Raw genomic sequence first — 215732 nt, 5'->3', positions numbered from 1 at the left:
GTAGCTGAGCAGTAGCATCAACTGCTTCTCCCACACGACTGGAAGGATCCGGCTGTCCTCAGCCCCTCAGTCTGAGCATACTTTGTCTTATCATCAAGCACCATGGCTACTCTCCTTGAAATTTTAGGACGTATTTAGTTATATTGACTCCTGCAAGGGTCTGTGAGAGAGAGAGAGGATATTGTTAAGGTTTTCACTTTCTTTTTTTTTCAGATTTAATCATGTGTTAAGTGAGAATCTTGTTCATTGTATGCATCTACTCATATCCTGCTAAGTATATGAGTGAGACCATGTCTCTAAACTAAAAGTAAAATGTAGATCTCTAATAAGCTCATGCTGGCTTATTTATTTATTTATTTAGAGACAGAGTCTCACTTTGTCCCCCAGGCTGGAGTGCACTGGCATGATCTTGGCTCCCAGCAGCCTCAACCTCCCTGGTTCAAGAGATCCTCCTGCCTCAGTTTCCCAAGTAGCTGAGACTAGAGACACATGCCACTGCACCCAGCTAATTTTTGTATTTTTTGTAGAGACAGGGTTTTGCCACATTGCCCAGGCTGGTCTCCAATTCCTGGGCTCAAGCAATATGCCCTCCTTGGTCTCCCAAAGTGCTGGGATTACAGGTGTGAACCACTGCACCACAGTGTCAAGAGGCTCAGGAGCTGATTAATAAGGTTCCCACTGGCCAAAGAGGAGATAATTCAAGCATCAGTAAAAATAATAACTGCAACGGGTTAAAACATATTTAAATTATTACTCCTAGCACTTTGGGAGGCCGAGGTGGGCAGATCATCCGAGGTCGGGAGTTTGAGACCAGCCTGACCAACATGGAGAAACCCCATCTCTACTAAAACACAAAATTAGGCGGGCGTGGTGGTGCATGCTTGTAATCCCAGCTACTCGGGAGGCTGAGGCAGGAGAATCACTTGAACCCACGAGACGAGACGGAGGTTGCAATGAGCCGAGATCGCACCACTGCCCTCCGGCCTGGGCAACAGAGTGAGACTCCGTCTCAAATAATAATAATAATAAAGCAATTGGGGAAGATGAGCAGCTTAAAAAATAATAACCAAAAAATACTATGCTAACATATAGAAAATTCTGAGAATGAAGTAGAAAATTAAGTATTTTGGAGGAGAATCTTAAGGAAGAGAAGGGTTGAATGTGAGGTGGTTTGATTTTCTTTGAAAGAAAAATTCTCATTCTTATATTTCTCTTCTAAAATTTTATAAATCTGAATTTGAAGGGTAAAGTACTAAGCTGTTACATTTGGGAATTTTACTCTTGGTAAACTTTAAAAATGATGGACAATTTCAGGAATAAGTAGGAAATACTGAGCTTTCATTATTCATACCTTAGAGTACTTGCTATATGGATGACCTCGTTAAGAGACTTGAGAGCTTCCTGGCAGAGATTTATTTTTATAGTTTTCACTCCCTCCCAACCCATCAAACCCATTGTTTTAAAGAGAAAACAGCCCTGTTAGCATGTATGTTAGCAGAACCTGTGCTGTTGAAGCAGGCTGGTCTTCAGGCAGACAGCTGCCCACATTGCACAGCTGCCTGGCCAAGCAGCTGCCAGACAGGCCGTGCAGTTCTGAGTCAGGCCAACCCACATCCTTCAACGGTCAACCCTTGCCATCTGATGGCTTTCTGTCTGAGTCAACAAACTGTTGTCACGTATTCAGTTGTTTATCCCATCGTATCCTCCAATTCTGTACTTAGCAAGCTAAAACAAAACCAAGAAACCACTGCCTACCACCAGCAATAGTTTAATGTAACTGGGGCTATATGCACTTTTATAAAAGATTAATTCTCTGGCATGATTTTATAATTGGGCAGGAAAACTGACTTATGGCAACTGTGATTGTATAATCACAAACTATGCAAATGAAAGTTTCATCTATTATCTCTATTTTCAATTTGCTTCCCAGTTACTTAAGTACATATGGCAAAGGGGGTGGGGGCATTTCTTTGTCATTTCAAGTGTTTAGCATTTTCTCAATCTTCTCTCGCCACCTCCGCCTTCCCTCTAAGCTGATAACTTCTGGTGCATACACAGAAAAGGAGACAAGACTGACTTCTTTGTGTGTTCTTGCCAACCACATCAAAGTTTATCCTCAATAGAGCCCTAGGAACTTATCCCTAGGACGTGATATTACAAGGTCCTCACATTTCTGTGATTGGACAGTGTCAGGATAGACTGGGTACCAGCCCATAAATGCACCACAGTGAGGCCAGGCTGTAGAAAGGCCCCAGAGCATGTGAGTTTATCACAATCCAGCAGGATTGAAATAGGTTGACTACCAATGTTTGTTTTACAAAAAACAGATTTTGGGATTCCAGTTAACCAAACAGTTGGTATGTTGTTTTGACACTCTGAAAATATTTCTTCCTCTACTTCTTTTGAAGAAATTGGAGACTTGGAGATTAAGACTGATAAATCATCTACTTATAATACGTGTACAGATTACAAACTAAACACATCATCATTGTTTTATTGAAAGTGTTTTCACCATTGACAGATAGAAAATACCCCCCAGGAAATCTCTCTTCCCAAGGGAGAATTATTGAATGAATGTAAATGAATCCCTAGAACTTTCCCAAGAGACCAAGATGGAAGAAACTCTCACCTAAGTGATTGTGAGTTTCCTGCAGACTTCATGAACTACAGCTTTTCTCCCATAATCTAGAAACATGGGAAACTGAAGGCAACTCTAAGTCTTTTTTTGTTTATTTATTATTATTATTACTATTTTTTGAGATGGAGTCTTGCTCTGTCTCCCAACCTGGAGTGCGGTGGTGTGATCTCGGCTCACTGCAAACTCTGCCTCCTGGGTTCAAGTGATTCTCCTGCCTCAGCCTCCCGAGTAGCTGGGATTACAGGCATGTGCCACCACACCCAGCTAATTTTTGCATTTTTAGTAGATGGGGTTTCGCCGTGTTGGCCAGGCTGGTCTCAAACTCCTGACCTCAGGTGATCCGCCGCCTTGGCCTCCTGAAGTGCAGGGATTACAGGCGTGAGCCACAGTGCCCAACCTTAAGTCTTTTAATATTCAGGAAAATTCAGTTCAAAATTCAGGAAAAGAATCTGTGTTTTAGTATTCGATTTGAAAACACATGAAGAAGACCTGGAAATATAGTCAGATATAAGTACTCAAGCTTTATATCCTATGTGAAGTCTCTTGCTTCAAAAGATAAAAATATTTGGCAAATTTAGTAATTTTTGTAAAATTAGTAATGTAGAAAAGTCATCAGGACATACTGTACACAAAAAAATCTCTTTATATAATTCATTTATAATTTATTGAGTTTCCTGTGCTGTTACAAATGTAACATTCTCATATACAACATTCATTGAAGAGGCACAATTCTTATTTTGAGGTGGCACAGATTAGACAAATTTTTCAGTGAATAATTCCTCTTTCATTAGGAAATTTAACCACAAGCTGTATTTTCGTAGAAAGTTGCTTGAAATTCTTTTCCTAAAAAAATTTAATTTTTCTATCTCAAAATGACCGTATGCAAACGAACAGTACATAACTACTGTCTTCATACCTTCTAATATAAGCAGAGTAATTTCACAGTGGAGTTTTTTCAAACAGAAATTAAAAATATGTATTATTTTCAGGGAAGAAGCTGACCTGGATCAAGAATGTCCTGCTAGACCTTCTTGTTAAGTAGGTGATCAAGAGTGTGCTTTGCCACAGGATTTCCCTGCAGGCTTCCCTACCAGTCAGGACCTCATCAGTCAACTGAAAAACTCCCCTTAGAGACATAGACAAAGCCTAAGAGAGAATGGAAGGTGAGGTGGGGGTACTGATTCTTGGCTTTGAAGAGTAAACTTCTGGTTATCTGGCTGGTTAGATTGCCTCTAGGAATGTATTTTTATGTTCTCCGGTTTAGCAAAAATCTTGCCTTTTAGGTTTCAGAGTTCTGTCCTCCCCACTCTTTCTCTCCATATTACAGGGCTGGCATTGGGACAGAAGTCAAGAAAATGACAAAGTGGCAAAGTGAGTCACAGGTCACTGAGCTCTAATTTTTTTTTTAATGCCTTTTTTATTACTTTTTTTTTTTTTTTTAAGACAGGAACTTGCTCTGTCGTCCAGGCTCAGGGCAGTGGTGCAATCATAGCTCACAGCGGCATGGGCTTCAGGCTCAAGCCATCCTCCTGCCTCAGCCTCCTGAGTAGCTGGGACTACAGGTGCGCACCACCATGCCCGGCTCAGTTTCCGGTTCTTGAACTAGACTTTCCTACTGAGTGTCATATGAAAAAAAACAAACAAAAAAGACTGAGGCACAGGGACAAAGGAAAGAGTATTTAGCTAGCACACTCTCACCTTAGTTCTCCATCTACCTTAAAATGTCCCGGGGGCAGAGGGTGCTTGTTACAATGAGGATTCTCGGTCCACACCCTAGATCTGTGGACTCAGAATCTTTGGAGGGAAACTCAGCCTGTAAACAAATATCCAAGATGATTTTCGTGGCCCACCTGGGATCCATCCATATGCCCCCAAGAAGCAAGATCCCTGCCTCAGTTAGAGAACCTACTTTTTTCCCCCAGATTCCATTTCTCTTGTATTCATTCTTGCCTTGTTTCTTCATTAGCATTTCATGTTAACCATTTTGTATGTGATCCTGTCTGGAAAGTTTTCTACTTTTGAGCAAACTTTTAGGCTCCGGATATAAGGAATAAGGCTTTTAGGCTCAGGATGTAAGGAATAAACTTTCAACTTGCACAACTGCCAGTAAGTTCACTGGACACTTCCATTTCCATTGCTTTTTCAAAACTAGGTTTAGTAACTTTGTTTCCAGATGGGGAGAGAGGATATTAGCAGAATTGGAAAAGCAGCATTCTTGAGCACTGGGTGTTTCAAATGTTTGTGACACAAAAGTGGGGTTGGGGTGGGGGGATGATAAATAAATCAGCATAGGCTACTTCCCTGATCATCATCATCAAAATATCATTTCAAGAGCAGTCATTCTGGATACCGACGGCTTTGTCAGTGAGTCTTTCATTACACAGAAGAGAAAAACACTTCCCAGGGTTTCCTCAGCGCCACCACCAAGTGGTGTTACATCACCAGATGCGTTAGCATTATTTTGGACTCCCAAAGCATGGAAATTAATCCATTAATTTACTTGGACATTTTGATATAAAAAATAAATGATCGTTTTCTAAGCATTTCAAATCTAAATTTTTTAAATAATTTTTTTTTCATTTTTGGGGGAAAATCTAAAATTTGTACCGGGCTACCAGAACTAGGACTTAATGGGATTCTTTCTGTTACAACATGTTACTACTTGATGGCGGATACCGGGGTAATGGAAGGGGAGGGTGCATATGCACGTGGCCTTCTAGAAAAATCCCATATGCAATACATATAAGAAAATATGCTAACTTTTAAAAATAATAAAAGCAGATCAATGGTTGCCTCAGGATAGAGGATGGGGAAGGATTACAAAGGGGCAGGGGAAACTTTTGGGGGTGATAGATATGTTCACTATTTTGATTATGTCAAGGGTATATACATACATCAAACTGTATCAAGTACTGTTCAAATATGCGAAGTGTATTATATGTCAGTTATACCTTAATCAAGCTTTAAAAAGAACTTGAGGCCAGGCGCGGTTGCTCACACCTGTAATCCCAGCACTTTGGGGGGCTGAGGCGGGTGGAACACTTGAGGTCAGGAGTTCGAGACCAGCCTGGCCAACATGGCAAAACCCCCGTCTCTACCTAAAATACAAAAATTAGCTAGGTGGGTGGCACACGCCTGTAAACCCAGCTACTCGGGAGGCTGAGGCACAAGAATCCCTTGAACCTGGGAGGCGGAGGCTGCAGTGAGCCGAGATTGTGCCATTGCACTCCAGCCTGGGTGACAGAGCACTCAAGACTCTGTCTCAAAAAAAAAAAAAAAAAAAAAAAAAGTACAGCAATATCAATAAAATTAACAAAAAAAGAACTTGAAAAGACAAAAAAATTCTAGCAACAATTTTATTAAAAAACTAAATAGATGAGAATTAAGGGAAAGTGGGTGTCTAAGATAAAAGAAGTAATAGTTCTAGCATATTCTCTCATTAACAGTATTAAGAAGTTCAATTGCTCACTTTATGAATTGTTAGAAGAAACAGGTGGAACACAAATAAGATGATACTTTGCTTTATGAAAACTTAATATTCCTCTCTCTACAACTGCCCTCACTTCTATTTGGGAGGAAGGAATGGCTAGAAAAAAAAAATTGCAGAAAATAAGAACATTTTTGTTTTATGTTTTTTTCTTACCAATTTGAAGATACCAAAGTAACTAATAAAATGTATTTATGGGGTAATATGGTAATATGTAATCCATGAAAAATTAATAGTATTCACTAGGAGGCTAACTGAAGTGGTTTTCAATATTGAATGTCTCTGAAACTGTACATAAATACTGTATATTTTACAAACAATGACACAGTGCAAAAGAACATACATGTGTATCTATGCCTTTCACTATGTTAGGAGCAAGGCTGGAGAAAATGAACTAAATCAGATGTTGTTTTGGAAAACAAAAGGATGCATATGACAGGTAAGTTCTTTTCCACTTATCTGTAAGCTGCCTTAATCATGAAGCTTCATTTGCTTAAGATGTTGGACATGTTGGTCCATCACAACAATTTTTAAAGACCTCCTTCTTTAGATCTCATTTTGGACGTAATAAAGCTAAGTCTTTCTTAGATAATTTGCCATCTTCTTTAAAAGCAAAAGCTACAAAAAAAGTCTTTCAATTCAATAACAAATATATGCTCTTACAATTATGTATTAAACAAAGGTTTAGTTTAACAGAATGATTATGCAATGTACAGTTTAAACGTATCAGTTTTACAAAAGAAATTCAGTTAGGACTTACAGGATCGAATCCTACTTTGGATAGTATTATTTCTAAACAACTGGGAAGCTTTTGGGGAAAAAAAACCCCAAATACTTTAATCTTAACTCCATTTATACATTTCTTTCCATCTTTCCCCAAAAGAACATTTCTAGAGCACAAAATAGATTCAAAATTGTTTAATTAGATACATTTTATATATCCTGAACATAATGGCTCCCATAGAAATAAACTAGTATTTTGTACACAAACTTTATTTACTGTGCCACATTCATAATATACTGGGCCAAGTGCAAACATTTATTACATCCCCTGGTGTGTGCAGAGCTCTGCTCCCACAAACACCTCATTATCTAGGATGACAGAGAACAAGATTAGACAAGATGGATAATTAAAATCCACAAGGTAATAACAAAAATGTACTTTATGATTATAAACTCTTCTCCAGCTACAGCTGTAACCAGTACTAAACAAAACAGTTTAATCAGGTTTTCCTCCCTAAATCCAGCCCCCAAGCCACTGCTCCTTGGGGCAGGATCTAATAATTGATTGGTGGGGTTGCTGAAAGGCCTAGGGCCAGAATAATCTAGAGGAAAAGGTTTAGAAAATTGACAACCTGGCATCTCATATATTGAAAATCCTTTGGTTTCTCTTGCCCAGAAAAATGCATTTTTTCCCCACATATAGTTGATATGTACCATTAAAAGTTATCTTAAATAAGGTTTATTTTTACAATTGCCTGAAAATTATGGGGTAGGTATTTTAAAAATAATCCATGAAAAACAATGACTTAATTTAAGAAAAACAATAAAATAACAGCAAAAGAGAGTAAATCTGCACCCTGGGTGACAGCACATGGAATCGATGAGCTTCTGGTCAGCCTCTACCAGTGCTGGTGTGTGCCATTGATCTGCTCAGTCTAGCCAAGTCCTCAGAATCATCGTCACTTATTACTGCTCTCCTCAATGACCATCTCCAATGAGATGAAGCAGCTTATGAATAAACCATGGGAGAAGTATACAGGCATATTATGTTCTCCTCTATCCTAGATCCTTTTAGGAAAAAACAAGAAAGTAGGCCTGAAATAAAAAGGTTTGTATAACATCCTAAGGAATAAATCAGGTCTTATTAAGAGAATGATCTAATATTCTACCCTTTTGCTATTTAGTCTTGACAGCCCAAATACTACGTAGATGAAAATTCCAATAGAGTAAGTCTCTTCATTTTATAACCACCATGTCAATAAAAAGTAAAAAAGGGGATGAGGCCATCGCACCAATGAATATTCCACAGGAGATATGATATTAGTGAATTGGGTATTATAGGAATAGTAACTAAAACTTAACTGAACACTTGAATTGGAATAATCAGACTATCTGAATCCCAAAAGAGATTCTAAATCTGAGATATTATCAAATGTAGTGATTTTAATAGACATTTTTCTCATTCTCATCTTGAAGTCCTCATCAGAGTGTCAGGCTACCTCTGACCAACATTCACTCACCTGATTTGTACCATGACCTTACTGTCTGGTAAAGATCCTTTCTACTATTTTTTCTTTTTTGTAATTATAACCCAAATTGCTAAGTACAGTCGTTGCTTCCCTGATGGGTCCTGGGTCCTCTTCCAGCTACCTGATACCACATCTGATGGTCAGCTGCTGCTCCCTTTCCTTCATCTCTGCTTGTAAAAACCTTTACTTTGCACGATTGTTTTCTTATGTTTAGGCTATTTTGAGACTGTTCAGGGAAGTGCTAGTAAGTACAGACCAGAACCACTTTAAATAGTATTTAAAGCTTTATCAACCATAGGAGAACAGACTCCCATGAGGAAGTCAATAGGATTCTTATTAAAATTAACGACATGCATCTCAGGATGCAGAAAAAGAACATCAAGATGAATGAGCAGAAAAAGAATCAATATCAAGGGGAAGATTTTACTGCCGCAGGGCAAGCCACCTATGGATTTAAGATGGGAATGAGAGGAATAGAGAGGGTATTGTTGAAGCAGAATGCTTAGATCTGGTGATGGATTCGAAAATTTACCTGAGAATGAAATTCCATTCTAAGCTAATGCAGACTGTACACATAACATAAAAACTCAGATGCAAGGGAGGAGTTTTGGATAAATAAAATATTGCGCCATCTAGTGGAAACGTTAGCGCTTTCTCTTACACTCTCATCAGCAGTTTTTCATTTGATGGTGTATTAGCCATTATTAGGAATGCTTTGCTGAGGAGAAATACCACTAAAATCAACACCTCATAATAAAATGTAAAGTGTCTGTAACTGTATCAGAGTTTTAAATAACACTTAAATTCTAATGGTAAGAATCCAAGAATAAACATCTAACTAACAATAAAATATATGTAATTTTATAATTCCCTATGAAAATCTCTGAGGAGATATTTTTAAAAAGACATACAGGCATTTATATAGTCACCTACGTGCAGAAACAGGAATACGGATGCAAGTTTTCTGCAAAAGCCTCTGTATATTAGTGGAGGAAAAACAAATCCTGAAGTATGCAAAACACACTTCTGCTTTCCTGCTTTGGGATGGATACGTTCCTTAGCTTAAGTTTCATATCCCTGCCAATAGCAAGGTAAATGCTTAATATGTAGTCATGTACCATATGGAATCACTTGATGAAAAATTGAAATATGATTTTGCATAGAATTCATTTAAACAATGCAAATAAACTACTATTATTCTTGCTTCTGTTCTCAGTGGAATTCGACTAGTGTCAGTGGAGCGGGCATGGGATTGAGACATGGATTACATGGTGCTTCACTCAAAAACAATTACATTTATAGTACTACTAAGCCCACACAGGAATTCCATATGCTTTTTGTTATTTCCTTTTAAGGTTTTAACACTGATGACCAAATGTCCAAATCAAAGACAGATTTTTCCAAATAATAGGGCACACTGTGAGGTTAGGTGGAAGAGGGATGGTTCATTATCTGGACGCAGGACAGGAAATTAACGAGCCACGTAAATACAGAGATCTACTTAGCACACCTTTTCCTTCTTTCCCTTCAGACATACCATATGGTAACTGACTTATCAAACTAAAGCACGTGTTGCTCACTTTTAAAAAACCCATTTAAGTTAGTCTCATAATTGTCCTGATTGAGAAAGTGAATCATGCCACGATTCAAAAAATCTGTTCTTCACATAAACCTATGAGCACACATTTTAAAAATGATTTATTGTACATCTTTGCATTTCTTAAGGCATGAACAATGGCATACAGATGGAACAGGTTCTGAGAAGCATCACATCTTTTTCGACAAGGCCAGCACAATCACACCACATCAAACAGACACACTTGAAGTCTGCACTGACCGACTGCTTGTGGCCCAGGAGTCCTGCGATAGGGGATGGTGCTTCCAGACAGTGGAACAATCGTGTGGTTTCTATGTTGTTGTTAACTTTCTTGATCAGCTTTAAGCACCAGTTACCATTTGTTTTTCTTTACAAACTGGTCAGACTTTGGATTTTATATTCTGCTCCTTTTATTCTGCTTTCCAAGAACGGTGTGGATTTTTTTTTTTTTTTTTTTTTTAAGGAATATGGTTGCAGCAAAACAGAAAGGATCCCAAAGTGGTTAGGGGCCTTGTCTAATGCACTTCTGAAAGTCCATTATAAAGATGAATAGAAAAGCAAATGGTAGGTTTTCAGTCGACCCAGAAACCACACATAGCTATAAGAAACATAATTGTGCATAGTTATTTATTCATTCAGAATGTGATATGTTGGCTAGCTCTACATTCCCAGTCTACCAAAGAACAGGGCTGTCTACTTTGCTAAACCCAGGGTCCTTTCGAAGCTCCCAGTAGGTGTCGTTAGAAACCCAGGCTTCTCTTTGATTGGCATCAATAACTTTTCTGTGAAAATATAAACATCAACATTAGTCATGAATCACATCAAGGTAACCTTAAATAGGACCCTCTCCTATAGATTAGACATGGACATATAAGCAGTGTTTGTAAGCCAGTTAGTGTCTTATCTGCTAGCTACTGATGATGTGACTATTTTTGACTGGAAGTGAAGTCATTTTTGTTGTTAAATGTGTGAAATGGAAGTAGGTAGGGCCACGGGGAGAGGAACTCAGGGCAGGAACAAATTACCTCCTGGCAGGGGTAAAAAGTAAATAGCCCCCAATAAAGCATATACAAATACTGTAACTAAGAGCTTCAGGTCCCAGACCCACAAGAATCCTTTCTCCTTCACTAAAAGTATGCAATATCAGTAGCTCTAAGAGCCCCTACTGGGCCCATGTCCAAGGAGCACATTTTAGACATCTGAAGGGCAAGGCTGCATTTCTACCCCAGGGCAGTAATGAGAGGACAAGTCTAAAGGAGATAAGGTTACCCTGAGCTTTTTGTCCTGGCTCTGGAGGGCAACAGATGCATTTGGAAACCTCAGATTAATCTGTGTGATGTATATATAATCCTGCAAATAATCCTGTAATAATCACCTACTATCATACCACAGAGAGACCAAATCTAAACACACACAAGCTTTGTGCGATAGAAATAAAATGAAATCCTAATAAAAGCCAGGATGATCTTGTGGGCAGTGGCGTCTGGTTCAGTCCCTGGCTAAGGGAGTGGGAACCAGTTTCCACCATTCTAAAGAGTGCAGCTGAAGGACAAAGAGCCTTCTGGGCAGGATGCTCACTCTTTTCTGCTGCCCATGAAAAGAGAAGAGCTGTAGAAAAAATTTCTTTTTATAGTTACTAACTTTTCATAAGTGCAAAATCGATTCAATATTTTCACTGCCAAAAGCAAAGATACCAAAATCCATTTACCCATTTTATTTTCATTTAACTGGAGTTTCTCATGGCCTGTGGCAACCATTTGCAAAACATGAACTTGCTATGGGAGTTAACTGACTTACTTAAAAAATTTTGGTATATGTTCAAGATTGTTTTCTTCCATATATCGTCTCCGAGATCTCTGGAGTTCCTCTACTCTTTGCTTCTCTGATGCTGCAGCTTCTAAATTTCCTTCTTCCAAAAATCTAAGCAGAAAGCAGTTGATATTTTAACATATTATCCTCTTTTCTGGGGGAAAAAAAAACCTCATTTGCACAAAATTGTTTTCTAATTGCTATGAACATAAAATACCGCACAGTGACAGACGGAGTCTTGCTCTGTCGCCAGGCTGGAGTGCAGTGGTGTGATCTCAGCTCACAGCAGCCTCTGCGTCCCAGGATTTACATATTTTCTATGTACATGAACTGAATTATTATAATCAGCAATATCAGTGAAAGGTGGGTGGTTTGGCCTTGAAGACTTTTCTATGCTGTCTAGGGATCTATAACTTGAGATTTTCAGGACGACTGCAGAGTCCAGGGTGAGAAGAGCATGAAGTCATAGCCATGTTCCTTTTCTATATTATCAGAAAGCTTTTGCTAAAAGGCCATAGAATGGAGGATGGTAACTGGCTATTCTCCGTCTATTTTGAGAACACGCTGAGAGGGAAGGAGCTTTCCTGTTTTACTGGAGAGGGCAAAACTGATGAGAAAAGAAAAGGTAATGGGGAAAATTACAAAAGGCCACAGAATGTGAAATGAATAGTAAATGAAATTCAGAAAAGGAATACTGAAATAGAATTGAGAAGGAAAAAGCAGACTGAATGGTGACTTACAAATGCTTACATTTCAAAATGAGAGCAAAGAACAGGAATATAATATGCTATACATTGTACAGGAAGTTTATTAATAAATTTGAATGTCAAATAGCAAGACAACATGTTCTAGAGAGAGAGGGGAAAATAGAAGAGAATTAAATAGTGGAACATTCAAAACTGAGAGCATTTTGGCAGATGGCAGATAAAGCCACAAATACATGGGAAACAGAAAATTGATCTTGAGTGGAATTTGTATGGCATATAGAATTTTTGGGAAAAGTAAAATGAATTCCATAGGAATGGACATCATGAGTTCAGAGCTACATAAGAATAAGAAACTAAGAATCAGAAGGTATTAAAGGTACTGTATTTTGAGTATATCTCATACTCTGTGGGATCAAAACCACATTGGGCAAATTGCAGACTTGCACTCAAAGCATTTCTGAGTGCCCCTGTAACTTATCCTATTATTCTTCAGTTTAAAAGATACTCCATGTTACAGAGTTATAGAAGTAAAAAGGTCAGAAACACTGGGTGAGGACTGATTATATATTTAAGAAAGAGTTCACAAATTTACAGACCTTTGGTAAATTTTAGGGGGAGGGAGAAACTTTGTTAAAAAATATCTCTGTTATCTTATCTTCTGTGGGGAACTATGTGCTGAGATAATCTGTTATGATCATTCTATGAATACTGCTTTTCCTAGCATAGAAAACTCAAATATTGCTGAGTGAATAAGGGAATGGAGAAAGGATTGAATAAAAATACATGATGGTAGTAAAAATAAGTCACAATGACCTCTAAAGCCCCAAGCCATAATAGTCTGCCTTTTTTTTTTTTTTTTTTTTTTTTTTTGCCAGGGTCTCTCTCTGTTGCCCTGGCTGGAGTACAATGGTACAATCATAGCTCACTGTGGCCTCAACATCCTAGGCTCAAGCGATCCTCCCACGTCAGCCTCCCTAGTAGCTGGGACTTTAGGCATGCCCCACCACACCCAGCTAATTTTTAATTCTTTTTTTTAAAGATATAGAGTCTCACTATATTGCCCAGGCTGGTCTTGAATTCCTGACCTCAAGTGATCTTCCCTCCTCAGCCTTCTAAAGTGCTGGGATTATAGGCATGAGCTACTGCACCCAGCCATAGTCTGCATATTAAATACCACTGCCATCCTCACCTTTGATCTGGCCGGAACCGGGCGTCTGTTGGTGGAAGGAGATCTTTTAGTACTGGATCTAACTCATTGAGCTCAATAGCAAACCTTGTGAAGCCATAGTACAGCTCATAGTTTGTTGGCATGGAACCTGGAAAGAGGCCAATGAACCACTGTGAGAGGCAGAAGGTTTATGGAACTGGAAGAAGCTGACTTACCCTAGTACTTAGTACCTACACTAACACCAAATTTGTAGTCATAAACACAAGATTATAGATTTTTTCAAGTGAATTAAATTGGTGGTATTCCTAGGTAGGAAACTTTGTGTTGATGATCAGAATTGACAGATTCATATATTTAATACAATCCTGTCTTTCAAACAAAACTGCACATATAGTAGTCTTCATTAGCTAAACTACTCCATAATATTTCTCTTGAATATTCAATTGGTTAACTAAATACTATGGCAATTAACTACGAACATTAAGAGTACACCAGAAACACTTGTTTGCTTCCTTTTAGAAAAGAAAAATATGCAGATCTAAATTAATATTTTTTGCCACTTTTTAACTGAACTTGAAGGCAGGATCTTTGTATGTCTTGCTCATTGACGTATCCCGAGCTCCTGGAATAAAGCCTGATGTACAGCCAGCACTCAATAAATAGTTGCGGAATGAATAAGCTAGCCACTCTACTAGCAGGAAATTTAAATACTCATTGATGTCTCTTAGGAAACTAACAACTAATTTTAGTTAGGGATTAACTGACAAAATTCCAGTGACATTAAATGTCATGTGGATACTTGTTCCATTTATACTTGATATTCAATCATAAGCTAATGTGTTATCAGAACTCTTTTGATGTCTTTTATTAAATGTCAACATATTGCTGTCTCTTGAGGCTCAAGTGAAAAGATCACTTATTCTGGCGAGTTATTGAATTTGTGGATTATAAATGTTTGTAGTCTTTGTTTTATTAAAGCAGAGAATAAATAACATGAGTAAGGTTTTAAGTTTGTATACTTCAATTATCTAAAGTCTTTAATAAATATACCTAGCTTTTCAAATGTAGGCATTACACTTTGAGCAATTTTTCATGAAGCCCAATCTCTGACTGCCTGTCAGAGATTTGGCCTACATTCTTTATTATGAAATATCAAATATTGGGGCTTATGTATAACTTCTATGTTAAGTATGAATGTAACTATAATTGCCATAAGCATCTACGCTTTTAATCTCACTCTTAAAGGAAACATAATGTGAGTTGCATAAGATGACCTGATATTCCCTTCCCTTCTGTTGTCCATAGTGCCCTCCTGTTGGCAGAACACTCAGGCCACTCTCACCTGGTCTCCAAATGCACTTTGCAGAGGGGGCCACACCACAGTAGAGTCCTTCATGCCACTTTCCAAACAGCCGGTACACCGCCTTCCCCTCCTGATCTATCACCACCCCCTGGACTTCATTCATGTTAGAATTCCAATAATTCACCTGGAAAAACCAAACCCCAATTGTGATATTTGATGGCTTTAATAACATCATTCCCTGTATTTTCCATATAGAAAAATTTCTTAGCCTTGAAGTCCCTTATTCAAACCATTTTCAGAAATACAGAAATCTCAAAACGTTTTATATGGAGGGCTGGCTTTCTAAGAGTTAGCTTAACTTTCAAGAAAGGGGTGGTCTCTATTCCACGCATAACATGGTAGCATATCACAGAGAAGGCTCAGCTTCTATCCCAAGAACCTAATATTAATTTCTAAGCTAGCAATTTTTTTTCCTCTTGTTTTGAATTTTCCTCTTGCTCATGGATTTTAATAAATTTCAATTGGCCATGCTGCAGAAATTGTTTGTGAAATAATTTTCATAGTATCTATAAATGGCCAAATTTTATGAGGAGGGCCCTCATGTGGCCCTTCCAGCCATACTCCTTCCCAAGGGATAAGAAGTCTATGGGAGTTTGCCTACCCCATGATTCCCCTTCCAGATCAGGCCCCAAGTATACAGGACCCTAGAATTCCTTGTCCAAGTAGCTCCAAGCTTATTCCACAGCTGGCAAGGCCCTTTTCCTTGGATTCATGCACCCAAGGGCAGACCACCCACCAGCGTGTGCACCTTTAGGTCTGAAGAGTGGCCAAGGGTGGTTGTTTGTGGGGGTGTGAACAGAGCTTAGATGTGTGGGCTGGCCTGCCTGTATATGTGTGTATGAGGCCCCTTGCAGTCAAAACAGAGCCAGAGGTGGGAAGAAAGCAGGGAAGGCCGTGGGCCAGGACTGGCTGTCCTACATTGCCAGGGTTACAGCACAGAGTTTTGAAGGGTCCAACCTGGCCTCACAGGCTTTGTTATAAAAAGTGTATTTGTCAAGGCAAAGAAATAGAGCATATTCTATTTTATAGCTTACAGACTTGATTTACATATTTTAGTTAATTATACAGGCTCTGCAAGTGTTAGAGACAGGACTGCACTGCAGCTTCTCATAGCCTACAAAGCCAAATGTACATATTTACATCATGACCCAGCCAGAGCACATAGTGATCTTGGCTCTTCAGTTCTAGGTACCTTATGAGTCTCTAAGAAAAAAGGTAGTGAAAACATTTTGGGCTAAAATAAAGACACTCAATTAAAATAAATACAACCTTCCAATATGGCTTAAAAGGATTTAACTGAGAAAAGAAAATATTAGAGTCTTAAGACTCCAATATGTTACCTGTTTACCATATTAGAATGGGATCATGAATTGAACAGGTATGGTAGCTGGGTGGGGTTTCTATACTATGTTGAATTCTGTAGCACATCCAAACAAACACGGCAGTGATACTGAATGTTCCACTTCAGACCAGAGAAACTGAGGGAAAATGGTGCTTTTTGGGCATTTCTATCCCAACATATTTTCTTGTTAATGAGGCTAATTTTTCCTGTTGAACTTATTTGAATTATAACAGTGGCAGGGTTGGATAAGCGTGTACTGACTGGTGGTGATCATCTACATGACTACATCAAGTGTCTTCAGAAAATGACAACATTATAATGAGTTCCCGAAATTCAGATCACTTGAACACATATCAAGCAGGAAGAGAAACAGAAATATAAACCAGAAGATTTATAGTCAAGAAGTGTTTTCTGGAATTTTACTTAGTGAACAACTGACTGGCTACTTCAAAAGAAAATTCTTTAAAAAGAAATGTGTTTTTTTTCTGTTTTAGATGATGCCTTTTTTGACCTCCATATGTTCAGAAACTTGCATGCCTTGAGAAACTCTATCAGTTTGTTCTGCTTTCTTATCTAAAATGTCCGTAAGGACCAATGATACAGGACAGATTCACTTGCTGCTATTTAAGGTGATTATTCTATTTCTTCTTTAAGAAGCGTTTTATACTCATTTTCCTTTACTGTTGTATGATAGTATTTACCTTGACAAATGTGAGTTTGCAAATGCAAACACTGCTTTTGGTATTTCTGATGGTTACTTCTCCATAATGTTCTATCCATCTTCTCCCACTGAGGATGTTGTGTATGCAAGTGGTGACTTTATTCCACACATAGTAATCTCCATACCTAGTGAAGAATGTAACACTGATGAAAAACAACCAAGGTCACAAACACATATAACTGTTTCTGCTAATGAGAATATTCTTTGGCCAAAGCTTCCTTTTCCCTCATTCTCCTCCCATTTGTGTCTTGAAATTCTCTCTGTGGTCATTAAGTATTTACGATGTGGTTAATTCACTTAAGGAACATTTAAGTGCTTTCTATGGGCCAGGTGCTAAAGTTACAAAGTGGAATAGGGCCTGTTTCCTGCTTTTCTGGAGACAAAAGTATGGGAGGGTAGATGGATATGCAAACAAATACTTAAAATATGCATATCATCGGAACACAGAAGGAAGAGTTTTTAGTCCTTCAATCTACCTGGAACGTGGGATGAGTGTCAAGGAAGACACCTTAGAAGAGGCTGGGTTTGGTGTAAGCACAGATGGCAGATAAGAGGGCACTATGGGCTGGGGAAAAGCATCCACAAAGCCACAAAGGTCAGAAGGGCACAAGGCATCCAGGCCTGTGAATGCTGTGCTCCGGGTGAGTGCGGGTGGCAGGACGCAAGGCAGGAAAGGTGTGATGAGGCAGAGCCGGGAAGGCCTGCAGGGACGTACCAAGGAGTCTAGATTTACCCTGCAGGCAATGGGCCACCGCAGGATTCCAGGTAGGAGGGAGGCACCACAGAGTGTGCACTGAAGAAAGATCACTCTGGGAACACTGTTTTGTACTCCAGGTTTAAGACCTCAGATGTGAATAATTCTTTGGGAAAAGACTGAAGAGCATACTAAGATGGCACAAATCTATTACAAATTCTGGGGAACAAGGTTACAGAATTTCTGCTAAGAAATGAAATGATATAGCTTCAAATCACATTTAAGTTTGTACGTTACATATATTTTCAAATGAAATGTTACATCAACATAAAAAAGATGCTTCTAAGTTTCTGCAAAGTTTATGAATTGGTATGATGTAGGCACCATATATACCTAGGAAAACTCTTTTCCTTATACATTTTTTTTTCTTTTCTTTTTTGAGATGGAGTCTTGCTCTGTCGCCCAGGCTGGAGTGCAGTGGCACAATCTCGGCTCACTGCAATCTCCGCCTCCCAGGTTCAAACAATTCTCCTGCCTCAGCCTCCCGAGTAGCTGGGATTATAGGCGCATGCCACCACACCCAGCTAATTTTTTGTATTTTTAGTAGAGATGGGGTTTCACCATGTTAGCCAGGATGGTCTCAATCTCCTGACCTTGTGATCCACCCGCCTCAGCCTCCCAAAGTGCTGGAATTACGGGCGTGAGCCACCGTGCCTGGCCTACATGTTCAAATATTCAAAGTTTATTTTGTGGTCCTAGGAATACCTCCCTCTCTTCACCTTCTTCCATATCCAGTTCATCTGGAAATTCTGTCATTCAAATAGATAAAACCGAAGAAACAATCAAGTCCTTGGCCTCAGTAAAAATTCCAATTAATTTCAAAATATTTAGAGGCAGTATCCTCTAGAACACAACCATAAAAGGATTTCATCACTCTTCTTTGATAAAATACTCCCTGGATCTAAGATGAACTCAAAAGTGAAACTGAATTGTATAGCAAAAAATGGCTAAACAGGAGAACCTTTTATATACAATCAAACTAGCATGATGACTGGGCCATGGGAGGTACCTGGTGGTGTTGACTGAAGAATGGAGGATGTGAAGAAATAAACAGGAAGCTTTGCTACATATGCTTAAGTTCTCATTTGTTTTTGTGGGATTCTATTCTCAAAACTTTGGCAAAGGTAACAGAGGTTTGGGTGTAAAGAGAAAGAAACCCTTACCATCTTCTAGAGTTTAAAATACCCGTTTATGATTTAGAAAAGCAGACAAGAGGCCAAAAGGGAGGTGTGAGTCACCTACTTTGGAAGCATGACATTCAGTGTTCCAACAGGCAGGATTTCCATCGACTTCCCCCAGAACTTGTTTTTCCATCTGATATCTAAATGACATAGGGAGAGGACAAGAAATACATACCCCATATCTAATCACTTCTTCTATAAAAACTAACTTTTGTATTACACTTTATGAAACACTTTGGAATGACAACTGATTCTATATTGCTGATTTAGTATGACAAGTGCCTGCAAATGGCCCAAGGTGAAAATATTAACTGTGAACCAAAAAACAAACAAACAAACAAACAAAACTAAAAAAAACCCCCACTATCTATGTTTCTCTATAATATATGCTCTTTATTTGTTTTCAACTAACAGAGCTGGGAGAAGCCTGGAACAGTGTGTGTGCGGTGTGTGTGTGTGTCTGTGTGTGTGTATTCACATTTTACATACAAACATAGACTCTACTGTGCTTTAATGTCCAGACAGCAATAAAGGTTGTTAGAAGTTTTAACTAAGTGGTAAAAATAGTTAACAAATATATCAAGCATAAGATGTACACTAAAAATAATTGGAGTATAGCAATACAATTAATTTATATATACATTTCCCCCCATATCAAAGACATATAATTTGGGATTACAGTTAAAAAAAATCTCTAAATACAGATAAAATAAGATTTATAAAATAAGATTTATGAAAGAGTGGGATTAACTTAATGAATGTTTTTATACTGGTTGTTAAGATATAGACCAGGGCCCAGCACTTTACCTCACACGATGGCTTTATGTTTTACATGTGGAAACTTAGATTTATTTGTGCATTTGTGATAACCACCTGGTTCCATTTTGATGAACTATGGGAACTTCGTGCCATCTCCACAAGATGCCTGATTCTTGGTGATGACCAAGAAATGATCTGTCATCTTTTTGCAATAAAGTACAGCTACAGTGTTCTATCATTTTTATGTATTTTCAGGTTAAGAAAATGCTCATGAGAAGTCATTCTGTGAGTAATGAAGCACCCTTCCAAACACGAAGGAACTATTTACACTTAATGTTCACATTTGCATAAATATTCTTTTCTTTGTAAAGGAGTTTAGAAACTTTTTTGTATTAGGCAAGCTTGTAACATTCTGACTTAACTAAGTAGAGACTTCAATCCAAACTCTGGAGCCCCAGTGAGTTAAAGGCCAGGAATTACTGTAATGTTTGCATATCTATTTAGATTATGACCATTGATGATGTGTCATAGAGCCTTCCTTCAGAATTAAAATGTCTTTGCACACCCCGAAGAACCAAGAAGGCAGCAGATGGAACCTCCATGTTACAGATGCAGACAATAAGGAACATGAGATAAGGTGGTGGCTCTCCGCCGGCACAGTCCGCATGGAGCTCTGCTATTCCATACAGCATTGTTTCCAAGATAAGCAATCTCATCTCCTAGCTGAAACTGTTTCATGTTGAAACCAGGAATTTCGATTTCTCAAAATGAGCTCTGCACCAATTACTAACATTTGCTGAGTTCCAAAGGTAGAAATCTAAACTGAATACAATGTCCCTTTGGAAGCCAGATATTTTTTCATAGGCTCATACATTTGATTTTAAATTATAATTGAAATACAAACCTTGCCAAAACACAAAATTCTTTGATTCACAGTGACAGGCAGAAATGGGTGGATGATGGCTAACCTGGTAATTAAAAACAAAAAAGAAGGCAGTATCAGTGTTAAAACTTCCACATGGTCATCCATTTCTCTTACTGAATTATTCTCAAAATGTATAAGTAAATCTGTAAGACTTCATGCTTTAAAAACACTGAGAACTTAAACAATTTAGAGGGGAAATAATGCCCATAAGTGAAGTGAATTTGTCCTTCCTTCCTTCCTTTCTTTCTTCCTTCCTTCCTTTCTTTAATTATACTTTAAGTTCTGGGATACATGTGCAGAATGTGCAGGTTTGTTACACAGGTATACACGTGCCATGGTGGTTTGCTGCACCAATCAACCCATCACCTACATTAGGTATTTCTCCTAATGCTATCCCTCCTCTTGCTCGCCACCCCCCAACAGGCCCCGGTGTGTGATGTTCTCCTCCCTGTGTGCATGTGTTCTCATTGTTCAACTCCCACTTATGAGTGAGAACATGCGGTGTTTGGTTTTCTGTTCTTGTGTTAGTTTTCTTAACTGTGTGAAAAGAAAATAAATCTCGGGACCACCTGCCTCCCATTTTATTCCTAAAAAAGATAGCTACAAAGTTTTTTTTTTTTTTTTAAAAGGCTACCTCTCTCCCTCACAATTTGCCCACAAGGAAATTCTTTGTGGGCCTCAAGATCTTTACCCTAAAACAGTTCTGTTGAATTTCAACCTGGCAATGTACATTGATAGCTTATCTTCACAGGTATGGGACAAAGGATTGACAGAACTCAAAGTCATCCTTCTGCTCACCTGAGAGAGATGCATATCTGATTACTTCCTCTGCCCTACTGTCTATGTAAAAATGCAGATTCACAGAGCGAGACTGAGGCATAAGTGACTCTCTCTCTACCACCCTCTCACATGTAAATTGTGTATTCAGTGAAAGGCTGATCAGAGACCCAAAAGAATGCAACCTTTCTTATCTACCTATGACCTGGAAGTCTCCATTTCCAAGTTGTCCCACCTTTCTGGACAGAATCAATGTACATCTTACATATATTGATTGATGGTGCATATCTCCCTAAAATGTATAAACCCAACCTGTGTCCAGAACACCTTGGACACATTTTGTCAGGACCTCCTGAGGCTGTGTCATGGGTGTTTCCTTAACCTTGGCAAAATAAACTTTCTAAACTGATTAAGACCTGTCTCAGATACTTTGAATTCACAACTGGTATCATAACCCATCCCAACAGATTGTTATCGAAATGGTGCTTTCATCACTGAACTGTCCTCTTACCTATATAGAAACCTCACTGAGTCCAGTGGCGCTTACCTGTTCTGAGAAAAAGCGGAATCCCTTGTCTTCTCTAATGCATTCATAAGTCTCCCCAAGGACTGGGTTGAATGGCTTACTTCCTGCTCTGAAATAGGTGGAGCAGTATCCTGAAACTGCAAATGCAGCAACGAGAACCTGTTAAAACATTGAAGAAAAGGGAATAATATAGGAGAGACGACTGCTGGGTCTGTTTGTTCCTCATCCCTCTAGATTTTACACACCTCATGTGGATGGGTGTTGATTTGATGACAGTTGCATTTTCTATTGTCTGTACAGAATTTTTATCAACTCATGGGGAAAAAAATAGGTAAAATTAGGTAAAACCACTCGCACAGAAACCAGCAGGCCACTGAGGTGAAGCATTTTTCACCCTTCCATCCAACGTCATGAGTATCACAGAGTTCAAAGGTTCTGAAACCCAGCTTATTGGTTCTGCCACAGGCATGATCTTAGCCTCATGTGCATGAGGATTGTGGTTGCGGGTGCTTTTCAGAGGGCATGGCATGTTTCCCGCAGCCATATGGGATAAAGGGTGAAGTATAAACAGAAGTTATTTTCTCAGACCTAAGTTCCTGAACAGATGGGCTATCCTGACATTCAGGAAAAACTGATAAAGTGAGGCAAGGTGTGCCTTCAACCTCTAAGGAGTATGAGACCTTTACACCTTAACTTTAGAAACACTCTAGACCAAGGATAAGGCACAAAAAGTATGTCTTCCTGTGTTGGTATCTGGGAGGTTTTGGCCTTGCCGGATTTATGCAAACAGGTCAATTCCTCTTTTACTATGCAGTAAGAATATTATGCAAATGCCAAATATATCATAATGAATTCTGGCTTAGCCCAGGTCTAGGGTTGGCAAATCCCTGAGGGGCGCTGCTCTGTTAGTTATTTATTACCATGCGCTCATATGGATCATCAGTTTCCGAAGCCTTGTCCAGGAGCTCGCTGTATTCCATTTCCTCACAGAGGTGCTGCAGGGTGTTGAGCGGCTCGTTTAGCTCCACAGGCATAGAGACTTTAGACAGGTCTTTACCAATGTTGTTCCTCAAGATATTCCACAGGTTAATGTTACTGGTGTCAGGACAAGGAGCTGGCAGGCATGCTCGACGCCCATTTCGGAAGGCCCCTCCTGTAAGCTCTCCATTCAGGACTGGAAGAAGGAGAGTCACAGTGAAGGACACTTTGCTGTTCTGATTTCACAAAATCAAGAAGGGAAATAACTTTCAAATAAATCTGATTTTGAGACATTTCATGAGTCTTCATTATATCTTTTCAAAAGTAAATGGAATTCTTTCAATGCAAGGTTGCTAATAAATGCAGAAAACAACAGTGTATAGTTTTATAAATAAGGCATTAGATACACTCAAATATCATTCAAGACAAGACAGGCTAAGTTTTAAAAAATTAAATACATTTAATAAGAAGGACTCAAGCTGTTGGTTTGAGAAAGAGGAAAAACGTTTTCTCTTAACCATTTACCTAACAGATTTTTTCAACCATTTACCTCAAGAGATCATACAAAATAGAATGTATTGAACAATCAGCTGCCAAAAGAACAATTAGCAGGGGTGGGGGTGGGGTGGGAGGGGGAATGCCTGTTCATTAAGTCTTCGTGTTGCAATTTGGCATGTAGATAGAACAACCTGGAAGCTCAAATGATGCATACTTTGCCGAGAAATATTGTCTGCAACACTGGTGTTGTCTTCAGATATATTATCACTCACATCACTGATGTAAGACTCATCATCTGAAGCCTAAGGAAGGGAAGAACATACAAGGATCAGAATTCTTGTTCAGTTTTGCAAGCTCAGATAATCAAATGATTAAAAATAACAAAATATTGTTCCAGTGAGAAGCAGAGGTCCTAGAGGGAAAAGTATTTGACATATGTGCAATGAACACTTGAGGGTCTTCATGAACTAGCATATAGGATCACTAGAAGGGAGCCTGGTCTTTAGCTCTTTGTCTTAGTAGGGGCAGGAGGGCAGGGGAGACCAGTAAAGAACCAGAAATATTTTAATATAATACACTAAGAATGTTTCAGGTTGGTGCAAGAGTACTTGCATTTTTGCCATTACTTTCTTTTGCACCAACCTAATAACTAAGAGAAGGCCCTATGACTCTACCTTAGAGGACTCAGGAGAAGCTGCCCAGGGGGCAATATTTAAACTGGGTGTTAGAGAATGAATAGGAGTTGCCCAGTTATTAGAAGGGACAGAAGCACACAAAGAAGAGAGATCGTGCAAAGGTAAGGCCCATGAGAGCAAGATTTATCCCAGGAATGCAAGGATGTTGAGAGTGGCTGTGACAGAGGGGAGAGAAAACAAGAGGGCCTGACAGTGAAGGGCTTTTCATGCCAACGAAAAGGGTTCATATACAATCCTAAGAGTTAGTAAAACCAACAAAAATGCACAGGATGTTGGAGTCAGATTTGGTTTTCAGGAAGATATTTGGCAGCTCTCCCTAGGGAGGCCAGATACTAGGATGCTGTGTAGATCTGGGTAAGAAATACAGCTCAGTCAGCTGGGTGTGGTGGCTCATGCCTGTAATCCCAGCACTTTGGGAGGCTGAGGCAGGCAGATCACAAGGTGAGGAGATCGAGACTATCCTGGCTAACATGGTGAAACCCTGTCTCTACTAAAAATACAAAAAATTAGCCGGGTGTGGTGGCATGCGCCTGCAGTCCCAGCTACTCAGGAGGCTGAGGCAGAAGAATCGCTTGAACCCGGGAAGCAGAGGTTGCAGTGAGCTGAGATCGCGACATTGCACTCTAGCCTGGGCGACAGAGCGAGACTCTGTCTCAAAAAAAAAAGAAATACGGCTTAGATTCAGTTGGCCTCTGTGACAATGGGGAGAGATGCAAAGTGAAGCCACCCCCTGCATGAGAAAAATGTGAAACTAAAATGAAACACAAATTAGCAGAAAAATGAAATTAAGGAACAATGTACATACTAAAGGGACTTAAAGCAGATCAGGAAAGAGAAGATAAGATAGAACATCAGAGGAATGGGAAAACTAATGACTTTCCCACAGGCAAGAAAGCTGCTGATACTTACTTCCTTCAAAATGGAAACAATGCTGTATTTATTTCTGAATATAAAACATTCTTATTGTAAAAAATTAGAAAACAGGTAAGAGTAAACAGATGAGTATGAAAATTACCCATCAGCCCATCACCTATAGGAAACCATGTAACATTTTGGTGAGTATTATCCTCCAATTTCAAAATGACTGTACAAACATATTGACACATCTATCTTTATATACTGAAAAAGGACATCAGTTTACATATTTCTTTATAGCATTCTGAATACATTTTCATTATAGTAGCTACAGCTACTTTATTTGGAAAGGCAACATATTTCATTATATGATTATAACAAGGAATTTAACCAGCATATAGGTGGTTTCTAACATTTTATTATTATAGACAATACTTGGATGAACATCCTTGTAAATATATTTTCATAAATCTGCCTGGTGATTACATTAAAATTTATTTCTAGATCAGATGGGTCACTTTGAGGCTTTAGTTCCATGTTGCCAAATTGCTCTCCTGAAAGACTGGATTAGTTTGTTCTCGTCAGCAATATATGGGAACATCATCCATCTTTCCACATTCACTTAAACACTTTACACTATCCATCTTTTTTAGTATTTACCTAGTATACATAAAAGATCACTTTTTTTTTTTTTTTTTTTTTTGAGACAGACTCTTACTCTGCTGCCCAGGCTGAAGTGCATTGGTACCATCACAGCTCACTGCAACCTGAGCTCATAACTCCTGGGCTCAAGGGATCTTCCTACCTCAGCCTCCCAAGTAGCTGGGACTACATGCACACACTCCCATGCCTTGCCAATTAAAAAATAAATTTTTTTTTAGAGATGAAGGGTCTTGCTACGTTACCCAGGCTTGAACTCCTAGCTTCAAGCAATCCTTCCACTGCAGCCTCTCAAAGTGCTGGTATTACAGGTATGAGCCATTGCACCTGGCCAAAAGATTGCTTTAAAGTTTAAATTTCACCCTTTATGAACTCCTTGTCTTATCTTTCACAAATTTTTCAGTTTGACATATAGATTACATTTTTCTTAACTTGCATTTTTAAACTTTGTTTATGCCAATTCTTTTGTCATGTAAAAATTTTGAATTTGTACATAAAAACAATTGGTCTTTGTCTTTAAGGTTTCTGGATTTATTGCTAATGTTTTAAAAATTAGGGTTGAGAAGAATTCATATATTTAGGGAGAAAAGTGATGGACAGAATGATTGCACACATGGATGAATAATGGTAATTTTGTTTTTGCATACAGAGTAAGCCCATAAAGATGACAAATTGAGAACAAAATCTTTTTCTGATTCATATTTTCCCGCTGCAACTGGTTCCCACAGTTCCTACTGACTGCAGCAGAGCTGAAGGTTAAACCATCAGGCTCATGAAAAGCCAACTTCTTATGCTTGAAAGTGAAAAAAAGTAAATCAAACTCCTCTGGTGATTTCTCTGAAAAAAATCTAATCATACACAATTATGTTTGAGGAGACAAATGTCTACCTAAACCAAATTCACATTGCATGCATGTTTATTGTTTGAACATTTGTTAAGAAAACACTCATGTTTATCCTACAAACAGCTATAAAGTCTGTTCTTCCTCGATTTCTTTTCTTCTTTCTCTCTTCTTTCCTTTTCTGTTTCTTTTTTTCTCCTTCCCTCCTTCCTTCCTTTTCTCTCTTCTTTCTCTTTCTTTTCTTTCTCTTTCTTTCCCTCCCTCCCTGCCTCCTTTCTCCTTTTCCTCCCTCCCTTTCCTTCCTTCCCCTCCCTCCCTCCCTTCCTTTCCTTCCTTCCTTCCTTCCTGTTTCTTTCTTCTTTCTTTCTTTTCTTTCTTTCTTTCTCTTTCTTTGTTTTTCTTTCTCTCTCTCTCTCTTTCTTTCTTTCTTCTTTCCCTTACTTCCTCCCTCCCTTCCTTTCTTTCTTTCGTTCCTTCGTTCTTTTTTGATACAGGATCTCTTTCTGTCACTGAGGCTGGAGTACAATGGTACAATCACAGCTCGACACAGCCTTTCCCTCCTGGGCTCAAGGGATCCTCCCACCTCAGCCTCCTGAAGGAGCTGGGACCACAGGCATGCACCACCATGCCCAGCTAATTATTTTATTTTATTTTTTTGTAGAGGTGGGGGCTCCCTGTATTGCCCGGGCTGGTCTCAAACTCCTGGTTCAAGCAATCATCCTGCCTCTGCCTCCCAAAGTGTTGGGATTACAGGCATGAGCCACCATGCCTGGCCTTCCTCTTCAATTTCTAATCTCTCCCAAACTAATATATCATAGAAATGATCAGAAATCACTGGTGTAAAAGAATTCTACAATAATAGTGGGCCTTGAGTAAGATGTATACATGTCACATGTGTGCAGTAACTAAGGCTGGGCTATCTTGCTGTGGTCAATTCACGCTACCCTGCACAAAGAGCCAAGGCTCTGCACTATTGTAATCAAACAGTTTGTCCTCTGCCCCGTGGTTAAGAAGTCCTGGAACCAAGTATTTCTCTTTACAAACTTAGGGATTCAAAAGAGTTCAGAAAATATATATTTTTCCTAAATGTGACCAGGCATGCAGCATTGCAGAAACAAGTTTAAAAGTAAAGGCAAATAGATTATTGTGGAAGCAAGAAGAACACTTTTTAAAAGAGCAGAGGATTCATTCAGTAAAGTGCATTGGTAAATAACATATAAAGAGGATTTTTCCCTCAGCCATGGAAAATGTTAATGTAAGACAGCTAATGCCCAGATGTTTCTCAGAATAATCATTATAAGCATGTCTTCCTTTGCTCAGTTAGCAGATATTTATTGAGTACCTGCTCTGGGCTCACCAGAACTGTTTTAGTGCAGGAGACACAGTGGTTAAATCTCTGCCTTCATGAAATTTATGTTCTAGTGGGGCAGACACACAACAAATGAAATATAGGAAATATATATATATTTAAGACAGTGATAAGCATGAAGGAAAAAAAATGAGGAAAGAGGGATACAAAAGGTCAGAGGAGGCCAGGCGCAGTGGCTCACGCCTGTAGTCCCAGCACTTTGGGAGGCCGAGGCAGGCGAATCACTTGAAGTCAGGTGTTCGAGACCAACCTGGCCAACATGGTGAAACCTCATTTCTACTAAAAATATGAAAATTAGCCAGGCATGGTGGTGCATGCCTGTAATCCCAGCTACTCGGGAGGCTGAGGCAGGAGACTTGCTTGAACCCAGGAGGTGGAGATTGCAGTGAGGCAAGATTGCACCACTGCACTCCAGCCTGGGTGACAGAATGAGACTCTGTCTCAAAAATAAATAGAAAAACCCCAAAAGGTCAGAGGAAAGGAAGAAATGGCAACTCTAAATTGTAGATAGGACAGCCAGCATAGGCTTCCCTGGAGGTGACCTTTGAGTAAGGGTCTGAAGAGAGTGAAGGAGCTGAAGTTGTGGATCTCTGCGGGAAGTGCTTGGGCCAGGGTAGATGGCAAGTGCAGGGGCCCAATTTCCTTTGGCAGCTGCAGTGCAGGATATGCAGCTTGAGCCTAGCCTGCAGCTGCTGCTAGGATTCCCACATGTATAGTCAACTCACCAGGTGGGTTGCTAAGACTATGAGTGTGAAGGTGTGAGGAGCCTTCTGGGGAGACCTCACCACAAGGTGATACAGTTTGGATGTGTGTCCCCATCCAAGTCTCACACTGAAATCTAATCCCCAATGTTGGAGGTGGGGCCTGGTGGGAGGTGATTGGATCATGGGAATGGTTTTCTCTGGAATGGTTTAGCACCATCCCCTTTGGTACTGTCTTCCTGATCGTGAGTGAGTTCTTGCGTGATCTGGTAGTATAAAAGTGTGTAGCAACTCCCACCTTGCTCTCTTGCTCCTGCTCTGGTCATGTGAGGGCTGGTTTCCCCTTGGCCTTCTGCCATGGTTGTAAGTTTCCTGAAGCCAAGCAGATGCCAGCATCATGCTTCCTGTACAGCCTGCAGAACCGTGAGCCAATTAAACCTGTTTCCTTTATAAATTACCCAGTCTCAGGTATTTCCTTATGGCAATGTGAGAACTCTCTTATACATAAGGGAACTTAGAGACTTGGGCAGATGAGATTGTCCCAGAAATCGAGCCTTAGCTGAAGGGGAAAAGCAACTCTGAGAACATCATAATATCTGTCACTTGGGTTTATCTGCTGGCCTACCCCCTTCAAATACTTAAGGCCAAGTGTTGTGATAAAGGGAGAAGTTGCAAGTAAAAACAGTTATTTTATGAAAACCTGTGAGGTATGGGGCACATGGAATGGGGGTACAGTTCAGCTCTTTCCAGTGTGAGTTGTAGGAGAGAGTCACTCTCCTTGCTACAGCAAGGGACACAAGATATCTTTAGCAAATGGGCAACTCCAGAAATCATTCCTTTGGCTGTTGGAAGGCTCCAGAAGACAGGTGGCATGAGGCTGGAGAGACAGCAGGCATCAGATTATAACGGTCTTTGTTTTAATAGCTAAGGAGTTTAGAATATTATCCTAAGGACACTGGATACAGTGTCCTTAGGAATACAGACATGATCAGATTTGCCTTTTAGGAAGATTACTCAGGTTCTCCAGTGGAAAATGGATGGGAGGCAGCAAGATGGGAGACTGGAAAAGTTATGAGACTGATGGGGTGATCTAGGTGGGGAGCAGATGGGAACTGAATTGGAGCAGTGGCACTGAAGCTGCAGGAAGATGTACAAATCTGAGAGTATTTAGATGATGGAAGCTATAGAACCCGAGTGAATCAAGGTGGGTGGTAGTAAAGGGAAAGAAGGAGTGAAGGAAAATCTTCAGGCATTTGGTGTGAACAGCTGGGTAGAGGGGCACTTAGATAGGCGATATGAGAGGTATGGGCAGGCTGGGGTTTCTCCCCTGGCGGAGTGGTGGGGCTTGTTGATGAACTCTTTTGGGACGTGCTGAATTAGAGGTTCTGTGAGCACCAGGTGTCAGTGTCTAACAGGTAGCTGGTTATGCAGATCCCGAGCTGACTCTCTCTTGGACAGTTCTGTCCTTGAGTTTTAGACTTAAATATGCAAATGCCTGACAGGTAACTCCACTGAGAGGTCTGATAAACTCATGATGCCTCACAGTGAATGTCTCATCTCCCTGCGACCCTGCCCTCCACCTTCTTATCCCGCTCTCTGCCACCACATTCACTCCCCAACCCCTCACCTGTCCCAGGGTGGCACCACCATCTTGCTTGGACTCATGCAATAACCTGCTTCACATCCTCTTCATTTCGTATACCCAGTGTCCAGGGCAAGCAGTACCTGGGGTCCCAGCTGGGTGTGCCCCAGGGACTTGGAAATAGCTCTCAGAAAGGTAAGCTAGGAAGTCATCAGATGATAGGTAAGAACTCACATAATGCACGGTCAAATCTGACTGTAACCTGACTAAAGAAGGATGAAGGGGTCAGGTGCAGTGGCTCATGCCTGTAATCCCAGCACTTTGGGAGGCTGAGGCAGGCGGATCACCTGAGGTCGGGATTTCGAGACCAGCCTGACCAACATGGAGAAATCCTGTCTCTACTGAAAAAACAAAATTAGCAGGGCGTGGAGGTGCATGCCTGTAATCCCCACTACTTGGGAGGCTGAGGCAGGAGAATTGCTTGAACCCAGGAGGCAGAGGTTGTGGTGAGCCAAGATCGCGCCACTGCCCTCCAGCCCGGGCAACAAGAGCGAAACTCTGTCTCAAAACAAAAACAAACAAAAACAAAAACAACAACAACAAAAAAAGAAGGATGAAGGATGGGTCAGCTATGGGAGCTCAGCAAGGCAGAGTCAGAAAAGGAAATTTTGGTAGCATTATTGACAGCATGGTGGTCCCTGGGGGTGCAGGCAGACAGACACAAATACCAAGTCCTTGTGCCAGAGTATCCCTATGATGGAGGGTGAGTATGGAGCTCTAACATTCTGGCCCTGTAGCCTTAAGTTTACTCATGTCCCTTGCTCATCAGGCAATCTCTGACTAGAATTAGGCTTGCCATGCAGATTTGCCTACAGGAAAAGAGGCACTAATTAGCAAGGATGATTATTCTGTCCATCTGAGAGTATGTATCAGTTACCATCACAGATCATTAAATTAGCATTCCAGCCTGTGAATGGAAGTCGCTCTGAACCTGTTAATGCATGCCTTGGGATCTGACAGGCAGGTGCATGCCTTGGTATGCTGACAAATTCAGTATCTGATATAAGAATTCTATTTTACTTTTCTCCCATTATAAAAATGATATGTATTCACTATTGCTTTCTCTTTTCCACTTTGTCTTTGTTTCTAAAATCACTCATAATTTCAAACATCCAAAAACAACTACTACTAATTGTCAGGATGTTTCCTTCCAATCTGTTTTCTATGCATATGGAAATAATGTTTAGCAATGATTTCATTTCTTTTTTGTAAAAATGCAGTATAGATTTGCAATCCCAAATGACAAAATTCCTAATCAGCTTTGTGGAAAAGAGTTTTGGCTGCTTTTCTCATGCCAGAAAAAGTTGACTACACTGTAGCAAAAGAGCTAATTTCTGCAACCTGACCAAGGAAGAGGTTCCCAGTTTCCAAGACCTTGGCAAGAATCATAAGCATGAAGAGCAATCCAGTACAGCTTTTATGATAGTCAGCGGTTAACCTCCAAAAAGCATAATTACCCAACTAGCTATGTGCTACACATTATCCTTCCAAGCTTAAATTCATGTCCCTAGCGAAAATATCTAATATGTATGTGTCTGTGTATGCGCATGAACGGTGCTTTCCTAATTCTCTCATTCTTTCTATATTTATTAGCTAGTCTCCTTCTATAAACAGCTCTGTCATAAACTCTTTTGTTACCCTGAAATAGGAATCATAGAAGACACTCCAATAAATGTTGATTCTTTCCCTTAATTCATCAAATTTAAATTCTTGATGCTCAGAAACGTTAAGTGCTCAGTAATTGGGAACTCATAATAGTTTGCATGCTTTTAGCTTTGCTGCAATTTGGACATTTTACTATGATGTAAACAAAAAAACAAATGAAAGTAACCACCAAAAAGTTCCACAGTTTTATGTTCTTTAACTCAAACTCAGTCACAAGATGTTGAGGCCAACAAGTCAAGGAGGCATACATACCTCATTCTCTGACGAACTTGCAGAGAGGAGCACCTCTTGGGCATCAAAGAACTCAGAAACAGACTCTGACATGGAGAGGCGGCTCTCATTGGCTACTTGCTGTGATAAGGGGAGACTGACATGGATTTGCTCACCAGCCTGCAGAAGACAGAAGCATACAGTGTAATTGCTTTTCTCCCTGTTAGAATAGCTATTCCTTCAAATTAGCCAGATTTCTACTCTTTAATACTGTATGTTAAAAAGTGGCGGCCACAAGCAATTTTCACTTGCAATTCAGCAATGATCACTGTATAAGTTTCCTTCCAATGTGTCTAAAGACCCCAAAAGGAATAGTTGAAAGGTGTTGGTACTGTGCCTTGATTTTAAATCTTTGGTTGATTGATACTAAGTCAGGTTAAGCCGCTATGAATACCCTGATTGACTGTAGAGACAACTTCATTCTCTTATTCTTAGGTCTGTCATATTCTAACGGTACATTAAACATGAAGAAATATTTGTAGAAACTACTAGAGTTATGCTAAGAAAATCTATAAAACTAATTTTTGAGACAGACTATATACGTCACTTTCCAATTTGATCATGAATTTTAACCAATAAAACACATGACTGGAATATTGAATCTTATTTCAAATTACACTTTTATTCAATAAGTGATAAATAGTTTTCAAGGAAGCTATTTAAGTTTCAATAAAAAATGTAAGAGAAATGTATATATATATTCTAGTGCACATTTCAGGTTGAAAAGAAGATTCCAACTGAGATTATCAAATTATTTTTGAATGACAAATTTTAGAAATACTTCTAGATTCTGGGCAGTTGAGTGAATACAAGTGTTATCAGAGAACACAGGGCCCATGGAGGTGAATGGATTTAGGGTGGAAAACTTAAGTCAAAGACAAGTTGTCCTGGGATAACGTTTCCTAAGAGGTTAGAACCCTTGTACCTATAGATTTCTAGTAAAATGTATGTTTTTGGTACAAATATGACCTTAGTATCAGTTAAACCTCTCATCTTGTTACATATATCACCACTGTATATAAAGCTCTAACATTACTGTTAAAAAGTGTAAGTTCTCATGCTATAAAGTAATAATTTTATGGAGAGTCATAAACAGAATTATACACTTAAGTTTAGTTTAGCCCATATACTGAATGTTCTCCTATTCTCTTTTCTTCAATCTGAAAAATGGAATAATAATACCACCTAACAGAGCGTTGTTGAGAGTGTCAAATGAGATAACACATGCAAAGTCATTAACACAATACCTAGCACATAGTAAGCATTCACTTGACACATGTCAGCTATTAATTAGCAGCAGCAGCAGTAGTAGCTGTAGCAGCACCGTTAGTATTATCTTAACAAGGTCAGGTGACTTCTGTCCTTAGGGCTTTCAAAACAAACCTTAATAACATTTTTACTTGGCAACTTCTCAGCTATTTTTTTTTTTTTTTTTTGCAACATTTCACCGGCCATTTGATGCTAATGAACACTTCCAATGATGAATGAGACAGACATTGAAAATTAACAAGCTGGAGTAGATATATAAATCAAATATTCAGTGGCATCAGGTGAACATAGGAATAAATAAAAATAGACACTGATCACCAGGTATAAATGATGTCAAGCTCTTATATAACCTTTACTTCAAAGAACACTGAACTGTCAGTGACACAAATATTTATGGAGGGAACCTTATTAACTGTGAAAGAACTGGATATAAATAAACAAAAATATGCAGTAAATTTAGATGCTAAAAAATAGGTACTCTGCATCTATTTAAAATGAGTCTTACCTCATCAGGGCTAGGAATAATATTTACACTGACAACCTGATCACAAATAATAGACTCTGAATGTATTCTGTTCAACCGACTCCTTAGTTCAGCATTCTGGTTGAGTGCCTTAAAATAACAAAAACCACACATGTAATTTAAAATTAATAAGCAAGCATAAAACAGAACAAGTACACAGGTACAAGTTAGACAATAATGTCTGTGATGTTCTTAGCTCTAACTTTTGAAGCCATCATGAGCCAGACCCTACCAGCAAGGAGTAAATAAATGGCTCAAAATTAAGGTATTCATTTTTTATAAAACAAGATTGCAACTTTGCAGGTTGGTGGGCTGAAAGAGTTAATAGATTTCATAAAAGTGATTCATGAAATTTTCTTTCCTTTAGAGTGAGTCCCATTATACTCAAGCCCAGTCTACCACTACATATATATTACTTTTTGCAGCCTGTGATGAAAACTGTTGTTTTCATTGAAAATTCTTTCATGTTTTTGTTCTAGTTTCTATAGTTTGGGAGTTGTTTCAAAGCTGGGTAGTTATCTTAAAAATTAGTTAGAAATGGAATGAACTGGCTTTAGTTTATAGAATTATATTTTAGTGTGTTTAAAGAAAACATCTGTATTTTCATTTTCCAGGAGCACATAATTAATATATATGACAGTGCTGCAGAACTAACTTAAGTGCAAACAAAAAGGTGTCTTCACTCAACAGTGTAGACACTGACAACCATAACAAAGAACATAGCACTGAAAGTACCCCAGCTCTAAGTTCTCCTCATAACACTACCTCCAACATGCTTTAAGTTAGCATCAGTAAAACACTACTTGCTATAACACGGTTTAGTATGCGGAGCAACTGCATTTATTACAAGAAGAGAACAGCTTTACATAAGCATGGCATCCCTACAAGAACCCTGTTGACAAAGGTACAGTGAATCCTCTGGGAATGAACATCCCATTGATACACAGAAACATGTTCCATTTATAGACTACAGATGTAGCTAACTGGAATTATATCAAGCCTCAAGTTAAAGACCTGTGAGAAGACAAGGCCCAGAGAAAAGATAGTCTTCTTTTCCTTCCCATTAAGATCAGCGATTAGAAGATGTAAAGATATAAATGTCAGTGCCTAGTAAAGAGGGCATCTGCTTCAGGGAATGGGCATTCCGCTTCATTCAGAGCCAATGAATACAGTAAATCAATACATACACAAATATAATCTCATAATTACAACTCTGTACCTATTAAAACACCCAGGGTAAAAACAAAGTAGCTAAACTCTTCATTGCTTACTCCTTGAGCATGGAGCACAGAGCAGCCTCTTCTCTCCTCTCTCCATCCTGGTCCCCATGTCTTCCCTTCCCTCAACCCAGTTTTTGCTTTTTGAGGACAGAACTATCACTTGCAGCCTTTGGATTTTGTTTGAAGCTGTTAGAACCAGTTTGTAAAATATGTCAAATCATATACTTGATCTGGAGGGCTGTCACATTGATGGATTAAAGGTGGATACAGATTCTACAGTCATTACATTTGGAGATAGGAGGAAGTATGTCTCTGACGATCTGAGAAAACAGGAATGTTTTATGGGAAAAAAGGTGATAACATTCTTAGTAGATAAACCATGTGCCTCAAAGGAAGACTCCTAGTATCTTTTCATCCTGAAAAAGTGCTCAGGATCATTTTTCTTGGAGCAAAATCTCAAACACTTAGAATTAGAAAAAAACCCAGCAACGACACTGCATTACTCTTATCTATTGTGAGTACCATAGGCCTTTCTCCTATAAGTTAGGACCACAAAAGATGCTGATTTCTTCTTTGTTGCTTCTCTGCCTACAAGTAAATGCATAGTTGCCTTAGTTACTGAAACATTTGGAACCAGATATGCTTTGGTGTCATGTAAGTGGGAGGCCTCATGGTAAGCTATTTGATAGTTTTAATTGCAGAATCACAGTTTTGTTGTTGTTGTTTGTTTTGAGACAGACTCTTGCTCTGTCACCCAGGCTGGAGTGCAGTGGTGTGATCTCAGCTCACTGCAACCTCGGCCTCCTGGGCTCAAGTGATTCTCATGCCTCAGCCTCCTAAGTAGCTGGGATTACAGGTATGCACCACCACATCTGGCTAATTTTTGTATTTTTAGTAGAGATGAAGTTTTGCCATGTTCGCCAGGCTGGTCTCAAACTCCCGACCTCAAGTGATCCTCTGGCCTCAGCCTCCCAAAGTGCTGGGATTACAGGCAGGAGCTACCCTGCCCAGCCCAGAATCACAGTCTTGACCTGAGGGTTTCATACAAACCTCAAATAATGGTTCCTCCAAAGTAGCTATACCTTCTGTTGCCACTGTGAGAGTGTTAACAAAACAACCCCACAAAAACTCAAGGGCAAAGATAAGTAGTGGTTTTCTTCAGGGGTGGGAATGTTAAAGATAGGTTTGCCATTTATAAGAAAAGCTTGCTCTGGATATTTAAAAAAATTAAATTCTTATTTAAGCTCTCATCTTACCCCATGTTCATTAAATGTGATCATGCCTACAGGTATGTGTGATGGGCACACAAGATAACATCTAGCCATTAATATCAATAAGAAATGAACTCAGAGGTTTTTAAATTAAATATAATTTATTCTTTTTCTTAGATGTGATGTGAAAAATAAAAATTCTAGCCTGGGAGTCAGAAGATCAGGTTCTCTTGATCTCAGGGCTAAGTAGTCTTCACCAAGTTACTTAACCTTTCTGGGGTTGTATTAAATAAACATACAAATTTGATTGAAACGCTAAGTCAGAATCCTGCACAGTGCTTCTTGGTTATCATGATGAAGATCAACTAGTGTCCAGAATAGTGCAAAAATAATTCTGGGTTTGGGGATTTTCTGATGCTTAGATTATGGTTCATAGGAATTTCTATACTTTATGGGGCAAATCATCAATATTTGGCTCTCTGATAAGAGCATAATCAAGGTATTTTTACATTCTATGCAAAGTTACTTTGGCATTCATTGGGATGGTCTGGAGAGAGTTTTATCACCTGTGTCCTTACTTAACTCTCTTATTGTTGAAACCCTGTTCTCTCTTCCATTGATGGCAAAAAGAGTAGCATGGGAGCAAAAGAGATAAATCTCAGTTAAAGTATTTCTTATTAAGATGAAGGCTGGGTGTGGTGGCTCATGTCTGTAACCTCAGCACTTTGGGAGACCAAGGCAGATGGATCACTTGAGGTCAGGAGTTTGAGACCAGTCTGGCCAACATAGTGAAACCCCAACTCTACTAATAATACAAAAATTAGCTGGGTGAGGTGGCACACGCCTATAGTCCCAGCTACTCAGGAGGCTGAGGTAGGAGAATCACTTTAACTCTAGGTGGAGGCTGCACTGAGCCAAGACTGTGTCACTGCACTTCAGCCTGGGCAACACTGAGAGACTGTGTCTCAAAAAAAAAAAGGATTTTTTTATTAAGATGAAGAAAAATAGAAGTATTTTTATTTGTTAATTTTTTTCATTTAATTTTTTAATGTAAAATTTTTTCAAACTTCAAAACTATTTTTTTTTAATGATGGCAAATACTCAAAGCCAAAGATCTCCTGTAGTTTACCACTACTGGTAAAGAATTACACTTTCCTGCCAAAATATTAACATTGTGCCAAAAGAAAACAGTTCGGTTCCATTTTAAGTAGATAATGATGCATTTTGCTAGTTCTTATTTTAATCACTTTTAGAATTGAGACAAAAGTAGAAGACTCATCTCTGCTGCTATGATTTCAAGCCAGATGTTAAGCATGTTGAGTTCAAAGCTAAAAGTTTTAAAGACATCATTTTATTAATAATATCTATGCAGTGGTAGAAAAGAGTTGCTGTTACATAGCACAGGAAGCATGGAAATCAAGACTGTTCCCACTCTGGCAACCCCAGTGGTGAAAAGTGTAAGCCAGCAACTGAGCATGCAACAGCCCCTTTCTGCGCATCCTCCCCCTTTTGCCTTGATCGTACAGGCTGTTTTTAAAGTTAGCTACAACCAAGCGCCATGAGCTTTCTGGTGTAGTGCTCTCAGGTAGTGCTTAGGTCTACATTTATTATTTCCTGCCCTAAAAATTATTTTTATCTAATAATACCATGTTTCTATAATAATATCATTGAAACTTTGGGAGAAGTATTGTCAGGGAAGTGATGCTCTTCATGACAACAGAAAAGGGCCTAGAAGATGGCAGAAATAAAGTAGGGAATATACCCAAGAGGAGTGAGCAGTGGCATAAGCAAGGGAAAAGGAGGCAGAGGACCAGCCCCTGGAACCAGCCAATGAGCAAGAAGAGCTATGGAGACTTGTCAGCAATAACATCGCTATTAGTGGCATACAGGACCAAAGGCCTAACAGGGAGGAAGCACCTTGAAGCCAGGAACTGGGCACAGATTCTTCACGCAGCAGGTTTTATGCATATTCTCACCACTTGCTTTACTGAGCTCGGACTGCACTAAAAACTACAATGCATGCTCTTTTCCCCACACCTCATGTCCCTTATGCACATTTCAAGGCTAATATATCCAAGAAACACACAATTCCTTTCCAATGTGTAAAAGAAGTTACTGTCTTAAAGATTTGAGCCAGAATCAATTACCTAAATTGCCACCTCCTTAGCTACTAACTACCATTCATCAACCCTGGCAGGTAATTCCTAGGTGAAGATTTATCTTAGGCTGGGTGAGACTCTGGCATAAACATTTTCCTAAATGGAACTGTGGGTTCTGGGAGAAAAACATAGAAGCCTAATGGCTGGAGAAGGATATGAAACATATGGCAAGATGAAATCATCATAAATTTAAACACTTTAGATAAAAATAAAACTGGTTCAAAAGGAATGAGAAAATGAGCATAGAAACTGTCAAAGCTAGAGCTGTCAAAAACCAAATCCTGGGTCTCTCTTAAAAATCACTTGCTTTTTCAATTACAAAAATACCATTATAGTATATTTGGAAAATGCAAAATATAGACAAATTTTTAAAAAATGCATCTTACTACCCGACTGTTGGTAGCTTGGCCCATTTCTTTCTAGTTTTTTTTTTCCTCTGTATTTTTTAATATTGTTTAATGGGTGCACAGTTTACATACTGTATCTGCCCCTTATTCTTTGCACATAAGCAGTTATTTTGTTTCAAACTCTTCACACACATAATTTTAATAGTTGCATTAGCAAGTATTTCCTATATTGGACACTTATGCTGTTACTTATTTTTACTAGTATAAATAATACTGCCATGAATATGTGCATGATTGTTTTCTAAATTTCAGCATTAATAGACATATCAGCCATGGACCTACAGGGTAAAAGGGTAAAAACATTTTAAGGCTTTTAATAAATATTGCCAAATTATGTTCAAAATGACAACAATTTAAAGTTTAAAGAAGATGTGAAGGATTCTATAAAGAGTATCTTCACATACAACAAATTTGGCCAAGTCTCAGGGAACTATGAAATTAAGGAATAAACAAATACACTTGCAACTTTTATTTCATCACAGAATAATTATTTGGGTATGTGAAATGTTGTGGACAGGGAGAATGACAGATATGACTTGGATTTTACATTATGCTACTATATAGTATGTTAAGCAATTTTTTTGCTTCAATTCTATTTACATTTCGCTGATTCTAAGATGCACATTTCCCCCCACATTCACCGCCTCTGAAGCACCGTGTCAGTTCAATTGACAGTAGTGTTTTTTTTCCTTTTCTCAGTAATGCACAAAATGATGATGCATGTAACAATTGATGGCATCTTGATTTAATAAAATACAGTGATTCTAGCTGGAATAGATGGGTCATATTCCGTTATTCACATTTATATGAGCCCAACTCTCACTGCGTTTAACACAAGCTGTGCACAATTTCTGGGGCCAGGAATCAAACTAGTAACAGTGATAAAATGTAATGTATTCAAGATAGGCTCAAGATGAGTTGGATTTTTATTATTATGGTAATCTGGGGTGCTGAGGTTGCCTTAGTTTTATTACAGACTATTTCATTTTGGTGTTCAGGGTACTGCATTAAACAAGACATAAGCTGGGTGCAGTGGTTCATGCCTATAATCCCAGCACTTCGGGAGTCCGAGGTGGGAGGATTACTTGAGGCCAGGAGTTCGAGACCAGCCTGGGCAACATGGTGAAATCCCATCTCTATTAAAAACACAAAAAATTAGCCGGACGTGGTGGTGCATGCCTGTAATACCAGCTAGTTGGGAAGCTGTGGCAGGAGAATCACTTGAACCCAGGAGGCGGAGGTTGCAGTGAGCTGAGACTGTGTCACCGCACTCCAAACAGGGCAACAGAGCAAGACTCTGCCTCCAAAAAACAAACAAACAAAAAAAGATATGAAATTATAGCTGATGTCAAATAAAGTCATTTATAAGGGATAGATGCCACATAAAATGTCCTGTCTATAGGCTTGGGTCCAACATCCAGGCTCCCTCTCAAGTGTGAAAGTTTAAGTTTCATGGGGGTCAAATAATAGAATTATATATGCTTTTGTGTACATATAGATTCGGAAATAATATTACTTTATTTATTTTTATTTTTTTAAGACAGAGTCTCGCTCTGTCATCCAGGCTGGAGTGCAATGGTGCGATCTTGGCTCACTGCAACCTCTGCCTCCCAGGTTCAAGCAATTCTTCTGCCTCAGCCTCCCAAGTAGCTGGGATTACAGGCACCTGCCACCACGCCCAGCTAATTTTTTGTATTTTTAGTAGAGATGGGGTTTCACCATGTTGACCAGGCTGGTTGAAGTAACATTACTTTAGAAGAGCAATTCATTAGACTGTCCAGCCTTGCAAATTTTTGTTTGCTCAAGGCAGGTAACAATTTATGCTAAGCATGTTGTAAAAATGCTAATTTCAAGTATTTTATCTGCTATGTGCCTTCGAAAAAGACGATAAAATTTGCTGAGTCTGATATACTTAAAGCCTTGTTGAAATGCAGCACTTTAATCACTAGACATACATCAAATAGGACTTATGTCAAATAAAACATAGGCTTTAAAAGTTTTAGACTACTTAAATAAGTTTTTTATTTATTTTTTTTTGAGATGGAGTTTCACTCTCATTGCTCAGGCTGGAGTGCAATGGCACGATCTCAGCTCATTGCAACCTCCACCTCCTGGGTTCAAGTGATTCTCCTGCCTCAACCTCCCAAACAGCTGGGATTACAGGCGCCCGCCACCATGCCCAGCTAATTTTTGTATTTTCAGTAGAGATGGGGTTTCGCCTGTTGGCCAGGCTGGTCTCGAACTCCTGACCTCATGATCCACCCACCTCGGCCTCCCAAAGTGCTGGGATTATTTTGAGCCACCGCGCCCGGCCAGCCTGTCGTTTAAATGTTAATGTTCTCTATAGCAGCAGGAGCACCACTGACCCTTTTATTCTGACTGCACTGCAACTCGTCAACATCTATAACTGCCCTGATATGCAGGGGCATCCATCTTCCTCTCTAGCCTAGACCTGTCTTCTGAGCTCTAGACATAAATGTCTAATTGCCTGTAAAATGCCCCACAGACACCTCAATCTCCACAGAAATCCATCATCAAATACCTAAAGCAAACCAGCTCCTCTTGTAGTCCCACCTTGGGGACAATAACTTTCACATACCCAGTTATCCAAGCAAAAACCCTGGACTGTCTCGACTCTGTGTCCTTGTCCCTCTCTAACATTCCACTGATCTCCAAGCCATGCTGATTCTCCCTCCTGGGTGTCTTTGAAATGTATTCCCTCCTTCCACCAATGCTGGCATGGCACTTCCTCAGTTTAGAAATATCTCAAATGTACAAGCTATTCTCAAATTATCTCAAATACCATAAGAATCTGTCCAACTAGCCTTGCCTCCCAATTCCACCTACCCTCCATACTGTACCAGAGTAATCTTTCTAATATGCAGAAATATGCTGTAATAGTTCTAATTTCTGGCATTATCATTTACCAGTTAAAATTGTTAACTGATAGGATAAATCCAAAACCCTTTGTGGAGTCCCTGATGAGCTGGTTCTTGCCTACTTAATCAGCTACTCTTAAGAGTAATTCTTCCTTCTTCATCTCCTACTTCTTCCACTATGAACTACCTGCCATTCTCCAGACACCTCTCCAACAGCCTAACCATGAATAACAATTTGTTAGAAAGGAAAGAACTGTCAGTAAACTTAAATACCTTAAGCAAAGGCTGCTGTGGTTTCCAAAAGGGAATCCACACTCAGAGGTGGCGGGAATAGATGGCCAGTGGGGGTGCGACTACGCCGAGGGGAGGGCATGGACACACACGAGAATGTGAACATCACCAAAATGCTGGGATGACACACAACTGCAAGCACTGAATTATCTATTGGATAGGCTGTAACGGTCTATTTGAAACTTAATAGTTCCAAATTATTTTCACATCTTTTAAGGCTAAAATTGAGATTTTTTTGTAAAAATAAAAAATAAAAAATCCAACAAAAATCTATTGAGGCTCTAACTTTAGATGCAAATAAATATGTTTTGACAAGAGAGGGAAATATGTTAACCCCAAGGAAGCACAGTTGATCAAATTTTGCTTCATTTTACTTTTACCATGTTAGCATCAGACCCTTCCTTGTGAGCGGCTGCTGTCTACTCAGGCCAGGTTCAAGGTCTGATTCCTCCAAGAAGCCTGATCTGTGGCTCTGCTCTCAACTCAGGGATCTCCCATTCCTCTGAGTAACCAGAGCCCTGGAAATCTGCACCACCATGTACTGCTCTGAATGTACTACGGCGTGCTCCATTTCACTGTTTCCTGCTCATCTCATGAATCAGATCACGAGCTTGCTGGGAACATGGCTAGGGCTACTTTTACCTTGGTGTTCTGTACCTTGCACAATACCTAGCATATAGTCACCTGAATGGAATACAATGAATAAGGGAATGAACAAATGAATAACTGTTGTAAAATTTCTCTTCATAATTATTTCTAATCTCACCTGAAGCCCGACCCGAGATCTTTATTTACCATTCTCTGTTTCACCTACAAGCAAATAAAAGCAAGCAAGCAGGCAAGCAAGAAACAAATGCATTTTCTTATTTTTCTTAGTAAAGCTTGACTTCTAACTCTAAGCCTCCATCATTAAATACATCTGAAGGAATCATTGCAACACTTAGGGGGACAAGAATGTATTTTATATGTTTACAAGATGACATTTGAATGTTTACTTGACCACTATTTTGATCTTTCTGATTCACGATACTTTCAGAATAATGATTTGGATGACCAATTAACGTCAACTGAGTGTTCGACCGATCCATGACATGAGAAGGGTCCAGGGAAAGCCATTAAAATGTTCTTCTAAATAAAGCCCTCTGAAGACTGGCAGAATCGTAGCGGATTTTCACGCTCATGCTCCTGAGACCCCTGGCTTTGTACTGGAAGCAGCATATGCCCCTCAGCTGACAGTGTTTTATGGATAATGCAGAAAGTGTGGCCCATATAACAACATCCATGACATGAAACTTAACACTGAAAATACGCCGACAGTTCAGGGACATAAAACATGGTGACACGGTGTAAGTCTACTTTTTAGGGACTGAGGGAAACTGTTCAAGCAGGATCTGCTCCACGCGGAGAACCACTTACCCAGGATTTGCTTGCTCCTTCACTCTGATCCAAGGCACCAGGAAGTGAATAATATTTTATATAAACACCGAGTTCTCACAAAATCACATAACGACATTGAATTCTTAAAGGAGTTAAGTCAGTGCATTTATAGACTAAAGAAAATACTTACTTCTAAGGAACTACTCAGTTGAAAAAAGCATAAGCACAGCTCTAAAGGATTTTTATCAGAAATTTCAACTTTGATATAGATACATAGGGATTTGATTAGTATTAATAACATCAACTCTATAATATATATTGAAATATAAAAGTCTAGTTCAGGGAGCATAACTTAGGAAGAAAACCTCAAGAGTGCAAATCAGAAAAGAAAAAAATGAGTGATAGTAATCAGTAATTTTAAACAGATTAAGATGTAAGTGGGAAAAATATTAAGTGTGGAAGATCTAGTATATTTTTTTAAAATATTCACTATTGGACTGAATATATCCTGGAACACATTTCAGATGTATAGGTCAAATGAATGCATAATTCTTTTTTTAAAATGAGGGGCTACCTTATAAATGACCTTAGAGAAGCATTAAGTGTTCAATTGGCCAAAATTACCATTATACGCTTACAAGCAAGTTTGGTTTATTTTCACTCTTACCTTGAAATTTTGGGGAAGAAAAGTAGTAAAATCTAATACTGACACTGCAGTCTTTTGGGGGAAATTCTGCAAACTGTACTATCCCCATGACTAGCCACCTCCCTGCCAGCCCCCCATCTTTTGATCTTTCATCTTACAGGGTTGGGAGTGTGTCATGTACATGCAAACACACACTCTTTGCCTACCTGAGACAGTGACTGTCGGAGCCGTGCCATCTGCGTGCTGTGGCCTTTACTGTGATCCTGCTCGGAAACCATCTGCTTCAGCTTCTCCTTCTCTATAGCTATGCTATTAAATGCAGACTTCAAAAGAGAATGCACTGGGTGGGGAGAAAAGTGAGAAAAAACTGTCAGATATGTGCAGAACGAATACACAACATTATAAATTTCTCCAGACTTTCACTCACAAATAGGCATTTTTTGGAAAGGCTATGTAATGGCCTAATTAAAAATCAGCCTTCAAAAGGAATCTTTATCAGGATATCTATACTACATACAAATATTACAATGGCAATTGATCAGAGTGAAAAATTTGTTTTTTATACCAGACAGGCCAACAAAAATCTGGAAGTAGCATGTAAAATATCAAGATCAATGCAAAGTATCAATATTTAGAAATTAATTTATAATCCCTAGAAAGAATAGGGAACAAGTTTACTTGCCATATTTGATTATCATATTTGAGCAGTTCTGTGTAGCATAAAGTCTCACATAAATAATTTAGAACTATCCAAAAATATTCTCCAAAAGCATGCACCCAAAAAGAGCATTTTATGCATTCTGCCAACATAAAACAGGTGGCTGATCAAGAAGTTTTGACTGGTTCTCTTGGAGGTAGGAAATGATATGTCTTTAAGAACAGCACTTGCGTTGCTTTCTCAGACAGGAATATCTTGTTGTTAAAGTGCTTTGATTTAAAAGCAACAATAAAAACAACACCCCCTCCCCATTTCCTACATACCTAACAAATTAGCATTGGTAAAATCTGAGGCAGTCTTCAATCGTGAACTACAGAAAGGGTGACTTTCCAACATCTATTTTTATAATAACAGAGTTTCTATAATATGCAAAGTATTCTAAAATAGGTATTTCCTTATTTGAGAAAGGTATTTATAAAAGTGGAAATTTTTAGCATAAAATAGAGTGGCTGAATTACAGGGGGAAAATGGCAGGATCACAAGGGATTCACGATCTATTGATTTATGTGCTACATTCTGTCATCATCAATTTAAAGGTAATAACTTGATAGCTGGATTACATTAATCCTGCTGGTAGCTCTAAAAGCAAGCTCTTCATCCATTTTAAAATAACGCTTCCAAAAAACTTCATGCAATAGTCATAGAAAAGTTCTTTTGTTTCTTTGCCTAGCATAGAGAATTTGTGTGTCTGTTGAAAATATGTAGTTTCAATGGAGGCTTAAAAATTTTTTAATTGTGTATGTATTTAAGGTATATAGTATGATGTTATAAGATACATATAAGTAGTAAAATGGTTAGCTTTAAACAATTTATTGTGTATATATTTAATGTATACAACATGATGTCATAAGATACATATATGTAATAAAACGGTTACTGTGGTGGAACAAATTAACATATCCATCGTCTTATCCATTTCCCGCCCCCGCACCGCGCTGTGGCAAGAACAGCTATAATCTACTAATTTAGCAAAAGTCCTGAATATAACACACTATTATTAACTATAATCTTCACAATGTAGATTAGATCTTTCTACTTGTTCATCCTACACATTTGCTACTTTGTATCCTTTGACCTACATCTTCCCTCCACTGCCACCCTGGTAGTCACTGTTTTATTCTCTCTCTATATATACTTGACTTAAAAAAAACAAAAAGGTTCCATATATAAGTGAGATCATGCAATACTATTTTCTGGGTCTGGCTTCTTTTTTTTTTTGAGACAGAGTCTCACTTTGTCACCCAGGATGGAGTGCAGCGGCACAAGCCACTCATTACAACTTCCGCCTCCTGTGTTCAAGCAATTCTCGTGCATCAGCCTCTTAAGTAGCTGGGATTACAGGCATGCACCACCACGCCTGGCTAATTTTTGTAATTTTAGTAGAGACGGGATTTGCCATGTTGGCCAGACTGCTCTCAAACTCTTGGCCTCAAGCAATCTGCTCACTGCAGCCTCCCAAAGTGCTGGTATTACAAGTGTGAGCCACTGTGCCTGGCCAAGTCTGGCTTATTTCACTTAGCATAATGTCCTTCAGGCCCATCCATGCTATGGCAATTGGCAGGATCGCTTCCTTTTTGAAGGCTGAATAATACTCCACTGTGTATATGTATACCACAGTTTCTTTATCCATTTGTCCACTGACAGATACCTGGGTGGTTTCCACTTCTTGGCTATTGTGAATAATGCTGCAATGAACATGTGAGTGCAGATAACTTTACAATAGGGTGATTTCATTTCCTGTAGATATATGCCCAGAAGAGGGACTGCTGGGTCATATGGTAGTTCTATTTTTAATTATTTTAAGAATCTCTGTACTGTTTTCCGGTGTATATGGCTGCACCAATGTACACTCCCAACAACAGTGTACAAAGGTTTCATTTTCTCCACACCCTTGCCAACATTTGTCTCGTCTTTTTAATAGCTATCCTAACAGATGTGAGGTGGTGGCGCATAGTGGTTTTGATTTGCATTTCCCTAATGATTAGTGATACTGATCACCTTTTTATGTACTTGTTGGTCATTTTTATGTCATCTTTGGAGAAGTGTCTACTCAGATCCTTTGCTCATTTTAAAATCAGACTATATGTTTTCTTTTTAAAAACATTTTTATTTATTTAATTTTTTTATGAGACAAGGTCCCACTCTGTTGTCTATTGTGGAGTGCAATGGCGTGATCATAGCTCACTGTAACCTCTAACTCCTGGGCTTAAGTGATCCTCCCACATCAGCCTCTCGAGTAGCTAGGACTACAGGCACACATTAACATGCCTGGCTAATTTTTTTAATTTTATTTTTTGTGGAGATGGAGTCTCACTATGTTGCTCATGCTTGTCTCGAATTCCTGGCCTCAAGCAAAGGTTATATGTTTTCTTCCTATTGAGTTGTATGAGTTCTTTATACATCCTGGATATTAACCCCTTATCTGATACATGGTTTGCAAATATTTTTTCCCATTCTGTAGGTTATCTTTTTCTTTTGTTGATTGTTTTCTTTGCTGTGCAGAAGCTTATTTTTAAAAATTTACATGACAAGCTTTTTAGTTTGAAATTTTCCATTTATTTATTTTTGATTTTTTAGCCTGAATTTTTGGTGTTATATTTAAGAAATCCATTGCCAAGAACAATGTCAAGGAGCTTTTGCTCTACGTTTTCTTCTAGGAGTTTTATAGTTTCAGGTCTTACATTTAGGTCTTTTATCTATTTTTAGCTCACTTTTGTGTATGGTGTAAGATAAGGGTCCAATTTCATTCTTTTACATGTGGAAATCTGGTTTTCTTAGCATCTTTCATTGAACAAACTATCCTTTTCTCATTGTGCCTTTTTGGTGCCTTTGTTGAAAATTAGTTGATCGTATATGTTTGGATTTATTTTGGGGCTCTCTTTTCTGTTCCAGAGGTCAATGTATCTGTTTTTAAGCCAATACCATACTATTTTGATTACTATAGCTTTGTAATATAATTTTAAATCAGGAAGCATGATGTTTTCAACTTTGTTGTTTTCCCCCCAGGTTGCTCTGGTTATCAAATTCTTTTGTGGTTCCATGTGAATTTTATTTATTTTTTAAATTTTTTTATTTTAGTTTAAATTCTAGGGTACATGTGCACAATGTGCAGGTTTGGTACATAGGTATACATGTGCCATGTTGCTTTGCTGCACCCATCAACTCATCATTTACATTAGGTATTTCTCCTAATGCTATCCCTCCCCCAGCCCCTCACCCCTGGACAGGCCCCAGCGTGTGATGTTCCCTGCTGTGTCCAAGTGTTCTTGTTATTCAATTCCCACCTATGAGTGAGAACAGGCGGTGTATGGTTTTCTGTCTTTGTGATAGTTTGCTGAGAATGATGGTTTCCAGCTTCATCCATGTCCCTGCAAAGGACATTAACTTATCCTTTTTTATGGCTGCATAGTATTCCATGGTGTATATGTGCCACATTTTCTTAATCCAGTCTATCATTGATGGACATTTGGGTTGGTTCCAAGACTCTGCTGTTGTGAATAGTGCCGCAATAAACATATGTGTGCATGTGTCTTTATAGTAGCATGATTTATAATCCTTTGGGTATATACCCAGTAATGAGATTGCTAGGTCAAATGGTATTTCTAGTTCTAGATCCTTGGGGAGTCACCACATGGTTTTTCACAATGGTTGAACTAATTTACACTTCCACAAACAGTGTAAAAGCGTTCCTATTTCTCCACATCCTCTCCAGAACCTGCTGTTTCCTGACTTTATAATGATGGCCATTTTAACTGGCATGAGATGGTATCTCATTGTAGTTTTAATTTGCATTTCTCTGATCACCAGTGATGATGAGCATTTTTTCATGTGTCTGTTGGCTGCATAAATGTCTTCTTTTGAGAAGTGTCTGTTCATATCCTTTGCCCACTTTTTGATGGGATTGTTTTTTCTTCTAAATTTGTTTGAGTTCTTTGTAGATTCTGGATACTAGCCCTTTGTCAGATGGGTAGATTGCAAAAATCTTCTCCCATTCTGTAGGTTGCCTGTTCATTCTGATGGTAGTTTCTTTCGCTGTGCAGAAGCTCTTTAGTTTCATTAGATCCCATTTGTCTATTTTGGCTTTTGTTGCCATTGCTTTTAGTGTTTTAGTCATGAAGTCCTTGCCCATGCCTATGTCCTTAATAGTATTGCTAAGGTTTTCTTCTAGAGTTTTTACAGTTTTAGGTCTAACGTTTAAGTCTTTAATCCATCTTGAATTAATTTTTGTATAAGGTGTAAGGAAGGGTCCAGTTTCAGCTTTCTACATATGGCTAGCCAGTTTTCCCAGCACCATTTATTAAATAGGGAATCCTTTCTCCATTGCTTGTTTTTGTCAGGTTTGTCAAAGATCAGATGGTTGTAGATGTGTGGTGTTGTTTCTGAGGCCTCTGTTCTGTTCCATTGGTCTATGTATCTGTTTTGGTACTAGTACCATGCTGTTTTGGTTACTGTAGCCTTGTAGTATAGTTTGAAGTCAGGTAGCATGATGCCTCCAGCTTTGTTCTTTTTGCTTAAGATTGTCTTGGCAATGTAGGCTCTTTTTTGTTTCCACATGAACTTTAAAGTAGCTTTTTCCAATTCTGTGAAGAAAGTCATTGGTAGCTTGATGGGGATGGCATTGAATCTATAAATTACCTTGGGCAGTGTAGCCATTTTCACAATATTGATTCTTCCTATCTATGAGCATGGAATGTTCTTCCATTTGTTTGTGTCTTCTTTCATTTCATTGTGCAGTGGTGTGTAGTTCTTGAAGAGGTCCTTCATATCCCTTGTAAGTTGGATTCCTAGGTATTTTATTCTCTTTGAAGCAATTGTGAATGGGAGTTCACTCATGATTTGGCTCTCTGTTTGTCTGTTATTGGTGTATAGGAATGCTTGTGATTTTTGCACATTGATTTTGTATCCTGAGATTTTGTTGAAGTTGCTTATCAGCTTAAGGAGATTTGCGGTGGAGGCAATGGCGTTTTCTAAATATACAATCATGTCATCTGCAAACAGGGACAATTTGACTTCCTCTTTTCCTAATTGAATACCCTTTATTTCTTTCTCTTGCCTGATTGCCCTGGCCAGAACTTCCAACACTATGTTGAATAGGAGTGGTGACAGACGGCATCTGTGTCTTGTGCTGGTTTTCAAAGGGAATGCTTCCAGTTTTTGCCCATTCAGTATGATATTGGCTGTGAGTTTGTCATAAATAGATCTTATTATTTTGAGATATGTTCCATCAATACCTAGTTTATTGAGAGTTTTTAGCATGAAGGGCTGTAGAATTTTGTCAAAGGCCTTTTCTGCATCTATTGAGATAATCATGTGGTTTTTGTCATTGATTCTGTTTATGTGATGGATTACGTTTATTGATTTGCATATGTTGAACCAGCCTTGCATCCCAGGGATGAAGCTGACTTGAACGTGGTGGATAAGCTTTTTGATGTGCTACTGGATTCGGTTTGCCAGTATTTTATTGAGGATTTTTGCACTGATGTTCATCAGGGATATTGGTCTAAAATTCTCTTTTTTTGTTGTGTCTCTGCCAGGCTTTGGTATCAGGATGATGCTGGCCTCATAAAGTGAGTTAGGGAGGATTCCATCTTTTTCTTTTGATTGGGATATTTTCAGAAGGAATGGTACCAGCTCCTCTTTGTACCTCTGGTAGAATTTGGCTATGAATCCGTCTGGTCCTGTACTTTTTTTGGTTGGTAGGCTATTAATTATTGCTTCAATTTCAGAGCCTGGTATTGGTCTATTCAGAGATTCAACTTCTTCCTGGTTTGTCTTGGGAGGATGTATGCGTCCAGGAATTTATCAATTTCTTGTAGATTTTCTAGTTTATTTGCGTAGAAGTGTTTATAGTATTCTCTGATGGCAGTTTGTATTTCTGTGGGTTTGGTGGTGATATCCCCTTTATCATTTTTTATTGCATCTATTTGACTCTTCTCTCTTTTCTAATTTATTAGTCTTGCTAGCAGTCTATCAATTTTGTTGATCTTTTCAAAAAACCAGCTCCTGGATTCGTTAATTTTTTGAAGGGTTTTTTTGTGTCTCTATCTCTTTCAGTTCTGCACTGCTCTTAGTTATTTCGTGCCTTCTGCTAGTTTTTGAATTTGTTTGCTCTTGCTTCTCTAGTTCTTTTAATTGTGATGTTAGGGTGTTGGTTTTTGGATCTTCCTGCTTTCTCTTGTGGGCATTTAGTGCTATAAATTTCCCTCTACATACTGCTTTAAATGTGTCCCAGAGATTCTGGTAAGTTGTGTCTTTGTTCTCATTGGTTTCAAAGAACATCTTTATTTCTGCCTTCATTTCGTTAATTACCCAGTAGTCACTCAGAAGCAGGTTGTTCAGTTTCCATGTAGTTGTGCGGTTTTGAGTGAGTTTCTTAATCCTGAGTTCTAATTTGATTGCATTGTGGTCTGAGAGACAGTTTGCTGTGATTTCTGTTCTTTTACATTTGCTGAGGAGTGCTTTACTTCCAATTATGTGGTCAATTTTAGAATAAGTGTGATGTGGTGCTGAGAAGAATATATATTCCATTGATTTGTGGTGGAGAGTTCTGTAGATGTCTATTAGGTCTGCTTGGTGCAGAGCTGAGTTCAAGTCCTGGATATCCTTGTTAACCTTCTGTCTCTTTGATCTGTCTAATATTGACAGTGGGGTGTTAAGTCTCCCATTATTATTGTGTGGGAGTCTAAATCTCCTTGTAGGTCTCTAAGGACTTGCCTTGTGAACCTGGGTGATCCTGTATTGGGTGTATATATATTTAGGATAGTTAGCTCTTTTTGTTGAATTGATCACTTTACCATTATGTAATGGCCTTCTTTGTCTCTTTTGATCTTTGTTGGCTTAAAGTCTGTTTTATCAGAGACTAGGATTGCAACCCCTGCTTTTTTTTTGCTTTCCATTTGCTTGGTAGATCTTCCTCCATCCCTTTATTTTGAGCCTATGTGTGCCTCTGCACTTGAGATGAGTCTCCTGAATACAGCACACTGATGGGTCTTGACTCTTTATCCAATTTGCCAGTCTGTGTCTTTTAATTGGGGCATTTAGCCCATTTACGTTTAAAGTTAATATTCTTATGTGTGAATTTGATCCTGTCATTATGATGTTAGCTGGTTATTTTGCCTGTTAACTGACGCAGTTTCTTCATAGCATCAATGGTCTTTACAATTTGGCATGTTTTTGCAGTGGCTGGTACCAGTTGTTTCTTTCCATGTTTAGTGCTTCCTTCAGGAGCTCATGTAAGGCAGGCCTGGTGTTGACAAAATCTCCCAGCATTTGCTTGTCTGTAAAGGATTTTATTTCTCTTTCTTATGAAGCTTAGTTTGGCTGGATATGAAATTCTGGGTTGAAAATTCTTTAAGAATCTTGAATATTGGCCTTCACTGTCTTCTGGCTTGTAGGCTTTCTGCCGAGAGATCCACTGTTAGCCTGATGGGCTTCCCTTTGTGGGTAACCCGACCTTTCTCTTGGGCTTCCCTTAATATTTTTTCCTTCATTTCAACTTTGGTGAATCTGACAATTATTTGCCCTGGGGTTGCTCTTGTTGAGGAGTATCTTTGTGGCACTTTCTGTATTTCCCGAATCTCGATGTTGGCCTGCCTTGCTAGGTTGGGGAAGTTCTGGATAATATCCTGAAGAGTGTTTTCCAACTTGGTTCAATTACCCCATCACTTTTAGGTACACCTATCAAATGTAGATTTGGTCTTTTCACATAGTCCCATACTTCTTGGAGGCTTTGTTCATTTCTTTTCACTCTTTTTTCTCTAACCTTGTCTTCTTGCTTTATTTCATTAATTTGATATTCAATCACTGATACCCTTTCTTCCACTTGATCGAATCAGCTACTGAAACTTGTGCATGCATCACAAAGTTCTTGTGCCATGGTTTTCAGCTCCATCAGGTCATTTAAGGTCCTCTCTACACTATTTATTCTAGATAGCCATTCGTCTAACCTTTTTTCAAGGTTTTTAGCTTCCTTGTGATGGGTTAGAACATGCTCCTTTAGCTCGGAGAAGTTTGTTATTACTGACCTTCTGAAGCCTACTTATGCCAACTCATCAAAGTCATTCTCCATCCAGCTTTGTTCCATTGCTGGCAAGGAACTGTGATCCTTTGGAGGAGAAGAGGTGCTCTGGTTTTTAGAATTTTCAGCTTTTCTGCTCTGGTTTCTCCCCATCTTTGTGGTTTTATCTACCTTTGGTCTTTGATGTTGGTGACCTACAAATGGGGTTTTGGTGTAGATGACCTTTTTGTTGATATTGATGCTATTCCTTTCTGTTTGTTAGTTTTCCTTCTAACAGTCAAGTTCTTCAGCTGCAGGTCTGTTGGAGTTTGCCGGAGGTCCACTTCTGACCGTTTGACTGGGTATCAACAGCGGAGGCTGCAGAACAGCAAATATTGCTGCCTGATCCTTCCTCTGGAAGCTTCGTCTCAGAGAGGCACCCACCTATATGATGTGTCTGTTGGCCCTTACTGGGAGGTGTCTCCCAGTTAGGCTACATGGGGGTCAGGGACCCATGTGAGGAGGCATTCTGTCCATTCTCAAAGCTCAAATGCCATGCTGGGAGAACCACTGCTCTCTTCAGAGCTATCAGACAGGGATGTTTAAGTCTGCAGAAGTTGTCTGCTGCCTTTTTTTCAACTATGCCCTGACCACAGAGGTGGAGTCTATAGAGGCAATAGGCCTTACTGAGCTGCAGTGGGCTCCGCCCAGTTCGAGCTTCCCGGCTGCTTTGTTTACCTACTTGAGCCTCAGCAATGGTGGATGCCCCTCCCCCAGCCAGTCTGCCGCCTCGCAGTTCGATCTCAGACTGCCGTCCTAGCAGTGAGCAAGGCTCCATGGGCATAGGACCCACCAAGCCAGGCACAGGAGAGAATCTCCTTGTCTGCTGGTTGCTAAGACCTTGGGAAAAGTGCAGTATTTGGGTGGAAGTGTCCCATTTTTCCAGGTACAGTCTGTCATGGCTTCCCTCGGTTAGGAAATGGAAATCCCCTGACCCCTCATGCTTCCTGGGAGAGGTGACGCCCTGCCCTGCTTTGGCTCACCCTCTGTGGGCTGCACCCACTGTCTAACCAGTCCCAGTGAGATGAACCACGTACCTCAGTTGGAAATGCAGAAACCACCCATCTTCTGCATTGATCACACTGGGAGCTGCAGAATGGAGCTGTTCCTATTCTGCCATCTTGGAATGGAGTGCCCATGTGAATTTTATTATTGTTTTTCCTATATCTTGGAAGAGTGCCATTAGCATTTTGATAAGAATTATATTGAATCTGTATATTTCTTTAGGTAGTATGAACCTTTTTTAGCTGTTATTTTAGGTTTGGGGGTAATATGTGAAGGTTTGTTACATAGGCAAACATGTGTCATGGAGGTTCATTGTACAGATTATTTCATCACTCAGGTATTAAGCCCAGTACCCAATAATTATCTTCTCTGTTCCTCTCCCTCCTCCCACCCTCCACCCTCAAATAGGCTCCAGTGTTTGTTGTTTCCTTCTTTGTGTTCATAAGTTGTTATCATTTAGCCCCCACTTGTAGTGAGAACACGTGGTATTTGGTTTTCTGTTCCTGCGTCAGTTTGCTGAGGATAATAACCTCTAGCTCCATCCATGTTCATGCAAAACATGTGATCTTGTTCTTTTTTTATGGCTGCAAGTATGAACATTCTAACAACATAACTTTTTGATCCATGAGTATGGAATATCTTTCATTTATTTGTGTCCTCTTTAATTTCTTTCACCAATTTTTTTTATAGTTCTCAGTGTACAGGTCTTTCAACTCCTTGCTTAAGTTTATTCCTAAGTATTTTATTTTATCATAAATAGGATAGATCTTGATTTCTTTTTTAGCTATGTTGTTATTCGTGTATAGAATAACAGGGTTTTGTATGTTCATTGTATATCCTGCAACTTTAATGAATTCATTCATTAGCTCTAACAGTTTCTTGGTGGCATCTTTTGGGTTTTCTACACATAGGATCATGTCATCTGCAAATAGAGATCATTTTACTTCTTCCTTTCTGATTTGGATACCTTTTATTTCTTTTTGTTGTTTAATTGCTCTTGATAGTACTTCCAGTACCATGTTGAACAGAAGCAGGAGGAGTGGGCCACCTTGCCTTGTACCAGATCTTAGAGGAAAAGCTTTCCATTTCTCCCCACTAAGTGATGTTAGGTGTGTGTTTTTAATAAAGGACCTTTATTATAATATATTGAGAAACTTTCCTTCTATACCTAAACCATTAAGAGTGTTTTTTTAATCAAGAAAGAGTACTGAACTTTGACAAATGCTTTTTCTGCAAATGACATGATTATGTGGTTTTTGTCTTTCAGTTGGTTAATGTGATGTATCATTCAACAGAAGCCTTAAAACTCTGTTGATGCTTGGATTTCCTGGAAGCTTCAGAATTGCAACCAAATACACAAAGTTTTCCTGGGGCTGCCTTCCAAAGTACCATCTCCCCTTAGCAGCTGTGCCATACTCATATATTCAACTCACACATCTGTGGTCACACTCTACCTTTTGCACCTCCTTCCCCAAAGTAGAAGTTACTGGCTATAAATCTATGCTGTTACATAAACAAATTAATATTGCTCTAGTCTAATATCATAATTAATATCCAGCTAAGAAATGCAATGAACATACACCAGGAGTAAAATGGCAGGTAAGAGAGAGCTGGCCTTACAGAAGAGTCTCAATTGAGAAATCTAAGGGGTTTAGCTTAATTGTTTTTAGAATCATAGAATTAATGAAATCTGACAGCATATTTTTGCGGATGGTTTGAGATTGCAAATGTTGGCTGATTCAACATTTCCAGAGATCTTCAGTGTGCCCCCTTCTTTTCCACCAGGCTGTTGAGTCTCAGGGAGGCACCTGAGGTGTTCTATTTAACATATTTGTGACGAAAAGCAATACAATGTTTATCTCTCTCTAGAAGATTTTAAAAGACAATGCCTGAGAAGATACTATCTTAAGAACAAACTTGAGTGGCTGAAAGTTCAATACTCTAGCAGTAAAGGGAGCCTAGACTCTTCTTGTTAAACATTGACAGGACTGCTCAGTCCATCTACTCTCCACTATCCTGCTTATTTACCATACCCTACTCTCTGCGGCTGATTATAACAATTTAATTTATACAACAAGCCTCACTGAAAATTTAACATAAAGAAGAGGCTCAAATGTGGGATCAATTTCCCCTCAAATCTGAGCTGGCCTATGGTGCTTTGACCAATAGAATACAATGGAAGTAGAAGGCTGCACCAGTTCCAGAGCTGGCCTTGAAGAGGACGTGCAGCTTCCACTACCAGGCTCTTGGAACCCTAAGCTGCCATGGAGAGGAAGGGGGCACAGTTGTGTGCAGCCTTCCAGCTGTCGTGCCAACGTGCTAGGCACAGGAGGGAAGCTACCTTGCGTCTTTCAGCCCAGCTCAGCCTGCAGCCGAATCCCAGTGACTGGGGCTAGTCAAAGACATCTGGCACAGAGGCTTTGCTGCTTAGCTGAGCCCTGCCTGAATTCCTGACCCACAAATTGTAAAGTCCAATACATGAGTGTTATTTAATAAAAAAAGAAATAAACAGAATCTAAAGAGAACCAATAAATACGTATTAAATGATAACTGAGAGACATTGAAAAAAATGTTGAGTAGTAGTATCTTGCCAGATTGTGTACAATAACTTTTTATCCCCAACCCCATAGCACTTTCTTTCTTTAGTCAAAACTGTAAACCTGTGATGTGTGATCTTCCAACAGGCAAGCATCATGTCCTGTTGCATTTTTGTATATAGAACTTCAACCACTATATCCAACCATTTAATCTTTCTATCATTACCACAAAGACAAAGATAAAAGAACAAAGGATAATCTTTCATCAAAGAAGAGAGCTTCTTTAAAGGGCGCATTATTTTTGTTCTTACCTTTCTGTGCGATTAGACAAAATTCTTCTTGCAGCTTTGTATAATCTGTTGAACTTTCCAGAGGGTCAGTGAGGTGGCTAGGGGGAGTCTGAAATTCAATATCCGCACAAAGGTTGGGGTTGGAGGAATGCAAGCGAACTGGTGACATGGTAGCACTGAAAGGAACCTGAAAGGGGAAGATACAAATTATTAAAGAGCAACAGTGCATTGTTTCACATTCTCCCACACAGAAAAGACCTCTCCCATTCTTCAAAATAATAGATTCCTCTCTGATAACACACTTGGAGACACTCAGTACTCATTTATTTTGCAGGCAGTTGGGGTGGGAAGAGGGAGTCTCATTTTCCATTGTTGATTTAGAACTGCCACAGACTCACCAATTTTTCACTGCTACAGAGAGAAATAACTATAGAATGACAGGAAGAAAAGACATAATCCCAAGCAAGCTTAAACTCTGAACTCATACTTGCACCTCAAAAATAACTGGCAGAAAAACAGCAGTCTGAACTGTGATGTAGCTGACCTTCTCTTACAGTCTGGACTATCTGATCCTGGAGCAGGATCTTACTAAACCTGTGAAAATTCAAGAGATGCATATACTGGAAGATTCACTTACTCTGTAGCCGTTAAATAAAAAACAAATCAGGCTTAACAGGAAATACAGTAATGGCTTAAAGAGACTCATACTTATTTTGGAAACTGACTTATTAAAATCTGTATTAGTAAACGAAATATATATGATATAAATCACTGTGGTTTACCTTTGTATGTTACACACAACTCTATTACATATATGCACATGGCTCATGAACCAGCCAATACTGAGAAGCAGTAAGTAGAAAAAGTCATATTACTATAGATTTTTCCACATGGCTAGAGGTACTTCCTTGCCCAGGCTGGATATGGACTAGGTTCCTGATTGGTGGAGGCAAAGCACCTTTTCCTCCCCTTTAAGAAGGCTTTACCTGAACATTACAAATGTTAGCCAAACATTCCTGGAAAAGGAAAATACCAATTCTTCCTGCAAATCAGATCACAAACAACTTTTCCCTATTTCTTACTGCAAAGACGTGCATTCAATTATCTTCAAGAACCAGACTCTTAGACTCCACCACAAGTTGAAATTTTGTGTAACTGATAGGATAATTCACACCCCCTGGCTAACAGGGAATGTGCTGTGGGAGGAAGGAACCATTACCTTCTGATGGATATGTATGTCAGGACCTCTTCTTTTTTAATTTTTTGGTTTTTGCTTTAAACTTCCTATTTGGTGAGAGAAAGGGGGGGGAAGGAGAAGAGGGCACTTTTTCTCCGAGGATTTAGAGGACACATGGAAGAGATGGAAAGAATCAAAATATCTGGCCTGAGCTGCAGGTTGAGGGCAGTTGAGACAGAGCGTCCTTCTGATGCAGCATTGTCCTGGCAGGGATTTATTTCTCTTAAAAGATATCCAGGACTTACTGGGGAAGAAAGTGAGCATGAAGCTTTCCCTTCCCCCAAATTCAGCTAAGCTAAGCATGCTAATATATGTTATTTGAATCATTTGGTATCTGGAGTTATCAAAGGAACCCTACCTCATCTTCTTTGGAGAACTTGGCTACACTGGGCTGGGAGATGATTGTTAAACAGCTTGTTTATCAATATTATCAGGCTGAAAATTTCTGGCTATTCTAGATTTGAGACCCAGAAGTGGCCAATAAGCCATTTAAGAAAATGGAGTGCTGGGGTTCAATACTCTGCTGGAATCCTGTCCAGGTAACTTAATAATAACAAGGACTGAGGACCTTTTAGGATACCTACAAAGGAATGGTATTTATGTGGCAGAATGTCAGAAGACAGAGAAAGGAAGTTCAGACCCTAACTGTGGTGATGCTCAATCTAGAAAGAGCAGTCAGCCCATTGAGGGACACAGACTCCATGGAAAAGTTGCTGGAGATTAGGATGTCATGGGGAGAGACTGTGAGTGGAAAAAATAGGTAGATCTGGGAGTTTTCGGAATTAATGGTACAGTTTTCTGATATAAGGAACTAGAACAACATTAAAAAAAATAAATGCGGGTCTTTGGTAATATGTTGAGGATCATGGAAAAGGATTTTATCTGCATTCAGGTGCCCTCAACACTCCGAGGACTCACATGGCTTGGAAGAGGAGTCTCTTCCTCTAGCGGGTGAGGAATGGGGTCATGAGAGTTGGCGGGAAGCTTGTATAGGAGGCCATTATGCAGTGAAAACCCAGGGAGTCCAGGAAGGACCCAGACTTGTCCCTGAGATAAATTATTATTTCTCTATTAAATGTTGGAGTCAGATGCTGAGAAGAAAAACGTAAGTTACAAATTTATATTTTGAACACAATGGAAACTTAAATTGGCTATTAAAACAGTAAAAGTGGTTTTGCATATTACCCACAGGGAAAGAGACTTGAATGTTCCATTCAAATTGCAATCAGATGGTTCCCTAGGAAATTGAGAACTAATTTTCATATACTTCTGACTGAAAATGTTTATATATTGGTATACTTTTTTTTGTTAAAAAGAGGTACGTGGAATGGGCCATTTTAATTGAGGAATTCATGAAATGAAATTGAGAATACAAATTGGGATGTATTAATCTAACCCTAATTGAATATCTGTTCAGACTGGGGACTTATTTACTTAGCTTTTTATTTATCAATTTGGGTATTACAGGATTCAAAAATCTAAGTGGTAACTGGTTTCTCTGTCAGTGATGGTTGGAGTGGGAGCTGCCTACAGCTCTCCATGTTGATACCTGAGAACCCTCAACACTCAATTTGGGCCTTTCTACCCTGCGCAGGAAAGAAATCCAAGGCTTTCTTGAAGTCCTGTGAAAGGAGGGAAGCCTGATCCTAGAATATTCTGGTAGTAAGAACTGAAGTTTGGAATGGGGACATTAGGAGATGCTCTTAAGTCCTGTCCATGAATAAGTCAAAAGTGAAATGAGTTGACAACGGAGTTGCTGACAGTGAAATTCAGCAACGGTAGACATGAAAGTCTACACAGTAGGTCTAAGATAGATACTATGCTTACAGGACTCATCGAGCCAGTGGGAAAAGTCTCCTGCTGTTGCTGTTCTGCACTATGTGTACAGGGATTCTTTGAGGGTACTGACTGCATTGGGATCCTCAGTGTTCTTCCATGGGAAAGAGCCAGTATTTCTCTTTTTCCAGTCTCCTGTTCTGTTGGGTCTGGCTGCTGCTGTGAGTTGGCTGTTCTGAATGCTAGTGCTAAGAGTCATCAAGAGTAAATTTCTGAAACATCTGCTAGATGTTGCTGCATTTTGGTATGGAGACAAAGCTATAGATCCTGGAGTAGCCAGTCCCCCTAGTTATTCCTGAATACCTTATTAAATGTTGCCAGTAGCTTTTCTTACTACATGCTGCGAAGTTTTTCTCATAACTTCTATAGTCACCCTGGGAGGTGGGCATTAATGATTTCTTCTTTTAAAGGCTTTTTCTCTTCTACTCTCAATTTTAAAATTATAAACCCATTCTACTCAAATAGGTGCTAATCTCAGTTTTATTATATTCACTGTATGTATCTGCAATTTAAAAGAATGAACACAGAAGAGACAGAATCACTTCTCTGCATGCCATCTTAGATGTATATTGCTTAAGAAAACAGTGTTTTCATAAAATGATGGACTGTTCCTTTCCATACTAAGTTGTTGTTCTCTCTCTAATAACCATGTGTATTTCTTAATTTTATAAACGGAAAATTACCTTTAATAATATTTAACTGATTATATATGCATCTATTGTCAGAATCTGTTACCACATCTGTGTCATGGGATTTATTCATCTGCATTTGAATACATGCATAAGATATACATGGACCATGAAAGCTATTTCAATAATTTGTTTGTTCAAATGTTTACAAAACTGTGAGTTTAAGAGTCAGTTCCCTAATAAATTCCAAGTCACTGGTTCATTTCATAATCAAAAGCAAATTTGTTTCTCAGTCTAGCTAAACACCCACATATAAGGCAAGAGCCAATTACTAATCATAAAGTAGAAAGCCACCCATCCTCATACCAGCATCCATTCTCCTGTAATGCAGCCAAAACTTTTTCATATTTTTTCAGCAATTCTAGTCTTAAAATACATTCCACCCTTAGTGACAGCAAGACTGCTGTTAATTAAGGAAATATTATCTAATAGCCAAAAAACTAAAATCTGTGATTGCTGTGAACTCAGTAATCTATATTTTAAGATGTTCATAGGTGCTCATGATTAAACAAATATTATAATTGGCTTTTATCCAGCAAGGAGTTCTTGTGTTTTGATAGTCTATTTTATATTCTGTAGACAAGTCATTCACTATCCATTTGCCTTATCTACCTCGATATGTTCTCTACTCTCCTTAAATCCATTCTATTTTCTCTCAGAAAAAAAAAACCTCTAGATATGGATTTAAATACCATAAAACTGTCTTTTTTTTGTCATTTCCACACTACAGTTTCTAATTTTCATGTCAATATTCTTTTCAGAAAACAATTTTCCCTTGCTAAGTGTAACTTGGGTAGCCATTTAGAGATGACAGCAAAATTCACCTTTTCTTACCCTCTCATTTCTTTATTCTCACATCCTTTTCAAATAGTCACACTGCTACGAAAAAAAGCACAATTTATGTCTGTAGTAACATGACTTTTCTTAGGAAAAGAGAAATCAGTTAGCAAAAGTTCCAATATCAGTATGGTAAAAAAGAAAAAAAAACAATATAATTTAAGGAAAGCTCACATCATGGGGCACTGTACTCAATTTTGCAAATTTGACTTAAATTATGTCTTCATGTATAGTAGAAGAACTAGATTATATAATAGTTCTCCATTGTAAAAAGGAATACCCGTGTTCGACTCCTGCCATGCAAAGACAGCCAGAGAACATGCGAAAGCTATGCTGCCATGATTGGGCTACAGGTGATGCCATCACACACCAGTGGCACCATCAGGACAGGGGAGTCATCCTTGTACACAGGTTCTCATTCTTATTAAACTTCCACTTGAGATTGAAATCCACTCACTGTTGTAGCCACTGCTGCCGCTAGCCTCTGCCGGCGCCGAGTTGTGCTGAACTGGCCCTTCGCAGGTGGCCCTTCCTGACGGTGAATGGGAGAAGAGGGGAGGAAACACAGGATGGGGGAGGAAAGGATGGAAGATGGGAGGATGAAAGATAATCAGACAAGGAGAGGGAGAGTTTTTAACTGAAGTCGACTTTTCTTAAATCAGCATCGAAAAGCGCTCACAGGGGAGTTCATGCTATGAGAAATGTTCATCATTCTCATTACTCAAACATCTGAATTCTATTTGCTGACTATAACCCACACCCCAAAAGGAGATGGAGTTATAAACTGATGGACAGCCTGCGATTTTAAGGTAAAATAAATATGCATACTGTTTTATTCATATGATATCATGTTATATGAAGTCAAAAGGTATTCAATAAATGGTAGCAAGGAAAAAGTAAGTTCAGGAAAAACTGATTAAATAATGTGGGAAGGCTAAAATGAACAGGTTGTAATGAGAGCCTCATAATGGCCAGACAGAATTTTTTTTGTTTTTTTAATTTCTTACTGGAAGAAAAAAAGTAAGGGAAGGGTATGAGGGTTCTTCGACTTCCTACTTAATCTCCTATTATACAGCTCACTATCTGGGACTCAACATCAGTAAGAGTGCTGGGATTTTCAAGTCTAAGAATTTTCCAAGGAAGATGCCAGACCCCATAAGATCAGAAAAGAAAACTTAAGTTCCTCAGTGGGTGAGGACAATGCCTATAAAAATCAACTATGAAAACCTGAAAGCATAGTTTTCATTTAGTAATGTGCACCTATGCACAAACCGGTAGAAGAATCCTACAGCTTTCTTTCATTTTGTTTTCTTCCTCTTGGTGGATGGGATTAAGGGATGATGATATTTCCTTCTAACCATTCAACTTTGCCTCCATCTGACAGACCCTGACACCTTAAGGTTGTGAGCAATACTTTTTTTTTCTTTTTTGAGATAGGGTCTCACTCTGTTGCCCAGGCTGGAGTGTTGTGGCACGATCATAGCTCATTGCAGCCTTGAACTTCTGGCCTCAAGCGACCCTCCCACCTTGGCTTCCTGACATGCTGGGATTACAGGCATGAGCCACCTTGCCCAGCCATGAGCAATAATTTCATTTCCAAATAATTAAGATATACTTTCTTAGAATCTCCTAACAGCCCAAACTGAAGAACCAGTAGGACCACTTTAGTTTTTTTTGGGATGTCAGAAAAATATTTAAACTTTTTCTACCTCTAAATCTTCAAAAAAGTTCCAAAATTACGATCTTATTTATTTTCCATCTTCATAAGTCTTCTGCATACATATATGTATATGTTTGTCATACATACATACACACATAATCTGTTTTCCACAAAAAAAAATTTCTAGACAAAATCCTTTCTACTTAATGTAGTAAAAGGGGGAAGAACTTATTCTCACCCTTCAGTGTAATTTGAGCATCTATGAGATGCAGGACAGCTACACAGGAGCAACATAAGATCATCTGTCTGCTACTATGTACTTTCTACTATTCCTCATTCCCTTCAACATCCAGGGATCTAGTATTTAATTCATATTATCAGCAACACAGGAGATCTAACAGCTCTTTCAAAATCATTTCCTTCTTGCCTTCCTCTTACTTCATTTAAAACACAGCCAAATTGTTACTGCATAATGGTACTGAGATTTTTATTCGAACCAGGAAGTTTGAAGTTTAGGAGGCAAGAAGAAATCCTTGTTCTAAAAGGTAATCTCCACAGAACCCTCTAGGACAAATGCTGACTTCATGAGTTGTACAATGTGGATTTCTGAGGCCAACTGCCCAATAGTTTCCAGTAGAAACACGACCATACCAGTCTAGAATTTAACCTTCTCATTTAATCAATAGCACAATCTAACCTACACAAGAATAAGCAATCAAACATCCAGTATAACATGTTTTTCATTTTTACTTTCTTGCGGTCAATTTTTTTAATGATCTATTTTATAATTTTTTCAAAATGACAACTACTATGGAATACTGAATACAAAGTTCAGTAACACAACATTGATAACAACAATAGCAGCAACAATACCACAACCACCACCACTGGACGGTCTGGGCACCTTCACAATGGCTGTTGTACTTAGTTACGAAGAAGAGGGGGGACAGAAAATGAGCTCTCACTGCTTGAGAGCCTCTCATGTTGGCTGCAACATCAGCGAAAGTGGTTCGAGCGGTGAGATGATCATTGACTCAAAACAAATACTTGGACTCATTAGATAGAATTCTCATGATCAAAACATTTAAAACAGGAGGGGAAAAAGCTGGGTATGAGGTAGGAGAAAGTGGTGGGTATCTTTAATCCACTAGAGTAAAATTAGATGCTATGCCTCTCTCTAGGCAAAATACTGAGTAAAGATTTTCATGTTGTCATACTCATCCTAGATGAACTTATGATTCCCTAGCCAAGTGTGAATTTTGAAGGATCTTGGAGGAACTTCCCAGTAGTAGAGAATGAGTATCCTGAGGCTCCTGCAAGACCTGTTGGTTTGGGCAAGCAGAAAAGGTCCACAGATAGGACCAAGCTCTGCTGTGTTCCCCTTAAAATACCTTTTGTTTTAGTCCAGGTGGAAGTGGAGTTTCTCTGGGAATGATTAACAGCTTACTGTCTATTTGTTTCTTCTTGGAATTGGAACTAAATCTCCCACTTCGAATAGGCAGTTGTCTTTGAGTGTATTTGAGGGATGAGATGATTTCAATTTCCCTCAAAAGTAACTAAACTAGAATTACAAAGGCCATTTTATTACCCTTAGCAAAGTCACAAACAAGGTGAAATAGCATAAATAAAAATTTAAAAACAAATGAACCACCCAAAGATGTGGCGGAAGTATGAATGAATATTTTCTAGCTTTTTGGACATTTTCTCCTGATGACTCAAAAAAATCTTCATAACTTTTCTGTCTATGTAAAACCACAGGCTGAGAGGCTAGGTGGTATAGTCCCAGTTGCATTCTGTGTCCTTCAGAAAAAAAAAAAAAAAAAGAATGATTTGGGGGTCTCTAGTGGAGGTCCTAGATGCAGCAAGGTAGCTGGGACATTGCACTACAACTCACTGAGAACCAACCTATCCAAGACAACAGCTCTGAACAAGAATGTGGTCAATAGCATACACTACAGACACAAGATTAAAACAATATCTATTAACAAGTGTATGTGTTCTTTCTTGTGATGCAGGCCTTCTTCAATTATTTTATTTAGAGGAATGATTCTTTTACTTACAAACAAAACTAGACACTCACAAGTTCAAAACCAATAAAACTGCCAAAAGCAATTTTAAGTAATTTTCTTGTGAAATCACTTGGCACATCTGTCCCTACAGTATTAATTTTATGAACAGAAGGGAAAACACACAGAAACATACTGAGCAAAGGAACACAAAAAGTTGTGTTTATTGAATGTAGACATTCTAAATAAAAAAAACCATGGGTATTAGTGCTTATGAAAATTTATTTTCAAATATATCAGATTAGCAAGCAAAGCAAGTTTGTTATTTACACAGTCAGAATCGTAATACGAAGAATGTTATTAATGAAGTCAAAATTAGAGAAGAATTATTTTGTTAATTATTCAGAAGGGACTGAAGAATTCTGAAAAGTACTTCTTTCTACCTTTGTATTAGAATATAAATTTATTTGTAGTATAATTTTAAAAAGCCAAATCATAAAGTCTAATCTTGATTGTGCAGGATAAGGGCCATGTATAATATGCATTTAGGAGGAGAATAATGGAGATTCTAGTTTAAAGATCTGAAAGTAATATGGTTTATGACATAATCTACCATATTTTGAATCACTGCAACACAATAATATAAAAGGATCTTACTTTAAGAACATTACTCATTTCAAATACATAATTTATTTCAAATAAATTTCAAGTACACTTATTACAAGCTATTAAGAATTTAGTTCAGATTTTAAGGTGATTGTTGAAAGCCAAATAATATCTATTTTTGTAGGATCATAGAATTTTAGAGTTGAAAGATAATTCAGAGCTTATTAAATAAACTCTATTACTTTACCCAGGAGCAAACAAAAGCTCAGGAAATTTAACAGAAATGTATGAAATTATACTGCCAGAAAATCACAGTGATTAGACTAGAATCTGGGTTTGTTGATTTCTAATCTATTGAACCTCCTACACTTTTTCTTGATAGAAAACATTTGGACAAAGCTGACACATAAAAGTCCCTTTTAAAATCTAGTATTTTTAAATGAGTGTTCATTATAACCCACTAGATTTTTAATCTAGATTTTTAAGGTAACTTTTTGTTAAAATATATTTTAATGGTTCAAAGGCTATAATTGTGAATAAAAATGCCATTTTGAACACATATCGCATAATTTTAACCTTTCTTTTAAATCCTTCTCACTTATGCCAGAGTAAGAAAAATATAGAGATTTTCCACTATTTTAGATAATGTAACAGTTTGAAAAGTGCTGGCTTTAAAGCAGTTAAGTTGCCCTTTCAATCTAACGCCCATAAACTGATGTATAAAGACTAGTACTTTAAAAGTATGTAGAAACATGAATGAAGGAAAAGTAAAATCTGTACCTGCAGTTGTATTTTTGTATCTTTGCTGACACTTTTTGTTCTCCATCGTCTTGTGACCCGCTTGTCTTTCTTTGAAATATCTACACAGTTAGCCTACATTACACAAATAGTTAAAAGCAACAAAGTATTATTAAGTTCACACAGATGATACAGATATAGACAAGAGCACAGCAAGTTACTAAAGGTCATTGTTAGAGCCTATAAGCAAACCAGCCAGGACAGAAAGGCATATCAGACGAATAGTGGGCATTAAAAAGCAGAGATAAGAACTTAATTATAAAATATATTTTTCTGATAAACAAAATGAATGCAGGATTAGAAATCTCTAGCTTTGTTTTCTATATGAAAAGACAATAATAATTCTGAGAGTATCTAAAGCATATCTTCAAAGCTACCATTTCTAATAGGACACAAACATGGAAGAATAATTCAGATACTGAATGTATTTCTTTTGGTTAGTGTGTATTTAAATGTAAAATGTTTTAAAATAATCATCTTAATTAACACACTGACACTGAGATTCAAAAATATTAAAAATAACTCCAGAATATAAATGAATGTCTGTATTGCAGTTATTTATCTTTAAATGTTACCTTATATATTCATAGAACAACCCAATAAAGAGTATTAATTAATATCCTAAGTCCTTTTACCAGCAGCAGGAATATGTTTACCTGCATGTCAGTAAAGTTAGGTGCTGACTGAGTTCTCTGAAGTATTTCCAAATTTTGCAGGAGTTTGCTAAGTTCCACAAGGTTTGACTGGCAATGTGCAAGATCTAATAAGAAATCAGAAATAAAAATACATTAAAATTGGGTAGGGAGCGGTGGGGATGGTAATAAAAGGGTCAATGCAAATTATGGCAAATATAAGTAGGCAGATCCATGTTTATATGATGAAGATACTGGCAGGTGAAACAAAACAGACCCTTTTCTGGTGCAGAACCAAAAACCATTCATTATATTTCAAAGCTCACTCTTAAAAGTTAATAGCTATTAGTGCAGAAACCATGAAACTCTCAGTCACACTGTATGTGATCCCTTTTCTGCTCTGATAGCTTTTGCCACATGGGAAGCACACTCAAGTGAACTTCAGCAGTCCTGTGGTTTCATTGTTAGGAGCTTGTCTACCTGCTCCTCTAACATGCTTTAGAAGATGGTTATCTGGAATTTGGGTAGTGTTAAAATCAAGTTCAGAAAAATAGGATGGAATACAGAATCAGTTAAACATATTTTCTATAATTTAGCTCACTAACAATGTTGAAATGAATGACTTTAAAATTTCTTAGAGACATTATATTAACCAAATCAGATTTTCAAAGTGCATTCGCTGGTCCAGCAATATCATCATCACCTGGACATCAACTCATTCTGTCTGAATTAACGTTTAGAATGAAGAAATGACATTTAGTTTTCTTTTAAATTTTTTGGTTTATTTAGTACAAGAGAATATTTAAAAATCTATACAATAAAATACCACTCTTTAAAAAAAAACTGACCTTTAATATGTGAAATTAAACACGGTCAAGAATATTGGGCTGGGTGCGGTGGCTCATGCCTGTAATCCCAGCACGTCAGGAGGCAGAGGTGGGAGGATCACCTGAGGTCAGGAGTTCAAGACCAGCCTGGCCAATATGGTGAAACCCCATCTCTACAAAAATACAAAAATTAGCCAGGCATGATGGTGGGTGCCTGTAATCCCAGCTACTCGGAAGGCTGAGGCAGAAGAATCTCTTGAACCAGGGAGGCGGAGGTTGCAGTGAGCAGAGATAGCACCATTGCACTCCAGCCTATGCAATAGAGCAAGACTCCGTCTCAAAAAAAAAAAAAAAAAAAGAGAATACTGAGTTACTTTTCTTATTTTTGTGGTCAGTTGCTAAAAATTTCATTTTGAGCTTTCTATCCAGGAAATATTACATTCATACTCCCTAATATTTGTGATTGTTCTATATAAATGGTGCTATATAAGCATAGAAATCTGGAATTGGGGCTGAAAACCATCACCCTTTTTCTAACAGAATGAAAACAGAACTTTGTGAATAATTCAATTTAAGGCCAAGGACTCAAAACTAAGCGTAAGGAGACATCAATTTAGATTTTTCAGTTGTAGTTTCTTTATCTGTCAAATGGTGATAGTAGTATTTAGCTCTCCTACCTGCTTACTGAGATGGTAGATGAGAAAGTTCTATGAAAGCCAGAAATGGTCTCTAAGAAATACTTATTGCGCTATGTCTCATCACCCTGCTAGAGCCTTCACCTGGGCCATGCTACATCATTCTTTGTCACTTCTATTATTTACAATAAGAAAGAGAGGAAATCATACTTTCACATAAAGTCTGGGATGTGAGTATCTCAGAAGGCTGATAAAAATGACAAAAAATGCTGCATACTTTGAGTCCACATGCTGGTAGAGTAAGAAAAAATTCTTTTGGTTGGAGGACTAACATAGATTACCAAATTTTAATTTTTTTAAGTGAGAACACAAAAAAGTGATCTAATATCTACTTTTATTATAATTTTATAAGAAAAAATAATTTGAAAAAATAGGCCCAATATCATCTTAGGATCATCTAAAAATAAACTAATTGAGCCTTATTAAACACTGTCTGCATTGCCCTTGTTTTTCTCGGTTTTGAAGGTCAAATGAAAACTGTCTCATAGAATGGAAATGGTCTGTAGATCAAGTTTGAACCATTGTGCTCTGGCTAATTACGAGGAAGGTGAAGGTAAGAAGAGATGAAGAGACTCAGAGATGGCAGTATGAGAGAAGCAGGTATTGGTTCAGAATATTGAATCACTGATCCACAGTGGAGCACACTAACAGGTAACTGTGGATATAAGATGCAGCATTTTACAACTTTGCCATTTATTGCCGAGTTGTCAGGAAACATACACCTGCTCCATGGGCAAGACAGAGCAGAAGAGAAGGCAGCTGCGGAAGTGACCTAGTGAGGACGACAGAGCAGTGATTCTGGGGCCATGGGCAGAGTAGGCTCTCCTTGGGGGTTACTCCTCTGTGTGACTGCCCCAGGATCCAGGAGCTAAAGAAGCCAGAAGGAAATGGTGAAAAGACAAGGAGAGAAGGCTGAAGTGGGTAGAAGTCAGGGGAAAGGCAAGAACCAGATTCAACTGCTGTGAGGGTGCAAGAGAACTGGCAGGTAAGGAGCCTGAGTCATGGCAGAGAGAAGGAGCTGGTGCATAAAATAAGAACAAGGGGGAGAAAGAGCAAGGAAAGGTCAAGATGATCAAGGCAATCAGGGTAAAAGATGTAGCACTCATAATTCACCTCTTCGGGTTTTGTTTCTTGTTTGGTTTTGGCTTACTCTCAGGCCACACTGGGCAAGAACTAACCTTCTGCACACCTGTCCATCTCTTCTGAGTCCTGTAACCAGGCTGCCACTTTACTCTGGCCACTTGTGCACGTTGCAGGGAGGCTATTGCTGCATGGTAAAGGGGACTGCCACGGAAAGCTGTTTGGTTGCATCTACGGCAAACAAAGATGAATTGTATGGTTATGAAACAGTACATTTCAATGATTAAAAAAATACAAGTATCCTCAAAACCGTATTAACAAAGAGAGGAAGAAAATGCACACTCAAAACATGGAAGAAGCCTCTTGGCTAAATGTGGTTTGTGCCCAGTGAGGGCGACATTCCTAAACAGCAACCCCTCATTAAACTGCCATCTCCATCATTCAGTGAAGGACAACATTTAAGTGTGTTGTATCTCATAATCACAAGGACCTGCCAACTCAATTTCCCAGTAATTTTTAATCGCTCAGTAAATTGTATTTGCAGCGTCCTTACTGCAGTACTCTTAACTCATGATTTAAGGTCTTTCCTTTCCAAAAGGTTTCTGTACCCTTATGACCACTCCAGTTCTCCTCAACCACATGTGATCCCTAAATACATTATCCACCAGTAAGCAACCTTGCAATGCCTTGAATTCGTATTGGAAATTATTTATAAAAAGGCAGTCATGGCAAGTTATTATCTATAGCTTTCCATTAAAGTTATTATCTATAGACTTCTCATTAAAAAGATTTTATGTGAAATAAGTGAAAATTGTATTAAGTATACAGATACTAAGGTGCCTGCAGGAAACAGTGAAAAAAGAAGAAACTTATTTCTTAAAAAATTGAAATAATTTTAAAACTTCATAGTTGACTTTAATATCCAACTACAACTGAATTGTGTCTCTTCTAAATCATTACAAAGTGAATGATGCACATTCTTAGCAAACCCAGGCTTATTTATTACTCACAGAGGGCCACAAACTAATTAACATTCAGGAGTCTCATAATTTGATATGTAGAAGACAGGCAAAGTGATAAAAAGCTCTTTTCACTCTTTATTGCATGTTGATAAATGTAATGGAAATCTTTCACCAAGCAGATCTTAGAGGTATGTCATTAACCAGAGCAATAAATCTGTTTTGAAAACCAGAGCTGAAGAGCTTTCTTATTTCAAGGCAAACAGTGGGGAGGATTTGATTTTAGTCTTCCATTCTCAGATATCACCCAAGTTATTTAACAAATAAGGGATGAAAATAATATATTTTCATCAATAAATTTAATAAATATTTTAATAATTTAATAAATAAGAGATAAAATATTTTCATCAATACTCTGTGCCAGTGATGTAGGCAGAAGCTGGATGAACCAAAGAATTAAAAATTTATATTTTTTAAAGATCTATTTGGAATACATTTCTCATTTAACAAGGACTAAATCTAGGATTCAGTCTGCCTTCCGGTGAGAACACAGGAGGCCAGAGAAACTCGGCACTATCTTGGGCATCTGTAAGTTCCCAACCTTCCTGATGCCCTGACCAGATGGTTCGTTCCCTTTTTTATTTCAGAACTGGTTGGTATTAGGGTTAATCCAACACCCTATTCCTAGAAAAAAGATAATTAAATAGTCCTTGGCAAGGCTGCAACTAGAATGGAATAATGTGAGGTTTAAGGCCAGGTGTGGTGGCTCATGCCTGTAATCCCAGCACTTTGGGAGGCCGAGGTGGGCAGATCACTTGAGGTCAGGAGTTTGAGACCAGCATGGCCAACATGGCGAAACCCTGTCTCTACTAAAAATGAGCTGGGTGTGGTGGTAGGCACCCGTAATCCCAGCTTACTCTGAAGGCTGAGGCAGGAGAATCAATTGAATTCAGGAGGAGGAGGTTGAGGAGGTTGCAGTGAGCCAAAACCACATCACTGCACTCCAGCCTGGGTGACAGAGTGAGACTTTGTCTCAAAAATAAATAAATAAGTAAATAAATAAATAATGTAAGGTTTGAGATAATTTTAACATCGTTAATAGGATCTATCAAAAACTGCCATTAAAATAACAAAAACTGAATATAGTAATGTTTCATTTAATCTGATTTGGTTAGTATTGCAGTTACTCTATGAGGTTTTTCAATGGTTTGCAAAGGAAACTTGGATGTATGTATGACATACATTCCTGTGTAAGCAAAGAAAAGCAGAATCTTCATTGGAACGTTCTTGAACACAACGTACTGTGGCAGCCAGCTTCCTCACCCTCTCTGCCCTCAATTTCAGGTGCCAAATGTGAAGGTGGAGCACCCCTGCGCAGTGCAGTGGGGCTAGGTTTCAGGAAACTTAATTATTGAATCAAAGGCAGAAACAGCTGTTTCCCTGTCTGTTGACTTAACCTTGATTTTTTTTTAACAAACAACATCTCTTGCTTTTCATCAACACAGAAGTGAACTCTTATTTCAGCCCAGAGAACAAGGTCAGCCTCCCTTAGTCTGGCACCTGGTAAAAATGGAAAGGGCACTGACTTTGGAAACAGATGTGGGCTTGGATCCTGGCTCAGCTGTTTAATGGCTATGTCACTTCTGGACAAATTTTTTACTGTCTCTGAACTTTGGTTATTTGAAAGATCAGAGACGAATGAGTGCCAAATGCTTAACACAGTGCCTGACCACTTAAATAGGCTGCTATTTATATTATTGTCACATTCTTGAGCTCACATGTAATTACTTCATGGAGAAATTTAATAGCCTCTCATGTATATATTATAGGTCAAGACACAAAAGCAAGTTTCATTTTCAAGACTGAGGTTTTCTTATTACCATCCAGGAAGGCACCTGATTTCTGAATGTTGATTAAATAAATGTTTACTTACTTCCTAGTATTCCTACAAAGCCACATAAAGTTAAAAGGTAGTCCGTTCATAAAAGGGAAAATTAACTGCTAATTCTCTTGGTGATCCACATTTCTGCCTAATTTATACTTGCAATTAACTTTCATGCCAAATGTCACTGTTGTCTTCTGAGTGTTAGTTTACAAAGCAAACCTCCTCTTTCTGGTTTTCCCAAATGAGACTCAGTTATGCATTTGCATAATTTTCTTTTTTATTTTATTTTATTTATTTATTTTTGAGACGCAGTCTTGCTCTATTGCCCAGGCTATTCAGTAGTGGCACAATCTTGGCTCACTACAACCTCCGCCTCCCAGGTTCAAGCAATTTTCATGCTTCAGCCTCCCGAGTACCTGGGATTACAGCTATGCAGCATCACATTTGACAAATTTTTGTGTTTTTAGTAGAGATGGGGTTTTCACCATGTTGCCCAGGCTGGTCTCAAACTCCTGGCTGTCAGGCGATCCACCCGCCTTGGCCTCCCAAAGTGCTGGGATTACACACGTGAGCCACAGTGCCTGGCCAAAATTTGCATAATTTTCTAAGCAATTTTCAGGCTGGTTTTTATAGAACAAAGTCATACCTTTCCATCCATTACAGAAACATTAGCAGCTGGTGAGGATTCAGCCGTGGACGTTGAAGGAAATATGTGAAAACTAGCATCTCTTGGTGATCTCACAATTTCATTCTGACGATACAACCGATGATGTCGCAGTTTGCAGACCCATGCATCAAACCAGTCCTGGGATTTCACCTAAAACAATGAATGAGAGGAGAAAGTAATTGTAAAATCACTCTCCTGCCTACCACTGGTGTAGGCAAATCGTTTCCCCTGATAATGGCAGAGAAACTGTTGAAAACTGATTTCACCTTCAAATGATAGATGTGCTCTTCGGTGTCAAGGTCTATTCTTCGAGCTTTCTTTTTAATTGACATGACTGAGAGTCCCACATCTATGCTCCCATGGACCTTTCCTTTCTGAATCTGAAATCAAAAGACTAGTAAATAGGATGAAAGGATATATGATTTGATGTTTCTGTACTGGATTTAAGTGAACTCAAGGTAATCTTTAACTTATCTATGGGAAGTGGAATACTACATATACCTCCTTAACAAACAGAAAATAGTTAAGGTTCTATGGATTAGGTTCTAGGACAGTTGATGTTGCAGTGACTTCACGTCAATTTTTATAAATAAGACTATTCATCTTATTCCTGTTTTGGCATAGAATGTAATACTAATTCTTCATAATTCTAGATTGCACAGCTTATATTCTCCCAAAAGGACATCTTTAGAGGTCCTAAAATAACTGCGGTCAATCTTTGACGTATAACCCAGAACATCCCTGAGTAATCAGCTGGCAGACAGCTGCTGGGGCAGAACAGGGCAGCTGGGACCAGAAAGCAGGGAGCAGCCAGCTCTTCCTTCTGGCTGCTCCACTGATCGAGGACATGGCTGATTCAATGGCAGGGATGGGGACAAAACTGAAACCTGAGCCTTCAGTTACTTCCCCTACACCACAATGATGAAGGAAGGAATTTTCCAGTGTTACATGCAAACTACTCCTTTGTATACTAAACAAAAACAATTTGAAATAATTTTTGTGAATTGGGATCTCCAAGATAAAAAGATGTATGACGTAGAAATAAAATTTGTAAGATAGTTTTTAAAAGGACATTGACAAGAACAAAGCAGCACACATAAAGCAGAGTTTATTGGGAGATGGAGGAAAAAAGCTCATTTGCGTTTTCTCTCCAAGTGACAGAAGGTGATTTTACTCATGCGTCACTTTTAAGGTTTAAGCTTCTGTTTTTAATAACACACATCAAAATAGTTAAATCTTCATGCACTAGGCTGACACACTTTAGAACATGGAGGTTTGGGAGCTTGTGAAATCTTACAGGCCTAGACATGCACAAAGCTGGTAACTATGGCACAAGGCTTGTACAATTACAGCGTTTACTCACTTCAAGCAGAATTCGAAATCAATCTTTGAAACATGTCCTGTGTGCTACTTACATCGAGTGGTGCCTTTGAATACTTTAACATTCCATTATCCAGGACAAAAAAACGCTGCAAGAACCAAACACCCCCAGTTACTGTCTGTATTTTGAATTATATAAAACATTCACAAATGTGGGTCTAATGTTGCTTGGCATTTATTAATCAATATGTTTGATCATTTTAATGTATCTGGATTCAGTGCATTTGGCCACAGTCAGTCACATTAAATGGTAAGGAGATAAGAGCTCTAGTTCCATACCGTTAACCTACCAAGATTCTTTTATACATAATCCAGTGGGGATGGAGTCTTTTCACCATGGTTTTTCTTAACAGGGAAGGAATCTGAGGACCTGAAGCTACAATCCCCTGAATGAACCACATTGGGATGTTTTTCAAAGTGAGAAATGATCACAGTGACTCTGTAAGGAGCTCTATACAGGTCTACAGGGAATTTTTCCCCGTGAATATAAACTCCTGAATTTTCCCTGGATACCATAGACAATTCCTGAAAATGTTCATGTCCATTACAGAAGCCAGTGGACTGAATCTATGAATAATGAATTATCTGGAAAATTTAAGTGGGCTTAGTAATATGCTTGCATCTCTAGTTAGCAAATGTTTGCATTCTACCATTAATCAAAGAGGTTGAAAATTATTTCTGAACTACACTAAGGGTAAAAAAAGAGAGGGGTTTTTGGCAATTTTTGTCTCCTCCAAGATAATCCTAGTACAGTTTGAATGGATTTGCCCTTTTTGCTCTACAAACACTCAGGAACTCTCAGCTGTTGATTTTTCTTCCATGGGCAATTCACAAGAGAACAAACAGCTCCCAGGGCCCGGTCAAAGAATGGGTCCTGTGCCCTCTAGTTCTACAGATGCAAGGAATCTTTCTGTTCCTGGAAAATTCCTCTGCTGGCAAGTTTTTATGTGATTTGGGACCTCTTAGCTGCTGAGATGGCAGGCAGTCAGGCCTCGGGATCGCCTTCTGTAAGTACAGTGGCCTTCTGTGAGTTCTGCACAGAGAACCCCTATGAGTTCTGCACAGGACTCACAGAAGGCCACTGTAAACCCTTTGTTACAGGTTCTGCGGGACAACAAGTAAGCACTGGAAAAAAAGAGTCTCTACGGTTGAAAAACACTTGATTAAAATCAGTTGCCCTTAACTTGGTCAATCAAATGGGCTGACATCTGAATAAACACATGGTGGTTGTAGAGATCAGAAGAAAAGACAACAATGCAAAGCAGGCCCTCCTGTTATTTATGTAGCAAAATGTTCAAAGGCACGGTCTAGAAAGTTGCTGCCAAACCACAGCCAGTTTTGTTGAAACATGGACTGAAAGTGCTAAATTAAAGTTAGCAATTCATACAAAATTTGTTTCTTTGATGGTTTTTTCCTGTGTTTCCATTTCTGTCTATCCAAGAATTTCAGCAGAGATCACCTATAGCATATCATAAGGAAAGAGATTAGCAAGGCCATCAATTTGGGGAAACACAAAGGATGAAAGGCAACAGTGATTGTAGGAAGGAGGATGGCCAGTTGGCGAAAATCTCAGGAAGAACGACAGTGAGGACAGGTCCTTGGCACTACGATAATATTATGGGTTCAGGAAAGATCGTTTCTGACAAGGAAGAAGGCACTTTCAGAGACAGGGCACCGGGGCAACATTTCCCATGTGTTCATTTTTAAGTCTTTCCCTTAAAACACATAAAATGTTTCCTCAAGGAAGTTAACATACATAACCTCCCTGCACTGAGCCAATGGGCAGCCACCACTGGCCATTTGGGCCAATAAATTTATCTGCCCTGAGATGAAATCCACGTGCAGATGTGCCAAATATATAGATTTATTCTTCCACTGATTTCAAAGAGGATACTGGGTGGCCCACTAAAGAGTTTAAACTGACGCGGTGGCTCACGCCTGTAATCCCAGCACTTTGGGAGGCCGAGGCAGGCAGATCATGAGGTCGGGAGTTTGAGACCAGCCTGGCCGATATGGTGAAACCCAATCTCTACTAAAAATAAAAATAAAAAAAAATTAGCCAAGCGTGGTGGCGTGCGCCTGTAGTCCCAGCTACTCCAGAGGGAGGCTGAGGCAGAAGAATCACTTGAACCCGAGAGGTGGAGGTTGCAATGAGCCGTGATTGTGCCATTGCACTCCAGCCTGGGTGATAGAGTGAGACTCTGTCTCAAAAAAAAAAAAAAAATAAGTAAATAAATAAAAATAATAGTTTAAACTGAAAATGTACGGCAACTTTCTCCTCCTTAGTATGACAGAATCCTTGCTATTTGGGTAATGGTAAAATGCAGTAAAAAATATTTTCTCTATAATTTAAACTTAGAGATAGGACAAGGATGTTGGGAGGAAGGAGAGGAATAAACTGTAGCCTTCAAAGAGCAGTAAACAAACTTCTGGGATCAGTGAACTCCAGCTTTAGTTTGTACTGGTAACAATAATTCTAGGAATGTATCCCAAAGAACTAAATAGAAGTTCATGTGTAAGGATGTTCATCACATCACAATAGTAAAAAAATAAGGCATGTCTTACATATCCAGCAACAGGGAATTAGTTCGATAGGAGTGGGATATATAATATAGATCCATCCAAAGTGATACATGCATGCATTTAAAATACCTCAAATTTCAAAGAGTATTTAATGAGAACTTATCTATACTAATTTAAGTGAAAAAAGCAAATCAGACAACAATACATACCAACTGGATTAAATATCACATATTTTTTTCCCTCCATATGTATATTACAGATCTCAGTCTCTGTTAACTATAATAGACTACAACCCATGTGGTTAAAATAAGGCCTTAAAAGTTAGTTTTACAGCCGGGTGTGGTGGCTCACACCTGTAATCCCAGGACTTTGTGAGGCTGAGGTGGGCGGATCACTTGGGGCTGTGAGTTCAAGACCAGCCTGGCTAACAGGGCAAAAATCTGTCTCTACTAAAAATACAAAAATTAGTCAGGCATGGTGGCATGCACCTGTAGTCCTAGCTACTCAGGAGGCTGAGGTGGAAGAATCACTTGAACCTGTGAGGTGGAAGCTGCAGTGAGCTGAGATCATGCCACTGCACTCCAGCTTGGGTAAGAGTGAGACTCTGTCTCAAAAAAAAGTTTTAAAAAGCTAGTTTTACACATACTGCCATATTCTTAGTTTCCCACCTCATGATAGCAAATAAGATCTTCTTTATTTATGAAGATGGTCTGAACCTGAATATGATAAAAATGTTACCTTGTGCCAGCCTTTTAAAGGCCATTTTCTTTTCTTCAGCATAAAGCCCTCATGTTTGTCTGGTTTCTGGACATTGGTTTGGCCTATTTTCAGCCCTTCTATAATTTCCCAGCTGTCAGCTTCCTGAGAGAAAAGAAGAAAAACAAATCACATGTTACTCAGTGCCTGATGACACACTTAAAGCAGATTCTTAAGTAGAAGTTGCTTCTGAAGCAGTACTAGGCCCACCAGAAAGAAGGATGAACAACATTCCGGAGCAAATTCTAACATCAAACACAGCTATGCACTTTTAACTTCAGTTAAAAAGAGTTTCCCAGGTAGACCTAGAGGTAAGTGGGGTCCATCAGAGACTCAGTGGAGCCACCTTGTCTGTTTGGGGTAGGATGGAAATTCGATTGCCTGTACTCAGAATGTTTAAAATGCATTTTTCCAGACAGTGAATCCCTGAACACAGAGGCACTTTAAAGTTTCAAAATAAGACTACTTTGATGACAAATGTTCAATTAGTGTGTGGACCTGGCTTTCTGTGTAGAAATGGAAAGGCTGCTGTTGTCTCAAGTGGCTCAGAACCTGCTATTAACAGGGAATAACAGCGCTGTGGTCACGGCTGCTCTCGGGGAGGTTTGCATGCATTCCAAAGTGCACATAAGACACCTGCTCACCAAAGACACACCAAAGAACTTCGTGCTTTCAAAGATACACATGCCCCTGGGAGCCCCTGGGTTGCATTTCTTAGTAGTGAATTGCAATTCAACAAGTTAGCACTGTTTATGAATAATGTTTAGAATAATAGGAGAAACTAGTAGGCTCTTATAAAAAGTCTAATGCCTGTGGCTTTTGACTCACACAGAAAGTTAGATGACCACTATATTCTAGAAAATAATCTCCATCTATGTATAAATATATTCATTAGAGCTCTCTCTCTGTTCTTAGAGAGATATCCACTATATTTAGTGGCACTTCTATTTTCAGCAGCCCCATCCATGGATAATATCTCTGGAAGAATAATATTTTTATTTCTGGCTAGATTTGGAAGTTTGTGTTCACCTTTGGTTTACTGTGTGTCTACATGTGGATGATGAAGAATATTCTGTGTGACTTGTGAAAGTGGAAACATTTAATAAGTGCAGATCTTTGCAAGTTTTCTTCTGACTAAACTCAGATTGTAGTAATGGCTACTAACTACTAATTTCTTTTTTCCAATTTTTTATTTTTTCATTTCAATGGGTTTTTGGGGAACAGGTGGTGTTTGGTTACATGAATAAGTTCTTTAGTGGTGATTTCTGAGACTTTGGTGCACCCATCACCCAAGCAGTGTACAATGTACGCACTGTGTAGTCTTTTATCCCTCGCCACCCCCCACCCTTTCCCCAGAGCCCCCAAAGTTTCCAATGTATCATTCTTACGTATGGCTACTAATTTCTATCACAGTGTTTTTTTTTCTTCTTTGAGAGTTTAACTCCAGAAGGGGGGGAAAAAGAGATAAGATAGAAAGGCAAAAAGTTAAAATGTATTTCTTAAACATAGATGTGACAGCTTGGAGCAAATAATTTTATTCAGTCTGATGCAATATTACTAAGTCCAGTAAAAGAAATGGAAAAGAATCCTACTATAGTTCTCACAATTAAATAGGCTGTCAACCTGACAGAGGCAAAAGATAAAACCAGAGCAGACAATGTTCCCCCGTTCCAATTATAAATGCTGTGGATAATGTTACAAATAAAGTGTGTAAGAAATGAAACAACTCATCTCAGTATAAAATAGAACCTTCTATGTTCTATTTTCCACTATGTTAAAATTTCTCCCTCTATACTTAGTAGACTAGGACTATCCTAAGAAAACTAAAATTGATTTCTGAAAATTGAAGAATTTGTTTTTGTAATTTCAGTTGATATTTTTTCTGCTTAAAATTCTCCAATTTTCCTGGGTTTACTTATAACAGAGCTAAAAGCCATAATGTGATCATGTCAGTACTTAAGCCAGATATATACACATTTTTGGTATTATAAGTTTTAAAAATACTTTTAATCTAATAACAATAAATAAGAACAGACAGTAATGTCATAATCGCCCAAGTTTTTTCATTTGGAAAAAACAGAGACATTTCCTTTCTGAAGGGTAAACTGTATGTGCACACGTTTGCAGATGTATGCGGGTGAGTGTGCATGTGTGTGGGTACATAAAAATGCTTTAGCAGGTGAATGCATCAAGCTTAGGATTGGAAAAAATCCTGATCAGGACAATGTGTACTTCAAAAAAAAAAAAATTCTCCCACCACTAATCAGTGCCCAGGAAGCCCATCTCTCAAAGGGGCTGAGAGATGGTGAGATGCGATGGTACCTGGGTTAGATATGGCCCTCTGATTTCATGAGGCCCCAAGAGATGTGGTGTCTACTGACACAGAAACACAACCAGGGTTTATTAGTCCTACAGCAAGATCTAAGTGGGCAACAACATGGAGAAGTAATAGGAAGTAGATGCTGTTTGTACCCTACCCAGATCCCTTTATATCAAGCCAGTGGACCCAAGCCCCATCTGCTGTGAGCTGGGCTAACAGCCACCTCCTTCTAGGAAGAATTGCTGTTTGACCAAGCTGGGGCCTTCATGCCGGAAAACTATGCCATAATTATCAGTAAAGTGAGAACAATATTGGTATGTACTTCAATGAGTTGGGGGCTGATTAAGTGAGATAATACATGTTCTAATCCAGTGCCTGGCATAAAGTAGGTGCTCAATAAATTTTAGCTACCTTTTTCCATTGCCCTTTTATTTATTTCTTCTCTATTTCCTTTAGCTAACTATAAGAGAGAATTGCTATTTCAAAGAGATTACTAGTCATATTATATTTACCAGGTATACAGTCTGCACTCACTATTCAAATGGAAGTCAGACCACTTATGTTTTATAGTTTAATAACTCCCTGCTTTCCATGGTTTAGCAGTCTATTCTTGTCTGATAGAACAAACTTTATAGCTTGTCATATCTTTACAGTTTAAAGAGGTTCAAGTGTATACATTCCATAACAGTTGGGTAGTAAAGTGTTCTTTTCTAAAAGGATTATGTTTAATATAGAAAAGCAAGGTGTAATGATCAGTTTTACATATTTAGAAGTTAACCGTCTTTGGGTATAAAGTGCTATTTTTACACTGGAATTCAAAGTCTGTATGCATTCTATTTTCAGAATTTCTCAATAAAGGAGGAAGCCCATTGAAAATCTCAGGGAGGGATGGGCAGGAGTAGGATGGTATCTTTCCAACTTTTCCCTATCATTTTTACATTTTAGACATACGTGAATTTAATTCTCCCCAGTCTGAGGAAGAGCAGGCTGAAGGGGAGGGAACACTGGCTCCCATGACACAGAAAAGGTCTTCTAAATAATCTGCAGTGTTGTCTCACGAGCTCATTGCTAGGAAGGCCAGATGTGAGAAGAAGCCTAGAAGCCAGAATATATAACAGTCCCTCCACATAGGTTCTATTTTACCTTGCAACTTGGGAAGAGCCGACAAGCATTGGTTGTGGAGTTGGACAAGTCTAAGTTTGAATTCTTGCTCTGCTATAATCCTTGATAGCTTATTTACTTATTTATTTATGTTTTTACTATGGGCAAGTTATTAACTCTCAGTTTCCATATTTGTAAAATGTGATAAATACCTACACTGTGTGGAGCTGTTTATGAGAACTATATTAAATGGGATAATATATTTAAATACTTCTCATAGTGTCCGGTGATGCACTACATGGGCAATAATGGTAGCTGTTATTATTTTTATTGCTGGATGCAGTTTTTTTTCTTTTCCATTAGCTGGGCATAGAAATATTTGTTTATCTCCAACAGGGAAGGCAATAGCTTCTTTTTCCTTCTTCCCTTAAACAGAATTTTGGACCTTTGAATGTAACCCTACAAATCCCAGCAAAGTATACATTCTCTGTTCTCTCTTATAAAGGGCAGAGAAACTCTACTCATTGGAAGCAGAAAAAGTGCAAAGAGTTGCCTACAAGTGGCATCACAGGTATTTTAGGGGAGTCAGGTGTAAACGTTATTCACACTTCAATTGGCCCCAGAGCAGGCATCATGCCAGCAGAGAAAGCACCGCATTTCATCACTGACCTTGGAGAGGGGGACTGGCTCCGGTTCTAGCAATTGCCGACTTACAGAGGGCTCGGTGCTAGAGGAAGCAGTCCTCTCCAGTATGTGAATACTCTGAAAATAAATGGAAACATAGCCCAGGGTTAGACAACTCACTTTTCATGTGAATGTGCATGGGGATGAAATCATACACAACACAGTCAAAACAGTGAGCTATGTTAAAAATGGCAAGTTCCTGAAAAGACCAAAGATAGCAGCAACAGACAGAAAAATATGTCGGCACAGGATTTTCCCCTCCTCTTCTAGATTTGCTGCTGAACTGCTGCTACAGTGCTGGTTTCAGTCTTGGAGAGTCAGAGGAATATCTCTTGAAAAATTTTATGATACACACAAGAAAACTTACAACTTTATGACAAAGACACACCTTCTACTTAGACTAATCAGGCTTACATAGAAATATTTGCTCATCTCTTCAACTGGGAATAGCAACAGACAAAAAGAAAGGTCTACCTTAAAAAATCCAGTGGCGGCCAGGCATGGTGGCTTATGCTTGTAATCTCAGCACTTTGGGAGGCTGGGGCAGACGGATCACTTGAGGTCAGGAGTTTGAGACCAGCCTGGCCAACTTGGTGAAACCCTGTCTCTATTAAAAATACAAAAATTAGCCCGGCATGGTGATGGAAGCCTGCAATCCCGGCTACTTGGGAAGCTGAAGCAGGAGAATCGCTTGAACCTGGGAGACGGAGGTTGCAGTGAGCCAAGATTGCACAATGCACTGTAGCCTGAGCAACAAAAAGGAAACTCCATCACAAAAATAAATAAATAAATAAAAATCCGGAGCCTTCACACCCTTCAGTCTCTAAAGTTTCTTACAAAAACGCACAGAGAAGAAAACAATTCACCAAATGCCATATACGGTAGGTGTCTTTTACAAAGAGCATTTATATATTAGCAAGATAAAATTTCAACAGAAAAATGGGTGAAGTACACGAATAGTTAACACATGTAAAACATTTGAAAAGATGTTCGAACTTAGAAGTATTCAAAAAGAGAATCAAAATAATAATTTCTTTTACCCATCAGATTCAAGAATGAAGTGGGGTTGGAAGAAAGAAATATAAATTAGATATGATCTTTCTAAAGAGGAATTTTGCAATTATATTAAAGCCCTTGGCCGGGGGGGGGTGGGGGGAAAGTACATGCCTTAACCTAAATTACATAAATCTACTCATTAAGAATCCTTCACTATCTTGGCACATTATGAAAGCATAAAAGAAGGAAACAAATCTTGTTTCATGCACTCTTCAAATACATGTGAGCAAAACTTCCCTACTGTAAAGACTACAAAGATTTTTTTAAAGGTTTTTTTTTCTTTTTTTTTTTAAATGCATGAGGTGATTTTTCTAAAAAAGAACCATGGCTAATAAAGATCAAAGATACGAGTGTCACTGTAAAGATCAAAGATACAAATGTCACTGTATTACAGAGATATAAAATGCTTCCCCCACCAACAAATAAATTACCTTATACTTTGAGATAATTTTCCATAGGAAAAAAAGTTTCCAACGTAATTTTTGAAATAACCATTTAGAAATTACACACTTTAGTAGCAAGTTTCTCCCTCACTATTTAATAGAATATCAACAAAAAACTTCATTCAAATAAATATAATAAAGTACAAGACCAGAAACTACCAGTGAAATACGTTATTTATTCATTCATAGTTCAATTTATCAACACATCATTATTAGGCACCTACGCTGTGCCAGGCACAGATGACAGGGCCACAGAGAACAAAACACACAAGAGAACTACTCTTATGATGCTTATATTCTAGAAAGAGTTCTTATCATACAAAAGACCAAATCATGGTTAGGACTTTTTTGTAAGCCCACGTATTAACCTTGTTTCATGTGGCTACTGCTTTTGCTTACTTTAATCTTCCAGTCAGGTATCTCTGATCTGAGCTTCTCTTTAAGGACTCTCCCCGATCCCCATCCTTTCAGGTTGCTGGGCAATAAAACACAGATACATCACCAACTGTTTCCCCCGCCTCCAAAAAAATATGGTAAGAAAAACAAAACCTGGAAAGAAACTTGACCTTAGTAACTATGTAGGCAGGAAATAAAGTAACTAAGCTAGGGAAAGGAAATTAAATCCCCTAACTTCCAAGTCAAGCCATAGATATAGAAATCAATGTGGTATATTTGAAGTGTGATAGAAATAAATTTTTCCTGTATAGATACGAGGGGATACTTAAGATGTTGTCAGAATTATGTGGGTCAGAAGGGTTAGCAACCACACAAACCAGGACCCACAACTGTAAAATACCTACCACAGTACCTAGCACAAAGAACACAATATTAGTCTCTTCTCCATTTGATGTTACAAAACAGTTTATATTATAGAAGAAAAATAAGAAGTTCAACCACTTCAAATATAGCACAATATATCTAAACCCTAAATTCTGTTGATTTGTCAAAGCCCAGAGAATCATAAAAAACATTTAGTGAGACATAGCAAGTAAATGAATATTTTTATTATCACTAATGTAAGTATTTGTTACTGAAAAAGTTAAAGGACAATTTAGAAAACTACCAGCTGCTACCCATTATTGTAATTGTAACTAGCTTCAAAAAATAAGCTATTCCATGTAACCTCCAGGATGACAATGAAGAAGCCAACAGCTCTTGTAGAAACCCACGAGTCTAGAACCTATCATTGTCTATTCAATAATAAAAAAATTAATCCACTACCTTAAATTTTCTCCAAACTCATGGTTTTAAAAAAAGCATAACCTTAAAGTTATGTAATTATATACCAAGCAATTTGTTATTTTAAATGAAATATCTAAGTAATTGAATGTTGTATTTTTTTACACCAGCAGCTATAAAGAAGACAGTTTAAACTGACCATACCCAGTTCTGGCCTCTAGCTAGATTGAGTGCTCCTTGAAGGTGGGGACAAGCTCGTCTTCATCCTGGAATTCCATCTTCTCTACCCGTAATCCACCCCATCCTAGCACAACAATCTGCCCACTGAAGCCAGTCAAAAATGTGTGGAATTTTTTAGTGCTAATTTGCACAGAACAGTCCTTCAGCAATCAATTACCTTCCAGCTTTATCTTGGAATTATTATTATTATTTTTGAGACAGAGTCTTGCTCCATCGCCAGGCTGGAGTGCAGTGACACAATCTCAGCTCACTACAACCTCCGCCTCCCAGGTTCAAGAGATTCTCCTGCCTCAGCCTCCCGAGTAGTTGGGATTACAGGTGTGTGCCACCATGCCCAGTTGTATTTTTAGTAGAGACGGGGTTTCACAGTGTTGGCCAGGATGGTCTCGATCTCTTGACTTTGTGATCCACCCGCCTCGGCCTCCCAAAGTGCTGACATTACAGGCGTGAGCCACTGCACCCAGCCTATCTTGGAATTATAAAAATCATGCTCCAATAGGATAGAACTTTTGAAAACAGTTAAAAAGCCTAACTTTTAAAACAGAAAAATCTAGCGGATTAATCACAGAACTCTTACTTATTCAATTTAAAGCTATGAGTAGTCATTAGGGAACACATCAAATTTAATTTCATGACATCTTCAGTTATAAAAATCAGTTCTTTTCATAAGGCTTCCTTTAAGATCATAATTTGTGGTATAATTTTTGTACTTTTCTTCACAAGATAGCTGTTTTCATATTCTTTCAGAGTGAATTGGAAACACATGCCACTACTTCCAAGGTGTTACACACATTATGTAAGCAAGTTAAATAAAGGGTTATGTAAACCAGTTAATTATTCTTCTAAAATCAAGTTTCCTCTCAAATGCTAAAATTATAAGTTAATTTCCAGGTCAGTTTTTTAAGGAACTTAGAACACACAGAGAAGGTGGAAGTACTTACCCGCCCTCTGTTTCCCCTGATCAGAGATAACTGATGCATATTTAGCTTAAAACCAGGAACCTGGAACACATATTTCACTGTAGCTCTTTAATTTGGTAAAAATATGCTCCTCAGGTTAGTGTTCATTGATCTCAATACCTCCTGAGCAGCAAGTGGAAATGTGCCAACGTGACTGTAGTCTAGTTTACTTGGTATCAAAGACATAGGTAAACAGACAGACAATGAGACACTTAATAATAGCTGAATGGTTTGGTGCAACTCACGCAGAGAGAAACGTGATTCTCAAAATGAGAGTCCAGGAGATCTGTTGAATAGGGATCTTGTCATTTACTTACTTAAATTTCATTACAAAGATATAAAGACATTGCTGGAAATGTTTTAGACTGAGGCTACAAATTTCTGTACAGACTCACTTTTTCTATAAATTTAGGACAGTAGTAAAGAGAATTGGTCCACTGCTCTCTGAATGTTAACTCCATTGAAATTGTTCACCTAACTATCTTAGCTAAGCTATTTTTATATTCACAGATTACCCAAAATATTTTCAAAGAAAAATATCCAAAATAATTTAGAAATTTCTAAAGTACGTTCTTCAAGCTTTCGGCTATCTGGCATGTTTCTCTTCTAGTTATAGCTGCTACTTTGAATGTAGCAACACTATTTCAGTGGTACTAGTAACTTTTGTAGGATAGTGTTGATGATAATGATGATGACAATGGCAGTTAATATTTACTGGTTTTTACATTCCTATCTCTATGCTTTACATGAATTATTGCATTCCATCTTCACAAGCCTTTGAATAATGACTATTAAATGATCTGCCTGACTGACCAGATAAAGGGATATAGAGATTAAGAGAGGCACACAGTCACTAAGGGTTGGAGTTGGAAGGTGACAAGATTTTACTCGAGTCAAGCTTGTATATATGGCCTTCTGAATTAACATGAAAGCTAATGTCAAATGACAAAAATAACAGAAATTTTAAATTGACAAATGAACATATCACAAAGCATTCTCTACCACAACCTTCTGTGGATATAGAGAAGTAGAAATGAGTGAAATAAAAAAGAAAAAATTATAGCACTCTTAAATATGGTACAATCTTAGGGATAATTTCTTTGTTACCCTTACAGCGCACTCAAGTTAATTTCCAATTTCTAATTTTATTTTATCTTCAAAAACACACTCAAACCAGACAATTTGTAATTTTCAAGAACTGAGAGCAAGTCAGCTAGCTTTTACTTTGGGGATATGGTGTATAGTGCAGACAAAAGAACATAAGTTTTGCAGCTCTACAGACCAGCATACCAACCCTCATCTGCTATTTACTATGAGACGTAGACAAATCATTAACCTCTTTCAACCTCAGTGTCCTCTATCTGTAAAATGAGGATAATAATATTTACCTTACAAGACACTGCAAGTCACAGGGTAGGCATCCAGTGTATGCACAGTGCTGCCCAAAGGCTGGCACACAGTAGGCACCCAATAAATAGCAGCTATCATCTCAGTTATAAACATTACAGGAATAAATGTCTAGGAATCTTACGCATTCCCATTGCCACAGAAAGATGACTTTCAAACACTTTGCTGGTGTCTGACACCTGGGAGCCCTTTTGGAAGTGAGGAAGCCGTGCCTTCCATGACCATCATGTTACCCAGGAAACCCAGTAACCATGGTCAGCATCACCTCGTGATCAAGACATCAAAATTTGGTGAGAGAGCTGTCAACGTGAGTTGAGACAGATGGCCTAGATATTCTCTAATGGGAAGGCAACAGCAGTGATGGCAGCATAGATTGCATCCTTCTGAATGCCTGCAGCAGAAGATGCATGTGGATTTTCCTTCAAAACAGTTTTTTCTTTGCACTAGCATAAAATATTAAAATCACCAAAGCCAAAAGGCCATGGCTGAAGAAGTAGCAATTATACTACTTTCTCCATTATCTGGCCTTCACTGAAAGATGCAGAAGTGCATTAACAGCAGGTCTCTATATAAGCACCCTTAAAATGAATGAAAGTAGAAAATTTTAGAAACAGTGGCTGAAAAAAGTCTACACAGCACACCTGGGAAATTCTGAAGGGAGAAAAGCAAAGTCAGCACAGTCCCATCCCTTCCTGCACAGAATTATGAATCAACCACGATAGCCTCACCATTGAACTGGCCTGTTTTAAGACACCCTGTATTGTAAGAAATACCATGTGGACCCATCAAGTGGTCCACTGACAGCAAAGAGTAGTTCAGCAATATTGACTATGAAAGAGATAAAAGGTATGGGAATAAACAGCTTTTTAATTCCCACAGTTGCCTTAAGTAGAAATAGAACCAGAGCTTACTGGTGAACTTCCTCCTTATTCTGTACTCACAACACTCAACAGCATAACTAAATCAGAGGAAACCACAGCAACCAGAGTATAAGCACATACGGATCATGCTTCATTACGGCAATTATAAACAAATGGCAAATCACATAGACAAATACCAGGGCATATCAAGAGCTAACGCTCTGGAACATGTAGAGTCAGTTTAAAGGCAGGAAAACTGTGACCTGAAAATAATACTAAAGTTAATCTGTAATTTTCTAAAAGGCTTTTAAAATTACCCAGGGTAAGGATTTTTCAGAATGATAATCACTTACGTGATTTTGCTAACAATACAAGCAAAAAAAAAAAAAAGTCCATATACATCTTTTTAATATTTATGTAGGTTCATTTGAGGCAGAAAGTTGGACTGTTTTGATCACCCTTATAAACTGAGAGCATATCATTCATATATATATCATATTCATTCTTTCATTCAGCAAATATTTATAAGAACATGTATTGATATCAGATCTTATATTTATGAGAATATATGTTCTTTCATTCAGCAAATATTCATAATATACAATATGTTCTCATAAATGTTTGCTGAATGAAAGAATGAATAATTATTCTATATATATATATATGGTGTCTAAGTTCCTGCTGCGACATAATTAAGTTAAATTACCGTGAGATCAAATGTAAGCAGGAAAGAAGACAAAAGGTGACCCACCTCATGCCTCAGCACCTCAAAGTGGTTTGAAAAACTTGTGCCAAGCTTCCTATGTGGCATAATATCCTTCATACTCATTTAACTTCTAATTTTATTCTTGTCGAGGTAGGGTTTGCAATTTCATTATATTTTAATATAATACATAATGATATTTAATATTTGCTGACAATTTTATCATATTTACTACATTCCAAATCCTGTTTTAAAGATATACACACACAAACTCATATAATATGACCTTTAGAGAAACACATTCTTTGCAGAAATTTTGGGGGGAAAACAGAAAAATAGAAATTAAAACCACCCATAACCAGCAATAAACTTTTTCAATATTTTGATATATTTTCTTTCAGCTTTTTTTCAATGCATATACACACTCAATTCTTAAAAACAAAATAAAAATTGTACTATTTTTTCAATTTAATAGCCTTTTTGTTTGTTTGTTTTTTGGTTTCAATTAGCAATACCGTCCTCCCTTGGTATCCTTGGGGGACTGACTCCAGGACCTTCTGCAGATACCAAAATCCACAGATCCTCAAGTCACTTATACATAATGCCATAGTATTTGCATATAACCTATGCACATCTTTCCATATACTTTAAATCATCTCCATATTACTTGTGATACCTAATACTATGTAAATGCGATGTAAATAGTTGTTATACTGTATTGTTTTTTATTTGCATTATTTTGATTGTTCTGTTGTAGCAGAGGGGATATTTTCAATCCACGGCGGTTACATAAACCATGTTATGTATGTAACTCTTTATATGGCTCAACAATGGCTGGTTCAATCCACGGATCTGGAACCTGTGGCTACGGAGGTTTTAAAAGTAAAAGGTTCCCACAGCATTAAATATTCAAAAGCATTTTTAGCAGCTGTGCAATATTTCACTGTGTGGCTATGAGAGAGGTTATTTAAATACCTCCTGTTGAACATTAGACTGTTTCTAATTTTTTTACCACTATAAAAATACTTTGATAAACATTTTTTTAACTGAAATCTTTAACATGTATCTTTGATTGTTTCCTTAGAATACATGTTTTTAGAAGCTGAGTTACTGGGTCCCATGGTATGACTTTTTAAAAAGACTTTAGATACATATCACTAAATTTCACTCCAAAAAAGCTAAATCAATTAACATGCTTAGCAGTAGTGCAGGAGAGTATCTATTTCCTTGAAGCCTCACCAGTGCTGGCTATTAAAATTTTTGAGAAATCAGCTCTTAATTGGGAGTTGAGGTCAGGAAGTCTGGCACTTGAAATATAAAACATACAGTATGTGCAGAATTTTCCTTTACCTTTGTAAAAATATTTCACTTCCAGTCTAGGAGAGTTACAGCGGATACTGGACAAAGGGAGGTAAGATTTTCTGTTTGTCCAAGTTGAAAATCAAATAAAGCAGTTTTGTAGACCTATGGTCCTTTGGGATGACGTTTTTATAGTTCTAATGAAACACCTAAAAATGTTCTCTGTAAAGTGATCATTTCCAAAACTGAGTGAATAACAGTCTCCTGGGGTGGCTTCTGTAAACAACAGATTCTCAGGCCTTTTCAAGGGCCTACTGAATGAGACCCTCTGGGCTTCATTAACTCATGATACTGTGGCCCTGTCTATTTGGTGTGATGTCTGAGAACCGAACAGGCAGTGCTAATCTTGGATCCGACAGACAAATTTGCTACTATAAAAATGTCACCCAAAACCAGTCATCTCAAGGTAACAAGAGATAACCTCCAAAGTAAAAACCTGATAAAGGCAGGCCTAGAGAACTGAAAGGCTTTGGCAGGCACACCAGGGAAAGCAGTGAACAGACTCCTAACCAAGTAGCACTGGGTTCTGAATCATCTGTGGGTAATGAGTATCTGTGTGCCATTATATAATAGATAATGATATTTAATATTTGCTGACACTTTTGTCATATTTACTACATTCCAAATACTGTCTTAAAGCTACACACACACACAAACTCATAAAATATGACCTTTAGGAAAACACACTGCAGGTAACAAATCTCTTTCTAGTGGTCTCAATTTCAGCACATTTGACATGGACTGAACATGTACCGTAAACACCATGCAACAGTGACAGAGATCTCCAAAAGGTGGCGATGCCAAGAAAGCTGTGGAGCTGCTCGTTGCAGCTAATGGAAAGGTTAACAGCAGTTGTCAATCAAACTTCTCATTGCAAAAAGATGATCAAAACTTCTCATTCCAAAAGCAATACGTGTAGTAAAAATGCAAAAAATTGAGAAAAGCACAGATAGCATAGAACTCACCTATGATGGCAACAGTTCATAATAACTATTAACATTTTAGTCTACGTACCATTTGATTTACAGTTTCCCAAGCCATCAAAGATGTGAAAAATTACTATTATTGCTCAAGGAAAAAAATGAGGAGGCAATACCTAACTAAAAAATGATTGACAAATGCTGCCTACAAGGTTCACTTCAAAGTATACAGGAGGCCTGGACATCCAGCTTGGCAAGCATTACAACATCTAATAGTGGAGGGGCCAAGAACAAGGGCTCCAGAAACTGGGTTCCAGGGAGCAAATCCTGTCTCCACTGCTCATTAGCTGTTGGCAAGACATTTCACCACTTTGGCCACACTTTGTTCTTTGAACAAAGTGATGACACTTCCAGCCTTCCACAGTGAGAGCTTGTGAAATATTAGCTATTGCTGGTGTTATTCTATTGGTTTGTTCATAAACTTTGCCTAATATTTAGACTCTTCAAAATACCCAGTTTGCATCCAAGTAACAAAAATTGGTCCCAGTCTCAGCTTTTGCAAACAAATATTATTTTCTCACTGACACTGGTCCTAAGTCCCAAAAAGTTGATTCCATGGGATGAGTGGAATCCCAAAAAGGCTAAACTGAAATTTGAATCAACTCAATAATTTAAATATACCTAGCACTCCAGAGAGGACACTGCAGATTTTCAGATCAGGTTAGTGTTTCTCTCTGAACTAACAGCTGGGTTCCAGGGTCATCCTGCAAATCCCTGGGTCCAGTGGAATTCTACATAGAGCTAATAATTCAGGTTATATTCCTCCTTACTGGTAACACTGGAGGTGATTGTAATTGGAGGTTAGGTATCAAATCAGGGATGCTTGACCTTCTTTTCTCTAGAAATTAGAACATTTTTGTTTGAGATAACATTCTACTTTTCACAACTCAAGGAAATCCATTTCCTATTTAGAAGATTTGACACTATGTTTCACAGTAGTGATTTAGTTATTTCATTCAACAGAGCGATTTGAAGATGCTACAGAGGCTCAGTCGGAGGAGACACATTCCAATTCAGTTCATGTATATGCTGGGAGATCTTTTTATTAGCCTGTTTGTTCAACAAGAAAACTTGTTATGAAAACTTTGCACATAAAGGATAGATGTTGATGAGAGACATTTTTACTGTCTGGTTTTCCAGGCACCTTCTTTACTTATAATGAGTTTCCTGTATAACAGATGCTGCTGAAATCTGCTCTGAATGGCCATGCCACTATCCCATGGTTACACCAGCACATGGTCCCACTGAGTCACTGCTGGGGATGGCCTTAATATGTCACCAGTGGGCTTTGAATGAACAGGCCACTGTTGGTTTTGAAATGCATTGCTGTTGATAATACATAGGAAACATTTAAGATACTCATGTAATTGAAATATATAGTTGTTAAAAGATGGACCATGATACTGAATATAGATTTTGTAAAAACTGGTAAGAAGATGAACTTCTAGCCTCTTATGACTTATTTATTTTTTATTATTTATATTTTTTTCCTTAAAATGTTCTTTATTTTATTATCTCTGAGCTTCAGCAAACTTTGAGTCATTATGAGGGCTGGCTGGCTTTTTCTTCTTTGATTTTTCATTGAGCAAAAAAATTGACTCATTTAAGGATTTACAAGGTCTAACCTGGTGGAGATATATATAAGAATTCACCCATAACAGATGCTATCACCTGAAAATTATGCATTCCAAACCCTACATTCTCAGAGCCATAGTGTCTGATTTTCTGATATGACTTGAAAATAATACAAATAAAAATAATCATTGGCTCCAAATACAGGACTTGCTTTTGAAAATGCAGATCCTTGGGCATAATCCCAGAACTACTGAAAATGCCTCAGAAACACATATTTTGTTAAAACTCTCTAAAATATGTAAGCATAGGCCAGGCGCGGTGGCTCATGCTTGTAATCTCAGCACTTTGGGAGGCTGAGGCAGGTGGACCTCCTGAGATCAGGAATTTAAGACCAGCCTGGCCAACATGGTGAAACCCTGTCTCTACTAAAAATACAAAAATTAGCTGGGCATGGTGTTGGGCACCTGTAATCCCAGTTACTCAGGAGGCTGAGGCAGGATAATTGCTTGAACCTGGGTGGCGGAGGTTGCAGTGAGCTGAGATCACACCATTGCACTCTAGCCTGGGCAACAAGAGCAAAACTCTGTCTCCAAAAAAAAAGAAAGAAGGAAAGAAATGTAAGCATAAAACTAATTATGGAAACAAAATCCAGTCAGTGGGTCACAAACTGAGTGACCTTATTATATAATGTGATCATAAAATACATACTGATCAGGAAGCAATAACCTTCGTTTTAAAATAAAGAGAGGCTGGGTGCGGTGGCTCATGCCTGAAATCCCAGCACTTTGGGAGGGTGAGGTGGGTGGATCACTTGAGGTCAGGAGTTTGAGACTAGCCTGGCAAACGTAGTGAAACCCCATCTCTACTAAAAGTACAAAAATTAGCCAGATGTGGTGGCAGGCGCCTGTAATCCCAGCTACTCGGGAGGCTGAGGTATCAGAATTACTTGAACCTGGGAGGCGGAGGTTACAAAGAGCTGAGATTGTGCCACCGCACTCCAGCCTGGGCGACAAAGCGAAACTCTGTCTCAAAAATAACCAAAATTGGCTGGGCATGGTGGTTCATGCCTGTAATTCCAGCACTTTGGGAGGCCGAGGCAGGCGATCACCAGAGGTCAGGAGTTCAAGACCAGCCTGGCCAACATGGTGAAACCCCATCTCTACTAAAAATACAAAGTTAGCCGGGCGTGGTGGTGCACCTGTAATCCCAGCTACTCGGAAGGCCGAGGCAGGAGAATCGCTTGAACCCGGGAGGCGGAGGTTGCAGTGAGCCGAGATTGTGCCATTGCACTCCAGCCTGGGCAAAAAGAGCGAAACTCCATCTCAAAAAAAAAAAAAAAATTACAAAAATTAGCTGGGCGTGGTGGTGCTCGCCTGTAGTCCCAGCCACTCTGGAGGCTGAGGCAGGAGAATCGCTTGAGCCCAGGTGGCGAAGGCTCCAGTGAGCTGAGATGGCACCACTGCACTCCAGCCTGGGCGACAGACTAAGACATTTCAATTTAATTTGACGCCTTTCAATATAATTAAATAAAATAAAAAGATACCTCCCACCCCCACCAATATGTTTAACACCTGTGCAGAAGAATGCTCCCAACTCTCTGCTTTTGTCTGCTTTTGCCTTCACATGATTCCACTTATTCCATCACACGTCCACTCTCAGGAGCAAGAGGAAGGGACTGTGCTCTCTTAGGTCCTCTCTGCTGCCTTTGGGCTATCCTTCATTTACTCTCAAAATCCACTCTTGTGGGACTTGGAACTCCAAACCATATCATCTTCTCTCCCTGTTGTCATCTCCTGACCTCATGATTATTCCTTCGCAGCGATCAAGACCTCTGGAGCCGAGCTCCCAATCTTCTCTCCATCCTGACTTCTCATTCATTCATTTATTCCTTCTAATACATCTTGAGCATACCAAATGTGAGGCGCTGTACAAGGTGCTAGGAATACATTATTGAGTGAAATAAAACCCTGTTTTAATAGGGCTTACATTTCAGTGTTAGGGAATACAGGAAGGGGATACAGACATAAACAGGAAACAAATACAAAACCAAATAGATAACATGCCAGGTGGTAGTTAATGCTTTAAAGAAAAATCAAACCAGCTAAGTGGACAAGGAGAGATGGGTACATGCAGGGAAGGGCAGAGAAGGCTGCCCAAAGAGGGTATATTTGGAGACTGAGCCAAGTGTGTGACAAACCGGGGGATGGCTAGATGAAAAGCAGGTGAGGGTGAGGGGACCAGAAGTGCAAAGGCCCTGAGGTGGGTGTGTTCTTAGCACATCTGAGGAATGTACTGGAGAGAACCACGTAAAGGGAACATGGTATGCGCTCAGAGGGCCAGGCAGAACCAGATTATGAATGGCATCGTAGACAGTGGTCAGCAATTCAATATTATTTGGACAGAGATGGGAAGTCACTGGAGGGCTTGGTGCAGAAGAGTGGCTCACTCTGACTTAGGTTGTGAAGATATTACTCCAACTGCTCTGTAAAGAATGACCTGTATGTTGGGCAAGGACAGAAGCAGGGAGACCCACTGGAAAACTGTGACGATAGTCCAGGTGAGAAATGACGGTGGCTCAGACCAAGGTGGAGGGGGAGGAGGTGGCAAGCAGTCATCAGATTCCAGGTATATCCTGAAGGTAGAACCAAAAGGATGATTCCTGGATTCCTGGATTTCTCACCAAATGAAAGAATGGAGCTGTCATTTATGGAGGCAGTGTAAACTGGGCAGGAGTAGATTTGAGAGGGCAATTAAGAGTTCAGTTTTGAGGCTGGGTGCGGTGGCTCACGCCTGTAATCCCAGCACTTTGGGAGGCCGAGGTGGGCGGATCACGAGGTCAGGAGATTGAGACCATCCTGGCTAACACGGTGAAACCCTGTCTCTACTAAAAATTCAAAAAATCAGCCGGGCGCGGTGGCGGGCGCCTGTAGTCCCAGCTACTCAGGAGGCTGAGGCGGGAGAATGGCGTGAACCCAGGAGGCAGAGCTTGCAGTGAGCCGAGATCGCGCCACTGCACTCCAGTCTGGGCAACAGAGCAAGACTCCGTCTCAAAAAAAAAAAAAAAAAAAAAAGATTTCAGTTTTGGGCATGTTAAACTTAAGGTGCTTTCTTAAAATCCAAGTTGAAATCACCCTTGGTAAGTTAAATATTACTGTGACTGACCCACTGACATCCAGGATCAGGAATTACAAATCCAAATGCTTTAAAGGGCAAGTCAGTCAACATAAATAAGTATTGAGGGCAGGTGAAGACTATAGCTGATCAAAGAGTAAATATCCCAACTACACTGGAAGCCATTATTGAGCCCAGTCTACCGTTGTCATCAGAAATCTGGGATCAATGTCCCTAGACCTTCCAATTTTTTCATAGAAGGAAGAATCTGAATTTGTAACAATCAAATCTTACAGGGGAAAGAGTTCCACAGTCTACTACGTTCTAGAATTACTCAGTTAAATAAAAAGTTCTTACTTCGGGACTTATCGGTGTCCTTAATTTTGTAATGCACATTGCAAAAGATATTTTGTTTAGCACTTCTCTAACTTATTTGACAGAAGAACTCTCTTTAATACAACATCTCAAGGGGCAAGCATTCCTCGGCACACACTTTGGGGAATGCTGGTTTATTGGTCAGTCCTAGGTGTTTCATCAACAACCCTTATGCTCCCTCTTGGAATGTTTTAGGGCATATATTAATATGTTTATTGCAGCTTAATGAGTCATAGTTGATCACACACACAAAGAGCCAATTTTGCTAGATGTTCTAACAGCTCATATCAGATTTAGTGAAATGCAAATGGAACAATTATTAAAGCCTTCTAACTTGTTAAATAACTAAGAGGAGGCTTGATGCTATCATTGGTGAAGAAACACTTACTGAGATCACAGGGGCACTGAGTCATTTTATTTCGTAGCTCCTCTCCCTTCTTTACCAATTATGCTATCTAATGTAGTGACAGGAAGGACAGGTAATTACTATTATGCACAGATGTTCTTTGTTTTACTTATCCATGAGGAAGGAAGAAGAGAAGGACAAATAAATCAGGAATGGAAAATTTGTAATAAAAATACAAAACTAATGTTGTTGCAGGTCTTTAAAATATATCCTCCAGGATATATTAAAACATTTGAGGTTCAAGGCTGGTCTCTGAAGACTTAAGAGTACATAGTCTGTATAAGAGAGCTCACAATACAGATGAGGAGATCAGTACATAAAAAGATAAGCAATATAGAACCATCAAATATTGTCAAAAAGGTCTATAAAAGTTCAGAGGAAGGAGAGGGTAAAGTGGGTTTGCGTGGCCAGTGGGAGCATCATATGAGCCGGTCTTTGAGGCATAGGGAGGCATCTGGTTGAGAGGAGGGTGGTGGGAATTCCATGCAGGAAAGGCAAGTAGAGATAAAGACAGGGCAGTTTAGGACTATGATCAGACAAGACTGTTGAGGTTGGGAGGAAAATGGAACACAAGCCGGGACCAGATCATGCTAGACATGGGGTTCCAAGTAAGAAACTGTGGCCTTAATTGTGTAGGTAACAATGAGTCTGATGGATTTTGAGCATGAATCTGCCCTACTCAGGACATTTGAAATGGTGAGGCCATAAGTGAGATAGTGAGGCAAGCGCACTCTGCAGGATCCTGGGTAGAGGTGATGAGAGCTGTGAGAGGGAGCTGACAGTGGGAATAGAAGGAAATTATAATATTATGAAGGAGGAAATGATCAATAGGACTTGTTAACCTATTGAATGTGGGAGAAGCAAAGGAGAAAGACAGACATTGACCCTGGATCTCTAAGAGAATGGTTATCCTGATAGCAAATTGGTTTATACGTATTGATTTAAGACACAGTGGTACCGCTCAAGCGGCAGTGCATTTAAGTAGAAATGCTCAATCATTCATTAGTTACTTACGATTAGAACTTGAGAAGGAAAGGCAAATAATGTGCATTAAGATACCACTGTATTCTCAGCTATGTGCTAGATCCTAATTTAGGAGAGAAATGGGGCTGGAGTTTGCAATTTGGCACCATCTGCATAGATGTCAGTCAAATCAGGAGAATGGAAAGGATTCAATGAAGCCAAATTTATCACACTTTCTCTATGTCCCTTCACTATGAAAACAGTTATCACACAAAAATAGATGCATATAAAAAACACTACATCACATCACATGATCAGTCAAAATATCTGAGTTCCCTAAGTTAATTCTGAGGTTTAGGCAGTGATTGAGATAAGGAAGGAAAAACAGAACTGTAATTGATCTCTTCTATTCTTCTCTCCCCTGAGGGAGGTAGACAGACACAAAACAGGAGTCAGGAAGGAACCAGGGAAGAAAGTTTTTGGGAGCGTTTCCACCTGCTGAGATAAATAGGAGTAAAAATAAACTCTCTCCTTAAAGAATAATAACCCTTTGAAAAGAGTCTCTTACTTTTCTAGAACTCATTATCAATGTACAGACATGCTCCTTTCATTCCCATCATAAAACTTTCCATTCACAAGCCAGTGAGGAGTCACACATTCCACCTTCATGCTCCCTCCGGCACACCAGGGTCTCAGTGTTTCCCTATTGCTTTGCGTGCCTGTCCTGGAGCTCGGGTGCAACAGGCAGAATAACAATGCATGATAGATGTTTCTACAGGAGTCATCCGTCTTTACCATTTGCCACAATTCTCCAGGGTGAGCCGGGTCAACTGCTTCCTTCTTCCCAGCAGTCAGGAAGGTCATGCTGCTTACAATGACTCTCTCTCTGTTTAAATGCCCAGGGAAGGGAAAAATGGAAGAGCCATAACAAGAAAGAACAGCAGGGCAGGCAAAGGTAGACTAAATTTGCAAACTTAGAAAGCATCTCAGAATATAGTAGTTATTTAATATAAAAGTGCTTCCATTCCTGGTACTCTTACTTTCTTTGACTCTGTAAGTGCAATACAATAAATATTATAACTGTGTGTAATCACAGATTTAATGGCATGACTACTTCTAAAGAACCGAATATAGGTGTCGTCTTTGAACTCAATAACAAAAGACACCAGTATCAAAAGTTCCCCAAGACCCTGGAGTAGAAACACCTGCCTTAGGATCTGTGAAAGATATACACATTAGCACCCCTGGATTCTTACAGATTCTCCTGGAATTTCTTGCTAAAAAGGGAGAGAGAGTGTTGGGAGGGTTTCCTAAAAAGCATCCCCAGCAGTGTACTTGCACTATCGAAAATGAATTCATATATGGAAGTGGCTGTCTCAAGACCCATGTCTATATGATGGCCAATCAAATAACTGATGCTCACACTCCTAGAAACTAGGTAATATGCTCTGAAAACATAAAACAGGGGGTGAGGGGTGGAGGGGGTGAAGGAGAACCTGCATGATGCTCACTAATTGAAAGTTGCCAAAACGGAAAACTTTTATAAAAAGGTAATAACACCTACTTATTGGGAATTTCAAGTTACACAACCAAGATACTATCACAAGACAAATTATGATGGAAAATAATTATGCTCAGACCTGTGCTGGCTGAAATAACAACCTGTTCTGACAGTGAAGAACATTCATACGATGAAGGCTCACATAACCCTGCCAGCAGAATCGCCACTTCAACAGTAATGACATAACAAAAATAACTTGCAAAATTGGCTCAAATGGGACCATGGGCGTTTTCTACCATGATTAAGTAATAACCGTTTACTTTCTCTGTTGCCTGTAAACATTGTTTGGGTTCTCACAGCTCTTAATTCCTGGTATTACAATTTTATCTGTAACCTAATTCCTGAATCTAGCTGTTACCAGATTCTACAAAATACCAAACAGAGTTAGGGCTTGGCAGCCCAGCGACAGCCTTATAGGAAGACGTCCTTTGCAGGGTTCATAGTTCCCTTTCCACCTCCATGAACGAAGAGAAGAGTGTTCAAGTTCTTGATGCTGGCTCCCCCTCCAGGTACAGGGAGGAAAAGACGGCAGGGCTTCCCATAGCCACCCTACCAGCCTTCTGTGTCTGCCTTCTAAAAAAGAGTCCTAAATCACAGAGAAGCAAGAGTGGGAGCTTCATGACATCAATGAACGTACCTACAGAAAATGACGATTTTTCACTTGGAATAAAAGACTTTACAACAAAATTTCAGAATTAATTAGCAACCCCATCCTATCTCAGTGGTATTGCATTTGCATAAAACAACCAAAGGCACTTAATGCTCTTCTCTTACCTGCCTACTCTCCCTTTGGGAGGATGTTGAAGAGGAGGCACTTCTATGGGTTGGAGTGGATGTTTTATGAGCAGGGGAAATGCCCTTCTCATCTGAACTCATCGCTGCAGTTAGAGTCTCGTTTTATGCACTTAAGACCATCCCAATCTTCTCTCAAATCCACAAACAAAGAAGTAGATGATTTTTCAGCTTCATTCCATTTCATGAATCAGGTTTGACTAGAAAAGAGCAGGCAATATTGAGGGTGTCCAAACCACCTAAAAGCAAAACAAACAAGCCTCATATAAGTAATTAAAAGTCAAATTAAAATCATTATCTTTAGGATGAAATATTAATTTGTGTTAGTGAGAGGAGGAACTCTGACACATTAGGAAACACTTCTTCCTCTAGATTTTAAGGCAGAAGATGAAAGTGTCAGTATGTAAAAAAAAAAAAAAAAGGACTGTTAACAAGCAAAATGGGAAGAAATCATGTACTAAAGTCATATTCTCTCCTCTTGCATTTTCTTTGTTTTAAAGCAGATTATAACCCTATATTTGAGACCCTGATGCTAAAGACGCCAGATTCTCCTCCGGAAACGTAATCTCTCCTACCCAATGGACTAGAATAAGAGCTTGGTCCATGTTTGTCTTCAGTTTAGTTTAGCTATGTCATGTATGTGACGGTTAATCCAACACAAAGTAGTCAGTTACAAAAGAGTTAACACATTGTGTGCATCCTGTGATCCAGCATTTGTGAAGGATCCAGGAATACATATATCCACATTTATTTGTACCTCAAAACTACAGCATGCCTACATGTGACTCTCAACAACCAACATGCTCGCAAACATCTACAGATTGACAGGTTATCTTAGAGCAGGGGTAAATGGAGTTCCTTCACTTATGCACAGCCAACAGCCACTTCAATTTTTTTACTTGGATTCATGTAAGGAAGGTTTGCATTGTTAGTATTAAGGTTAAAAGCTTGTGTCAGAGAGAAGCTCTTAAATTGGCCTTGTCTCCAACACAGCTATGCTAAAAAATGTTAAAAGGTAAGCACTATGGTATAACATTAAAAACTTAAAAAATGATATTTCCCAAAAGATAGACAATTAAAGTGAACTTTATCCTCTTACAAGAAGAAGGTCACATTCTAGCCCCCATCTTAATGCTAATATCTTCTTGGAGGAAGTACAGAACACCAGAACACTTGTGTAGGCTTGTTAGCACAGGCTGGGAAGGAAAGCTGCTAGCAGGAAACAGAAATCAATTTTTAGGCCACAAAAAAGTGAGACCTGAACTTCAGTCCAGAGGGTGAGACACTGAATAAGATAAACAAAAAAAGATGGAGATATATGGGCATTATGAAGACAGTGACTGAGGTGAACTAATGGATCTGGGAGTTAGAGCTGAGGTCCAAAGAATGAGCGGTTTACTAAGTACCAGGGTGTCTGGCGTGACATAATCAACAGATGAGTGGTAGCCAATATGACTAGAGTCAGAGATACGGCGATATGGGGTCAAAGAAATGCAGAGACCAGTCCCTGCAGGACCTTGTAGGCCATGACAGTTGCTATGGTCTGAATATGTGCACCAAAATTCATGTGTTAGAAACCTAACCCCAATGCAACAGTATTGGGAAGTGAGGCCTAATGGGAGGTGTTTAGGTCATGAGGGTGGAGCCCTTGTGACTAGGTTAGTGCCACTATATAAACAGCTTGTGATATGGTTTGGTTGTGTTCCCACCCATATCTCATCCTGAATTGTAGTTCCCATAATCCCCATATGTCATGGGAGGAACCAGATGAGAAGTAATTTGATTTTGGGGACGGTTACCCTCATCCTGTCCTCATGAGAGGTCAGACCTGATGGTTTTGTAAGGGGCTTTCTCCTCTTTTGTTTGGCATTTCTCCTCGCTGCTGACATGTGAAGAAGGAAGTGTTTGCTTCCCCTTCTGCCATGATTATAAGTTTCCTAAGGCCTCCCCAGCCATGCAGAACTGTGAGTCAATTAAACCTCTTTCCTTTATAAATTAGGTGCTCTTGGGTATATCTTTATTAGCAGCATGAGAATTGACTGATACAGCTTGTGGGAGTGGGTTCTCTCTCTTCTGCTTTCCTGCCATATGAGGACATGAGGTTCCTCCTCTCCAGAGGATGCAGCATTTGAAGTGCCTCTTGGGAGCAGAGAGACAGGGCCCTAACCTGCTGGTGCCTTGATTTCCCAGCCTTCGGAACTGTGAGAAAGAAATTTATGTTCTTTATAACTTACCCAGTCTTGGGTATTCTGTTATAGAAGCACAAGTGGACTAAGACATTGGCATTTTGATTTTTATCATAAGCATGAGAAGCCATCGAGACGTAACCAGATTTGTGTTACTAAAGGGTGATTTTGGCAGCTGTGGGGAGACTCCAAGTGGGGAAGTAAAGAAGATGAGGAGGGCCCAATCAGGACTCAGGAGAGGATGGGAGAGTGCTGGCAGAAATTCCAACATTGAGTCCTGTGTCCTGTGACTGGACATGGTCGGGGAGGCAGAGTTGAGGCTAAATCTCAGGTCTCTGGCATTCTGAGCAAGAAATGGTCAAAGGAAATCCAAGATCCATGGGAAAGTCATGACTGTGGTTAGAGACATTGCTGAAGACATTCAGTTGGAGACAAACTCTTGGAAATGTAGGTCTGGAGCTCAGGGAAATCTAGGCTGGAGATGTAAATGTTTAATAGACTATGGTAATGATACAGATATATTAATCAGATCCTTTAAGATCATGTAAATTTCATATGTGCCAGTAAATGAAATTTTATATGGTCCTATAGTTATATTTTTAATAATGGATTATGTCACTCTGAATGTGTTATTCAGGATTTTAATGGTCACCTGTTTATAGAGAATACCTAAAAGAACAATCCCAATAATTACAGGGGGAATTTTTGTAAACTGTGAAAACTGGACATTCTAGTGAATAGAACTTGTAATCCAGTCTTAAAATTTCAATTTCACTGTCACCGCAGGAAAAATGAAAGCTACTTTCCCTCCAAACTGGGAGAGTTTCTCTTGAAACAAAACTAGCCTTTGGACAAACAGAAATGGAAAGCGCTGTATATCTCTTCTGTGAGCTAGAGATAGTTTCATTCATTATTGGCAAAAGGTAGTAATAAACCTCCACTTGACAGATGATCATCTAATCTTTTTGTTTTATGAAGGCATTCTAATAAGTGAGTGAAGTTTCTGATTCCAAGCTGTGGTGCCAGCAAACAGAATGCACAGACACTGCTCGGATCCTTGATTTGAAGTACTTAGTTTTCTGGTCCCAGATGTTTTACAAGTAGATACTGACTCTTGAGCCAAAAAGGAGGTACTTTTGTGATGCGTTCAAGTGCTTCCAAGGGATGAGGTTGTAACAACCTAACTCATTAAACTGAAATCCATTTGGAAGTAAATTCAATCCAAGGTATATTTCCTCTGCTGGATTTTTTCATTTAAAAAACTGTACTTTTTTCATTAACATCAATGCTAACACCTTGATTTTTGTTTTAATTTAAAATGGCATTTTCAGGATAACTTGTTTATGATAAAAGGGCAACATTTCAGTTGAACTACAGTTTAAATATGTTGAATAATAGCAAAATGAAGAAAAAGTAAGAGAACTTAATTCATTCCAAGAATTGTTTTTGAGGTTATTGTTGTTGTTTCTATTAATTTTTGTTATTTTTTTTTAACAGAAAGGGTTTCAAGTACTTAATATAAAGTTGAATGAGATGCCCTTTAAAGATTATTCCAACCAATTTTCAATCAAGTGTTTGACCACCTGCTCTTTTTCAAATGCATTATAAAAGTAAGTCTAAACTCTGAGAGAAGGTTATTCTTTAGAGTGTAGGAACTGCTATAACATAAAAAAAAGTCATCTCTACGAAAGAACATTTTCAGAAATTGCCTAAACAATATTCTAAACCAAAGAAAGGCCATAAATTTTAAAGTCAACACCAACATAATTACTATACTCAATGAGAAACGTATTGTGACTGAAAATAACAGCAATACGAGAGAGCTGAACATCTAATTTTTCTGTCTCATTCTTCTTTTGTAACAGTGGGAACACTACAAGTATTGCTAAGTGCTGTAACATTTGCATTTTCATTGAGTGGCATAAATCTCAGATTTATGACCCAGGGACCTAATTAAAGCAAAAGCTGGTAGGGAAGACTTCTAGAACTTGCTGTTCAAAGGCATCATAAATTGTATGTGTCCAGAAAAACACTTAAGATTGGGGACCACTTGCCCTGGGCTAAGTTGCAATGAGTCACAACCAAGCCCCAAATGTCTTTCTCACAGTCCGGAAGGCTGATAAATCAAGGCACCAGTAGGTTAGGGCCCCGTCTCTCTGCTTCCAAGAGGCTTACAAGAAAGGTTTATTTTTAGCTCATTTACATGTCCTTTAGGTCAGCTGCAGACCTACCTTGAGTGCTCTTCATTCCAGGCTTAATAAACAGCCCCCAGGAGAGGCAGGGCAAAGAGCCATTGCAGAACCATGGGATGGTTCTTAGAGCTTTTGCTTGTAGGTGGTACAGGTTAGCTCACTCATGTTTTATTGGCCAAAACGAGTCACATGGCCTAGGTGAGTCAATGATGCATGAAACTATAGTTCTCCCAGTAGGCGAGGCAGTAGATATTTGGGTATAATTATAATTTACTATATAAACTATAGGAAAAGATTAAAAGTACAGTTGAAAATATTTAAATTGACTCCAGTTACATCACTGAGAGATAACCCTTGTTAACATTTTTGGTTCTACTTTAATCAAAGTAGAAGAATAATATTCACACTATCTGCAGTATGGTTTTTCGATCAACAATATATCACTAATGGCTTTTTTGATAAACAAAGAAACTTCAACAATACCATTCTTAACCATTACAAATAAGACTACCACACAGATATACCACAACACATTTAACCATTCTTCTTTTGGGACGTTTAGGTTGTACTCAGTATATTTTGGAACAATGAGATTTATCACAAAAGAGTCTGTAATAGTTATACATTTAGTCTTGATCATTATAAAAATGACCCTTTTCATTCCTTTTAACACTTTTTGTTTTGCTTTATCTGATATCATCTCTTCCCTTTCTGCTTGCAAGTGATTAAATAAACTTTGTCCATCCTTCCCATTTAAACTTCCTGTATATTTTATATTATGTGTCCCTCTAGTAATGATCAGGTTGAATTGTTCAAAAAATCTAATTTTAGTGAAGTATTTCCAATTTCTATTTAATGTTATAACTAATAATTGATCTTACCCCTGCCATATCATTTCGTACTTTCTATTTTTTTGGTTCTTCTTTGTTTCCTTTAATGCTTGATGGCTTTGCTTGGTAATCTGGCTTTTGCAGCATACTGACTTTCATATGGTTTTAATAGCCTTTTATATTTGACAATAATTTGAAAGATATAATTCTCCTTTTAAAGTTCTATTTCCATTTCCCTTTACATTTCTCTAAATCACGCTGGAATCTACAGTCTGTAAGTGACAGTTAAGAGTAAAATGGGACTGGGTGTGGTGGCTCATGCCTGTAATCCCAGCATTTGGGAGGATAAGTAGGATCACTTGAGGCCAGTAGTTCGAGACCAGCCTGGCCAACATGGCGAAACCCTGTCTCTACTAAAACTACACAAATTAGCTGGGCATGGTGACACACGCCTGTGATCCCGGCTATTCGGGAGGCTGAGACACAAGAATCACTTGAACCCAGGAGGTAGAGGTTGCAGTGACCTGAGATCACACCACTGCACTCCCACCTAGGTGACAGAGCGAGACCCTGTCCCCGCTGCCCCTGCTGTAAACAGACAAAACAAGCAGACCTTCATCCTGCCTCCCTTACCCTCTCTATGACAGATACATCTGACAGCAATAAGTTAAGCACACCCTGAGAGTGACCCTATGGTCTAAGAAGAATGTGTGTCCACAGTCCCAAGCAAAGGAATAATGGAGTGATCCACCTGGAGTGTCACTCCTTGTCTATGAGGAACATCTGAAACCCTGCCCATCCCTTGGAACGCTGCCACTTTTTCTAATTGGGACCTACAGGGATCTCAAAGTGTGAGGACAAATTGTAAGAAAAGCCAACTCCTTTTCTGTAAGTGAAGATAAGGTTTGTCATAATCAGAACTTGGCTAGATTTTCCTCAATTTGAGATATATAGCTTTCATAAAATTAGGGTTTAGTCCTCTATAGTTTGACATTGTATTATTCTGTTTGAAGCTAGTGTTTGGGTTATTGACAGTTTGTCTTTTTAAATATTTGCATAACTATTTACAGAGAATTTGGAGGAACCTCATTAGAAAATCCTAGATGCAAGTTTCCTGATTTCAACTCATCAAGCCTCTAATCTCTCTCCACTCTTCTTAGGCCCCTTACTAAGTAAATGAATAAGACAAACCCTCATCCTTGATGTGGACAGCCATCAAACCTGATGGGTGGGAAAAGGGAAAAGAAAGAATGAAGAAGGAATCATATCTTTTACTTTGTTTAGCTCTACATCTGAATTTTGTATCTGAAGTAAGTTTTACAGTGAACTAAATATTGTAAAACACTTATTACTCTCATATTGACACAATTTAATGTAATCGTTACCAAAATCATAACAGGATTTTTAATGACTTGGCAATATTATTTTAAAGTTCATCTGGGCTACTCCGGATGCACTGCTTATGGGTTAACTTTGCTCCACAAGGAGCGAAAGAAAGAAAAGAAAGAAACAAAACAAAGAAAGGAAGGAAGGAAAGAAAGAGAAAAAGTAAGTTCATCTGGAAGAGTAAACATATGAGAATAACAAAGAATATTCTAAAAAATAATGAAAGATACTTTACTTATCACACACTAAAGCTATTTAACAGCTTCCCTGGTTAATAGTAGTAGTACAGGGCCAGGAAAAGCAAATGGAACAGACAAGAATTCTAGAAACTAGTCTATGCAATGACAAAAAGGATCTTAAAAATATCAGTAAGAATATTATTCAGTGCAAAAAAGATATGAGCTATCAAGGCCATGAAAAGACATGGAAAAACCTTAAATGCATAGTAAGTGATCATTTCACCAGTAATAATTTTCCAAGACTTGTCAGTCACTTTTTGATTCATCACTTGGTTTCTGGCCTTTGCCAACATGTTTTGAAAGAAAGATTAGATAATGTCATCGCTCATATTTTAACAGAAAAATAATACTGGGAAATATGGTTCCAATGACTGCTAACAGATACCAATTGTCAGCACAGTGCTAAGACTTTTTGGCAACAATAAGACATAACAAAATATTTTGCCCTACTTTGTGACCTTAAATGATGACTCATAAATCCCTAGGTGTGTACAAATTCTTACTAAGGCACTATATGATTTCAACAGTACATGTCCTGTTCTCTGGAGCAATTTCCTGTCAAAACAACCATTTCTGCACTGAGTCGAGGCATTCTGAGGAGTTGGCTAAAGCAAGCAGACAAAATGACGTGGGTTAAAAATGTCCTTGAACCAACCCTTGTGCATTGCTGGTGGGAATAGAAAATGATGTAGGTCCTGTGGAGAACAGTACGGCAAAAAACAAACAAACAAACAAAAAACTAAAAATAGGCTGGGCATGGTGGCTCACACCTGTAATCCCAGCACTTTGGGAGGAAGAGGTGGGCAGATCATCTGAGGTCTCTAATAAAAATACAAAACATTAGCTGAATGTGATGGTACTTGCCTGTAACCTCAGCTACTCAAGAGGCTGAGGCAGGAGAATTGCTTGAACCTGGGAGGTGAAGGTTGCAGTGAGCTGAGCTCGTGCCACTGCACTCCAGCCTGGGCAACAAGAGCAAAACTCCATCTCAAACAAACAAAAAACTAAAAATAGATTGCCATATGATCCAACAATTCCACTTTTAGGTATATGCCCCAAAAGAACTAAAATCACAGGCTAAGATACTGTACAACCATGTCCATAGCAGCATGTAGCCAAAATGCGGAAGCAACCCAAGTGTCCATCAATGAATGAATGAATATATTTTAAAAAGGGTTATATCCATACAATGGAATATTATTCAGCCTTAAAAAGGAAGGAAATTCTGACACATGTAATTACACAGATGGACCCTGAAGGCATCATTTTAAAGTGAAATAAGCTAGGCACAAAAGAACAAAAAACAAATACTGTATGATTTCACTTATATGAGATATGAGGTATGCAGAGTAGTCAAATGTATAAAGACAGAAGGTAGAATGGTGGTTATCAGGGTCTGTAAGGAGGAGGAAATGGGAAGAGTTGTGTTTAGTGGTTACAGAATTTCACTTTGAAAGATGGAAAGGTTCTGGAAATGCATGGTGGTGATGGATACCAAACAATGTGAATGCACTTAATGATACAGAAGTGGACACTTCAAAGCAGTTAAAATGATAAATTTTATGCTACATATTTTACTACAATAAAAAGTTCCTGAATCACCAGCTATTATGACTTCTACAATATGCAGACATTAATTTTATACTATTTTGTGGTCAAGTTTCATGTTCTTTATGAAATCTTTCCAACCTATTAGACAGAATTGTCACTCCAATCTGTATTTCTTCTATACATACACATACATATATTTTTGAACATACACTGCACTGTATTTATTTGACTTGATTCTGTAAGATCTATGAAGGTGGGGAGTATGTCACTTTTCTCATCATAGTCCAATGTCATGAGCCACAAAAGCCATTCAGGTTGTTTACTGAGCTTATCACTTTAATTAAGACTTAAATCTTCCATTATATCCATTAAATAACATTGATTGTGCTTGCAGACTGTAGATATCCACCCTCATATTAGTTCTTTTTCTTTTCTAATTTTTTTGAGATGGTGGTCTCACTATGTTGCCCAAGCTGCTCTTGAACTCCTGGACTCAAGCAATCCTCTCACTTCAGCCTCCCAAAGTGTTGGGATTAGAGGCGTGAGCCACTGTACCCAGCCTAGTTCTTTAATTTTACTATATTTGCCTAAAGATAACCCAAAATAATCCACATGCTTTGTAGACTGGAGTTTCCTATCTGTTCAATAGTGAGCTGGAGAGAAAGACTGTACAAGGTTCAACATTCCCAAGATAAAATCTCTCAGTTGTCCTAAAAAAAGGCCTGCCAGACTGCTAACAGTACTATAGGGGCCTGAGGGACATTAGGAATAGGAAATAGATGCAGTAGCATTAATTCTTTCAAAACACCACTGATGGGTTAGCCTGGCCACACAGAATTATGGCACCTGGCACCTGATTTACTAGATACCATCTACTAATTACAACATCTCATGGTCAGGAATCTTAAGCAGAATTTTGAAAACCTGTCATCCTCCAGAATAGCAGTGTTTATGCAAGCCATTACCCACATATCAGGATGTCCAAAATTCTACTCGTGTTGGGCATTCGAGCATGAGTGTTGGTTTCAATTATTGCTCATTCATTGTTACATGAGAGAAGGAACAGCTGACATAACCGAGAATCCACTGCCAGGTCCCAGGTTCTGCAGCCTTGTGAACTCATTTAATTGGAGTGTGGTAACCTTGGCACGTATCTAGTGGTGAGCTGGAGCTGGCTTGCACTAGCTCAGGAGCTATGTGCATCTCTCCCCAGTTCAGGGCTTCAAAGACATTCCCCTGGGACCTTGAAATAGACCACGGTGGGAGTATCTATGCCATGTGAATGCTTCAAATCTGGGCTTTTTGTTTTGTTTTGTTTTGTTTTTAAGAGCTGATTGTTAAACATTTGCCAGTACACCAGTGTGTGTGGTGGTTTTCATTGTAGTGGTTTCTCTTGTAGTGGTTTTCATTTTTATTTTTACTCTAAAATATCCCGTGGATTGCCTGGGTTTGAAGCCAGTCCCAACACCGCCATTTCCTAGCTATGAAACCTCAGGCAATTTACTGAAGTCTCTCTTTGCTTCAGTTTCCTCATCTATAAAACAGGGATAGTAATAACTCTTCTTCACAAACCCCAAGCTTGGGAAATGGCAGTGCTAATCATCTACTACATAGGTTCTCAAGGGTACCATTGGGATCAACGTGTCACGTGGGAACTTCCTGGAAATGCAAATTCTTGAGTTCATCTATGCTTGTGAATCAAAACCTCTGAGGGTGGTGCCCAGCAATCTGTGCTTTAATAAGCCTGCCAGCAGGCAGCAGGTATGCCGAGTTGCCAATTGGGCCCCATTCTTCACTGGCCTAACACCAACAAAACTAGGGAATAGTAACACAGTATCAGACACAGAATCACCGCCAACTCACAGACCTAAAGCCCCAAAAATAAAGGAATTGCTAAGATTTTTCCTCTGAAATTAAGAAAGTTTTGGAACAAGAATTTTAGAGATAATTAAAGCATGTAGCATTTAACCTGTATATATTCCTAAATGGTTTTTATACTGCAAATTAGTTTTAACAACTTTAGATAGCTTACAAAAAATGACTTTCTTATAAACACAGTACCTCCATTAATTTTTTATTATAATAATCTTTAAATAATTTTATTTTTATTATAATTGTGTTTTATTATAATTTTTATTATTTAAACACAACACCTTCCAATAAGGAAAACAAATCAAAAAGCTCTATCATGAGCCCACAGGACTTCCATTGTCCACTAATCCTTGCAATTGCAAAGTGTATCAGATTCCAGATTCAGTAACCCAAGGAGATAACCCAGTCACTGTCTTTGACTAGATGGGGGATGGAGGGTAGGTGGTGCTCTGCAAAGCTTTTATGCAAAGGGTCAGACAGAAAATATTTCAGGTGTTGTGAACCATACAATCTCTGCTGTGGCTACTCAAACTGCCGTTGTAGTGGAGAAGTAGCCTTAGACAATATTCAAATGAATAAACATGATTATGTTCCAATAAAACTTTATTTATAATAACAGGCTGCATATTTGGCTTGTGGGCTATAGTGCTGAACCTTGGAGTAACCGCTAGACTATGAAACAACAAGATGCATTCTTAGAACCAGGTGTTGGCAAGTACTTTCAAAGACTGTAGATTACTAAACAGCATCCCATGGCAGGCAGGTCTGTTAATCTGCACTACAGTTGGTAAATCATTTACACAGGACATTCTGAATTTAATTGCTTCTTGCCAACTCCAGATTTCCCTATCTCCCCTAACACGTGAAAGAAGATACTTTATGCTTGCAAATGTACAAATTGAAAAATATTAATAAGATAAAAGAGGAACTTGTTTTCATCAAAGTTTTATTTATAATGTTAGTTTCATTAAAAACCCCATGAGAAAAAGAATTGCTAAGTTCCACCTGAAGGATAAAACCCTAAGTAGTCCAAGAGTATTTTAGGAAAATGTATGAACTAAAAAGAAAAAAAGACCTCGAAAACTGCTAAGAGAGTAGATTTTACATGTTCTCACCACACACACACACAAAAGCTAATGGTGAGGTAATGCACATGTTAATTAGCTCAATTCAGCCGTGCCCTCAAGTCTATATATTTCAAAACATGTTGTACGTAATCAAAATATACAATTTTGATTTGTTGATTTTTAAAAATCCAGAAATGTTCCAAAAAAAAAAAAAAAATAGCTGTGGTGGCCGAAACTAACTTACAATGGTTTGACTTAGAATTTTCTGACTTTATGATAGGTTAATCTCATCATAAATTGAGGAACAGCTATACTAAAATCTCTTCTCCTAAAGCTGATGTTATCCCTTAATCATCATCCTACATTCCAGAAGATATCTGTTTTAAACATTAAATGCAACAACCTGCTCTTAGCACTAAAATTTAGCTCATGAAAATCTTCAAAAATCTGAGTAGCTTAATTGTACCTTTCAAAAAACGTTTTCCAATCAATATTGGATAATTTTAAGAAGTCTGTTACCATGTATTATTTGGTAATGATGATGACTGTCTCACTCTCTTTCTGTCTTTGAAACCAAATCTGGAGAAATATGTCTATTCAAAATATTTTTTAGATTCTAAAAATATCTAGTTATTTAGGTTTTACCTCCTTTTTCAATTAGGTTCAAAATTGGTATAACCCATAATTATATGGAACAATGCAGTGCATTTATTCTAGGCATAAGACACCTAGTGGGAAAGTAGAATAAAATAATTGAAAGAGAAACTGAATCAGAAAATCCAGGACATGCAGTCAGTGTGCACATGGTGACTGCTGATAATTCTTTGTTTTTCTGAATACTTCATTATTATTTGAATAAAATACTCAAATGGATTTTTTTAAAGACTAAGAACTCACTGTCAAGTCCTAGATCCTAAAGATTTTCTCCTATTTTTTTCTAAAAGTTTTATAATTTTACTTTTTATATTTAAATCTGTGATCTATTTTGAGTTAATTTTATATAAGGTATAAAATTTAGAGGTTCACTGTTTTATATACAGATGTCCAATTGCTCGAGCACTATTTGTTGAAAAGGCTATTCTTCTTTCATTAAATTGCTGTTGTGCCTTTGTCAAAAATTAGTTGGCAGAGGCTGGGAAGGGTAGTGGAGGGTGGGGGGAGGTGAGGATGATTAACGGGTACAAAAAATAGTTAGAATGAGTGAATAGGGCCTAGTATTTAATTGCATAACAGGGAGACTATAGACAATAATAATTTAATTGTACATGTAAAAATAACTGAAAGAGTATAATTGGATTGTAACACAAAGGATACATGATTGAGGGATAAATACCCCATCTTCCATGATGTGATTACACATTGCATGCCTATATCAAAACATCTCATGTGCCCCATAAATATATACACCTACTACATACCCACAAAAATTAATCATAAAAAATTTTTAAAAATTAGTTGGGCACAAAGAAAAGCAAAAACGTAAACTAACTCTATTTGTAGGTTGTATTGGATTGCTGAAGTTTAAGAAATTAAAATGAAGCATTTTAGATTATTTTTTGTCTAGTTTGAAAATAAGCAATGGGACAAAAGTCCAAAATGGAAAGAGAATTCAGGTCACGGGTTCTCCCACCCACCACTCTCCCCAAAACCCCTTTCTGTGGAAGTGTGGCTTCTTCATCTTTGTAAATCTAAGCAACACTGTACTTGATTCAGTACACATTTTGGCATTTCTTCACCAGTATCTTTCTTTTAAATGTTTTATTTTGGAATAATTTTAGATTTGCAGGAAAGATACAAAAATACTATGGGAAGTTCCTATACACCCTTTACCCGAGACTTCCTCCAGTTTTCACCAGTTTTTCAGAAGCTGACAAAACAAGACATTTTCATCTGAAACTTTAACTACTTATAGTGCCAGTTGAAAAAAAATAGACATTTGAAAATAAATTCAAATGCCAAAACTGCAGTTATTGTTTAAATAAACTCTACAGTACTTTCAAATTTGGTATTCTAAACATGAAAAAGTCAGCAAATCACCCTGCAGTTCTCAGATCAAGTGTTACCTCAGAATAGGCACACACCTTGTCACTTTCTAGAACAATACTCTTTTCATTTCCTTCATAGCTCTTATCTCACGCAGTATTTATATTATCTGTGTACTGGCTTACTGTCTGTCTCCAGAGACCTCATCTGTCTTGTTTCCTGCTCTCCTTGTTATAACCCCAGGGCCCATAACAGTGCCTGGAGGATACTGAGTGGACACTCAATAGACTTTGCTGGATGAATGAATGGATGGATGGATGAATTAAAGCCTGTCTGAATGACCAAACACTTGAGATACAGAGGGGATGATGTAAGACACATGATAAAAGACATCTATTTAGATGACTCTTAGTTCTAAAACGTTAACCCTTTAAATAACTAGCACCAGCCATATACAGTTGAAGTTTTGGGGAGCGTGTGTGTTTTTCCTTCATCTTTGTAGTCATTTCTTCCAGGAGCAAAGTTTAGAATTGTTGCTTGGAAAGCCAAACCTTTCAAAGGAGATTTGTGTTGTTGGTTCACTGCAACAGTAGTTCCTGGCATTAATCATTTGATATGCAAAGTGAATAAAGTAAAATTTTAAATTACCATCAAAGTTAGACTTATTAAAATATTAATCATTCTTCTGTATGTAAAACATATTTGAAAAATAATTTACAAATGTTGGATTTCAATTTTATGGTCATTTGGGAACAAGATATTTTGAGAAGACAGGTTAAAAGTTTACTGGAAGGTCCTGTACCAATCATTGAGTTTCGGGGAAAAAAAAGTTTACTGGAGGGTGGGGGATGGGAGGAGGAGGGAGAGGATCAGGAAAAATGACTAAGGGGTACTAGGCTTAATCTGGGTGATGAAATAATCTGTACAACAAACCCCCATGAAATGAGTTTACCTATATAAAAAACCTGTATATGTACCCCTGAACCTAAAATAAAAGTCAAAAATTAAAGTTTAAAAGACAAAAGGGGGAATGGTCTAGATCTCCATCTTCCCTTCCATTGCCTACCTCTGAGATTCAGGTTCAAGGAATTAACTGGTTGTAGGAAAAAGACATCAAGGATGGATGGATGGATGGATGGATGGATGGATGGATGGATGGATGGCAGGCAGGAAGGAAAACAGGGAAGGAGGAAAGGAAAAAGGGAGGAAGGAAGGAAAGAAGGGAAGGAGGGAGGGAGGGAGGGAGGAAAGAAGGAAGGAAGGAAGGAAGGAAGGAAGGAAGGAAGGAAGAGACTACCTGTTCCTATATTTTCTATGAACACTAACATTCTCCATGGGTCAGATATAACAAAATGTGTCCAGGAAACAAAGCACTTGGTCACTTGACAAACCAAAGAAGAGAAAACCATTCCAAAACAAGTACCGTTAAGTATCCATTTATCAAATAAAAGGAAGCAATAAAAAGAAGAAGCAATAAAATAAAAACACTGGAACACCTTCAGTCTCTCTGCTTTATTTAGAGTGTTTATCTTTCCTTTGTTTCTGGACCTGCATGATGATGAACAGTGGACACTAACAAAGCCATTCAACATGGCACACACTGATCTACCATCCAAAATGTACAATCATCCCACTGTCACTCCTGGAACACCTGCGTATGATGCAGTGAGTTGCAAATAACTCAGATAATCTGGTGAACTAAAGATTTAATAGACTGAATATCACTGCCAAGAAACATATCAACATTAATACTAAAAATGGAGTTGGGGAGAAAAATTCATCTTCTGTCTTCATACAGAAATTTTGAATGACTAAAAATAATAGTGATAATAAAAGGTAAAAAAAAAACACCTCATAGTTAACTCTTTATTCTGTAAGATTTTCTCTACATAAAAATATAACAATAATTAGTAGTTTTCATGCTGAAATTATTAATTTGAAACTATTTTGTGTGCCCAAAGGATAAATTAAATACATTTATAATGCTGTTTTGAACCAATGGTTTCAATGTAAAAGAAAAAAGATACAAATATAAAATTAAAAAATTAAGACTCCATAAAGTTAACTCAGGAAAATCAGCATGAACTCATCATTTTTTTTTTCTTTTTGGACACATGTATTTCCCACCTTGTTTCCTGAAAAGGCATGGAAACACTGACAACCCATGGGAATGAGCACCCCTAGTGCCTGACTATAGTTTCTAAATTCTGTTTCCTATTAAAAAGAACCAGGCTGCTTAGAATGGCTGATTCTTAGACTGGGGTATGGAATGCACAAAAAGAATTTGGGGCAACCTGTTGTATCAAAAAGTAGAGTCAAAGAAATTAATAGGACCAGGGATGCTTTGGGGATGTTCTGTATCTTGGTCTGGGTGCTGATTATATAGGTGTGTCCAGGATGTGCAAATTCACTGTGATTCACATATGATAGGTTCTCTTTTCTATACGTATACACAGGAGCCAGGTTGAAAGGGCTCATAATGAACAAAGAAGGTTTTGTTTGAGCATCAAAATGAAAAAAAAAAAAACACTACAATTAAGTATGTGAAACATAACAAATATTTTTTTAAATCCTTGAATTTACAATGATTCTCAAGAAAAAAGGGAAGTTTCTCGCTAAAAAGCAGAAATATCACCTTTTGAAGAAACTATAGCACCAACTCTGGTATTGTCAATTACTAGGGAAATATTAAGCAATTACCCTGCCCTTCCTATATGAACTGTATTTCAGGGCCACCAAATACTAGTTGATGATGGAAGTTCTTTATAAAAGAATGACAGCTAACAAATGTAGAAGGAATAATAGGATGGGGTGGGGGTCACCATTTTTATAACCCCTAATGACATAATGTATTCAGGCAATGATTATTGGCTGACAAAATCATGAAGTGAAAAAAACGGATGGGGTAACTTTAGAACAGGGGGATCAGGATGTTCTTCCCCGAAACACGGTCCGATGACAGCATCACTAAAAGTGGGGTAACTAGACCATATGTGCCTCCTGAGGTGGCACTACGTAAAGTACACAGCAAAAGGAAGCAGAATTCTTGCCAGAATAGTTAGATCTGAATCCAATCAAGCCTCTTGATCTAACTTCCAAGTTCTAGTAAATCTGAGTAATAGAGAAAAAAGTTAAGTAACAACAATCAGCCAAACCTAGTATGTGGAAAGTTCTATTCCCAAAGTGGGCTTAACTTCAACAAGTGAATGACTTGAGAAAAGAAAGGGAATATTCTAGATAAGAGTTTTATGAGACTCAATAGCCAAATGAAATGTATGCACTTCTTCAGATCTGGTTCAAATAAACCAACTATTAAAAGAGAATTTTGAGACAATCAGGGCAATTTGAATATGGAATGAGTAGTAAATGATACCAAAGAAGTATCATTCATATTGTTAGGTGTGACATGGCAATATGGTTCTGTAGGAAAATGTGCATATTAAAATATGCCTACTGGAAAATGCAGGGGTGGATATGACATGATGTCTACTTCTAATGACTTCTGATAAATGGAGAAGGAGATAGATGAATCTGAGTGTGTGCGTATGGTTGTTCATTATGCTATTCTTATACAAAAGCCTAAGTTTGAAATTTTTTCAAATGAAATGTATTTTTAAAATATAGAAAACAAAAACTGGCTGGGCACAGTAGCTCACGCCTGTAATCCCAGCACTCTGGGAGGCCGAGGCGGGTGGATCATGAGGTCACGACTTTGAGACCAGCCTGGCCAATATGGTGAAACCCCATCTCTACTAAAAATACAAAAATTAGCTGGGTGTGGTGGCACGCATCTGTAGTCCCAGCTACTCGGGAGGGTGAGGCAGGAGAATCGCTTAAGCCCGGAAGGCAGAGGTTGCAGGGAGCCAATATTGCACCGCTGTACTCCAGCCTAGGTGACAGAGCAAGACTCTGTCTCAAAAAAAAAAAAAAAAGAAGAAAAAGAAAAAGAAAACAAAAATCAACAGACGAAAAAAGTCTTAATAAAGAAAAAACGTCCCTGGCCGGGCACGGTGGCTCACACCTGTAATCCCAGCACTTCAGGAGGCCAAGGCGGGTGGATCACTTGAGGTCAGGAGTTCAAGACCAGCCTGGCCAACATGGTGAAACCCCGTATCTACTGAAAATATAAAAAATTAGCTGGGCGTGGTGGCGGGCGCCTGTAATCCCAACTACTTGGGAGGCTGAGGCAGGAGAATCACATGAACTCGGGAGGCAGAGGTTGTAGTGAGCTGAGATCGCGCCACTGCATTCCAGCCTAGGCAACAAGAGCGAAACTCCCTCTCAAAAAATTAAAAAAAAAAAAAAGTCCCTTTTCCCTACTATTTATATATGAAAACCTTGATATGAACAGTATACTCCTTTTTTTTCCCCACTTAGTTACTTATACAGTTATACATACTTTTACTGGATATGTATTCAAGGTACGATTTATTTTTCAGAACTGGTCTAAATCTTTCAGGTGTTTGGGCGACTCATTTTTCTAAAACCTCACAAGCCAGATTGTGATGGACAATGCACAGGCGAGAGCTGGCCTGGGGCACAGCCCTTCTCTCTGGACAAAGAACCTTCTCTTGTCCCTCCTTTGTTTCCATACTTTTCAACAGGCGAGAAAGAAGTTTTGGGGTCTCACTCCTTTTCCCTGGAGAGAGGAGGTGGCTACTGGCCTGCTACTTCCTCTGGGTCCCTCAGCTCTTCAGATTAGGTGCTCCTTGAGCAGAAGAGACCCCCTTCAACCTGAGGGAAAGCCCAGGACAGGAAGAAACAGGGCAGGTGAAATGGCGTCTGCATTGCCAATTCCTGCTTGCTATTCTCTCCATTTCCACTACTCCAGGGGGAAGTCTCATGACCCAAAAATGATAAAAGGGAGCCAATGGCAGCTTCCTCACCATGTCAGGGTTGAATACTCTTTCTCCTCTTCCACTTTTTACCTAACCATGTTATTTTTGCTCACTGGTTAGTTTTACTTAAAAAAAAAAAAAAAAATTCAACCTGTTTCATATGTCAACAACAGCTCCTAAGCCCTCCCTACAATTTTTCCCCAATTTCCCCATTTTTTCGGTCTTAGTTGTCACTTCCTCAGGGAGTTAAAGGAAATGGAATGTGGAGCTGATAACAGGAACTCCAAGAAAACGAGATAAGAAGGTTTTCTGAAAGCATTTCTGAGTGTACATGCACACATACTCTTTAATTCCTGTAACCAAAGAAATAAAAGCAAATTTCTTTCTTATTTTTTGTGGGGGGTAGATGGGGGGAGATAGGCTCTATGAATCTAGCAAACAAAATTCATGTAGAAAATGAGATATCAATCACCTGAAATTCCCCTTCAAAAAAGAATTCAGTTTCCTTCTCCTATAGTCAAGTCACAACTCGGCAAAAGTGTGGAAACAAATTTTCAGGTACTTTATTTCCATGAACTTAAACTTGATACTCAAAGGGACTCATGCACGATTTCAACTCTGCATGTTGTCAAGTATTGAGAGATCCTAGGCAATACTGATCTAACAGAATCCATGAGATGGAGCAAAGTAATGCAGGCAGAAGGAAACTAAGATACTCAAAATAAAAATCCCACCCATTGGCCTTCTTTCCTGTGTGCCTCAACATTTAAAAATGGATACCAATCAAGAAGAGATTTACAATGTGTCTGATGTATCTAGCGGGGAGAAATGGATACCCTGTGGCCTAAAATCTGCTTAAATAACAGGCATTACCAGTTGGACTCTAAATGCATTATGGGAAAATATCTGTAAATCTTATTTTTTAAGTAAAATAATTTGTTGTTGTTGTTGTTGTTGTTGTTTTTAAAAAAGAAGAACCATTGTTTTAGGAGTATGTCAGTTTCCCCACGTTGAGTTTAGCTAATGCAGGCACAGAAATGCTATGCCTATAAGGACCCTATGATTTGAAATGCTTCCATGGTTAAAGTATTTTATTATCATATAAACATTTGGTTCAATATCAAATTGACAGAAACATTACTGCATGAATTTCATTTAGCAACAATATATAGCAATCAAAGATGAGGAAAGACAAGTTTGTGAGTAACTACAACTCACTGTGATGGAGGTATGTCTAACTCTGATGGCAAGATTTCTCAATGCTAAAAGCTCTGCACATATAGAGGGCATAGCATTACTGTTCTCTGAGTCGCCCTGGTGTCCAGAATGAGTGAGGGCCTAGAAAATGGACTCTAAATCCCTACGGGGGTCATTCAAAAAGAAGGCTACTTGGTGAATCAGTTTACGTCCCTGGAACCAAAACAGTCAGATCAGGCAACTGAACTCTTAGGTCATGAAATATCAGACCCTGAGATGACACCCTCCACACCTGGAAAAAATGATGCAGAGCACATCACTATGAAAATTAGATCTCCTTAAGTCCATGGCCTGAAACATCTTATCTTTGAAAAGTCTTCTTACTTCATAGGTAAGCCTGGCTGGCAAGTGTCAGCTTCTCAAAGCTCATACATTTTATATAAAATAATAAATGCTAAAATAATAGCAGAGGATAAATACTAATAGAATGTTATATTAAAGTACATAGAAGTGACCTCATATACAGAGAGCAGAAGAAATTGATGCTTAAAGCAGGACTCTTGAACTCAAAAGCCTACGTGTCCCAGGCAGGTGCCATAATCTGTAAGATTGGTTTGGTTAAATATTTAGGGAATGCAAAATACTAGCAAAGTACAGTCACTAGGATAGTAACAAGACCAGATTTTTAATCTTCCAAGAGAAACCAGATATCTGATCTATCTGATTTTTATGTGAAGTTTCCAGATTTTCAAATGTTGGCAATTAATTTTCTTATAAAAAGAAAATTTTTACAGGTTAAAAAATGTTAGCAAAAAATTTGGCCTGTGGGCTACTTTGCAAGCTCTAATCTAAAATGCGCTTTTAAATAATACAGTAATAAACAGAAAGCTTCTAATATAACAATGATTACACTAAATTACTGAGCCTTGGTTTCTGCTCTACCAAGAGGAACCAGTCCACGCTAGGAAAGGGCGGGAATGGCATCAGGATACAAAAGAAACTTTCCCCAAATCATATATGTCTGAATTGTCATCACCACTACCACCACCATCCCTGTGCCCATGGCAAATAAGGTTTGAGCAGAGGATGTGCAACTTGTAAAAAGCTCCCGAAGACAATTAATGCCACAAACTTCCACCCTGGGGATGGCTGACCTTGAAGAAATAGAAAGCTTTGGATAACTGGGAGGGTGCAGCTAAGTGGTGAAGACCACAAACTCAGTAGGCCTAAGATATCAAATAGTTATATAAAGCGGCTCTAAAATAATAACCGCAAATATCAAAGATGACAAGGATACCGCAAAAAGTATTGCTAGTGCCACAGCCATTTCAGTCTCATGAGCAAAAAGAAAAGTTGACTGTCTCATTGTTTACTATGGAAGATTATAAAAACCGGATGCATTTTAAGAATGTGTACCTGTAGTCAAATGTGGGTTTGTGGATATGTGTATAAAGAAAGCAAGGATAACATTTTGGCTATTTTAAGGTTTAGGTCTGCACGTTCATTGCTCAACAAGGGAAAAGCAGTATCATATTTCCACATGATGCCAGACTACATACAGAAAACAGAAAATGGTTACCAAATATTTTCACATTTTTCTACTTCCTATCCTTAAAAAAAAAAGAACTTTTTATTATAAGGATTATGACATATTATTTTAAGATCTGACATACAAATAAGAGATATAAAGAAACACCTTCCTGTGACTTTGTGGTGTCCCACTAATCTTTTGCTATTATTAAGCGCTGCCTAACCTAACCCTGCTTTTGGTTTTAAGCTTGTGTTCTTCTAACTCACCTTGCACCTTGGAGTCAAAGTCTTCCAAGTCAGCTTTATGGTCAAAGCTGTTTCACAGTGATTTATCCTCAGATGCCTGCAGCTTTTCTCCTTGGGACACGATATGTCTTTGACCTTGCTGGGGCTATCTGGGTAAATTATAGGGGTGGCTCCTTAATATCCTTCTGTTGCTGTTTTCCCAGCAAGTGGCAGAACCTGAAAAAGAGAGATTACAGTCATATAGTACATCTTTACAAAACTTTCGTGAGCCTCTCACGGGGACTGCCTATGGCCAATCAGAAAATTCCTCCCAATTTATCTTTTGAACAGGAAGTTCATATGGGTACGTGCCTCAGCTTTTTATCTCCTTTGTTCAGTTTTATGTAACCTCAAAGACGTAACCACTGACCTTCTCAGTAATCAGTAACATTCATAATTTACATCTCACCCAGAGCTTGGAGTATGAAAACTCTCAAGTGATATAGCAAATATTTCCTAAAAGGGGACAAAATATATTTTCCAGGACCACATTTAGCCCTCCAATTAAATATAAACCTCAACAGGGCTTTTTTGTTTGTTTGTTTTGTTTTGAGACAGAGTCTTGCTGCAATGCCCAGGGTGGAGTGCAATGGTGTGATCTCGGCTCACTGCAACCTCTGCCTCCTGGGTTCAAGTGATTCTCCTGCCTCAGCCTCCTGAGTAGCTGGGATTACAGGCACACTCCATCATGCCCAGCTAATTTTTTTATTTTTAGTAGAGATGGAGTTTCACCATGTTGGCCAGGCTGGTCTCGAACTCCTGACCTCGGATGATCTGCCTGCCTCGGCCTCCCAAAGGGCTGGGATTACAGGCTAAGCCACCATGCCTGGCCCAATAGAGTTTTTAAAAATAGTAAGTATGAAGTGGTTTCATCATACATGCACATAGATGTACAATCTCTAATGCCCTGAAAAAACGCATGAACAGTCTCTAATTTGCTGTAGAAGAGAACTGTAGCCAAACTCCTAGAACAATCCTCTAGCAAGAAGAACAGACTCTATACATACTATAAAAGAATATAGTTTTTAACTTGACATAATTTCTCAGAAAGCAAAGAAACAGTATGCTATGGTTTGGATATAGTTTGGCCTCACCAAGTCTCATGTTGAAATATGATCCCCGGTGGTGAAGGTGAGGCCTGGTGGGAGGTGTCTGGGTCACAGGAGCGGATCCCATATGAATAGCTTGGTACCATTCTGAGGGGTGAATTCTCACTTTTATATCCCACAAGAACTGATTGCTGAAAAAGAACCTGGGACTCCTTTTCTCTCTCTCTCTTGCTTCCTCTGTCACCATGTGATCTCTGCATAACAGCTCCCCTTCATCTTCTGCCACGAATGGAAGCAGCCTGAGGCCCTCACCAGAAGCAGATGCTAGCACCGTGCTTCTTATACAGCCTGCAGAACCATGAGCCAAATAAACCTCTTTTCTTTACAAATTACCCACCCTCAGGTATTCCTTTATGACAACACAAATGGACTAAAACACAGTATTTTAACAAGAGAATAAATAAATTCATCATAAGATAAGAGAAAAATGTGACAAGTAATCCAAAGTAGAAGTTACTCTCTGATCCTGAAACATGACAGACGTTTTTTTCCTTCCAGCCATAAACCTCTCTAGCAGGCTCCTTTATTCACAAGCCAGCTTTAAAAATCACTCCCTGGGTTTGACTTTTACAAGCCTATCCTTTCACTCTGTTTTAGTTTTCCTTTTTTTTTTTTACTTATTGAGAATGGGAAAAATGCACACACAAGCACATGTATACATACATACATATTCTAAGGCTACAACTTACTGAAACTGCATAAGATTTATGTTTGGCCAGCATCCAATGCCATGACTGCCTCCTTAAGTACCATCTTTCTGCAAAAGTTTTTGTTCTAACTCCCCTTCCACTTCTTTAAATAAATTAAAAAAAAAATTCTACTGTGTTGTAAGACAATTCCGTGTACCTTGTAAGTCCTGAGTAAAATTTAATTGTTGATGATGATGATGACCTTGAATACTAAGGCTAAGGTCCATCAGAATTCTTTTTGTATGCTCAGCATTGCATCTTTTTATTTTCTGCACACATTACTCAGTCTATGCTCTTTAATCTCATTTAATTACAGGCAGATGGAATATGAATTGTCAGCTATAGAAACTCCCCTAGCAGGCCAGGCACAGTGGCTCACACCTGTAATCCCAGCACTTTGGGAAGCCAAGGTGGGTGAATCACCTGAGGTCAGGAGATCGAGACCAGCTTGGCCAACATGGTGAAACCCCATCTCCACTAAAAATACAAAAAATCAGCGGGGCATGGTGGCAGGCGCCTATAATCCCAGCTACTTAGGAGGCTGAGGCAGGAGAATCGCTTGAAACCGGGAGGTAGAAGTTGAAGTGAGCTGAGATCATGCCATTGCAGTCCAGCCTGGGCAACAAGAGCGAAACCCTGTCTAAAAACAAAAAACAAAAAGCAGAGACTCCCTTAGCCATCTCTTCCTTCCTCCTTCCTATGATGAACTCTGTCAAGCTTTGGAAACAGAGAAGACACTGATAAAGAGGAAAAAGAAAAGGCATGCTAAAGAGTCCCCTGTGCTATCCTGCAGCTCTTTTTGCTCATTCACCCCCGTTCCTCTGTCCTAGTCTGATTCTCCACAAGTTCTTACCATTCTAAAATAGCAAGTGGGAAGGCAAACCAGAAGAGAGGACCAAGGGGGTAAGATTAAGGCTTCCTTTCCTTCCCGCTGTTTCCTCCACTAAGCAGCAGCAGAGGGGAGGGATAAGACAAGTTGAATCTCACTAACCATACCTAAGGAATTCCTCCGCCCTCTCCCATCGCATCACATATGCTGTGTGTGTGTGTCCTTGGCTACCTGCCTATGTAAATAAAACCTTAGACCAAGGAGCATCCATCTACTTCCTTCTTCTTTCGCCATAGTCTTTGCCAATACAGCCTTCAAAATCCAGCGCAAAACTGCAACTCCCAACTCCTTCACTGATCTTTCCAGTTAGGAAGAAGAAGCTGCTCAGTACTTTTGGTCAGTTCTATTTGTGTCAGGCTGTCCTGGTCTTACAGTTTTATGTGTGAACTGTGTCTCCTATACCAGACTGTGTGTACTCCGGGAAGCAGGGACCGGACCTTAATTCTGTGCAAACAATTTTTTTCCTTTTAAGTTCTGGGGTACATGTGCAGGATGTACATGTTTGTTACACAGGTAAATGTGTGCCACGGTGGTTTGCTGCACCTATCAACCCGTCACCTAGGTATGAAGCCCCACATGCATTAGCTATTTCTCCTGATGCTCTCCCACCCACCACCCCCCTCACCACAGACCCCAGTGTGTGTTGTTCCCCTCCCTGTGTCCATGTGTTCTCATTGTTCAGCTCCCACTTATAAGTGAGAACATGCAGTGTTTAGTTTTCTGTTCCTGTGTTAGTTTGCTGAGGATAATGGCTTCTACCTCTGTCCATGTCCCTGCAAAGGACATGATCAAATACAGACACATAGACCAATGGGACAGCATAGAAAATAAGACTGCACGTCGACAACTATGGGATCTCTGACAAACGTGACAAAAACAAGCAATGGGGAAAGGATTCCCTATTTAATAAATGATGCTGGGAGAACTGGCTAGCCATATGCAGAAAACTGAAACTGGACCCCTTCCTTACACCTTATACAAAAATTAACTCAAGGCAGATTAAAGACTTAAATGTAAAACCTAAAACTATAAAAACCGTAGAAGAAATTCTAGGCAATACCATTCAGGACATAGGCACGGGCAAAGATTTCATGAGGAAAACGTCAAAAGCGGCCGGGCACGGTGGCTCACACCTGTAATCCCAGCACTTGGGGAGGCCGAGGCAGGCGGATCACCTGAGGTCAAGCATTTGAGATCAGACTGGCCAACGTGGGAAAACCCTGTCTCTACTAAAAAATACAAAAATTAGCCAGGTGTGGTGGCGCATGCCTGTAATCCCAGCTACTCGGGAGGCTGAGACAGAATTGCTTGAACCTGGGAGGTGGAGGTTTCAATGAGCCTAGATCATGCCATTGCACTCCAACCTGGGCAACAGAGTAAGACTCCATCTCAAAAAAAAAAAAAAAAAAAAAAAGTCAAAAGCAATTGCAACAAAAGCAAAAATTGACAAATGACATCTAATTAAACTAAAGAGTTTCTGCACAGAAAAAGAAACTATCAGAGCAAACAGACAACCTACACACTGGGAGAAAATTTTTCCAATCTATCCATCTCTGACAAAGGTCTAATAACCAGAGCCTACAAGGAACTTAAACGAATTTACAAGAAACAAACAAACAACCCCATTAAAAATTGGGCAAAGGATATGAATAGACACTTCTCAAAAGAAGACATTTATGCAGGCCTGCACACAATTTTTAACTCTGACACTTACTGTGTGTTAGAGTTTAAAATAGAAATTTACAAGGTTTTGACTTACATGTATTCTGTAAGAAACTAATCTATTATTGTCTATTTTGCTATTAAACGCACGAAAGTGTATATTTTCACACAATGCATATGAAATGTCAAAGAACAGAGGTTTTGGCTTGTTCTGCAACCATAATTAATGTTCATGCGAATATTCTGTACAACCTTCAAAAAGACAACCGAGATGAAGTGTAGTACCCGCTATAACCTCCAGGGGGACTGAGTACTCTGAGTTAAAAATTACCACCACACTATTAACACATGGTTCAGTTATAACCAATCATCTCTGATAGTTACTCAAGCCAAAAATATTAGAAACATTTGTCTTAATTGAGCTTCAAAAGCTTGATTAGGACATACAGGTTTATATAGTCACATTCACACTCCAAATTTCTAGGTGATATATATTATTTTAGAAAGCCAGAGTTCACTAAGTGGCAATTCAACCTCATTTTATTTAATTTTATTTTTTTAAATTTTTTTGAGACAGATCTCACTCTATTGCCAGGCTGGAGTACAGTGGTGCCATCTCAGCTCACTGCAACCTCCACCTCCCAGGTTCAAGCAATTATCCTGCCTCAGCCTCCCGAGTAGCTGGGACTACAGGTGTGCGCCACCATGCCCAGCTAATTTTTGTATTTTTAGTAGAGACAGAGTTTCACCATGTTGGCCAGGATTGTCTAGATCTCTTGACTTCGTGATCCACTCGCCTCGGCCTCCCAAAGTGCTGGGATTCCAGGTGTGAGCCACCACGCCTGTCCCAACCTCATTTTAATTAAGAAATTTCACTGGGTCTTGTTTTACCTTGCACATAAACTGCATGCAGGGCAGAAGTCCAAAGGTGATAAGTGTATAAAGTTCAAGCCTGATTACTGCTTGTGACAAAGTACATTGAAGATTAATCCTTAAAGCCACACTAAGAAATACCCTAGTTAAGAAATATACTCAGAGATAGGAAGATTGGTTCTTTTTAAAAGTATAACCAAAATTGGCGTGCATGCGTGTGTGTGCATGCACACGCGTGCACACACATGCGTTTTCATACAGCACATCTGGTTTTAACTGAAACACATTCACAATAGGAATCATGTTCTATTTAAACATATCCTCTGTAGGTCAAAAAGGATGCTAACATTATCTTTCTAAATCATTAATGAGCAAAAGTTGTAAAGGTTGAAAAGGTTGATTTAAACAAAATTTCCCACACTAACCAGTACTAGCCAGTGGGCGTCTCTGGAAAATCTCATTCAGAAGAGTTTAGTGACTTGGCAATGGTTCCTTCTGAATGGCTCATTCAGGAAGCAAATGATCCATTATCTTTGCAACAGAATTTTCCTTTAAGCTATGTGACTAATCCTCCCACAGCCTGGGTTTTGCCCACATGTTCTTGTCTAGTGCATTCCCCGCACATTCCTCTCCTTTCTTATTCAAGCCCATCAGAAACCAAGATGTAGTCTACCAAAGATTAGATTGTCCCATGTAGCTACTAAGTAAATGCATATAATGCAAAATGGATACAAGATTAAGCAAACCCCAGCACTCTGTACAATAATAAAGAATTCCTAAAATAATAAAGACAACCAGAAGAGTTATCTATGTAATCTAGATAGCAAAGTCTACTTCATACCAAAAACAAGAAATGAGACACTTTTGATCATTTTCTCACATATGTGGGCCATGGTTTTATTTCAATGCTCACACCATTTCTACAAAGAAGGATTGGTCTTAATTTAGGGTTCAACATTCTAAATTGCTTTTCTAGAAATCCGTAGCACAATACACAGTACAACACCTTTTTTTATTATCTTGCTTACTTTGCCTATTGTCACCACTAACTTCATTAGTGAAAAGATAATCATTTTGCTTTTTTCCACTGGCAGCAATGTTTAGACAAGAAATTGATTTTTCTTTTCCTACCTATGAAAGTTTCAAGTTCACTGAGGGTATCTAAGTCTCTGGAGAATATAGTTTAAGTGCCACAATCCAATAGGTTTAATGGAAACAGGTTGTGCTGGGGTAACTTCCTGAAGATGAAATATACAAATTTCAGTCATTGTTACCTAGTAACTACTGTGGCTTTCTTGTTAATAAGTAAAGAGCAAAAGACATTTAACCTCAGAAAAGTATCTTATCTCATTAATGCTACTACATATCAAAGAAGTTAAAATTCACAAGCTGAAATAACATATCAGAGTTTTCATATCCACCACTAAGTATTGATTGATTAATCCACAACAGTAAGTCAATTATGTAGTTATTATATATAAATATCAAAACCAGACACTAAAGAGGATCTAGAAATGTAACAATCAACAAAAACCAGGCTCTTGCCCTTAAGAAATTTAGACGGCTCAAAGCCCTAGATAACAGGAAAAGGTATGTGAGTAATCTTTTTAAGTTACAGAAGCAAAATATGTGCTATGAATATTGATGGCATGAAAATAATTCTAGCTTGGCGTTTGTGGGCTGGGTGGGAATCAGATCAGAAGAAGTTCCTCAAAAGAGGAGGCATTTGAAAGATGAGTAGATCAGGCAGAAAATAGACATGCAGGGATGAATAAAGGACATTTCAAACAGTGAGAAAAGTATATGAAAATCAAGAGATGGGAAAGTGTAGTCTGTAGTTCAGAGCTCAGAGCTTAGGGGACAAAGGAGGAGAGTAGAGCAGGGGAAGCCAGAGAAAAGGTTTGAAACAGCGTGGAAGGTCTCAAATGCTGGTGAGAGATTGGATTTCACTGTGTGGGCTGTAAAGAACAGGAGCGAAGTTCAGAACAGGAGAGCCACATGATCATACTTCAGGGAGGGGGATCCAGCCGCAGAACAAACGGGAGGAAAAAGACAAGAGAGAACCTCAGAGATCAGATGGGAGGATGAAGCAACCTGGGACAGTGGAAACAGGAGGGGACAAACCAAGAACTAACAGTGGACAGGACAGAAGGTGAACCTAGACAGCCTCACGTGTTTCTTGCCTTAGCAAAATAATCAGTGAGAAACAAAACATTCATGATTTTTCAGAAACATGACCAAAGTATAACAAGATATTTTATTTATAAATGCTAATAAACTATATACCCTAATAAACTAATTTGCTCAAGACAAACATAATTTTCTCAGTCTATCACAGTTCTACCATTTAGCCAATTTTTTCAGATTTTTTTGTTTGCATATAACTTAGATCTAATTGACAATATTTCTCTGAGGGTAGGGAAAGTGTTTTCTTTCTTCAAAATTCAAAAGCCAAGCACAGGGAGGACTTGACATTTATTAACCATTCAAAGATTTCTTCCCCCCAAATTAAAGAGTATTGTTAATGCTGACAAAAATTCAGATGACTGATCATACAGCTAAGAATTCTGAGTAGAGGCTATTTAAAGGAATCTGCAATTTTATTATTCCCTTGACAACATCTGTGTGAAATCCAAAGAATAAATATTACAGAAACCACTCAATAGTTCTACTATTCAGTTGAATAAAATTGCATAAAAATTAATAACTCCATTAATTCTAAAACACTATAAACATGCTTAGGACACATCCTAATCTTCTGAAAGGAGTATGCTCTAAAGAAAGAGTTAGCAAACTTTCTGTAAAGGTCCAGATCAGTGAATATTTTAGATTTTGTGCAATCCCTTGATGAAACTACTCAGCTCTGCTGCTGTGCCAGGAAAGGAGCCACAGACAATGTATAAACAAATAAACATGGCTGTGTTCCAGCAAAACCTCACTTATAAAAAAGTGGTGGGCACCTACTGCAGTTTGCTGACTCCTGCCTAGCAAAGAATCCAGCTGTGGTGGCTTGATATGGTTTCATTGTTCTTGCTCCTCAATGCACATAACTCTGATGTAGTGATTTAAAAAATTATTGTGAGAAAATGGGCTCCAAAAAAAAAAAAAAAAACTCTTCTAGTGGAGTAATAAAAGGGAAAACAAAATGAAGAAGTTCTGAGGAAGCAATGGATTCACGGAGATAAAGAGAAGTTCAGGGAAACTTATAAAGAAGAATGTAAAGGCCAGGAGTGGTGGCTTAAGCCTGTACCCAGCACTTTGGGAGGCCGACGTGGATGGATCACTTGAGGTCAGGAGTTCGAGACCAGCCTGGGCAACATGGTGAAACCTTGTCTCTACTAAAAATACAAAAATTAGCTGGGTGTGGTGGTGCATACCTGTAATCCCAGCTACTTGGGAGGCTGAGGCAGGAGAATCACTTGAACCCGGCAGGCAGAGGTTGCAGTGAGCCAAGATCATGCCACTGCACTCTAGCCTGGGCAACAGAGTGAGCCTCCATCTCAAAAAAAGAAAAAAAAAAAATGTAAAATTTGATGATCTCTCAGATTCCCGCTAAAACAGTTCAACATTTAGAATATTTAAATATTCTAAGTAGAAATATTTAAAAATGTGACTCACGAAATCATTTCAGGGGATATTCCAACCAATGCCCAAATTCTCACTGAGAGAAAACTTCAGGGAAAGCTTAAACTATCATATAAAGATATTTAAGAAATGCATGAATCTTGACAGAATATTTGCATGAGAGAGGCCTAGGGGATTGGTAAATTTATGAAAGTCTCAGATCATATTTCCCTCATGAATTATGATGATCGTACTATATTTACTTGATACACCAGGGGGAAAGTAGAAAATCCTATCATCAAAGCTTACTAATCTATATTTAAATCTTTAAAAGAGTTAAAAAACTATCTTAACTCAATTACATTTGCTTAACAATGCTACTGCTAATTTACCATTGAAAGTGACTTACTAGCTCTGTGACCTTGTGAAAATTATTTTACTTCTCTGTGCCTCGGGTTCCTCATCTGGAAAAAGTAGCTCTTTCACTGAATTGCCTGAGGATTAAGCAAATTAATGCATGTAAAGTGTTCATAACAGTCCAGGCATACGGAAGTGCTCAAATGTTATGCTGCTGCTGCTGCTTCCCCAAGTCTCTTCTCCCCAAGTCAGCTTTACTGGTTCCTCTTTTTTTTTTTTCCCTCTTTTTTTTCTCCGTTTGGCTTCTCCTGAGTGACCTTGTCTCGCTTTGAGGCCTTAAACCTACCATTTGCTGGAGACTACTCAATCCGTCTCCTCAATGCTGACCTCTTTTCCAGATTGCATTTCCAATTTCCTACTGTCGATTCCATTGCAATATATCAAGGGCACCTGAAACTCAGTGTGTTCAAAAATCAAACCCATTATTATTATCATTATCATTATTATTTTTGAGACAGAGTCTCACTATCAGGCTGGAGTACAGTGGTGCAATCTTGGCTCACTGCAACCTCCGGCTTCCGGGTTCAAGAGATTCTCCTGCCTCTGCCTTGTGAGTAGTTGGGATTACAGGCGCCCATCACCATGCCCGGCTAATTTTTGTAATTTTAGTAGGGACGGGGTTTCACTATGTTGGCCAGGCTAACCTCAAACTCCTGACTTCAAGTGATCCACCCGCCTCAGCCTCCCAAAGTGCTGGGATTACAGGCGAAAGCCACTGTGCCCAGCACCATTATCTTTCTGCCCTTGCCCCTTTTCCTTTCCTTATATTTCCTTAGTTAGTGACATCACTCTATATCCTTAAATCATGCTAGAAAATAGTTATTTTTCCATTACCATTTCATTTCTCTACTCCCAGTCATTATCTCCTCCAGGCCATCTTTCATTATCATCGGAGTTATCTTTCTTAAAACATAGATTTGATCATGTTATCCTCTTGCTCAATTACTCTCTATTGCTTGGGGAAAAGATCTGTGGACCTAGGAGTGCGCTTCAGAGACTCTGGAAACTGTCTGAAATTGGATACAAAAATTTCTGTGTGTTTCATTAAAAAAAAAAATCATGGTCCTAGAGGACAATTTTTAAACTGCTCAGCAGGGTACAATCTGAAGTTTAAGTTGCATCCTAGTCACACTCCTATATCTGAAACATACTGTTGAGTGGACAACAAAAGAGATGTAAATATATTTTTGGTGTCTGGATATTGTAATATTGGTTTGAAATTTCTTAAATTCAAAGTTTCACCTTATAGAGAATACACAGTTATAAATATGTAGACATACATTGTGTTTACTTAATTAAATCTAGGAACACCCTTACTGGTGTCCCTGGATTTGAATGAGATCAATGGTAAAGACCGGAGGCCTAACAGCCTGGGTTCAAACCCTGGCTCAGTCAATTACCAGTAATGTGACCTTGGGCAAGTTACATAGCTTCTGTTCCATGGTCTGTGAAGATGGAGAGAGTAACAGTACCTGCCTTTTGGGATTATTCTGAGGATTAAATTAGTTTATTATGTACAGTTTATTTATTAGTTTATTTATATATAGCACTTAAGACTACATAAATGCTTGCTATTATCATAATTATTTATTGAAAGCCAAGACTCAAGTTTGCAAGAGATAATCACAGAGCAAAAAAAAAAAAAAATTGACCTCGCCCACATAAGCCTCAAGCTTTAATCAACTGAGTTAGTTAGCCAGAGAATACTAACAAAGATGGCCCTCTTCACTAATGTTTTTATCAATTGAAAAGTGTTGCAAGCCTATCTGATAAAATTCTTTTACTAGCTTGCAATAACTAAAAACATCAGCTCAGAATATTTCCAAGGCACACTATAGGTACACTAAAATAATTACTTTGAATAGAAAAAAGCCAGAGCTGCTCTTTCCTGGGCAGCAAATCAATGGGCATCTCATTGCTTACCACGTGCCCAATGTAAAGGGAAAATGCTAAGTAGGAAATTGGGAAGAAAGATAAAGGAGCTCAATGACTCAGCTGTCAAACAAGCTGGTGTCTTGTTTGCCAGAGATATGGGCTATTAGGCATTATCAACACCCACCTGGCCAAGAAAAAAGCTGTGAAATGTAGATCCCAATATCAGCAAATCTATGGACAAATCAAAATAAGTGTATGCTGTATGCCTTAGCTGACTTTCTCTGAGTGATATGGTTATGCGATGTATTTGCGACTGCCTCTGTTTAAAATTGTCAGCCAAAAAATGCTATTTTCACCCATATTATAAATACTGCAGTTGTATAAACAGTAGTATTTGTTGCCCAACAAACTGCCAAAAGGATCACTTTACTGTTTATTAATGGCATAATAATCAGACCTTAGGTTAAAATACTTTTAATTTACTTGTTTACTTTTTTTTTGAGATGGGGTATCACTTTGTCACCCAGGCTGGAGTGCAGTGGCCCAATCTGAGCTCACTGCAACCTCCACCTCCCAGGCTCAAGCAATCCTCCCACCTCAGCCTCCCGAGTAGCTGGGAATACAGGCATGCTACACCATGCCTGGCTATTTTTTGTAGAGATGGGGTTTCACCATGTTGTCCAGGCTGGTCTCAAACTGTGAAGCTCAAGTGATTCACCTGCCTTGGCCTCCCAAAGTGTTGGGACTACAGGAATGTGCCATAGCACCCGGCCATATTAAAATACTTAAGTTAATATTGAAATTAGAGAAAGAGAGAATAAAGCCGAAATTCCTTAGCCTACTATTAAAGATCCTTCATGATCTTACCTCAACTAACTTTCCACCTTCCTCTTCCAGGATATACTTCTTGAAATCTTCAAGCAAATGAAACATCTTGCAATTCCCCCAATCATACTCACTTTTTACCCACTCTGTGCATTTCCTCTACCTAGAACAGTCTCCCCATTACATCTCCAAAGTCTAAATCCCATCCTTTTCAGGCCCTGTCTGGATGACAAGAAGCCATTCTCTGTGGCTCAGTGGAATTATCCAGGATCTTAACTTTCATAACTTTCACTCAGCACCTATGGGAATTTCCTCAGCCCATCTTGATCAAAGTTACTGACACATGCCTTTTATTTTCAAGACTGGATGCTCTCTGAGGGCAATGTCTACAACTGCTCCATCTTTGTAAGCCCACCTGCACCATGTGCACTTATGCCCATGGCAGGTGCTCATGCTTTTTGCTACAGTATGCAAGAAGGATGCTAAAGTGTGCTAAAGCTCAAGTGACTGATCATTTAAACCAAATGGACAAGTACCTGCACTCAGACAAGTTTTGCTGAAGAAAGACTTCAGTTAAAAAGATATGCAATGAGACTTGTTTCCTTGTGAAGCAAACTGAGAGAGGAGAATTGTAATGCTACTCCCAGGGCATTTACCGACTAGTGATCTGCCAACAGCTACTAACAGTGGTGCATTAAAAGCTTCCTTCCCATTGAGGTAACTGATAATATACTTCCAAATTAGATAAATCATAAGATAGCTGATCCTGTCTTTCCCCTGCTGCAAACTTAAAATACTGTTTGCCTCTGGGGCCTTGGATCAAGAGCTCTCAAGATCTGCGTATACAGTGATCATTTCAATCATCATCTCTAATATGCCTTTAACACTAAATATCCAAGTACCAAAATGCAAAAATTACATAGTCTGATACATAACAGAACCCACAAGTGCCAAGACAGGGAAAGATTAACAAAAGTATATCCAAACATCAGCAGTCTGATACTACTTGGGCAGAAGTTGACAAGTCCTAACATGGCACTTGGCAGTAACTGAAATGCTTTTTGGATCGCCAAGTGGAGGCTGACTTCACTCTTACATGAAGCTCCAGGGCTGTGCTGAACAGTAAGTTCTTGCCAGACCACTGGACAGCTGCCCACTGTCTGCAGTCCTGTGTTCACAGATGACATTTCTCTGGCTACTCAGTTCAAAAACTGTTACATAAATGAGTTTTGATATTCACTCTTGGACAAAAGTAATTTCCCTAAGCCTCAAATCCTGAAAGAACAATCTAAGTCCTAAACCAGATGAAAGAACAGACTTTTACAGAACTGTCTTGACTAAGTTGTGCTAATGGGAAATTTTCTGTTGGGTCCTCTATCTGGTAGGGCTTTCATATCAATGACATCTGGAACATTCAGTCTAGAATATCACGTTTCTAGTATCTATTGGATTACTGGAATGGCAACTGAATCCTTGGGCAGGGAGCAGGAGATTCTAAGCATTTTAATTGAGTCAGTCTTTAAAATAACTATTATGTATATTCTTTAAAGTATAAACATGTTTGTCACATGCAAATTGAGGTCAAAATAATGTTTAAAAATTATTAATAAATTAGGTGAACACTGTTAGTAGCACTGCCATAAATTACACAGTTTTTGAAATGATAAAATAGAGCCTCAATAAGTCTAAGGTTTGCATAATCTGTAACATTTTTCATATATAGCTTTACTGAATAACCCTGGCTGAATTTCTCTTTCTTGTTTTGTTTTGTTTTTAAGCAAAAACAAAACATTGTTAAGCAGCCGAATTTCTCTTTGAGTCAGTTCTTCAGTCTCCTAGTCTGCTTTGAGGGAATTATTTCAAGCTGCCCCATTTCTTAGGCCTCTTGCTGTATCTCTCTTCATCTGGATTTCCATTTGGTTTCCACAGTGACTTGTTTGCTCATTAGAGCACAACAAAATTTAACAACTAAATCAGGCATATTAGCATTCTTATGACTAAAGCTTCCTGTATTTAAATAGATGGTATTGTCAGTAAAATTGAAATAAATTTTAAAATGCCGAGACAGTGAACAATGCCATCCATTACAATTCAAAGCTGTTCTTCTGGAAATATAATTTGATGTCATAGGCTGATTTAAAAAAAACTGGATAGGGCAAACAAGGTAGACTATGATTTCCTTGAAATTGAGAGCTTCCTTTGGGCACAAGTGGAAGTCTGTGGTACTGTGTAAAGATAACATGGCTTCGGAGTTAAACAGGCTTAATTCCAATCCCAGTGTTGATGTTTTCTAAATTTGAAGCCCTGGGCAGGTTACTCAGCCTATCTGACCCTCTATTTCCTCATCTGCAAAATGGGGATTTGGCCTGATAAAACCTAGTTCAAGTTACTTTTGAGATTACAGGTAAGGTGTTCAGGGCCTAGTACTGTAAACTTTCTAACACAGATCAACTAATATTAGGTTAACATTTTTCTTTTTCAAAACCAAGACCAATGGATTATTCTAACACCTCTATATACATCATACTTTCTTCACACTAAAAAATTGCCATCTCTGGGAGAAATTACATCCCCAAATGATTAAAAACATTCATATCAAACATCCAACTTTTGTGAGGCTCATAGAAATAAAGACCATGAATTTAGAAGTTCAAAGCACCACAAAGAATAGGCAGCTGTCATGCGGTGAGTGGCTAAGAGCCCCGTGTCTGGAACCATGTCGGTTCACATTCCTACTCTTCCACCCTCTAACTGCGTGATGCTGGGAAAGGTATGCCTCCTCTCTGTTCCTTGGTTTCCCTATCTGTGAAATGTGGCTACTAAGAGAGTGTCCACCTCACAGAGTTGTAATGAGAATTAAACAACACTGCCTGGTATGTAGGAAGTGCTCAATGTTACCTTTTATTATTATTAAAGCAGCTTTGCCCAAAAGTCACATTGCACATATTTCCAGATTCAAATCATTCATAGTCATGCTTTATGATTCTCCCTGTTCATCTCTCTCCACACAAAAAGAAAATAAGAGGTCATCTTTGATAAGGGAGCCAAATTGAAGAATTTCTTGGAAAGCATTAACTGCCTGATTGCTGTTCTCCATGGTGCAGACCTGTCCTGAGCCTACCCCCAACCCTGCTGCAGGGGTCCTATCACAGACTCCCTTTTTACTACCAGGCAGTCCGCAAGTCTGGCCTACTCAGGGAGCAAAGAGAGGCTGTGGCCACTAACCCATACCTGGACAAGCCAGTGTGTTATCGTCCGCCCTGCCTGACATTCTGCAGCAGTAGTAAAGCAAGAGTTATCGGCACAGAGCAGACTCTCAATTAAGTTGGGATGAATGACATGAACCTGGCAAGTGATAAAGCTGGAAGCTTTGATCTCCATAAAGGTCAGAATTCAGTAACTGGCTGCTACTATGCTTTTCCTATTATTTGCCTTCCTAAGTGATGGCCCTACCTCAGGATCCACTTGAATACTGACCGAATGCCTATATTGTGCCTGGCCCTGAGCATGTGGCAGTGGGAAATCAGGTACTATTCCTGCTCTCTGGAGCTTACTCTGTAATATAACAAGGCCCTGGAAGGGAGAGGCAGGGTTTGGAGTCTGGAAATATGAGTAATGCTAACACTGGGAAAAATTCATTCCCTCCCTCCCTTGGGTTGCAATGACCAGAGTCTTTATACATTTTAAATGAACTCTACTGACATCTACAAAACAGTTAAGGATCCATATTTAAATTCTCTTACATTGCTGTTGGGAAAATGAATTGGTATGACCACTTTAGAAAAATGTTTGGCAACATCTTCTAAAGGTACCAATACTCTATGACCCAGCAATTCCATGTTATATACCCAAGAGAAGTGAGTATTTATGCCCATTAAAAGACAAATTGTTCATAGTAGCTTTATAAACGTTCATAGTAGTCCCAAACTTAAACTAACCCAAATGTCCATTAACAACATAATATTGTGGGACCTTCCAGGTTGGCAAACACAATGAGGTCCTGGAAGAGTGACACACCCAAGGGGGGCACAGAAGCTCTACATGCCCTCCTGGCCCATCCCCTCATGTCCTGCCCTATACCTCTCTTCTGTCTGGCTGTTCCTCAACTGTATCCTTTATAATAAACTGGTAAATGGTATTAAAGAAGAGTTAAATGAGCAGAGAGCTATACCCTGGCCTGCCAATACTGACACACAGGAGAACAAGAGCTATGCAAAGCAATATGGACCAATCCAAAAAGCATACCCTCAGCACAAACACAAAGTTGCAGATTGAAGCTCAGTGCACATACAATCATGCAGGAAGCACTGGAGGCCATCTTAGGACAATGGGGCAAAAAGTCCAAAGATGGATGCCAACATGCTCAGGAAGGAGGAAAAAATGGGCAGGCGTGTCACTTGCTGCCATCTCTGAGCTCTACCAACCCAGATGTGAACCTGCCTCAATGCTCTGGCTATAAGGAGGAATAAATGTCTCTATTTTCTGGGAAAAAAAAAAAAAGACAGAGAGACAAAATATAGAATATTGTGGAATAGTCATATGATGAAATAATAAACAGAATAAAAAAAGAATGATTCATGCAACAGCATGCAACAACATGGATGAATTTCAACGTAAGAGAGGACCATTGTATAATTCCATTTATATGAAGTTCAAAGACAGGCTGCACTAATGTGTGGTGACAGCAATCAGAATGGCATTCCAAGGGGAGTATGGACTGAAGAAGTCATGACAGAACCATCCAACATGCTAGAAATGCTCTATATCTTCATCTGGAGGTGGTTTTCTGTATCCATATAGATATAAAAAATAATCACAGTTACATTTAAGATGTGTGTACTTTACTATAATTACACCTTTTAGAAAATTTAAATAAGGGCCAGGTGCAGTGGTTCACGCCTATAATCCTAGCACTTTGGGAGGCCGAGGCGGATGGATCACCTGAGGTCAGGAGTTCGAGATCAGCCTGGCCAACATGGAGAAATCCCGTTTCTACTAAAAATACAAAAATTAGCTGGGCATGGTGGCAGGTGCCTGTAATCCCAGCTACTTGGGAGACTGAGGCAGAAGAAACGCTTGAACCTGGGAGGCAGAGTTGCAGTGAGCCAAGATCACATCATTGCACTCTAGCCTGGGCAACAAGAGCGAAACTCCATCTCAAAAAAAAAAAAAAGAAAAAAGAAAATTTAAATAATCTAAAAGCACCATATTTACTTTAAAACCTTTAGTGTTCTCCAGCCTTGAATCAGTCATTCACTCACTAATTCATTCATGCCAATATTTACTCAACACCTACCACTATGGTAAGCACTGCAAGCCCACCACGCATGGTCTTCATCATTAGGAAGTATGGATATTAGCAGAGAAAATCACTCCACTGATAGCGTCATTCATTTGGCAATAAATTACAAACTACTTTCTGACACCTCATCTTTTTTTTTTTTTTCAATTACTTGACATTTTATATGTTGCTTATAGTTACAGCTGGTCTCAATTTAAAATGTAAATTCCTTGGTTGTTCCAAACTTTTCTATGCTGTTAAATGCCTAGTGCAGTATCTTATACACAGCAGGCAGGTGACAATTTCACATTTAACCTGTTACATCACAGTACTTTTCTGGGCCTCAAGTTTTCTGGCCAATGTTCTTTTCTCTGGGTTTTCATTTTTCTCTGCCCCTGATGAAACCTGAAAATCACTTACTAGAATAATATATAGCTTATACTTACATATATCCTACAATGAGAGTATTAGATGTAGCTTTTGTTATTTTCAGTTTTCTTTTCATCCTATAATAGAGCTTAAGAGTATGGGAGAGGTGAAGTGGGGAAGGTAAAGACATAATAGATAGACTCATGTCATTGAAGAAAATGACAAACCTTGTTTTTTTTTTTTTTTTTTTTTTTTGAGATGGAGTTTCACTCTGTCACCCAGGCTGGAGTGCAGTGGCAAGATCTCAGCTCACTGCAACCTCCGCCTCCCGGGTTGAAGCAATTCTCCTGCCTCAGCCTCCTGAGTAGCTGGGACTACACACGCAAGCCACCATGCCCGGCTAATTTTTATATTTTTAGTAGAGACAGGGTTTCCCCATGTTGGCTAGGCTGGTCTCGAACTCCTGACCCCAGGTGACCCACCTGCCTTGGCCTCCCAAAGTGCTGGGATTACAGGCATGAGCTACCACGTCCGGCCTAAACCTTGCTTTGACAATTTGCAGTGCATTGGCAAAAACAAAAATAGCCATGTCTCTCTGGCTCTCCTCCCCACGCTGCTCAAGACCCCACTGACACCATCTGTATCAACATGTCCAGAAAACACCCTTGTGAATGACACAGAGAGTTCCAGTCTTATCTACCTCCTAGTATTTTTTTAAGTGCAACTTTTCTAAGGTTCACTAATGTGGAAAAGATTTAAAAGTACCAGGAAAAAGCTTGGACCCCACAATGGAATGTGGTTAACAATAGTAATAATTGCACTTACAAATGGGGGCAAGTTGAAAGAACTTTGAATTGCTTTAGTTTCATAATTTTCTTTTCTGTGGTCTTGTTGCACATAGTGATTCTTGAAGCCACCTGTTATCACTGGAGTGAAGAGACTGTGAGGGGCGGTGCTCTGAGGTCTCAACCTCGCTCCATGTGTTAAGGCTTTGTGTTCATGTTCCTGCTGACCTGCAGGATCCGAGCAACTGAGTACCATCTGCTCCCTCACAAGAGCCATGCCCACCTTACAGACGGAGCAAGCTGATCAACCACAAGCCCGGTGGCTTCTGTGGTAGAGCATGCTGACATAACAGAACTGGCTTCTGTTTGGTTCTTTCACTGTTCAAAGGGAGAATCCCAAATGCCACAGGATTTCACTTTCCATCCTCTTCTGAGACACCAGCTCACTGTAAATTATAAGGTATCATCCTGGGTGCAATCACTGTAAGTCATACTCTAAGTTGTAATAGGTCAATAAACAGCTGAACACTTAGTGTTATCCTACAAAAATCAGAAACACACATATATGGGGCTCCAATAGTTCACGGGGCTCACTGTGGTCTTCTTGCGATTGAGACCAGAATCCCCAGCATGCCCTGTGAATCTCAGTGTGATCTGCCCCTGCTTCCTTCCTTGCCTCATCCCACACCGTGTTACTCATCCTCTTAATTCCTAAAGCACATTCTGTTTCCTTGGCCCGAAAAACACTTCTTTCCCTTTCCTTAGCATCTAGTTAATCCCAATTCAGCCTAACCGTCAGTTCCCTGGGGAAGTATTCTCTGATCCTGCAGGCTGGGCCGGATCTCTCTGCTTTGCAGTCTCATAGCACCTGCATTTTTGTTTCAGCATTTATCACAGTTTGCAATTAGAGATTTCTGTGATTTTTTTCAGGCATATGTTTTACCCACTAGTCTGCAAGTTTCTCAAAGCTACATGATGCTCAATAAATATCTGTAGAACAAAGTGGGGAGGGAAGCACAAAAGGAAGGAAAGAAGGTAGAGGAGGAAAGGGGAGCGAGAGAGAAAGAAAATAAAAAAGTTTACGAAGGTAGTGCCTGCTTCAGTCTTGTCAGATTTAGGCTAGTGACAGGGCCTAAATCCAACCCAGATTAGACTCCCCACCAAAAGGCTGCCATGCTTCCAAGAGCTGTGATAAATCTTCCCACTTAAAGCCACCACAAAAAAGAACCAGTAACCTCTAATACGCTGAGGGACAATTATTCAATACTGGAACTTAAACTTGGAAAACAGCATGAATAAATTAAAGTATCCAGCTGACACGTTGGCCTGCACCTGTAATCCCAACACTTTGGGAGGCTAAGGCAGGAGGATCACTTGAGCTCAGGAGTTTGAGACCAGACTGGGCAATATAGGGAGATCCTGTCTCTACAAAAAATAAAAATAAATTAGCCAGGCCTGGTAGCACACACCTGTGGTTCCAGCTACTTAGGAACTTAAGGTGGGAGGATCACTTGAGCCCAGAAGGTTGAGGCTACAGTGAGCCATGACTGTACCACTGTACTCCAGCCTGGGTGACAGAGCAAGATGCTATCTTAAAAAAAAAAAAAAAAAAAAAAAAAAAAAAAGTCTCGTCTGGGCCAGGGGAAGTGACTTATGCCTATAATCCTAGCACTTTGGGAGGCCAAGGCAGGAGGACTGCTTGAGACCAGGAGTTAAAGACCCGCCAGCACAACATAGCAACAGAGTAAGACCTCATCTCTAAAAAAAAAGTGAAAAAAAAAAAAAAATCAGCCAGTACTAGCTACTCAGGAGGCTGAGGCAGGAGGACTGCTTGAGCCCAGGAGTTGGAGGCTGCAGAGGGCTATGATTACACCACACCATTGCACTCTAGCCTGGGCAAAAGAGCAAGACTCTGTCTCTAAAGAAAAAAAAAAAGTATCCTGGTATCCTATGCAAACTTTTTGGGTGGTATTCAGTCATTTTATAGAAACACACATGAATTTTTAATAAGATAACAATTAGTACAAAATCCTAAAAATGTAAAATATTTAAAAAGTCACTGTGCCACACTGACAATACTCTTGAGTTTTCACATTCCCTTTGAGGTCTATACAAATGATTCCCAATGTAAGGGCTAGGGACCCATTGGAGAATATGCAATTGTAAGGGGCCTGAAAATACACACACAGAGGAAGTATTGCCTGCAGACTGAATACATTAAAACCCAATTATTATCACGTTGAAGACCAGGAAATTTTGTATGTTGAAAAAGGTCCTCATTCTCCAAATAGTTCAAAGCTATGCAATTTAGAAATTAGTTATAATTGGTCCTGTTTCCCAGCACAAATGTTAGAGGTCCTCTTGTGAAATGGGCCCTTATCACTCTGTCTGAGTCAAAATTGTTTTCAACCTCATTAGGGAACTCACCAGACATGCAAGGTGCTGCAGTGCCTAATCTAGTGCTTACAGGAATATGCTCAATTTTCAGGAGTTAACATTTCTGAATTGCTATAAGGTCTTTAAAGGAAATGATGCCATAAAAACCCACAGTGTTAGTGTGATAATGATCAGTTTGGACATTTATATGAGAGAATGATGCTTCAAATCAAGTAATTTCAAGGGATTTAATTTACCTTTTTTTTCATGTTTTATGGGTTTTACTTTTTCCTGGTTAATTTTCAGAACTGAGTGATATAACTGAAAGATATTACTGGACAAAGCAATTGACATTCACCAAGGAAGTTAGGGTAGTGTCCCATATCACAGCCCCATTGTGGGTGACCAGGAAGGGAGGCCCCGCCACCAGACAGCTCCCTGAGCTTCATGTTAACATGCCACAGTCCTCTCTGTTGTAAATGTGGGCTATAAGTGACTAAAAGCACTGGCCAAACAGCAGAAAGAAGAAGCTTCAGGGATCCTGAGGCAGTTTTAAATTTATCATCATCATTTTAGAAAATACTGAGAATTTTCTGTTTCACCTGTGTACACGCACACACACACACACACACACACACACGTGTACACAGTTGAGTGTCTCTGCCGGTCCTCAGACATGAGGTATGAGAGATGACGTTTTGCAAGCAGGAGCCTGCCATGTCCCCAAGCACACGTTTGTGGTCACAGAAAGAAAAGAGTGATCACCAAGCATCCCAATACAGCAGAAAACCACACTTACCAAGAGTCAGATGTCTGGGTTTCTAGTCATGGTTCTGCTGCCTTGATGTGTGTCACTTTGTACAAGTAACTTACCATCTCTGGGGCTTGAACTCTTTATAAACCAAGGATGCTAGGCTGCTAGAGGATTGCAAATCTTCTTCCAGCTCTGACAGTCTATTCTTTTTTTGGGGGACTGAGTTTCGCTTTTGTTGCTCAGGCTGAAGTGCAATGGCGCAATCTCAGCTCACTGCAACCTCCGCCTTCCAGGTTCAAGCAATGCTCCCATCTCAGTCCCCCAAGTAGCTGGGATTACAGGCATGTGTCACCACGCCCAGCTAATTTTGTATTTTTAGTAGAGATGGGGTTTCACCATGTCGGTCAGGCTAGTCTTGAACTCCTGACCTCAGGTGATCCGCCCATCTCGGCCTTCCAAAGTGTTGGGATTACAGGCGTGAGCCACTGCGCCTGGCCTTGACAGACTATTCTATATGTGCTTTTATCCAAGATCATACTAACACCCTGTTTCTGGAGAAAACTATCATGGAACTAATTCTCATTTCAGAACAGATAAGATCCAGCAAAAGTTTTTTTTTTTAATCTAATTTTTCCACCCATTTCCATGATAAATTTGAAACTATAGCATCGAAAGACTGAGTCTAGAATTTCTAACAAGACAAGAATTAATGAAGTATCAGAAGAGTCTGTTGAGTACTATATGGAATTTGGATGCACTTTTTCCAACTCTAAATTTCAACTGTATTTGATTCCTCATCTCCATCCCATATTTACCCAAATTATTAATTGTTAGAAACAGTTTAAAGTGAAGGAGATCTATATATATTAATGTCTCCTAATTTTTTCATTAAACACTGGTCACTAGGATGATGAATATAGTTGCCTATGCCCTAACACTGTACCTTTAAACAGTGATTTAGAAACTTAAGCATTCAGATTTCTCTCTTCCACCATTAATCCACTGGATCCCACATCCCTAAAGAGGGAGACTATTAAGCTACTTCCTGTCGAAATATCAAAAGGAACTCTGCTCTTGTCACACTGCATTTCAGTGATGTCTATTTCAAAATATTAATATTTTTCTTTTTTAAAAATGAATATTAAGCTTAAATAAACACAATGACACTTCTGGTATCATTTATTTTGATCATAAAATCCTTGCCTTGGAGACAAATTCTGAATAAGAATGAAGTGGAGTTTGGCTAACATTTTGTTACTACCCTAAAATACCGGTAAATTTGCATTTTCATTCATCAAAAACAATTTTCTTTTGCAATACATATTATGGAAAATTTAATACTCAAACAATTATTTCACACATTAATCTGTTAAATATTTAACAAATTTACTTCATTATTGAAGATATTCAATTTGAAAACTGACATAGTTTTGAGACTGGCATTTTAAACCTGTATGGCAGAGATTTTTTAGCAAAGCAAAAAAATCTATCTCTATGCTTTATCCTAAATTTTCCTATAAGTAAGTAAAATAATTCAGGTCTTCATCTCAAATTGTAACATACATACTTATAATGTTTTGCCTTAGATATAAACTCTGTGCATGAACACATATATCCCTACCCTGCTTAAGACAAAATACTAACCAAAATGCCTTACACATTGCCTCTCATTAAATAATAATAACAGCAACATTAAAGTTTAGGATCAGTAGGAGAAATCTGACAAAAATGGGTGACATAGCTCTCACTTGACTATAAAGGAAAACCAGAACCACTGTGGACATGAGGGGTTTGTACCCAGCCAATCTTGTCTTATATTCATACACTGAATATCTCATTTCTAGAGATAAAATCCCTTTTCCAAGAAAGTGTTCAAAGTGAGAAAATAGTTGAAGAAAGGTCAACCAAAGTTGAAATTCGTTCAATACAAAATTATCCATTTGAACTTCTATAATCTGTTTTCTGATCTCTTCACTTCACATAAGACACTTTGCATCAAGGCCTCCAGCCATTTCTGTACTGCAGAAGCCAGTAACTAATAATATTTGCGTTTCACCTTTCTGAGTCCTTTCTTTATTCAGACACATTTGAATGTAGTTTTTCTGAAAGGGAAAAGGAGTAGACAGAAAAACAGACTGTATAATATTTTAAGATCCGTTTGCAGTTCTTTTTTCTACAATTTGAAAATTATGTCCTTAGCTCCTTCTATATTATAGTCTTTGATCAGTTACCCCATACTTTTCTAACTAATCATTTTTTAGTTAGTTCTCTTACGTTTTTCTTCCTTGTTTTTTTTTTTTTTTTTTTTTCAATTATAATGTTCCTGAGGAGTAACATGAGTAATTCTTAGGTATACAGGGTGATGTTTTACAAATGTATACAACTACGTGACCACCACCCAAATCAAGGTATAGAAATTAACCTCCCAATCAAGAATTCCTCAAAGAACCACCATTTTGATTTCTAATACCAAAGATTCCTTTCTTCCAGTTTTAAACTTTATATAGATAAGCATCAGGGGTTTTTTTGTTTTGTTGTTGTTGTTTTGTTTTGTTTGTATTGTTTTGTTTTGAGATGGAGTTTCACTCTGTTGCCCAGGCTGGAGCGCAGTGGTGTGATCTCGGCTCACTGCAACCTCCACCTCCCAGGTTCAAGCGATTCTTCTGCCTCAGCCTCCCGAGTAGCTGGGATTACAGGCGCCTGCCATCACACCTGGATAATTTTTGTATTTTTAATAGAGATGGAGTTTTGCCATGTTGGCCAGGCTGGTCTCGAACTCCTGAACTCAGGTGATCTGCCTGCCTCAACCTCCCAAGGTGCTGGGATTACAGGCATGAGCCACCGCATCTGGCCTAAGCATCAGTTTTTAACTTGAAATTTCGTAACATCCATCTACAGCAGGATGAAGAAGTAAAATGGTTTCATTGAGAACTAGGATTTTTGGCATGACAGAAAAGAAGTAACGATACATATTAGCGAGTTTAAGTTTTTAAAAAATCTCTTGTTATTTCCAATCTGAATTAGAATTATCAGCATGAGCTCAAGAAATAGTTTACTTAAAGGTAAAATTTCCTAACTTTATCCTCTGAAAAGGCCTAGAAATAATGACTAACCAAGTAGTAATCACCACCCCTTGTGCCCATATTGTATCTGGAAATACCATTTCCATCTTAGAGCTCCTTAGAGAGATGGCCAATCCCAGGTCTGCAGACAAAAAAATAGAATGAGCCTGAAACATCTTGTCTACTAGGACCACATTATAAATTAGTAGAAAGACAGAGAAGACAGACACATACATACACATATACATACACATACACATACACATACACATATACATATACATATAGCTTGGAAGTCAATTGGAAGAGCTCTCCTAACCAAAAATGGGATAATTAGATAATCCAAAAGAATAATGACTACAATTGAATTGAAACATATCAAATGTGTTTAAGTCCATATGGTTACGATGATCTTCTAAAAAAACAATTCATTGGTCACCTTTGGAGGTCAGCTAACCAACCCATCTTGAAACTGGTGCATAAAAGAAAATAATAAAGAATTTATCCTGCTTTTCTATGACACATCATTAGCAGCAGGTAGCTGAGGCCTTAATGTGGAACAATTATTTTTTACAGAATCATTCCAATTAATGAAGAAGAATATTAGAATTAGAAGATTACCATTTTGCATCTCCTAATGAATGAATGGAACCTCAGCAAATATCATCCATCGCTGCTATGGTAATTACCAAGGCCAGTCACATCCTCTCCAAGTTTCACATAGGGAAAGAGATCACCCAGTATAGACTCAAGATTAAGCGGCAAAGGGAGTAAAGCCAAAGTTAATTTTACCATTTGGACTCTCTTCTCTCCAATGAGTTAAAGAAATTACGAGTAACTCAGCAATATCAGCCCGCAAACTTTCTTTGGAATAGAAACTGCCGCCTGTCAAAGAAGCCAGAGGCAGTTATAAATTAGTTCATCCCTGGGTTCACTGCTCTACTTAGCAGTATTTCCTATATAAACTCTTACATATTTCTTCCCTAAAAGCTAAAAGTAAGGGTAATTCTGACTTTTTTTTGGTGGGGTGGGGGTTCTGTGTTCTCTTCCTCCAACCTAAAATAGAGATAATTAAGTTAAAGAATTCAAAGAAAATTCCCTGAAGAAGAAAAACACATTTGGATCCAATTCGACTGTTGAGTCCTGATTTCTTTTAAATGAAATGAAATGCAAGCTCTGGGTACAGTAATTTAACCACTATTTTGATCATTTCTCTTCTACTTAATTAGCAAAACTGAACCATTAAGTAATCTTATTAAAAATGAAGAGACAGGTAAATGGCTTTCTGGATTTTACAATTATCAGCGCTTGACCTTAAAAAGTCAGCACAATCTCAAATGGAATTTGATCAAAAGACCTCCAAAGACATATATGCTTTCTGTCACTCATTTTCCAGAAAAGTAAAATAACAAAAACATATATGCAGGTACACTTGGGGAAAATAGGGGGCAGGAAGCACAGTGGAGAAGCATCTGTTATATTAGCCAATGACTCAGCTAGCTACAGGCAAACTACTTCACAATGTGGCATCTCCTCCATCAACAACCTTCAGAAGAGAAACAGCTCTGTCACTGGAGAGAATGATGGATCCCTGATCAGGAAAACTGTTCATCTCTCTATGTGAGCTCAACTAATAATGAGAGGAAGCCAGAGCTTGGGTTTTCTCAGAGTATCATTCAGAGAATTATCTTTCTGTAACTATGAGTTCAGGCTATAGCTCCAGACTCAACAAATAGTATTATATTCCTGATTTAAAAAAAACAGACATTTACAGACTTGAATCTGAATAAAAGAAGCCACACACAAAAGAACACATACAGAGAGATTTGATTCATAAGAAGTTCAAGAACAAGCAAAAGTAGTCTCCAGTGGAAAAAAAAAAAGTCAAAACAGCCCTGGTCTGGGCAGGATGGGGAGTTGACGGCAAAAGGACATACAGGAATTTTTTTTGGAGAGACAGAACTATCATGATAGGCGTATGAGTTACATAGGTATAACCATTTGTCAAGACTGTATAGCTAAGACTAGTGCTTTCAGTATAGGTAAACTTCTTAAAAATTTTAAAAAATCACCATCATTACCATCACGTGGGGCTGAGAGTTGGTGGATGTATAGATGATATAAGAATGGTAGGATATCAATAATTGTCGTGGCTGAGTGATGGGTACATAGGTGTACAGTATTCTGTTTAATCTATACATGTTTGAAATTTTCCATGATAAAATGTCTTTTAAAAAACTAGAGCCTGGCCAGGCACAGTGGCTCACGCCTGTAAATCTCAGCACTCTGGGAGGCCGAGGCGGGCCGATCACTTGAGGCCAGAAGTTTGAGACCAGCCAACATGGCAAAACTCCTTCTCTACTAAACACAGAAAAATTAGCCAGGCATGGTGGCACACGCCTGTAATCCCAGCTACTCGGGAGGCTGAGGCAGGAGAAGTGCTTGAATTGGGGAGGCGGAGGCCATGGTGAGCCAAGATTGCGCCACTGCACTCCAGCCTGGGTGACAGAGTGAGACTCCATCTCAAAAAAAAAGAAAATAAACTAGAGCTTTAAGCCAGTGCAGTGGCTCACACCTGTAATCCCAGCACTTTGGGAGGCTTTGGTGGAAGGATCACTTGAACCCAGGAGTTTGAGACCAGTTGGGGCAACATAGGTAGACCCTGTTTCTACAAATAATTTTTGAAAATCATCTGGGCATAGTGGCACACACCTGTGATCCCAGCTACTCATGAGGCTTAGGCAGGAGGATCACTTGAGCCCAGGAGGTCAAGCCTGCACTGATTGTGCCACTGCACTCCGGTCTCAAAAAAAAGAGCAAGATCTGGTCTCAAAAAAAAAAAAAAGGAATTAAAAAAATATAGACAACTAGAACTTTAGTTCCCTCTCCACCATTTAATAGCTATTGTTTCCCTGAGAAAGTCACAACCTTTCTGAACCTCAGTTTATTCATCTACAAACTAGAGATAATGACCCCTGCACACCTTATTCAAAATAACCTTAGGTTGTTGCTAAGTAACAAATAAGGCAATTGATATAAAAGTAATTTCTAAACTGTGAAGCAATATATAAATATAGCAAATTCATAGTAATGAGGATTTGTAATTACTCATAGGCCACATTCCTTGTTGAAGAAATCATTAATATATTACTTACGACAGAAAAAGTTTATTCACTTTTTAATATTTCCTGCCTAAAAAAATAGTAATAGAAATAATATGACAGAAGTATGTATAATAAAAATGTTATTTGGTTACAAAGTATACTATATGATTCATTTTGCATCATTTCCTAAAAATGCAAAAATTTAAGCCTTTAGAAAGTTTGTATCCTTGAACATACACAAACTTGATGGTCAAGAGAAGATGCCTAAAAGCATATTCTAGAAGGAAGTTTGTTTAATATTTTAAATGATCTGGATAATTCATGTTTATAGTTGAGAATCAACCATTATAAAACTCACTGAAGCTTTACCATCCAAAATAATGTTCATGAGTTTATATAGAATTACATTGGGGGTAATAGACATTAAATTCTTAATGGGACTCAACTGTACTTAGAAATTGGAAAGCTAGATATTTGGCCTTCCAATGCTAAGACACACATATATTCGATTCAAGAAAGTCCAGCTAAAAGTAGATATGTGGACCATTTTTAATTTTTTTTTTAATTTGTCTGTTAGGCTTAGTCAGGTGACACTATCCACAAAATACAAGTCATATTGAGAGACAGTTGCAGGTGTATTTCTGCTGTAATGTTCTGGTCTAATCCCCAGGAGTCAGGGGAAAAGACAAACTAGGCTGGCCTGGTGTGCTGTAGCTGGCTCAAATTTCAAAGTGAGTTAGGCATGCCAGAATGCTGTTTTAAATAAGCATATTCTGGTTCAAAAAAATACTTATAAGAAAATCACTTAGGTAAAGTATTTTGCATTAATTTTATCTTCAAAAAATAAATGTGTGTAAGTGCCTACTTGCCGTGCTCCAGAACTTCTTAAGAATTGGCTTTTGGGAACATATGCCATTCATTTCAGCTCTGCCATGAAATGACCTGGTGAACTCCTCAGCCTGCCTCAGACGCTGCATTCACTCTTTTCCACACGACTTCCTTGAGAAGCACTGGCTAAACCTACCAACTACTGGGTTTTAGGAGCTGCCTGAGGAAGACCATCTGAGCTGCTATTTATGAAATTACTAAAGAAAAGCATGCTTGAAACTGACTACTTGTTCCTTTGTTATGGTAGATGATACTACACAACGCCATAGCAAAAGGGCTGGCCCCTTCGAGATAAATCAAGGCTTCAAGCTAAAACTCCCACTCCAGTTATATCACCCTGTTAGCAAAATCTTCACATCTAATTCCACAAAATACCAAAGCTATGTCCTAAGTTATATTCCTCCTTACAGTCTAACATGTCCTATCCACGGAAAGGGTCTTTTTGCTAAGGGACTGTGCTGCTTTCTCTAAACACCAACTTGTTTTTTGTTCTAATTCATCACAGAACTGCACAGCTTTTCTGCCATCAAAGAAGAAAGCTTCTGTATCAGCCCAGGAAACCACATGCTTGATCATCCATGTGGTCCACTAAGTCAAGAGAGGAGATACCCAAGAGGAGCTGAGCTTCTCAACTGTTTGCCCCTGACTTCGATTTGCTGCCCCCCAACCCCCCAGCACAGAAATCAGTTATCAAGGTCAAACCACAGATCCTGTGAATACTAAAGTTTGAATGGATTCCAAGGATTCTGTACCAAATGTTTTCTTCCAAGGCCATTTTAAACTCCAAAGTTCTAACATTCAGAAAGAAACAGCAAAAGCTGGGAAAGCAGAGAAACTGAATGAGAACAGTGAGCTGGAAAGGAAGCTCTCCAGGATTTGGAATTGAATCATTCTGTCATTCTCCTCCCCCAACCTAGTTTTTTCCCAACATTCCTCTAAACCCAGGTTCTGATATCCCACAGTGATATGAAGGAAGTCAAGGTGAGAGATTAGGAATTGGTCTGCAAGAATTGAAGACCAGCTCTGCAGTACCCAATGGCAGAATCAATGGAGAAAAACCCTTAGAGAGTCTCAGCCAGTGGAAGACAATGGTATTGATACCAGAGAACTATCTGATATGGTTTGGCTGTGTCCCCACGCAAATCTCATCTTGAATTGTAACTCCCATAATCCCCATGTATCATGGGAGAGACCCAGTGGGAGGTAACTGAATCCCTGGGGAGCGTTTTTCCCATGCTGTTCTCGTGATAGTGAAGAAGTCTTACAAGAACTGATGGTTTTATAAAAGGGCAGTTCCCCTGCACAGGCTCTGTTTTTGTTTTTGTTTGTTTGTTGTTTTTGAGACGGAGTCTCGTCCTGTTGCGTGGCCAGGCTGGAGTGCAGTGGCACAATCTCAGCTTGATGCAACTTCTGCCTCCCAGGTTCAAGCAATTCTCCTGCCTCAGCCTCCCAAGTAGCTGGGACTACAGGCATGTGCTACCACGCCCAGCTAATTTTTGTATTTTAAGTAGAGATGGGGTTTTGCCATGTTGGCCTAGCTGGTCTTGAACTCCTGACCTCAGGTGATCTGCCCACCTTGGCCTCCCAAAGCACTAGGATTACAGGCCTGAGCCACTGCTCCTGGACTGCACATCCTCTCTTGCCTGCCACCCTGTAAGACGTGACTTTGCTGCTCAATCACCTTCTGCCATGATTGTGAGGCCTCCCCAGCCATGTGAAACTGTGAGTCCATTAAACCTCTTTCCTTTATAAATTACCCAGTCTTGGGTATGTGTTTATTAGCATCATGAGAACAGACTAAATACACTACCTCCTTGAGAATTTCTGTTTCAAAAAGCACCAGTGAGTGAGCAGTATAAAACAACAGGCCCCAGAACTTTTCACAGTCACTTCGGGGCACTGTTTAAAAATACCACTACCTACTCCCTGGCATTTTAAGTAAGTTCTCCAGCTGGGTGCTAGGATTTGGAAACTAGTACATTCTACTGGCCACCACTAGCCTGTCTTTCTCAATTTTCATCTTGTGTGCCCCCAGAAGGGGTGCCAAACAAAATACAGGACATCTAGTTAAATTTGAATGTCAAATAAATAGTCATTTTTTAGTATACATTTCAAACACTGTAATACTAAATAATTCCTTTTCTGACATTCAGATTTAACCTGGTGTCTGTCTTAGTCTGCTTTCTGTTGCTTATAACAGAATATCTGAAATTGGGTAATTTATAAGGAAAAGGAATTTCTTTCTTTTTTTTTTTTTTTTTTTTGAGACAGAATCTCAGACTGTCACCCAGGCTGGAGTGCAATGCCGTGATCTCAGCTCACTGCAACCTCCGCCTCTCGGGTTCAAGTGATTCTCCTGCCTCAGCCTCCTGAGTAGCTTGGATTACAGGTGCCTACCACCATGCCTGGCTAATTTTTTGTATTTTTAGTAGAAACAGCGTTTCATTATGTTGGCCAGGCTGGTCTCGAACTCCTGACCTCGTGATCCGCCCACGTCGGCCTCCCAAAGTGTTGGGATTACAGGCATAAGCCACCATACCCGGCCAAAGGAATTTATTTCTTACATTTACAGAGACTGAGAAGTCCAGGTCAACAGGCTGCATCTGGTGAGGGCCTTCTTGCTGGTGGGGACTCTCTGCAGAGTCCTGAGGTGGCACAGAGCATTACACAGCAAGGGAGCTGCATGTGCTTCCTCAGGTCTCTCTTCTTTATAAAGCCACCAGTCCTATTGCCATGATAACACATTAATCCATTAACCCACTCAGGAGGGCAGAGCCCTCATGACTCAATCACCTCTTAAAGGCCCCACCACCTCTCCATACCGCCACATTGGGGATTAAATTTCAACATGAGTTTTAGAGGGGTCAAACATTCAATCTCTAGCAGTGTCCAGTATTTTAGTTGCAAAACTGGGCAACTCAAACTCCCAACTCCACTACAATGATAGGTAAAATCAACATGCACATAAAAAGCATAGTGTTATATTCACTTTTGACTTGCTGGCCCTGAGTTTATTCATTAAGAATATATTGCATGTGGATACTACAGCAAAATATGAGAATGAGCATAATGATATTACTAGGATAAGAACCATTTCCCCAACTGTCAAATGGAACCAGTTGGACCAGATGTAAAATTCCATTAAATCACTGAATTATTAACAAGGCATTACCCATATCAAATTTAATAATCAATATCTAAAATTCTCATGTCTACTGGAAGAGGTTTCCTCACAGAAGATCAACTCAACTTATCCATTTCTATTTCTCCTTCAAAAGCAATTCCTGAAGACTATTTTCTCACAACAGTGATGACTTCTGCTCATATACAGTGGTTTAAGGCTGGGCACAGTGGCTCACGCCTGTAATCCCAGCACTTTGGGAGGCCGAGGTGGGTGACTGCCTGAGGTCAGGAGTTCGAGACCAGCCTGGCCAACATGGTGAAACCCCATCTCTAATAAAAATACAAAAATTAGCTGGGCGTGGTGGCAGGTGCCTGTAATCCCAGCTACTCAGGAGGCCGAGGCAGGAGAATCAGTTGAACCTGGGAGGTGGAGGTTGCAGTGAGCCGAGATCACGCCATTGCACTCCAGCCTGGGCAACAAGAATGAAACTCCTTCTCAAAAATAAATAAATAAATAAAATACAGTGGTTTGAATGTTCTCCTTCTATAGATTCTGTCTAGTCCACTCTGTAGGGGATGTCCAAGAGCTGCAGAGAAAACAGTGGTCCCTTATACCAACCACACCAGGAGCCATGACTACATGTAGTGATCCCTAAGGTATTACTTGCCAAAAGATTATACTATTTTAGTGGAAGATCCAAAATAATTCTAAAATGGGGTTGTATCATGAAGTTATTTCATCAAGCCAGGAAGGAAAGAACAGCAGACATCTAACTCATGCTGACCAAAGACAGTCTAGAAGTATTAGCATTAATTGTAAGGATTTACATCTCTCTGCCTATCTAAATTTGGTTTTATCCTAGTGGCCTCAAGTAAGCTAATCTTGTTATCTGTGATGTAGATCAGCATCTGATACAATCATATATGTTTAACAAAGACCACTGACCTCCTCTGCAAAATCTGAGTTTGAACCCTGACCATATGAGAAAGTCTCCTATTTTTTTTGTTTTACCCAATTCATCTTCCCTGGTTTAAATGTTTTGGTTTGGGCAATTATGCTAATTATGGCCACAAAATATGGCCTGTGGGCCAAATCCAGCCCTCTGCTTATTTTACAATAATAGTTTTATTGGAATACAGCATGCCCATTTATTTACATTTTGTCTACAGCTGCTTTTGAACTATAATGGCAGAATTGAGTAGTTGGCAACAGAAGGTATGGCCCACCAACCCTCAAATATTTATAACCTGGCCCTTTACAGAGAAAATTTGCCAATCCCTGCTGTAACTACAAAGATTAGTAACAGTACTAATATTAACATTAGTAACATTAATGTTAGTAACAATACTACAATTATACCATTTTTAAGAAGGAGAAATGAAACGATAACATTCAAGTTTTTATACCTTTTTGGCAACAATTTAAGAAAATGAATGGTGGTTTCCAACCCAAGAACTAGCAATCTACTACTCAGCCCGTGCCATCTCCAAGTGCTCAGAGAGCATTTTTGGTGTAGCGGCTCATACGTCTAACTGTAGTTTTAAAAGAACATCACTCTTCAGCCTCAGGTGTCCTTAAGAATCCAAAGAATAAACATACAAGCATGAAAATACAAGAAAGCATATTTCTTTCTGCTGGGAATCCAGCATTTCAAAAGGGAAAATTACACAATGACAAGCACATGCGCAGGATTGCTGCTGCCACCATCATTTGTAGTCTGATGAAAATGCAGTAGAGCAGCAAAAAGGAAATTGTCTCCATTTGGCGCCAGTGCCTATGAGGTAACTGTCACTGTTATAGGAATTTAGAATTTAAATCAACATAGTACTTCTGTGGCTTCACTGCTTTAGGCAGGAAGAGTGCGTGATCAGAAAGAACAACTGCCTTCAAAACTAAAACTTCTGTGAGCCTTAAAAGATCCCTAACACAGGTGCCTTGGAGGAGAGATTAGATTGCCAGAATGACATATTATAGTTTCTGAGAGGCTCTTGGTGAATACTGTCCCTTCTACAGTAATCAAGCATGAAGGGCCCCTTGTCATTTTCTTTCTGCTCCCATGGAAAGCCCTTGCAAGCAGAAATGGCACACTCACAGTTAATGAAATTTTATGCCACAGAAAATTAAACACTGATATTCTTCTAGTTGAGAGGAGCAGGAAGGAAAAAAAAAAAAAAAGAACCATAGTAACCGTTGCTAAGTCTGACTTTATAATACTGACAGAGTAGATGGCTTACCGAACGAAAACTTTTTAAGAACTGAGTCTAATGCAAGGCTTCTGTCCTGATTAGGGATCACTGTGGGCTCTCTGACCAGAACAAGAGCAGGAATCTGGCTCTTCCTACCCTCGTTTGATTCTTACTCCTCCAGCATGGATCCCCCTTCTGCTCTCTGGGACCACACTCCCTTGTTAGACTAAAGGTGGCTCCCATGCCTGAAGGCCTTAGGCTCCTACTGGACAAACACAGAGAATCAAATACACACTCACTCTCCTGGACAGGAAAAGAAACATCCAGCTCATCTCACATCCAGGTGCAACCAGAAAAATATGTTTATACTTTCTTTTCTTTTTTTTTTTATTCCAATATTTGATGAATGTCTACCATGGGCTTAGAGTTGAGGTTCAAGGGTGCATAAGATAAGACACAGCACCAGCCTGACAGGTTAATGGTGGGGAGGTATGAGATCAATAATGCCACAAATCTAACTAAGATTACAAGTTGGGTTCAGCACCATGAAGGTACAGAGCAGGAGTCTGTGAGAATACAAAGGGAAGTCCTCATTTATAGTGCACAATCTGAGACGGCTTCTGCTTTGTGGAAGTGACATTTAAAATGAGACCAGGAGGAGGAGCAGAAGTCATTCAGTTGGAGAATGGAGCCCAGGAGTGTTTCAGGCAGGAGGAACAGCCGGTACAGAAGCCCTGAGGAAGGGAAGTGGGGCCTTGTCAATCAAGAAAGGTAAAAGTAAGGCTGGGAAGGCAAGCAGCTGCCTTTGTCAGAGTGCTGATTTTTATTTCCTTCTACGTACAATGGGAAGTCACTGGCAGGCTTAGGAAAGGGGAGTGAAAGATTAGAGCTGCATTTTTAAAAGATGATCATGTGAGGACTGGGCCTAAGGAGCAAGAGCAGAAACTCAGGGCAGGAGTTTTGAGGCAGGAGATGCTGGCCTGGTCTGGGATAGAGAACAGTGACATTATCCAAGATATATTTGAAAGATAGAATCAGCAAAAACATTGGCAAATGAGAGAGAAGGAGGTACCAAAAATATCTCCTAATTTTCTGGAGCTCCTAGGTAAATAGTGTACCATTTACTAAGATAAGAAATACTTAGGAAGATGCTACAGGATGAAGCATCAAGAATTCAGTCTTGGAAACCAAACGGCATCAGCATAGCTGTTAGGAGGACAGTCAGATTTACTAAATTCTGTGTTAGCATCCGTGCCACTGTTTCCATCATCTGTGAAGTGAGAACTATGGTAGAACCTATACGGTTGCTGGCATGCAGTAATCTCAGTAAAATATTAGCAGGTATTGTTAGTGTTATTGTGTACTTAAAGTTTGAAATGTCTATTGGTGACCTTAACAAAGATGTCTAGTAGGCAATTAGGTAACTTCTCTCAGAACTCTCTCCTACTGGAAGTGGGAAGGATGAAAAATGTTCAGGATTTGAGTATGCTAATATGAGATTCCAAAAAAAAAAAAAAACACTTCTAGTTAGGGATTTTATAATAGCAACTGGAGATTTACTTATAAATTGGCTCGAAAGTCAGTCTCTGGGTGCCAACAGCATATTGATAACAACCAAGGTTGTAGAAAGTAGAAGGATTGATGCAGAAATGAGCCTTAAAGGAGAAATACTGAGTGCATCAAGAAATGAGCCTACATAGAGAGTACCTTAAATGCAAAGCAAAGATGAAAAGCTGAAGCAAAGCAAATAGACAGAAAAAGGTTTCTGTACATTTTATTCTATTATTCCCTCTAAACAGAAAAAAATGACAATCAATCCTTAAGAGTCAATAACTCCCTTACATATCAGAGATATATACAAAGTCACATTTGCAAGACTATTCACTGTACTATCATAGTGAATATCCTAGTGAAAATCAACAATAGGAGACGGATTAGGTAAAGTGTGGTACATCCCTGTAAAGGAATAAATTTATAGCTACTAAACACCGTGCCATACATAGATGATCAATTGGAAAAAGTTCACATTTTCTAGGTATATCAAAAAAGTAGGCCACAATCTAGCATGTAAAACATAATATTTTGCTTAAAAAATACAATAGAAGCTGGGCATGGTAACTCACACCTGTAATCCCAGCACTTTGGGATGCTGAGGTGGGTGGACTGCTTGAGGCCAGGAGTTCAAGCCCAGCCTGGCCAACATGGTGAAACCCAGTCTCTGCTAAAAAGTACAAAAATTAGGCCAGGTGTGGTAGTGCACACTTTATAATCCCAGCTACTCAGGAGGCCGAGGCAGGAGAATCACTTGAACCGGGGAGGTGGAGGTTGCAGTGAGCCAAGATGGCACCACTGCCCTCCAGCCTGGGCATCAGAGCGAGACTCTGTCTCAATAAATAAATAAATAGAATGAAAAATAAAAAATACAAAAGGTAATAGAAAAACATGAACAGGAGAAATAATAACAGAAAATTAACAATAGTTCATTCTGGACAATGAGATTTCAGATGTTTTTTTTCCCTTGTACTTTCTTGTTTTTCAAAATGGCAGCATTGAGTCATGTTACTTGTATAAACAGAAATGGAACAAACAGATAATTCTCATCTCTTCCTCTAAAACACCTAATACTGGCAATCCTCAAATCCCCAAACAAAAAGGTCAGGAGCAACACTGAGATGGAAGACTCAATAGAAACATCTCCATCCTCAGCCTCACAGCAAAAGGAACCAGACACTGTTGCATACATGAAGAACAATATTCCCTAGTCCTTCTTTAATAAAACAGATCCATGTTTTCCACCAGCTGTCCTTTCCTAACCCCAAAACAACTAACATCAGGGTTACAAACTGGATTATATGTTTGTTTTTCATTGATTTCAACAATATGCATCAAGAAAAAAAAATCACAGGAAAAAAACTGTCATTTCACTGTGAAAAGATAAAGCCATACAAACTTTTAAGTTTGTAAATATTCATATACCATCATATCCACAACCAAATCTGAGACTTTATTTTTTAAACAAATTATTAAACATTTTTAGAGCACCTTCACTTCCCTACAATACTTTAAAAATGTATCAGGGAAACTTACATTGTCCCTCCGCTATGCCATAAGTAAACTTCATAAGATGGGACTAAACTTTCTCACAGATATACAAAAAAGAATATGGTCTTCTTATATTCTGGTACTTAGTATCTGTGCCATCTTGGTCAAGTCATTTAGCCTTTCTGAATCTTCGTTTTGTATCTACAAGTAGGGAGAATATAACTTTCCTTGTAGGATCTTTCAGTTTGAAGGACAATGGCAGCCACATGGATCCAAAACTCTTCATACATCCTTCCCAAAAGACCACATAATCAAGAAGAGGGCAAGTATCTTCAAAAGACCCAAGCTGTTCAGCATTCTTAGGGACAGAGAATACCACAAACTTCAAATTACCTATAAGTAGAGAAATAAACACGAATTTCCAACAGAGCCCCTGCTGCTGCTACAAACCTGTGGGGTATAAGGAGCAGGGAAACTGAAAGGGAAACAGGGGCATGGAGAGGATTTGACAGAACACAGACAAAATACTCCCCAAGGAAAGTGCCGCACTAAAATGCCCACATTTCAAACACAGGCCCAAGAGCTTGCAGTTCTCAGGACCAGCTACAAGTAGGGAAAGGCCCAAAGATGAGGGAGTCTGGAGGCTTTGGAGAGGTGCTACTTCTGGAAGAGAAAAAGCTACAGAGGAGGGGTGCTGTTGTGGCAGTGAAGGAAGAGGGAGAAATTGAAAACACTGCACAGTGAAAGAGAAGCAAGACACGCCAGACCCTCACCATCCACCAGCACTGTCCTGGGCCACCAGACATGAGAGCTCCTAAACCAAGAAGAGTGCCCATGACATGCCTAGGAATAGAAACACATCAGAACGAAACCAAACAGCTGCTGAAAACTCTCCCTGCCAAGAAACCATGAAGCAACGAGAAATTCTAACACAACACTCCAAACTGAATTAAATATCCTCACACAAGCATTTTGGAGAATTTAGAAAAAACCACCTAGAATCAGAAATACAAAAATTAAGAACAGAAATGGACAACACCACAAAAGGAAGAAATGCAATGAGAGTTGATTGAATACAACAAACAAAACAAAACAAATAGACAAAATCATTTCTTCTTCAGAGCTGAGCAGTAAGTTATAAGGTGCCCAAGAGAACATCGATTCCAGTTGAAATTTAATAAGGAACACAGAAGAAAAGAAGAAAAACAACAAAAGCAGGAAATTATTAAAAAGCTTAAGGCATTTGGGAAATGGTGAGAAGTTGAGTACACAATAACATGGGGGGGGGGGAGGGGCAGGTTACAGGGAGATGAAGTTCCAAGGGAGGTTGGAACCAGATTCATTCATTCAAAAACAATTTCAAGTCTACTGCATGCAAGGCACAGCTGCTAGTGATTGTGAAGGGACGTGGCTGTCCCTGTGACGAAGGCAAGTGCAGAGTCAGGGGCCTTTAATCAGGACAGTGATAGAATCAAACTAAATTGAGAGGAAGGTAACTCTAGAAGCAGAATGGAAGACTTTCTGGAGTGGAGTGAGACCAAAAGGAAGGCTAATTATGAGGCCACAGTAAATAATTCTGAGATAAAAGCATCAAGGTTTCCTGATGACCTTATATGAAGAAGACACCAAGGTTTTTATTTTGGGAAACTGGAGAATGATTCCATTAATAGATGGAAAGGATTTCAGCTTTATTTTGGGCATGGTACAATATGATATAGCTAGACTGTAACCTCAGGAGAAAGGGGAACTGAAGATTTGGGGAGTAATCACCTTCTTGATGATCCAGGTAGCTACTGGACATGGAGAGATGGCCCCTGGTAACTCAGTTCTCACACCAGGCCATAAAGCAACTTCAATGCTGAAGGAGTAGGAGTGGAGGAAGGGCACTGGAAGTCACAGAAGCAGAAAGAGTGCAGCCACAGGAGAAGGTGCCCAGAGCCACAGGAGGAGATGCTCAGGAAATGGTGGCTGGTCCATAGTCAGAGACTGCATGGAGACCACGTAGAGTGAGGAGTGGAAAACAGGAACTCAGATAGCCCTGGTGATCTTACTGATGGTTTCAGGTTGAGGATTGAACGGCCTTCATAAAGGAGAAACAGCTAACACTCTTGCAGTGAAAAAAGAGAAAGAAGACAGAGAATGGTGACATGAAAGAGAAGTGGGATCAAGGGAAAATCTGGGAGTGGAGACAGGTGAGAGCAGGTGGTAAGGTCAAACACTGACAAGAGGATGTAACTGATGGAGTGAGAGAGGAAAGGGCCAGGGACCAGATGGAGGCTACCAGGTCAGCTTCCGGGGTCTTTTCCAGAACTACAAGAGCAGGGAGTGCAGGGCCTGTGTATAGAATACTCTTAAGCCACCATCCAGGGCACACAAACATCAGCCTTTCCCTTCCCCGAATTCCTATAGGATGTACTATGGAATTTAGGGCTGGGGGCTTAGAGTCTAAGACATGGCTCTGCATGACAGTTCTGCCACTTCCCAGCTGTACACCCTTGAACATGTCATAAGTCATCTGAAGCTCAGTTTCCCCAGCAGTGAATGAGCTATAACAATGCCAGACTCCCTCCTCCCCAAGCTGCTCCAAAGGCCTGTTGTGAGGATCAGATGACATGGTATATGTGGATGTACCCTGAAGTCAACACAGCATTAAGTTACTGGATTGGTATCTAGTTATCCCACGTATACTTGTTTCCCACTACAGGTAGCATTTGTTCAATCTGTGGTGCATCCCACACTGGGTCTAATATAGTATTTTGTACTCAGATTGTTTAACACACACTGACTTGGAATAAGCACCAGCCTCCTCTTAATGAAGGATGTGCAGCTGAATTCTTTCTATGTCTTATACCACTACACAGTGAAAACATCATACTTGAACCTGGGGTAGGTTTCCAGCATGAATTTTTAGTAAGGCTCCTAGCAAACAACAGAATTCAACTATACATACATTGTCACAGCATTTTCAAATGAGCAGAAGTGCAATTATGAAAAGGTTGCCAATCATTGCCATAAGTCAATGATTTCTTTAAAAAATTAAGAACAGTAAGAAATCATGTTCCAAGAGCTTTTGGCCACTGGGTCTAGAAAAAGCATCTAGTGAAAATCAACCAGCACATCCAGGCTGAGTGAGGAGGCAGGCATTCCTCATACAGCTCTGATGTGGCGGAAACCCACTATCAACGAAAGACACGCTTGAGTTCTGTCGAATCATCGAGTAAGAAGTTGCTGCAGTATAATCCATCGTGTCATTTTACATTCGCATCCTTATTACCCCTGAAACGGAGCACATGCTGGAAAAGTACATTTTAATATGGCTGCTACAGCCTCACTTACCATTCAATCAAAATCTTTTTATTACGGAGATAATATACCATCTGTAACTTAGCACATTGTTGGGGGAAAGTAACACATGTGGAGAAAATATTTTTCCCATTACCAAAGCAGGAAATTATTTTTGCTGTTCTGTACAGTACAGTAGGGCTCGCTCATACATTTTAAACAACCTAGGTAAGTTCTTTTTTCCATTTGAAGGAAGTCTCAGTAGTGATTTCAAATTAAATTGTTAACCAAGTGTCAGAAACCATAAAATAAGCATAAGCAGTAGTCTCCCTCTGCATAGCAAATGCCAGGATATTCAGAATCATATAAAACTATAAAAGCATATCTATCAAATGCCTTCCAGTTGAGAAGGCTGCCTACTATCTTTAACAACCAAGGGGGAAAAAATCAGGAATATGATATTATTCCCTTTTTATAAAGACATTCAATGATTCATTCATGCAAATATATACTGAATCCCTAATATGTGCCAGACACAGTGCTAAGAAGTGGGGATATGGTGTTAAACCAAAAGACTTGTTTTGTCTCATGGACTTAAGGTCTAATAGGAGAGATGGATTAAAGTATTAAATAAATAGCTAAGCCTATGATTACAAATATTAAATGTGAGAAGAAAAAGAACATGGTATTAGGAGAAAAAATAAGAGAGGAGGACCTAAGTTATAATAGTTCTAGGGGAGGAGAAGGCTTCTCAGAGGAAGTGACAGTGAAGCGAAGTCTGAAGGGCAAGGAGGAGGGGACACTCCAGACAGAGGGAGTAGCATGTGCAAAGGCTCTGAGGCAAGAAGGGACTGGGTGTGCCAGGAATTTAAACCAGACCAGCGGAGTTTGAGCAGTGTGTAAGGCAAAGGAGGGCATGAAATGAGGTGGTGGTAGGTGTAGGCAGGAGACAGATAATTTACAGCCAATAAAGGATTTTTTTTTCTTTAACTACAATGGGAGATGGTGAAAGACTTTAAACAGAGCAGAAAAAGGATCAGATTTGTGTTTTTAAAACAATGAATGGGCCAGGCATGTTGGCTCACGCCTGTAATCCCAACACTTTGGGAGGCTGAGGCGGGCGGATCACGAGATCAGGAGTTCAAGACCAGCCTGGCCAACATAGTGAAACCCCATCTCTACTAAAAATACAAAAATCAGCTGGGTGTGGTGGCAGGCACCTGTAATCCCAGCTACTCAGGAGGCTGAGGCAGGAGAATCGCTTGAACCTGGAGGCGGAGATTGCAGTGAGCCGAGACTGAGCCATTGCACTCCAGCCTGGGCGACAGAGCAAGACTCCGTCTCAAAACAAACAAAGAAACAAAAAAAACCCAGAATGAATGGAGGAGAATGAGAAATGGGGAAGCTATGGCAATAGAGTTGGGAGAAGGGGATGAGTTTGGAATATATTTTGGAGATGAATGGATAGGGCTAAGCCATATGGGTCGGGGGGAGTGCAGTGAAGGAATGAGGCACCAAAGGTGACCCTGGGTTTCTGACTGAAGCAACTGATTGAATGGAGTGGCCCCTACAACAACAGGAACAGCAAGAGGCACAGGCTTAGTTGGCAAGTAGGGGATCAAAAGATTGGTTTTGAACAAAAAACTCAAAAGTTAAAGATGCCTTTGAGACTTCCTCAGGTACGTGGTAGGATTAAGTGAAACAGAAATGAAGCATATGTGCCATTTCACTCTTGAGAACTAAAACTGTCCTACCTTCTTTGAAGGAGTCATTCCCAGCTTCCCACTAACCTCTGGATATCTTCCACTCCCATGTCAAGGAGCAGGCCAATGGGATGGGAACACAGGGCCTCTCTAAGAACTGTGAACAGTGCTCATTCTTAACTACAGCAAATTACATACTGAGAATGTACAGAAGTCTGCCATCAACCGACTACACAGAGTTATTGATTTTATACATTTTTACATACAAGTTGTTTATATTTTATAAATGATATATTTATAAAAATGTGCTACTATATGAAATATACAATTTTAAAATATTAAATATATGTTATAAATAAACTTTACATAAAAAATATGGCTGCATTTTCTAAGGTTTTATGTGTGTGTATATATATATTGTGACTATTGCTTCATAGCTGTCTTGTGAAAACATTTTTAAATTTACAGCTTTTTAATTTTTTGGACAGGCCTTAGATGATTAAGTGAGGTCATCCACCATTTCTTTGATAAAAACTTAACGCATCGATATCCTGCTCACATTTTGGCCAACTGGTAGTATTTTGAAAAGCACTACAAGATGGTATAAAATCACTGCATCAACCATTGATTCAGCTGCAGGTTATAAGGGACTCTTAATTCAAATATAATTCCAGGGTTGACTTTGGTGTTTTTTTAAAACTAAAGTATCACAATTCAAATTTTTTTGTTCAATGCAAACTTCCACCAATTTAAATAAGAGCAAAAACTGCAGAAGCAGGCTCGCTACACTTGACTCTTGGCAGGGCAATATTTAACACCCGTGTGACTGCCAAATACAAAGATGACATCATCCACATCTGCTGATTCACTGGGAAAGGAGGAAAGAGGAGGAGGAAACAGCAAAGCCAAGAGAGATGTGGGAATTGGGATTACATTTTGCTGGAAAGTAGGCTGCTGAGCTAGACAACTACATAGAAAGGTTCCTGGGAACCAGTGAAGAAAGAAAAGGCAGGTACTTTTGAGATGATGTCAGAGGAGTCAAATAATATTGGTTAAGGGGGAAAATAAAAGGCGGAGTTCAGCTGTGAGTGTTTAAGACCACCAAGTGTTTCCTTTTCTTTTTTCTGAGTACATACTTTCCACATCAAATCCACTTAAAGACAGTTCTCAATCACACTTTCACAACATATGTACATGTTAGTGAAAAGGATATGTTCTGAGAAATGTCTTTAGGTGATTTCATCATTGTGTGAACATCACAGAGTGCACTTACACAAATCTAGGTGGTGTAGCCTACTACACACCCAGGCTGTACGGTATTGCCTATTGCTCCCAGGCTACAAATCTGCACAGCATGTTATTGTACTGAATACTGTAGGCAAGTGTAACTCATGGTATTTGTATATGTAGACACACAAAAATAGCAAAACATAAAAATACTATATGATAATCATATGGAACCACTGTCATATATGCAGTCCATCATTGACTGAAATGTCATTATGTGGCCCATAAAATTATCTTAAAGTCACTGTTGTCCAAAGCAATTATTTTAACTTGGCACAACTTTAAGATGTCTTTTAAAAAGCCTCAGGCCAGACACAGTGGCTCACGCCTATAATCCTAGCACGTTGGGAGGCCGAGGTGGGCGAATTGCTTGAGGTCAGGAGTTCAAGACCAGCCTGGCCAACATGGAGAAACCCCGTCTCTACAAAAAATTAAAAAATTAGCCAGGCATAGTAGTGCGAGCCTGTAATCCCAGCTACTTGGGAGGCTACAGCAGGAGATTCACTTGAACCCAGGATGTGGAGGTTGCGGTGAGCCGAGATCACACCACTGCACTCCAGCCTGGGTGACAGAATGAGACCATGTCTCAAAAAAAAAAAAAAAAAAAAAAGCCCTGGCCGGGTGCAGTGGCTCACACCTGTAATCCCATCACTTTGGGAGGCCGAGGCGGGAGGACCACAAGGTCAGGAGTTCAAGACCATCCTGGCCAACGTGGTGAAATCCCATCTCTACTAAAAATACAAAAATTAGCTGGGTGTGGTGGCGTGCACCTGTAGTCCCAGCTACTTGGGAAGCTGGGGCAAGAGAATTGCTTGAACCCAGGAGTCCAGACTAAAAAAAAATATATCTGTGCTATACGAGCTTAAACTGCCTTAACTATAAATTTCTACCGTGAATATGAATACATGCAGAGTGGCATTAGTACACTTAAGATATCAAATTTAAATGAACTAAATATTTAATCAGAAGCCATGCCCATTTTCATAGAAATCCCTAAAGAAAAAAAGAAAGAAAAGATTGTAGTCCATTGTTATCACATTATTTATTCAATAATTATTTCCCACTATATACAAGGGACCATGTGCCACATAATGGATAAGATGGATTACTGAGCCAAAATTAGGATACTATCTGAGAACTATGAATAGGCCCCTGGGGACAATTAGTAATGATAGTGGTATAGAAATAATAATAGCAACTATTAATTATTAACATTAACTTTTAGTAAGTGATTATGTGAATGGTTCTCAGCTAAACACTTTTTATTTTTTGAGAAGGAGTCTTGTTCTGTCGCCCAGGCTACAGTGCAGTGGTGCAATCTTGGCTCACTGCAACCTCTGCCTCCCGGGCTCAAGCAATTCTCCTGCCTCAGCCTCCTGAGTAGCTGGGATCACAGGCTCCTGCCACCACACCCGGCTAATTCTAAACACTTCTATTTATTTATTTATTTCGTTAGTTAGTTAGTTAGTTTTGAGATGCCCAGAATGCAGTGCAGCGGCAGGATCTCGGCTCACTGCAACCTCCATCTCCTGGGTTCAAGTGGTCCTCCTGCCTCAGCCTTCCTAGTAGCTGAAACTACGGGTGTGCACCACCGTGCCTGGCTAATTTTCGTATTTTTAATAGAGATGGGGGTCTCGTCATGTCAGCCAAGCTAGTGTCGAACTCCTGACCCTTAAGTAATCCACCTGCCTCAGCCTCCCAAAGTGCTGAGATTACAGGTGTGAGCCACCGCACCCAGACTTATTTTTAACTGTGGCAAGATACACATAAAATTAAGGTATTAAGTACATTTATACTGTTGTACAACCATCACCATCATCCATCTCCAGAACCTTTTCATCTTCCCAAACTAAAACTATGTACCCATTAAAAATTAACTCCCCATTCTCGCCTCTCCTCAATTTCTGGCAATCACCATTATACTTGAATATTATGACTTCAAAAGTATAGGCAATAATATACTTCTATTTGAATCCACTTGTCTGTAGGGTAACTTTTTCAACTAAGACATTGAAATGAAAAATCAAAATAAAATATACTTAAATTTGTGTGTAACAAAGTATTAAAATTTGATTTTTTTAAAAAATGAAGTTCAGGCCGAGTGCGGTGGCTCACACCTGTAATCCCAGCACTTTCAGAGGCTGAGGCGGGTGGATCACGAGGTCAGGAAATCGAGACCATCCTGACTAACACAGTGAAACCCCATCTCTACTAAAAATACAAAAAAAAAATTAGCTGGGCATGGGGGCAGGCACCTGTAGTCCCAGCTACTCGGGAGGCTGAGGCAGGAGAATGGTGTGAACCCAGGAGGCAGAGCTTGCAGTGAGCCGAGATCACGCCACTGCACTCCAGCCTGGGAGACAGAGCGAGACTCCATCGCAAATAAATAAATAAATAAAATAAAGTTCATTAAATTAATAATATCTTAGAACAGGGTTCTCACTGTTATTTTATTTTTTTGAGACAGGGTCTCACTGTCGCCCAGGCTAGAGTGCAGAGGCGCAATCTTGGTCACTACAACTTCCACCTCAGCCTCCCAAGCAGCTGGGACTGCAGGCATGTGCTACTGCACCCAGCTAATCCTTAAATTTTTTGTAGAGATGAAGTCTGACTATATTGCCCAGGCTGGTCTTGAACTCCTGGGCTCAAGGAAGTGTTAGGATTAAAGGTGTGAGCCACTGTGCCCAGCCATCACTGTTAAAATGTTAAATATTATTTTCATCTTCCCTCATCTTTGTAAAATTTCTATTTCATATAACATAATTCTATTGCACGTGTATCAAATTTATTTATAAACATATTTTAGGTGTAACATGTTCAAAACCTTTTTACTGATGTAGTATACAGCCAAAAAATGTTTGGGGAACTGGTGATATAAAGGACTGTGATACCATTAATGGGGATCAGTGAAAGAAGGGAAGGTGAGAACTTTGATTTTGAAAATGTTGAAATATATTTTTTAATGTGTCATATAGACGATTGAAAGGCAAAAGGACACATAAGCCTGGAGTCCATCCAACAGACAAATCTATATTTGGAAATCATCCACATGGAGGTGACCGTAACAGGCGGGAGAGGGGATAGGAAAATGTGAAAAAGCACACAGCAGAGGCCCACATGAGTGGGGGGGAGTGCCTACATTTAGAAAGTATGTACAGTAGAACCCCTTATTTTGGGGGGATATGTTCCAAGATCCCCAGTGGGTATCTGAAACCGTGGATAGTACCAAGCCTGATTACTATCAGTAGGAACATTGTTCATTGTCTTCCATCCACAACCTTAATGCCTTTTCTGTCTTAACTAAGCATCTATCAAGTATTATGGCCATAACTTTTGCAGTCTGAATATGACAGCAAAACCAGCAGGAATTTTTTTTTCCTTCTTCCCAATTTTACAGATAGAAGATTTGTTCTTACCACAGCTCTCAGCAACCTCAGCTTAGGCTTTATTCTTTTTCCTTATTAAATCAAGAACTTTCATCTTTTCACTTAAAAGAGGTACTTTATGGCTTCTCTTTGGCATATCTGAACTGTTGGGATCACTAGTCTTGCACTTTGGGGCCATTACTAAGTAAAATAAAGGTGACTTGGACACAAGCACTGCGATACCATGACCATCTGATCACTGAGATGGCTACTGAGTGATTAATGTGTTGACAGTATATATGCTGGAAAAAGAGATGATTCATATCCCGGGTGGGACAGAGCAGGGCGGCATGAGATTTCATTATGCTACTTAGAATGGAGAGTAATTTAAGATGTATGATTTGTTTATTTCTGGAATTTTCCATATAATATGTTCAGACCTTGGTTGACCATGGGTAACTGAAACTGCAGATAAGGAGGGACCACTGAAGGAGGCAGTCAGGGAGATAGGAGCTGACCCCAAAAGAATACATGAGATGAATACCATGACATGCTGACAGTGTTAAAAGTTGCAGACAATCAAGGAATTGAGAAAAGGTCATTCCCTGGATTTGGCTGCCAGGTCACTGCAGACCTCTCAGAGCATTTTCCAGTAATGAGTATTGTCAGAAACCTAACTCAGGATTGACTGGATGGTGATTCAGTGGAGATAAGAAGTGAGTGGTCCACAGAGAAGCTTGTAGTGATGGGAATGAGAGGAGGGTAGCGATGGTTGGAATGGCTTGATTGCAAGAATCATTTCTAAACCAGTGGTCCTCATAGAGGAGTAACTTTGTGCCTCCAAGGACATTTGGCAATGTCTGGAGACATTTCTGGTTGTCACAACTCCAGGGTATTACTAGCATCTGGTGGGTAGAGGCCAGGGTTGCTGCTGAACATCCTGCAACAGACAGGACAGGACCCTACAACAAAGAATTATCCAGCCCAAAATGTCAACCATGCTGAGGCTGAGAGAGATCTGAGTATTTTTGGATGGTGAGGAGCTACTAAATTTAAATTACAATAAAGGAAGAATATAACTGATAAATCAGCATCTCACAAGAGTGGGAAGGTATATGATTAAGGAAAGAAACAGATGGGTGGGCAACAGAGGAGACCTTTTCAATGGGTGAGCAATAGAGGAGACCTTTTCAAATTGTTTGAAACAGGAGGAATGAAAGCATAGGCAGTAAGAATGCAGAGAATTTGAGACAAAAACAAAACAAAACAAAAAAACAAATTGAGGAAACGTGTATCTGATAGCCTTGATCTTACTAGAAAAGTAAGCAGCAAGAATTCTGCAGAGATATGGGGACAGAAGTAGGGTCTTGGCGAGGAAAACACTTGGAACAGCCCCCATGGAGGTAGAAACAACTAGAAGGACATGAAAGGATTATTAAGTAATCCTCACTTAAGTACAGTATACTGTGAGGGCCCAGCAGCAGGGGGAATAAAAATATCAACTCAGTGTCCTGAATATCTTACGCAAAAAGTTATTTATCCCCAGAGTAAAAGGTAAAAGAATGACATTAGGGTTTTCTCAAGGTCAGTATTGGCCATATGGCTGAGAGAGTATAAGAGGTAAGAGAAACTAGACAGTCCAGCTGAATTAGCCTACTTGAGGTCCAAGCTAAGGCCATGAAACCCAAACCAGAAGAACAGAGAAGACAGGAAGGAGGCTGGGGGCTGAAGTTAGGGCAATGCCAGGTTGAGTAAAAGGAAAAGTGAAAAAGAGAAAGAGTGATAGGGAGCTATGGTCAAAGATGGTAATTCTGGGGTCTCAAATCCTGGAGGATAAACTGTTTCAAATTATCATGAAGGTTAAGACAATGTTATACTTATAAGTGACTGTAGACAAATTCTGGCATCCAAGCGGGGGCAGGAGAATTCAAGCATCCTGGACTACATCATACATTCCTACCAGCATCAGTCTTTGGAGACCACTTATTTGAGAATATGTCTCTGTTTACAAAAGCCAATCACACTGTCACTGGATCCCCTGGTATCTCCCACAGCACATGCTGGTGGTATGGCCATCTGAAGTTAGTAGAGACTGGCTGGGTGACCAAGTTCCCTGTCACCAGGGGTAGCAGGCCCACACAGAAACCAACGCTGTCTGACATCAGACTCTCCCAAAAGGGCTGCAGGTGCAGAAGGATGATATCATGATACAGTAGCATATTATAATTACAGGATGGACATTGTGAATTCTTTGACCACTCCGCTGTGGTAAAAAGTGAAATCCAAACTTTACATCCAAGGCAAAATTAGCTTTCTTTTCTTGGCTACTGAACTCTAATTAGTTGAACTAAGACAAAAACATCATTAAGCACTACTCACTAAACTTATAATTTTTTTTTCAGGATTAAGATATAAGAGTATTTCATCATCATTTTAGCTGCTACCTTTAGCATAAGCATGTTCTATCATCTTAAAGGGATAATTTAATTTTTAAGAGACTGTAGCAACTAGAAACAAGGATTAAACAGAAGCAATGGTTGCAGAGAACATATAAAATGAGAATACAACTTGTAAAAAAAAAAAAGTCTAACTTGTTAAAACAAGTGATATAAAATTGAGACATTTAAAAATTGAACCCATGTAACAAGCCTGCACATGTACCTCCTGAATCTAACGTAAAAATACAACAAAAATTGACATTTTCATAAATGTTCTGATTACATTCCAACATCAAATAAAATATCCAGCTATGAAAAGGTCATTTTTCATTAAAGACACCCAAGGAATAGTTCTTTATGCTAATGAAAAATACTTGAAAATTTTAAAAAGAGGAACCAAACCATCTAAAAATTAGATTGTTAAGCCATAGGCATATTGATACTTATCAAGCACTGTGCATCTTTTTCCAAATAGAAATTGTATAAAATGCCAGGTGCAGTGGCTCACGCCTATAATCCCAGCACTTTGGGAGGCCAAGGCAGGCAGATCATGAGGTCAGAAGATTGAGTCCATCCTGGCTAACATGATGAAACCCCGTCTCTACTAAAAATACAAAAAATTAGCCGGGCGTGGTGGCACATGCCTGTAGTCCCAGCTACTCGGGAGGCTGAGGCAGGAGAATCGCTTGAACCCGGGAGGCAGAGGTTGCAGTGAGCCAAGATTGCACCACCGCACTCCAGCCTGGGTGACACAGCGAGACTTTGTCTCAAAAAAAAAAAAAAAAGAAAAAAAAGAAAAGAAAAGAAAAAGGAAAGAAAGCAAAGGGAAAAAAAAAGAAATTGTATAAAATTATCTGTTTCAATGAAAGGAAGAAGAGATACAAATAAGACCACAAAAAAACCATTAACCCCAAGATTATATATATATAACTCAACCCCTCCACCAAAGTATTCTATAATTAAGTAATTCATGCATCAGGACCAATGTCTTGCCTCTTTGACAATTAATGAACATTAACTGGGAAGGTTTTTGTTATATATATTCTACTGCATACTGTTCAAAGGGATCCAGAAAAGTAATACCTAACAAATAACCCATTTATTAAGTATGTTCTTTGTATAACAGAAGAGTATCCGGCAAAGTACCTATTCTGGAGCTCATCACAGAGGTTAACAAGATAAATTTAGAAGTTATCCAAACATATTTGATAAGGTGGTAAGAGTGAGTGGGATGATTCACAGACAAGGCAGAAGAAGAAGAAAAAGGACCCAAGGCCAATCTCTCTGAAACAGTGGTTCCCAGGTTTTAGGGAGCTTCTTAAATGACTACCAGACTCCATTCCTTGAATCTGATTCAGAGTGTTTGGTGTGTGGCCCAAGCAAATGGGTTTCGTAATAGGTACTACAAATGATTCCAAAAGCAGGTACTGTCTGGAAAAGCCTTTGAGAAAAACTACCCTAGATCATAAAAGGAAAAATGGATAAATTGGACCTTACCAAAATTAAAAACCTTTGCTCTACAAAAGATCCCATGAAGAGGATGAAAAGACCAGTTAAGACGGGGAGAAAATATTTACATATTTGAATAAGCTCTGTGGATTGTACTAATGTCTATGTCAGGGTTTTGATACTGTACTATAGTTTTGTAAGATGTTACCTTTGGGGGAAACAGTGAAATGTACACAGTACCTCCCTGTACATTTTTCGGCAACTTCCTGTGAATCTATAATTATCTTAAAACAAAAACTATTTTTTAAAAATGACTCTCTCTCTCTGTCTCTCTCTCTCTCTCACTGGTAACAGGCCAGTAGGTTATACTGCGGCCTGAAATACATTTTATTCTAAAAGGCTTAAGTCCAGCAAAGGCTGGCAACTCACAACCTGTGAAATATTTAATGATGACAACCTGAATTGGACAGATATTCTCTCCAACTCCATATACATTCAGATTCAACTGCAAAAGTTGATGTTGTTGTCATTATTATTACTATTTCACTTTCTAAAGTATTATTATGACAGGTACCATAGAAATTGAGTAAATGATATGACTTCAGACATATATGGTAATTAGCATTAAGAACTGTTATGAAAATATTTCCATTTTCTTCCGATTAATGTAATACTGAGTGAACATTCAGTCTTTAAGACTATATGATTAGTATTATTAAATAGCTGAATAAAGTAAATTATTCAACTCTTGAGAAAAAAAAACTGCCACTAGAGAACTATTACTGTCTCAATATATAAAGCGTGAGGCAAGAGTAGTTTCAGTGTCTCTAGAATTGTGTCTACTGTGAATAATATTACTAATGATAATTACTAGTGCTTATAGAAGAATTATCATGTGCCAGATACTGTGCTAAGCTCATCATCCTAAGTAGATCAGCTTAACATTCACAACAACGCATGAGGTGGGTACTGTCACTAAAGACTCAAAAAATAGTGAGATTAAATAGCCTGTCCATGGCCAGATCCCTTCTGATGCCAAAGTTCAGCCTCCAGGTACTGAACATCGACTGAAATCTCCCTCCCTGCCCATGTGTCATCACCTCCTTAACATTTCCAGAGGCTGAGGGATCCCCAGGATGATGCTCTGAGTCATGTGAGTGAAATCAAAGACACTGATGTCTGATGAGGTTTTTAATCTGACACTAAACATTTCAATGACTAAAGTAATAATATCCCCAGTAATTCTGGATGAAATAGCATTGAAAGCAAAACTGCCAGAAATGAAGGGGTCCTACTCTCAGATGGTTGAGAAGCCTCAGCAAACACAGAGGATGCAGCCATGATAAAATAAGGCCAAGTAAAACCCATGTAAATGGCCACAGGTTTCAGAGAGCAAGGCCGGTTCGCAGGAATGAGATATTCAGCATTGGAAGTTGGTTGTCATCCGATTTCTAACTTCACCTTTACTGTGTATTTCATTTCTGAAGCAAATTCAAGGATTCTTTTTTAAAGGGGAAGAAGCAAATTCCAAACCTATCCAAGCCTGAAAAAGCTCCACTTCCCATTTCTGCACTCAGAATATCGAACAGGTTTCTTGAATCAGCTGTTTTGAAGGTACTTGAAGAATTGTAACAAGTAGAAAATAAGAATGTAAAGTTCCCAATATTACAAAAATAATTACCATCTAGGCAGTACACCATGGAGTGTTTCTACTCAGGCCATCAGGAATTAGCTTTGTATAATTGCTTGATATCCAGTGTTGGTTGCAATTACAAATTATCTGAAAGTTTTAAAAGAGTCAGGTGTTCTGAGTTATTCTGAAGTGTTTCTCAGAGACAGGAGTTAAGAGTATACACGAGTACATCTGAGGCCCAGTAACAGGTCCTACCCCCACTACACAGAATGGAAAGGTACTGCGAGGGATATTTCTGGGGTACTGCTTTTGAAAGACCAATTGGGAGCTGTTACCAGAATAAAGTACTGGGCTGAGTAGAAACCTCAATATTCTGGTAATAAGAAAAAAAAAAACAGCACGTGATTTCAAGACAGTAAAAACAATAAGCAAAATGTAATATGTTATTTAAATGCTAAGAGTAATGAGCTAGGTAACTGTTTCCTCCTCTATAAAGCAATAATAATAGCAGCTAATGATTATTTTGTGAAGTGTGACAGTGTCCTACTCACCTTTTGATTTAGCCATCACGACTACCTTATAGTACAGGTTCTATTATCCCATTTTACATATGAAGAAATTGAGGCTCAGATAGGTTCAATAGCTTATCCAAGATCATGCTGCTGGTTGAACCACAGCTGGGACAAGCACTTTTGAGTCCAGAGCCTTCCCTTCTCTTTAACCTTGGTGCCCTGTGTCTCTGGGATTAGTAATTTCCAAACTTGGTTACTTCCTGGAAGTCACGGTACTCATTAGAAACATAATTTGAGAGTCAGAGGATGAGGGTCAAAAAATAAAAAAAGCAATAATTGATATATTAAATTTAAAGTTAAAATGTACCTTTAATATGTTATAAAAATATATCTTCATTATCTTAGACCAGATTCTAGAATAAGCAGCAAAATATAGCAAATGTTTAAGAAAAATGTATAGGAAAAGCTTCAAATAGAGGAAAGCTATAATATTATTTTGACTAAGTGAGAAAAGATATTATTGTTTTACCCAGTTTATGGATCTGAGCAGCAAAACACCTGTGTCTAGTTTCTATGGCATAGGAGTACATTTTAAGAACCCCTAAGATGATTACCAAAGACATGGAAATTTCAACAAGAATTAACAGTGTTTAAGTTTATAAATTTGCTTAATAGATTTGCAGAGATTAAAAAGGATGCTAGACCAGGAGTTCAAGACCAGCCTGGGTAACGTAGCCAGACCCTATCTCTACAATAAGGTTTTTTTGTTTGTTTGTTTGTTTGTTTTTTAATTAGAAGGACACAGTGATGCACTCCTATAGTCTCAGCTATTTGGGAGGATAAGGCAGGAGGATCACTTGAGGCCAGGTGTTCAAGGCTGCAGTGAGGTGTAATCATGCCACTTAACTCCAGCCTATGTGACAGAGCAAGACCCTGTCTCAAAAAAAAAAAAAAAAAAAAAAAAATGGGACCACCCTGGTGGTGGTCAGGATGGGGGAAAGGGCTGCTCATATTGGTATAGAAGTTAAGAAGAAATTACTTAGGCAGATAGTAAGGGTACAGGAGTCCTTGGTAAGGTTTTCCTTTAATGACAAGCAGCCCCAAAATAATTTTCCAACAAAGAGCAGCCTGTAAAATCGAGCTGCAGACATAGACAAGCAAGCTGGAAGCCTGCACGGGTGAATGCCGGCAGTTGTGCCCATAGTAATATACTACCTGGGACTAGGCATGTTCAAAATGGCGGCTCCATCTTCTCTTTTTGCCAGCCACATGTACAATAAGAAGCAGACAAGATGGCCTGGCCAAATGGAAAGCCCATTTGCATAATAATATTAGGTGGGGTGACCAGATTTCCCTATGTGCTTTGTAAACATTACACCTGGTCAATCTAACCTGTGGGCCCTAAGTAAATCAGACACTACTGCTCAAGCCTTCCTATGAAACCTGCTGAGGTCCACCACAGGCCAGCCTTTTTCCCATTTTTGGACACCCTTCTCTCACAAGAGAGAGAGCTGCTCTCCTCTCTCCTTTCTTCTGCCTGGTAAACTTTCCATTCCTTAACCCACTCCGTGTGTGTGTCCCTGTCGTTAATCTTCTCAGTGCGAGACGACAAACCCCAGGTATCTACCCCAAACAACAATGCTACTTCAATATGCTGTTGTGGGTAGAAATGTATATATATGTTCACTATAGTGCTAATTATAAATCAGAAAGTGAAAGCTATTGAAATATCCCATGACAGAAATTTGTTAACAATCAGACATGTATTTATTGATATGGAAGGTATCTGTGCTATAAGGTATAGGGAAAAGGCAGACTGCAAAACCACACAAAAGCATAATCCCGTTTCTTTTTTATATTTATAATCTAGGTAGGTAGACAGACCAAAATGTTAATGGTTATTATTTTTGTAGAGTAGGTTTAGGATACTCATACTTGTCCTTTGAACAGTTACACCTAGGGCTAAATTCTGCCTCCCACACAATGCACCACACACAACCTTCTCTGCATTAAAGAAGTTGGTCAGAGGCTGATCTTGGTGACTCAAGTTCTCTCGGGCACCCTTCACGTTTAGACATATTTCATAGTACCTTTGAGACTTCCTCGGGTATTATATGCATCCATACTTCATGTCTTCCACTTTTCCGAGGGACCCAGTATGCCAGTGAAGATCAGAGACTATGAAATAACAAAATCAAGGTTAAGGTCTAGGTTGCAAAATAAATCAAACTGCGCCCACCTATTGCAGTAAAACTGCAAACTGCCTTCAGTATCCATTCTCTGTTTTTTCCTGTCAGGAACAGAACAACTTCCTCCACCACCTCACCTCCACAAGTTTTCACGTGGCACATGATCAGCCAACTAATCTACAATTTCCAGCCTCAGAAACAGGGTAGGGCCATTTAGCTCTACTCAATGGGATCTGAGCAAAAGGATGTGGGCAATGTTGTGTCACAGCCTTTAAAAAAGGAAAACTGCTTGTCCAATCTGTCGCCTCTCCCCAGCACCCAACCTTCCTAAGGGTAGAATGCAGAAGTGCTCCTAGCTGGCCAGCTTCTACCCTGAAGATGAGAACAACACTACGAGTGATGGTTGAGCAAAAAGGCAGAGAGACAGAGGGGTGGTCCATTTCTAGATAGACTAAGTGGTTCTCAAACTTTAATGTAGATCAGAATCACCTGGAGGACTTGTTTAAACCAGATGACTAGGCCCACATCCAGAGTGTCTGAGTTGCTATTTGCATTTCTTCTTTTTCTTTTTCTTTCCTTTTCTTTGAGACAAGGTCTCATTCTGTAGCCTAGGCTGGAGTGCAGTAGTGTTAGCATGAGGCTTACTGCAGCCTGGACCTCCTGGGCTCAAACAATTCTCCCACTGTAGCTTCCCACGTAGCTGAGAGTACAGGTGCACACCACCACACTTGGCTAATTTTTATGTGTTCGGCAGAGATGAGTTTTCGCCATGTTGCTGGGGCCAGTCACAAACTCCTGAGCTCAAAAGATCCACTCGCCTTGGCCTCCCAAAGTGCTGGGATTACAGCAGTGAACCACCTCACCGGGCCCACAATTTGCATTTCTAACAAGTTCCCAGGTGATGCTAATGCTGCTGGTCTGGGGGTAGGGAAAGGGAATGGGAAGCACGCCTTGATAACTAATGATCTAGACCTGCTCTTCCATTATGGTGGTCACTAGCCAAATGTGGTTACTGATCACTTCAAAGGCGGGTAGGGAGACTAGGGAACTGAATTTTTAATATTATTTCATTTTAATTAATTTAAACACCATGCACGGTCTAGAGATCATTCAGAGACAAGGCTCTAATCTACCCTGTGTGTCCTCCAGAATTCACGTGTTGGAAATTTGGTCCCCAGTGTGGCAGTATTGGGAGATGGGGCCTGTAAGAGGTGATTAGGTCATTAAGAGGGATTCATGTCACATTCTCAAGAGACTGGGTTAGTTAACACTAGAGTGGGTTGTTATAAGGTGGGGCCACCCCTTGTGTTTTGCCCTTTACACACACTTGCTCCCATGACCTTCCACTTTTCTGCCATGCTGTGAAGCAGCACGACGCCCTCATCAGATGTGGCTGCCCAATCTTGGACTCCCCAGAGTTCAGAGCTGTAAACTAAATAAACCTCTTTTCTGTATAAATTACCTAGTCTCAGGTATTCTGTTATAGCAACAGAAAATGAACTAAACACATCAATATTCAGTTCAGTTAATGGTAAACTAAGTATATTTAGAACATCCTGGGTTTGTGAATCTACTTTTTCAACTATAAATTTTATGAAATCTAAATACAGATCAAGTATTTCTGATGAAAATTTGGCATCCAAGTTCAGATGTGCTGTAAATGTAAAATACACATCAGACTTTGGAGACAATATGAAAAAAAGAAGGTAGACTATTTCACTAATAATTTTTATATCATTATATGTTAGCATAATATTTGGGTTATATTGGGTTAAATAAATGTTAAAACTAATTTCACTTGTTTCTTTGTCCTTTTTAACTTGGCTATTAGGAAATTTAATATTATGATATATGTGGCTTAATTTTTTTATTTTTATTTTTTGAGATGGAGTCTTGCTCTGTCACCCAGGCTGGAGTGCAGTGGCACAATCTTGGCTCACTGCAAGCTCCGCCTCCTGGCTTCACGCCATTCTTCTGCCTCAGCCTCCTGAGTAGCTGGGACTACAGGCGCACGCCACCACACCCGGCTCATTTTTTGTATTTTTAGTAGAGATGGGGTTTCACCATGTTAGCCAGGATGGTCTCGATCTCCTGACCTCATGATCTGCCCACCTTGGCCTCCCAAAGTGCTGGGATTACAGGCATGAGCCATGGCACCCGGCCGTGTCTTAAATTTTTATTGGATGACAACTAAACTATTAAATGAATGAGAGAAAGTGGAAGAGATACCTTCTATTTTGTTTGCACATTAGTTTTGTTTGGAATATCTCTGTAAGCTCTGCTTAGTCTATATCCTGATTACTTCTTATGCAAAATGTATAATTTCCAACTGCTGTAAATGTACTGTGCTACTCTTTCTTTTCCACTTGTCCTAGTCTTTTTTTTTCTTCTTTTATTCTACCTCAATTGCACATAATTAAATTAAACATAATATTTGATATAAGACACATTCACATGTGGGTCATGCAGGCTGCCCTCATTCACACATGCTTCATTTTTAATGTTATAATAGCAATAGAGAAAACACAAAAATTAAACTTTGATAATAACTTATCTACCCAAATGGTCCTCCCATCTCATCTTCCTGCCTCCCCCTACTGAGGTAACAACCATCTTGAACCCCATACTCAACATTCTACTGCTTTCCTTTTTAATATACTATCATCTTGTTTATATCTATTCCTAAAAACTATGGTTATAATTTTAGTTGCTCTTAAACTTATAGAAAAGGGCACTATGTGTAATATCTTTAGAATTTTTCCATTTAATATTGCATTGCTAAAATTCATCTATGTTGCCATTATTTCATTATACTTCATTTGGATTTTGGCATGTATTCCATTGGATGACTATACCACAGTTTATCCACCCACTCTTTTGTCCGTAGACATTTGAGTTTTCCCAAGTTTTTTATATGTACAGGGCAAATATCAACATTTCTGTATTTCTTGATGCACACGTGCCAGAATTTATTTTATATGTAAACCTGAAAGAGTAAAATGCTGAGTTGCAGGAAATGTGACTGGTCAATTCTATGACATAATGCCAGAACTATTTTCTGTGGTTGTTACAACAATTTACTAGCAGGTTATGAGATCCTGTGGATCCATATTTGCCCTAGCTCTAGATATTAACAGACTTTTCCATTCTTGCCAATTGAATGGGTATAAAATGGCATCTTTATGGCAGTGACTTGCATTTCCCTCCAAATTACAAATAATGTTAAACATTTCTGATAAAACTTACCCATATGTATTTCCTTTTTTGTAACTGCAAAATACCCATGCATATCCTTTGTCCATTTTTCTAGTGGGTTGTTCACACTTTTCATCCTGAGTTATTGGACTTCTTAATATATTCTTAATATATTCTACTATCCTTTCATCTTTTGTGTGTAGCCATCACCCAGTTTCAAAAATGATCAATTTTGTTTCATTTATATCTCCAGCTATTCAACCTTCATTCCCAGAAATTGTATTGAAGCAAATCTCACACAACATACAATTTCAATAAGGCCTCTTTAGATTAACAATATTCTTAATTTTAATGGAGTCAAATGTGTCAATATTTTCTTTTACATTAAATGCTTTTTGTGCCTTAAGAAATCTTCTCTTTCTCTGAAGACTAAAAGTCTTAAAGAAAACTAAGGAAATCCTTTTCTATCCAAGTCTAAAAGTCTTAATGTTTTCCTTCTAACATTTAAGACCTAGAACTTTCTCAAGTTGACTTTTTTGTATATAGTATGAAGCAGGAATCCGTTAAAGATAACCATTTCTTCTCTGTTCCATATACTGAATAGCCCCTCCTTTTCCTACAAATCCGACATACACCAAAGTTCTAAACACATGTGAGCATGTCTCCAGCTCCTATAAAAAGGATTATTTCATAAATAACTTCTTTTCCAAATGCTTATGCTTCCAAAGGGCAAGGAGATCCTTATAGAACAGGGATATGTGCACACTGTGAAGGTTTTTATTCATTTGCCTCTTCCCACCCCAGACCCATTGTCTAGCCTTCTCTGCCCTTCTCTGGGCTCCAGGAAGCTGACCTACACCACCCAGCATCCCTTGCCCACTGCACCACCAGCACGGAAGGTGACTGCACCACCCAGCATCCTTTGCCCACTGTGCCACCAGCATGGAAGGTGACTGCACCACCCAGCATCCCTTGCCCGCTGGCTTCCAGAGGGCTTTGGCTCACAGAAGCCACCAGCAAGAAAGTGAGAGCCAGAAGAAATGAAGTATCTATGCGCAACCCATCTCCTTGCCCACCCCTACCCGGGCTGTCACTGCATCCACACTTCCCCCTCCATGACTAGAGCTCTCAGTGGGCCCTAGGAACACAGCTTCCTCCCTTGCTGCTTATGGCCCAGAAAAGGTATTGGTTCCTTCTGTTACTAGCTCCGGGCTGCTTTGCCTTCCTTTGGGGGTTCCCTGGACTCTGCCCTCACCACTTTAAGTCATTCTGTCATTAAATATTCTTCAGGTAAATCTTCAGGATATGCCATCTGATATGGTTTGGCTCTGTGTTCCCACCCAAATTTCATCTTGTAGCTCCCATAATTCCCATGTGTTGTGGGAGGGACCCAGTGGGAGATGACTGAATCATGAAGGTGGGTCTTTCCTGTGCTGTTATCATGATAGTGAATGGGTCTCATGACATCTGATGGTTTTAAAAACGGGAGTTTCTTTGCACAAGCTCTCTCTTTGCCTGCTGTGTAAGATTGTGACTTGCTCCTCCTTGCCTTCTGCCATGATTGTGAGGCCTCTCCAGCCATGTGAAACTGAAAGTCCAATAAACCTCTTTCTTTTGTAAATTGCCCAGTCTCGGGTATGTCTTTATCAGCAGCGTGTAAACAAAATAATGCACCAGCCCCTACCTCCCAGGGCTCTGACTGACACCACGGTTTTCTGTAACTACAGAATCCCATCACTAGAGAACATCTGAACAAACTCAAGGGTCTGAAATCCAGACACTACCTTCACTGTCCAATATTTATGGAGTGACTACCTTGGATAGCATACTTTACAAAGTGCTGGATGTGCCAATTTCAACTACTGTAAAATTTGCATCTCTCTTATACTCAGTCTGAGATCTGCAGAAAGAGGGGGTCTTCAGAACAGTTCTGAGTATTTCAGCAGTGAGTCACAGCCTTTTTTCTTTTCTTTTCTTTTCTTTTTTTTTTAAAGTAATGGGCATCTGAGCAAGGGTTCTGTGGTCAGCTTACTGCTCTCTAGAGAGGCTTTCATCCCAGGGCTACACAATGCCTTTCTGCCTATTAGCATCTGCATTCATTCAGCTTACTAGAGCAACTAAAACACTGCCACCTGTCATAATAGCCATCCCGGCATATCTATAGATTCTTTAGATGTGTTTTGTTAAACACACACACACACACACAGAGAGAGAGAGAGAGAAAGAGAGAGAGAGAAGCAGAGAGAGAGAAAGAGAGAGAGAGAAGCAGAGAGAGATAAAGAGAGAGACAGAGACACAGAGAGAGAACTATTTATTTTTCAGACAGGGTCTTGCTCTGTTGCTCAAGCTGGAGTGCAGTGGTACAATCTCAGCTCACTGCAACCTCTGCCGTCCGGGCTTGAGCGATCCTCCCGCCTCAGCCTCCTGAGTAGCTGGGACTACAGGCGCATGCTACCACATTCAGCTAACTTTTTAATTCCTTGTAGAGATGGGGTCTCATTATATTGTCCAGGCTGGTCTTGAACTCCTGGAGTCAAGCAATCCTCCCAGTTCAGCCTGCCAAAGTGCTGGGATTACAGGGTTAAGCCACCACACCTGGCCAGAACTGACTTTAACTACACTAGTTTCTAATCTATAACAGTTCTGATTCATGAAAGAAACAAATAAAAATGCGTCCTATAATTCTGAATGGTGTCATTCTGATTCTGGACACAGGATTTACTCAGGCTGCAATGGAGAGTACAGGAAGAAGACAATGTTATTTCCTTAAAAAGGAGTCAATCAAAGACATTCACATGCAAGGCTGTTTCAGTGAAAAAATATTTTCATTGCATTTTCAGAAGTCTCCAAAGTTCTTTTTCCCTCTCTAGATAGTCATTTATTGGCCATGGATTTTTTTTCTAAACATAAATTTTCAATCTGCATTCTTGGTGTACTTCTGCTCACTCTGCAATAGACAGTTTTCTTATTCACAAATCATTTGCTCTTATTCACTATTTAGTGTCTACCATTTGCTTCAATGCAACCTTCTCTTCCCTTCCGGCCTCTCTTACATCCCTTCTCTCTTGATCCCCCTTTCCTTTATTGTCTCCCTTCCCCGGGTTCATTGTGAGATCATGGCATCCCCTCACTTCCCCCCAATATTAACCAAGTGTCCTAAAATCACTGCTACTCCAAGGACAGAGTTCCTCCCTTCAGATGTGGCGTTCCCCTTGGGAATTGGGCTATCCTTGGGGCATTTGATTAGAAGCCAGTAAGGTTGCCCAGGCAACCATTCCAAATTGTCCTAAGATGACTGGCCAGTGTGTTTTCCGCAGCCTGATGTGAAGGTCACACTAGCCGACCCTGTGACAGTTAAAGGCAAAGTCTCTGTGCAATCAGCCAAAGGCCCAGAAAACATCCATCAAAATGAGTTCAATAACATTTGCATAATCATAAAATTGTCAGACTCCCAAGGCCATAAGGACCCACTCAAAGCTGTTTCAAAGAGCCAAAGATACCAGATTTGAGAATGAGTAACAATAGGTGAGTGTGCTAAAATCATTAAAAAGAACACTTTAAAACCCAACCAAATGGAATCCAATCACTTAGTCAGTGTAAATACTAAATACTCAGTTTTCTCAAAGGATTTAAAAACAGTTCTACCCAAGGCAAGGAATAAACTGAAGGGCCTGGGAAACGTCACTCCATATCCTTTTACTTTTTACAATTTCCTTAATTGTAAAACGTATTTAATAAGCAAGAGCCAATATCGAAAGATATACCTATACCCACTTAACTAACAATACATTTGACAAAATCTCAATCAAGATTTGAATCCAGTGGGGGAAAATATCTACAACAAGGCAGACGAGAAATCCATGTCTCTAATACATTGTGCTCTCACAAAACAATAAGCCAAAACAGGAATATCTTTAAATAAAAATGGGAAAAACACAAAGGAGGGAATGTAACCACAAAATTCAAATGGCCAACACAATACAGAAAAATGCTCTGTCTGAATAATAGAGATGCAATTTAAGACAATGTAAAATCACTTTTCACATAACAGGTTGATAGAGAATCAGAGTAAACTTTTAGAGTGAACTAGTAGTAAGTCTTACAAGGCTTCAACATCTTTAAGAAGTTATTTTAAGCACAAAATCAAGCAAGTACATACTCCTGTGTACAAAGATGTTCATCACAGTGTTGCTTATGGCAACAACAAAAAAATAGGACACAACCTATGTGTCCACCAAATCTCTGCAGCCATTATAAACAACGATAAATATAGAGCTACCAACTTGGAAACACTGGGGAAAGGAGAGGCTTATAAAGCAGCAGGTGTGCATGACTATTTTTATGAAAAATAAATATAATAAATGATTTACAGGAATATAAATACTAGAGAAGAAAATCTGAGTATTTAACACCAAATATTATCTATTTCTGGATAGTGGGATCATTTATAGGAGATTTTTATTTCTTGGAGGAGGGTCTATCTTATTTCTCTCTGCCCTGTACAAATATTACTTCTTATAACAACATTTACTTTTCAAATGTTAAAAGAACTTACAATTAATTTTTATGCATACCAAGATTCTGTTTTATTTATTTATTTTTGAGACGAGTCTTGCTCTGTCACCCAGGCTGGAGTGCAATGGCGAGATCTCTGCTCACTGCAAGCTCCGCCTCCTGGGTTCACGCCATTCTCCTGCCTCAGCCTCCCAAGTAGCTGGGACTACAGGCGTGTGCCACCTTGCCCAGCTAATTTTTTGTATTTTTAGTAGAGACAGGGTTTCACCGTGTTAGCCAGGATGGTCTCGATCTCCTGACCTCGTGATCCGCCCGCCTGGGCCTCCCAAAGTGCTGGGATTACAGGTGTGAGCCACCGTGCCCAGCCGATTCTGTTTTATCAGCAAACCTTTGCTTTGGGCCAAGATTATGAAATCTCTCTGTAATATCTGAGTCTCTACAAATTAGAATATAGAAGGTTTATGGACATCTATGGATTTTAGGTAGATGAATGAACCAAGGATTAAAATTACATCACCATCATCAATTCCTGTAAACCAGGCTGGTGGCAGGAAAGGCTGCAGCCTGGGGTTGCTCCGTGACAACTACAGAAGCAGAACTTCCTGGGGCTGGAAGAGAACATGCTGCAAACCATCACTGCTTACAGTCTCCATAAAGGTGACTCTTTAGTAGACGACTTCCTTCATTCCTCTCCATTCCCAATGCATAACATAGAAAAAGAGAGAGAAAAGTTGGTAGTGTGGCAGAGGACATGGGATGCGAAAGTGTGCACACTTTCAAACACAGCACTCCTTGGTGATTTACTCCAGTGGGAACAATATAAATGCTATGCCTGTGACAGGTCACTTCACAGTACAGATCTGAACTCAGGAAAGTGAAGCCATTGATTTATACCTGTCTGCCAGGTAAAAGTATCTAAAACATGCTACTTCATGTATTGATTGTGAAACCAGCCCTCCTCCCTACTCCCCAAAACATGGTTGGTTGACTGAGTCAATTATCCTGTGAGTATCACTCACTGACCAAAGCTACATCTTTGCAAAGCCAATCCTCATCTCTGTAAGAATAGACTGTACTTGGCTGATAGACGGTGCTTACTGATGATCAGCTAAATCACTGTAGGAATATTTAGAAGTTTACTACTTGAAAAGGCCAGTGAAAAATGTGTGACACGTACATAATCGACAAAGATTTCTGATCAAATAATTATCTTAGAACTTAACATACATTTCCAATAAACCATGCTCATAGCTTCATCTACTCTTTCAGAGTATTTCCTTCAGTTTCGCTCAATAATGACCCAGTCACGTATTAAAGAGCTGTATATTATCTTTACAATGCATTCTTTCAAGTAGTACTACCTGCTTATTAGATGTTTCCCAGTGATGTTTCTACCCTACACTAAAATAGTTGACAATACCCTGTGGTCACCCAAATTTAAACAACTTCTCTCAAATTCTTTATTTTTATTCAATTTATATCTATTTATCTTCTTTTCTTATTCTTTCTCTGGCCATCTCTAAACTGCACACAATCAAGATTTCCACAGGCTGTTTTTGGTGGTTGGAATTTACATTTGATATGAATAGTCTAGTTGAAATAGCCAAGCCCCAGAATGGAGGGGGAAACAAAGAGCTTCTTTACCTCAGAGAGCCCTGAGCTGCCTCAATGGGCTGAAGAGTCAATTACCTCTGAGCTAAACCCACCATAAAGCCGGCACTCTGGGCAGATCCTGGCTTAATGGACACAGCCTGGGTCTCCCAAGAGGGCGATTTTTTTCAGATGCTTTCACTGCTCAGCCACACTCCAGCAATGTCCTGTTACTGCATATTTCCATGCAGCATCTCAGCAACATCCTAAAAATCCAAGATCGATGAGAATATCCCCCTTTAGGAGATCAACCTGACGTCAGCAACAGAAGTAGAACCATAAGTGACAGAGTATGGCTGCATAGACAACTCATCTGCTGCTGCTGCAACATCACATTTTACTTTCAACAGAAAAATACATTTCAGCTTCTGCATTTTTCCCTACGAAATTGAATAAGGATGTATACTATGAGATATATTTTATAAACAAAGATTTCAAATTCCAATAAGAACACTATTCATTTTTTGGCTGGGCACAGTGGCTCACGCCTGTAATCCCAGCACTTTGGGAAGCTGAGGCAGATGGGTTGCTTGAGCCCAGGAGTTCAAGACCAGCCTGGGCAACATGGCGAGACCCTGTGTCTACAAAATGATACAAAATTTTAAAAAAGGCCCAGCCATGGTGGTGTGCATCTGAAGTCCCAGCTACTAAGGAGACTGAGGTGGGAGGATCACTTGAACCTGGGAGTTAGAGGTTACAGTGAGCCAAGATCACCCCATTGCACTCCAGCGTAGGTGACAGAGTAAGACCCTGTCCACCCGCCTCCCCAGCCCCCCAAAAAAGAAGGAGATTGTTCATTTTTTAACTTAAAAAAAGGCGGGGGTGGGGGTGGAGGATATACTTCCCATTAATCCAAGGTAGTCAATCAGCAAAATGGAACTCGATGTCTAAAGCCTCAGCCAAACCAGTTTCCACATTCTAGCATTTGTTATGTGTATGCCTCAGGTTCTATCAGCACATAGTAGTTATTACATTTGAGCTATGGGGGAACAGACACCTCCATGGTCAGCTTTTAGACCTACAGCATGACATTATCCTCTGTCGATATCTCCAGCCTCTTTCCTAAGCACTCGAAATCTTAAAACTTTCAGTATTAATCATATTTTTATGTTTCTGAAATCCCCAGACCACCACTTAGGAGGACATCCTGAACCTGTTGCCTTGAAATAGCATTGCTCGGAAGGCAGTGAGGATGATGGCGAATGTGGTTATTTTAACCTATCCAGCCTGCTAGGATTTATTGTCCACAGTTCAGCACATTGAAGATGACATGCCACAGTGTCACTAATTGCTCCTGACATGTGAGGTTTACCACTGGAACCTCTGAATATAAAATGGGTCTTGGATTTAACAGCACGTAATTAGTTGCTGTTACACTCCAAAAGTAGAATCTTGCTGGAAAGGGGTCCGATGGGATGGCTTTCAGCAGCAACACACACTGATTATAAATAATTACTTGCCAAGAATCAGCCATTCGGAGGCTGACACATATTTCAGTTTCCCTCCCCAACACCCTAGCCTAATACCTGCTACAAAACTCACTTTCTCTGGCTCCTCATTGATTCTCATGCAAATGACACCCTTGGCCCCTAGGGTGCTATCTCCAAACCCAATTGTTATGGAACTAATACCCTTAGGCCAGATAGTAGGATTAAAGCACCACAGGTTTTGAAATTCACCTTGGGATCTGGAAACTTGGCTTTGCCACCTACTATTTTTTATTTTCAGTAAGCTGTACTACTTCTGTGCTTCCATTTCCTATTTTGTAAAATGGGGATAGAAATACCTACTCCAAAATGTTGTTGTGTGGTTTAAATCTGAATATAGATGATGCAACCAACCCAATTCTTGGCCCACAGTAAGCATTCGTTAAATGGTATCTTTAATAAAACTCCATTTTTTTACAGTCTATCACTAACAGTCTATTTTATGTTGGTCTTGCTCTTGAATAAAGGCAAATTGGACAAGTAGGATTACATCTAGAATCCTTCAGGCTACAACAAAAAGGGAATCGAGTCAAAGCGGGTAAGTAGGGAAACAAAACTGTCAAAGACAGAAGAGTCAGGAGTGGAGAGAATAAAAAAAAAGCAAAGAATTATGTACAAGAGGTAAAAATTCAGGTCTAATTAAAAAGGAGCAGGGATAGGCTGGGTGTGGTGGCTCACATCTGTAATCCCAGCACTTTGGGAGGCTGAGGTGGGCAGATCACGAGGTCAGGAGTTCAAGACTAGCCTGGACAACATGACAAAACCCCATCTCTACTAAAAATACAAAAATCAGCTGGGCATGGTGACGTACACCTGTATTCCCAGCTACTCGGGAGGCTGAGGCAGGAGAATCACCTGAACCCGGGAGGCAGAGGTTGCAGGGGGCAGAGATCGTGCCACTGCCCTCCAGCCTGGGCAACAGAGCAAGACTCCATCAGAAAAAAAAAAAAAAAAAAAAAAAGAAGGGGGATAAAAGACAGGGAGAGAAAAAAGTCAGTAAAAGAGGAAGAAGTTGAAAGAGAATCATGGAAAAGATGGTAAGGAGATGTTTGAGAAGCAAACAAGGGGAAAGCCATTTCCATTACCAACCCAGAATACCTCTATTAATAGAATGAAGAGCATTTTGTCAAGAATAGCTTACCTTCCTATAGCATGCTCTCTCTCTCTTTTTTTTTTTAAATTTTTTTAAATAATGCTTACAGATTTATCTGTTTGCCCTAAGAAGGACTCACCCAACAAGAGAGGCCAGGCAGAAACTGTTATCCTCAATTTACATCTGAGGACAAAGAGTCAAGAGGCTGACTTGTCTACAGATGGAGCACGTAGGCATTTCCTACTTGTAAAATAAAATCTTTAACACCTTCCAACCTCCTTTTTAAAAGCACAGTCTGGTTAGCCTTTTATAGCAGAAACAAATTCTATCCTATTCTGGTCAAAGAAAAAGGAAATTAAAACTTTTTTGGGCTTGAGGGAAAGTTCTTGAAACCTTAAAAAATTTATTTTAAAACAATTTCAAACTTACAGGTAAACTCTCAGAACAGTACAAAGAACGTCCATATCTGCTTCACTCAAAAACCCTATTGAAACTGCCAACCACTGATACAAAAGTTAGGAAGAAATTACTTGGGCAGATAGTGAGGACACGGAAGTCCTCCATAAGGTTTTCCTTTTCATGAAACCAGCCCCAAATTATTTTCCTTTCTAACAATGAGTAGCTTGTAAAATTGAGCTGCAGACATAGATGCCGGCAGTTGTGCCAATCATGTTCGAGATGGCGGCTCCATCTTCCCTTCTCTTTGTCAGCCACCGGTACAGTAAGAAGCAGACAAGATGGTTCAGATCAACTGGAAAGGCTATTTGCATAATAAGATTAGGGTGGGGCAACCAGCCTTCCCTATGCACTATGTAAATGTCATACCTGATGGAACCAATCTGTGAGCCCTATGTAAATCAGGCACCACCTCCTCAAACCTGACTATAAAATCAGGCACATTCACCACCTGCTGGTCCCTTCCACTGGGAGACCCCTTTCTCTATAGAGAGAGCGGTTTCTCTTTCTCTTCTCTTCTGCCTATTAAACCTCCACTCCTAAACTCGTGTGTGTCTGTGTGCTAAATTTTCCTGGCGTGCGATGACGAAACCCCGAGTATACACCTCGGACAATGTAGCCACTTCACCATCCCACTGACTTCTTTTGTAGCAAAAGGATTCAGTTCAGGATCATTCATGGTATTTGTCATGCCTCTCAGTTTCCTGCAATTCAAAACAGTTCTTTGGTCCTTCCTTGAGTTTCATCACCTTTAAAAATACTCTATTTTAAAATAACTTAAGTTGCATGAACAGTACAAAGAACTCACACTCCTCTTTCCCTTTCACTTAGACATTGGATTATTTAGTCTTCAGCACTTTCTGAATCATTTGAGAGTGAATTGTGGATATGATGCCCCTTCACTCCTGTATATTCCAGTATGTATTTCCCAAAACAAAGGCACTCTCTTATATAATAATCATCTGACTAGCTCAATCAGTGACTGAATGCTAATAGAATATTACTATCTAATTCACAAATGCCATTCAGCTCGTCCCAACAGTGGCTCTTTCTCCTTCCAGGCCCAGGATCCAATTTGGGACCATGCATTACATTTAGTTATCCAATCTCTTCTTCAGCGTGGAGTAGTTTCTCGGTCTTTCCTTGCCTCTCATCCTTGACAGTTTTAACAAGCCAAACCTTTTATTCTCTCAGATGACTCAGGTCACCCTCAATTTGAATCCATCTGATGTCTCCTCATGACCAGACTCAGGCCACGCATTCCTGGCAGGAAGATGCCAAAAAAACATAAAGTCACCATTTTCCTCCTCGTAATTGATAGGTACGTTGTAGAGAAACACTATGAGACTATGCCAATATCCTGTTCCTCAAGCCTCCATTCTTAGCATCCACCAAACTTAGCATCCATTGACAATTCCTGCCTTAATCAATCATCACTATGTTTGCCAAATGGTGATTATTCTAGTTCCTACATTCCTCCTACATTCATTGGTCAGCATTCCCAACCAATAAAAGAAGAGCTTCCTCTCTCTCACCTCCGCTTATTTATTTTTATCAACACAGACTCATTGAATCCTATTTCATGTAATGACTTACAATCTGTTACTCTCATTTATTTTGACACTCTAGTTTTCCCAGATATGGTCAGTGAGAGTCTTTCATACTTGCCTTTTTAAAAAGTAAATTGAGTGAATATGATTTCATGTACCAAGGGGTATATTCAGGGCCAAAAACCTCTGCTTTCTCAATTCACTTTGGGAGTTATAAGACAACACAGAGAAATCGTTCATGAATGTAATCCTTTTTTCCCCCTTTCCAATATCTACTAACCAACATTTAAATACAAACAGATATCCTCTTAGAATCAGCTGTCAGATAATATTTAAAGTGGCATGTCTATATTACCCTTCATAAAAAGATGAAAGACGTAAAAAAGAATCTTTGGTATCAAGGTCCTATGGATTGATTTTGTACTTGCCTAGCCAGCCCCCTCAAATGAGTAAGTTAGGACCTTCCTCAAACTTCTCCCTTGGTTCAAGACCCTCCTTAGGTGATTTCACCCAGGCTAGAAATAATACCAGCCTCCAAACCAATAAATGAAATTGTGTGTGTGTCACGCACCAGACCCAGTGTAGATGCACAATACATAGCAACTCTTATCTTTTGTCCCCTTCACCTGCCCCAGAACTAAACATTCATTTTTCCTCCAGTACCACACACCTCCATTACTGGTCACCTCAAAGTCATCTCCTCAGTTGACAAAACTCTGCTAGTGCTAGAACCCAGCCTCTTTTTTTCAACATTGCTGCCAAAGTTTCAGCTCCAACTCCTGCCACTAACACTCTCCCTCCCTTCCCTTACTTCACCAGACTCCTCTCCCTAAATCACAGGAACATGACACTCCCCAAGAGAGAGGGCTTCTTCTCTCTCTGCAGAATAAAGCTGGGTCCCCAAGCTCTGGCAGCAAACTAGGTCTCTCTCGCCGTCTATACTCCAACCTCACAGAACTCTGGGCCTGCAATTAGGTTTTACTTATTTGTCTACCACAATCCAATGCAAAACCTTGAAATTAGGTGGTATTCAGCCTCATCTCCACTGCCCTGCTCTGAGCTCAGTAAATGTTTGCTGTGATAACAAACAAAAAGGCACCTGTGGAAGACACAGCTGTCCACTTATTAGAAACACCACACATAAAAGGGCCAATTTTTCCAGAATTTTATTACTGATTCACATTTGAATAGTGACACATTTGTTTTGGATAGCAGAGGAATGAGGTTATTTGGCATACATCAGCAGAATAGGTAAAAACTTATTTTATATAGACATTACTTCCATAGCTCATAACTAATAAGAAACCCACTGAATAAAACATTTCATTACCATTCCCAATCCCAGAAGTACCAAGGTTTTTTTGTTTCTGTTTTTTCTTTTTTTTTTTTTTTTAAAAAAGGATAATTTTGCTTTTAAACCAGTACTTTGCATCAAAGACTTATTTGATGGTCAATTTTATGTGTCAACTTTGTTACAAGCTACCGTCTAGTTATTAAACCAAACACTAATCCAGGCATTGCCGTAAAGGTTTTTGTTTGTTTAGAGACACGGTCTTGTTCTGTTGCCCAGAGTGGATGCAGTGGTATGATCACAGCTCACAGCAGCCTCGATCTCCTGGGCTCAAGCAATCCTCCTGCCTCAGCCTCTTGAGTAGCTGGAACTACAAGCATGTGCCACCATACCTGGCTGATTAAAAAAAAAATTTTTTTTTAAGAGACAGGGTCTCACTATGTTGCCTAGGCTGGCTTCAAACTCCTGGGCTCAAGTGATCCTCCTGTCTCAGCCTCCCGAGTAGCTGGGATTACAGGCATGAGCCACCGTGCCTGGTTCCATGTGAAAGTATTTTGTAGATGTGACTAAAGTCCATAATCAGTTGACTTTAAGTGAAGATTATAAGTGGGCCTGATTGAATCAGTTGAAGCCTTAAGGGCGGAGCCGAGTTCCCCGGGAAGAAATTCCACCTGTGAACAGCAGCCCCACCCTGTGCCAGAGAATTCCAGCCTGTTTGTCCAGACAGCCTGTCCTATGGATTGATTTTGTACTTGCCTAGCCAGCCCCCACAAATGAGCAAGCCAATGTGTGCAATAAATCTTTTATCTTCTATCGGTTGTGTTTCTCTGGTAGAACTCTTGACCAATCTACTTCCAGAATGAAAGGGGAAAGAGGATGTAACAGCTGAACAGTTAGCAAGATCTATATAAGGCCTTTACAGGATTGCCTTATTTTGGAGTGGGAAGTAGTCAGGCTCCTAGAACATCAGATACCCCATATTCAAACATAAGTTCAAATACATATAACATATGCCACGGCTTCTGTCCAACTGCATTCATTACACATTCAGTTGGCAAATATTTGTTATGAAAGGCACTGGGGAGAGAATAGTGTGCCAGACAGGCATGGTCCCTGCTCTTAGGGAGTTTACAGGATAGTGGGACATCATCAGTCATCAAACAAGTAATTATACAAATACTTGATTAATTATAATTATAATGAGTGCTGGGAAATACAGGATGCTGTTGGCATATTTAGTAGGGGAACTAACCAACTGGGGAGGGCTTTTGGAAATGCCACCGAGGAATGACACCGAAGATGAGAAGGGCAAGCAGGCAGTAGCTAGGCAGAGGACAGGAGGAAGAGCAGTCCAGTCACAGCAGACACTTGTGCAAAGGCCTTATGCAGTAAACCATCTACATGAATTCAAGCACCTAAAAGATGACCAGTCGGTCTGGGCTGTTGTAAATTAGGAATGGGGAACATATAAGTTCAAACAGCCACACAAATAAAAGACAATGATTGGTCAAATTTGTCAAATAACTGACAGCAACTGCATGTGTTTAAGCACATAGTGACATGATCAGACTTGTGCTTTTAATATTTTCCTAGCAGGTGTGTATAGTTTGGCAGGAAGCAAATTGGATTGATGGAGACCAGTAGCAAGGCTTCTGTTACAGTCTAGGAAGGAGACGATGGAGGCATGAAAAAGGGCAGGGTGATGAGGATGGAGACACATGGTTAGCGGTAGAATCAACAAGACATGGAGTTTAGTGTTGGGTGATCTCCCAAGTGGAAGAGCCGGGGCAGGGTGGGAAAGGGTGGATTTGGGAGGGACAATCATGGTCTACGGTTCTGTTTTGGGCATGCACAAGTTTGTAATTCCTGTAAGATAACCATACGAAAATGTGCCTCTGGAATTCAGAAGGGACCTGGCCCAGATAGATAAATTTGGAATTTGCTAGCAGAGTCAGAACTTGATGCGGTCAAGCAGGGAGGCAGTATGGAGTGAGAAGACTGAGGATAAATTCCTGGAAGCACTGACATTTTAGGTGGGTGGAAGAAGAGCTTCCAAAAGTATCTAAAGAGGAGCAATCAAGAGGGTCCGTGCTCGGCTGGGCGTGTTGGCTCACGCCAGTAATCCCAGCACTTTGGGAGGCCGAGGCAGGCGGATCACAAGGCCAGGAGTTCAAGACCAGCCTGATCGACACAGTGAAACCCTGTCTGTACTAAAGATACAAAAAATTAGCCGAGTGTGTTGGTGTGCACCTGTAATCCCAGCTACTCGGGAGGCTGAGGTGGGAGAATCGCTTGAACCCGGGAGTTGGAGGTTGCAGTCAGCTGAGATAGCACCATTGCACTCCAGCCTGGGTGACAAAGAAAGACTCATCTCAAAAAAAAAAAAAAAAAAATTATCAAGAGGGTCCTTGTTCACACAGGGCACACTCGTTTACATAAAAATGTTTTCCAATGAGCTATTTTAGTTTTAGCCTCTGCGTTTAAAAAATTGCATACTTTCACTGAAAAGGAAATAACCAAGTGTAAGGGGAAACCCCAATTATAATGGACACAAGTAATTTCCAGCTAAGGTGTTTTATACAATAAGTACCACCTCACTGATTACTGTTTGCAATAGTTATTCGGTCTTTGGGACCAACTGTACTTTCTGAAGTCACTTCTTCTTACTAATAGCTTGGCTCTTTATGTATAATTAGAGCCAATTCAGGCAATTAATTGTAAGGCTCACCTCAGAACACACTGCTTTAATCTTTCAGAAATCACTCTGTGTCACATTATTCTAAGAATGCCTCACTTGAAATAAAACACTGAACCGATAGGAAGTATTAATTTTAAAAAACTCTAAGAAGAGTGCCCTGGCCCCTAAAAGAATCACACAAATTAGCGCAGGCTCAGTGACTAAAAGAACTCGGGCTCCAGGAAAGGACATATTTAAATTACAATTGCACTCTGTCAGACTAGGAACACTTCTTGCCTTAATCCTCCCCATTAGCATGACACAGGGTATGTCAGGGAAACCTCTACAGTGTGCTGAGTTTCAGAGGGCAATTTGTAAGGCGGCCTTATTAGAGTTTATAAAAACAGGCCCAGCAGAGGCCTCACAGACTCAGCAGGCACAACAGCACGAGGCACAAGTGGGAGCTTAATGAATATTTGATGATGACATTTTTTCTCCCTTGCATGATATGGCAAGGCAGCCCCCAACTTCCCAATGGAACCTATGCCAAAACATGGGTTGTTCAAATTTATGACCTGGAAATCAAAACATATACTATTCCTTTAAAATGTGTTATAATTGGTGGAGTCCAGGCCATGTGGGAAGTCATAACAGAGTTAGAGTTCCTAACCACCACTTACAACAATGCTTTAATGAAGAAAACACAGTGCATTGCAATTGAAGATACCACTCCTCCAAGGAGAAGGGAAAGGGCTCATGTGGCTCCGAGCTGGGAATCTGGGCAGAGGGTAATGGTAGGGCAGCAATAAGGGACTGGGGCCAGTGGCTGACACCTGAGAGATCCAAAAGCAAAGATGAAGATGTAGTGGGTGCTTCAGAATGGGGTCAGGTAGAGACTCCAGCCCTGGCAGGGCTGCAGAGACAGAGGAGGGTAGGGAATCCCTATCAAAATGGCATCCGGCTGAGGTCAGGAAATAAGGAGCAAGTGCCGGAAGCAATCTTGCTCTGGCAGGAGCCCTGAGGAGACCGGAGGTCCTGGGGCTGGGACAAACTGAAAGCTGAGCCCTAGGCACAGTCAGATATTAATCAAAGACCATCCCCTTGGGCCCCAGGACACAAGGTTATCCAGTCTCTGAAACCATATTGAAAGTCAGGCACCTGCTTACCTATTTGCATACAGGGATTTTAGGATTAACTAAGTGGTTCAGGACCTCCTTGACTTTTTTGGGTTTTCGTTTATTTGTTTGTTTGTTTTTGAGATAGGATCTCACTCTGTAGCCCAAGTTGGATTGTGGTGGTACAATGATAGCTAACTGCAGCCTCAAACTCTCGGCTCAAGCAATCCTTCTTCCTTAGCCTCGTGAGGAGCTGGGACTACAGGCGTGCACCACCACACGTGGCTAAGTTTTTTATTTTTTTAGAGACAGGGTCTTGCTATGTTGCCCAGGCTGGTTTGAACTTCTGATCCTCCTGCCTTGGTCTCCCAAAGTGTTGGAATTACAGACGTGAACCACTGCACCTAGCCTTGATTTTATATCTTGCTATATCCATGTAGATAAATTCATGCCCTACACGAATATAGCAAGATACAAAGGCAAGAGTGAGTAGCTTGGGTTTAAACAACCCTCTACCCCTGTCCTTGTCCCAGCCTCTGAGCCATTCCAGCAGAGAGAGAGGTGTGGTTTTTTTTGTTTTTTTTGTTTTTTGAAACATTGTCTCACACTTGGTGCACAGGCTGGAGTGCAGTGGCGCAATCTGGGCTCACTGCACCCTCTGCCTCCTGGGTTCAAGTGATTTCACTGCCTCAGCCTCCCAAGTAGCTGGGATTACAGGCATGTGCCACCATGCCCGGCTTATTTTTAATATTTTTAGTAGAAGCGGGGTTTCACCATGTTGGTTGGCCAGGCTGATGTCAAACCCCTGACCTCAAGTGATTTGCCGCCTCAGCCTCCCAAAGTGCTAGGATTACAGGCATGAACCACTGTGCCCAGGCAAGAAGAGTCATTTTTATGTCCATTGTATATAAGGCATAATGTATCTACATTTACCTTCCTAAATTGATATCCAAACCCAAAAGGCCATCAAATAATATCCTTAGGTTGAATCATCTAACAGTAAAATACTAAGGTGTCCTAATTGCAGGGGAAGGTCAGTTTGAAAGTCTTTGCTGGATTTTTTTTAACTGTCAAATTTACTTATAGGTCAGGTGTGGTGGCTCATGCCTGCAATCCCAGCACTTTGGGAGGTGGGAGGATCACTTGAGGTCAGGAGTTCAAGGCCAGCATGACCAACATGGTGAAACCCCATCTCTACTAAAAAATACAAAACAAAGTTAGCTGGGCACGGTGGCAGGCACCTGTAATCCCAGCTACTCAGGAGGCTGAGGCAGGAGAATCTCTTCAACCCGGGAGGCAGAGGTTGCAGTGAGCCAAGATCATGCCACTGCACTCCAGCCTGGGTGATAGAGTGAGACCCTATCTCAAATAAATAAATAAATAAATAAAATTTACTTATAGTCTTTATCTTTAATAAAGTCTTATTTTTCAGAGTACATATGGCTATAGTATGGAAAGAAAGAAAAGCGGGAAAAAAAGGCACCATGTCTTGGGAAGCTTTTTAAGTTATTTAGTAGTTTTTTTTTTTCTTAATGGTAGCCAGACCTGTAGCCTTCAGGCAAAAGCTTGTGAGATCTCTGTGAAATCTGCCCAGTCTAACAGGAAAACCTCAGGATACTGCTACTGTAGTGAGAGTGGGCTTCCTTACAGGACCAGCTCTGTCCATGAAGCCCTCAGTTTAAAAGGCCCACTTGAGTGCTTGAAGCTCTCAAATCAGCTCCCTTGGGGACTCACTCTTAAACAGAAGCAGGCAAGCCACAATCACCAGATATCTGAGGAAAAACTCAAACATGAAACACAGATCAAAACAAACATAAAGAAAGCCACTTGGAGGACACCAAGGTTTCCCTGTGCAGGGAGCAGAAAATGTCAATAACCTCAGAGGGGTGACAGAAGATATTGCATCATCCATCAAACAAGAAAGGGATGCTAAAAAAAAAAAAAGAAAGAAAGAAAGAAAGAAAGAAATTTCAAACATGCAAAACTCAATAGAAAAGCTGGAAAATTGCCTCTTTGAAAACCCAGAAAAAAAAAAGAGGAAAAGGGAAATAAAGGTGAGGAAATCACCCAGAAAGTAGGGCAAGAAGATTTAAAACAAAGAAATATGACAGCAAACATAAGAAAATTAAAGAACCAGTGAATCCAGAAAGTCTAATATCCAAATAATCAGAATTCCAGAAAAAGAGAACAGGGAAAAGTGAGGGGAAGAAAGCATCAATAAAACTAATGAAGATGTTTCAGATCTTAAAGACCTTAATTTTCCAGACTGAAACGGCACACCAAAGATGGACAAAAGATTGAACATAAAGAGAGAAAATACTACTAACTACCAGACAGAAAAACAAACTTAGGTTTTAGAATGGCTTTGGTCTTCTTAACAGTAAGTTCAGAAGCTAGGGGGCAGTGGACTAAAGCCTTGAATATTCTAAAGGAAAATTATTCCCAACCTTGAATTTTAGGCCCAGACTATAAATCAAGAATGAGAATAGTGTAAAAATATTTATAGACATTTAAGATCTCAAAAACTTTACCCTCTCAGGAAGCTAACGGAGGGTGTGCTACATTAAAAAGAAAGAAAGGGGAGGAAGGAAAGAAGGAAGAGAGGAAGGAAGAAAGGAAGGAAGGAAGGATGGAAGGACAGAAGGAGGGAAAGAGGGAAGAAGGGAAGGAAAAGGAAAAGGAAAGGAAAGGAAAAGGATGGGAGGGGAGGGAAATGGAGGGGAAGGGAGGGGAGAGGAGGGGATGGGAGGGAAGGGGAGGGGAAGGGAGGGGAGGGGAGGGGAAGGGAGGGGAGGGGAGGGGAAGGGAGGGGAGGGGAGGGAAAGACAGAGGGACAAGCAAAGAAGAGGAAAACACAAAGACATAGAAAGCAGGAGATCCGATACAGGAGAGAGGTGTGTGTTGACAATAAAAAAGGTTTAAGATCAAAACATAAGCAAATAAGTATTTTGAAAGGATCCTGAGGGAGGATATCAAATGTACAGGAGATTTTTCTAAAGCTAAGTAATAACTGGTTTGAAAGAGTCTAAGAGCTAATAACTTCGAGCAAATTTTAAGAGCATTTTTTTCTTTCTCAACTATTTGATGATAAACAAGTATTAATTAATATTCTATTGGATGGCACTTTGTTTCTTTCTTTCTTTTTCTTTTTTTTTTTTTAGACAGAGTCTTACTCTGTCACCCAGGCTGGAGTGCAGTGGCACGATCTTGGCTCATTGCAACCTCCACCTGCCGGGGTTGAAGCAATTCTCATGCCTCAGCCTCCCAAGTAGCTGGGACTATAGGCACGTGCCACCACGCTGGCTAATTTTTTGTATTTTTACAAAAAATGGGGTTTCACCATGTTGGCCAGGCTGGTCTCGAACTCCTGACCTCAGGTGATCCGCCCACCTTGACCTCCCGAAGTGCTGGGATTACAGGCATGAGCCACCATGCCCAGCCCGGCACTTTATTTCTAATAAAACTTTGCTAATTGTCACACTGGCACACAAGTTCTCTAAATTCAGTCTCCATAATTTGGTTAATATTTGCTTATCATCAAATAGTTCGGAGAGAAAAACATACTCTTAAAATTAGCTTGAAGTTATTACCTCTTAGACTTTTTCAAACCAGTTACTACCTAGCTTTAGAAAAATATCTTGTACATTTGATATCCTCCCTCAAGTTTCTTTCAAAATACTCTCTCCATCTCCATCTCCCACCCTCCTCCCCAGACAAACACAGCAGCTCTAACTCCAGGTCAGCACACAAGAGGTTCTCATAGGTGACTTCCCCTGCATACTCATGGCATGCAGATGTTCCCAAATTTACTTCTGCAGGCATCTCCTGATGCAGATGTACTCACAGCTGGAAAAACCAACTGCAGTTGGCTGAAAAATACACACTGACCCCACCCTTAAAAAATTATGTTCACTTCCTAATCCCCTGAGCTTGTAGATATTACCTTATATGGCTAAGAGAGAATATTTTACCATATATGACCCCCAAACATATGATTAAGTGAAGGATACTGAGAGGAGGTGCTTATCCTGGATAATCCAAGTGGGCCTAAATACAATTACATGTATCCTTGTAAGACAGAGGCAGAGAGAGTTCTGACACAGACAAAGAAAAGGAGAAGACACACACAGAGGAAAAGGGGATGCAGAATAAAACAGAGATTTTGAGTTATGTGGCCATGAGCTAAGGAACACCAAGGACCAGAACCAGAGAGAATAAATTTGTGTTGTTTTAAGCCAGTAAGTTTGTGGTAATATATTACAGTAGCCATGGGAAACCAGTATACCACTCTGCCACAGCAGCACTCACAGGTGCACCCACACAAGGCCACCTTTATAGGCAGGGACCCACTGGCTATCGCTTTCTCTTTAAAAACAAAACAAAACAAACAAACAAAAACCCCAGCACTTTGGGAGGCTGAGGTGGGAGGATCCCTTGAGTCCAGGACTTTGAGACCAGCCTGGGAAACACAGCGAGACCTAAATTCTCTACTAAAAACAAAACAAACAAACAAAAACAACAACAGGCTGGGTGTGGTGGCTCACATCTGTAATCCCAGCACTTTGGGAGGCTGAGGTGGGCGGATCACCTGAGGTCAGGAGTTCAAGACCAGCCTGACCAATATGGTGAAACCCTATCTCTACTAAAAATACAAAAATTAGCTGGGTATGGTGGCAGGTGCCTGTAGTCCCAGCTACTCGGCAGGCTGAGACAGGAGAATTGCTTGAACCCGGGAGGTGGAGGTTGCAGTGAGCCGAGATCGTGCCACTGAACTCCAGCCTGGGCAACAGAGCGAGACTCCATCTCAAAACAAAAACAAAACAAAACAAAAAAACCTCCTGTAAGAAAGAGTTGGTAAAGAGCTTACTAAAGCCTTTGGTAAGTAAACTAAACCCTATGGTAAGTGATTCAACATAAATCAAATTTTCTATCCCTTTCTTCATCTTGAAAACCAAAGGCTGGATAATGATATCACTAAGTATACAGGTTATGTGACAGTGGCCTCTTCATTTTGTGCTGATTTTCTGTCCCACTGTCCACTGTATAGAGAGGAAGATGATCAAGTAAGGACACTGTTTTTCCTGTGCAGCCTGTGAACTCGGTTTCATTGCTATGTCATGCCTCATAATCCCTAACCACACAACTTTAAGTGCTATTTGGGTTCTCAGTTTCCTTTGTACTGACACAGTATATGCTAGCTTTTTCACCACACATAAACCCGAGACGGGTCTTTTTTGTTTCATTCTACCTGTTGGAAAATACTTTAGTTCTTCACACAAGACAAAAATTAGATGCCAGCTTTCTCAAAACAGCCAATAAGAGAAATCCTAAGCATGTGGCTGTGTAATACAGTATTAAAAAGAATTGTGGAAAAGTTGGATGCATCATCTGATTAATCAGCATATCGGGTAGGCTCGAGTAGTTGAAGGTTACTTACTAATTCAACTGTGACTAGATTTTAACAGTTTGAAATATCATTTTCAAAAAAGGCAAAATTAATACTTTTTTGCCCACCCTTTGATATTTTCATAGCCAAGAGCCAAATGCTTCTAAAGTGTGACAAATGATCATTCTAATTAAACTGATCAAACACTTAGCTGTGCTGCTTAGCGACATAATGCCCTTAAGAGGATTAGACAAACAATTCTGGAAATATACAAATCTATCATATTTATTAATGAATTAGTGTTTCAATAAGTGACTACATGTAACTTCTCATTTGTCCAAGTCGCTGACCTAAAATTGACTTGGGCATATATACCGGAAATATCTCCTGCTGTGCTGCTTGATTTTTTGTCCTCTGCACAGTGTTTTTGCTGAAAAGATCCTTCAGTAAAGTCCCATTTGTCTATTGTTTTCCTTTATCATGAGCACTCTTTATGTCCTGTTTAGGAAATCTTTGCTTATTTTCTTTTTCTAGAAGCTTTGTTGTTTTACCTTTCTCAGACCTACAATCTATCTGGAACTGTTATTAGAGATCCAGAACTTATTAGATCAGGTAGAATTCTAAGACTTCTTTCTCCCCCATCACTTCTCACTGTCATCATCTGGGGCTAACTACAGGCTCCCTTGTTTCTTTAAGGCCATTACAGCCATTGTCCACACCATAGAGAACTGAAGGCCGCTGAAGCTTCTTTTTTCTTCCCATCCACCAGCCTTCATCTTTGGCTTCCTCTCTTCCCTGTCTACTTAATCATGAGCTGTCACTTCAACCTCTTTTTAGCACTCTCAATTCCTCCCAGCTCACTGTCTCAAACACAAATCCCAACCCTGGCAAGGAAAAGGCATTATGGGCCAATTGGCTTTGGAGCTACAGGAAACTGGGTTTGAAATCTGATTATACAATTTACAAACTGCAGGAGCTTGGCAGTCAGTTGACATTTCTATTTTCTCATCTGTGAAACTGAGAAAGGCTGGGGCTCACGGTGGGGGAAGGTGGGGTACAGTGTGGGGGTAAAGGATTAACAATACCAACACCTTGTAGGCCTAATGTAAGGATGAGAAATAATGTATGTTAAGACCCTGGTGCAGAGTAGGCACTGAATAAGTAAATGAATAGTAGCAAAAAGGAATCAGTCAATGAATCAATAAAACTGCTAGCCAACTCACTCAACTGCATTGCTAGAGTAACTCTCCCTCTCAGGTGGGCTTCCAATGGTAAGCTCTTTCCTCTTCACCGCACTGGCTATGTTAACTTTTACCACAATCCCTCAAGACCTCCACTTCACTCCTCTGCCTGCCTCCTCACTTTCAACAGATATCTGGGGGACTTCTGCTTCTGGCCAAGATGAAGGACTGAATTTATCTTCCTGTTGGAGACAACCAAGAAGTGGACAAAACATACAAAGAAATAGTTTTCAAGATATTATCAGGCAACAAAAGACAGTGATCCCCAAGAGAGAGGAAAGGAGTTAGGTGAGTCCTAAGAAAGACTACACTAGGTTACTACCTTGAGTGAGTTTCCAGCAGTGGCACAGGGAGGGGGAACCCAGGCCCAGGGCAGCAGACTTGAGCTGACAGTTCAGAAAAACCAAGGCAGCTGTAGTCCAAAGGAAAAGGGAGATGTTCACAGAGAGATTTCCAGAGATCTGCAGAGAGTTCCCATCAAGAATTCAGTGAGGCCGGGCAGGGTGGCTCACACCTGTAATCCCAGCATTTTGGGAGGCCGAGGTAAGCGGATCACTTGAGGTCAGGTGTTCGAGACTGGCTTGGCCAACATGGTGTAACCACCCTCTCTACTAAAATACAAAAATTACCTGGGTGTGGTGGCATGCACCCATAGTCGCAACTACTTGGGAGGCCAAGGCATGAGAAACGCTTGAACCCAGCAGGTGGAGGTTGCAGTGGGCAGAGATCACAGCACTGCACTCCAGCCTGGGCAACAGGGTGAGACTGTCTCAAAAAAAAAAAAGAAAAGAAAAAGAAAAAAAAGAAAAAGAAAAGAATTCAGTTAAGTCATGCTCATAGGTATAAGGAAGCCAAAGAGGTTGGAGAAAAAGACACTAGAACGCACTAGAGATGACAGAACAGTGCCTACACTCACAGAATCAATAACAGTCTACTCCCACCTGCCAAACTAGAAAGCCTCATGATTCAGCGGACATTGGGTACAGTACACAGAAGGGTCTTGCCTAGTTCATGGAAACAATCAGCCTTAAATTGAGCACTATCTGGTCCCACTAAACAAATCTTAAAGCCAAGACCTTAAAGAATCAAACTATTTCTAAGTAAATTAATTGCATCACAGAACAAAGCTCAAGAACATTTACAGGAATGCAAAAATATCCAGCACCCAACAAGGTAAAATTCCCAATATTTAGCATCCAATCAAAAATTACCAGGCACATAAAGAAGCAGGGAAATATGACTCATGGTAAGGAGATCCTGACCCAGAGCTGTCACAAAGATTAGAATTAGCAAGCAAGGATATTAAAAACAGTTATAATTATATACCGTATGTTCGAAAAGTTAAGTAGAGATATGGAGATATTTTTAAAGACCCAAATAACACTTCTAGAGCTGAAAACTACAAAGTCTGAAATTAAAAATATATCCTTGGATGAGATTAATACTGTAGACATTGCCAAAGAAGAGATTACTAAATGTGGGCCAGGCACAGTGGTATGAGCCTATAATCCCAGCTACTCAGGAAGCTGAGGTGGAAGGATAGCTTGAGCCCAAGAGTTCAAGTCTAGCCTGGGCAACACAGTCTCACCTCATAAACCGAGGTGAGACTCTACCTCAATTTAAAAAGAAAAAAGTTAAAAGAAACTAAGTGTAAAGACACAGCAATAGAAACTATCCAAAGTGAAACAGAGAAAAGAGAACTTTAAAAAATGAACAGAGCCTCAGTGAGCTGTGAGACAACTTTAAGCAGCCTAATATACAGTACATGGACTCCCCACAAAAGACAGAATAATGAAGAAAAAACAGAAAACCACATGTGAAGAAATAATAGCAGAAACTTGTCCAACTTTCTTGAAAACAAAAATCCCACAAATTCAAGATGCTTAATGAATCTCAGTGGCACAAAAGACATAAAGAAAACCACATCAAGGTACATCATGATCAAATTACTCAACACCAATGATAAAAAGAATCTTTTTCTTTCTTTTCTTTTTTTTTTTTTTTTTGAGACAGTCTCGCTCTGTCACCCAAGGTAGAATACAGTGGCACAACCTCAGCTTACTGCAACCTCCGCCTCCCAGGTTCAAGTGATTCTCCTGCCTCAGCCTCCCAAATAGCTGAGGTTACAGGTGCCCACCACCACGCCCGGCCAATTTTTGTATTTTTAGTAGAGACAGGGTTTCACCATGTTGGCCAGGCTGGTCTCGTACTCCTGACCTCAAGTGATCTACCACCTCAGCCTCCCAAAGTGCTGGGATTACAGGCGTCAGCCACAGCGCCCGGCAGATAAAAAGAAATCTTAAAGCAGCCAGAGAAAAAAGATACAGTATGTACAAAGATAAGGATAATAGATTTCTCACTGAAAACAATGCAAACAGGAGGCTACATCTTCAAAACACTGAAAAGAAAAATACAGTCTACCTAGAATTTTATGCCCAGTGAAAATATCTTCAAAATTGAAGGCAAAATAAAGACACTTTCAGACACACAGAAGTGAAAAAGTTATCACCATTGGAAACAAGAAATGTTAAAGGAAGTCCTTTTAAGCAGAAAGAAAATGATTCCAGATGGAAATATGCATCTGCAAAAAGGAATGAAAGGCATCATAAATGGTAAATACATAGTAAATATATGATTTTGTAAATTATCATCTACATATCTTCAAAAGATAACTTTTCAAACAAAAGCAGTAACAATATAATGTGGGGTTTATTACATAAATATGACAACAATAGCACAAAAGTCAGGAAGAGAGAAAATAAAGTATATTATTATAAGGTTCCAATACTATAAGCACTCACTGTAGTGTCAGATTGGAATGGCTGATTAAAAACTGACCCAAAGTCTATCTGGATTCTGCCATTCCCGAAAGATCTATGAGCCTACTATGTGACTTGATCTTAAAGCTGACATCATATCTGATAAAGCACTATAACTGCAGTTAACAAGCACATGTAAGAATGGTCATGGGAACACTAACTGTCAGGCACACTTCTCAGGTTGAAAACAAATGCCACAGGTCCCTGTCAGTATTTTTTCTACATCTGTACATATATGTTTTCACAAATTAACTCTAATGTGGACCATGTGCCAGGTCAGGATGATTTAGTATCCAGGCATGTGATGGTCAGTACAAGTCTGGCACTGGCTCGGACACCTCACCTCTCAGAGTCTCAGTTTCCTCATCTACAAAATTACTTCTAAGATACTTTCTGTGATTTGGGTAATGCTGGAAAGACTAATCTGCTAGTTAAGTCTTAGATATTGAGCCACTAAGAAAATATGTCTCTTGCCGGGTGCTGTGGCACACAACTATAATCCCAGGCACTCAGGGGGCTGAGGCCAGCAGCTGGAGGCTGTAGTGCACCATGATCATGTCTGTAAATAGCCACTGCACTCCTGCCTGGGCAACATAGTGAGACCCTCATCTCAAATAAATAAATAAATAAGAAAATATGTCTCTTGATACAAAATATTCTCAAAGTAATCCCCAAAGAATCACTACATCGGAAAATGGCCATTTTTTCACTCTCAAGTTGTCATTTTGAGTTGCTTCTATGAAAATCAGATGCCTACAAACTGCTAACTCTCAACATTGCCCACCAATATTTTCTTTAGACAGAGTAACCATGATTCTTAATCTTCAAATCAGAAAGGTAAATTTAATCTTAATTCTAAATGAAATATTAATATACATTTGTAGAGTCTACAATTTTAGAAATATTTATTTGGGCCAGGCACAGTGGCTCACACCTGTAATCCCAGCACTTTTGGAGGCTGAGGCGGGCGGATCACAAGGTCAGGAGATCGAGACCATCCTGGCTAACACGGCGAAACCCCATCTCTACTAAAAATACAAAAAATTAGCCGGGCGTGCTGGCGGGTGCCTGTAATCCAGCTACTCGGGAGGCTGAGGCAGGAGAAAGGTGTGAACCTGGGAGGCAGAGCTTGCAGTGAGCCGAGATCGCGCCACTGCACTCCAACCTGGGTGACAGAGCAAGACTCTGTCTCAAAAAAAAAAAAAGAAAAAAGAAAAAGAAAGAAAAGAAATATTTATCTGAAATTCCTAAAGCATTTCTGGAAGTCCTAAAGAAAATCTGTTTTAGAAAGAAAATGTCAAGGAATTATAGAAAATATTAAAATCAAGGAACACCCCTGTACAACACTCCATCACCATCCTCGAAAATATATTACTAATTTCTTATAATAGTAATCATCTATGCCAGCAGAGGAAAAAGGAAGAAAGTTACATCATGATTTGTGGGCAGTTTTTAGAAGTGTCTGAAGAGCCAGGCACAGAGGCTCACACCTGTAATGTCAGCACTTTGGGAGGCCAAGATAGGAGGAGCACTTGAGGTCAGGAGTTCAAGATGAGTCTGGCCAACATGGTGAAACCCCGTCTTTACTAAGAATATAAAAATTAGCCAGGCATGGTGACACACACCTGTAGTCCCAGCTACTGGAGAGGCTGAGGCAGGAGAATCACTTGAACCCAGGAGGTGGAGGTTGCAGTGAGCCGAGATTGCACCGCTGCACTCGGGCCTGGGTGACAGAGAGAGACTCCATCTCAAAAAAAAAAAAAAAAAAAAAAAAGGTCTGAAGAAACAGAACCTTGCTTGCTTGCATTTAACTCATACATTATTGATTTGCATATAAATGTCAAATGGCCCATTTTAAAAGCAAAAAGAAGCAACTAAAAAGCTCCAGCACCTCCAACTTAAAGAAATGTGCTTTAATCTTTGTATATTTTATTGCTGGCTTTGAAAAATGTAATCCCTAAACCTCATTATTTCACAAAATTTGGCCAGCTCACAAAGAAAAATTAGGCATTATTCTCGAAGAATTTTTTTAAAATATTTCTTACACAGAGAAATAATTGTCAGTTAGCTACCCAATAATGGACACTTTGAGACTAGAAGTACAGCACTGCCTTATCCAAATATGTGTTTTCCTTCAAAGTTTAAAGGGAAAAAGCTTAAAGTATTTTTTTCCCAGTGTTCCGAAAGATTAGAATGTAAACACAAACCAAACAGAACTATAATTAGCATTTCAAATGGCAAACAATGTACAGTGTAATTTTATACGAATCAATTAACAAAAATTGTATATTTATCAACACTTACTGAATGTCCACTATGTACAAGGCTATGTGATGTGGGAGTTAAAAAGATGAATACATAGAGCTTTCTAGTTCTATGAAAAGCCCCTTAATAGCATTAGTTTTGGGGATTTAACAAATGAAAAAAAAAAAAAAACCCTTAATGGTTATCTTGCAGAGGCTCCCCATGACATTTGAGCAGTCACTCACAGGCAGCTAAAGGTTGAAGACTCAATATCTCAGAGAGCCAGGCAACCATAGGATTTGGCCCCAAACCTAAGCAATAAAATCAGTCGGCCTTCTAGAAAGACCCAGAAAAACACTTAGCAGTAAATACCCAAGCATTCCCTCAGAAGCAAATTAACAGAAATATTAAGTGTGTAGAAAGAGTAATGGTAGGGGTTTAAGGGGGAAGAGAAGAGGACGGAAAATAATGTGTATTTTTATTTGTTTAAAGCAGAATTTCACAGTATAATCAAAATTTAAAATGCTGCCTTTGGATACTGACACATGAAAGCTCTCATTTGATTTAAGAAAATTGAGTTTTATGTTTATGTTTCTTTTAATCACACATAGGGATTAATAATTTTGGTCATATTTTACTATCTGCCAGATAGTATTTATGCACTGAACATGGCAAAGCCTGAGTGAAGAAGAATCCACAACATCCAATGAATATATGATGCAGCTAATTTCCTCTCAGAATATAACAAATGTACAAACTTTCATATCTAATAGTCACTAAACACCAACAATATACCCAAGGCCAACTGAGTTAGACAAAGATGAATTTGAAAGAAATGTTCTATTTGAATGCTTATTACTTGAAAAACTGAGATCCAATTAAATTATCCTTGGTTATTTTAGCTATTGTATCTTTGGGGGTACTATTTCTATAACAACAACTCCCTAACATTGCTGGCAATATGTGGTGAGTTTTCACTCTGGGCCAGAAGTTCACAGAATATTTGACACAACTGGAGAGTTAAGCCCTAATAGTATGTCCATATTACAGATAGTACGTCCACATTACAGATAAGGAAAACACCTTGGGCAGATTACTTAACCTCCTTGTGCCGCAGTTCTCTTATTTATTTATTATTTATTTATTTATTTATTTATTTATTTATTTATGAGATGGAGTCTCGCTGTCACCTAAACTGGAGTGCAGTGGTGCAATCTCGGCTCACTGCAACATCTGCCTCCTGGGTTCAAGCGATTCTCCTGCCTCAGCCTCCCGAGTAGCTGGGACTATAGGCATGCACCACCACTCCCAGCTAATTTTCGTATTTTTAGTAGAGACTGGGTTTCACCATGTTGGGAAGGCTGGTCTCGAACGCCTGACCTCAAGTGATCCACCCACCTTGGCCTCCCAAAGTGCTGGGATTACAGGCGTAAGCCACTGCGCCCAGCCTCAAAGTTATTTTTAAAAGGTATATAAGTTCAATAAGAAAGAAGCAATGACTAACATGAATTGACACTTGTAACATCTCCAAAAACCTGAAAAATCTAACCAATTACTTAAAATCCATTCATTCATTCCAAAAATATTTATTCAACACCCACCATGTGCTAGGTCCAGAGAATCCAGCAGTAGCTAAGCTAGATATTATCAATGAGGAGCATGTTCTCACTTACTTGTGGGAGCTAAAAATTAAAACAATTGAACTCATAGAGATAGAGAGTAGAAGGATGGTTACCAGACACTTGGAAGAGTAGTGGAGAAGCTGGGGGAAGAGTGGTTGGCTAATGGGTACAAAAAAATAGAAACAATGAATAAGTGAGCTGGGAGTGGTGGCTCATGCTTGTAATCCTAACACTTTAGGAGGCCAAGGCAGAAGGATCCCTTGAGCCCAGGAGGAGTTCAAGACTAGACTGGGCAACATAGGGAGACCCCGTCCCTTTAAAAAAAAAAAAAGGAAAAAAAAGAAACAATGAATAATATCTAGTATTTGATAGCACAACAGGTGACTATAGTCAACAATAATTTAATTGTACATTTTAAAATAATTCAAAGAGCATAATTGGATTGTTTGTAACACAAAGGATAAATGCTGGAGATGATGGATACCCCATCTGCCCTGATGTGATTATTACACATTGTATGCCTGTATCAAAATATCTCACATACCCCATAAATATATACACCTATTATGTATCCAAAAAAATTAAAAATTAAAAAAAACTCTCTATATAAAGCAGACACCATATTGCATGTTTTCAAACACGAGCTTGGATATCTATTACCACATACTTGAGATGTTTAAACCTCACTAAAAGCTCCCACAGCAACTCCACTATTTTCTTTAAAAAAAAAAAAATTTTTTTTTGGCTGGGCACGGTGGCTCAGGCCTGTAATCGCAGCACTTTGGGAGGCCACGGTGGGCGGATCACGAGGTCAGGAGTTCAAGACCAGCCTGACCAATATGGTGAAACCCCATCTCTACTAAAAATACAAAAATTAGCTGGGTGTGGTGGCACGCACCTGTAGTCCCAGCTACTAGGGAGGCTGAGGCAGGAGAATCGCTTGAACCCAGGAGGTTGCAGTGAGCCAAGATTGCGCCACTGCATTCCAGCCTGGGCGACAGAGCGAGATTCTGTCTGGAAAGAAAAAAAAATTGATACTACACGCCAAGATTCTTCATATTTCTTTTCATTATAGTCAAATACCTTTGACTCTCCTCTTCTTTTTTAGGACAGTAGTTTTAGTTTTTAAACTAATCCTTTTCATTTTCTCCAAACTTGAGAACTCTCATCTCAATCAGCAGTGCCTCCTAATGAGGAGCCTTGGATCTCTCCTGGTAGCCCCCACCTATCTGTTCCCTAAACTTAGTGTATAAATGCTTTGAGTCCTTCACTGCTGGAAAATTTCTCATGGCTCCCTCAACTTCTGTTCATATCATTTTCTAAGTCCACAACAGCCTTCCTCTTCTCAGCATGACCACTTCCTGCTCAACCTTTTTGCAAATTTCTTCCATGAACTCTGGGCAACTCATGCCTATGCATAGGGACTGCATCTTCATCTTTCAACTAATATCTTGTAGGCTTATTGTCTTGTGACAACTCTATTGTCCTTATTTTCTTTTTCCTTAGAACCTTAAAATATCATCACTGGTCCATGCATTATCCTCTTTCTTTTTTTTTAATACAATATCTACCCCCATCGAAAGTTTCAATTACCCATGGTCAATCTGGTTCTGAGAATAGGTAAATACAGTGTAATAAGATAATTTGAAAGAGAGAGAAACCACATTTACATAACTTTTTATTACAGTATAGTGTTAATAATTGTTCTGTTTATTATGATTGTTAATCTCTTACTGTACCTAATTTATAAATTAAATTTTATCATAGGTATCTATGCATGGAAAAGAAGCATATACATAGGGTTTGGCACCATCGGAGGTTTCAGGCATCTACTAGGGAACTTGGAACATACTCCCTTTGGATAACGGGGGGAATTACTGTACAATGATCACCTAGGAACTCACCATGAAACCCAAGGACTAGGTCATTATCAATAACTAACATCCATGTGTGTGTTCCTCCTCACATGCTACCCTCCAACCATATAAAAGATAACTGCCATTCTAAGTTTTACGTTCATCATTCTCTTGCTTTCTAAAAAGATATGTATTTCAACAGACATATATGCAAAACAGAAGTGCATGTTTTTATTTAGTGTTTGTATTTGGTTGTTTCCCTGGCTTATGTAAATTAGTACAACCATTTGGGAATATAATTTGGCAATACTTAATAAGTTGAATATTCACATAACCTACAAACCAGCAATTTTATTCCTTGGTATTAACCCAAGAGAAACACTGGCACGTGTGCCCAGGAAACAAGAATAATCAGAGCAACACTGCAATATCTCAAAAAATAAAAAAAATAAAAAAAAAAAAGGTCACTGAGAAGAGAAGAGAGAAACATACTGCGTTATAAGACACATAATGGAATATTTTACTGCAGTGAAAGTCAGTGAACTACAACTACATACAGTATGAATGAATCTAGAGATATAATATTGAGTGAGGGAAAAAAAGTTCCAGAAGTCAATGGATACTATGAGACCCTTTTTCCCCCAAGATTTAAAACAACTTTTTAAAAAGTATCATAATTATGACCTAACCTTTGCAGCAAAACAACAAAATCCTTCTTTTGAGAATGTATGCCTTACCTTTCAAAACTAGTCCTACCTTTCAAAACTAGTCTTCTCTCTAGTCCAACAGTTTCATGAGTAAAGTCATAAGAATTTTTATCTCCTTATGCAGTTTACCTAATCCGGTATCTGTGGTGGTACTAAAACCTCCAACCACAAAGATTTCATCTTGGAAGGACTTTATTTTTCTCCTTGAAGTAAAGTTAACTTAAGGTTAGAGCAATCTAGGGATAAGAAAACTTACATATGTGATCCTATAAAAGTCCAGCAGAACTACCTCATACTAAAGCCAAGAGTCACCTGACAAGTCATAGTAATCTGAAACTGAGGTACCGCCAAAGGTAATCCATCCACTGAATGTATAATGGCGTTATCAACATTGCATCCAAAAATATGAGCAAAACCAGGATTTTTAGGCTTTCTAAAAGCCTGAAATTTTAATTTCAAAATATTTCATTTTTACCTTAGGAAAAATTATTTTTTAGGGAAAAAATATATGAACTCCTACTGCAAAAGAATAATAATAATAAAATCCACCAATCAGGGCCTTTCCCAATGAGGGCTATGCATATTCTCTGTAGGTGATTATTGCTGAATTACACTGCAGCTTCCCTTCGACCTTGGGAACCCTGCTAACTATGAGAGTTACTGCGAGGTCTTCTGTTTCATTTATTATTAGTCTTTGTCTCTGCAATGCTGTAGCATGTGATAGAAATATCAACGTTGTGAGCTTGCAGTACCCAAAACTGTAGAAATGTTTCCAAAAAATAAAGCGGGGGTTGGGGGTGGGGGGAAGGATGAAAGAAGGAAAAGAAACAAAAACAAAACAAGAGGAAAACAAAGTTAATGTATTAAGATGGGAAATTTCTTATTTTTACCTTGTGAAGACTACATTTCCTAATCAGCTTAGTGATATATAACCATTAGTATGCAATTTTTAAATTTAAGAAAAGATGTCCAAGAAAATTATTTAGAAAAAAAAATCACAACTGAATATAATAGACAATTGGCTAAACTTAGCCCAGCAATTTAAAAATGAAAGTTCCTATAGAAAAAACCTTACAGGATTTTGTGTCCAGAAGAGAGACATAATCTGGCAACCCAGTGGGTTCACTTAGTTTCGTGTCATTTGCTTCATGTCCATTATGTAATGCTTCCCCTAGCTTTAGGTCTCTATGTTTAAGCAACCGTTCAGGTATATCACAGAATTGTCACAAAATCAGTATCTGGTTATAACTTTCAAAAACAGCTTAAAAGGTGCCTTGCAGATGTGTCTATACGCAGCAGAAGCTTTGGGGAGAAAATCCGCTTGTGTCATTACTTCTCCAGGCTTTCTCCCCAGGTCTCCCATTCCCTCCTCCCCCAGCATCCCCGGCGACACGATCTGCGGGCAGCTCCCGGCTTGATGCAGGGGAAGCACGTCTTGACTGCAATGCAAACGCTGTCCCGGTCTGAACCAGGGAAGGCAGACTTGGCCCTGGCCGGGGGAGTGGACGGAGGCTGCCGGGAGGGCTGCAGGGGCGCCAGCAGCGGGTGGGCAGGGGTGCCCCGCGAGGGCAGTCCGCAGTGCACGCGCACAATAAAACCCAATGCACAACTTCCCCAGCCGCTCCTCTCGGCTTCCCCGATCCCCTGAAAGGTGCGGCGTAGGCGTTAGCTCTCGCGGGCGCGGGCGCTCTCACCCGCGCCGGTTCGGTTTTCCGCTGACAATTACATCAGTCCTTCTCCCTGCCCCTGCTTCAATCCCCAGGCAGCCTGCGGGGAGCAGGGGCGCCGGCCCGCGCGAGGGAATGCGAGCGCGAGTGGCAGGCGGCCGGAATTCCCTGGCAACGAGGGGGAGGGAGGGCGGCAAACCGGGACCGCGATACAGATGCCCCCTCCCATCCCGGCCGCGAGAATGGGCTGACACCGCCGCCCCCACTTCCCTGTAGCCCGGGCTATCGGCCGGGGGCGCCTCCAGGGGGACGGCGATGTCCTGGGGACCCGAAGCTGCGGCTGCCCACCCACGCGTCCCTCGGGGTCCTCGGCCCGCCGGAGGCGCACAATGCCCCCGGGCCGCGATGCGGGCACCGTGGCGCCCGCCCCAAGCAATCCCTTTACAGCTAGGACACCTACCTAGAGGGCGAGCGGTGGCGCCGCGGGCTCTGCGGCGGCTGCGCGGCTGCGACGGGAGGCAGGAGGCGGAGAGCCGGCCCCGGCAGGCGGACTGGCGCGCGGGCTAGTGGAGGAGAGGAGGCATGGGCGCCGCCTGCACCGAGCCGCGATCTCCAGCACCGACAGCGGCGGCGGCGACCGTGCTGCGCCTCCAGTGGTCCGCTGCGCTGCAGCCCCTCCTCTCCCACGGGCGGGGCGCGCTGGCGGGGCGGTGCTCCGGGCTCCCCGCCCCCGGCTCCCGCCCGTCCGCCCGGCTGGAGTGGAGCGGCAAGCGGCTGGGGCTCATGCTGCGCACCCGCCCTACGGGGCGCCCCTCCCTGCGCCGCCAGATGGGCTAAGGACCCGGCGCCCTGCGCCCTGGTCACGCGGGGTCCCACAGCCAGGGCTCTCCCCTGGCCCGGCCTCCGTGGGAACCCGTGGTGTCCCGAGATCACCCGCCGTGGAAACCCCGAGTTGCCATCCGCGGGCCTGCGCGCAGTAGCGGAGCCCTCGCCCCGCGCAGTCCGGCGGAGGTGAGCCGGCCGCGCTCGGGAGGGTTGCCCAGAACGGCTCCAGCGCTCCGGCCCAGGAGCGCCGCAGCCGGGAGCACTGCGGGAGACCGAATTCCGAAAGGAACGGCTGCCTGGCGGCCTCCGCTCGGGGCTGCCAAGCCCCTGTCCCTGGGCGCCCTTCTGAGGTCGTCATTTCATACACTTACGCGACTGTGCGTGCCTGCTCCCGTCCCTGACTCACTCGGGAGCAAAAACTTCCCGGGCCCAGAGAAACACCTGGGTTCTGCGAAAGGAAGAGCCGGTTCCTTCAAGCCCCTGGCAAAGCCGATCAAAGTCAGTCAGTCCCGCCTCACTACAACCCTTCCACACCCTTAAACCCTTCCACACTCCAAGCCACTCCCGGCCTGCGTTCGGTGTGCAGATTAATCTAAAGTCAAATTTGCTGGGAGGGACGGGGTAATGTAAATATTTGTACAGACATTCTGTAAACGAGTGACTGCGGACATGTCAATATTTCAAGACATTTGTGTCATCATCATCTGGGGGTGGGAGGCGGAGGGGAGTCCAGAGGACATCGACTGGACTTAATGGGAGCTATTACAGAACATGCTGGGGTGCCTTCAAAAATGGAAGATATTGCTTACTAGTGAGGCAACTGTGGTGGCATTTCATTGTGCCCTGTGCTGACAGAATGATTTGCTATGAAACATAGTCGACTCTATGCACTCCTTCCCACATGCAGTTTCTCTTGAATCTCCAATCTCACCTGTTGGATTAGCTTTTTCCATCTAGACTAGCAATGTTCTCATGTCCTCTGGTCACAAAATAATAGATGCGGGACCCTGCGACAATGGCAGCTTGTCCTTCATTCCTTTGCTGTGAAGACAGGCTCCTCAAGGGAGCAGCTGGGATGCTGACCTCTGCTTCATCACAGCCACCCTTTCTACAACTTCTGAGTTCCATTAACAGAAACTCTACTGAAATGGCTTTCTCCCTTAAAAGAAAAAAAGCTAAAACCCATGTATTTAAAAAGAAATACAAAAGTATGAACGAAAATGAGAGTACACACAGCACACAGAATCTTTACCTAAAGAAGTTCTCTAGGCCCGGCGCGGTGACTCACGCCTTTAATTCCCGCACTTTGGGAGGCCAAGGCGGGCGGATCACTTGAGGTCAGGAGTTGGAGACCAGCCTGACCAACATGGTGAAACCCCGTCTCTACTAAAAATACAAAAACTAGCGGGGTGTGGTGGCAGGCACCTGAAATCTCAACTTCCCGGGAGGCTGAGGCACAAGAATCGCTTGAACTTCCTGAAATCTCAACTTCCTGGGAGGCAGAGGATGCAGTGAGCTGAGATTGTGCCACTGCACTCCAGCCTGGGCTACAAAGTGAGACTCTCAAAAAAAAGAAAAAAGAAAAAGAAGAGGTTATCTAATTTTTTCTCTGAACCCCTAATAGCAGAGAACCATAAACTATGGGGAAAGAGAGGGGACTACCACAACCTAAATCTCACGTTTTAGTGTAAGAATGTTCTCACGCTTTTCACTCTATTTCATAGTATCTATGTGTGTTTTAATAGTTTTAGAAAAAATGGCTTTAAACATCAGGGGAAAAAAGTCTCCCCCCATCTCATTGATTAATGGTCAAATAAGAGGTAACGGTACTACACCCATCCATCTGGGGAAATGGGTGGATTAAACACAGCGGGCTGTACGGAACTAGAGATCAAGGCAGTTTCTCCACCCTGTTTGTGCATCACTGTATCTTGAAAACTCAGACTGGCATAGATATGTAAATATGAATAACAGGCTTTTCACTGCTTTTTGAGATATGGCAGGATTATTGCTCAAAAAAGTGCCAGTGCCAGAGAGCAAAGTTTTCATTAAGCGTGCATTCTTGCTGAGTGTTAAAGTCACAAGTCATATGTTGACTAAAAGGATCTCAGCTCCCCTAATCCATACCTTTTGTCTCAGAAAATACTTGTTCATGGACTTTTCCAGTGAAGAAAGATAATGATGTTCTTAAAAGCCATCGATGCTATAATTCTATCACATACAACTGAACTGAGCCTCATAGGAATCAGTTTCCCCCATCAATTCATCCAAGTCCCACTTCGTTTTCATTGCATTTTCTTAGATGAGTACTATTTTAGCTGGAGTTTTTAGGAAGGCTGAAGTGCTAATACTTCCTTGACAGATGCAAACCCAGGGCAACAAATGAGGAATAGGAGAAATGAGACAGGAAAGAATAGAAAGCAAATACATAGTGATATGTTACCAACCTGGCCTGTGCTTCATAAACCTGAGAAGACACAGCCAATTGCTTAGCAATGCAAAACTGTGCCCAAGAACAGTCTATCAAAGAAAA

The 215732-nt window shown here is 39.5% G+C and overlaps 1 protein-coding gene across 22 annotated transcripts; it reads right to left on the bottom strand.

Moving 5' to 3' along the window:
• Positions 1 to 10050: 10050 nt before the first annotated feature.
• On the bottom strand, positions 10051 to 213097 carry OSBPL6 (oxysterol binding protein like 6). 22 transcript variants are annotated; one of them, XM_054679133.2, is made up of 27 exons: positions 212835 to 212997; positions 175705 to 175792; positions 121054 to 121248; positions 99898 to 100154; positions 81932 to 82024; positions 77824 to 77946; positions 74598 to 74651; positions 73449 to 73562; positions 73162 to 73332; positions 69770 to 69902; positions 67094 to 67197; positions 66420 to 66512; positions 61825 to 61899; positions 56790 to 56955; positions 44369 to 44502; positions 33955 to 34062; positions 32163 to 32300; positions 23697 to 23784; positions 22927 to 23180; positions 22028 to 22165; positions 20683 to 20746; positions 19081 to 19159; positions 17065 to 17209; positions 15001 to 15145; positions 13680 to 13806; positions 11772 to 11894; positions 10051 to 10756 (listed from the first exon to the last, which is right to left on the bottom strand). In XM_054679133.2, the coding sequence occupies exons 4-27, from the start codon at positions 99997 to 99999 to the stop codon at positions 10648 to 10650; spliced, it is 2880 nt and encodes a 959-aa protein (XP_054535108.1). In that variant the 5' UTR covers positions 100000 to 100154; positions 121054 to 121248; positions 175705 to 175792; positions 212835 to 212997; the 3' UTR covers positions 10051 to 10647. The 22 variants fall into 22 exon arrangements, 21 of the variants coding, with proteins under 21 accessions (XP_054535108.1, XP_054535112.1, XP_063646666.1 ...); XM_054679137.2 differs by lacking the exon at positions 61825 to 61899 and having other exon boundaries at positions 212835 to 213097; XM_063790596.1 differs by lacking the exons at positions 81932 to 82024; positions 175705 to 175792 and adding an exon at positions 43556 to 43579 and having other exon boundaries at positions 212835 to 213020.
• Between the last annotated feature and the right edge of the window lie 2635 nt (positions 213098 to 215732).

The sequence above is a fragment of the Pan troglodytes genome, chromosome 13 (assembly GCF_028858775.2).
Source record: "Pan troglodytes isolate AG18354 chromosome 13, NHGRI_mPanTro3-v2.0_pri, whole genome shotgun sequence".
In the NCBI taxonomy this organism is placed as follows: Eukaryota; Metazoa; Chordata; class Mammalia; order Primates; family Hominidae; genus Pan; species Pan troglodytes.
Note: the sequence above shows the minus strand (reverse complement) of the source record. Positions and strands in the feature narration are given on the sequence as shown.

Coding starts and splice junctions, on each gene's coding strand:
- OSBPL6 (XM_063790594.1), bottom strand. CDS start 99,999: ATGAGTTCAGATGAGAAGGGCATTTCCCCTGCTCATAAAACATCCACT. Junction 73,333..73,448: donor AGCACATCTATCATTTGAAG/GTGAAATCAGTT, acceptor TCATTGTTTTAG/GTGAAATCCCAGGACTGGTT. Junction 44,503..56,789: donor TTGTCTAATCGCACAGAAAG/GTAAGAACAAAA, acceptor CTCCCCACCCAG/TGCATTCTCTTTTGAAGTCT.